The sequence below is a fragment of the Bubalus bubalis genome, chromosome 14 (assembly GCF_019923935.1).
Source record: "Bubalus bubalis isolate 160015118507 breed Murrah chromosome 14, NDDB_SH_1, whole genome shotgun sequence".
Lineage (NCBI taxonomy): Eukaryota > Metazoa > Chordata > Mammalia > Artiodactyla > Bovidae > Bubalus > Bubalus bubalis.
Genome location: NC_059170.1, coordinates 65833683 through 66073394, shown reverse-complemented (window position 1 = coordinate 66073394; position 239712 = coordinate 65833683). Strand labels below are relative to the sequence as shown.

At 41.2% G+C, this 239712-nt stretch overlaps 4 protein-coding genes across 25 annotated transcripts; 2 read left to right on the top strand and 2 right to left on the bottom strand.

Moving 5' to 3' along the window:
* Positions 1-2635: 2635 nt before the first annotated feature.
* ABI1 (abl interactor 1) lies at positions 2636-89699 on the top strand. Of its 13 annotated transcripts, XM_006063170.4 has the most exons (12): positions 2636-2941; positions 34734-34901; positions 63796-63972; positions 66023-66037; positions 66771-66871; positions 68061-68201; positions 71566-71666; positions 72567-72647; positions 76414-76590; positions 79595-79681; positions 83487-83672; positions 87862-89699. In XM_006063170.4, the coding sequence occupies exons 1-12, from the start codon at positions 2825-2827 to the stop codon at positions 88035-88037; spliced, it is 1527 nt and encodes a 508-aa protein (XP_006063232.2). In that variant the 5' UTR covers positions 2636-2824; the 3' UTR covers positions 88038-89699. The 13 variants fall into 13 exon arrangements, with proteins under 13 accessions (XP_006063232.2, XP_006063237.2, XP_006063234.1 ...); XM_006063175.4 differs by lacking the exon at positions 79595-79681 and having other exon boundaries at positions 2637-2941; XM_006063172.4 differs by lacking the exon at positions 72567-72647 and having other exon boundaries at positions 2638-2941; positions 76417-76590.
* An 89-nt stretch (positions 89700-89788) lies between these two features.
* Positions 89789-129707, bottom strand: PDSS1 (decaprenyl diphosphate synthase subunit 1). 5 transcript variants are annotated; one of them, XM_025264685.3, is made up of 12 exons: positions 129445-129707; positions 123096-123160; positions 121885-122005; positions 118858-118988; positions 117145-117192; positions 108537-108678; positions 106136-106247; positions 105903-106012; positions 99024-99104; positions 98816-98929; positions 93474-93554; positions 89789-90243 (listed from the first exon to the last, which is right to left on the bottom strand). In XM_025264685.3, the coding sequence occupies exons 1-12, from the start codon at positions 129601-129603 to the stop codon at positions 90103-90105; spliced, it is 1305 nt and encodes a 434-aa protein (XP_025120470.1). In that variant the 5' UTR covers positions 129604-129707; the 3' UTR covers positions 89789-90102. The 5 variants fall into 5 exon arrangements, 4 of the variants coding, with proteins under 4 accessions (XP_025120470.1, XP_045018652.1, XP_025120472.1 ...); XM_045162717.1 differs by lacking the exon at positions 129445-129707 and adding an exon at positions 123920-123941; XR_006544652.2 differs by lacking the exon at positions 89789-90243 and adding an exon at positions 99176-99266 and having other exon boundaries at positions 93527-93554; positions 105899-106012.
* A 191-nt stretch (positions 129708-129898) lies between these two features.
* On the top strand, positions 129899-162987 carry LOC102394580 (protein adenylyltransferase SelO). 3 transcript variants are annotated; one of them, XM_025264678.3, is made up of 19 exons: positions 129899-130249; positions 134011-134129; positions 134747-134875; positions 136465-136529; positions 136618-136674; positions 136786-136884; positions 137505-137572; positions 138487-138574; positions 141161-141230; positions 144375-144447; positions 146277-146360; positions 147128-147257; positions 148261-148305; positions 148411-148492; positions 148598-148690; positions 151578-151657; positions 152692-152735; positions 156779-156858; positions 162694-162987. In XM_025264678.3, exons 1-19 carry the CDS (start codon positions 129943-129945, stop codon positions 162814-162816), a joined length of 1836 nt encoding a protein of 611 aa, XP_025120463.3. In that variant the 5' UTR covers positions 129899-129942; the 3' UTR covers positions 162817-162987. The 3 variants fall into 3 exon arrangements, with proteins under 3 accessions (XP_025120463.3, XP_025120464.3, XP_025120465.3); XM_025264679.3 differs by lacking the exon at positions 162694-162987 and adding an exon at positions 156945-157111; XM_025264680.3 differs by lacking the exon at positions 156779-156858.
* A 1908-nt stretch (positions 162988-164895) lies between these two features.
* On the bottom strand, positions 164896-239378 carry LOC102394907 (amyloid beta precursor protein binding family B member 1 interacting protein). 4 transcript variants are annotated; one of them, XM_045162716.1, is made up of 16 exons: positions 239216-239378; positions 238782-238994; positions 228896-228979; positions 202147-202218; positions 199984-200071; positions 197572-197858; positions 195903-195980; positions 191261-191420; positions 188901-189022; positions 182804-182890; positions 181149-181292; positions 179033-179143; positions 174144-174242; positions 173269-173383; positions 167308-167411; positions 164896-165675 (listed from the first exon to the last, which is right to left on the bottom strand). In XM_045162716.1, the coding sequence occupies exons 4-16, from the start codon at positions 202216-202218 to the stop codon at positions 165202-165204; spliced, it is 1941 nt and encodes a 646-aa protein (XP_045018651.1). In that variant the 5' UTR covers positions 228896-228979; positions 238782-238994; positions 239216-239378; the 3' UTR covers positions 164896-165201. The 4 variants fall into 4 exon arrangements, with proteins under 4 accessions (XP_045018651.1, XP_025120459.3, XP_025120461.3 ...); XM_025264674.3 differs by lacking the exon at positions 228896-228979; XM_025264676.3 differs by lacking the exon at positions 228896-228979 and having other exon boundaries at positions 238782-238898.
* Between the last annotated feature and the right edge of the window lie 334 nt (positions 239379-239712).

Below are 239712 nucleotides of genomic sequence, written 5' to 3'. Positions count from 1 at the left end.
GAGGGTGTAGAGAAAAGGGAAAACTCTTGCACTGTTGGTGGGAATGTAAATTGATACAGCCACTATGGAAGATGGTATGGAGATTCCTTTAAAAACTAGGACTAAAACTATCATATGACCCAGCAATCCCACTCCTAGGCATATACCCTGAGGAAACCAAATTTGAAAGAGACACATGTGTCTCATTGTTCATTGCAGCACTATTTACAATAGCTAGAACATGGAAGCAACCTAGATGTCCATCTACATATGAATGGATAAAGAAGTTGTGGTATATATACGCACAATGGAATATTACTCGGCCATAAAAAGGAACACCTCTGAGTCAGTTGTAATCAGGTGGATGAACCTAGAACCTATTATACAGAGTGAAGTGAGTCAGAAGGAGAAAGATAAATACTGTATTCTAACACATATATACGGAATCTAGAAAAATGGTACTGAAGAATTTACTTATAGGGCAACAACAGAGAAACAGACATAGAAAATAGACTTATGGACATGGGGAGAGGGAAGAGAGGGTGAGATGTATGGAAAGAGTAACATGCTGCTGCTGCTGCTGCTAAGTCGCTTCAGTCGTGTCCCACTCTGTGCGACCCCATGAACCACACACAGCACACCAGGCCTCCCTGTCCATCACCAACTGCTGGAGTCCACCCAAACCCATGTCGATTGTGTCGGTGATGCCACCTAACCATCTCATCCTCTGTCGTCTCCTTCTCCTCCTTCCCTCAATCTTTTCCAGCATCAGGGTCTTTTCAAATGGGTCAGCTCTCCACATCAGGTGGCCAAAGTACTGGAGTTACATAGATAGCCAATGGGAATTTGCTATATGGCTCAGAAAACTCAAACAGGGGCTCTGTATCAACCTAGAGGTGTGGGATGGGGAGGGAGATGGGAGGGAGGTGCAAAAGGGACAGGAGACATGTATACCTATGGCTGATTCATGTTGAGGTTTGACAGAAAACAACAAAATTTTGTAAAGCACTTATCCTTCAATAAAAAATTAATTAAAAAAAGAATGTTATCGACAGCAGTAACTTTAGTTATCTGACGCTGGTTGATTAGTGTTGTTAGCACAGGATTGAAGTCAAAGGGGTGGAAGAAATGAATAAAGTTTTGGAGAGAGAAATTAATTATAAACTCAATAAGAGATCTTGGTTTTAAGGAGACTCCTTTTCAGTTTCACGTGTACAACATAGTGAATATTTTTAGATTATATGTATCTGTTTGCTTTTAAATTGTGTCTTTAAAGGTACAGAGTCGGAGAAGGCAATGGCAACCCACTCCAGTACTCTTGCCTGGAAAATCCCATAGACGGAGGGGCCTGGTGGGCTGCAGTCCATGGGGTCGCTAGGAGTCGGACATGACTGAGCGACTTCACTTTCACTTTTCACTTTCATGCATTGGAGAAGGAAATGGCAACCCACTCCAGTGTTCTTGCCTGGAGAATCCCAGGGAAGGGGGAGGCTGGTGGGCTGCCGTCTATGGGGTCGCACAGAGTCGGACACGACTGAAGCGACTTAGCAGCAGCAGCAGCAGCAGCAGCAAGGGTACAGAGTAGGCTTCCCAGGTGGCACTAGCGATTAAGAACCAGCCTGCCAATGCAGGAGCCGTAAGAGATGGAGGTTGGATTCGTGGATAGGGAAGATCCCTGGAAGAGGGCATGGCAATCCACTCAAGTATTCTTGTCTGGACAATCCCATGGACTGAGGAACCTGGGGAGCGACTAAGCACTCATGCAAAGGTACTGCTGCTGCTAAGTCACTTCAGTCGTGTCCGACTCTGTGCGACCCCATAGACGGCAGCCCACCAGGCTCCCCCGTCCCTGGGATTCTCCAGGCAAGAACACTGGAGTGGGTTGCCATTTCCTTCTCCACATGCAAAGGTACAGATTATCCTTACTCAAATTGTACCTGCAATGTTTACTTCATTGCTTGGTATAGAGCTGGCAATATCAAGCATTGACTAAATTTTAAGTGAATTGAGGGCAGCAGAAGTTTAGACAGTAAAGCCTGAGTCGCGTTATCTCTAAAAAGATAGAGGAAGTAAAGATTTGGAGTTTTCCATATTTAATCCCTTTTAATCCTTGACTCTGATGCTGACAGGGATTTGGGGGCAGGAGGAAAAGGGGACGACAGAGGATGAGATGGCTGGATGGCATTACTGACTCGATGGACGTGAGTCTCAGTGAACTCCGGGAGTTGGTGATGGACAGGGAGGCCTGGCGTGCTGCGATTCATGGGGTCGCAAAGAGTCGGACACGACTGAGCGACTGATCTGATCTGATCTGAATCCTTGTCAGAATATCTGATTCCTAGTGAATCAAATTCTGCCAAGCTTCACAGCCTTCTCTGGGAACCCGGTTCATTCTCTAGAATCACCCTGTGGCGCCATCTCCCGGAGCTGTCAAGAAACTTGGGATTTAAAACTCCACCCTCTTTCCAAATTCTTTTATTACTCTCCTTCCGAGTCTTTTTCGGAGCCTTTCTGGACGCATGCGCCTTTGATGGGCAGCAAGCCATGGAGAGACTACAATTCCCAGAAGGCCTTGCCAAAGTGGGGGGGAAATCCCATGGTCCGGGGAAGAGGGAGGGAAAGGCAGGAAAGCTCGCGAGAGAACGAGCTTGCCGCGCCTGCGCGAAGTGGGTGGAGGCGGGTGGAGAAAGTGAGGAGGAAGAGGAGGAGGTGCTGTCCCACAATACCAGGCGGGAGGGCGGGCAGGCGGTTTGTATCCGGGCTGTGAGGTGCTGGGAGCCTCCGCGGACCTTGCTGTTGCCTCTGTCTCTTTAACGCGAGAGGAAGCGATGCGGAGGGGTGGAAAATGGCAGAGCTGCAGATGTTACTAGAGGAGGAAATCCCGTCCGGCAAGAGGGCGCTGATTGAGAGTTACCAGAACCTGACCCGGGTAGCGGAGTACTGTGAAAACAACTACATACAGGTGAGCCGCGCGGGCGGGCGGGCGGGCGGGCGCTGCCGGCCGGGCCGAGGACCCGCACTGGCCGCCCGAGTGACCAGCCCACTGGGCGGGGTGGGGAACTGCCTAACCCCAGCGGCAACCCCAAAGCCCAGACACAACCCCAAGCTCAGCCGGGGTAGATAGCGAGCGGCCGGGCTCGGGGAAGTCGGGCTGTGATACAGGAAGTGGCTGCGGTGGTTGAAACCCCAAGAAGCCGAGAGAGAAAATGGGCGAGGGATCCCGTAGCCGCGGCCGCCGCAGCCCGGCGCCCCGCTGCCGTCCTCCTCCCGCGCCGGGCTCGGCCCCCAGGACCGCGCTGCTCTCCAGCCGCCTTCCACCCGCTGGGCTTCCGTCCCGGAGTCCCCCGCCGCCGGCCGAGGGTCTCGGAGCGGCCGACTGAGCGTAGAGCCGAGGGCCGGGACGAGGAGAGTCAGGAGCCGGAGGGGAAGCGGGGGTGCATCGGGGGAGGGTGGGGTGGGGGCGATTATGTCAGTTTCAGCCCAGAGGGTGTGTCTTTTATTTATTTATTTTTTAAAAAAATTGGTCATGAGTCACATCACATAGACCTCCCCGAGGAGAGGAGGAAGCGGGTGGGGAGCGAGGGAGGGCGTAGAGAAGTTAACCTCCGAATTCCCTTTAATTGAAGGTTTGTAAATCTGCCTGCCTGTCGGTTTTCAAGTTGGGTTTTTTCCCCTCTCATCAATTTCACTTCCGCCCCCACCACAATATATTCTAGAGACTGTTAGGGCGGTCGTTAGTGTAAAACGCAAATTATCCTTAACTACTTGGGAAAATGGCTTGAATATTCTCTCTTCCCTAAAAGTTCTTGAACTGGTGGCTTCTTAAGTAAAAATAGAACGGTATAATCGCCGGTTGCTTTTTTTCCCTGAGGTTTGTCTCTTTCCATCCTAAATACATGTACAGAATGAATCTCCGAACTACAAGTGTAACGTCAAATATGTTGCTGTAAATTTATTAGAAAATTCTTGTCACTTTTCTATGACAGGGGTTGGTTGTTTGCTTTTAATGTTTGAAAGTGAATTATGTTGTGTGATAGTTTAATTTGTAGATCTTTAACTGCGTAAACTTAACAGTTTGCGGTAGAAGCAAATAAAAGTAGCAGAGTCCTTTGCATCAATGTAATGGCACGAAAAACTTGCTTGTTAGTGGAAAGGCATGACCAAAACGTGCTTTGAAAGGTTGGGGTTATTGCAATTGAGAACTAAAGTATTTATAGAAATGCATCCCATGCGATTATCATTTTTAAGAACCAATCGTTTCTGTGTTGGCAAATACTTTTCCTCTTTATTTTTAGAAGGAGATACTGTTTTCAGAACATTTTGAATATTTCTCAATTCCCATATTAGTAACATTGTGTTTTCAGTAGCACTACTAGGAATTTATCTCATAAATTTTTTCAGGCTTTTAGTTTAGAAATTCCACTGATAAACTTGTTGAGTGCCTGCCACAACTACTGTATTACTTGTTTTTGCAAACTTTATATTTGGCTATTAAGAAAATACTCTTTTTTTTTTTTAAGAAAATACTCTTAAATCTAGTAGGAATGTGAATATAGTTTTCAAATAGAAACGCTGTCTTACAGTTTATCGATACTAAAAGTAAACGCGTTTTATTTAACTTCATATGAAGAACCTTAAAATTGAAGTGAATCTCAGTTTGCTGCAGATATTAAAGATTTTGAAAGCCAAAGGAAGAGCACAGAAAGTTAAATTACCACGTTCTAGAGAAGTCATTTCTTTGTAGAAGTCAGCGGACTTCTACAGGCGCTTCATAAAGGGCTGTTTTCTTTCTGTTTTGCATGTTGGGAAATCTGACAAATATATGGTGTGGTAACAGCTACGTGTTTTAACCTGTCTGTTGAGTGTTTCTTTTTCAGGTAGTTGTGTGCTGTTTTTTTGTTTTTTTTTTTTCCTTCCTTGACCCCTTTTCTTTTCCCTTCTTGCTACCATCATGTAATTTTGAAGCACTGTAAAATTTCATTATATCTGTAAATAAATAAATCATTCTGTTTCTCTTGTGGTCTTTTAAGCATGTTAATACCATGGTGCTAAGATGCACTGTTGCTGGCCCCTAGTTGGTTTTTGTTTCTGGTGATCCTCAACACCAATGAGATACTCAGAAGTACTGGGGGGGAGAGGGAAAGGATGAAATTCACACACAGCAGTGTTTATCTTTGTACCTTTGGGCTCATGAAGCTGGTCACTAGGTGCTTTCCCAGGAGGCTCAGACAGGCTCCACAGATGACATGCACTTTGTGGAAGTTGATGTGGTGGTAGCTGATTTTGTGATCTGCAGTGGTGCTGTGGGGAGGGGACAAATAGTACTGGAAATATCCATTTGGAAGTCTTTTGAGATCTCTCTGTATCCCTTCTATGACTGACTGGGTAATGGCCAACACCCTGTGTAAACATAGCTTCACTTGGAGAAAGTATATGGTCACTTGTGTTTTGAGAATTTTTTTATACCCAAGGTGAGTTAAATTATTGCCTGAGTGATTTTCATCCTGAGAATTTAGTTTTGTGATTTTGTTTCTTTCCTGCACTTTGGAAGTACAGTTCTGGTAAGGTGTTTAGCTGGCAAGTTCTTTTGGCTGTAGTGCATTTGAGTCCTTGAGCACTTTGTTAACTCTTCTGATTCTGTTGACTTTATTAAATTTTATTATTAATAGCAAAACTCCTCAGAAGAGTCTGCTATCTTTTAAAAAGGAATTTCTTAGGGGAAAATGGTATTCAAAATAGTGTATTTTATTTAGACATAAAGAAAAATCTTTGCCTTTTTCTACCTTAGTTAGAATTTTCTGGTGGTTATGTCAAGGACAGTCACTGTTCCAACTCGAATTCATTTGTTCTGGCCAGTTCTCTGCACTCCACTTCAGGGTCCATACTGTCTTTATCATAGGGACTCTGGGGGAGTAGGAAGGAGACACAAGTGAAAAGGAGCAGAAACTGTTTATGAAAGATTTCTCAGCCTAGGTTGAGTAAGGACAGAAAAGTCTTACTTACCTCTCAACTTTTTAATTTTTTCCTCTGGAATCCCCCCCATAGGGGCTTCTTTTGGGTCAACAGGTATATCCTGAAGTCTGGGAGGATGAGGGGATACCATCAGTGAGCTGCTTAGTTTAGCTTGGTTTCCTGTACCTGGGACGTTATTTGTATTCATTTGCTCATTAGACTGATAATCTTGGAAGGCAGGTAATTTTTTGAGTGGGAGCACTTTGGAGTAGGTAGAAACTGACTCTCTTGGTACTCTATAGTTTATTCCAGTTTATAAAGTGATGTCACTTAGGTATTACAGTAATTCTATGATCTTTTTCTTTCTCCTTTCCTTTTCTTTTTTAAACAAATGAGCAATCTGAGATACTGAGACATTGAATACCTAGCCTAAAGTTCCATATCATGTATGAGATAGCGCCTGGAATCAAACCCAGATTTTCTGATTCTGCATCCTAAGTGGATAAAAAGAATGTATGAAGAGGGTAATAGAAAAGGGAAGAGTAAGACACCTGCTTCTGCTTATTGAGTACCTACTCTGTCACAGTCTTTGCTGGTTGATTTGTATTATCTTTAATCCTTGCAAAAACTCTGTGAGAGACAGTATTCTCTTACAGATGAAGAAATTAGGACTCGGAAAACATAAAACAGTTTTTATTTTATCATACAGTTAGGGATTGGCAGTCAGGATTTCTCTGTAACTCTCACAGGCTCTAAAAGCCATACTCTTTCCATATCACACTGTCTATAGATGCGAATGAGTCCAGAAATGTCATGAAATAAACAGACTCTTGTGGGTTGTGTCTGGGATCCTCACAACTATTTAACTATTGTTTCCTCTGAGTTCCAAGCTGTACTATAAGAACAGATATGTTTGTAATTTGGGAACTTGCCCGAATCACAAAATACAGTAGCTTTGGCACTTGAAGTATTGAATTACAGGAGTTGTAGGCTAGTTTTTCACTGAGCTCACTGGTCCCTTTTCCTTTCTTGTGTGTTTTTGCCTTTTTCCTCTTCTGAATCAGCTTTGCAATTGTGATAAGGAAATTTTTAGAAAAATTAGTAGACGTTAACAAAACAAAAAACTTCTTGAAATATTTGGAGTAGTTCTGATTTCCACACAAATTGTGTTCAGGTAAAGACAGTCAGAATGATTGCAGAGATGAGGACAGGTTAGAAATGGTAGAAATCTTAATTGCACTTGAAAGTTTGAGTAAAACAGTAGTTTGAGAAATTAGAGATGTAGTTTGGAAATTTATAATACATGAATTAGGGTTTAGTAATGCTCAACATGGTGATTCTAGTTAATAATATTGTGTAATTGCTAGGAGTGTAAATCTTAAAAGTTCTCAGTATAAGAAAGAAAACTTGTAAATTTGTGTGGTGATGGTTAACTGGACTTACTGTGGTGATCATTTTGCAGTATATACAAATAATAATGAATTATTACATTGCACACCTGAAACTAGTATTGTTATATCTCAATAAACAGAATGGAATTTTAGATAATTTTATGGAAGTTCCTCAGTTAATTGTTAGATTGACCTATATCGTGTCATAACATTAATTGAACATTAACGGCAACCCATTCTTGCTTTGAGAATCCCATGGACGGAGGAGTCCATGAGGTCTCAAAGAGTTGGACATGAACGAGCAACTAACACAGTGCTGCCATTAAACAGGCAGAATCTGACCTTGCATGTTAGGTCTTAATGAAAGTCCATTCATAAGAGTGGAGTTTTATACCAGTTCTTACTGATGCTCTCAAGAGTACTGAATATTCTTTAGGGCTGCATATCATTTGAATGTTTGTATTAAAACAAACATCTTTTTTTCATTTTGTGACTACAGTACCACTAAGAACTTGACATGTGATACTGTGATCTAGTTCTGGTCTGTGATTCTATTCTCAGTTTTAGCTTGTTTTTGTCCTTTGGAGAGAAGTGTTTTTTTTGTTTTTGTTTTTGTTTTAGAAAATTGTTGAAATAATCCCTTCAAATAAGAACACTTTTCTAATTCCTCTTCTGCGTGTGTGCTTTCTCCAGTTGGTTCTGATAGGTGGTGAATGCTAATACTCCTTAAAGTAGAAAGATATTTGGGCCATTTGAGTTCTGATCAGTGTTATTTATTTATTTATTGACATATAGGATCTTAGTTCCCTGAAGAGGGATCAGCAGTGGAAGCATAGTCTTAAGCACTGGATGGCTGGGGAAGTCCCTCTAGGGCTATTCAGGATAACTCTGTTTATCTCAGGTTAAATTATATTCTAGGAATTAGACATTTGTGAGTTAGCAGACAAGAATGTATTAGCCAGAGAGGAAGATGCTAATATTGGGACAAGAGGTTGAGTCAAATATTAGAAGAGATATAGACTGTAATTTCCATGAAAATAGTGGTAGTACAAAAAGTAAGGTAAAAGTCATAGTTAAAAGCTAATTTTGGAGCATTTAAAAAGTTTGAATTTGAGGGGAGCTGTGTATTTTTTCTAATGCCTTTTAGTGTTGATTATAACTTTTACTGAAATTATGGCTTGGTTTTTGAATAATATTTTGAAGAATAAAGAAGTCAAGCCCTGGAACTAAAAACTTTTTAGACCTTAATATTTGTTTAATACGACATCATGTTAAAAATAAGGGATTTTTTTTTTTTTTTTAACTGCAAAATTAAGAAGATAAGGCATTTGGAAAATGGTGATTACTGGATTTTGTTTTTAAAGCAAATAGCTGACACATACCTTAATTCTATAGAAAGGAGACTTGAAGTTTTTTAAAGTACCCAAATAGGTACGCTTAACTAATTTACCAATTTTCTTCATTTACAAAATGAAATTTTCTGAGATATAGTTGGTAGAGAACTAGTATTTGTGAAAAAAACCTAAAAGCAAAACATCCTAAGGAATGTTATATGTGTTTGGCGCATGGGCTTAGTTGCTCCATGCATGACATGTGGGATCTTCCTGAATCGGGGTTCAAACTCACATTTCCTGCATTGGCAGGTGGAGCCACCAGGGAAGCCCCGAAGTCTTATTTTACTAATTTTTAGCATAGTAAATTTCAAATGTACTCAAAAATAAAGAGACTAGTATAATGATACCCCCAAATGTTCATCATCTGGCTTTAATGATTGCCAGCTCATGGCCATCTATCATCCTCTCCTGTCTCTTTACTGTTCTGGTAAAGTCCATCTTTGACGTATCATCTAATCCATAAATATTTTAGTATGTATCTCTACAAGATAAAAGTCTTATTAAATCCACTGCACAACTGCTATATGTGGGGGAAAAGATAATGAATGTTACTATAATTTATTTAGGACAGTAAGGAGTAGAGAGCTTCAAAATTGTTAATATATTTTAAATTTACAACCAGTTTTGTTAGTAACTCCTGCCATAGATTGATTAGAATATAGCTATATTATTTACTTCATAATGCAGTTTTAGAAATTGAGCTATAAGTCATATAATATAAAACCAGGAACTTTAAAGTATACAGTTCAGTGGTATTTAGTACATTCAATGTTATGCAACCACTGCCTTGATGTATTCTAAAACATTTTCATTGCTCCTCAGAAAAGCCTGAGACTGTTAAGCAGTTTTGTCCCCATCTCAACCACCCTGCCCCCAGCACTTGGGATCCACCAACTTGCCTTGTGTCTATCAATTTACTTATTCTATATATTTCATATGAATGGAATTATACAGTATGTGGCCTTTTGTGTCTCTTTGACTTGTATTAGGTGTAATATTTTCAAGCTTGGTTCATTCACTTGTTAGCATGTGTTAGTACTGTATTCCTTTTTATGGCTGAGTAATACTCTAGTGTATGTATATAATACCACATTTTGTTTATTCATCTCTTGGTTCCTCCATTATGCTTCCCTGGCACCTCCTTACCCAACTACCACCACTGATTGATCTGTACCACGTCCTGTTGATTCTTCCTCTTAAATATCTCTTTAAATTAGTCTTCTCTGTCTCCATTGTACTACCCTAGTGTAAAGCTTAGACAACTGCTCTAGCTTCTGTCTTTACATTACCACATATCCCCTCTGATCACATCCCCATTATCCACACTGTGGCTTAACTGGCACTTTCAAAATGGAAATCTGATCATGTCACTCCCCTGCTTAAAAGTTAGTCAGTGACTCTTCATAAATATGCAGCCTCGCAGTGAGGCCTGTCATATATGGTAGGTCATATATGGTATAGCTCCTGTCTTTCTAGTCGTGCTACGTTCATCCTGTTGCTCTAGTTTTACCAGTCATAACGCCCTTTCAGTTTTTTGAAATTTCATTCTTTACCTTTGCAAATGGTGTTCTCTAACTAGAAAACTTGTTCCTCTTGGTCTAAATATCACTTATGTGTCAGGTCTTGTAGTTCAGGTGAAAAATTACCACATTCATTCATCGTTCTTCATTTGATCAAAATCTTTTGAGTACCTTCCAGGTACTACAGATAAAATAGTAAGTGAGGCCAAGTTCCTACCCTTAGGAAGTTTTCATTATAGAGGGGAGGGGACAGAGGATCCCCAACCCCCTCTCCCCAAAAAACACAAAGACTTTCACATAGGGAGAAGTGCTGTTTGGAAAGTTAAATAGGGTGACAGGATGCAGAAACCTGGGATTGGGCAGGAGGAAGTGACACTCTGGAGGTGACCTTTGAAATGAGACCTGGAGGATAGGGCATCTTCCCTTTGAGGATCTAGGAAAAAGGCAAGTTCAGAGGCTCTGAGATGGGAAAAATCTTTCTAAGGGTTATGTCTACAGGGTAGTGAGAAGGAGACTGGTGGGAGAGAGGTCAGAGAGATTGTCAGGGGTCAGATCACATGTAGGCCTTGAAAAGTGGTTGGATTTTATTCCAGGTGTGATAGGATTATCATTGCAGTACTTAATTTACTTTTTGAAAGAATCATTCAGGCAACTGAGTGGAAAACATACTGAAGGGAAAGCAAGAGCAAAATTTCCAGGAGGGAAGGGTATTATTATAATAGTCCGGGCAGAGAATGAGAATTGCTTGTACTTTGTTATGGGGTGAGGAATTCAGGGGAGAGAGAGGTTGGCCGTTTTTAAGGCAGAGCTGAATAGGGCTTACTGATGGATTGACTATGCGGTATGAGGGAAAGAGGGATTGAAGGATGACTCCTGGTCAGAATTATTTTCCTAACTGTGTCAGTGGATGGCTGCACATGGGCAGGGGGCTATCAAGAGTGCTCTTGTGGATGTGTGTTCAGTCCGCATTAGATTTGACAGTGAAGTAGATAGGCTAGGTAGATAGTCCTTCTGAAGTTTAAGGAGGAGTCAGAGTTAGAGATCCACATTTAGGAGTCATCACAAAATAGATTACCACTGCCTCATAGATGTGAGCCCCATATCTAATTTAAAATTTTTATAATAGCCATATTAAAGTATAAAGAAATAGGTTGAAATTAATTTTAATAACATTTTATTTACTCAGTGCATCCAAAATATAATTATTTCAATAAGTAATCAACAGAGTTTGTTAATGAGATATTTGCATTCTTTTTAAAGTACCAAGTCTTTGGAATTTGATGTGTATTTTATACTTGGAGCACATCTTAGTTGCGAAGTAGATAGTGAAAAACTGGGACAATTAGTGAATGGGAAGTCCTGTGAAATCTAAGGATTGTTTAAATTGAGGTGATAGAGCAGGTGAACTGCAGAGATAGAAGAAGAAATTGGATGTTCAGAATACAGGATTTTTAAAAATCTAGATTTTTGAAAATGGTGTAAATACTAGTGATGACCATGGGGGGTTTTGACAGTGATGAAGAAAAAAATGTTTTAGTTCAGGAAGTCTGGAGACTGAGAGGCCAGGGTTTGGGGTGGATTATCTGAGTGAATGTTGACATCACTAAGAATAATGACAGGAATGATGATGCATTAGTGAGTCCTTAGCAAAAGAGGGAGTGATGAGGATGTTGGTAGATGACAGTAACGAGGTTACTTTCTTAGAGATCTCTTCCCTCCGAGCTCAGTTTATACTCCGTTCATTGCTCCCCTAGAATCCAGTGTGTTTCCTCTGTACACGCATTACATCTGTTTGACACGATGCTGATCTCCAAGAAAGCAGGTGTACCAGGTTTGTCGTGTTCATGCCCATGTCTCCAGTGACTGCCCGTTGCCTGGTATGTAAGCTCTGAAAAGTTTACATGGACTATGCAGGGAGTCTGGAAGGTTAGTTCTCATCCTCATTCTGTCACGAATTAGTTGTATTTTAACCAACCTTTAACTCTTTTGTTGTTGATATTTAGTTACTAAGTTGTGTCTGACTCTGCAGTCCCATGGACTGTAGCCCACTAGGCTCCTCTGTCCATGGGATTTCCCAGGCAAGAATACTGGAGTGGATTGCCATTTCCTTCTCCTGCTAACTCTTATCTTCTGTAAAAGGACAAGTTTAAACTAGATTATGTCCAATTGCAGTTCTGATGGTTTTTATTAGTTTGCTTCTGACTTTTTAGTCTTGTAACTCTGGTGCTTTTCATTTGTTTGTTTCTGAGTTATTTCTTCAGTTTCCTCTTAAAAACCCTCTGATTTACTTCCACTTATTCCTTCTGTATGTACTGTGTCAAAAATTAAAATGGAGAAATTTAAAACATTTATTAATTCGTTTAAAATAACGTGATGGGTTTTAACATAAATAATATAAATAGTAATTTTTTGAAAAATATCCATAGGTTTCTAAAACAAAAAAAAGTTTGAAAAGAGTGGCATAGTTTTATGACTCCAAATCTCTTTAGTGTGTGGCTGCTGCTGCTGCTAAGTCACTTCAGTCGTGTCCGACTCTGTGCGACCCCACAGACAGCAGCCCACCAGGCTCCCCCATCAAGACTCCCCAGGCAAGAACACTGGAGTGGGTTGCCATTTTCTTCTCCAGTGCATGAAAGTGAAAAGTGAAAGTGAAGTCGCTCAGTTGCGTCCGACCCTCAGCGACCCCATGGACACAGCCTTCCAGTCTCCTCCGTCCATGGGATTCTCCAGGCAAGAGCACTGGAGTGGGGTGCCTCTGCCTTCTCTAGTGTGTGGCTGGAAGACAACTAAATTCTCGTATCTACTTCTGCATTCAACCTATTGTGATACTTTATTTTGGTTGAAGTATATGGGAAAAATTTGGCTTCATACACTTATGTAGTTTGAAAGAGAAAAGTATTTTAATAGTCCATGTATAAAACTATGGATAATTTTGTTTGATATTGTATCGAAACTTAGATAGTAGTTCTTAATGGTTTGTTGCAGTGTGGATTCTGAAACAATGTCAACATTTTATACTCCAGTACATTAAAAATTATTGCATGGGTCATTTGAATGGAAAATATTTGTTCATTTAGTTATGTGGATCCTTCTGAATGTTGACCCATTCCATTACAGGATATTAAAGAAAAATCACATTCATTAATATCACTGCAGATCTACATGAGTCTTAAGTATTGAAAAGCTTCCAAGCTCACATTGGTGGATTAAAGGTTTCCAAAATTCTAATGTTTACTTGAAAGCTCGAATTTTACTGTTGGCAACAAACATTGCCAAACAAAACAAACAAGAATTTTCCTTGAAATGATGATAGGCTTACTTCATTCACTTTAAGGAAGATGTCTGCCCAATGTCCAGTCTGATTAACCATAGTTTGTCAGTTGTCTTTTGAGGTAACACGTAGTTTTTAAAGTTGTTTTTTGAAGTTCCATGGAAAAATGACTTACTTAGCTTGCACAAGTGTTTTTTCCTATTATACTTAGAATGCAGCAGAATTGTCACACAGAATATTAAAAGACATCTTGTCAGAAAAAAAGGCAAATAGCGTTAGTATTACTATGAAAACAATAGTTTTGACCTTGTGAATCTCCTGAAAGGGTGTGAGGGATCCTCAGTAGCCTGCAAACCACACTTGGAGAAACTTTGATATGAATAGTTGGTTTAGAAGGCTTAACATCTTCCATTTAAGGTAATGCTGGGAGTCTGAATTTTAAATATCACTGTATACCACTGTCTGTAGTGAGCATCTCTGACTTAAAGCTTGTGCAATACTTCATAAAAACTTTAAAGTTCCTTCTGCAGGAATTCTGTTAATACAGCATATTCTATGTTAATCATTTTTGATGGTTTCTTATATTCTGGGTGTTAGTTTTTCTCTGTATATTTTACTTTTCAGCACTAATTTCCAAATAGTTTTAGTTTCATATATCTGTTTTCTCCAAATCTTACCCAAGTCAAAAGTTTGGTAATTTGTTTGAATAAATTTATTTGATTAATAGGAAGTTGTTTACATTATATGATTTTTATAAAGTAATATGAAACACTGATCTTAAATTGTTTATAGTAATCATTTAATTTTTTTCTAATTTGAGTATGTTCCAAATTAGATTTGAAGAAATCTGTTGTTGATATTACCTATGGTATATATATATCCCTTTTCTGTACTGATTTATGTCTTAAAAAAAAAAACCCAACTAAAGTGGGAGAAAAAGTAAAAAAAAAAAAAAACAACAACAACAAAAACTGGCTTTTTGTTTTGTTTCAGCTCTTTCTCTGGCATTTTTCCTCTTAGGCTTTTTTTATACTTTTAATAAAAAAAACTTTGGATTAATCCATCTCTCTTTCATAAAGGTAGAGAAGTCTTTTGGTTTTCAGCTCCATGTTTCATTACAATTAATAATTAATCATATTCAGAGCTTGCTTAGGGAGACAGACTGGTGATACTTCCATTCTTTCAGAATAATCAGAGAATGCCATAAAAATCCTAAAGAAAACAGGCAGATTTTTACAAGTTTCTAAGTTTGGAACCATGGGAATGCCCAGTAAAATGAAACATGCATAATTATATGTAATGTACTTCATTGTATTACAGAATATATTAGTTTGTCCCCTATTCACTTATTCAGCAATTTTTGACTGCCTATTATGCCCTGAGTGTATTTTGCGAATCAGATATGATTTCTGCCTCCCTCACTAATCAAATCACATGCTGTAATAAATTTTATCTGGGGAAACACATGTTGACATGAGAGTGTCCTGTCAGGTGGTTCCACCTAGCCTGGCAAACCAAGGAACGAACGCTGGGATTGAGATCTGAAGGGTGGCTATATTGATAGTTAACCAAGATATTGTGAGGGAAGGAACGACGCTGTCCCTACCAGAGGGAACCAGGAGCATTATATATGCAGGCCCAAAGGTGAGGGAAGGCAGAATGATTTTGAATGAGTTATTAATATAAGCCCTTGTGCTCTAGAGTATAGTGAGCAAAGAGAGGATAGTGATCTGAGAGGAGTTAGGTCAGGACCAGATCATTACGGTTTTATAGGCTGTGTTAAGGGTGTTGGTCTTTTTTTCTGAAGCTGATAAGAAGACATTGAGAATTTTAAGCAATGGGATGGCATTATCATTTTTACTCTTTAAAGATGACTCATGTTTAGAGTGGAGAACAGATTGGAAGGAGGCTGGAGTACGTATGGATTGGAAAGAGCTCAAGAGGAGATGGGGGGAGGCTGGTCTTGCATGATGATAGTGAGTGGTGGTGAATTATCTGAATTTTCTTGTGCCTGGAATTGTTGTGATAGGCTGTGACTACTTATTTTTCTTTGCTAGAAGGAAGAGTGTTTGAGGCTGTAGAACTGTATTAAAAGTAACTCAACAAATAGTTATTAATTGCATTCTCTGTAAAAGACTCTTTGCTAGGTGTTGTGATGTCAATATTATATGTAGTATAGTTATGTGAAAAATCATTGAACCATAGCTTATAAAGCCTTAAATTTAGGGAAGAGGAAACATTCTGTATGGAAGAAAATTGTTGCTTTTGAAAGGTTTTTGGTTTTAGTTTTGGCAGTCAGTAGAATTTTGCTTATGCAAAGAACAAATGTCAAGCAGCATTTTTTTTTTTTTTTAAGGAGCACATAGGTAATGAAAAGATTGCTGTAAAAGATTCTGATAATTCAGTTGCAGTCAAAGCAGAACCGAAAGTCCCCCTTCCTCCTCCTTCCCATTTGCCTGCCCACCCCTCCTCCCAACCACTGTCAGTCTGTTTAGTATCCTTGCACTTTTTGCTCGGAGGATGAGGATGCAGAGTGACCAGGTAGAGGACGGTTGCATCTGTCCACACATAAAGGGTATTTCTTGAATTGAGATAGCTGTAGTTAAGAGAGAAAAGGACGGAATAGGTGCCAGAAGAATCAGGAAGCTTGGTAAAGGGGATACGGTTGATAGGAAAGGGAGAACTCAGAGATGACTTATTTTACCTGGAACCGTTCTCCAGCATAAAGCTAGTACGCCCACAGAAAGTAATTTGCAGTCACAGAAGTGAATCTATAGACCTTCTCTTTTTCAGCTGTTAGTACACAGTTGGTTCCACCACACTCCAGCTTTTACTCCTCCACAGTTGAATTGATTGGCAGAGCAGTGGGCTGAAGAATAGGAATACGGCTTGATGTTAGCTGGCAGCGTGGGCAGCAGGGGAGCAGGAGAGAGGAAAGGGAGGGACCATAAGTTCTCCTTGGCTGTGTACTGTTGGGTCAGGAGGCGAGGGGCAAGTTTCTCCTTCTGATGTTAACTGATGTTCTGTCATAATCTCCTGTGTTTCAGATCGCTGCATTTTTAGACACGTGGATTGAGAACTCCCCCTTTCAGAAAGGATCTTGTAGAGAGAATTTTAAGGAACAGAGCAGTGTTTGGGGGTTTCAGGGAAGTTTGAATGCTTCATAGCGTGAGTTTGTCTGAGTCATGAGTAACATGGAAGGGGAGGTTGACAAGTGAGGGATCTAGGTAGTAAATACAAAATGCGCACCAGGGCACGTTTGAAAGAGCTGAAAGTTGTTTGATTTTGATAGTGTCAGTTGCCAGGGAGGGTAGTGGGGGAGATGAAGGCTTGGTCAAAAATATCCCTCAACTACTGTCCTTCAACGGTAGAAAACCAGTGTAGTGTTTCCCAGCTTGGAAAACAGAGAAACCACATTTTAAATGTAAGGTAACATTGTTAAGGTGAAATTGTGCTTTTGCCATGTCCTGATATATACTCTGTTCTTTTGTGTGGACACATTTGGTATAATCAACAGATGTCATTCAAAAGTGGGTAAATGCAGCAGAAATGAATTACAGGTCTGAATAAATCACTTTTGTATCAACCATGTGTCATAACTTGGGGACTCCTTGCATTAGTGGGCTTATTATTTGTATTTAATAATGCGGAATATAGAGCCACCTTATCTCCAGTTTAGTGGTGCATTTCTTTCACACTCATCCTTATTCTCCCTACTCCTCCTGCCTCACTCTCCACCCCACCCCAATCCCCTGCCAAAAAGAGAAGAAAGGCAGGCAGGGAGCATGGTACTGTCTGTATGAAATCCTGCCACTCTGAGGATTTTTGTTTGTTTTTTGGGCTAAGAGGTAAGGTGTGTAAGGTGAGAAGAATAAATATGTTTACAATCCAGAGAAAAATTATAAAGCTTTCCTTTTACAGTCAGGCTGAAGTCTTAGAAAAAAATTGAGTTTCACCAAAATGTTTTGACCTCACGGATACTGTAAATCATGTAGTGGTCTTGTTTCTTTGCAGACTCATGGAGATCAGAGCCAGACTTATGGCTCCAGTTTATCATGTAATTCTCTGTGGTCTCTGTGGTCTGTGTATTAGGGTCCTGCCTTTATCTTCTGTATTATTGGGTATCCTGATTTTTATCTTGTATATTTTCCTGTTTTATTGTATAGATTTTTCTGTTGGTATATTAATAGCTAATGGTCCTACCCCTAGGCCAATTAAATTGTAATCTTTTTAGATGGGAGGTAAGGGTTAGGTTGGGTCTAGGGCTCTGGAATTTTTTAAAAAGCTCACTGGGGATGTCATTATCCACTTCGGGTTGGAAATCTCTGTTCCAGAGCAAGAGTGGTCAGTGTTTTCCCAAAGGGCCAGGTAATACCAGTATTTCAGGCATTGCAGGCCAAGGGGTCTGTCACAACTACTAACCTGTGTCACTGTAGTAAGAAAGCCATAGATGCATGTGAATTAATAGCTGTGAAGGTGTTCTCATAGAACTTTGTTTGCCGAAGGTAAGTATTTGGCCTGAGGGTCATAGTTTGTTGAGCTCTGTTCCACAGCCCGAACTAGTTAAACTGCTGATGCATCAGAACTGTGCTTGAGCCAACATACTGAGGTGAACGGATTTATTTTTTTCTCTTTAATTTTTTTCCCCCAATAGACTTTTTAGAGCAAGTTTAGCTTCACAGCCAACTTGAATGGAGGGCACAGATTTCCATGTGCTGTCTGCCGCACATATGCACAGCCACCCCATTATCAACACCAAGATCGAATTGTCAGGATGGCATATTCATTACAGTTGAGGAACCTACATGGACACATCATTAGCACCCAGAGTCTAGAGTTTGTTTACATAGCTTAGGGTTCACTCTTGGTGCTGTACATTCTTTGTTTTTGGTTTTCTTTTTCATTCTTTGGGTTTTGACAAATGTAGAATGACATGTGTCCACCATTATACTATAGTACGGGGTAGTTTCACTGCCTTGAAAATCCTTTGTTCTTCACTTACTCATCTCTCCCTCTTTCCTGACTCTTGGCAATAAATGATCTTTTTACTGTCTCTACATGCAAAGAGTTGACTCATTGGAAAAGACTCTACTGCTGGGAGGGATTGGGGGCAGGAGGAGAAGAGGACGACAGAGGATGAGATGGCTGGATGGCATCACTGACTCGATGGACGTGAGTCTGAGTGGACTCCGGGAGTTGGTGATGGACAGGGAGGCCTGGCGTGCTGCGATACATGGGGTCACAAAGAGTCGGACACGACTGAGCGACTGAACTGAATTGAACTGAAGGTTTGCTTTTTAAAGACTGTTATATAGGTGGACTCATACAATTTGTAGCCTTTCGGGTTGGCTTCTTTCACTTAGTAATACTCATCTAAGGTTTCTCTGTGTCCTTTCATGGTTTGATAGCTCATTTATTTTTGGCTTTGAATAGTATTCCATTGTGTGGATATACCACAGTTTATCTGTTCACCCAATGAAGCACACCTTGGTTGCTTCTAGGCTTTGGTAATTATAAATAAAAGCTGCTATACACATTCGTGTACGGGTTTTTGTACGTACCTATGTTTTCACCTCTAAAGTGACTGTACAGTTTTGCATGCACATCATCAGTGAATGAAAGTTTAGTTGCTCTGTATCCTCACCAGCATTTGGTGCTGTTAATATTCTGGATTTTGGCCATTCTGATAGATGTGTAGTGATAACTCATTTTGATTTCGATTCCCCTAAAGATGTGGAGCATCTTTCCCTATGTGTATTTGCTATCTGTGTCTCTTCTTTGATAACGTGTTTGTAAGGTCTTTGGTCCATTAACTCGGGTGTCCAAATCTCTCTCCAGATTTGGGAAGTCCTATGCTATTATTTCTTTAAAAAGACTTTATGCTCTCTTCTCCATCTCTTCTTCCTGTGGGACTCCAATAATTCAGATTGTTTCTTTTCATCATATCCGCCAAATCATGTTGCCATTTTTCACTCTTTTTCATTCTTTTTTTTTCTCCAGTGTTTGAAGTTTCTGTCTCCTGTTTCACAGATTCTTTCTCCTATTTGATCCATGCCGCTGTTGATGGTCTCTTGGATTTTTTATTTCATTTATTGCATCTTTTAGCTCCAGAACTCGTTTATTAGGATTTTTATCTCTTTGTTAAACACGTTTTGTTCATGTGTTTACTGATTTCATTAAATGATCTTTCTGATTTCTTGTAGCTCATTGCGTTTCCTTGAAACACTGTTTTGAATTCTTTATTGGGTAAATCACAGAACTCTTTGTCTTTGGGATTGATTACTGGAATATTGTGAGCCTTTGATGGTGTCCTTTTTTCTTGAATTTTCATATTCTTTGAATTCTTGTGTTGCTGTCTTCACACTTGAAGTAGAGCTGTCAGCTCTCAGTCTTTACTAATTGACTGCAGGAGAGGAATACCTTGTCACATCTGCTAGGAATTCCAAGGCTTTGATAGATCTTCTAAGGATATGCCTGCTCTAAATATCTTGCTCCTCCTTGTGACAGAATTTTTAAGCTTGCTTGCATTCTTTTGATCCTGCAAAGTAACAGGCATTGTTTTTTGCTTTTCTGAGGGTGGTGCTTATGGCTCAAGTTTATGGTCTTTCCCAGGCCACAGGTTCAGTCTGCCTCTCTGCGTGCTCACTGATCTTTTGCAAAAGCTCACTCTGCCACTATCAGGAGCACTCTCTTGAGCCAGTTATGAGGTGGGGATATGGAAGGCTGGGCACGCGGAGCACTGTGGGCAAAGCATTCTCAGAAGCTTGTGGTCAGGTTTCCTAGTGGAGTCTTTGACGTGCTCAGTAGGATCCACATCCGTTTTGTTGTGTACCAGCCACTCACCACCTCCTAGAGGAGCTGCTCCCACTTGAGAATTGTGGATGGGGCGACAAAGGGCGGGCTCTGGCAGTGCGTCCCAAGGCTGGGAAGCCAGGGGCTCCCTCACCTGCCCTCACTTGACCCAGCAGAGAAGTCGTTGGTTGAGAAGGGCTCTCTTGGCACCGAGCTGTGCTGCCTTGGAGGGATGTGTGAAGTGGGTGAAATCAGACTGTTCTTACCCTTTCCAGTGCATCTTATCTCACATTTCTTTTGCTCCAGTGGTGGGCTGGAACTTCTCCATGGTACTCCTGGACTTTCACAGAGGTTCTCTCATCTCTGGGTGATTGTCTAAATTAGTGTTCTCTAGGGGCTCCTGAACTGCAGCTGCAAGGAACTGGAGCTGGTTCACAGGTCAGTGTATGGTTGACCCCTGAGACTGATGTCTGTATATGTATTACCTGATTACAAATGGGTAAGAGTCCTCCTATGCCCCTGGCATCTGGTGCTGGTGTCAGAACCAAAGCTAACTGGGGCTGTAGCTGTGGCCTCTGGTATAGAGCCAGTTTTCAATCCAGCTGAGACCATGGGTACAAGTCTGTTTTAAAACAGCTTTCCTTGATCTTGTACTACACCTGGGTTAATTTACAGTTTGTTCCCTGGATCCCACAGCTCCCTTTTGCCCAAGGATCGATGCAAAATTGTTGAAGGTAGATGTGACGAAGGACATCATATTCAGCTGTCTGACATCATCTTTCCATATATACTTCATAATCACTTTGTCGATATTCACAAAGTAACTTCCTCGGATTTTGATTGGAGTTTGTTGAATCTGTAGATCATGGTGGGGAGATGTGATGTCTTGATAGTATCAGGTCTTCTTAGGCATGACAATGGATTCTCTCTGTTTAGTTTTTTTTATTTCTTTCATCAGAGTTTTGTCATTTTCCTCATATAGATCTTGTACATATCTTGTTAGATGGCTTTCTTTTTAATATTATTGTATATCCTTAATTGGTATTTAGATTTCTAAATGGTTAACTTATTTGGTTTGTATTCAGTATGTGGTATTTTGTTAATAAAGTGTCTTTTATCTCTTTCTGTTTTATAACTGATGGATGGGAACAGAATATCCCTCTGTCCATGTCTCAGGCTTTTTTTTGAAATACTTGTAAAAATGATTCTATGTCTCACATATTTTGGGAATAGCTATAATTTAGAAAATTTAGCTGCTTTCAATAATACTTGTTAACTGAGTCTTAATATCACTGTAATTCTTACACTTTTATATAATAGATGAAGAAATTAGGGGAAAATATAGTTTGTCAGATTGTGTCATGCTCGTGATTTTTTGGTTTGGAAAATGTGGTCAGTGAGTGAATCAGTCTAGGATGGAGACCGCCAGTACTGATTCTGTGAGGCTGCTTTGTGAGCTGGTGTGAGGAAATAGGCAGTCAGTGGTAGCACAAGTTACTGTTGTCGGTATTTATAGAACCTTGATTTTTGTTTGTTTGTTTTAAAGCAGGAGTGCTTTGTTTTCCCCACTCAGTTAATTAAGGGTGGTGCTGATTGTGATGGTATTAACTGCCACTTTACCTTGTAGTTTGTGAAACGATGCTTTGTATTCCTTAAGTAATTACCTTGCAAACTCACATTTATTTGAGTATAAATTAAAGATATGAATGTGTTCCTGTATGAAGAATAACTTGGAAAAGTGTTAAATGTTTGTTTTTTTCTCCATTTATAGATCTCTTATGTAGAGCTTTAATTGTTTCATTGGCCAAAAAGGAACTACCTGGAGGAACTATTTCTCCTCAACTATCTGGAGAAAACTTTCTCGCTCTATTCCTTTTTCCCTTCCGGTTAATTAAAATTCATGTGGTGTTCAAATCTTGGAGGAAACACTTCAGTGGATTCACTGACGTTTTAAAGCTGTACTTTGTTCACTCCTAGAATCATAGGCTGGGAGGCAGCGGTCTTCCCCTATGCCATTTCTTTTTTTTTTTATATTTATTTATTTATTTTTTGAAGGATAATTGCTTTACATATGCCATTTCTTTTTTAAAAAGCGGGTACATAGTCATTTTATAACTTGCTTTTATTGCTGTTTTATATACCTTTTCTTGTGATGTATACTCCACAAGGTGTATACTTAAGCTCTTGTTTCTTTGCTTCTTCACTCTCAGTCCACACTTACGGCCTCATGAGGAGTCCCAGTTAACTGAGGAAAAAACAACTTAGGTTTAGTTTACAAATGCTTCTACATGATATGCTGGTGCCAGCATGGACATCTGTAGCCCTATAGCCACAGTCAGCCGTGGCCTGGAGCTCAGTGGTGAAGGGAAATTCCCTCTGTGGGCAGATTTTTTTGTTTTAATTGATGTATAGTTGATTCACAATATTGTGTTAGTTTCAGATACACAGCAAAATGATTATATATATATATGTATATTTTTTCTTTCAGATTAGTTTCCATTATAGGTTATTAATTATTACAAGATACTGAATATAGTTCCCTGTGCTATATGGTAAATCCTTGTTGCAGCTCACTGGTACATCTTTGAGCAGCACACCTAGTTGTTTTGTCTGGAAAGAGAGATGGTTAGAGATGTGGACCCCCTCAGTTCATGGCAGTAGCTAATCGTTTGGCTAATTGATCATGGGCTTGGAAGGAACATAATTGGAAGTATGGGAAATAGATATACAGACATACTTCCAAATGGACACTGATATTTGGGTTCATTGTGAATGCCCATCAAAGAGCAGCCTCGGCAGAGAAGGATCTTAATGATCAGGTGGACAGGATATCACGTCTGGATTTCAGCCTTTCCCCGTCTACCTCAGTCCTTGCCCAAAGGGCTGATGAAAAAGATATCACAGTGGCGGGCATGGAGATGGTGTGTATGCTCAGACACATCACGACTGGCCTGGAGCCCACTACCGCTGAATGAACACCTTGCTAATGGTAGAGTGCCCGCACTGTGACCCCCTAAGATGACACCATTCCTCTGGAGGGACCAGCCAGATACCTGGTGGCGGGTGGTTTGTGTTGGACTACTTCCATAACGAAGAGGACAACACTTTGTTCTCCTTGAAAAAGCTGCTTGCCCTGGGCATGTATTTGCTTCCCCTTCCTGCATTGTTTCTGCCAAAACTCCTTATTGACTTTCAGAATGCCTTAATTATGTCTAGGTATTTTGTATCACATTACTTCTGACCAGGCAATTGATTTTACAGCAAGTGAAATGTGGCATCGGGCTCATGTTCATGGAATCCCTGGTCTTAGCATATTCCCCATTACCTTGAAGAAGCTGAAAGGATAGAACAGTGGAATGTCCTTCTGAAGACTCCCTGTACCTGCTGGTGGCAGCGCTTTGCAGTGCTGATGTGATGTTCTCTGAGATGGGGTCTGGTCTCTGAATCAGTCACAGATGTGTGGTGGGGTGTCTCCTGTAGCCAGCATTCATGGGTCTGAGGCTCAAGAGGTGGAAATAAAGTGACCTTTTCTCACTTACCCCTAATGATCTGCTGGCAAAAATTTTTCTTCTTTATCTTCGACTCTGGGGTGTGCCAGTGTAGAGTTCTGAGTTCCAAAGAGGAATGCTTTTACTGGGAAATGCAGCATTGGTTCTGTTAAACTGGAAATTGAACACCTGGCCACTTTGCCTTCCTTGTGCCAGTAAACTAACAGGCAAAGCAGGAGATTGCTGTATTGGTTATGGTGATTGATCCTAACTGGTGATTGATCCCCACCGTCAGTGGAAACTGGGTTGCTACTACACAGTGGGGTGGAGAGGAGTATGTCTGGAATGCATGAGGTCCCTGGAGTGCCTCTTAACCACTCCCGAGTCCTATACTAGAAAAGTTAATGGAAAGCTAATGCAACACAATACAAGTAGGGCTGCTGATGGTAAAGAAGGTTTGAGTCACTGGGCTTCCTTCCCCAGTGGCTCAGCAGGTAAAGAATTTGCCTACAATGCAGGAGACACATGATGTCCCTGGGTCCTGAACATTCCCTGCAGAAGCGAATGGCAACCCACTCCAATATTCTTGACTGAAAAATTACATGAACAGAGGAGCCTGGCAGGCTGCAGTCCATGGGGTCGAAAAGACGCAGACACAACTGGGCAACTAAGCACAGACACATCAGGCAAGGAACAGTGACCGGATGAGATGATTGCAGAGGGCAAACAAAATTGTGATGGATGGTGGGAGAAGAAAATTATGATAAACACTAGCTGCTCTTGGTCACCTCATGACCAGTTATAGAATGAAAACTAGTAGTTATGAATATTTGTTCTATATCTTTCTTAATATTTATGTATATAGTAACCAATTCTTCCATCCTAGTCTTCTGTATTTAACTTAAGATATGTTATTACTGGTTAACCTTATATTTCAGTATTTAAGTCACAAGATATCAAAGGGGAAGTACAACTCAATTAGGAAAGGAAGGAACGTAACTCGAAGAGAAGATAGACTTTGTATTCTGTTTTAAGGAGATAGCATCTTTTCAGTTGTATAAGGGATGGTTGCATCATGTTACACTGGAGTGTGATTTTGCTGTTGCTTTAATTCCGGAGTTGAATATGATGACAGAGGTGTGTGTGTACCATATTGACTGGGGGTGCCATGGTAGTTAGTACTGTGTCAGTTTACTGAAGCTGAAGCTGGGTATGGCTAGAATTGGCCAAAAGAGAATTTGTGTAAGCAGCCCTCACTAAACCTCTGAAGGTTTTTGTGGTGATATGCAGTGAGAGACGTGGAGGTGTTGGTGAGGTCCAGCCAGACCTTGATCTCCTTTGCTCTGCATTCAGCTATTTTTTTCTGATTGCTGATAGTTTGGTTAACAGATGCATCAGGCCCACTCACTTGGTGGGAGACCTGAGCTTCTCAGATCTCTCCAGGAGTCTTTGCTTTGCAGCCATGTTTTTGTAGCTCAATGTGTCAGATGTCTCAAACAGACTCTCGTTGATGACTCTCTGATCTTCCTACTTCCCTTTGGGACCTTCACAGCTTTCCCAGCTAGTCCTATAATTGTGTAAGGTAAAACTCGATAATTATTCTGTAACTCACAGTGGTTCTATTTCCCAGTTTGAATTCTAACTTAATGCATTTTTCTTGTTGGTAAATATCTAGATTACTTTTATTGACTGCATGGTATTCTAATACATGAATATTTTAAACACTAATCATTGGCCACTTAGGTTGTTTCTGTTTTTTTTGTTTTTCCTTTTTTGCTGTTTTAAACAAGGTGTGGACATTCTTGAACATACAGTTTCTTTGCACTTTGCCTTTTATTTAAGTAAATTCCTAGAAGTGAAGAATATATACATTTTAAAGAACTGTGATACTTAATGTCTAATTGCACTCTCCAGCAGAATGTGAAAATGTGTGTCCAAGCTGCACTCTTCATCATGGCTCTTTCAGTTTAATTCCTTTTAAGAAGAAATAAGATTATATGAGAAGATAATTAGTTAACATGGAAGGAGTTGATGGAAGGAACCCAGTGTCTTGGACTCCTGTGGAATATATTCTGTCAATAATACATTTAACTAATTTTTTGTTTAAATGTAGTTGCTCTTTCTAAAATTAGGTTTTTGCAGGTTTTGCCTGTTTTTAATAAATATAATTCATTGACTGAGGCTATAATTAGGGTGAAACCTAAAATTTCAGAACCTAATTATCTAGTTATTGGAAGTGCCCTGGACGTATAAATTGACCTGTGAAGGTTTGGAAACATAATCTACGTTAGAGTTGAATTTGGAACGTTATTTAATGAGGATACTACCTGTTGATTGTTTTGTATTTGCTCTTCAGTTAAAGAGTATGCGCCACAACTCAGGTTCCTGTCCATCAGCGCTGTGTGACTCAGTAGGCAGCAGAGGTTTTCCCTGGATTCTGTTGGGAATGAAAGGATCATAGACCTGTGAGCAGTTGCTTAAGTGGGAGGTGGTGGGGAGGAGCTATGCTGGGGTTACAGTGACTAGGTTTCAACCTGAATTGTTCTGCAAAAAATTTATTCTTTTTGCTGGATAAATACCAGCTGTAACCTGGTAGGGTTTCTTTTTATTTCCTTTTTACTTTTATTGGAATGGAAATTGTGTTGGAGAAAATTAGATCCTTTCACTGTTAGCTGGGTATTGCGCGTGTGCATACCCTGAGCCTCATGGCTCCAGCCAGGATTTGGCCTGTGTGCTCCTCTCAGCCCTTGCCACAAAGGGATTCTGGATTCCCTCTGGAAATGTTCTCAAGCCAGACCTTTAAGTGGCCTTCAGCAAAATAGATGTTTTGTTTTGTGTATATATAACCCTTCCTTACAAGTATTGAAAGTTGACATTTTAAATCCTTAATTGACAGAAACCTTAACCTTATAGAGTATATTTTAGCAGTTCTAAGAAACTTTCTCCTTACCCCTACATTTTAAAATTTCTGTTCTTGGGATGCATTTTACAATTAATGTTGTCCTTAGAAAGCTATCAGCCAGGCAGCAGTTGTCATTGTTCCCACTTGTATGAATTTGGATGGTTTTACTGTTTGGATAACTGGATTATTGCAGCCTGTCATCAAACCATTTGAGGAAGGGCTAGAGTCAAAACATTTAAAAACCATTTGAGGAAAGAAAAGAGTCTTGGGTTTTGTCTTAAAAAAATTTTTTTTTTTTTTTTTGGTTACCCCCTTGTAAGATAGCACCAGCATCAAAGTTTGCAGAATTGGTGTCAGGAGTTTGGAAGAAAATCATGGAAATAAAGATGGAGCCTTATTTTAAAAGATGTATTGCTTATAGTGGGAAGTTTATAGCATCACCTGTTCTTCTAGCCACTCTGCTTAATCTGAATCTAATCATGAGGAAACAATCAGACAAATCCAGATTATAGGACTTCCTATAAGACAACTGACCTGGAATTCTAAAACAAAGTCTGTGTTTTGAAAGAAAAAAAAAAGGTCAGAGTTGAAGGGGATGTTCTAGATTTAGAAACTGAACAGACATGACTGTCAAGACTTGTGAGCTGTGTTTTGTTGGATCTTGAATCATACAAAATAAAATATACAAAGGGTTTCTTTTGGAAGTTGGATAAACCTGAAAATGAATCTATAGCTGGTATTACTGTATGATTAAGAGTGACCTTCCTTGGTGGCTCAGATGGTAAAGCATCTGTCTACAATGCGGGAGACCCGGGTTCGATCCCTGGGTTGGGAAGATCCCCTGGAGAAGGAAATGGCAATCCACTCCAGTACTATTGCCTGGAAAATCCCATGGACAGAGGAGCCTGGTAGGCTGCAGTCCATGGTGTCGCAGAGTCGGACACGACTAAGCGACTTCACTTCACTGAGAGTGACATATAAAGCTCACCATCTAAATAAATCCCAAAGAGCATTTTCTGTTAAGTATAAAATAAAATTTATTCATAAGAAAGCATTCTGACATAATGAAGTTGGCTGGTTTTTCCCTGAGTGATACATAAAAATGGTGCATGGTGCATCTGAATAGCTGTTTTGTTGGAGTCATTGAAATATGGTGTGTTTTGGTAGATGTGGGTAATTTTTTAATGAATTACCATGAAATAGCTTCCATTCTATTAATATAATCGGAAAAACCTTATTTAAATATTTGAGATATTCTGTGGGAAAAATAACTTACTTTGGAAAAGTTTCTGGCAAGTTGGGATTAGAGTTAAGTTAAAGTTGTTAAAAAGATATGATGTGGTGTCATTTCTACAAAGAGTGGGAGGAAAAGTAAAGACAGAAGCAAGATGGAGAAACTTTTTTTTAAAAAAATGCGTAAGACCCCTGTTTTGTTACCTAGTTCGGTTCAGTACAGTTGCTCAGTCGTGTCCGACTCTCTGCGACCCCGTGAATCGCAGCACGACAGGCCTCCCTGTCCATCACCATCTCCCAGAGTTCACTCAAACTCACGTTCATCGAGTCGGTGATGCCATCCAGCCATCTCATCCTCTGGCGTCCACTTCTCCTCCTGCCCCCAATCCCTCCCAGCATCAGAGTCTTTTCCAATGGGGCAACTCTTCACATGAGGTGGCCAAAGTACTGGAGTTTGAGCTTTAGCATCATTCCTTCCAAAGAACACCCAGGGCTGATCTCCTTTAGAATGGACTGGTTGGATCTCCTTGCAGTCCAAGGGACTCTCAGGAGTCTTCTCCAACACCACAGTTCAAAAGCATCAATTCTTCGGCGCTCAGCCTTCTTCACAGTCCAACTCTCACATCCATACATGACCACAGGAAAAACCACAGCCTTGACTAGATGGAGCTTTGTTGGCAAAGTAATGTCTCTGCTTTTGAATATGCTATCTAGGTTGGTCATAACTTTCCTTCCAAGGAGTAAGCGTCTTTTAATTTCATGGCTGCAGTCACCATCTGCAGTGATTTTGGAGCCCCCCAAAAATGAAGTCTGACACTGTTTCCACTGTTTCCCCATCTATTTCCCATGAAATGATGGCACCAGATGCCATCATCTTCATTTTCTGAATGTTGAGCTTTAAGCCAACTTTTTCACTCTCCTCTTTCACTTTCATCAAGAGGCTTTTTAGTTCCTCTTCACTTTCTGCCATAAGGTGTCATCTGCATATCTGAGGTTATTGATATTTCTCCCGGCAATCTTGATTCCATCTTGTGCTTCTTCCAGCCCAGCGTTTCTCATGATGTACTCTGCATAGACGTTAAATAAGCAGGGTGACAATATACAGCCTTGACGTACTCCTTTTCCTATTTGGAACCAGTCTGTTATTCCATGTCCAGTTCTAACTGTTGCTTCCTGACCTGCATATAGGTTTCTCAAGAGGCAGGTCAGGTGGTCTGGTATTCCCATCTCTTACAGAATTTTCCACAGTTTATTGTGATCCACACAGTTAAAGGCTTTGGCATAGTCAATAAAGCAGAAATAGATATTTTTCTGGAACTCTCTTGCTTTTTCCATGATGCAGTGGATGTTGGCAATTTGATTTCTGGTTCCTCTGCCTTTTCTAAAACCAGCTTGACCATCAGGAAGTTCACAGTTCACATATTGCTGAAGCCTGGCTTGGAGAATTTTGAGCATTACTTTACTAGCGTGTGAGAAGAGTGCAATTGTGGGGTAGTTTGAGCATTCTTTGGCATTGCCTTTCTTTGGGATTGGAATGAAAACTGACCTTTTCCAGTCCTGTGGCCACTGCGGCATTTTCCAGATTTGCTGGCATATTGAGTGCAGCACTTTCACAGCATCATCTTTCAGGATTTGAAATAGCTCGACTGGAATTCCATCACCTCCACTAGCTTTGTTCGTAGTGATGCTTTCTAAGGCCCACTTGACTTCACATTCCAGGATGTCTGGCTCTAGGTCAGTGACCACACCATCATGATTATCTGGGTCGTGAAGATCTTTTTTGTACAGTTCTTCTGTGTATTCTTGCCACCTCTTCTTAATATCTTCTGCTTCTGTTAGGTCCATACCATTTCTGTCCTTTATCGAGCCCATCTTTGCATGAAATGTTCCCTTGGTATCTCTAATTTTCTTGAAGAGATCTCTAGTCTTTCCCATTCTGTTGTTTTCCTCTATTTCTTTGCATTGATTGCTGAGGAAGGCTTTCTTATCTCTCCTTGCTATTCTTTGGAACTCTGCATTCAGATGCTTATATCTTTCCTTTTCTCCTTTGCTTTTCACTTCTCTTCTTTTCACAGCTATTTGTAAGCCCTCTCCAGACAGCCATTTTGCTTTTTTGCATTTATTTTCCATGGGGATGGTCTTGATCCCTGTCTCCTGTATAGTGTCACAAACCTCAGTCCATAGTTCATCAGGCATTCTATCTATCAGATCTGGTCCCTTAAATCTATTTCTCACTTCCACTGTATAATCATAAGGGATTTGATTTAGGTCGTACCTGAATGGTCTATTGGTTTTCCCTACTTTCTTCAATTTCAGTCTGAATTTGGCAATAAGGAGTTCATGATCTGAGCCCCAGTCAGCTCCTGGTCTTGTTTTTGCTGACTGTATAGCACTTCTCCATCTTTGGCTGCAAAGAATATAATCAGTCTGATTTCGGTGTTGACCATCTGGTGATGTCCATGTGTAGAGTCTTCTCTTGTGTTGTTGGAAGAGGGTGTTTGCTATCACCAGTGGGTTCTCTTGGCAAAACTCTATTAGCCTTTGCCCTGCTTCATTCCATATTCCAAGGCCAAATTTGCCTGTTACTCCAGGTGTTTCTTGACTTGCTACTTTGTTCCCTAAGCAGAATCATTAAACCAATTGCAGTTAAAAGTGCAAGTCACTCAGTCCTGTCGACTCTTTGCAACCCCACGGACTATACCCATACAGTCCATGGAATTCTCCAGACCAGGATACTGGAGTGGGTAGCCTTTCCCTTCTTCAGGGGATCTTCCCAACCTAGGGATCGAACCCAGGTCTCCCACATTGCAGGCGGATTCTTCAACTGAGCCACAAGGGAAGCCTTATGTCTTGCAGTTAAGACATGGAGAAAGATTGTTCCTCAGAGCAAACATAATTTTCCGAACTTCCTGTTAGAGTTTAGGGAAGCGTTCAGGTGAGTGAGAAAAAGAACACTGTAATTTAACTTAAACTGTTTTTCTGAAATGTTTTTAGACAGGCTAGTACTACAGGACATGTGCCAGGTCTCTCAGTAGTCGGGCCCTAACTTGGAAATGGTGTTCTTAACCTTAGCTTACAGGTTAATGTTTGGAAATAATGCCACCTCTTGTTTGGTTATTTAGAGGAAGTTGGATTTGAATCTGCATACGTTGATGTCCTGATTAAAATCGGGGTCTTAATATTAGAGGAATTAAAAGGAAAACAGTCAGCTAACAGTTACTGCCATTATTGTGTAGTTATTGAAAATTCTTTTTTGAAAAAGAATAGGAATAGAAGAATAGCACATGGGGAAATGCTCATCATACATTTTTAAATGAAAAAAGCAGGGTTAGTTTTACATTCTTGTAGGATAAACACATGTACTTGAGAGATTTGAAGAACTTATACTAAAATGTTAGTAAGGTCCATTTCCATGATGGTGCATTAATTTTGTAAATTTCTCTCTCTGTTTAAAAAAAGGCAAAAATTAAACCATGTAATTTGTTTTCACCCAGAATGTATTACTTTCTAAGCATACTTACTGCGAGGATGTTCTTAGTTGTAATAGAGGGAGAGAGGTTTTTCTTCTGGTCATAGGTGGAAGTTGAGAATGGGGACGAGGAGGTGGGGTTAGAGATAAATGTATGGGTATGAGAGAGATTGCTTATAGCATCATCATTTCCATTTTAAACAGTGAAAAACAAGAGATTACTTTGCCTGTTTAGTCACCTTGAGGGGCAAGAAAAGGATGTAATAGGAGTAGGTACTGCTTGAAAAGGTTCTTTCCTCCAGCAAGCAGATCTTAATTCAGTAAAACTTGGTTTCCACAGGTGGATACGGGAGGAAGAAGACAGTTTTATATATGGGCTGTTGAGAAAATTCAGTTATCTAAGGAATTTCCTGTTAAGTTCTTGGCCTACATTATTTATTTTGAGTTTAGCTCTTTTAAATAATTAACTTTTCTTTTAAAGCCATATGTTTATTTCCATTTTAAGCAAACTTCCTCAGTGGCATAAGACAGGGATGGCAGATTGATTACAATCACATGTCAGGTCCTAGAGAGATTAGTTAAGAGTGTTTAGACTTTTGGAGGAAGGCTGTTGTAATTGATTAACGATGTCTGTTTTAGCTCTGTGGAGAAGTCTTCTGATTTATAATCCATTTTGTGTGATCCTTTGGACATATTAAGGCTGCTTGGTAGTTAATACAGCAAAAGTATCAAAGAATGAGGGAGACCAACTATTGGACACTAAACAAGTGAAATAAGTGAAAACAGTAAATCTTGTGCAGACTTAACTTTTAAATCCATGGTTTAAAGAGGAAATTTACTGTGACTAGAACTGCAGTCTCTCCAGTAAGGCCACAATCCATACATGACTATTGAGCTCTTTAAAATGTGGCTCGTTTGAGAATATGAATTTTAAATTTTTATTTAATTTTAATTATTTTAAATTTAAAAATGGAAGCAGTGTACAACGATTTCTGTTAAGTACAACTTAATTTTTTTGATTCAGTTCAGTTGCTCAGTCGTGTCCAACTCTTTTCGACCCCATGAACTGCAGCACGCCAGGCCTCCCTGTCCATCACCAACTCCCGGAGCTTGCTCAGACTCATGTCCTTCCAGTTGGTGATGCCATTATACCAATCATCATACCAATTTTTCTGGTAGGACTGCATTTTACTTTTAACCATTGCATCCAAACATGAGTGGGAGGCTTTTATGTCTAGGCCTGGAAGTGGCACCTGTATCTGCTATCGAAGGTACTTAGTTAGCACATGCATCACCTCATGTGTATCTCCGCTCCCCGCTTGCTGGGGACATCAGGTCTGTCCTTTTAGCAAAGTTCAATTTTACAGTACAGTGGTATCAACTACAGTCACCATTTAGGCTTTTTTTTGTTGGCTATTGATATATAAAATGTGATACCATAAAAATTAAGTTCAGATTAATGTTTTCAGCTTAAATGCAGAACTACAGGTTTTTTCTTCTTACATCAGAATGTCTTTTGAATTATGCCCCAAATCTCAGCTCTCAGTGACCTAAACATATTTAATGACTTGCTTTATTCCACACCACGCAAACAGCAGTCTCTGGGTAATAATTCCAAAACTACCATCAGCAATAAAGTGACTGAAAACAGATTCAGTATTTTTCTTCCCTCTTTTAATTGTTTTTGTCCTAAGGATAAACCCCATTAGAAATGTACAATCAAATTACTGTGCTTTGAAGCCACTTGTAGGCTGTTTCCTCTCTGGTTAAGCCACTAATTGGATGCACGGTTAGGCTCATTTGATTAATTTGACATTTAATTTTGGGGAATTCCTTTTTAAAATTTAATTTTGTTTTATAATTGTGTAAATTGTATGCATAGTTGCAAAAAGCAAATCTAAAAACCAAGGTATGTTTAAAGAATCTTATCCATATTCTTGCCAACCTGTTGACCCTTGGCCCCATATGTAATTATTTTTTAAAGATGTTATGTTTTATCCTTTTTTCTTAAAAAGTAAAGGAATATGTTTTTGTATCTTTTCCATTTCATAAGTGGTAACATTCTATAAACATTTTTTTTTTTCTTTTTCACCTTAGCAATATTCTGGAGATTGGGTGTGGTGGTAATAACAGTATCTCTCTACATTACTTCTTACTGCAGTGTAGTACCCTAATGTTTGGAGATCCCATAATTTATTTGACCAGTCCCCCATCAGTGGTTGTATTGGTTGTTTCTAGTCTTTTCCTATTGCAAATAGTGCTGTAGTGAATAATTACATATATATTTTTACCAGTGATTCTTTGAGATTCCTAAAAGTGAGATTGCTGGGACAAAAAATAAGCCCGTGTGTAATTTTGCTGGATATCACCAGCAGAGAGTGTATCAGAGTCTTTCCCTGCAACTTTGCAGAGTACTTTGTCCTGCTTTTAGATTTTTGCTGGGTGGATAGATGAGAAATATTATCTCATATTAGTTTGCATCTGCATTTCTTTTCTATGGTGAGCAAGGTTGAATGTTATTAAACATGGTTAAGAGTGGTTGCATTGCTTTTTTTTTTTGAACTCTTAGATCTGTTTCATTTTTTTCTATCCTTGGCCTTTTTGTTTTTAGATTCTATATTAATTGTAATGTAAGTTGCTGGCTACCTTGCTTGCTCCCCACTAATCCCCTCCCTCACTCTCTCAGAGTTTATCACTTGCCTTTGAATTTTTCTCCGAACTTAGCTTTGAACTTGGTCTCTGAACATTTCTTACTTTCTGACTGTGCTCTGGAGTTTGGGGAAAACAGATGGGTAAAGTATGGGGTCATAAGAGTACAGTAGTTTTTGTGGAGATGAGAAGCTTGGTTGTAATGGTTAACAGGTGGTTTGGTTTCTGATGTTCACTGATGTAAACAGGATTGTAAGGTAGAATGGATTTAGTCCATATCATTATACTAGTGGATGTTGTGATTTTTGTTGTTGTTGTTAAGTTACTGTTTGTTAAGTAGAGCCCTGGGGTGTCATGGATGGTGAGCTCAAAGTTCAACAAAAGACTGTAAGGGAAAGTGAAATGGAGAAATTTATTACTCACAGTCCTGGAGGAGGTTCATAGCTTGCCTTGAGGGGACACATGGGGAGGTCGGGGCAGGCAGAGAGTAAGCCAGCAGGACTTGAGGCACCTGCCTTTATTAGGGTCAGAGGATGGAGTGCTTTGTGGTTCCTCAAACTGGTCTGCTAAGTTCTTTGATTCAGTTGGGCTTTTCTATTAAAAAAATATAATTCTAATGCTGCCTTTCTATAGAACAGATGTTTAATGAATGTTAACCAAAATAAATATTGGGCTTTTTTGTTCTTATTCCAGGCTACAGACAAGAGAAAAGCTTTAGAAGAGACCAAAGCCTATACAACCCAATCCCTAGCTAGTGTCGCTTATCAAATAAATGCATTGGCTAACAATGTGCTCCAACTGCTGGACATCCAAGCCTCTCAGCTCCGGAGAATGGAGTCTTCCATCAATCATATCTCACAGGTAACAGCTTGTAAAAACTTTAAATTCGCATTTAATTAACTAGCAGCATGGTAGGTAGCCTGGAAATATGGATTCCTTACTCATCTTCTTACTGACTAGTCATTATCACTTTCAACTTTAGCTTTGAGTTCAGTAAGACTATTCTGTGTGTGTGTGTGTGTGTGTGTGTGTGTGTGTGTGGTAAAATACACACCCAATGGTTACTGGTCTGTGGCTTTGTGTTAGTATAATGCCGACCTTACCAAATAACATTGGACAGTGTTCCCTTCTCTTCAGTTTTAAGCTAAGTGGGTGTTGAATTGATTTTCGTCTATTAAATTGATTTTCATTCTGGTCTTAATTATTTCTTTCTTTGTCCTTACCCATTTACCCTAAATGCTACATTTACTATGTATGTTTTTTTTACTGTAGTAAGGGAGTTTTTGAAAGGCAGTAGACTAGACTGTATTGTTATTTATTAAAAAAATTCTAGAACTTAGCACTAAACCTGTCATATTCTAAGCATTCAGTAAGTGTTTATTAAAATTTCTCTTTAGGAAGGATTGGTCTGTATACTATACAGTACAATACCTGGAAATAGTTAATAAACATTTGAATAGAGAAATAAGTCCCGTGGGCATGTCTTTTGGGTGGCATTGAAGGAGTGATGTTTAAGTTGGGGTTTGATGGGAGTCTGTGTATTTAATCATACGGACATGGAGTACAAATGCATTCCAGTCTGAGATAATGGTCTTAGACAAAGTCATGATGACTTGTTCAGGGTGACTAGAATATCTGTTTTTTAGAATGAGGAATGTACCTGGAGCTTAGTTTTGAAAGATAAACCTGAAATTCTAAGTTAAAATTCATTTCTCTCTGATTTGTTTTCATCGATGAAGCTGAATAATGGCTTGCATTTGTTAGCGGAGTGGGTGTATCCTTTTGCTGCTTCTCTTATCTGCTTGCTGGGAAATATAAAACTCCTGAATCAGAGCAGCATGCTGAGCAGAAAAAGAGAGTATCCATCTTCCCTCACCATTGTCAGATGGCAGACTGATGTGATTCAGCCCTGAAGCGAGGATGGGAGTATCCTTCGAAAACTGAAGACTCTGTTCTTTACTTTCAAGGCAGACAGCAGGCTATCCTGCCTCTGTTCAATATGCTTTTTGGAGAAATGAATCACCCAAACCCACATTCTGCCTCAGATAATCTATTTGGGGTGTTGTGGAAGCAAACCTTCAAACCCCTCCCTACTAATCACAAAGTTTGGGCTAAACCATATTTTTGTTGTTGTTTAGTCACTGAGTTGTATTCAACTCTTTTTGATCCCATGGACTTTTAGCCCACCAGGCTCCTCTGTCCCTGGAATTCTCCAGACAAGAATATGGAGTGGGTTACCATTTCCTTCTTCAGGGAATCTTTCCAAACCGGGGATTGAACCTGAGTCTCCTGTATTGGCAGGCGGATTCTTTCCCAGCCATTGGGAAGCCCAAGCCATATTTTAGTTCTGTCCTGATTAATAGTAATAACTGAAGACTGTTCTCATCTCACTTAGAATAAAGGCTACGTTTTTCTAAAAAGAGGCTGGAGCCTTCCTTTTTCTGGTCTGATAATAAGAGATTAGTTTGGGAGTCTCTTTGCAGATCTTCTGACCTTTTGGTTGTCTCTAAGTCGTGCCTCAGGCTACAGCTTGAACATCCTAGTCAATTGCTGAGTCTTTACAGTTGCCAGTCTTGTTTCAAAGCCTGGAAATGGTTTTTTGCTTCCTATGGTTTTAAACCTCAGATGTCTTAGTGTGGTATAAAAGGCCCTTTGGTCTGGTCTCTTCCAACTCGCATCACATTCCTGCCATGCTCAACTTGTTGAAGTCTTCTAAACATAGCATGCAATTTTGTGCCTCTTTTCTGTAATCTGTTTGTCTTACTTGGCATTAACTTTGTTCTAACTCTGTTCTGCTTAACATAAGCACCATCTGAAGTCTTCACTGATTAGCTCAGGGTAGATACTGCTGCTCTCTTTGTGCTATGCCATCTTACTCGTTCCCCCTGGTATCAGTGACTTGAGGTCCATGTCTGTCTCCCTCTCCTCTCTTTAAAGGTGATGAGCATCCTGTGTAAGTACTATGTGCTGATTGTGCCCCAGGAGTTGTTCATCTTTTTATCCTCAGTACACAGTTAACTGGCACGTAAGAGATGATTTAAAAAGTATTTTTTGGATGAGACAGTGTGGTATAGTCTGCTTTGAACTCATAAAGATCTCAGTTTGAATCCTAGTTCTGCCTGCATGTAATCTGTTCAAATTACCTAACTTTTTTGTGTTTAGTTTTGTCATATGCAGAGTTGGCCCATTAGTGCTGATCTTAAAGGATGAAATAAGCAATTGCATGTAAAGAATTTAGCCTAATACCTGGATATAGAATGTTGGCATTATTAGTCATCATAGCCAATCATCTGTTCTCTCCCTTTAACGTTTGGCCTCTCTTGCATTAGCCCTCTAATTAACATTCAGCATTTTCCCTCCATCTTATAAAAAAGCTTTCCTTACCATACCTTTTGAGAGACTGCCTTTTCTCTCTTGACAATTCACAGACTTAAGTGCTTGAATCTGTCATCTTGTGGCAGTTTTCTTCCTGGAAACATATATGTGTGTCAGTCCATTGTGGTTTGATTTTGTCTCCTATCCTTGGATGTTGCTTTTGCAAACAGGAACAATGATATTTTTGTTCTAAATCTAGCAATACTTTTCCCCACCTCTTCCCTGTTGCTCTTATTTGTGGCATGTGACAAATTTCTGATTGTGTTTGTGTGTTTACCTATTTAATGCGTGTTTCTTCTCTTAGAGGTAAATTTAATGATGAAGAAACCTCATTTGTTGGATTCATCACTGTGTCTTGTCCCCAGTGTCTCCCTTAGAATCTGACAAGGAGTAGATCCTTGAAACTTCAAGTTACCCCGAGGCAGTTTTAAAAATCTAGTCTTCTGTGAATGAGGACTAATCATTTGTGAAATAGAGGAGAACAATAGAATGGAAAGACTAGAGATCTCTTCAAGAAAATTAGACATTCCAAGGGGACATTTCATGCAAAGATGGGCACAGTAAAGGACAGAAATGGTATAGACCTAACAGAAGCAGAAGATATTAAGAAGAGGTGGCAAGAATACACAGAAAAACTATACAAAAAAGATCTTCACAATCCAGATAACCACGATGGTGTGATCACTCACCTAGAGCCAGACATCCTGGAATGTGAAGTCAAGTGGGCCTTAGAAAGCATCACTACGAACAAAGCTAGTGGAGGTGATGGAATTCCAGTTGAGCTATTCCAAATCCTGAAAGATGATGCTGTGAAAGTGCTGCACTCAATTATGTCAGCAAATTTGGAAAATGCAGCAGTGGCCACAGGACTGGAAAATGTTAGTTTTCATTCCAATCCCAAAGAGAGGCAATGCCAAACAATGCTCAAACTACCACACAATTGCATTCATTTCACACTCTAGTAAAGTAATACTCAAAATTCTCCAAGCCAGGCTTCAACAGTACGTAAACCATGAACTTCCAGATGTTCAAGCCGGTTTTCAAATTGCCAACATCCATTGGATCATCGAAAAAGCAAGCGAGTTCCAGAAAAACATCTACTTCTGCTTTATTGACTACGCTAAAGCATTTGACTGTGTGAATCACAACAAACTGTGGAAAATTCTGAAAGAGATGGGAATACCAGACCACCTGATCTGCCTCTTGAGAAATCTGTATGCAGGTCAAGAAGCAGCAGTGGAATAACAGACTGGTTCCAAATAGGAAAAGGAGTACGTCAGGGCTGTATATTGTCACCATGCTTATTTAACTTATATGCAGAGTATATCATAAGAAATGCTGGGCTGGATGAAACACAAGCTGGGATCAGGATTGCCAGGAGGAATATCATTAACCTCAGATATACAGATGATACCACCCATATGGCAGAAAGAGAAGAACTAAAGAGCCTCTTGATGAAAGTGAAAGAGGAGAGTGAAAAAGTTGGCTTAAAGCTGAAAGAGGAGAGTGAAAAAGTTGGCTTAAAGCTCAACATTGAGAAAACGAAGATCATGGCATCTGGTCCCATCACTTCATGGCAAATAGATGGGGAAACAGTGGAAATAGTGACAGACTTTATTTTTTGGGCTCCAAAATCACTGCAGATGGTGACTGCAGCCATGAAATTAAAAGATGCTTACTCCTTGGAAGAAAAGTTATGACCATCCTAGACAGCATATTCAAAAGCAGAGACATTACTTTGCCAACAAAAGACCATCTAGTCAAAGCTATGGTTTTTCCAGTGATCATGTATGGATGTGAGATTTGGACTATAAAGAAAGCTGAGCACCGAAGAATTGATGCTTTTGAACTGTGGTGTTGGAGAAGACTCTTGAGAGTCCCTTGGACTGCAAGGAGATCCAACCAGTCCATCCTAAAGGAAATTAGTCTGAATATTCATTGGAAGGACTGATACTGAGACTGAAACTCCAATACTTTGGCCACGTGACGCGAAGAACTGACTCACTGAAAAAGACCCTGATGCTGGGAAAGATTGAACGTGGGAGGAGAAGGGGATGACAGAGGATGAGATGGTTGGATGGCACCACCAACGTGATGATCATGAGTTTGAGTAAACTCCAGGAGTTGGTGATGGACAAGGAGGCCTGGTGTGCTGCAGTCCATGGGGTCGCAGAGTCAGACACGACTGAGTGACTGAACTGAACTAACCACTGTTGTGTTTAGAAAGTTCTCCATTTTAAAGGAAAATGAACATACCTTAGTGTAAATTTTGAATTATCATTTATTTGATGCAGAATCTTAAATATAGTACTCAGTGTGGTCACTGAATATATTTTTGCCCACTTGTTCCCTGAGAAAGTCCCAAGTATGAAGAATTAAGAGGCTGAAATGGATTAGGTCCTTTAATTAGATATTATCAGTGTCTGCATTCATCTCCACACTTGGACTCTGCCTTGCAGTTCTTATGAAACAGCCAGGCATGAGCTGGTCAATAAGTAAGAGCGAGAATTGACTTTTACCATTAAGAGGAAAATCTCTTTGCCTATTACTTTCATTAAAAACCCACCCATACCTTTGTCAAGTGATATCATGTCAGTGCTTACACTTTGCCTGCAGGACAAAGGCTGGATGGTTGATGGTTATCAACATAAGCTCCGTCTTGTCTCCCCTTGCCTCTCTAGCTTCATTCTGTCTCTCCCTCCCTCCCCACTTTTGGCTTCACACCTCCTGATTCACATAGTGCTTTAGCAGTGTGCCTTTGTTGTGGCCAGTCCCTTTGCTTGGAATGGGTACCTACTCGATTTCCTCTGCCTAACTCCTGGTCACTCTTCAGCTTCAGTTTAATTGTCTTGGCCTCATGGAAAGCATTTCATTGGTTCCAGAAGAGTAGATTTGATCTTTCCTAGTACTTCTTTTGGAGAAGGCAATGGCACCCAACTCTAGTACTCTTGCCTGGAGAATCCCATGGACGGAGGAGCTTGGTAGGCTGCAGTCCATGGGATCACTAAGAGTTGGACACGACTGAGCGACTTCACTTTCACTTTTCACTTTGATGCGTTGGAGAAGGAAATGGCAACCCACTCCAGTGTTCTTGCCTGGAGAATCCCAGGGACGGGGGAGCCTGGTGGGCTGCCGACTATGGGGTCGCACAGAGTCAGACACGACTGAAGCGACTTAGCAGCAGCAGTACTTCTGTGCCTGCTATATGACAGATAAGTTCTGTTTGATCTTCCTTGATTTTTCTCTCCCCTTTGGTCTTTGTCCTGGGAGGCTTACCGTATGGATTATGTCCATGGGCATCTGTGACTTCTGGCTTCAGAGTGAGTGCAGCCAGTGTGGACATGGGCAGGTCAGCAGCAGTGAGGAAGGAAAGCTCAGAACATTTATTACCCTGGTTTCTTCCCAGTGGACTGGCTGTGTCCAGGACAAGTCCCTGTTCCTCTCAAGGTGGCCTTGTCTGGGTGACTTCGTCCTCCTCATTCTGGTGATCCTCCCGCCCTTGTCCTTTTGGATTTAGGATTTTAGCTCTTCCTGCTGAGAACATTGGCTCCTGTACCTACTTCTGTTCCCCTGTCCCTTCCCATTCCTTTGTGTTTAGTCCCTTTGTTAAGTTGAATTTTTCTAATTGGAATATTTCATCAGTTTCTGATTGGAAGTCTGGCTAATGCAGCCCAGCTTGTTATTTCTCATACTGGGCCCATCTCTTTTCTCCTGTTTTTGCCTTTGCTCCCACTTAGGGAAGCAGGAGGCTCAGCTGATGAAGTTCTAGAGCACTCTGTTTACACTTTAGCCAGGTTAGTGCTGCTTTTGTTTATATTACACATTGAGATTCTGTGTAAGCGTTGACTTGAAATTAGGATGAACAATAAAAACGGTTTGGAAGTTAGTGACTGGACTGCAAGAATAAAAATCCTAAAATATTTTTAGCAGCATTTAAGGTTCTTTAAGAGGCCTGGCACCTGCCTTTATTTTTGGCTTTATTTCTTATTACTAACGCATCTAGGATTTTTAAGTTGTAGGAATAAAAGTCTCTCTACATACATGACTCATATTGTTACAGGCATGTTTCATCTGGTCAAGTCCCTCCCACTCATCATTGAGGTCTTACCCTGAATTTTATTAAAGGATGGTTTTCCTGAATGCCCCTTTCTGCCCTGTCTCCGACCTGTGCACATATTATTAGAATTCTCTGCTGATTGGTTTTAAAGCATCCTATAGTTCCCTTTCAAATCATTTATTATTAGAATTACCTAGTTAATTTGTCCTGTTCCTTTGCCTTCCGTGGGGTTCTGCTGTGATCATCCCAGTGCCTAGCATGCATGCATCCATTAATTTCAACAAATAAAAGGAAAGGAAATTAAAGTGGAAGGTCACAGACTCTCTTTAGAGAAGCTCAGTGCAAGAGACTTTAGAGCCATTGGAATTTGTTACAGTTTTGAATGGGGCCTGTCCCCTTTTAATTTCAGTTGATGGGGAAAAAAATCATTGTATCCTTATCTTAGAGAAATTTTTCTTGGTTGTGTTCCTTCATAGGTTAATGGAACATTGATTGCTAAATACCTCTGAATCAGGAAACTTAAAAAAATATATATTGCTCTCATTTTTGTGAGTAAGTAGTAAAGATGACTTCAAATTTTTTTTTTGGAGGGGAAGGAACGACAATTTTAAACTCACAGAAAATGGCAAGTATAGGACAAAGAACTTTCTGTTTTGGACCGTTTGAGAATAACCTGCTGCTGTGGTGCCCCATCAGTCCTGAAGTCTTGGGTGTATTTTCTAGACACACATACACGCTACTGCATAGCTGTTATACAAGCATCAAGATCAGGTGGTTAACATGGATATATTACTACTCTCTACTCAGATTTCTACCTCAGTCTGCCAGTTTGTTCGGTAACTTTATGGGAAATTGAGCCAGTTCAGAAGCATTTAGTTATCCTGTCTCCTCAGCCTTCTTCAGTCTGCCACTGTTCCTCAGTCTGCATTCGACTTTACCTGACCTTGATACTTTTGAAAACTATAGACCAGTTAATTTGTAGAATGTCGGTATGAATATGTTTAATCTTTCTTCATGAGTAAATTCATGTGATAAAGAGACTTTGGAGGCAGTAGCTTCCTATTTGAAAACCAGTTTCATTGTCTTAATTTTTTTAAGAAAACTTTTTTGCTTACTTTTAAGTCTTTTTCTAAGTGTTTCTAGCATTAGGGTTTGTAAATTCGTAATAATATCTAAAGACAGAGGAATTCTATTAAAGAATCTGGCATGACACACATCAAGGCATAACACCCCTAAGAATGTTTTGTTAGAGATCCAGCAAAATTTATTGTCATAGGAATTTTTATTTCAACTTGTCAAAAATAATTAATTGTGCTGTATTTTGCCATTAAGATCATTGCACATTTAAAAATCCTTTGGTCTCTGAGTTGCAAGTGGTACTTGAGAACTTCTAAGACATAAATAAATGTATTTAATTATGGCAGAAATTATTTCTAAAATAACCCTCTTGGTTAAAAACAAATTGTGTGCATTTTAGCTCTGAAATAATTTGAAAATCCAAATGAAGGCATTAGACCGCTGTTCTAAGCCTATTTTTAGTTATATTTCCTTTGAGCTGATTTCCTTTTGAGCCACCTGCAGTTTTATGTGCAGTCACACGTGTTCATTTTTTCTAAAATTGTCCCCTCCCTTTTCCAAGCTTGGCATGAAAGTAGCTTCTCTAATGTTTTTAGTTTGTTCTTTTCGAAGAGCAAAGTATAAATTATAAAACCTCCATTAAGTAAATTCATGTAAAACTATTTTTGATGAAAGACAGCATTAGTATGGAATAAAATATTCTCTGGCCCTAGAGTTTTTAAAAATTATAGCCTATTTTGTCTTGATGTCATTAATATACTACATGTTAACATATAGAATATATCCTTCCCTTTCTTTTACTTTCCACTTTTTCCTGTTAAGATTTGCCTCTTCTAAGAATAACTGGATTTTATAAAAAAATACAGTGTGGGAGTTCACTTGTAGACTAGTGGTTAGCATTCCTCCCAGCTTTCACTGCCATGGCCCAGGTTCAGTCCCTCAATGGGGAGCTGACATCCCACAAGCCAACAATAAAAAATTAAAAACAAAAATAGTGTAACATTTCTTTTAACTGGGGCATCTATTGCATATACACTTAATGTAGTTATTGAACTATTTGGATTCAGATGAACCACCATTATTTTGTGCCTTTTATTCATGTCATCTATTCTCTTAGTTTCCTTTCTTCTGGATTAACATTCTCTTTCGGATTAACATTCTCTGGAGGCCTTACTGTGTAAGTGTGCACGTGTATATATGTGCATATATGTGTGTATGCTGCTTCCTGCTTATGGTGAATTATTTCCTTACGTGTTCTATAAATTTTGGTTGTGAGCCCGTCTTAAGATATCATCTTTGAGATCTCTCTGCATGCTGAGGGTGATACATTGGTAAGATAAATTGAAGACGTATTCCTAGACAGTTTTATTCTGTTATTCTGCCAAGTGTTCTTGGGGTACGATCAATCAAGGACTATTAAGAGTTTTGTAGCTGAAAACATGGGAACTTTTTATACTTTCTTGGATAGCTGCTCTCCCTCTCCCCCTCAGGGGGGTGTGTGTGTATTAGTTTCCTAAACACTCTTGTGATGACATGAGCTCATATCGGTAATCCTGGATAATCTTTCTGTCTCAAGATTCTTAATCACATCTGCAGAGATCCTTTTGCTATGTCACTTCTACCTTCCCACATTCAGCAAACCAAGACCTTCTGTTTTGTTCCCATTTGGAAATGAAAGTGTTAGTCACAAAGTCATGTCTGACTCTTTGTAACCCCATAGATTGTAGCCTGCCAGGCTCCTCTGTCCATGGAATTCTCCAGGCAAGAATATTGGAGTGGGTAGCCATTTCCTTCTCCAGGGGATCTTCCTGACCCAGGAATCGAACTGGAGTCTCCTGTATTGCAGGCAGATTCTTTACCAGCTGAGCTACCAGGGAAGCCCTTGTTCCCTTTTGGTATAAGTCTTAAGTCTGTTAGTGGCCAGCAAACCCCTATGGAGTAATTTCTTTGATGTTTTCTGCTCTGATCTTTAGTCCCCCCTTCTCCCTCCTCCCTGGATATTGTTTGCTGTATTTAATATTGGACTCTGAATTTTTAAAGAGTCTATCAAGTATGTTTAGGCAGTTCATAACTGGGAGAGTTTGCAGGTGTCTAATCTGCCATATTGCCTCAGTTGGTATTCCTTTTTGTTTTCCCGTTATCTTTTAATTTTAAATGCTTTTAATTTAGCCTTAAAAAAAACCCTCAACCCCCAAAACCTCAGTGAATCTCATCTTTGAACAAGCTTGTCATTTAACTGTGGTTAAAGTCAGTTTCTTGATGAAAGTGAAAGTGGAGAGTGAAAAAGTTGGCTTAAAGCTCAACATTCAGAAAACTAAGAACATGACATCTGGTCCCATCACTTCATGGGAAATAGATGAGGAAACAGTGGAAACAGTGTCAGACTTCATTTTTTGGGGCTCCAAAATCACTGTAGATAGTGACTGCAGCCATGAAATTAAAAGACGCTTACTCCTTGGAAGGAAAGTTATGACCAACCTAGGTAGTATATTCAAAAGCAGAGACATTACTTTGCCAACAAAGGTCCGTCTAGTCAAGGCTATGGTTTTTCCTGTGGTCATGTATGGATGTGAGAGTTGGACTGTGAAGAAAGCTGAGCACCGAAGAAGTGATGCTTTTGAACTGTGGTGTTGGAGAAGACTCTTGAGAGTCCCTTGGACTGCAAGAAGATCCAACCAGTCCATTCTGAAGGAGGTTAGCCCTGGGATTTCTTTGGAGGGAATGATGCTGAAGCTGAAACTCCAGTACTTTGGCCAGCTCACGTGAAGAGCTGACTCATTGGAAAAGATGCTGATGCTGGGAGGGATTGAGGGCAGGAGGAGAAGGGGACGCCAGAGAATGAGATGGCTGGATGGCATCACTGACTCGATGGACTTGAGTCTGAATGAACTCCAGGAGTTTGTGATGGACAGGGAGGCCTGGCGTGCTGCGATTCATGGGGTTGCAAAGAGTCGGACACGACTGAGCTACTGAACTGAACTGAAAGTCAGTTTCTCTTCTTTGAGTCCTCTGTTTTGCTTTTATTGACAAACTGCCTTTTTTCTTTTAACTGACCCCACCTGTCCTGGGTTATTCTGATTCTGATGCTCAACCAGACCAAGACTCTCTCTTATTACTTCCTGTTTCTATTCTTGACTGGTCAGGTGGTTCTCTTTCAATACAAATTTGTGTTTCCTATTTTTCTGTCTCGTTTGAGCTAAAGGCATATAGATATTATTCTCTACTAAGCAGTTATCATTGGACTTTGTTTCACAATTCCCTCCTCCTGTCTGATACTATGTGAGTGTGCCCAGGCCAGTCATATACTACCAAAGGGATTATAGTTAAAAGCTGAGATCTGTTTTGCCCCTTTCTGTACTCAGTCTTGTTCTCTAGAGCACTTTGATAGTAACTACTGGGTATCAGGCCTGCAATGCAGTAGACCCTGGGTTCAATCCCTGGGTTGGGAAGATCCCCTGGAGAAGGGAATGGCACCCCACTCCACTGTTCTTGCCTGGAGAATCCCATGGACAGAGGAGCCTGGTGAGCCACAGTCCATGGGGTTGCAAAGAGTTGGACACGACTGAGCGACTAAGACACTACTGTGTATCAGATGTTTTACACATGTGAACACCTGTGAGTTAATTCACCCTCACAACAACCCCACTTCCCAGATGAAGAAACTGATACTCAAAGAGGTTATTTGACTTGTTCAGAATCATACATTTATTAAATGGCATTATTTGAACCAGGAAGTCTGGCTTTAGAATGTGCTTTATTATCACTATGCTGGACTGCTTTGGTTTTAGAATGAAAACTATTTTCCCTCCATACTTTGAAAGGCAGTCTAGTCCGTTTCTTCTAGCTTCCAGTATTGTCACTGAGATGTCTGATGTGTCTGATTCTTTGTATGTAACTTGCCTTTTTCTCTCTGAAAACTTTGGAATATTTATTCTTGTTAGCTGTGATATTTTGAAATTTCACAGGGATATAACTTGGTCTTTTGAAAGTACATTATGCTGGCATTTGGGGGATATGCTCCTGTATTTTGGGGTGCTGTGTGTTATTTCTTTGTTTTCCTGTTATTCTGGGAATATTCATAGATTCATATATTCCCATTTTTTCTAGATTCAGATATTAGACTTTTTAAATTAATGTTTTGGTGCTGTTTTCCTTTCTTGTTTCTTTACCTTTGGAAGACATCTCAAAAATAAATTTCAGTGTATTAGTTACTGTTCTTTTTAATTTTTCAGAATGTTTGTTTCTTTTTCACAAGTTGGGTTTTTGTCAATGAATTACCTTCTACGCTTCATATAATACGTACATATATATTTCATGTAATGTAAATCCTTTTCAGAAAAGGATTCCTCTCTGTGCAGAATTCGGGGGGGAGGTTCTTTTTTTTTAGTTTTAGTTTTGTTTTAGGTCTCACCTCATGCTGCCATGCTGTGTTGTCTCAGATGATCTGGTGGTTCTAGCCTGCTTCTGTTTAAGAATGAGGAACTAAAATGCATAAGTAGAAACTATAAATATGTGATGGAGACTGTCACTTGGTGGTGTGAGCAGGCCTTACCCAAATCTAATAGACAATCAATTCTCCAGCTTTTAGCTCTGTTCCTCACTTTTTAAAAATTTTTTAATTGAAGCATAATTGTTTTACAGAATTTTGTTTTCTGTCCAACCCCAACATGAATCAACCATAGGTATACATATATCCCCTCCCTTTTGAAGCTCCCTCCCATCTCCCGCCCCATCCCACCCCTCTCGGTTGATACAGAGCCCCTGTTAGAGTTTCCTGAGCCATACAGCAAATTCCCGTTAGCTATCTATTTTACATATGGTAATATAAGTTTCCATGTTACTCTTTCCATACATCTCACCCTCTCTTCCCCTCGCCCCAAGTCCATAAGTCTGTTCTCTATGTCTGTTTCTCCACTGCTGCCCTGTAAGTGAATTCTTCAGTACCATTTTTCTAGATTCCATGTATATGCGTTAGAATATGATATTTATCTTTCTTTCTGACTTACTTCACTCTGTATGATAGGCTCTAGGTTCATCCACCTCATTAGAACTGACTCAAAGGCGTTCCTTTTTATGGCTGAGTAATATTCCATTGTGTATATGTCCACAACTTCTTTATCCATTCATCTGTTGATGGACATCTAGGTTGCTTCCATGTTCTAGCTATTATTGTAAATAGTGCTGCAATGAACAGTGAGATACATGTGTCTCTTTCAATTTTGTTTTCCTTAGGGTATATGCCTAGGAGTGGGATTGCTGGGTCATATGGTAGTTTTATTCCTAGTTTTTAAAGGAATCTCCATACCGTCTTCCATAGTGATTGTATCAATTTACATTCCCACCAACAGTGCAAGAGCATTCCCTTTTCTCCACACCTTCTCCAGCATTTATTGTTTGTAGACTTTTTGATGATGGCCATTCTGACCAGTGTGAGGTGATATCTCATTGTAGTTTTGATTTGCATTTCTCTAATAATGAGCGATAAAGGACTTCCCTGGTGGCTCAGATGGTAAAGCGTCTGCCTACAATGGGGGAGATCTGGGTTCGATCCCTGGGTCGGGAAGATCCCCTGGAGAAGGAAATGGCAACCCATTCCAGTATTCTTGCCTGGAAAATCCCATGGACGGAGGAGCCTGGTAGACTACAGTCCATGGGGTCATAAAGAATCGGACACTACTGAGTGACTTCACTTCACTTAATAATGAGCGATGATGAGCATCTCTTCATGTGTTTGTTAGTCATCTGTATGTCTTCTTTGGAGAAATGTCTGTTGAGGTCTTTTTCCTACTTTTTAATAGGGTTCTTTGTTTTTCTGGTATTGAGTTGTATGAGCTGCTTGTATATTTTGGAAATTAAACCTTTGTCAGTTGTTTCATTTGCTATTATTTTCTCCCATTCTGTGGGTTGTCTTTTCACCTTGCTTATAGTTTCCTTTGCTGTGCCTTAAGTTTAATCAGGTTCCACTTGTTTACTTTTGTTTTTATTTCCGTTACTCTAGGAGATGGGTCATAGAGGATCTTGCTTTGATTTATGTCATTGAGTGTTCTGTTTTCCTCTAAGAGTTTTATAGTTTCTGGTCTTACATTTATGTCTTTAATCCATTTTGAGTTTATCTTTGTGTATGGTATTTGGAAGTGTTCTATTTTCATTCTTTTACATGTAGCTGTCCAGTTTTCCCAGCACCATTTATTGAAGAGGCTGTGGTTGCTCCATTTATACTCTTGCCTCCTTTGTCAAAAACAAGGTACCATTGGGTGCATGAGTTTATTTCTGGGCTTTCTGTCTTGTTCCATTGGTGTATATTTCTGTTTTTGTGCCAGTACTGTATTGTCTTGATGACTGTAGCTTTGTAGTATAATCCGAAGTCAAGAAGGTTGATTCCTCCAGCTCCATTCTTCTTTCTCAGGACTGCTTTGGCTATTCGGGGTCTTTTGTGTTTCCATATGAATTGTGAAATCTTTTGTTCTAGTTCTGTGAAAAATGCCATTGGTAATTTGATAGGGACCACAATGAATCTGTAGATTGCATTTGGTAGTATAGTCATTTTCGCTATACTGATTCTTCCTTCCCAGGAACTTGGAATATCTCTCCATCTGCTTATGTCATCTTTGATTTTTTTCATTAATGTCTTATAATTTTCTGTGTACAGTTCTTTTGTCTCCTTAGGTGAGTTTATTCCTCAATATTTAATTCTTTTTGTTGCAGTAGTGAATGGGATTGATTCCTTAATTTCTCTTTCTGATTTTTCATTGTTAGTATATAGAAATGCAAGTGATTTCTGTGTATTGATTTTGTATTCTGCAACTTTGCTAAGTTAACTGATTGCTGCTACTGCTGCTAAGTCGCTTCAGTCGTGTCCGACTCTGTGCAACCCCATAGGCAGCAGCCCACTGGGCTCCCCCGTCCCTGGGATTCTCCAGGCAAGAACACTGGAGTGGGTTGCCATTTCCTTCTCTAATGCATGAAAGTGAAAAGTTAAAGTGAAATCGCTCAGTCGTGTCCGACTCTTAGTGACCCCATGGACTGCAGCCTATCAGGGTCCTCCATCAATGGGATTTTCTAGGCAAGAGTACTGGAGTGGGGTGCCATTGCCTTCTCCAAGTTAACTGATTAGCTCTAGTAATTTTCTCATACTATCTTTAGGGTTTTCTATGTCCAGTATCATGTCATCTGTAAACAGTGAGAGCTTTACTTTTCCGATCTGGATTCCTTGTATATCTTTTTCTTCTCTGATTGGTGTAGCTAGGACTTCCAGAACTATGTTGAATAATAGTGGTAAAAGTGGACACCCTTGTCTTGTTCCTGATCTTAGAGGGAATGCTTTCAGGTTTTCACTGTTGAGACTAATGTTTGCTGTAGGCTTATCATATACGGGCTTCCCTTGTAGCTCAGTCGGTAAAGAATCTGCCTGTAGTGCAGGAGACCAGGGTTCAATCCCTGGGTTGGGAAGATCCCCTGGAGAAGGAAATGGAAACCCACTCCAGTATCGTTGCCTGGAAAATCTCATGGACAGAGGAGCCTGGTGGGCTGCAGTCCATGGGGTCGCAAAGAGTTGGGCACAACTGAGCAACTAACACTTACTTACCATATGTGGTGTTTACTGTATTGAGGTAGGTTCCTTCTATGCCCATTTTTTGAAGAGTTTTAATCATAAATGGGTGCTGAATTTTGTCAGATTTTTTTTCTGCATCTATTGAGATGATCATATGGTTTTTATCTTTCAATTTGTTAATATGGTGTATCACATTGATTGATTTGTATATATTGAAGAATCCTTGCATTCCTGGAATAAACCCAACTTGATCATGATATATGAGCTTTTTGATGTGTTGTTGGATTCTGTTTGCTAAAATATTGTTGAGGATTTTTGCATCTATGTTTTTGCATTTATGTTGCAATACACTGATATTGACCTGTAGTTTTCTTTTTTGTGTGTGTTGTCTTTGATGGGACTTCCTGGTGGCTCAGACGGTAAAGCGTCTGTCTACAGTGCGGGAGACCTGGGTTCCATCACTGGGTCGGGAAGATCCGCTGGAGAAGGAAATGGCAATCCACTCCAGTACTATTGCCTGGAAAATCCCAGAGGATTTTCCTGGTAGGAGGACAGAGGAGCCTGGTAGGCTATACAGTCCATGGGGTCGCAAAGAGTTGGACACAGCTGAGCGACTTCACTTTTACTTCATAGAATTGAGTTTGGAAATGTTCCTTCCTCTGCAATTTTTTGAAAGAGTTTTAGAAGGGTAGGCATTAGCTCTTCTCTAAATGTTTGGTAGAATTCTCCTGTGAAGCCATCTGGTCCTGGGCTTTTGGTTTTTGGGAGATTTTTGATCACAGCTTCAATTTCAGTGCTTGTAATTGGGTTTTTCATAATTTCTATTTCTTCCTGGTTCAGTCTTGGAAGAATGAACTTTTCTAAGAATCTGTCCATTTCTTCCAGGTTATCCATTTTATTGCCATATAGTTGTTCATAATAGTCTCTTATAATCCTTTGTATTTCTGCATTGTCTGTTGTAACCTCTTCGTTGTTACTCACTTTTAAAAGAAAAACAGTTCTATTGAGATAGAATTCACATACCATACAGTTTTGTTATATTCATGGAGTTGCACTGCATCACCACAGAAATTTTAGAATATTGTCATTACATCAAAAGAAACTTCCTTCTTCCTTAGCTCTCACTCCTCAGTCCCTGCCTTCTCTCTCCACCTAGCCCTCAGCAACTGGTCGTTTACTTTTTTCCCTATAGATTTGCCTGTTCTGGGTATTTCATATAAATGGTATTATGTAGTAAGTGGTCGTTTGTGATGTCTTCTTTTCACTTAGCATGATGTTTTCAAAGCTCATCCATATTGGAGCATGTGCCAGTGCTTATTCCTTTTTACTTCCAAATAGTATTCTATTTTGTGGAAATAGCAAACGTATCCATTTATTGGTTAATGAATATTTGTATTTTTTCCAGTTGGGGGTATTAATGGATAACACTGCTATGAACATCTGTGTACTAGTTTCTGTGTGGACATATGTTTTCAGGTACATTGGTTATATACCTATGAGAGGAATTGCTGGATCCTGTGGTAACTCTGTGTTTAACCCTTCAAGGGACTGCCGGCTGTTACCCTAAGTGGATGCACCATTTTACATTCCCACTGGCAGTGTGGCCCGGGTTCAGTTTCTCCACATGCTCGGAAGCTCTGTTCTGTTTTTTTTAAACAGCCATCCTAGTGGATATCAAGTAGTATCTCATTGTGATTTTGATTTTTTTTCCTCACTTTTGTATTCTAAAGAACCTGTTGCTTCTGAATTCTCAGCCTCTCAGGGGTCATTTTTTTTCTTTTAGAATAAATTGCCTTGCCATCTGAGAGTGGGGTTTTAGCTTTTCCTGTTGTTCTGTTCAGTTAGTTAACGTTGCCTCCATTTGCTTTCTGGTATTTAACGATTCGTTGGACATTCTTGTCCACTCATTTTTCTCCTCTTATATCCCTTTATCATTCTGGAGAAGAAAAAAAAATGTGTATATGTGTGGCAGGTGGTACATACCTGCCGGGTGCAGAGTAGTAAAGAATACACCTGCCAGCGCAGGAGACGTAGGTTCAGTCTCTGGGTCAGGAAGATCCCCTAGAGAAGGACATGGCAACCCATTCTAATATTCTTGCCTGGGAAATCCCATGACAATCCATGGACAGAGGAGCCTGGTGGCTGTAGGCCATGGAATCGCAAAGAGTTGGACACAACTGAGCACCTAAACAGCACAGTAGCATGATGTGTGTGTGTGTGTATAAATATATAAAACCAGTGTAATCAATTCTCTTAATCTACCAACTTGTACCTTTAAATATTCTTTCTTTATGAATATCCCCAAATGATGTCCTTTCTTGTAAGAATTACAAGACCAAAAATATTCCTGTGATGAATATGAAAGAAATGAGGCTTGGAAGGGGTTATTATTAAGTACACTCCAAATCCCTTTGAAGTGTTGGGTTTAACTCTTCTGTTTATACTGATTCGATTTGTACTCCTTATTATACGTTTAATATAGCTGGAATAACATAAATGAACTAAGTAACAATTTTAATCTCTAAGATTGCTTGTAAGAGTTGTATTTGGTATAGGCTATAAGCTTTAACTGGTTTAACACCATCTGGTAAACTCAGTTAAACACTTGAGTATGGATTGGGGAACAAAGAATAACAATAAGAAAAGGTAACATTAGTTTTTTCCAGATGATAGACACTGTTGAAAATCCTTTATCCATATTAAAACCTTCATATTAACTGTGAAGTTGATAAAATTATTTGTTTTTAAACCTCATCTGTTTGATAAGAAAACTGTGAGGGCATGGAATAGTTAAGTAATTGCTCCAGGCTACACAACTAGTAAATGGTAGAGTTTACTTTTAAATCTATGCAGTTTGGTTCTTGAGTCTGTGCACTTGAAGTCATTATATTACAACGCCTGAAATTTCTACAGAATTTTTAATGTATTATCTTTTTGAGAGGATAGGGACACTCGTGAAATATTAAAACATTTTTCGGGGCTCCAAAATCACTACAGTTAGTGATTGCAGCCTTGAAATTAAAAGACGCTTACTCCCTGGAAGGAAAGTTATGACCAACCTAGATAGCATATTGAAAAGCAGAGACATTACTTTGTCAACAAAGGTCCGTCTAGTCAAGGCTATGGTTTTTCCAGTAGTCATGTATGGATGTGAGAGTTGGACTGTAAAGAAAGCTGAGTGCTGAAGAATTGATGCTTTTGAACTGTGGTATGGAGAAGACTCTTGAGAGTCCCTTGGACTGCAGGGAGATCAACCAGTCCATCCTAAAGGAGATCAGTCCTGGATGTTCATTGGAAGGACTGATTTTGAAGCTGCAACTCCAGTACTTTGGCCACCTGATGTGAAGAGCTGACTCATTTGAAAAGACCCTGATGCTGGGAAAGATTGAGGGCAGGAGAAGGGGACGACAGAGGATGAGATGGTTGGATGGCATCACCGACTCAGTGGACATGGGTTTGGGTGGACTCTGGGAGTTGGTGATGGACAGGGAGGCCTGGCGTGCTGCGATTCACAGGGTCGCAAAGAGTCGGACACGACTGAGCGACTGAACTCAACTGAACAACAAAAAGGAGTAGTAGTTGGGAATAAGTACAAGTTCATGACCTGACATGTAAAAGATGAACTGTGACCTAATGTTCTTTTTTTAAAAAAATTTTTTGGGAGGGAGAAAATTTCTTTACAGTGTTGTGTCAGTTTCTGCCATACAACACAAATCAACCATAGTTATATGTATATCTCCCTCTTGAGACTCCCCCCTTCCTCCCTAATGTCTTCTTGAAAGTTCATATTTATTTTAAATCCTGGTTTGGATAAAATGATTAAATCAACCACATAACAAAAAATACATATTTTTGAGGTGGACACATAATTGCCATGTAGAGTGTTGTAAAGTGTGCATTATATTCTTAAGCAGGAGGTTAGCGGACAGAAAAATGTCCTTGGGTTGTACTAAAAAATTGGATGTAGGCCAGAGTATTAGTGACAGATTCAGTCTTTCTCAGGATAAAATATTTTGGAATAATTCTGAGTGTTTTATTATATTATGTTTTTCCACCAGAGTCTTATTTTGCAGCTCATCTTTTCTAAATAGATCTTTTTTTATAGTGTGTGTATATATAGGTCATTCTGAATCAAGTTAACTTCACAGTTGATTGGGACCTTGTTTCAGGCTTATTGAACAAAGGCTTGTAACACAGAATTTTGGGCAGTGGGCCATTTCCAAAGTCTGCTCCAAAAGAAGCCGTAACAGACAAAGATTGTCTCTTTCTCGGCTGAAGGCTTTCTGTGTGTGGCTTGTCTCAGGCCTCTTTTACACTTTTTCTACCCCTTTCATACTCCTCCTTTTTCTATTCAGGGCAAAAGTGTTTTGGTTTTCATTCTGTAGTTACTCTTTCAGTGAGCATTTATTGTGATTTTACTTACATACAAGTTTCTTTGCTTGAAACCTATAATGCCTCCCTGTATGGGCGCGGGCATTTATGGGGACCGTAGCCCTCCCAATATGATAGTGTAGAAAATATGTGAAATATTAAGTAGTTTTGCTGTGTCATATTCTTTCCAGTCTGTCTTTCGATAATTAAAAAGGATTTTTTTTCTGGAGAATATATTTAAAAGGAGCATATGCTTTCTTTCCTTCCTTCCCAACTTTACCCCCTACCCCCTTTACCACCCTGGAACTTCCTAAAGTGCTAAGGGGGAGTATAGTTAAAACAATGTATTTCTGTACAATAACTTTATAAATAATCATGTCTTAAAAGGGAACAAGACAAAATGTTAATCTGTATTTAATCCGAGTGGTGTGTATATGGATGTTTGTTTTATCATCATATGTTTGAAGCATTTCCTAATTTAAAATAGTTAAACCTGAAAAAAGGGCAATTTTAAAATCTTGTATACTTGTGTAATTTTTCTTTTTTATTTCAACATTCATTTTAGAAAACTTTTTCTTTCTAGATAGAATCACTCCTGGAATACTGTGCATGTTCTTTTCTTTGAACCTTTGCCTTCTATACAAGTTATTTTACCTATTCCTATTTACTTCCCCTTCCCGTTTTATTAAGGGCTCACTCGACCCTTTAAAAAGAAACCATTAAATTTGGTTTTCCAGTTTTTTAGCCTTTCTTTAGTACCTCCTTAATATGAGTACTGTTCAACCTATTTTTATTCATGCTCTTTTAAATTGTCTCTTATCTCTAGGCAGATGTTGTGTTTTCATGCCTTTTGGCCTTTTTTTTGTTCTGTTCCTTTTGCTTGTTATCCCTCTCACCTCCACCTCCACTCCCCGCGCGCGCCCCGCCCCAGTCTGCTTTCTTCTGTTTGGCCTGCCAAATACAGCTGGCTAAAGTGAGGTTTCTTTTATGGAGTCTTATGATGGTGCTCCAGGAATATTAGTCATTTTTTTTCTCCCTGCTCTGTTTGTGCTTTTTGTGCAATTAAATACTTGAAAAAGTTATACTTAATAACATTCAAAAGAATAATGTGATGTAACATAAAATTTATAACAAAATAAACATGTGATTCTACCACCAAAGTTTACTAGAAAATGGTCAGTTCTACCTGTGTGCTTCAGTCTACTCCCAAGGAGTGTTGTTATTTTCTTGCCCTTTTAAAGTTTATCATATATATGTGTATCCTTAAATAGTTATTGTTTAGTTTTGTTTGGGTTTGAGTTTTATAAAAATAGATTAGGGCTATATGTAGTCAAAACCAAAACCCTGTATATAACTTGGTTTTTAAAATTCAGCATTATGTTTCTACTATTTATCTGTAATTCGTATATTTTATTCATAGTAGTTCATTCTCATTAATGTAATAGTTCAAGTGTAAATTTGCCACTTATTTGCATTTATATTTAATTAATCTGGAATTGGTTTTTCCTTCTAGTGAGTGTGAGGTAGGGGTCCATTTTCTGTGTTTCTTTCTATCTGGCAAGCGAGTTGCCCTATTTAAGTAATGCATTCTTTGGCCCTGTGCAGTCACTGTAAGGTAACAGGGCTCCTTATGATCATGAGTTTGTTTCTGAGCTCTGTCTTCTGTTGAATTGGTCCATTTATTTAACTCTGTTTAAGAACCCTGCTGTCTTACTTACTTTGGCTTTATAGTAGATCTGGTTTATTGTAGTGGTTTCACCTGAGCTTCATGGGACCAGAGATTGCTGTAAGGGTGCTGCAACCTGCTAGTCCCTCTCAACTTGGGAGACTCTTGAATTTTATGTTTATTAGAATTGAAAATTAATCTTCTTTATATCAGACTGATTCTTTTGACAGCTAAAGTGTGAAAGTAAGGAAATTCAAGTGTGAGAAGGAACCAGTCTCCCTGGAAAAGCTGACTTTGGCTTGGTGAACATAATCATGCTGTCATACAGACGTTTCAGGCTTGTTCCCCTCCTGCTGCTGCTGCATTCACTCACCCTGCCATTTGGAGGGCTATATGCCACTGATGGGGTAATGATGTGGAGTTTCCTTATTCCCAGTTAGGAGACTGGTAAGGGAGTAAAGTCAGAAAAATTTTTTCAGGTAATTGGAAATAATGTTCTGAATAGTTCTACAGTGATTGAGGGAAATAAGGATTAAAAAAAAAAGATGATTTTAAAGGGAGTTGTGGACACTGTGATATTTGAGCCATTTTGAATTTTTTTTTCCCCATGAAGACTGGAAACTAAAATGGGATGTTCTTTAAGAAGGATTAAGCAGATAGCTTCAGATTTTTTCATTTTGTCTTCGCAAGTTTAGTCTTTTTGGTGAAGATCACAGTGGTTATACTATGGAGAACAGTTGGAAAGAGGCTAGATTGGCTGCAAATGGACCTGTTAGAAGACAGATGCAGTAGCCAGGGTGAGAGATGATAGTAGATTGACTAAATTGAAGTGTTGGAAACAAGGAAGCACATTTCTGTTACTTAAAGGAAAATGTGACAAGATTTAATGATACTGATATGAAGTGAGTTGTAGATGTCTGAACTGTTTAACTTGATAGAGAACTGAAGGAGGAAGGGGGGTTAAGGCAACTCTGTATATTTTTGTATATTTTGGGCACATTCATTTTGAGGTACCATTGAAATATCCAAGAGGAACATCACAGGTGTTTGTATGATTCTGTAGTGTAGAAGAGAGGTCTAGAATGGAGAAGAGCTTATGGAAGTGTAGTAGTAATTTAGACCTGAATGTGGATGAATTTGTCAGGGGTAGGTTGTAAAGGGGAAGAACCTATGACTAAACCTGGAGGCACCTTATCTGTCAGGTGACCTTGTAAAGGAGACAGAGAATGAGCGTTGATGGGATTAGGAGCAAACCAAGGTGATCTATCTTTTTTAATATTCTGATGAAATCTCAATATTTTCCCTTCTGTGGAGTAATAAGTAGCAAAACTTTAATTCCGTATCAAGCAAAATTTGTACTGGTTAATCTTGTGCTGGACCTGCTAGAAAAGAAAAGTGTGTAAGACATATGTAGGGATACATGCTTACATGTGCACACACACATGAACATACACACACACAAATTTAGCTAACTCCAGTTTAACAAGTTAGCTCCCTCCATAGTTTCATGGATGTTGGTAGAAGACACAGGATTTCTCAGTCAGAGACATAAGACTTGGTGACTCATGACAGGGGCAGGAGCCACAGTTGCCATCCGTGCTGCTTTTCCCAGCCCGGAGCTCCACAGCCTGTGAGGAGGGTGGGTGATGCTTCCGGATGTGTAGTATAGTCTCTTACAGGAGAGGAGCCCCCCAGGCTTCCATAATGGGCAGAAAGCCTGCCTGACCTTAACCCTGGAGGGAGATGACATCTTTTTGTGTGAGACAGTGAGCAAACCTGCCTGTTGTTCCTGAGGGTGACATCTCTGTCCTTCCTGGCTGTTTACTACGTAGACGTACTTAAAACAGTCTGGGACAAAGAGAGTGCCTCTACCTACAAGACGTACAGAAATGCGATGGGTCCAAGGGTAATTGCCTTCCAACAATATTCATTCCTCATTTCTCTACCTTCTTGGCTTCTGGCAAAATTTCCTGTGATTGACCACCCTGAGTAACCTGTCTGACAGAACCTGGGACCAGAGCCATTGAATTTGTCTCATAAAACATGTAATTCAGTTTACGTACTATCAACATGGTACCAGAATGAGGCTAAACTGCAATATTGACCTCAGTTTGGCTCCCCAGGGTCCTCGACCAGCCAGCTGAACAAATACTATAACCCTTCAGGGTCTACTCTAGAGAGCCAAGTGGCTTTCTCTTCCAAGTTTCTGCACTGACTTGCTACCTGATGCAAGTACTGCAGGAGGACGCTGTAGTGCACAGCCTTGGCCTGGTCTGCAGGAAGGAAGTCTGGGGCGGTTCTGTCTCATCCATAACAAGACTGGCCTGACCTGAATAGTTGACCCTGACCCAAATGGCTCCAGGGCTGATATGATGTCATTGTTCACCTCAGCTTAAGTCAGGGACAGTTCAAACCACCCTTTCTAATTAGATAACTCCCATTTTAGGGTTAAATAGTTTGGAGCAGACTACACATAATTAAAAAATCAGTTATGCCTCTGGAGAGGTCCTCCTACTTAGTCAAGAATAGCTATACTTTGGAGAGGTCATAGCTGTCTGCGGGTACAGGATCTATTGGTGGTGCTTGCTTAAATGCTTGAGGATCTCTTAGAATCACCCCTAAAGTACAAGTCACCACATTTCTGATCTCTTAGAATCACCCCTAAAGGACAAGTCACCACATTTCTGATCTCTTAGAATCACCCCTAAAGGACAAGTCACCACATTTCTGGAGGGAGGTAAGTTAATGCCTGACTTCCGCTTAAGTACTTCTGTAAAGAGTGTCCTCCCCGCCCCCGCCCAGCACAGGTGTTAGGGAGCACAGGCCAGCTGTTTCTCCAGTGTCCTCTCCTGCACAGATGGTAGGCATCAGGGATCCCAGTTCAGTACAGATATCTGAATCTAGTACTTGTTTTATTTTGGGAGGATTACCTGAAGGTAGTCAGTCAAATCTGTCTTACTTACTTGTCTATGCCACCAGTGAGGTGGCATTCATCTGCCCCTTGGGGTGACTGAATGAAAAGCTACAGGAATTGGGGGTGGTGGTTGGAAAGACACCTGGAGGAATTGGCAGGTGGTTTGGCTGGAGTCAGCAGATTGGATCGGGATTGTAATACCATAACATGAAAGAGTGTCTTTGATGTGAGGCACCACTGATGGTCTGAAGATGGGCTTAAAGGTCAGATGTAGCTAGTCTGCCAATAGTGGGAGATGTGGCATCTCTCTCCAGGAGACAGATGGGTCTTTCTCCTGGACTCACAGTGTGGGATGCAGTGGTTACCTCTGCATGAGGAACAGAGTCCTTTACTCTGCGTTTGTTCATGATGGTCCACGTGTTGACGCATCTGGAATGGTGATGGATCTGCCGGCAGTGATGGCGGCCTGGGCAGTGCAGGCTTCATCAGCAGCTGGACTGCAGCTGGCCTCGTCAAACCATGGGCCCTTACGTGGCCATGTGTTAATGACCCACATGGTCTCATCAGCAGCTATGAGTTGTCTCCACAATTTATATGGCCCATGTTTAAGATGTCAGTCTGTCATTTTCCAAGTAGCAGACCCAAACAGCTATTCCCAATGGGTACCAGCCTCTGATCAGTAAAAATCTCACAGGGTTTTTCACAGGGAATATTGGCCAAATCTGTGAGAACATCCTTGAGCTCCACCCACGGAGCAATTCTGTGTAGCTGTCTCTGAGGTCAAACAGCACAACGGCCCATAGAACACCACAGGGTGTCAGCTTAGTTGAATTATTAATGCACCAGGCCCAGGCATTTAGAGGATCCTCTGTGAATCAATGGGCTTCCCTGGTGACTCAGAAGTTAAAGCATCTGCCTCCAATGCGGGAGACCCGGGTTCGATCCCTGGGTCGGGAAGATCCCCTGGAGAAGGAAATGGTAATCCACTCCATTATTCTTGCCTGGAGAATCTCATGGACGGAGAAGCCTGGTAGGCTACAGTCCATGGGGTCGCAAAGAGTCGGACACTACTGAGCGACTTCACTTTCACTTTCTGTGAATCAACAGTGTTGGTTTAGGTAGCAGTATGGAAGAGACATTTTCCCTAAAGATGTAGCTGCCACTCTTTCATGTAAAGCTGGAATGTCATAGGAGCTGGACTGGCTGCATTCTTGAATGTACCAAACCCAAGGGGCACCTCCAGTGGAGGCTCTTCCTCTTGCCAGAGGCTCCAGTCAGTAAAATCATCCATGCACAGAAACTTTTACTCAGAAGGGTCCTAAGGATGGTGGGCACTGGGACCACTAGTGCTTTTCTACATGCCACTCTTTCCCAGTTGGCATAATCTCCTCTGGCTCTTCAGAGCATTCACTGTGCAAGCATGAAGAATATCAATACCAATTATACATGCATTGGTGGAAGCATCACAGTAATCCATTGAGTTGGTCCCAAGAACCCCACCCAGAAGGGTGCATTAGCTTCTGTTCCCCACTGTGAACCACGCCCAAAGCTATAGCTGAAAGCAGATACCCTCTCCTTCCACAGGATGGGGACGTGGGCTCCAATATGTTTATATCAGCCAGCTATAAAATGTCCTGCCTTCCCCAGAGTGCTCTCACACACGCAGGTATGCTTGGTCTTCAGTTTCTCTTGGGAACCTGGAGAACTTGGCTCCACCCTTAATCATCTTTCTCTTAAGGGTGTATGGGGAGGTTGGGAGAGAGCGGCTCTCAGTAAACAAGGTCAGTTTATTTGTTTTGAGCAGTGCTGTGGCTGCGAGCATTTCTGGCCCACCTAAAGGCCTGCATTCTGTTTTCTGTAGCAAGGTCATCATTGCTGATGGACATCATCCATTCTGTTGGGAACACCTTTATTCAGCAGCTATAGCCTTATTACTTTTTGGCAGGGGCCCTGAATTTGTACTCTGGTTGACTTGGGCTTGATCTGCACGGTGGCATCATTGTTTTTAGGAGTTCACCTTATGTGGGCTCTTGGCTGCTCCATTGTCAAAAGACCAGCTCTATAATTCTTGTTAGATTTCAACGTAGGACTGGGAGTTTTCTGAAGCTTGCAGGGCTGACAGAATTTAATCTTTGGGTGAGTTTCTCCTCTGGTGAATTACCTTCATCATCATTTAAAACCCAGTTTAGGATGGAAGAGCCTGCAGGACGAATCAGTGCCCTTGGGAGATTGTTTCGGGGAAAGTTTCCCCAAAGGGCCAAAGCTATCTCAGCAGACAGGGCCCACTGTCAAAAATGCTGAGGTCTTTGCCTCATCTCGAATGAATAGAAGGTTGAGAAGACAAACTGCAGGAGGGACTGAGCAGGAAGATAGCCAGCTGTTGCCTTTCTGCTTTAACAAGCTAACGTTATGTGTCCCCTCCGATCCCTCAGTCTCCCAGGCAAACTAGCCAGAGTTCTAGGTTCTCCTGGTTCTGCTTAGAGTGGTTACAGTTTTCCTTCTTTCATGCTCAGTATGGATACACTGAAAGAACCTAATATGCCCTCGCCTCCCTCTGCAGATAAATATTACTAGTTGTTTTCAGGGTCCACCAGGTGAGCTTAGTGAGTAGCTGACAGTAGCCAGGGCATCATTCAGGCTGCTGTTTTTGAAACTACTTCCTGGTACTCGTCCTGAAGCTGCCGCCCCAGTTCAGCCTCATTACTAAGCCATGAAGTAGAGGACCAGAGAGACTGCCTGGAGGACCACACGAGTTGATCATGTTCACTCACGATTCCCAGGGACTTCTCTCAGTTTTCATTAGCTATCCTTTCATTCCAACTCTAAAAAACTTTGTCTTTGTTAGCACTCCATCTTCATTACCAAAGCTTCAAACATTGCAAGGGGTTTGAGATTTTACCCTTAGCGGATGCTCACAAGTTAAGCCAGCCACAATTCCATAGATGTGAGGAGAAGATGTGAGACTCCAGGTTAGAGACAAAGGTCATTATTGTGGTCATAGTCAACACTGTGTCAGACACCAGCCCCACTTTCTATAGGATATGTCCGAGACAGCCAGGTGGTGCCTGGCTGTACACAGTCAGGTGTGTTCCAGGAAAGGAGTGCCCAGCTTAGGGGACCAGCTCTTTTATAATGGGCAGTAAGCCTTCTGCGGAGAAGGCAATGGCACCCCACTCCAGTACTCTTGCCTGGAGAATCCCATGGATGGAGGAGCCTGGTAGGCTATAGTCCATGGGGTCGCTAAGAGTCGGACACGACTGAGCGTCTTCACTTTCACTCTTCACTTTGTTGCATTGGAGAAGGAAATGGCAACCCACTCCAGTGTTCTTGCCTGGAGAATCCCAGGGACGGGGAAGCCTGGTTGGGCTGCTGTCTGTGGGGTCTCACAGAGTTGGACATGACTGAAGCGACTTACCAGCAGCAGCAGCAGCAGCAGTAAGCCTTCTGACGTTATCTTTGTTATACTGGACAGTAAGCCTGCCTTTTGTGCTTTGAGGAGACACTGTATCTTCTAAGGCTAGGGAATCAGCATCTCTTCTCACAAGGTGTGCAGAAATACACATAACATTAACCTTTATTTCCTGACAATCCCCCCACCTCCACCCCCTTTCAGTTCATTTCACATGCTTCTGTTTTCTCACTGCTTTCTAACTGGTCTCATCCCAGTAGTCTTCTCTCTGTCCTCCTGTGCAAGAGGGATCTTTTAGAATATAGACCTGATGATATTGCTCAGTTTGAATTTTTTATTGGTTTTTCATTACTATTGGGACTTCACTGGTGGCTCAGATGGTAAAGAATCTGCCTGCAATGCAGGAGACCTGAGTTCGATCCCTGGGTCAGGAAGGTCCCTTAGAGAAGGGAATGGCTACTCACTCATTACTATTAGGCCAAGGCTTAAACTGTTGAGTGGTCGTGTAACTATTTTTCATGTGCTAACTACTATCCAGTTTTTTTTTTAAATACTGACAGTTAAATAAGAAAAACAAAAACCTACCTTCTTTAAAGCTATAAAGGCCAGTACTAAGTAGGCTGCAGATGTGTGGGCTCCTTGCTGCCAAATTGTAACCCCTGGTTTTCTCTGGTCTTCTTTTTTTCCTTCTTAAACCTTTGTCTGTAATATGCTGTTCTTCTTGCCTTAAATAATTTCCATAATTTGCCTCTAATATTTCTGTGTATTTTTTAAAATGTACTTACTCTGTTAAAGCCTTCTCAACCTAGTTGGATATCTTGCCTTAAATAATTTCCATAATTTGCCTCTAATATTTCTGTTTATTTTTTAAAATGTACTTACTCTGTTAAAGCCTTCTCAACCTAGTTGGATATCTTGCTCTGAACACCTTTAGAGTAATTGCAAATAAAGTGTGCGTGTGTCACTATAGTAGTTACTTCATCTAGTTGTAATTTCTGATTTCTTTATCTGGTCTGTATCTACACAAAATAAAGTGTAAGTGACACAGAGTAGGAGCCCTCCCTTTCCACACACACCAGGTCTTTGGGAGAGAAAATCGCTTCCCTCAGAATCACTTTGGAATCAAAACCAATAGTTTAGTTGGTGCTTTTAATCAGCTTTAGAGATTCCATGTTTCAGTGTCCAAGATATTAATTTGCTTAATTTTGAAGGGGAGCATGTAGTAGTATTCACTGGAAAATAGACATGTGATACATTCTTAATATGTGGACATTATATATAGTATTTACTCTGCCAAACAGTATTTTCTTGCTTTGTTCAAATTTAAAATATAGACTGTGGACATTCATAAAGAGAAAGTGGCTCGAAGAGAGATTGGTATTTTGACAACAAATAAGAATACATCAAGAACTCACAAAATAATAGCACCTGCGAACATGGAGCGACCTGTAAGGTATATTCGGAAACCTATTGACTATACAGTTCTGGATGATGTGGGCCACGGTGTTAAGGTAAGTGTCTTCATATCGTATTCTCTTAAAAATTTGCAGGCTATACAGTTTCAGAGTAAACTTGAATACATAGTAGAAACATTTAAAATTATTTGTTAATAATAATAGCTATAGAGCCTCATTCATAACTTGTGAAGGATTTTCCACATATGTCGTTGTTTTCAAGCTTTGAAAAGATCATGTGATCTAAGGGTTGTTCCGTTTTATTAATGGAAACACTGAAGTTTTATAATACATAGGAATGGTGTTTTTAAAGGTTTCAGTTTTATTAGAGGAATGAACTGTGGAATCATTTCAAAGAGGAACTGGCATCTTACAGACTTTCATTCCTGTGGTGTGCGAAGCTTATGATCTACTTAGGGCCTGGAGAAAGGGTGGAATGAGAGAGTTCTATTGTTTTCAACCTTAGAGGCCAGGGAGCTGGTAAACTGACTCATCCATAAATGTGAATGTTAAGGAAATGAAGTGAGATCTTAAGGAAATAAAAAGCCTAGTTTTATTTCCTTAAGATGTTTTATTTCTAAAACGTGCTTGGGAGACACTGAAGTGGAAGTTTTTAAGTTGCTAACCAATTACATTTTGAGTTGTAAGGTATAGAGATCATTTCCTTCCAACACTCCCAACATCTTTGTGTAAATTTACACACACTTAACAGAGGAGGCTGTGCTCCATAACAGGTAAAGGTTACACCATTACACAGTAGCAGAATTCAAGTAGAATTTTTATTCCCAAATAAATTATCCTTTCACCCTTTCATTTGGGACTAGTTTATACTTGAGTGCTATTTTTTTGTTTTCTCTTTCACTTGAAACAGCATATGAGGGAAGATGTATGGTTATATTTAGAATATTTCTAAGTTACTTTAGAATAGTATTTAGTGTATTTTAATGCTATCACATTAATATGTCTTTTCTTCAAAGATAATGAGGTTATTCAAATTTAATTTCTAAATCCAGGTGTGAAATGTAGTGGCAAGGTAGGATTCCAGACATTGTTTAATCTAGATAATAATGAGCCGTGTTATTCTAAACAAATGTTAAAGAATACCAAAGTTCTGGCACAGTTTCTAGCAATTAGAATATGGGTCAAGGTATATTCCGTTTTTGGATGCTTTGCTTAATGTTGCTTTATGGTCACTTGAAAAATGATAAGATACAAATTTAGAATGGCAAATGAGATGGAAAGAACTTGAGGGAACCCCTTTTTCCCCAGTGTAGAAAAAGTCTAAAATCTGAAGATAATTTTCCTTAAGTGGCATGTTGCAAGTAGGCTGCTTTGGACACATTAGTTCGTATATATAAGCTGGCCAGGTTTTAAAGATGTAGCCTTTAGGATCAAAGCAGCTTTTTTTCAGTTCTGAATTTTGATCAGACTTGTTCAGCAGGAAATTTAGAACTAAAACAAACTATCTACTAGTGCTGGCCTCTTAGGATTTGGATTCTTACGCTACACATGAGAGGGTTTCCAGACCCTATTTGTTTGTTTGTTCCTTAATTAGAATTTGGCTAAGATGTTATGGTGCATTGTAATTTTGTTTTAAACCCTGAGCTGCTAGGTCCTTTTCTGAATTTGGAAGCAACCTGTAATTTTGGATTTTAACATTTACAGTTGATCACTCTTTAAAATTCTGTACCATTCCAATAATGAAGCATGAGCATCCATTGTCCAGTAGGCCTAAGGTCTGTGCACTGAGGCATTAAAATAGCCATACGTTTAATGAGCTATGTGTTTGTATTTAAATCAGAGTTTGTTTTTTATCATCCATGATTCAGTTGAATTAGTTTGATAGGATAAAATACTGACCTAAGAAATTACATAATTTGCATGAGATTGGCATAATTAAGTGGTAATTTTCTTATGAATATAGTACTTTGAATAAATATATGATACCTATGAATATTTCCCTACTGCTTGTGGATGTCTTTTCCTTATAAACTACTTAAAATATATCTGGGTAAAAGCTTATTAACATGAATCAAGTAACTGTCCTATCGGATAAGATATCTAGAATTAATTTCTACTTTTTCCCCCCTTTTTTGCCAACGTAAAGTGGCTAAAAGCCAAGGTAAGAGATACTACTTATCACTTGATCCACAGTATTCCTTCTGTATTGATAGAGGCTGCAGAGCCACTAAAACTTGAAAACTTCTCCTATGTCTGTCTGCTTTTTTCCCCATAGGATTTATATGGGTTAAATATACTCAAACCCAGTTCAAATCAGCAACGTTTAGCTTGGATGTGTTAATATATCAAAGATATATTGACATCTGCATTTATATAGGAACATTAATTTTGCTAACATTTATTGCTTTGCTCATTTTTTGATAGTTGCCTTGCTTTTATTGACTTACAATTAGGAGGTTTCCCAGACATTACATGTGACTTTGTTACTGAGTTGTTGGGATAGAGATGATTTTTCAGATGAATATTTTAGCAAGTTGACACTGAGATCTGTAGTTTGTATTCATGCACACGTTTCGAAAATTTCAGGAAACCGAATATTTGAATTGCAGAAAAGTTAGATCTCAGTGAGCATGTATAACAATAAAATAATATATAAAATTGAGTAATCTCACCTGTATTTTGCAATTAATTGGCATGAAGGGCGCAAAATAATATGAAAAGCCAAGTGCAAGTGGTATCTTGACTTTTTAAAATATAGTACCAAAGTCTGTTATTAAAGCTGTCTGGGAATCCTTATTTCACATTCTGATATTTAAAAAATAATAATACATGGTGTCAAAACACCAAGAGAACAATTTGATATAAAAATAAAAGCGTTTCTTTCCACATTTTAGCATGGAAATAACCAGCCTGCAAGAACTGGCACGCTGTCGAGAACAAACCCTCCTACTCAGAAACCACCGAGTCCTCCCATGTCAGGCCGGGGGACGCTGGGGTAAGCACTCAGTTACATCTGTGTTCTTTAGATCCAGTGAAGGAAATCAAAGTGAATCCAAAATGAATCTGCCTGTTCTGTAATTTCTCTGAGGAACTCTGTACCAGAAAAGTTTTTTTTATGTGTATAAATGAGCATTGTCTATTATTTTCCAATTCATTATAAAAATTTTATATACATATATATAAATCTGACCTTAAAATGAAATATTTATTAAAATGAAATAACCGGAGGTTTCCGTATATATTGTCTTTACATGTATTTGCAATATTTATATTACAGAACTTTGAATTAAGTGGCCTGTTTTGCATACTTTTGTTTGGTAGCTTGCAGTTCTTCCATTTCCCCCATTTCTGCTTCCCCTGACACTTGGGAATCTTTACTGGGAATCCTTCTAACTGTGCTTCTGCTGGTCATTTTGGGGCCCTTCATTCTGTAGTAGCTTTATGAGAAGGCCAGTGCAGAAGGAGAAAAGATAAGTTTGTGCCTTCTTCCTTCCCAATTTTCAATGCAATGCAAATACTGAATACTTGGTAAGACAGTCCTGAAAGATTATTCACGTTATTGTAGACTATAGACTCCTTGTTTTGGGGGGAGGGGTGGTAGAATCGTTACTTTATAGTAACAGGAATCAGTAAGCAACTTTTTTTGTAGGCTCTTAGTTTCTATTTTCATTTTGTGAACCCCTTGCCCCTGAAAAAAACCATGAAGTTGTTAAATAGAAAAGTTAAAATCATTTATTGAGAAATTAATGGCATCACTACTGGGGCCAGAATGTACTTGCCCATATATTAATATTTCCATATTGAGGTAGGAATAAACTACAGAGGAGATATTTAGCTTCCACAATATATAAGGACAGTGCCTTGTGGGTTACTGAGTTGGGAATCATATGTATTTCAAAGTTTCATATTACTGAGCATTTAAAAAATTATAACTATTATTTTTAGATATAAGATTAGTTAGAACTTTTACCTTAGTGGTTTTCCTAAGAAAAGGTAACAGATTTTAGCTTTTGTTAAAGTAACAAAATTCATATGTTCCTATTAAAGCATTTTTTAAAAACAAACTTTAGTATTTTAAAAAAATTGTGTTATACTTGGTAATAAAGGGATAGTCACAAATTTGGGGGGGGAATACCATTTTATCTTTCTTATCCATTACTCCTTTCTCTATTATGCTTCTTTAGACGAAATACTCCTTACAAAACCCTTGAGCCTGTTAAACCTCCAACAGTTCCTAATGACTACATGACAAGTCCTGCGAGGCTGGGAAGTCAGCATAGTCCAGGCAGGACGGCTTCTTTAAATCAGAGACCGAGGACACACAGGTAAATTTTTAGATTGAGCCTTTGAACAGCTGAGAATGTATGTTATTGATTGGTGACAGACTCCTGTAGAATTATAGGTAAAGGGCTTCTCTGATGCTAACATAGATGGTAAGGTTGAGGATGATAATACTGTATACATTTCTGTAAAGGTACATCATGACTTCTATTTTTTTAGATTTTTTAGTATCTATACTGCTAGCAGATTGCTAGTATTTCTTTTTGACAAAGGTACATATGTACATTTGGATGAAGACTAAAGAATTTTTTTTTTTTTATGGTCATTTAGGAAAAAAAGATCAAGATAACCACTGTGAAATTTTTTGGGTAAATGGTTAAATATCAGAAACTATCCAGTGAGATTTAAACTTGAAGCTCTGAGGAAGAATTTCTTAGGAGAATTGACAGACTGCAGAATATATTATTATATAAATTGTTTTTTTAAAAAGTTCTAGAAATCAACTACCCAGTGGATTTTTTCCCCCTTTGTTTTAAAAATTTTTATTTTATTAATTTTTGGCTGTGCTGGTTCTTCATTGCTATGCGGGCTTTTCTCTAGTAGAGGTGAGCAGGGGCCACTCTCTAGTTGCCGTGCACAAGCTTTTCATTGTGGTGGCTTCTCTTGTTGTGGAGCGTGGGCTTCAGTAGTGGCGGCATGTGGGCTTAGCAGTTGTGGTTCTCAGACTCTCGAGCACAGGCTCAGTAGCTGTGGCGCCCTGGGCTTTTAGTTGCCCTGCCGCGTGTGGGATCTTCCCAGATCAGGGATTGAACCTTTGTCTCCTGCATTGGCAGGTGGATTATTTACCACTGAGCCACCTGGGAATCTACCCAGTGGATTTTTAAAAACTTGATATGGAACATAACGTGCATTTCAGAAAAGGAGATAATTTATTAATATAAAACTTGATGTATTAATAGAAACTGAATATAGTCAAGTAACATCACGCAGATGAAAAAATGGAATAGTAGCAGCAACCCAGAAGTCCGCTTCAGGCCTTTCCCAATGATTGCTTCTACTTCCCTCCCCCTAAAGTAACTACTTTATTTGGGGAGTACTTTATTGTATAGTTTAATTTTTTCATTTAATTTTTACCTCTCTTTTAATAACTTGGGCAGGGAACTGCTCTTTACCTTGATTTTTGGTTGGTTTTATTAGAGCTATAACTTGGTAAAATTATTTTGAAGGATTCAGTTCCATAGGGTATACCAAGCTCTTAAATGCTATGTAATTGTTACTTCTTGTTATTATTCCTGTTAGTAAATAAATTGTCATATTGATGTCTGCAGTTATAGTATCAGTTACAGTATGAATTCATTGAGGACCAAAATTGTTTTTTAAATTGTTTCTTTATATGTTTATTATTGAATTATTACATCAAAGTATGATTTTTCTCTGTAGTGATGTAGTAATAGTTTAATCATATTCAACAACTAAGTTACTTCATTATGCTAGGGATATATACCAGTGAGATAACGGTTCTTTTTTTCAGGAACTTGTTCTATTAGAATAGGGATCAACAAACTATTTTATCAAGGGCCAGGTTGTCATTACTTTAGGATTTGTGGTCCATATGGTCTCTGCTGCAGTTACTCAGCTCTGTCATGAGAGCAGCCACCAGCAGCATGTAAATGAATGAGCATGGCTGTATTCCAACAAAACTTAATATATGGCACTGAAATTTGAATTTCACATAATTTTAATGTGTCATAAAATATTATTATTTTGATTTTTTCCAACTAATTAAAATATTAAAAAGTGTTCTTAGCTCATGGGTTATAAAAATCAGACTGTGGGCCAAATTTGGCTTGTAGGCTGTAACTTGCAAACGTCCATGTTAGAAAAAGGCATACAGATTAGTTAATCATACAAGCTCATAAGTGCATCTGTCTGTTATATGGTGGTGGCACAAAGCAGAGTATTGACTAGCTTGGGAGGAGGGAGGCCTTCACATCAGAGCTTTTTTTGTTATATAAATATTTTTTCCCCTTCTGTTAGTATGTGACAGTGTAATTATAGATGGATCATATTGAAGAAAATAAATTAGACTGTAGATTATTACTCTGCTGGGTTTCTGGGCCTATTGAACCAATGATGTTGAGTTCTAAAAATATAATATGGAGCTTCAGGCTACATGGGTACATATGTATATTTGCATATGTGTACATGTGTACTCCTAAAAGGAATCAACCCTGAATACTCATTGGAAAGACTGAAGCTGAAGCTCTAATACTTTGGCCAACTGATGCAAAGAACTGACTCATTGGAAAAGACTCTGTTGGGAAAGATTGAGGACAAAAGAAGAAGGTGGTAGCAGAGGATGAGATAGCTAGATAGCATCACCGACTCAATGGACATGCTTTTGAGCAAATTCAGGGAGATAGTGAAGGACAGGGAAGCCTGGCATGCTTCAGTCCATGGGGTCACAAAGAGTCAGACATGGTTTAGCGACTGAACAACAACATGTCCACTCCACATTACTGAAACTGGTCAGTGTGAGGTTGTATACCTAAAGGGACAGTAAGTCCATAGAAGTTAAAATTTAATAGTATCCACTATTCTACAATGTTCCTTGGTGAAATTTCATTATTTTCTTTCTCATTTGCTTATTTTTCCAAAAGTTTCCCTGTCTTATTACTGTTCTTTGAGATTAATTAGAGGTTTGCATACTAATTTCAGACTAAGGTTGGTTACCATTTTTATTCACTTCCATAGCATCTTTTGTGGCTTCCATCCCACTATTTTTTAACATCTGTTTTTCCATTCTCATCCAAGAGTTCCGTGACAGTGTAGTTCATGTCTGCTTTGTTTACTGCTGTTTATACTAGGTTTTAAATAAATCCTTGCTGATTCATTGTATATGAGATTGTATTGGTCATTCGTTTCTCAGTGATCTCTTACAGTTCTGAGTACTGTATGATTATATTGGTTTTTCAGTAGATGGAGAAACATAGTGAAACACATGGACTTCCCTGTAACTCAAACAGTAAAGAACCTGCCTGCAATGCAGGAGACCAGGGTTCAATCCCTGGGTTGGGAAGTTCCTCTGGAGAAGGAAATGGCAATCCACTCCAGTATTCTTGCCTGGAGAATTCCTTGGAGAGAGAAGCCTGGCGGGCTACAGTCCATGGGGGCACAAAGAGTCGGACACAACTGAGCAACTAACACAAAGTCAAACACAAAAACCACTTCAGGTATTAGAGTTAAAATTTGTATCGGACAGTTAAAATGTTTCTTTCTATGTAAGCATGTGTATATATATCCACACACACATCCATCATAATAGTATCTGGTGGCTTTGAATTGATAATATTTTTTGAAGGAATCCCTAGAATTGCTGTTTTCATGGTTTTTCTCTCCCTTTTGCAGTGGAAGCAGCGGAGGAAGCGGCAGCCGAGAGAACAGTGGCAGCAGCAGTATTGGCATTCCCATCGCCGTGCCTACACCCTCACCACCCACCATTGGACCAGGTATGTCATCCACTAATCCATTGTCATATGTGGTAGTATTTATGAGCTTTATTATGGAAGTCTGAAGCAATTTAGTTACATTAGATAAAACTATTTATTAAATTTATGTGATTGTTGCCAGAATGAAAGCTAACACTTAAAAACAATTTTTGATTGGTTTTCAGAGTTTTTAGAGTTTTGCAGCTGTTTCTCCTTACTTATAAAAAAAGCATATTAAATAACTTTTGGGCCATTTTGCTTTAGAAATACTTGGTTACTAGTCAAGAATGATAATTATTATTTCAAGAGCAAACCAATAATTGTTGATAATTCAACTGAAAGATCAGTGTCTTTAATGTGAATTATGCATCACTGAACTTTGATGTTGCCTTGTAGGCTGCTAGGTGTATCAACTCTGGTGATAGCTGGTTGTGACTTTCCTGCTTTTATGTATGATATTCGATACATATGTCAGTAAAATGCTCTGAATGTAACGTGGGATTAAACTAAGAAAAGCTCTTTTACTTTTTAGATTATATAAAAATTTAAGAAATCATAGTAGAGCTATGATTAGTCCCTTGATTGTTTAGTAAATGAAAGGAAGACTTTTTGTTGTTAAAATATACATTTGAAAAATGAGTTTGATAATCAAAACTGGGAAAAATTCTTAGTTTCTCAAGGATGTTGTTGAAAAAGGAGAAAAAGCTACTTATAAAAACAGGTGTATTTTATAGTTAATGAAAGTGTGAACTCAGTGACCTTTTTACCTTGTAAAATTCTTATTCTTTGGAACATATGCTTTGCATATGGGTGTCTTTCTCTCTTTTTTTCTTCTTTCCAAAGCATTGTACTTTCTTACTGTTTCAGAATGATTAGTTCTCTTTCTTGCACTCTGACCTGAATTATAAACTATTTTATTAGAAAACATTTCTGTCTTTCCTCCTTCTGGAGCTCCACCAGCACCATCTCTTCCACCTCCCCTCCCTGCGAACACTGTGATAGGTGAGACTGCATAACCACTGGGGCGATTTAACTTACTGTGCCTAGTTCATAGTCAGCTCTTGTCAGACGGTTAGCTTGTGTAGTTACTAGGTGGTAGGTGGTAGTACAAAGTTTTAAGTATTAAATCTAATTTACACTAATTTCTCCTTGTGAAAGGCCTCTGAAGTTACACAGAAACTTCTCTGTGATGTCAAATGTGTCTCTGCCTTGTTTATAACCAATTTAATGTGGTTAAGCTTTTGTTTTGTTTAGATCTTTCTAAGAATATTATAGCAGTGATTGTTCAAAAAAAATTTTTTTATTAGTGATGCAGTATTTTTTAAAGTGAGACTTGATTTGGAACTCCCTGGTGTATACAACAGTCAAAGGAGTGGGGTGAAGGAATAAAAATGGAAAAGAGAATGATGTGTGGGGTGCTCTGAGGTTTTCCTGTGGCTCACAGTTGAAAGACTCTGATATAGTAGAGGATTTATGGCATCTGAGGGTGCCGTGAAAACAGTTTTTTTTATCAATAAAATACATTTAAATTGTTCCCAGGTTGAGGGAGACTGGATTGAGCATACAAGAATTCTAAATATAGACTATATAAAACCATTCAGCCTAGAAATGCACAGTAGCATTTGGGTGGAAATGGATAAAGAACTGTCTCAAATAATGGAGCTTAGGTGAAATAAAACCATCTAGCATCTTCTTTTAAAAACATTGGCATTTGTACTCAAAAGAAAAGGAAGTAATAAAAAAAGGCCCTAGTAATAGAAGTTGTTGGCAGAAAGTTCATCTGGAAAAAATAAATGCCCTCAACCTAATTAATAATCAGGAAGACAGAAAATAAAAACCAGTGGATACTGTTTTATAGCTACTAGACAGGTAAACATGTCAAAGTCCCCTAGTACCAAATGTCAGTGAGGCTGTGCCGTAACAGAAAAAGGTACATTGCTGTTGGGAGTTGATTAGTTAATATGCTCCCTTTAGAAAGTAATTTGTTGTTACTCAGTCAAGTTGAACCAGGTTTCTCACCTTAGATTTATCAATTTAATTTCTAGATATTTCCCCTAGAGTACTGGTTCTCAAAATATAGGTATGTGACTCCTGGGTGTTGCCAAAATCCTTTCTTGGCGTTTTTGAGGTTAGAATTATCTCCATAATAATACTAAGACTTGTTTGCCATTTTCATTCTCATCCTGGTACAAGGACACAGTGGAATTTTCCAGAGGCTACGTAACATTTGATAACATCATTTTTGACAGCTAAAGGAATGTGTATTTGTGTATTTATGTGTTTTAAAGATAAATAAGTTTTAATTTCTAATATGGTAATTACCTATTCCTGTAACTCACTTCAATAAAAATTTTTTGAGGTTCTCTAACTTTAGAGTGGACCCTAAAGACCAAAAAGTTTAACCACCACTGTATTAGAGCAGTGGCTTTTGAAATATGATTTCCAGATCAACAGCATCATTGTTGTGGGAGCTAGTTAGGAATGTAAATTCTCAGGTCCCATTCCAGACCTCCTCATTCAGAAACTGAGACTGGAGCCAAGCAGCTTGTATCACAATAGGCCCTTAAGATAAAATTCTGATCAGTGTTTGAGAACCACTGTTTTCAGAGAAATTGAGGAACCATAATTAGGAATGTTCATAATGGTGGTATAATAATAGCAACAGTCTAGATGCAATTCAAATGTCTAACAGTGGAATGGATAAGTAATTGTAATTGTGGCATGTTTGTATGTAAATAAAGCAAAAAAATGAATGATATATTGATATACTTATCAACGTGAATGAATCTTAATATAAAAGGAAAACAGCAAACCAACAGAATATATAATCCTATATAATCAAATATACAAATAATATTTATATATAAACAGATTATAACCATTGTAAATAGTTATATATATACATTAGTATATATTATTTATATGTACATAGCATATATAATTATATATACATCAGTCACATACGCTTTTTATGACTTATTTCATAATAAAATACTAAATTAGATTCTAAAATTGGCCTGGTTTGGAACTATATAAATAGGTCTATTTGGTTTTCAATCACCAAAAAAAATAACCTGGATTTTATATAGTTTTTATATAAGTCAAAGAAATATAAAAAATCATTTTAAGATTTCTATTAAAAATGGTTAAAGGATTACCTCTTAGCTCCTTGGAAAACTTAGCTGTCCAGAATTACTCATTCTCAAAGGCATTTGAATAGACTGTTATTTTAAAAGTGTGTCTCTGTTTAGAAAATGAGTGTGTGGATGATTTAATTAGTGACTGCCTATGGCGGAGAAGGCAGTGGCACCCCACTCCAGTACTCTTGCTTGGAAAATCCCATGGACGGAGGAGCCTGTTAGGCTGCAATCCATGGGGTCGCTAAGAGTTGGACACGACTGAGCGACTTCACTTTCACTTTTCACTTTCATGCATTGGAGAAGGAAATGGCAGCCCACTCCAGTGTTCTTGCCTGGAGAATCCCAGGGACGGGGGAGCCTGGTGGGCTGCCATCTATGGGGTTGCACAGAGTCGGACACGACTCAAGTGACTTAGCATAGCATAGCATGGCTTGGGAGCTCCAGAATGTTAAATATTAGCACTTCTTTTAATGAACAGCCTCTGCTGTATGATTTTTCTAATAATTTGTATGGCCTCTAGGAGAGGTTAAATGAAATGACTGAATGAAAGGAAACCAGGATTCTGCCTTTTTATTTCTTCAGTCGTGATTAGATGTTTGGGAGAATGATATAAATCCTGAAGTTGCCTGGAAGATATAGTTAACTTTAGAGGCTTTGAACTTTATATTAACCTTTAAAATTTTAAACTTTGAAGATGTTGGTAAAGATGACATTGAATAAAATTTTAAGTATTGTTAATACTTTAGTTAGTTTAAGTATGCTTGAAATTAAAAAGAAAAGATTGCTTTGGATGTACTATGGGGGAAAAAAGCCCTCCAAATATGTGGGAAAAAATAGTGGATTTTCTACCCAAAGCTGCCTTAAAATGTCCATATTTTACAGTCTTAAAGTTTTTTTCAGTTTTATCAGTCACAGAAATTTAAGTGATAGGGTAAAGTGTGGAATTCTTAAAAGTTTGGCGATAGACAACAAATCTGACACAGGTGCTTTGAAGCTAGAAATTGTGCTTCTCTAAAAAAATGATTCCACTATAATTTGCATTGATAATAACTGCTAATAACAGTAAACAGTCAAATATACTAGTAAATGTGGAAAATAAGCTTACCTGTTTAGACTTTATAATTTAAGCAGGTTTGGCTGGCTAGATTCTTAGACTGTTTCTGTAGACTTGCCAATGAAAAAGAAGTGTACAATCCAGATACTAAGGTATTCACATCTAAAAACAATGCTTTTCACCTCAGACTGTCATTGGTACTTATCTTGTTGGAGAGACACAGTTGACATATAAAAACTATACATTCTGAAATAACAAAGAAAAAGATTATACATTTTATTAGCAAAATACCACTTGGGATTATGCTGAATTAAAAGGCTGAAGAATGTTTCATACTTAACTTCTGCACTTTCCACACAGTATCTGTTTTTTCTGCTTTTTTGTAAGTTTTTTTAAGTTCAGAGATAGAGCTATTTGTGTTGTATCTTTACTTTTCTCTTTATTTTGTGCTGTGGACTTTAAAAAGTGATAAAAAATGTTTCTTGCTGAGAGTCTGCTTCTCTTTGTTCTGCCATCGGAGGTTACCTGCGATGCTCAAGTTCTTTGTTGGTTGCCTTTGACTAATGCTTTCCAGCAGCCCCGGGCTCAGCTCCTGGTTCCCAGTATGGCACAATGACCAGGCAGATTTCTCGGCACAACTCTACCACTTCCTCGACATCTTCTGGTGGATACAGACGGACTCCCTCTGTGACGGCTCAGTTTTCTGCTCAGCCTCATGTTAATGGAGGTCCACTTTATTCTCAGAATTCAAGTAAGCTTGTGCTTAGCAGGCGCACGCAGCAGTGGAGCTCCTTTTGAAGGAAATTATTTTAAATTGTTCTTGCCAGTGATAGACAACAATTGAAACCATGTTATTTCATGTTTGTTTTAAGAAGTTAGACCTTGAATCATATAATTTTAAAAATAATTGCTTATCACTTTCAAAAACTTCCGATTCACTGAGTATACTGTAAATAGAACTAAAGAGGAAAAACTCTGAAATGAATTAAGCTGAATTTAAAAATAATGGCATGTTTGATACAGTTTGATAACAGTAAAATTAAAAATATTGTGACAATTTTTCTTTTCAATAATATAACAAAATTGCTGGCTATCACTTTTAAGCTTGTTAACCTATACTGAAATAAGTTCCAGACCATTAAAAACCATTCTTGATGCCTGCTTATTCTGTCTCTAATAATTATAACAGTGGGGAGGACTTTCTTTTGATAAATCCTTTCTGTTCACCTCAGATTGCACATCTCAACACTAACTGCAATCAGTGTTTAAAGGCTGATAAGATTAGAAAATAACTTTGGCATAAAATGTGAAAAAGTTCCAGTTGCTTAGAGTGAGTAGTCATTAATTTCACTTTCCATATCAGGATGCTCAGTCCAACCAGGAGAAATCTGAAATGAGCCAGTTGTTCAGTATTTGTTATTGGCTTGAAACAGTGATCACCAGACATAGACTGAGACATGCTTTCTCATGTGGTTTTTCCTGGCTACTTTCTGGAGCTGCATGTTATTTTATGTTACCTAAAAAATACTGAACACTCCATATTTACACAGGAAGTTGGGTTTTAAATTCTTTTTATTTATGATGCATGTTTTCAACAAGTGTTTTAAAGTAGAACTAAATTCTCTCTCTCTCTTTTTTTTTTTTTTTGTTAAATTTTAAAGACTTAATTGTGGTTATAAGCAAAAAGCCTTCTAAGAATTGAAAATCACTTTAGCAGAAATATCATAATTCACAAGTAATCCCAAAATTTATATTATAGAACCCTTTTCCAGACTGAAATTCTCATCCAAGCTCCTGAGAAATGTTCCGTTAGAATTTTACCTCACATTTCCCCTATTCTCCTCTTGGTAAAGAAAAGTAGCTGGTGGCTGAGAATCCCGCAGTTAATCTGATCATTAGTCTCACTACTTTCATGAACCTTTTTTTTTTTTCATATTACGCTGCATTTTTAGATCTCATCTTTGTGTTTTTTTTCTTTTCCACACTTAGACATTTACTGTTTACTCTGCAAATAGGGCTTCTGGTGACTCTTCACCTGATGCATGTTTGTGTAGTTCTGTTTTAACACCGCTTGGGTTGGTTGCTTATCCTCAGAGAAGACACTGTCATTACTGATTGTCCATATTTTTGGATATTGTAAAGCAAATTTGCTTCACATTTTAAACATATTATTATGTATTGTCAAATCAATTATCCTTCAACCCGAGTTACTGTTGGTGTTGTAGTGGTAGCATGTGAGTGTTTTTAGTGTTTTGATGTGCATATTCTGTGCATATGATTAGTATTATTGCAGCATAACCTTTCTTTTCTTTATGTACTAACCAGCATGGCTAGTTACTAAGGGTTGTTTTTTTAAATTTTTAGGTTGGTGGAAGTTTAAAAAAAATTTTTTTTACATTGAAAAGGTATATAATCTTTTATTTATTAAAACTATCATATATAAATGTGTATATACTGGAACATTATATACACACATGTATATACAAGTATATACACAGTATCAGAACGAACCAGGACTAATTTCATAGTGAATTCAATGTTGTTTTTAGCCATACAATGGACATAAATACACATACATTGCTTTGTTGTTTATTTGTACACTGAACCTCTTTCAGATTTTTATGCTTACCAAACAATTTTTAGATTGAATTAATGGAAACAATCTTTCAATTAAATGATCTTTGGGAGCCAGTAAATTTTCCCTGTCAATTTAGTGTCATTTCTTGGTGACTGCCAGTAAATAGAATTTTGTGATACAAAAGGAAGAAGGTCCCTTGAAATATCCCTTGAAATTCAGTAAACAATTAACATGGTATGTGGAGCATTCTTATTCCCTAGTAAATTTAAGAGTGATGTATTTAAAATTGTCAACTTAAAAAATAATAGCAAACTTTTTTTTTTTTACAAACAAGGATTTTTTCCTAGAGAGCTGATATAGATATATAGAATATATTTAGCTACATAATGAGATTATATTACTGTATATAATAAGATTATATTATATAATCATACAAATTGTTATATAATTATATAATCATTATAATTTGTGTTATTAAATCATATGCAGTTTACATGATAAATCATGATTTTATACTATCATGTAATTATATAATATACATTATATAGTTAATCTTATTATAACATACATGCATGTTATATATAATAAGATTATATTATATATAATTTAGATGTATGCTCTAGATACATAAGAACTGTTTTTAAAGGAAACCTATAACTAATGCATTTATTTATACATGGAATAAACAGCTATTCCATAACATTTTTGTTTTGTTTATGTGAATTCTGATTTACAGCATTACCCTTAAGCTAGACATACCTGTTAGGATTAGAGAGGTAAGGTAAACTAACAGTATCCTAGAAACCTTTATTGGTATTTTATTCTTACCTGTTTTGTTAAAGTCTTTTCTTAGAATTCAAAATTTTCATTGCATAGAAGTGAAGGTGATGGTAAATCTAAATCTTCCCCAAACACTGTAACAGTAGGATTAAAATAAATGTATTTGTTTTTTAATAAAACTACCAGTTGGCTAAGCACAACTCAGCTTTAGGTTTGTTTGTGGGAAATGAAGGTTCTGCAGGTTTTTGTTTTGTTTCTTGTTTTGTTTTGTTTCATTTACAAACTGTTCTTTGCATACTTATGTTTGTGGTCCTTGTAACTGACTTCTGCTTTTTGTTTGTTTCCTTTTCTTTCCTTTATCTGTTTTACTTCCCCCATTCTGTGTTGTCATCGCCAGTTTCTATTGCTCCACCCCCTCCCCCTATGCCTCAGTTGACTCCACAGATACCTCTCACAGGCTTCGTGGCCAGGGTGCAGGAAAACAGTAAGTTTGGAAAACCTGAGCTGTCCAAGAGTAGAGGCTGTCTCCTTATAGCATGCATGGCTGATGAGTCATCATTTTCCTTACTTTTGTTGAGAAGCTAATCTTACCTTGAAAATAGGTGCAGATCCGTAATTGAAACTGAAGAGCACGATCTTCAGCTTTCCTCTGTGTGCATGGTCACTGACTCGGATGAATGTCACAACTGCAGTTTCCTCTGTATCACACGCTCTAAAACGTGAAATCAGGTCTTTGCAGATTCTTAAGGAAAGCATAATCAAAGCCTCAAATTAAAATTGTGTTGAAACTACTAGCTTTCAGTAGTTTTTAGGGGAATTAGTTTTCTGTTGCCAGCTAACTCATCAAGATGCATCGTTACACTGTGAGATTAAATTTATTAGGACAGGTGGTTTGTTTTATTTTCTTTGTTTTGGTTTTTGGGGTTTTTTTTGGCATTTTCTCCTTTAGTTACAAAACATTTTTGAAGAAAACTTTGTAGCCTTTGATTTTTATACATAAACAATTTTGAACTTATATAAAGATTTGTTCAAATTTTTATGCATAAACAGTTTTGAACCTATATAAAGATTTGTTATTAGGATAAACAAGGATCTGCAAGAATAAGTAAATTACATCCATGCACTCCATTTAAGTGATGATCCGTGTAGAGCCCTCTTTATGTTTTGGCCCATGAGGAGGATTTCTGAACAGGCAGACTTGTTGCATTTTTTAGATCTTTTTGAAGGAAGGTCAGATTGACTAGGAAATTCTTTTGAATGTATGAATTAGGATAGAAGTTTTTATTTTTTAATTACCACCTGATTACTTTGACGTTCTGGAATATACATAATCCTAACTACATGATCATAGTGAATGTTATTTGGCAAAATGGAAAATACTGCTATTATTGAATTCTATTACGCCAAAAATGTTGAAGATGGTAAGGTGGTCTAGTACTAATTCACTTCATTTGGCTTCATCACCATGCACATAAATCTCAGAAAGCTTTGAACAAGATGTGTAACTCAAATGACCAGCCCATCTTCCAGGAGAAAACATTGTGGCAAATTCCATCCTGCAGCTTCTCCTGACCTTGTTGTGTTATTCTCCACGTTTCCTCCCTTCGTCCAGTCAAGTATTTGTTTACTCAGTGTTATGTCCTAGGCTCTGGGAGGAATATACATAGTCTAAGACAAAGTCCCCATCTTTAAGAAATGTGTGATTTAATAGACTTTCTATAAAAGTTTCACGATGCTGAAATTTCTGAGCCTAAACCAACCTTATCGTTTACATTTGGTTGGAAACTCTTACGTGTTTAAACATGTAAAAATAAGCGAATCTTCTTTTTAAAAAATTAGTGGATAAAGGTAAATTGCTGATTCTTGGTGCTCTAAGAGTTTAAAAATTGTTTGCAGGAGTTTAAAAACAAAGCCAGTTCAACCTTTGAACTGCCTAATAGCCGAGAATTTTTAGGAAATGTTTTAAAATAGCCATAATAAACATCCATTTAGTGAGTCCAAAGCTCATTGATTAGATATTTGGTAATCCTTTTTTAAACAGACATTCAGTGTAAGGTACATGTATGGTCTTTGCTCTAGAAGCCATGGTACTATTTCAGTTCTTCTCCCAAACTTGTGATCTTGAGTCAGTAATTCTCTCGGTGCCACAGAATGCCTCGTTTCGTTTTATTTGGCATCTGTTTTCTTTGAAAGCATGTTAGGAAGATTGTTGTTAAATTGGTATCAGTATATTAAATGTTTTATGAATTACAAATTTTCTATGTTCTTTAATATTCACTTTCTTTGACAGAGTGGTAATAATGAATGCACATAGCAGTTAACCTATTAATAAATGTGTTTCAGTTTAAGACATGAGCATCTAAAAAAGCAGTGTGTTTACATCTGTTTATGATTAACATCAGAAAGCGTTTTTGAACTAATTATACATGGTGTTAGACAGAGTATTATGCACAGAGAATTAGATGACAAGACGCTTGCCCCAGTGTATGTAATTTGAAGATAAGCCAATGTAAATTAACAGCAGTTGGGTATAAAGACAGTTGAATGAAAAATAGACTAGTAAGTTGTATATAAATCAAGAGTAAATGCACTTTAAGAATTCAGGCAAACATACATAATTTATTCATTAAGCCATATTAAGGATATGAGCTATGACTCTTTACTGTCAGAATGGATTCATATGCATTTTCTTCTCATCTCAATAATATTAGCAAGCTTTATGGAGAAGGGATTGGTAGAAATAAAATGGATCCTAGCATTTGTAGGAAGAATAAACTGCACACCTGTGTGAGAGCTGTCCGAATGAGCATCAGCAGACAGGACTTATTTCCTAATAGTCTTCTTTCTCACCCCAAATAGGATAAAATAGAAATCACAGAATTAAAGTGGTTGTCAGTAGGGCTCTTATGTGCATATGTTTTGCATATGTTTTAAATCTGGGTTCTTTGGTTATATTCTCAGCTCATTACTGCAAATAGGGTGTTGGAAACTTTAACACTATCTTAGAATAGATGATGACCATTTTTTTTTGATCATATAAATAGTCCCAGAAATTGGCAGGTGAGGTAGTATGTTGGAATTACTAGTATGTTCGAATTCTGAATTCTCTCAGATACTGGAGACTATATAATTCTCTGTATCAAAATATTTTCTTTTTTTTTTTTTTTTTTTAAGAAATTTGTGGATCAGAAATTTAAGAATTAGTTGTGCTTCAGCTCTGAATTCGTTAATATTGGGAGCATTTGTTACCTGGTATCATAATAATTCATTGAAACAATTCTAGCATGACATTTTTTCTATTTCACTGTTTACACCTTTATTTAAATCACACATATACATTCCACAGCCATCTAGAACTTGAGGTATGAATCGTTTTTATTGTTTTGCATGATTTGAGTTCTTTTCTGTTTTTTTTAAAAAAACATCTTCCTGCAGTACTTTATTTTTAAAATCTTTTATTGAGGATGTATTCTTAGGAAATTGGATCTTCAGGATCTAGTCTTTCCCTCATTCCATTCTTAGTTTTACAAGCAATAATACAGAAGTCTTAGCTTGCTTTCTACATTGAAGAAGCTGATTATCTTTTTTTAAAGTTGATTATGAATACAAACATTAAAAAAATATTTAATGAGATTTTCTGCTAGCTTAGAATTATTTAACTTTAGATTTATTTTCTCTTGTTAAAATTTAAATAATAGAAAACCTGCACACATAGAATCATACCTAACACCACAGCTTTTTTTTCCCTTGCATAAAACAAATAAAAATCAGCACATATCCACCCACTAGAGATTTCTTTGAAACTAAAGGTAACTAAAAGCCAAAATCGGGGACATGAATGTGCACAATAAATGGTTATCAAACCATTAAACTGACATTCATAATGTTTACCATAGTCCAAATGACAGATGTGACATAAGGCTTATTTAAGGAGAGAGGCTAACTAAAGAGTGACATTTGTTGTGACCTGAACCTTGGAGTAAGGGAACTTCTTTCCTCCTGTAGTCTTATTTAAAAGAAAAAAGCAAAAAGAAAAGACATATTGTCTCCTAACCTCTGCATTCATTAATTTGTAGTACTTCCTAATACCTTTAATTTTAGCTCATTTTATTATTGCAAAATTATTCTTAAAAGTAGTAGAAGCTTTAACACACCAAGCTTTTATTTCTAATCTTGCATGTATTGTTATAGTGCATGCTGTATATGATAGAGCTTCCTTAAATTCTATTAACTTAGGAATTTCCATCTAATCTGATTTCTGATTTCAATTAATTATCTGAATTTTTTAGTTGCTGATAGTCCAACTCCACCACCACCACCTCCACCAGACGACATCCCCATGTTTGATGACTCGCCACCTCCGCCACCTCCGCCGCCAGTGGATTATGAAGATGAGGAGGCCGCAGTAGTTCAGTATAACGACCCATACGCAGATGGAGATCCTGCTTGGGCCCCCAAGAATTATATTGAGAAAGGTAAGGTACAGTCATCACTGAATTGCTGTAACAGGAAGGAACCAGCGATGATCGTATTTTAGAGCTGTAAAGAACACCTAGTCCAGTATGTTTCTACCTTTTGAACACCCTTACTCAGCCAAGATGATTTAGTTCCTAAACATTTCCCAATATAAAGCAAGGATTCTTTATTTTCTATTTATTTTTTAATTGGCGTATAGTTGATTTACAGTGTTGTGTTAGTTTCTGGTGTACAGCAAAGTGATTCAGTTATATGCTGATGTGTATGTGTGTATATATATATATCTGAATTCTTTTTCCGATTTCTTCCATTATAGTTTATTACAGGATATTGAATATAGCTTCCTGTGCTATACAGTAGGTCCTTGCTGTTTATATTATATATAGTCGTTTGTATCTGCTAATCCTAGACTCTGAGTTTATCCCTACCCTACCCCCTTCCCCTTTGGTAACTTAAGTTTTTCTATGTTTGTGTGTCTGTTTCTATTTTTCTTTAAAATTCATTTTGTATCATTTTTTTGATTTCACATTAAGTGATATCACAAAGTATTTGTCTTTTCTCTGACTGCTTCTCTTAGTAAGTAGTAAGTAAGTTAGATAATCTCTAGGTCCATCCATGTTGCTGTAAATGGCATCATTTTAGTCTTTACTATGGCTGAGTAATATTCCACTGTATATATTAAATACATATACCACATCTTTATCCTTTCATCTGGAGAGACATTTTTAATTTTTTAAATTGAAAATATAGTCTGTTAATTGTGATTTTTCAAATGACAAATTTCCAACTTGACTGCGATTTTTAAGATGATAAACAGATAAGGCACAGAGGAGTTAAATGATTTACTAGTAAGTTCATGTAGTTAAGATTTAAAACCAAGTTTCTAAGCTGTTACAATAAAAATAGAAAACTTTCATATCTAAATATTTAAAAATGTATTGGGAGATATATGAGAAAAAAACCTCAATTAAGGTTTTCAGCTAGTTGATCTTGTAAATGAGAAAATAATCACTAGAATGTTGAAATTCTGTATAATTCTGATGTCCAAATTCACCTGCATTATCTGACATTCACTGTAATTATTAAGTAGTAGTGGGTGGGAAGGAAACTGTTTTTTGTGAGTTTATTTGCTTTTTGTCATCTACTTCTATGCCAATAAAAATGTCTTTGTAGAGTTCTGAAAAATGCATGCTATGTAGTTGATCACATTTGATTGCCACCTTAAGCAAATACCTGTAGCATTCTTTCCTATCCAAGTTTTAAATACATGGTTGAAGTAAATAGGCTGTTTTCTTCTTATATTTTTAAACAGTAAATATTCTACATATTACTGAGGAAGTCTTGAATGTTCTACTTCATATTTAGATTCTCATGTACCTTCAAATAGATATGCTGTGGTTATTATGAGAGAGATAAATGTGAGCAGTCTTGAATTGTTTTTTGACCCATATTTTCTGGTATGGAAAAGCAAATTTAAGTAACTATGAAAATGGGACACGTTATATTTATGTAACACATTTGGAATGATATAATGGTTAATGTATTTGGTAATAGAGCAGGATTAAAGAAATCTCTTCACAAGTTGAATGAAATAATGAGTCTTAAACCAGGAATCACCAGATTTTTTGGAAAAGACCAAATAATAAACTTTTTAAGTAATCAAGGTATGTTGACATATTACTTTCAGGTGTACAACATAATTCTTTGATATTTGTATATATTGGCAAAATGAAATATCTTAAACTTTGCTGGTCATTCAGACTTGTCACAGCTCCTCAGCCCCACTGTTGTAGCACAGAAGCAGTCGTTGAGAATCCCCTGGCGGCCAGTGGTTAGGACTTCACGCTTCCGGGCTGAGGGCCCGGGTTCAATCCCTGGTTGGGGAGCTGAGATCCCACAAGCCATGCAGCGCAACCAAAGGGGGAAAAACAAAACAAGCAGTCGTAGACAGAACACAAGTGAGGATGTGGCTGTGCCCCAGTAAAATCTATTGACAGAAAGGCTTTGGTTTGAATTTGGTCGTGGGCCATTGTTTACGGACTCCTGGTCTTAATCAGAAAGTTGGTATTTAGTAGGGTTATATTTAAAGCCTTTAATAGTCACCTTTATAAGTCACAAGATGATTAAAACCAGGTTTAATAGGATTTCAATTGAATATGTTAATCCAACAGTATGACATGACTGTTGCAGAAGCCAGATTCAGTCATTTATATTAGACTAATAGTATGTTTAATTTTGAGGACGATATTCAGGAGGCTGAAATATTTTAATAAGATAGTGTATCTATAACGAGTTAAAAGCATTGTTTCTAAGTTGAGGAAAAAGAAGATTTCAGAGGGACTAGATAGCTGTCTTCAAATTTTTATCATGTAGACAGATGTAGGGGTTTCCCTGTTGGCTCACATCTGCCTGCAATGCAAGGGACACATGTTTGATCCCTGGGTCTGGAGGAGGCATGGCAACCCACTCCAGTATTCTTGCCTGGGAAATCCCATGGACAGAGGAGCCTGGCAGGCTGCAAAGCATCCATAGGGTCACACAGAGTTGGACATGACTGAAGTGACTTAGCACGCATGCATTCATGACAGATGTAGATAAGAATATTAGATGTCTAGGCCCACAGAACCCTACAGTGAGTATATAGAGAAGGGAGAGTTCAGACCTTTATGTGGACTAGGATCCTACATACTAGGATGGACACACATTGTTAATGGTTAAATACTCAGCAGTGAGAACTGTTATATGAGAATATATGCATTGGGGAAGGGGAGGGGCGACTAAGTTTCATTTACAGAGGGGATTTGGCAAATAGAAACAATGAGTTGGGTGTAGTGTTTTTATCAGCTCTTAGTATAAGTGGAACTAAGAAGATGAGGAAATACTATTTTAATTTTGCTGAATGACTTTGAGGATATCAGGCATTGTCATGATCAGTTTAAAACTCATCTATACCACTAAAAATGTGACAGAATACAAAAGAAAATGTTTCTTTCTAGCAGTCACTTGGTTTTCTTGGGTGGTTATTTAGCCAAAAATACCAGGATAATTAATGTTATTTATTCTGTATGTTTTGGTGTTTTGAAACTGGGCATGTTAATTGAGCCTCTGATTACACTGTGATTTCACTGCAGGATTATAATGGAGGAAAATGTTACTTGTTGAGTTTACTTCATATACTGTTTTGTAAAGGGGAAAAAAAAAGATTGCCTGTTTTACTTTATCAAATGATGCTGTGGATCAGTACTTCAGGTCTCTTCCTTATTGTAATTTATTGATTCAGAATAATTATGGAGCATAGCCACCTTTCTTAAGGAAAAAATGAATTCCAAAATATCTTAAATGTCTTAAAAATCCTCTTTTAAGAAAAAGATTACATGAGGTAATGAAAAAAATTATGTATGACATACTCTTTCACATATATTGGAAAATTGCATATTCCAGAATGATCACGTTATAAAGCCAGAAAGAAGGAATACTTAATAAACCAGTGGTTTGGAAAGCTAGTGATTTTTTGATGTCTGTCCTCTCCACAACACCGTTTGCAAGGAAATGGATATTTTGTACTCAGCATAATCACAGATAACACAGTAAATGGCAAAAATGTTCTCTTAAGTCTTATGTGAGTCTTTACTTACCTATTTCTCCTTTAAAAATAAAGAAAAATTCTTGCTGACCTCTAAGGTATATATATATTTAAATCTAGTTATAGCCCCATAAATTATATGAACATATGAGTATTTTTCTGAGATGAGCAGGATGAGATTTACTTCACAATATATGTATATTTTTAAATTAGATAGCTCAGGTTGTTACCTGGTTTACTGATTGGCTCTGCAGCTTCACTCAATAGTTACTTTGATAAATGGTGCTTTGCATATGGTTGCCACTTAGTAGATATTTGAACAAATGAATTGAAACATGTAATAAATCCTAAAATTCAGAGACCTTTCTGAAATAGGTTGGTAGAACTCTTGACTTCTCAAGTTATTTGTCAATTTGGCCTGAAGATCAAGTTAGTGATTTAGGCACACAGTTGGCTACTTGACTTACCTGGATATAGAGATTTAAGAATTAAGAGTATTCATAAAAAGGTTGGGTTTGCTATACTCTTTGTTGGCATTACATTTAAAAATTCAGTTAAACTTTGGTTATAATGCACTCACATGATCTTCCAATTCTTCTCCACAGTTGTGGCAATATACGATTATACAAAAGACAAGGATGATGAGCTGTCGTTTATGGAGGGTGCAATCATCTATGTAATAAAGAAAAACGACGATGGCTGGTATGAAGGAGTCTGCAATCGAGTGACTGGTCTGTTCCCAGGAAACTATGTGGAATCAATCATGCACTATACTGATTAAATTTTTGCTTTTAAAGTAGATTCGTATTATCACTCAGTCATACTGTGGGACTATTATGGTTAACAGAATTGTCTTAAAATGTTTTAAAATGTGCCCAAATTTTCAGAACATGCTGTTTTATTGGTATAATTGAATGTCTACTTACAAGCATAAATCTCTGAGGCAGTTTGTGGATTGCTGAGCAGCATTCTACACGAGGCTGCCTGTCACGGATTATGCTTACATACTTACTTACACATTGTTAACCTGATGACCAGCCTGAATATTCTGGGGGTGTGGGGTCTATTTAATAAATCGTGATTCAGATCGTGCCATCACATGTCTCAGTGCAGCATGGTTACTAACGCTCTGTCAAACTAATACTAAAAATCAGAAAACTTAAATGCTGGTGCTGGTCATACTTTTTGTTTAGACTCTCTCATTCTTGAAATATAGTTTGTTTAAAGCATGCATACAAATTTATGTATTGAAATATACTTAAAAAAAAATCCAAGATGCTTCCAATTTGTGTAATACTTGGAGTACACGTACTTAGGTCTCTTGAAATGAACTGAGTCTCTAAGTTCTCCACGTAAAACAAAAACAAAGGGTTACCTGTAATGTTGTAATTTGTACCTAAGTTTTTTTTAATCAGTGAATTTGCATTATAAATTTTTTCCATTCATAAATACGTAAGTGAACCAAAGGTTTTTTGTCCTTTCCTTCACTGGTTTGCTTTAAAAATAATGATAAATAAAAGATACCGATTTATTGCAGAATTATGGTTCTATTTTCTCAATATATGAACTTGGAAAAAAATTTAGCCTTATCTCAACCTATCCCAATAGCAGTGGCTGATTTTTGCAGAATTTAAAATCACAGATGGTTATTTACAAGTCAGTGTACTGAATCCCTTTTCTAAAGTAGCTTTTTCAAAGCTAAGATAATGTGTCAAAGTGCACATGCTGTAGGTGAGATTCTTATTAAGGACTGCTCCAAGTCCTCTGGTTTTCCAGGGGACTGTCATATACTGATTCAATGATAGGAAATGCTAATTATCTTTTACATATTTTTTTTTTTTTGGTAGAAGTGAATGCAATGGATTTTTGAATAGGCACTGTTTAACCCATTACCTGGCACTTGCAACATAAAAAGATTTTAAATATAAAGTAATTGGGGGGAAAAGGTGCGCCATGTATAATCATTGAACAGGGATGTACCCGACCAACAGATCCGTGCTGTCTTTTGACATGACTGAAATGCAACATGTGCACTTTGTGTGTCTCCCCGTAAGGGAGGGTTCGAGGGGTGTTTTCTCATCGTGTGTAATTCTCTGTTGCCTAGGACCCTGAAGTAGAGCACTCAATCGTGGGTTTCTGTGTTTCAATGATTTGTTTGGATTTCTAGTTATGTACTACTGGGCGTTTCAGACTTACAACAGTATAGTAAATGGTAAGACTAGTGCAAGATGTTTATTTCTGAAAATTAAAGGCCATTATTGCTACCAAATCAATGTGACTGTTGCATACGCATTTTGCCTTTGTTAAACATGATTTTAGTATCACTGGTGATCAGCTACCTTCTTCATTTTTTTCAAGTGGACTGTTCTCTTAATTTTGTATATAACCTGTTGTCTAAATTTTATGTACAGTCTTTTATAATAAACCATTCTCCTATATGAAATTTTGGATACTGTTAAAATATGATGTGGACTGAAATGTAGACTTCAGTTTTATGATCTTTACTCCTATGGTGAAACAAGATAAACCATATGAATTTTAACATTGATTATTTATTTGTGTAATGGCTTTACATGTGGCTACTATAACTGTGTAAACAATACCACATATAACCATCAAGATACCTCGATTAGAGTTTACAGGACTAGAATGACAGATTCAGATGGTTTAAATACATTTAGAAAGTTTTCTGAAAAACTTTGCCAATAAAAAAAAAGTCCCATTAATAAGGAAATGATCTTTTTAAATGATTTTTTTGGTTATCTGCACATGAAGCAAAGTGTATTCCACAGAATTTTTGAGGCACAATCTGGTAAAATAGCTGCCAGAAATACCAGAAAGAGGTGTCATTTGTCTCTTGTGAGCACCATCTCTGAAAGCTGTATGAGGGCGTCTCTTTCTGGGGATGGTCGAAGTTTACCGATCTCGCTCACCGCTCTGTGGCAGTACCGCTGGGCGAGGTAGGTTGTCTGCTGCACACCGTCACTCTACCGGCCGCGGGAGAAAATACAACAGAACAGATGCACGTCAGCCACTGGGGTCAGCTCTTTAAAGTCCTGCTACAGTGAGTTAAAACATTCTCTGGAGATCTGATTAAGAGCTGGACGTTGTTTCTAATGTTCTCTGTGTCTCGCCCACTTTCTCAGACTGAAGCACATTTTTATTCTATTACCATGCCAAGCAGTGAACTCATTAATACCAGGTAGCCATCTATTTTCCCCCTATTTTTCATTTAAATATTAGTTTTTAAGTTACACATACACTAAAATTTATACAGTAAAACTCTTAATTGCAACTTAACATAATACATTCATAATATAGAAGAGCTTACAATGAAAATCAACAGTTTCTTCTTCCAAAGGCACCAGTTTTGTCTTGGTTTTAATTATCTATTGCCTTTCTGTTAGGACAGGGGTTTAAGCCCGGCCGTACGGTCTCCCAGCTTGACCGACTGCTTGTCTTCAGTTCTTCTATTGCTCACTGTTGCCATCATGTAGCATCGGCTTCTGACCTCATCTCATCTGAGATGAGGAAACCACTGCTCCTTCTCTTTCCTCTATCTTTACACTATAGAGATTTGCATTCCATCTTGTAACCATGTTTTTATGTTGGTTCTTTCAAAAAGCTAAACACTAGTAAAATAATTATATTCTATTTCTATTATGTCAAAATGTTTATGGAAATATCAAGACATATAGTTGATTCTCTTTTCTTCTGCATGGTTCCCTGTCATTCAGAACAAGATATATGTAGCATCATGATTGAAAGGACTCAGATTTTACCAAGTGTTTCAACATATGACACATTTTAGACACAAAAATCCTCAAGGTACTACCAAACCGAATTTGACAACACATTAACAGGTTTATACATCATGACCAAGTGAGATTTATTCCAGGGATGCAAGGATTCTTCAGTATATGCAATTCAACCAGTGTCACACACCATATTAACAAACTGAAGAATGAAAACCATATGATCATTTCTAATAGATGCAGAAAAAGCTTTTGACAAAATTGATAGACAAAAACTGCAGAAAGTGGGCGTAGAGGGAACCTACCTCAACATAAAAGCCACCTAAGATAAACCACCAGCAAACAACATTCTCCTTGGCGAAAAACAAAGCATTTCTGCCAAGATCAGGAACAAGACAAGGATGTCACTCACTGCTATTACTCAACAGTGATTGCCTCGCATAGAAAAGTAAAGCCATCATGGTCTCTAGATGATATACTATACATCAGTCAGTTCAGTTCATTCAGTCAGTCTTGTCCAACTCTTTGTGGCCCCATGGACTGCAGCAGGCTTCCCCGTCCATCACCAACTTGTGGAGCTTACTCAGACTCGTGTCCATTGAGTTGGTGATCCCATCTAACCATCTCATCCTCTGTTGTCCCCTTCTCCTCTTGCCTTCAATCCTTCCCAGCATCAGGGTCTTTTCAAATGAGTCAGTTCTTCTCATGAGGTGGTCAAAGTATTGGAGTTTCAGCTTCAGCATCAGTCCTTCCAGTGAAGATTCAGGACTGATTTCTTTTAGGATGGACTGGTTGGATCTCCTTGTTGTCCAAGGCACTCTCAAGAAGCTTCTCCAACACCACAGTTCAAAAGTATCAATTCTTCAGCACTCAGCTTTCTTTACAGTCCAACTCTCATTCATACATGACTACTGGAAAAACCATAGCTTTGACTAGACAGACCTTTGTTGGTAAAGTAATGTCTCTGCTTTTGAATATGCTGTCTAGGTTGGTCATAACTTTTCTTTCAAGGGGCAAGCGTCTTTTAATTTCATGGCTGCAGTCTCCATCTGCAGTGATTTTGGAGCCCCCCAAAAATAGTCTGTCACTGTTTCCATTGTTTCCCTATTTATTTGCCATGAAGTGATGGGACCAGATGCCATGATCTTAATTTTCTGAATGTTGAGTTTTAAGCCAACTTTTTCACTCTCCTATTTCATCAAGAGGCTCTTTAGTTCTTCACTTTCTGCCATAAGGGTGGTGTCATCTGCATATCTGAGGTTATTGACATTTCTCCTGGCAGTCTCGACTCCAGCTTGTGCTTCATCCAGCCCAGTATTTCTCATGATGTACTCTGCATATAAGTTAAATAAGCAGGGTGACAATATACAGCCTTGACATACTCCTTCCCCTATTTGGAACCAGTCTTTTTCCATGTCCAGTTCTAACTGTTGCTTCTTGACCTGCGTACAGATTTCTCAGGAAATTTCACAGGTCAGGTGGTCTGGTATTCCCATCTCTAAGAATTTTCCACCGTTTGTTGTGATCCACACAGTCAAAGGCTTTGGCATAGTCAATAAAGCAGAAGTAGATGTTTTTCCGGACCTCTTCTTACTTTTTCGATGATACTATACATAGAATCCTCAATATGCCACCAGAAAATAGTAAAGTTGCATGATACAAAATACATATAAATCTCTTGCATTCCTATACACTAACAATGAAAGATCAGAAAGAGAAATTAAGGAAACAGTCCCATTTACCACTGGAACAAAAAGGATAAAATGCCTAGGAATAAACCTACATAAGAAGGCAAAAGAACTGTATGCAGGAAACGAAGATACTAATGAAAGACACCATGAACAGAGGGAGAGACATACCACGTCCTCGAAAGAATATTGTCAGAAGGACTTCTGTTACCTGAGGCAAGCTACAGATTCAGTGCAATCCCTATCAAATTACCAACAATGGTGTTTTTCATAAAATTGGAACAAAAAATTTTACAATTTGTATGGAAACACACAAGACCCTGAATAACCAAAACTATCTTAAGGAAAATGAAGCTGGAGGAATCGGGCTCCTGACTTCAAACTGTACCTACTCTACAGCTGTACGAAAGCAAATGCAGGTCAGTGGCAGAGGATGGAAAGCCCACGCACCTATGGTTGCCTCATCTCACAACAGAGACGAGACTATACAGTGATTTTCAGTCTCTTCAGTAAACAGTGCTGGGAAAACTGGACAGTCTCATGTAAAACTAAATTAGGAAGGACACTCCCTAACACCACACACAAAAATAAACTCAGAATGGATTAAAGACCTGAACATAGGCCAGACATAATAAAACTCTTGGAGGAAAACAGAACACTCCCTGACCAAACTTGGTCTTGCGTCTAAAACTCATTCCATTAATTTGGTTTCCAAAGGACTCGTCTACTGCACCATACCTACTGTTGCCACTCTTCCTTTTGAAATCGTCTCACCTGTAATACGTACTGTAGCGCTCTGTCAACGTCTCCTGGTGAACCGAACCGTCTCATTATCATAGCATTCATTTCTGGGAACTAACCAGAAAGAAAACCTATTTAGAGCTCTTGGGAGAAATCAAATGTTAAAGCTTCAGTTTGTAAGAACAGGTTAAAAAAAAGGTGATCAAAGGTTTAAACGATGGGGGTGGGGGAGCAGCAAGCTGTAGCAATTACAGCAGCAGAGTGAAGAGGATGCCTCCTTCCAGGCCCAGCGACGAGCCACGCCCTGAGAGGTGCCTCGACCGGTGCTCACTCTGCCGTGTGTTCTCTGCTGGGTCCAACGCTGAGTGAGGGGAGGAGCCAGCGTGCACCCCGACACCTACTGGCTTCCCTCAGGGTCTCAAGCTCTCGGCTGCCCAAGTCACTGGGGGCCCACTGGGCCTCTCCCCTGAAGTTTCTGACTCAGCAGCCATGGGGCCTGAGGGTGCCCTTCTAGTGCATTCCCAGGGGATGCCGGTCCTGCCTACAAACTACGAAAATCAAATCACCAGCCTAAGACGAGGGTGAGCCTTGTGCTTTTTAGTCCTAAACTGCGTCTCACTTGAGAGAGACACCAAGGTCTCTGAGCAGAGGGAATCCCAGGAAAAGCTCAGCTCATGGATGGACCAGGGCAGCACTGCTAGACGCCCACCGGCCCTGCAGTCAGCTGGGGAGGCTTCCGGTGCAGCTGCCTGGATCTGCTCCCTAAGGTTCTGACTCAGCTGGCTTGGGGTTTGGCCCCAGCGTCATATTTTAAAAACTCTTCAGGCATTTCTAATATGCAGCCAAGGTTGAGAACCATGGAGTTAGAGGAGACCGAGACAGAAGCGGCAGTCAGGTTACTGGAGTGAAATTTTTTTTTTTACTGGAGTGAATTCTAAACACCAGTTTAAGCCGATGGCAGTTAAGAGGAAAACAGAAAACAGGTCCAAGGTGCAATGAGGAGAAAATCTGTCCTGTAGTACTTAGCAACCAGGTACGGGTACTGTCACCATGAACAGAACCAGGAAGCCAGACACCAAATCACTTCCTCCTCTAGACTCAAGCTCAAGGCCTGCTGCTGCCGCAGCTGAGCTCCTCCGCCTCGTCTATGTTAGGAAGGAGCCAAGCTACACGATCAGAAACCTGGTCTAACAGCTTATAGTCCGTGAAATGAGGTTACAAGGTGTGTGGTTCCGGCCAGGCAGTGCTCAGGGCAGTGGCCAGTGCTCCCCTGGCAGGGCGCCTGGGGGATGAAGTCAGCTTTGTCCTGGAACCACCATGGTGTTAGCAATCCTGGAAGGGAAAATAGGTCACACAGAAAAATCTCAACTAGATGGCAGCAAATGACGAATGAAGAATGTTCCTTTCGGAACAAAGTACGTGTCCAGACAAAGGAGAGGCGGCTGATAACTTTATGAAATGTAAAGAGCGGCACCTGGTTAGTTCTTAAATGAAAACCAGTGATTAGTTTCAGGTACTGGTCTTTTAAGAACAAAAAATGTAAGTTTCATAGGAAAGCTCCCATCAGTCAATTTTAGTGCTAAGAGTCAAACCAAGTAGGGTCTCAGTTGCTTAACACCACATTTCACAACTGGATTTCTAGAAGGCTGTGTATCCTCAAAGCTAATGTGATACTGGTCCAACAACTGGTAAAACTGCCTTTTTTAGGGGAGATGAGCATCTTCCTGCAGTACCAACAACTGGAGTAAAATATGCTGATAGGGTGGTTTCCCTTGATTCCTTTTACTATGAAAAGCACTGAGAAAGCAAAATTTGGGGGAAAAAAAATTTTTTCCATTGAGTGTTGACTACATCTTTCCTTTGAAGCATGAAGTATATGCAGTTTTAATATGCAAATATCAAACTCTTCCCGTAGGCGTTCCTGTTCCAGAAACTTGAGAGAAGACATGAGAAATGCACCAGGCGGGAGGAGTGCTGGCCTGCCTGCAGACGTACTGAGGCAGGAAAGTTCTTGCTGCCTGGGCTCTGATTTTAAGAGGATGTCACCTGTGGCCGGAATCAGAGTCTGACTGTGAGGTCTGTCCATAAACTAATGACAAAAGGTGGTCGGTAAACTGTGGTGAGCTTGTTACTCAAGCAAAAGTTAGGGGTGACTCTAAGGCGGCAACACTCACAACAATAGCAGAAGCCCGTGCAGCTGGTGCGGGGCTGGTGGTGGTGTCGGCAGTTGGAAGCATGACTACAGGTTGACATTTAGGTCTGCTGACTGATCACAGAAGGAAGAGATGCAGAAGAAGGAAGGAGAGAGCTTTTCAAGGGTATTTGGGAACAAATATAATCTCACCAAAAAAGAACACAACTTCCATTTGGTTTCTGAAGATCTTGAAATCCAACCTCTGTTCTTTAAAGGTTTACTTTAACGTTAAGGTTTGTGTCTTTTATAGATAGTATAGTATGTGTACACACACACACGGGAGTGTGCTGTCATCTCCGGGACTGCCCCAGAAACGTGCACGATTTTCTTAAATTCCCAGTTGACCGAAAAACCCCTTCTGCGAGATTTTAAAAATAGTGAGTTCCAAACAGAAGGGGTTTCTATCAACAAACTCCCAATTGTAAGACAAGTCAGCATGCTAAATGAAAGGAAGAGTGGTCTCCCAAAGTTGCTTGTCTTGGTGCAATGAAACTCAATGTTCTTAAGTGGAAAAATTCAAAAATTAATCTGCAAACAAAACACACCTACCTATGGAAAAAGATGACAGGCATCTTGGAATTACTCCACTAAATGGGCAAACAGCAAAGGCTTGACATGGACTCTTGAGTGTCTTCAGAGCCTTTCCAGCATGGGAGAAGCCAGTTCCCTGCTCTGGGTGGCCTCTGGGGGCTCAGACGGGCCCTTTGGACACCAGCGCTGATCCCCACAGGCAGCAGCAGTAATACTGAGCGTGTGGGGACACGACACTGGTCTGAGAGGATGCAAAGCCTGCTGTACCATTTACCCGAGGCTTCATTCTGGCCAAGTCTGAGCATCACTTTCTTATTTGCAGAAGGGACATACGACCTACCCACAGAGGAGCTGTGAGATAGACGTTAAGAGCAATGCGTTTGCCTTCAGTGGAGATACTGCACAGTCTCATGTTATTTTATAGAAACTGTTTTATCCCAAGTCAATTTTAGGCCCACAAATCTTGACAAATTTCTGACCAAGAATCTTAATTTTTGACAGTGTGAACTAGTAGAGCCTAGACATGATGTTTTATTTGAAAAGAACTAAAACATTTGACTAACTGTAGGCCCGTGCGCCTCAAGACAGAAGAGTCAGTCTGCTTAGGAAACAAGTCCTGTCTGGAGCGTCATCCTGCTCGGCCTCACTCCAAAGGCTGTGCCTTAACCCCTTTTCTGGGCAGGTGGGAGAAGCCTGGCCAGTGAGGGTGAGTGTGTGCCTCGCGATGCTGGGGTGTCCCTGTGATACACAGCTGTGCTTTCGTACACTGCATGCTTTTGTTTGTCCCTTTTCCTTTTTTAAAAAAACCATCACTTCTTAATCTCTCGTAGACAACTGACAAGTCAATCTGTGGGAGTGGTCCACTGCCCTCCGATGTCACTCCCTCCATATCTGCAGGCAGAATTAGTGATACTCTTTTGAGTAGAGGAAAGTAAATGTGTTTCTTCTGAAATAGATTCGTGGTCAAACACAATCAGAAGAGGCAAACACTCTGCATCCTAAGGTTGAAGCGGGACCCCACTGTTAACTGAGTCCCAGGGGCTCAGGACAGTTAGGTAGGCTTGGGGAGACTTCTGACGGCACAGCCCCCTGAGACTTTCAGCAGACTGCAGGCTTCTTCAGGGAGAGGCGCGTTCCCCAGGCATCCTGATAGCCCAGGGACCAGGGGCAGCAGCTCAGAGCGCCGGGCCCAGCTTGTGGCTCCTCACCCTCGTTTTCCTCACTGGGGTCCAGGAAGGAGCCACGGGTCTGCAGCCAGTACGCCTCTTTCTAATCAGAGGCATGGATTACATGGACGTGGCTCGTGAATCCTCTGCTTTTTTGAGCTCATAGTTAAAAAAAGTCCCTCACTCACACTTTAATGCACACAAGTGATCTGGCAGATTTTTGTCAGAACATATCGCTCTGAGTTCTGGCTGGGCTAGTCAGAAGAAAGGAGCCACTCCTCGCAGCCCTCACACTTCTCACCTCTGCCTCAGCTTCCCGAGGGGCCGCCCAGAGCCTGTCCCCAGCACCTCTGTCCCCGGCCTCGCTCTTCCGTCCCCTGCTGCCCCCAGGCACCCGCCTTCTCTATCTCCCTGTGTACGGCTAAAAGATAAGACTGTTTTCTTACACCAGAAACTGAGCAAAAGCAAGGTCACTGGTTTTTAGAAGATCAAAATGGATCCAATTTTTAAAAATCTGACCATAAGAAAAAAAAAACAAATGGAATCACTGAGGTCTATGGAAAACATGATTTATCTTTGTAAATTCTGAGAGAAATGGAGGCAAAATATTCAGCAGACGACAAGTTACAACATTCTGGACCAAAGAGCTGATTCTAAATTTCACAGCCTGGTGATGAACATTTAGCTTTGCTAAATAATGAATTAAACATGAAGATGAAAATCTATTAGAAAGAAGTCCAAATACCAGCTAATGTCCTACTTCTTTCAAAGAGAGCATTTGGCAAGCCAGAAGCAGCATGGCCCGGGGCCAGAGCAGGAACTGGACGGGTCCGCCCTGCGAATCACTGAGGCTTCTCCGAGGCTTCCAGTTTTTCATGCATATTAAGGGGAAGATGATGGTAGCTTTACTTCCTTCCTTAATAGACAGCCCCTCAATCTGGACCAAGAAGAAACTGTGGTCCCAGTGCATCCCTCTGCTCTTGACATTTTTGAGGCAATGGCAGAGGCTCGCTGAGAGCAGCCAACAGTCCGGTTAAATTTCTAGAACTGGAGAATTACTCCTGCTGGGGGCCTTCCTGTGCCTGTTTAACGGGCTCTGATGCACAAAGTCCAGCCCTATAATGGAGATGTGGAAACTGCCCACCCTGTCAGTGCCCAAGACACACAGAAATGATCGCAGTGCTTCCTTAAATGCACATGGCACTTAATGCACACAGTATCTCCATGCATATCATCTCAGGTAATCCTTACAGTAGCCCTGGAAAGAAGCTTATAATCTTCTCCATGTTACAGACAAGGAACCAGAGTTCAGAGGCAGAAATAACTGGCTTGGATGCTTCAGTCCTGTACTTGGGATCACATCCAGAACTCTGGTCTATTAGAAACGCTCCCACCTCATCTAAGCTTCCCATCAGCTATGCCGGCAGGTACCGGTCCCACCGGGCCTCCCGGAAGTGTGTCCTAGGCAAGTGCATAAAACCTACCTGCTGACAAGCAAATAAGACGGGGCCAGTGGCTAACCCAAGCTTCAGGTCGGCTGAGGTCGGTTTGCCCATCTGCTCAGAACAGGAGGTGAAGTCCAGGACGTCGTCTATCAGCTGGAGAGGAAGAAAGGGCTGTCACAGCCCTGCCTCACCGGCATCCCCACCGCCCTGCCCGCTGGACCGCACCCCTCCAGAGCAGCAGACCAACCTGAAAAGCGATGCCCACGTTCTTCCCGTACTGATAGGCAATCTCATGCACCGCTGGGTCAGGGCATCCCAGGACAGAGACCTGAAACAGAGGATCCCGAGGTAAGCTGCTGGAGGGCAGACGCAGGGTGGCGGCCCCACGGGGATTCATACCTCCTCCTCAGAAAAGAGGCCATGAGGCTGGGTGTGCAGCCAGGAGAGACTGCTCTCAGGAGACCAATCACAGAGTGCCTGTGTGTCTGACCTGTGGAATAAAGGACTTCAGTCTCAGACTGTTTTCTTAAATTTCAAGAAAACTCACCTTTCCCACCTCCTTTCACTAGACAGGCCATCTTTCCCACCGCTTAGGGAACAATGAGATAGGACTAGACCACTTCTGCAATGAGGGAGACTTGGGTTGGGAAGATCCCCTGGAGAAGGGAAAGGCTACCCACTCCACTATTCTGGCCTGGAGAATTCCATGGACAGTCCATGGGGTTGCAAAGAGTTGGACACGACTGAGCGACTTTCAAAAGACCAGTTCTGCTAGTAGTCTTTCTGACGTGCAAACCAAACAGACTACAGTATCTGAAATGCTGTCTTCCAGTGCCTGGCAAACCTGGCCTAACTGTTAGCATGATTTTTATTTTTCTACTGACTTACCCTTATTTTAGGAGTAGAGATCTGATCTAATCGTACACAGGATGTGGCCATACTTCATTTCCCCATTTGTAGTCCTTATAATCATTTTTGTTGATTTCACTTGATTCTGAAAAGCTGTTTTTTCTTGGTGTCTGTACCAGCCTCAAGCCTCACGCTTCAGACACAGGTGTGGTTCTTCCGTTACCTAAGGACAGTCCCCGGTCCTACCGTTTCCATGCTTCTCTCACAAGAAGTCAGGTAACTGTATAAAAGCTTTTTTCCCTGTTCAGTGAGGGAACAGGACTTCTAAGTCTCCTGTAAAACTCAAAAAGCCCAGCTGGCACTGGTCACTCAGCACTTTTCCCACTGCTCTGCTAAGCATGCAAAGCAGGCCCAGCCACACTTCAGAGAACGGGGGTGGGGTGGGGGAGAACACTCCTCCAGGGGAGAGAGGGCCTGGACTGGCCCCGAGAGCCAGACAGAGCTCTTCTGGGCCTCCCGTCTGACCTCAGCCCTCACCTTCGTCGGCCTCTGGGGACACGGGGGACCCTGCTGGGCACAGGCAGGTGGGCGCCACAGTGACCTGGGCCTCCTGTCTGACCTCAGCCCTCTCCTTCGTCGGCCTCTGGGGACACGGGGGACCCTGCTGGGCACAGGCAGGTGGGCGCCACAGTGAGCCTGGGGGGCTGCGCTTCTGCCCCTCAGTTACCACCTGACCTTCGTGATCCTGTCTGTGCTTCAGTTTCCTCGTCTGTAAAGCCAAGGCTCACAAGCGCCCACAGCAGAGGCTGGAAGGAGGACACGTGACGCCACCCGTGCTCTCTGCACACCACGGGCGTCTAGCTGTAACCCCAAGTGTCTGCCGAGACTGTGACCAGCCCTCCTCCTCCGCTGCTGTGCCTACAGGAGCCGGGGAGTGTCCTGGTCTGCTGCCGCAGCCGGAACACATAACCTGAGCAGGTTTTCAGGACTGAGTGAAGCCCGTGCCTGTGTCATGTTTGATCACGTGTCCTCGATAAAAACGCACACGTGGTAAAAGGCCAGGTGGCTGCTTACTTGAGTGAATGATAAACTCAACTGCTCTCAACAGCAGAGACCTTACCACCGGCAGGCACTGACCCACGGTGGGCTGTAGGGAGGGATCCATGAGACCATCGGGGGAGACAGTGCAGAAATTGTGAAAGAAGTCAAGAAATGCATCAACCTGGCTGAGAGAATGAGTGCGTAGCCAGGCTCGGGCAGCCTGGGACATGCTGAGCCCAGAAAACAAAGACATCCCCTTTCTAGACAGAAATAACTCGTAAAGCAGTTCTGTAGAGGGTGATGCTATTTCCTATGCACAAAGCAGCACAGAAATACAAACTTCCTTCCTGAGAAGTCGATTTTTAAAAACGCCGTTCCATTTCTAAACTCAATGGATTAAAATGTCTGGAGTACATAGGATAAGTAAAACAGATAAACTGTGCCTCATCTTAGATCTCACAACAGCCTATTAATACCTCTTCTGGGGCTGATGAGGGTAAAAGTCAACAACCATTTAGCACTCTGCTGGGCACTATCCTGAGATTTCTCACGTTGCCACTCACTGAGGAGGCTGGCGCTGAGACACAGCGGGAACCAGGCGTCACAGGGTAAGGAGGTGGCGAAATCAGGACCGAACCCCAGGCGGTCTGCCTCAGAGACTGGTCCCAATCACATGGATCTGCTGCCTTTAATGGGCCTCAAAGTCAAGGCTCAGAGAGGCCGGTCATGGCGCTCAGGAAGCAGAGAGCCCTGAGTTCGCCTCACCACCCCCCCAAAGCCAGGCAGTAAAGGGACTGCTGCTCAGATTGCCCACGATGGCATGAAGAGCACCCTTCCCCTGCTGCCCCTGCCCCGTGAGGCCTGTCTGACCAGGAAAGTCAGAAGTGACACAACCCAAACCAGAAAGGGGGCAGGCTGACGCGCACGCGTCTCGTCTCAGCCTCAGAGTCGCCCCACATCTGAGTCCTGGGGAGGGTGGAGCGGAGCTCAGCTAACTGTTCTGTCTGAAGCAGGTCCACAGCCAGGCCACAGGGCGCACGAGTTGAGGGTGGGTGGTAAGGACCACACCTCTCAGGAGACTCCTCTGCACCTCTCCTCAAAACCATCAGAAAGATCACATCGACAAGGGCATAGCCCTTGACATCTATCGAGCATCTCTGTCGTTAAAGGGTGTGTTTACATCACTATGAGAGTTAATATACGTACTGTGGTCTTATTAAAAATAATGGAGATTATTGGAGCTACACCATTATATTAAAAAAATACCAAAACAGGTGGTTGTCAGAAATCAATGGAAAACACTGGGAGAAAACTTTTTCAACATAAAATCACAGATAAAGGGTTAATGTTCTTCATATATAAAGAACTCTTTAAAACTGAGGAGAAAAGACCAACCACCCATCAAGAAAATGGGCAAAAGACATGAATATACAATTCACAAAAATTAAAGAACTGAAAACAGCCCTTCAGCATCTTAAAAGGAGCTCTACTTCACCAGAAAAGAGAGGTGTAAATTAGAACTCCATTGTAACACCATTTCTCATCTATCAGACTGTCAAACACTCAAGTCTAAGGCTACATTTGGTTAGCGTGGCTGTGGGAAAACAGGCAACCATGTTAACCATGGGCCTTGGGCAGACAGCCCCTGGGAGGAGCACACAGCGGTTCCGTCCTCAGCCGACAGCTCTGGTTTGCCCGCCTCACACCCCCTCTTGGAGCTGGATCTGGGCCAACAGGTCCTGGGAGAGGCCGGCCACAGAGGCAGCCCAGGTCCCAGGCCACAGCCCAAGTTCCACAGCCACAGTGCCCAGGCCCCAGCCCAGCCCACTCCACACCACGGCCTAGCGCCACGTCTGCGACACACACACCCCCAGCGTGCATGGCAGCTGCCTTACGAAGCCAAGACACGGAAGCAACCCAAGCGCCCAGCAATAGAAAACTGGTTTAAGAAGATGTGTACACACACACACACACACACACACACTGGAATATCACTCAGTCACAAAAAGGAATAAAATACTGCTATTTGCAGCAATATGGATGGAACTTGAGAATACTATACTAAGTGAAGTAAGTCAGAGAAAAACAAATATTATATGATGTCCCTTATATGTGAAATCTAAAAAATAATAAGAATGAATCATTGAATACAAACCAGAAACAGAGGCACAGCAAACAAACTTATGTTTACCACTGGGTGCAGGGATAAATTAGGAATATGGGATTAAGAGACAGAAACTACTATAAGTAAAACAGATAAACAACAAGGATTTACTATACAGCCAGAGAATTATATTCAATACCTTATAATAACCTATAGTGGAAATAATCATATATATATATATAATATCACTGAATCACTTTCCTATATGCCTAAAACACAACTATATTTCAAATGGGAAAAAAAAAAAAAAAAAGATTCTCGACAACTAAATGCAACATGAGATCCTAGACTAGATCCTGGGCCAGAAAACAACGTTCCCATTTGTTCTAACAATATTATGAGAACTACTAACATTTGAATAAGGACCACGTGTAGACTAGATAAGAATATCATATAAAAATTAGGCGTTCTACAGCTCTGCCTCACAAACCACGGCTCTGGGGCGGCCCTCTGCAGCTTTGACAGTAAGGCACTAGGGAGACAGTCCACCGATTCCAGGCCACATGCAGCGCTCGAGAGAACAGAAATTCAGGGGAAAAAGAAACAAGGAGAAAATGAATGAATACATGAATCTGCAGGGTTATCGTACCCAGTTCTGGGTTCAAATCTCTGCTCAGCTACTGTCTGACTGGAAAACACTGGATGGGCCGCCAGACCCTCTGGCCTCATTCCCGTGAGGCTGTCTGGGGAACAAGGCACAGTGTTCACTGGTAAACTACACAATGTATTTTGTGTGACTATGTACAGAAACAAAGAGCCAATCACCTTTTAAGATTACTTCTATTTTAACATCAGTCAGTGTCCCAAAACAATCCTGAACAGCCCTCTCTTAGATTTAATACCATTTTTCATTAAACAGTCCTTAGGACAATGAACTGTAAGCTGTGAGGTTTCCTTCAAATTGCCATGACATCCTGAGTTTCATTAGTTCTTCTCTAATGCTTCTGATGTTTAAATTCTTACCCCTTCTTTTTGGTGTCTCTAATTTGCTTTGCGTGTGTTCTCTCAGAGCCCACGTGTCTGTGTTTAAATACCAAAATCACATAAAAATAGCAGTTTTGAATATATAACACCTCTGGAACATCTCTCCCCATAGGCACTTATATATAGAAACTTTTATTCAGGGAGCTCACACTAGCATTCTGCTTTATTAATTCTAACAGCTCTGGAGCTCAGGAATAAATCACAAGAAAAGTGGGCAGTTCAGGGCTGATGGCAGCCTGCCTCCTAGTGGACAGCCTGAGACGTCTCACTTTTAATGAGGTCCACCTGTGCCTGCCTACCTGTGAGGGACGAGGCCCTCTTTATGAACGAATACACGTGCGGCCCTGTCTCTGGCTTCCTAAGCGGAGGACAGCGAATGCAGTCTCTCCCCGATGGCTGGCTCACTGAGTGCGCGCTCCCGCTCTGGCTCCGGGGCAGCGAGCGCAGCTGCCCTGTGGAATGTCCACTCTGCGGACAATGACCCTCAGTGTTTCAGATCCAACTGCCCCGCTAACGGCTGTGCTTCTCTCTGCAGCCTCAGGCCCGTGACGATTTCACTGTCACCTAACACACTAGTGAGCCTGGGTCTCCAGCTTCATGGAGACGTTGGCCATCAAGGGTATGATGGACAATGAAACATCAATGTTCTTAAGATTAATTAAGATTGAAGGCCATCATTTAAAATTTTTCTTTTTTCTAATTTAGCATTCTTGGGCCTATCCTATTTTTGTCTCTTTTTAGAAAACCACACTCACAATTTCTGGGAAATTAAGAAAAAATGCTCTTTCAATAAAAAGACAAAAATGGCTGAGATTGTGGCCATCATGGTCTACATAATTCACATTCCTTTGGGTTTTAATTGGGTCTTTTTAGGAAGAAGTGTTGTTTGTCCTCATTCTTTTTTGGCTCAATTACAATTACACATTTCTTGACACTTTTCCAGACACATTACTGGCAAGGGGCTTTTTCACCTAAGAGGCCTGAGAAAAAGCTCTCTTCAACTGTAATTATGTTAAGAGTGTATCATGACAGCAACTGACACGTGCCCCTTAGCAGTTTCCCTTTCTTGCTTTAATCACAGGGACTCTTACTTGGCCCAGTTTTCATCCTGCGTCTCTGCTAGGCTGAAAGACGGTCAGATGAATAATTCTAGGCAGAGAACTGTCTCTCATTCATGGGCTAGCACTGAATGATTAAAGACAATATTGATTTTTAAAAAAGGAAATTATGTGAAGAGGGGAGGGAAGGCCATTGAGAAAGTAATGGGTACAGAAAAGTTATGGTTCAGGCTCAGCTTATACTCAGAAGCAGAAGGACTTTTTTATAGTCCATATAACTGGGAGGGACTTATTACTCATAGAAGAGGACACAGAACACTGGTACAATCTGTTAGTCGGATATTCTCACCCAGGTCAATATTTAAGAACACAGCAGAGCACTTTATAACTTTTTACATGTACAATGTACAAAACAGTGTGTGGTAACCATGAGGGAGACCATTTATGATTAGTTGTTCAAAATGTTGCACCCATTTGGAAATCAGATTGGGGAATATATTAGAAAGCTTGTCTTGATTCGACTCCTAGGAGGAAAGATAAAAAGTTGATGCCTAAACAGCAAAAATGAAAACCACAGCAGAAGTTCTCTTCTGTCTGGGGATTCTTTACTCAATTCTTTTCTCAATTACTCTTGGGATTTTGGTCACTATTTTAAGATTTTCTAGTGCAACTTTTTCTATGAGAATTAGCTCCCAAGAAAGAGCTGCTCCTGCTGCTAAGTCACTTTAGTCGTGTCCGACTCTGTGCGACCCCATAGACGGCAGCCCACCAGGCTTCCCCGTCCCTGGGATTCTCCAGGTAAGAACACTGGAGTGGGTTGCCATTTCCTTCTCCAATGCATCAAAGTGAAAGTGAAGTTGCTCAGTTGTGTCCGACCCTCAGCAACCCCATGGACTGCAGCCTTCCAGGCTCCTCCATCCATGGGATTTTCCTGGCAGGTGTATTGGAGTGGGGTGCCATTGCCTTCTCTGAAGAAAGAGCTAGGAAGCTTTTTTTTTTTTTAACTTGAAAAGAAACAGAACGTACATACTGCTTTACAACTGTTGGCGATCAGACTTGCAGTCTTCTTGAAAGTCTTCTCAAGGTAGTGTGCAAATCTTTCATTTTCATTTTCTTTTGACCCGAGCTGAAGAAATTCACCTACAAAGAAGGAAAGTGGTCAGGTGAGGGTTTTGTTTTGTTTTTTGTTTTTGGCAGGGGGCGGGGGGGAGAGCTGGTAAAATACTAAGAATGAATAAAGAAGAAAAGTCAGAATTAACCTACCACGCACCAAATCTTCAATCACTTGGGTTAAAATAGATATAACAGTTGTATTTCCAATTCGTGCCAGAGCTATTGATGCTGCAGAAAGAATTAAGTCGCCAGCAAGGACAGCCTAGAAAAGAAGAAAAACCTTCAGAGAAAAGTGTCCGAGCACTGGAGCCAACAATGAAGTTTCTCAGGAGAGAAGTCCAGAATGGGAGGGAGGGAGGGCTCATCCTGGGTCTCCGTTTTTCCTCTTCCTCAGTGGGATTATTTTACACATTTGGGACCCTGTTTGAAATCTCTGGGCTCTCAGAGATTACCCAGTCTGTCTCTCCAGTTGAGAGCTGAAGAAATGAACGCCTGGAGATGAGAAGTGCCTGACGCCCTGGCTTCATCCTTGGCCACCGCAAAATGCATCCCACTGCCTTCATTTAGTTCTGGACCATTCGTTCTCCCATCGCACCGTGTGGCTACACCTCTGCACTTACTGTTTCTTCTGCTCAAAAAGCCCCTCCCCTTCACCTGGCGCCTGGTGTGCAGGGTTAGCTCAGGCGGTACCTGCAGGAGGTCCACTGAGACCCCTCGGTCTGACCTGTGAGCACAGCGCCCCTCAGGTACTGCTCTCCCCAGTTTTTTCCTATTTGCCAAACCCCTAAGGGCCCAGATTGCGAATCACCCAGCTAGTACCTGGCACACACCATGGTCCCACGTGTGCTTTGCTCAATGAAACCTAAACCAAGGGCCCTTGGCTCCAAGTTCAAAGCTCTTAGTACACTATTACATGGCCTCTCATTCCAGAACAAGGCATTTTTTCACTGAACACGCATGGATATTTTTTCAATCTTCTTTACATGATGAGTTAAACGTTTGCACTGTTTGCAATTAATTATAAATCATACGATTGGATTATATGCAATAATCAAGTATACTAATTTGCATACTTAAAGATATGCATAAGTGTTAAAGAGTAGTTATAAATGATAGAGTTCATGGAAATTTTAATCCCTAGAATATGCAACATAACCACATTTTCAGTCTTTATTCCACACAGCACGTGGGACCTAAGTTCCTCAACTAGGGATTGAACCCATGCCCCCTGCAGTGGAAGCGTGGAGTCTTAACTGCTGGACCACCAGAGAAGTTCCAAGTTTTTATTGTCTATTAGTTCTCCGGCATTTAAAAATTAGTGATGTTCAGTTTGTTTACCAACTACACATCATTTTATACAACATACACTGTATGAGGTACCCTGACATAACTGTAAATACACATGATAAAGTCACTGTGCACATCGTGACTTACAGGCTCACAACATCCGCCTCCACCCCACAGCTCGAGCAGCCGAAGGCTCAGGATCTCCGAGCTCCTGCCTCTTTCCTCGCCCTGGGGATCCCCGGGGCCAAAAGGGAAGTGAAGCTGCCAGACTGGGGATGGCTGGGATGATGGGTGAAAGGAAAGCGGGGCTAGAGACACAGGCAGGGAATCCAGGGCTCACGGAGGCAGTACTGTGTGGATGGACCTTTACTGGTAACACGTGGTCTTGTCTGAGGGGCAGGGAAGGGGAGGTGGCCCCGGGCAGGGCGGACCAGCCACACAGCTGAGAGAGGCAGTGAGGGTCGAAACACGATCTCCCGTTTGCACCCAGGAGGCCCCCAACAGCAGAGGCACTCACGAGAGGCACCAGGCAGGAGAAAACGCCAACTTGTTCACTTAGCCTCCTCTGCCCAAGTGCTCAAGTGGCCCTGAAAATGGACACAGCAAACTGCAGGACACGTCACAGGACACAAAACCCTTTCATCTAAAATTGGCGATAAGAGGCTTACGATTGAAACTGCGGACTTGATTATACAACAGAATTGTGTATACTAAAGCAAAACTGGCATGCAAACATAGTAATTAAGGCATTATTTCTTCTTTGACTACGACTGGCAAACAGATGGGAACCAGGTACCACAGACATGTGAGGGACAGGAAGGAATCGAGAGGGAATACGTGTGTGTACGTGTGTGTGTGTGTGCGCGCTTGTGTATTTATACTTTTAGTTTTATTTACTTGTCCTGCACTCTCCCATGTGGTGGTTAAGGAATTCAGGTGAATCTGAGTAATCTGAGCCTGAGTAAAAGGTGTGATTCCTCATAAGAAACACTTTTTGGATAACTACAAATATGCTTTCCTTAACTGAATTCTATGTAAAACTGTGATTAAATAGAAATAGTAAGTTTATCTTTCTATGGTATTATCTACAATCAAACATCTGTATATAGATGAAAGCTATATACAAGAAACTCTTTTGAAAGCTAGAAGACCACATTTGATGAAACACATTTTCATCATTTGAGACAAATCTGAAAAATAAATGCAATCCAAGGAGTGTGGCATTTAATATGAAAGATGAAAAAACCCAAAAAGCTGTACGTACCTTCTTTTCACCCCAGATCTTATTAACGGTGTGTTTTCCTCTCCGAGAACTTGCATCATCAATGATGTCGTCATGGACCAGACTGGCAGTATGGATCATTTCTGCAATTAAGGCGATGGCACGCTGGCTTGCTTGCACGTTTCTAGTCAACAGAAAGCAATGCTTTTTAACAGAGACACCGCCTAACAACCTTCTCAGCGATCATCTTGTGAAAAGTGCACATTGGATCTAGGATAAAGAATTTTATTTCTCTAAAAGAAACTGTATAAAAACTTCGGCTTCCCTACACAGCCAATTCTATCATTTGGAGAACATTTAAAAACACAGGAGATACTGTGAATCAAGATTATGCTTTCGGGACACCACATTAAGAAGTACAATTTGTATAATGAACAACAAAAGGAGGATAAATAGCTTATAAGTCTGGGCACTGGACTGATAACAACTGTCTTTATGTCTTGTAACAGCGGTCTTGGTCAGTTGATCAAGTTTACAATTAGATTACAACTAAATTTCAGAAATTGATAGGGAAGATAGACGAAAAGCAACCTAGAGAATCGTGTGTTAAAGAACCACCAATCACTATTCAAACCTTTTAATACCATCTTACACATTTAGTATGGAGAAGGAAATGGCAACCCACTCCAGTATTCTTGCCTGGAGAATCCCATGGAGCCTGGCAGGCTACATTCCATGCAGCGGCAAGTCAGACACGACTTAGTGACTAAATCACCACCACCACATGTTTAGCACGAAGACTTCCATAACCAAGATAGCTGGAATTCATAATTCCACTTGGCTACTGACACTGCTTATCAATATGAATTGATAATTCATTCATACTGGAGTATGGGTTCCAATTCATGTTTAACCTGTGCATTTGAAATTTAAACTTTCATTTCCCATATTTAACACAAAATACAGGAAAAGCACTCCAAGAAGATACATGGATATGAGTTCTACAGCTAAAAGAGGACTTCAATTTCTTTTTAATCATGATTATTATCACCATAATCTTCTAGGGAAATTTAAAAAAACCGAATTTTGAGAAAATCAAACTGGGAAAATAACCAACTGAATTTTCTGAACCTAAAAACAGAAGCCTGGATCAAACACATGCTAACCAAATGTTTCACTTATTCCTCTAGCTTACTTTTCAAATATCATGTTCTCTCAGGAGAAAAGTGAAGGGGATCCTGAAATGTGATGTTTTCTTTAAAAATCTAACCTGAAAATCTGCAAAAGCCAGTGCTCCTTCTAATGCCTCAGTTCTAGCAGAAAGCCATGAAAAATGATGTACAGCTACAGTACAGATGCTAGAATTTAACTACTAAATCAGCCTGAAGCATCTTCCCGTTTTGCTTTAAATATAATTTTAAAATATAGTACTTTGCCAGGAACTCTTACCTAAGATTTTTAGAACTAAACCTCAGAACCTTCCAACTGCTTTTAGGTTGGAAATAAACTGTAAAGTGCTGCTTATTATTTATTAATGTCACACCTATAACTGTTCTAAATACTTCTGGATCACAGCCTCCTTCACAGTAGGGAGGGACAAATGATCTGGTAAGACCACTTTAGTGAGTGAGAAAATGGAGCTTCAAAGGGCTTCCAGGAGCTTGCTCCAAATTTCTCAGTGAGACACTCAGAGACCCTACAGGAAGAAGCTTGGACCTTAAATATTTTCCAGGTACATTTACTGGATCCTATCTTTTTTTGAGTTGAATGCACAAGAAAAGATGTAGACTTTTACGGTCATTTTTTAAATAGACTATTTTTTTTAGAATACTTTCTCAATGAATTTCAGTCTGATGAAATATGTACTTGCTATTGGTGAATAGCAGACTCACCTTCAAGCTACTGGGAGAGGTCATCTAGCCTCTCTCGGGCGCCCCGGCCGTTATCGCAGCAGCAGGCAGGGCCCTGCTGAGAAGCTGCAGCAAAGCGGCAGTGCTCACTGAGACACTGGGGTGGTTTTTGTTTTGTAATTTTAAAATATTTAAAAACAGATTTCTTGAAATATTTTGAAATTTCATAGACTCTTCATGTATGTAAAAATGCCATTTTGTATGCCTAAATTGACGAAACCAGGATTCTTGCTTAGAACATTCTGTGGCATCATGACACAGCCCCTACATAGGATAAGCATCACATTTTCCACGCTTCCTCATTTTATCTGATATACTATTTCCTGCACACGTAGGCTTTCACGTGTGTGAGATTCTATCTGGAAAATGCTGCCACTGCATACCCAAGCACAGCATAATAGTCTGGAAGCCAAATTTACAGATTCCGGAAACGACTCACACTGTGAAGATGAAATCTTACAAGTACTGAACCAAATCATACCTTCAAGAAAATGGGCACCATTTCTACTTCCCGCTGTGAAAGAGCGGCCACACTTTCCCAGCTCCTGAGAGAGGTGCTAGGAAAAACCTGCCAGGCGAGACAGCAGGAGAAAGGAGGCCCCGGACCTCAGAAAGCAGAGGTTCTTGTCCCCTGCACTCCACACCTGCAAGAGCGAGCGATGACTCAGCCAGCCCCTCACCACCATCAGGGGTTCCCCCTCATCAGATTCAAAATATTATTAGAATGAAGAATTAGAAGCACAGATGGAATAGATGGAATAATGACCTCTCCACATATGCTTCACCAAGCTGACATGTGACTGAAATAAAACACTTTTTCCTCCCAGTCATGCTGATATATAACGCCAAGTCTTTAAATGACAAGCAAACCCCGAGAGTGAGAAAGTTGTCTCCAAAAAGAAAATCAAACCTTGTCAATGGATTACCCTGACTTGCAACAAATGAGGAGGCAGATAAATTTAAATAGTAAATGCGGTTTTCACTTTAACAGGGATAGTGGCACACCTATTCCTAAAACTACAAGAACTGTATGAAGACCAGAGAGTTCTCAGGTGGGTTACAGGAGGCTCTACTTCTAAATAGTACACTATGTTCTGTTTATCTCTTCTGGCAATTCTAAAGAGAAGTGTTTCACTTTGCTTGTTAGCACTAGCTTACTATTCCTTAAATCTTATCTCTGGCCCACCTCGTCAAAAACCAATTGTCTTGAAAATGCAGCCTGAAAGTTCCTCAGGCACAGCAACTGGGATCTCTAATGATGGGGCTCAGGAACTGGGATTCTGAAGTGGCAGGCCCACTGAGTCTGACGCACAGAGTCAGGGAAATGCTGATCTGTGAGTGGGGGGCATTCACCTGCCTTACCGCAAGCCCCAAAACGAAGCGGCTCCTAAGGAGTTTGACAGAAGCGTGGTCTCTGCTGCCTCCCTGTGGCCAAGCCTCTAAACTGCAGGCATGAGAAGTTTCTCCAGCCTGAAAGGCGACCTGAACTTGGCAGCTCAGTTCAAGCAAGGTCTTGTGCCAACTTCTCTCCAAGTGTCTTCACAGCTTGCGGGCAGGCGGTGCCCTCTGCTCTGAAGGGCTCAGTCACAGGAGGGTGACCTCTCCTCTGACACTCCACGTCATCTCGAGTTTTAAAGGATAGGAATGGACACTATCAGTTTGGTACTGAAGAAATTCTCTATTTAAAAGGCAACGAAGTCTCTGTCTCTAAAGTTCTTCAGGACGTGAACTGTTATCTGATGAAAGTATATATAGCCACATTTTCAGTACACTGAACAATATATCTGCACAGACGCACTTTAGAGTCTCTTATCTGCCACTGAGCTGGGTGGGCCCGCAACGCGGGCCACCGTGGACAGCGTCCTGCTTTCCTGCTGGGCCTGCGCTGCCAGTCCTGGCGCATCCCAAAGAGGCACCTCCAGAGGGAGGGAGCAGCCCGCCAGGCACACTCCCCGCACGGACAGGACACGATGCGAACAACAGCGTTTGTGCTAGTTTCCTGCGGCTCTGAGACAGGTCACCACAAACGTGCTGGTTTAAATGGACAGAAATTCTCCCACCGTTCTGGAGACCACAAGTCCAGAAACAGTTCCCCTGAACTGGAACCAAGGTGTTGGCAAGGCCGGGCTCCCTGCAGGGCCTCAAAGGCAGGGTCCTCTCCTCACTCCTTCCAGTTCTGTGGGCTGCTGGTGACCTTTGCTTGTGGCCACAAGCTGGAAGGCACCCCCTCAAGCCCCTCCGTTTCATCTTCCATGCCCTTCTCCTGTGTGAGGCGATCTCCTCTGCCCCCCTCTTTAGGGCTACCAGTGACTGTTTAGGGCCCGTCAGAAAACCCGGGATGATGCCTCCATTCCACGATCCTAGCTGAAAGCACACCCGCAAAGACCGTTTTCCTGCCACAAAATGCGGCACTTTATAGGTCCCAAGGCTTAGGACACGGATGCCTTTTGTGGAGCCATTTTTCAGCTTAACACAGTGCCTTGCTTTCGCCAGCCTCTTCTGTTGATGCTCAAATGTTTCCTTTTCAGTGATCTCATTCCTAAAATTCCTTGATTTTGCTGCTTCTGTCTAAAAGCTTGTTTTTCCACATTATTGATACAACCTTGAAGTGTCTCCCCATCTGCAGCGGCATTCAGGGTGCAGGTTGAACTTGGGGTGAGGGGGCCATGGAAGGGGTTCCTCACCACCTCTCACTCGCCACATCTCCTCCTCTACCCCAGTTTCTTGGCCTTGGTCTCTGGCCCTGCAATCTGCTCTTTCGCTGTACTCCTCACTGGCACAATGGGGACACTACCGGCATGAATGTCAGAGGTGCCCTCCATCGCAGGGACAGCAGAGGTGCCTGCGAGCTCTGACTTGCTTTGCAGGTCACTGTCCTTGGTCACTGGCCACTCACCTCTGAAAACTCAAACAAGCGCACCAGACTAGTGTGAAGACTGTCTTTCTTTGAAGGGAATGGCGGTTTTAAACTTAACCCTACAGTCATGAATCCATTAACAGTTTTAATATCAGGAGAAAAGAACTAAAAAAAAAAAAAAAGGAGAAAAGAACTGACATCCAAGAGCAGCAGCTCTTGAATATTTCAGATCTATCTCCAGATAAAAATAGATGCCTGCAAAGCTGCCTTGTAAATGATGCAGGACTCACGCTATTGGCTGTTTTCTTGCCTCTGAAGCACTGCATTTAGAATCCTTAGACGTGTGGAGAGTGACCCCCATGGTGATATCTCAGACCTGCAGTTGTCCAGGATGGCTTTCTCCACAGGACCCACGGTGACATCGAATGATGCAGTGCTTGGGTTTTGCAGATGGACCCAGCTGATGAAGGTGCAGAAGGTGATTCCTTCCGTGATGGACTCAGCCTCCCCCGGGGGCCAGGAGCCTGAAGAGCGAGCCCTACAGTCGTCCTGATCTCAGTGATGTTCCTTTCGGTTGGAGCTTGCCCTCACCCATGAAGTGGACAAGCCTCTGGTTACTAAAGCCTTCTCTACCTCAGTAGGCATCCTCTGTTACAGACTTTACTTGTAGATCCATGTCAATAATGAGTATGGACACATGAAAAGTGCCATCTCCTGACTTAAAGACAAAAACATTTCCTGGGGCACTAAACTTCCTAACCCACAAACAGCCACAGCAGTACCTGGCTCAATGATTCACAACACACACATTCTAGACCAGGAATGGGTCTAGAATCTTTAGTGGCCTGACCCTAGAAATCATTCAAGTGAGCTGGTGCTCTTATGACTATTTTGTTACAGCTTTCCTACAGTAAGCTTTTGTAATTTCCTTTGCTGTCATGAGAATCACAAGTTACTTCCACTGAATTTAAGACTTTTTTCACATTTGGAAGCTTGACCTGTTAACTAATGTGAAGACTGCGTTATTTAAAAAACACACACACACACATCATACGATCTATTCTATCTAATCAAATGTCTGGCTTTGCAAAGTGCAGTAGGATTCGCCTGTACAGTCGTGATCAATAGATCCGTGCCCGGTGTAACTGCGGCAGGCCTGTTATCTCACTGGTACTGATATCCATTCTCCAGGGCTGGAAGATTTCCACGAGAAACAGGTGATGTCAACACCAATGGTAAGAACAGGTACCTTTAAGGAGGTCTCTAAACAGGACAGGTTTGGCTCATTGGAGAAAAGACACTAATCGTGCTATGGTCGGTAAGCAGAGCATTTCACAGAAATCTTCTTTCTTACAAAGCTCGTTTTTCAACTGGATTCTCTGATAAAGTGAGCTCTGACTTACAGGTAGCTAGCTGGGTTTTACTGAACCCTTCTGAGGGCTCGGTGCTCCAGGAAGCAGACTCTCAGGTTCGGAGCACAGGATGTCTGCTCAGGACCCCTGGGATGAACACGTGAGGTGGGGAGGGGTTTCTGCGAGGCAGGCCTGTCCGAAGCTGCTGCCATTTCACCGTGTGTCCCGGCGCTAGAATGGCCCTTCATCTACCAGTCCCTGCATGTGGACGGGCTCAGGTGAGAGGACTCTCGGCTGCCGGCACAGCCCTCGAGGAGCCCGAGAAGCAAAGGCTTTCCTCCAGCAACACGGGTTCAGCAGTGTGGCCAGAAGGTCCTTCATTTAAGGCGGGCTCTGGGCACATGGCTCGGAATCCACCACAACTCTGTGTTCTGGACTCTCAAGTCTTATTATCTGCTATGTGCATTCTACTTTACCTGGCCAGGTGCTGTGGTTACCAGGATACACAGAAGAAAACTGAAGATTAAGTCTTAAGCCTCTGGGGCCATATCACCCTTTGACAATATAAGCCATGTATGCCTTTCCCTTAGAAAAGGCAGAGGGACCAGAGATCAAATTGCCAACATCTGCTGGATCAGAAAAAGCAAAAGAGTTCCAGAAAAACATCTACTTCTGCTTTATTGACTACACCAAAGCCTTTGACCATGTGGATCACAACGGTGGAAAATTCTTCAAGAGATGGGAATACCAGACCACCTGACCTGCCTGAGAAATATGTATGCAGGTCAAGAAGCAACAGTTAGAACCGGACTTGGAACAGACTGGTTCCAAATCGGGAAAGGAGTACGTCAAGGAGAACGTCACCCTGTTTAACTTATATGCAGAGTACATCACGCAAAATGCTGGGTTGGTTGAAGCACAAGTTGGAATCAAGACCAGAGGCAGAAATATCAATAACCTCAGATATGAAGATGACACCACCCTGTAGCAGAAAGTGAAGAACTAAAGAGCCCCTTTATGAAAGTGAAAGAGGAGAGTGAAAAAGCTGGCTTGAAACTCAACATTCAAAAAATGGATATCATGGCATCCGATCCTATCACTTCATGGCAATAGACAGGGAAATGGTGGAAACAGTGACAGACTTTATTTTCTTGGGCTCCAAAATCACTGCAGATGGTGACTGCCGCTATGAAATGAAAAGACGCTTGCTCCTTGGAAGGAAAGCTATGGCCAACCTAGACAGCACATTAAAAAGTAAAGACATTACTTTGCTGACAAAGGTCTGTCTAGTCAAAGCTATGGTTTTTCCAGTAGTCATGTATAGATGTGAGAGTTGGACCATGAAGAAAGCTGAACACTGAAGAATTAATGCTTTTGAACTGTGGTGTTGGAGAAAACTCTTGAGAGTTCCTTGGAATGCAAGAAGATCAAAGCAGTCTATCCTAAAGGAAATCAGTTCTAAATATTCTTTGGAAGGACTGACGCTGAAGCTGAAGTTCCTTTTTTTTTTTGAAGCTGAAGTTCCAATACTTTGGCCACCTGACGTGAAGAAATGACTCCTTGGAAAAGACCACGATGCTGGGAAAGACTGAAGGCAGGAGGAGAAGGGGATGACAGAGGATGAGATGGTTGGATGGCATCACCAACTCGATGGACATGAGTTTGAGCAGGCTCCGGGAGTTGGTGATGGACACGGAGCCCTGGCGTGCTGCAGTCCATGGGGTCACAAAGAGTTGAACACAACTAAGCAACTGAGCTGAACTGATACCATTCCCTAGAAAAATGCAAAGGTACAAACAATTTTGCATACGATTCCAAGGGGCTCACAGACTCCCCCACAACTTCCATGGACCTCAGGTTAAGAATTCCCAATAATCTAGTAGGGAACATACAATGGACAAGTGAAAAAGCTTAATGAAGGAAAAAAATAAAGCAACAGAAGATAGTTTTCCCCCTGTTTCTTAAGGTTTCTGTTCTGTTTTCTAAAGTCCCCTCTAGGATTACCCTTATTTAATACACAGAAGCAGGAGGAAGATGTCTGACAAGCCTTAGAGAAGCCACTCAACTTCGACTATCAAATGATGAAGCAATCCTGACGACACTGACGAGGAGGAGTTGAAGAGGGGAACAGGTTCTGGGGCCTCCGCTGCAAACAGGCCCGTGGGGCCCTGCCTGGGATCCTCAGCCACCTTTGCCACACTGTTCTCATAAACCTCTTACAGCAAAACCACAGATGGCCCCTGCTCTCCAGAAGCTCTCTCCCTGCTCCCAACCCGCTCCTTTAAGTGGGAAGACACCCGGTCCATTAAGTGCCTGATCCACAAGGGTCCTTAGGCAGTGAGTATTCCCAAGAAGTTGGGGCTCAGAGAGTAATCGTGCTAGGCCACTGTGCCAAGAATGCACACCAGTCACGAGGCACCTCTCAATGCTGGACACAGCTCTGTGCTGAGTCTTCAGTCAGCCCTGCTCCCACCACGAGAAGAATGAAGCTGGATCCAGGACATCCCCAGGGAAGGCAGAATGGAACTTACTTTTTAAGCCAGCAATGCCTTTTCTGTATCGTAGTCTCCCATTTATTCCTGCAAACCAACAATTTCTACAGTTTCAATGACATCAACTGAAGGCTCTGACAATGGGGATAACAGCTGACAGGATTTAAAGCAAGCAACACAAAATATTTTCCTTCCCATGTCATCTCTGAGGGTGATGAGCTGTATCAGGTGTTAAATCTGAGGAATTAAAGATATAAACACTATCTCTACACCAGAGGTTCTCAACCAGGGATAATTCTGCTCCTCAGGGGACACCTGGAAATGTCTGGAGAGATTTTTTTGGTTGTCATCGACTGGGGAAGGGGTACTACTGGCATCTACTGGATGGAGGCCAGGTATAGCTGCCAAAAGCCCTACAAGACCCAGAACAGTCCCCATAGCAAGGGACTACCTGGCCCCAAAAGTCAGCAGAGGCAAGGCTGAGGAACCCAGTTCCAGACCTCATGAGAGGTATTTCAAGTTTGGTTCAGAGAGAGTATTTCTGCTGCTCTGCCTTCTAGGTGAAGTGGTCCTGATGATGGGCAAACAGCCACCCCCAGAGATCCCGCTGCTTGTCCAGACTCTCCTGTGAGCACTTAGAAAGTCTTAGGGCAAATGGGAGGCACCCCTGAGCACAGCGTCGTGCCCTGGAGCTGACACAGAGGGCACAAGCAGCTGAGCATGTGCTAAGAAGCGACACCTGATGCCCGCTCTTACAACATCCTTACATTTGCTGCTGGCAAAGCTTTGCTGCTGTTGTTCAGGTGCCAAGTCTTGCTCGACTCTTCGCGACACTATGGACTGCATCATGCCAGGCCTCCCTGTCCCTCACCATCTCCCCAAGTTTGCCCAAGTTCACGTCCATTGGACTTGGGCAAAGTCTGCGTGATAACATCCAACCACCCATGGTCAGTCACCCTCTTCTCCTGCCTTTGGTCTTTCCCAGTATGGCAAACCTGAGGCCCTCCCTAAGGGCTACATCTTTTCTTGAGCTATCTACAGATAAAAGGGAGGAGAATGCAAACATTCAACACCAAGAAGATGCCAGCACATTATGGTCCACTGCAGTGTCCGTCAGTAGACTGCCTGATGTAAAAATAAACACAGTGAAGAGACTCCAGTAACATGGCAGAGTTTTAAGAATAGTGGCAATGGATAAGTCCTCTGTCGTTTCAACGTTTCCTTTAAAGTTAAAACATGGCAGTTGTTTTAATAGTTGAAAATTTTACATATATTTGCAACACAGAAGTTGAAGACCAAAAGTCAAAATGCCTTCTTTTAAGAAAAATTTTCTTTGGCATGTTTCTGAAGGCCACAGGAAGTCAGGTCCTGCAGGGGGTGTGGTGGCCAGAATCTGGGCCTAACTCATGACTTCATAACCATCAACCTTCGGAATAATGGCCCCATGTGTACAACAGTTACAAGTAGGCATACATGCTGGCATTCTTTACTTCTGCATGAGAAAACTCAATGTAGCTTTGAAAATTCTTTCTAAAATGTTTATTTGCTGCTGAAGTTGCTCTCCCGTGGATATTAAAAAGCGTGGAAAAGGAAGATGCCCAGACTAGACTCCAGGGTGACCTTGGGAACACAAAGCTGGAAATTACTCACCACAAGTGGGTTCGCAGACACAAGTACCAAGAAAGTAAACGGCAACCTCGGGAAGGAAGGTTTGTCGAATAGAAAACACAGGAGAGAACGTAAGTCACTCACCGGGAGTTATTGTGATGAATGTTACAGGCTCGGGCCATTAGCACCACAATAATTGGTCGAAAGGCTTTTCCTTTTCCATCAAAGTGGTATTCAGACATTTCCCTGAGTTCTGCTGTAGATATGAAGAGCTCCTGAAACAAAGTTTCTCTGCATCAACAGGGTGGCATAACTACACAAAACGTCAGTGGAATTTCGTTCACACAGCTTTGATTTTAGCGCATTCATTTCAACGGGGAAATCCAACACTTGGTAGGAAGAGGTGCCAACACTGCGTGGCCACAAAGCTGGCTCCTGCGGCTGGGCCGCAGGCAGCGCCTGGCCGCCCCCCGCCAGGGGCCTAAGTGTTGGGTGGGCCTGCCGCTGGCAGAGACCCTGCGTGACTGCAGTGGAGGGGGATCGCCAGATGGCTGGTGACAGCTGGAGAGGGAGGGAAACAGGGCTGCTTGCAGCCTGGAGGGTGGAGGCGGGAGGACAAAGAGGCGGGGTGCGGGGGCCAGTGAAGCAGAAGGTCAGGGGGTGGCAGACGAGATGAGAAGAGAGAAGGGCAGCGTCAGCGTCTGGCTCAGGTGTTTCTCAGCCCCACAAGCCAAAGGTTCACAGGGAAAGTGTACCACACGCTATGCATGATTGCAAGGAGCTTAAGATGGCATTAGGGAAGCAAAATTTTTTAAATATGAAATATTCAGTGAGTGATACGGTGGCAACTTGAACAATGGCCATATGTTAAATGCATTAAGGGTCAAAGAATGGACAGATCAGTGGGATGAGAAAAACTGAGCACTTCACGGAGGAGACAAGCTATGCCTGGCGACCAGAAGCTCAGGAGGATTTTGCTTCCTAAAGAGGAGGGAGAGCTGTCCTGGGGATGGGCACTTGTGTGTCCTGTCTCTCTCAGGGACTTGCTGGGAAGAATCAGAGCCTGTGTCCCAGGAGCAACAGACGGGCCCAGCAGCCCTTCACAGGGCTCAAGCGCACACGATCCAGCAGGCCCGGCACTCCCTCCTCGGTGCCAAGGACGTAATAAACGCAGAGGTTTCAGAGATAAATGGGACAGCCTCTCGTCTACACGGAGCTCAGAGTCTAGGCAGGGGAAGGGAAACAGGACCGCAGTGTAGTGTGGCAGGGTGAGGACTCCTGTCCTGGAGCTGAGGGCTGCTGCCCGGGAGCACACAGGAGGCACCTCTGGCTCAGGCTGAGGCCGCGAGGGCAAGAGCCAGGGCAGTGGGGTGACAGAAACCCAGGGCTGGGGAATGAAGGCCAGATTCCAATGAGGGACTTCCCTGAGGGTCCAGTGGATAAGAACCTGCCTGCGAATGCAAGGAACACCAGTTCGATCCTTGGTCCGGGAAGATCCCAAATGCCTCGGAGCAACGAAGCCTGAAAACCACAGCTACTGGAGCCTGTGCACCTAGCGCCCGGGCTCTGCAAGAGAAATCACCACAAAGAGAAGCCTGGGCACTACAGCTAGAGAGGAGCCCCTCTGTTTGCCGCAACAAGAGAAAAACCCTCGTGCAGCAACAAAGATCCCGCACAACCAAAAATAAATAAAAACAACTTTCAGAAGCGAGAGTGAGATGAGATGAGGAGGGTATGGAGGAGAAGGAGAGTGCAAAGTCAAGGATCCTCCCCAAGGATCCTCCCCAAGGTCCTGGGTGATAACCTCGCATCAACAGGATAAACAAGAGAAAAAACAATTTGTAGGAAAAAGCGGAGCTTCAGATCTGCCAGTGTGAGACAGTGATGGACACTCCATAGAGCTGCCCAGGGAGCAGGCAGAGTTTAGGAGAGAACATTCAGTCTGGGCCAGAGCCATTACATGCGAGTCTTTAGCACGGAAACGGGTAAACTGAAGACAGATTGAGAAGAGGAGCAAACAACCCCAGGGAACAGCTGGAGGGGACGGAGAGTGGCCCAGGAAGCCGACTGAAGCATGGCCTGAGAAACACAAGGGCAGTGCAGAAGCCAAGGGCTGGGCTTTGCGGAAGGGCTGTGGGCAACAGGATCCAATGTTCAGAGGGTCTGGAAGATACAAGCCAGCAGTGCCTGTCGGATTTAGTAGAAGGGGGCAAAGGCAGTTTCAGGTGAGAGGCTGATAGGACGGCAAAGGGCGGTGGTGGAGCCGTGATGAAGGGGCAGCACAGGGAGAGAAAGGCTGGCAATACTGGAGCGGAACCGGGAGGACACAGCGTGAGGGGATGGTCCTTTAAATGATGAACAGGAAGAAGCTGGAGCATCTGAAATGGATCCAGAGGAGAATCAAGAGGGCAAGTCTGCAGACCAATACAGAGAACAGGGAACTGGGGAGAAGAACCTAGGGCCCCAGAGGGGAGGCAAAGGGCGTGGGACTTAACCAGACACAGGGCCGACGCTGGAGGAGGCAAGCTCCGGCAGGGGCGTGCACTGTAAGGGGCCGGGGCAGGCGCTCAGGGAGCTCCTCCTCCACAGCTTCTGCGTGGCTCCTCGGACAGGAAGTGCTGGTGCCGTGGGGACAGCAGAGTGGGGCGGGGGCTGGCGGGGGTAAATGCAGAACCTTGAAAGGGGAAGGAAGCTGACCAGGGGAACATGAGCATCTTGGGCAGCAGAGGAGAATCCACGTGAGGCTGGGGGCCACTGAAAATTTGGGCAACAGAATGCCTGATGAAGAAAGTCCTGTAGGGGGCATCCCAGCACTGATATTCAGAACCGGAGAGGAGGACAGTGGCAGGAGGCACTGGAGGCTTCAGAGCCGCACCAGGCCCGGTGCAGGGGGCCGATCTGGGGAGAAGAGTCAGAAGCCTCTGTGCACATGCACTTGTGGCCGGAACCTTCTCTTTTTTCAGTTTCCCATTCCTGCCATTGCCCGCCTCTGGGCGGTGACTTGTATCGCATCTTCCACACTGCCCCATACTCATGGCTCAAGAAACATTTAAAACCAGACGTCTGGGAATCAGGTCTGCAATGGCATGGCACACATGGGAAAACCTGCACTGTTTTTTCGTAATTCAAAGAAATCAACCTAACTTCACAGTATCGTCAAAAATCTCTTACCTTCCTGATGTCTTCATAGAGACCTTTCAAGTCTCTCCAGCCAATCTTAAAAGGGTCGGTGTACTTCTCACCGCTCAGTGTTTCACTGAAGCAGCAAGCTACTGGCGTCGTGTGATGGAACCTAAGCAGAAATGCACACAATGGAAGACTGGGCACTGTTTTACCGAGTTACTTCATTTTAAAGTAAGAATTACACAGACCTGGAGGATGGCAAATTGAAGCCTAGATACTTGCTGGGAATTAAGCATGAATGCAAAAAGGTCATTATAATTTCAAAGATCATATAAAATTCTGATCCTGCTCAACACTACACCAATTTTCATAACCAGGACCTAGGGAGCCACAAAATCAAAAGAAATATAAACCATGTTCACTGTGTTCTGAGTTTAAAATTTTTTTTAAAGGTCAGATTTCTTTTTTTTTTGGCTATGCTGGGTCTTCAGTTGCTGTGAGGGCTTTTCTCCAGGTGCAATGTATCAGGTTGGCAGTGCAGTGGCCTCTCTACCTGCAGAGCATGAGCTCTAGGGTGCACGGGCTCAGCAGCTGCAGCACAAAGGCTCACTGGTTTCAGCTTCTGGGCTCTAGAGCGCGGGCTCAGAACTTGTGGTGCATGGCTTAGTTGCTCTGAGGCATATGGGATCTTCCCCAATCAGGGATCGAATCAGGCGGATTCTTTACCCTGAGCTACCAGAGAAGTCCAAGTTTAAATTTTATTATACAGTTGGGCCTCTCTGTCTACGGGTTCTACATCTCTGGATTCAAACAACCTAATTTTGAAAATATATATGTGTGTGTGTATATTTAATTCCAGAAAGTTTCAAAAAGCAAAATTTGAATTTACCATGCTTAGGCAACTATTTGGCTAGCATTTATATTAGGTATTATAATCATCTAAAAATGACAAAGTATAAGGGATGATGTGTGTAGGTTATATGCAAATATTATGCCATTTTATATAAAGGCCTTGAGCATCTCTAATTTTGGTATGTGAGGTGAGAGTACCCTAGAACCAATGTCCCCTCCCCCGCCCCCACCAATGGACGACTGTTTTTTTTTTTTAAGAAGACCAAGATCACACAAAGCAGGTATTATGGCACTTAAATAGCATAGTCAATTTCCTGAATTGAATAGCCCACCGCAATTTAGAATAGACATTTACTGGCAATATATATAACTAATAATTTTAGCTGCAATACGGATAATAAACTTACCGTGATACACCATACATATTTCGAAAGGCAGATGTTAAACTCTTCATAAGATTACAATAGGACATCTATAAAATAAAATATTAAGAAACTTCTAAAAGAATATTCATGAAAAACTTTTATAACACTACGTAAGAATTCCCGTAATTTATAAAAAATAGTAATCTTTTATCTTTTACAGTCAGCAAAAACAAGACTGGGAGCTGACTGTGGCTCAGATCACGAACTCCTTATTGCCAAATTCAGACTTAAATTGAAGAAAGTAGAGAAAACCACTAGACCATTCAGGTATGACCTAAATCAAATCCCTTATGATTATACAGTGGAAGTGAGAAATAGATTTAAGGGCCTAGATCTGATAGAGTGCCTGATGAACTATGGAATGAGGTTCGTGACATTGTACAGGAGACAGGGATCAAGACCATCCCCATGGAAAAGAAATGCAAAAAAGCAAAATGACTGTCTGGGGAGGCCTTACAAATAGCTGTGAAAAGAAGAGGAGCGAAAAGGAAAGGAGAAAAGGAAAGATATAAACATCTGAATGCAGAGTTCCAAAGAATAGCAAGGAGAGATAAGAAAACCTTCCTCAGCGATCAGTGCAAAGAAATAGAGGAAAACAACAGAATGGGTTAAAGACTAGAGATCTCTTCAAGAAAATCAGAGATACCAAGGGAATATTTCATGCAAAGATGGGCTCGATAAAGGACAGAAATGGTATGGACCTAACAGAAGCAAAAGATATTAAGAAGAGGTGGCAAGAATACACAGAAGAACTATACAAAAAAGATCTTCACAACCAAGATAATCACGATGGTGTGATCACTCACCTAGAGCCAGACATCCTGGAATGTGAAGTCAAGTGGGCCTTAGGAAGCATCACTACGAACAAAGCTAGTGGAGGTGATGGCATTCCAGTTGAGCTATTCCAAATCCTGAAAGATGATGTTGTGAAAGTGCTGCACTCAATATGCCAACAAATTTGGAAAACTCAGCAGTGGCCACAGGACTGGAAAAGGTCAGTTTTCATTCCAATCCCAAAGAAAGACAATGACAAAGAATGCTCAAACTACCGCACAACTGCACTCATCACACACGCTAGTAAAGTAATGCTCAAAATTCTCCAAGCCAGGCTTTAGCAATACATGAACCGTGAACTTCCAGATGTTCAACTGGTTTTAGAAAAGGCAGAGGAACCAGAGATCAAATTGCCAACATCCGCTGGATCATCGAAAAAGTAAGACGGTTCCAGAAAAACATCTATTTCTGCTTTATTGACTATGCCAAAGCCTTTGACTGTGTGGATCACAATAAACTGTGGAAAATTCTGTAAGAGATGGGAATACCGGACCACCTGACCTGCCTCTTGAGAAACCTATACGCAGGTCAGGAAACAACAGTTAGAACTGGACATAGAACAACAGACTGGTTCCAAATAGTAAAAGGAGTACGTCAAGGCTGGATATTGTCACCCTGCTTATTTAACTTCTATGCAGAGTACATCATGAGAAACGCTGGGCTGGAAGAAGCACAAGCTGGAATCAAGATCGCTGGGAGAAATATCCATAACCTCATTTATGCAGATGACACCACCCTTATGGCAGAAAGTGAAGAGGAACTAAAAAGCCTCTTGATGAAACTGAAAGAAGAGAGTGAAAAAGTTAGCTTAAAGCTCAACATTCAGAAAACGAAGATCATGGCACCTGGTCCCATCACTTCATGGGATATAGATGGGGAAACAGTGGAAACAGTGTCAGACTTTATTTTTGGGGGCTCCAAAATCTCTGCAGATGGTGACTGCAGCCATGAAATTAAAAGACGCTTACTCCTTGGAAGGAAAGTTATGACCAACCTAGATAGCATATTCAAAAGCAGAGACATTACTTTGCCAACAAAGGTCCATCTAGTCAAGGCTATGGTTTTTCCAGTGGTCATGTATGGATGTGAGAGTTGGACTGTGAAGAAGGCTGAGCACCGAAGAATTGATGCTTTTGAACTGTGGTGTTGGAGAAGACTCTTAAGAGTCCCTTGGACTGCAAGGAGATCCAACCAGTCCATTCTAAAGGAGATCAGCCCTGGGATTTCTTTGGAAGGAATGATGCTAAAGCTGAAACTCCAGTACTTTGGCCACCTCATGCGAAGAGTTGACTCACTGGAAAAGACTCTGATGCTGGGAGGGTTTGGGGGCAGGAAGAGAAGGGTACAGAGGATGAGATGGCTGGATGGCATCACTGACTCGATGGATGTGAGTCTGAGTGAACTCTGGGAGTTGGTGATGGACAGGGAGGCTTGGCATGCTGCAATTCATGGGGTCGCAAAGAGTCAGACAGGACTGAGTGACTGAACTGAACTGACTGAACTAATCTTTTAGTTGTCCATTTAGAGACTGCAAACCAGAGAAAATGGTTAAGAAAGTTTCCCCTCCATATTACAAAAGCAGTATCTGTCATTACAGAAAATATAAATATGAAAAAAAAGCAGGAAATAGAAAACATCTATTATCTATGCCTTCCCCCAAAGACTGCTCCACATTTATACCTATCTTTCCAGATCTGAAATTCCCTTCCATTTAACTAACACTGGACAGAGAGTAGTAAGGATTAGTGTGGCTTACACTCTTAAAATCTTAAATTGGTTTAAGACAATAATCAAGATCCCCAAAGCACCTGCCCAGACAGTGCAAGAGGATGTCAGTGTTAAGAAATTTAGTTACACAAACACTGCCTGTGTCAAGCCACTGTTCCTGAATATACTTGGAAATGGTACTTCTTGAAAAGTAGTATTAACAAACGAGCTCAGCAGCACATTTTGATAATAGTAACTTAATCAGAGATCAAGAACAACAGAAGGTGGCCTCTAGAAGCCCCAGAGGTTGTGGTGAGAATTGCTGTGCACTGTTTGGGTCAGGAAATGGGCAGGCACTAGCGACCCAGAGATGCAGCAGGCAAACGCGAAGAATTCAGGGACACACGCATTTCAAAAACTACTAATCTGATGTAGGAAGGCCTCTTAGAGGATATTTAAAGAAAACATTTTGACCAAGGACAGATTTAGCACTAGCAAAAAGAAAACGAATCCACTGTATTGGTCTTACAACCAAGACTTTTAAAGTCCTACAATGTGGGCTTGACTCTGACAACTACGTGTGATACAGCCAGGGAACTTGAAATTCAGAAAAGTCTGAAAAACTGATAATACAGATATGTTTACAACACATCAATAGAGAAAAGCACCTACAGAACAGTGTGCACTATGTGATTCCACTAAAAATTTGTATAACTATACAAATAAAATCCTGGGTTCGGAATCCCATGGGGGGGGGTATTAAAAATGGTTGTTTTGAAATAAATCAGATCATGGGAGTTTTTCTGCGTTTTGTTTTTAAGTCATATTTTCTGAATTTTCTCTAGTGAACACATACTGCTTTAGATGTATTAAAATGACAATAGGGACTTCCTTGGTGGACAAGTAGGGGAGAATCCACCTTGCAATGCAGGGTACATGGGTTCAATCCCTCATCAGGGAACCAGGATCCAACATGCCTTGAAGCAAGGCATCCTTCCTATGCTGCAAGGAAGGATCCCATGTGTTGCAACTAAGACCCAACGCAGTCAAATAAATAATTTTTTAAATGGCCCAGTATTTTAAAAAATAAATAAAATAAAATGACAATAAATGCTGACTTTGCCTGGCAGGTAGTGGCCGAAGAAGGTGGCCCAGAGTTCTATCTTCTCCATGGCATTACATATCCATTAATGACATCCCAGGCATTACAATGTCCTAAAGAAAAAAACTGACAATCCTCCTTTGAATTCAACCTAACGTGACACTTAACCTACTTCTTCAGCCTTCACACGTAAATAATTCACATGAATTTAGTATTTATTATAATACTTATTCAATTTGAAACCTAAGCTCTAAGTGCAGTGAAGAGTTAAAATTACACAGCTAGCATAGCCTACTCTTAATTACTGGGCAACGTGTAGCTTGTTTAAAGGCTGGAGGGTGGGTCTTGGCTCAAATCCCAACATTTCCTAGTAGTTATCTTGAGACAGTGATTACAGGTAAAGCTCTTGGCTGTGAAGATTTATAGGAGGTATTCAGCCAAGCTATCTTCTGCTTTAAAAGTATCTTGGGGTGAGGTTTTTTGAAGTGAGGTTAGAGATACACAGAAGAGCTGTATTCAAAGGGTGTTGTGGAACCGGGGCCACCTAGGGGCCACGACTAGTGCGAACATCAACCATCTCCCAAATCTGATTTTCTATCTTTCCATCTCATACTCTCCCCTGAAATTCAACTTGCATCCCACGAAGTTACTTTAAAAAAAGAGAGAGAGAGAAAATGCTGAGTAAGAATCAAGACATACTGACTAGTGATTTGGCACAATCAGACATGGCCTGGTTTCTGTACTATCACAAGATATGTGAACACTCTCAGTCAAGAGGTCGAGAGAACGTACAAACATCAGTAAGAGTGGAGCTTTGCTGGGATAGCTGGGCGTGGCTTTACTGTTGCTCTTTGTCCCCAAGGACCATGAGGCCCTATGAGACTTGAACTAGCCAAAACACACCCTTTCCTAAGGCAGACATCAGAAGGCTCCTGTATTAATTTACAGCAAAAAATACCACTGACACAGAAATCAGAAATATACGGGATCGGGTTTTCCTGGTGGCTGAGAGTTAAAGAATTTGCCTGCCAATGCAGGAGACATGAGTTCGATACCTGGTCCCAGAAGATCCCACATGTTGGAGAGCAACGAAGCCCGTGTGCCACAATTATTGAGCCTGTGCTCTAGAGCCTGGGAGACCAACTACTGAGCCCACGTGGCACAACTACTGACACCTTCACGCCCTAGAGCCCGCGCTGCGCTAACTAGAGAAGCCAGTGCACTGCAACTGGAGAGTGGCCCCGCTCACTGCAATCAGAGAAAAGCCCACGCAGCAAAACCCAGCCAATAAATAAATAAAATTAATAAAAAAGAGATATACGGTACCGGGATTATCAGCAAAGCTCCTCCAACAATTCTCTCCAGGAAAGCACCCTTTATGTACCTAAGATAATTGCTTAATGGGCATGGATTTTTTAAAAAGCAGGAGCGTCAAAGAAGAATCAATGTCATCAGTGGTGGGTGCATCCCTCTCTGCAAATAACATCGTCATTTGCAGTACTAGGAATATCTGAAGCCTGGCTAGGACAGCACCTACACAGATCCCACAGTCTTTCTATTCCCCATATTCTCTCTTTACTGTCTCTTCTGTAGACCAGCCCAACTGCCATTCTCTCTTCAAGTGTCTGTTCTGAGTAAGTTGTGATTTATGTACCCATATGTATCCAAAAGCAGACACTTAGAAATGCTACATATTTCATATTGGGAAATGGTATTTGATGGGTACACGGAAGTGTACCAAATCTAAGAAAGCCCTAAATTCAAATAAACTTTTTTAAAAAAAATGAGTTTTGCAGATGAGAGGAAACACATAACAATAGCTATGTGACGGGAGAAGTCTCCAAAAGACAGTGAGCGCATCGATCTTGCGTGGTTATATATCCAATATGAGCTTAGCCTACAGCAAGTTAATCACTAGAGTGCAGAAAAGGATTCACAGAGCCACAGAAACTTGTCAATACACAGGAGCTAAACTGACCACAAAGGGAGAAAGAGATGGAGTCCAAAGGCAGCAGGAGAGAACACCAAAATTTAGTACTCAGATTCTGACTCTACTTCAAGAAGTCAGACTTAAACATCAAGGTTTCTCCACTTCTGCGGCATCCTTGGGCCTCTTCTTCCAGCCCGTCCAGTTAGTTGAGCCCTCCCTCCGAAGCAACTACCGCACAACCGATCTCCGGTTCACTCTGAGCATCATCCCTGCGTTCTCCACGAGACCTAATCCTAGGCTACCCCGGCCCTCCGCATGTCTGAGCGCTCAGAGCACCTTTTGCCCTGAAATCCCAATTAAGTTCGGTTGCCCCCGAAGCCTTGACTGTTAACTCGAAAGGAAACACCTGCAGACGCTCTCCACGCGTTACACAGATTCCAGGAGAAAACTGGGCTACACCTGCGCTGCCCAGGATCCGGCTCCTCGTCGCCCCTTCCTGACACCCAAGATGCTCCCCGGTCCCAGGACATCGCTCTACAGCCCAGCGTGGGGTGTCAGTAATTCAGGCGGCCGCCAGGCGCCCAACCCTCGGCTCAGTTCCATCCTCGGAGCCCGGCCAGCCCAGGGTCGCATCCCAGCGCGGCCCCACGGTCCCCGCCCGCCGCGCGTGCAGCTTGCGCCCCATTCATTCCGCGGCGCCGCTGTCATTGGCGCCGTGACCTCTGAGTCCGGCCGCGGCGTGCGCTCCCCAGCCTCACCTGCGCGCGGGCGACGGCGACAGTGGCAGCGGCGGCGACGGCGGCAGCCCGCGGCGCATAGAGTGCCGCGCGGCCGGCGGAGTTGGGCCCGGGGCTCCGCGCCGCCGGCCTCCAAGAGCAGCCGCGCCGCCACCGCCACGGCCACCAGCACGAGGCCATGGTCCGAGTCTGAAAGTCGCGGCAGGGGGGCGGCTCCGCCTCTGGCCCAGCGGCCCCGCCTCCCGGGACCCGGAGCCGGAAGTCCGGAACCGGAAGAGCTTGGAGTCGCACACCCCGCCCCTTCGCTCTCCTGATGGAGGACCCTCTAGCTGGAGAGCTGGAGGGGCGGCCACAAAGGTTACTCCGCGACGGCTGGACCCTTCGTACCTCCGCCGGCCGCAGGGCCGGGAGAAGCCAGCGGGATCTTCCTCCCGGGAAGCGGCCTCTGCCGATCCAGATCGTGCCTCCGGCAGTCACCGCCACAGTCTACCCCTGGCGGAAACCATCTGTCACCTGGAAATGCTACGGGGCGCCCGACGAACAGTCCTTAACTTTCCTTCTCCGTTTTTAGGCGAAAATTGGACGCAGAGGATCAAGTTCCCGTTTTGCTGCCTAATTTGGAGGCTCCAGTTTCCGCCGCTGCTTCTCTTGGGCGTCACCTGCCACGCCGTTGTCAGCTCCTTATGGCGACCTAGCCTTCAGGGAAATGCCAGCCTTTTGCACCTTTCCAGGAACAGGTCAAACCCCGAGCAGGGCTATTGTGAAAGAGGAGCTAGATTAGTCTCGTCTCTCGACTTCTGGACTCTCTCCTCTGAAAACCTCATAGGTATATCGTGGTCTAGTTTGGCGGTCTTGCTCACATCTGGATGTGTGAGCCCCGCGCGTGGGTGTATTGAGCTGTGTGGAGTTATTTCCTATTTGATAATGTTGAAGCTACTTGTAAACAGCCCAGGGGATACTGGAGAGTGGACAAGACTAATACCCGAGAAGGGTTAAAAAGTCCTTTGCTTAATCATATATCCACATCTATTCTTGTCATGGTACTAACAGGGCGTCTTTGGACTGTAGACCTCCAGGTTCTTCTGTCCATGGAATTCTCCAGGCAAGAATACTGGAGTGGGTAGCCATTCTCTTCTCCTGAGGATCTTCCCCACCCAGGGATCGAACCCAGGTCTCCCGCATAGGCAGATTCTTTACCGTCTGAGCCTTTATAACAGAAGTTGTGATACAATTAATCATTCAACACAAGCACATAAACGCACAAAGCTGATCAGACAGTGTAAGCATCAGTGATACAGAAATAGAAACTTGCTCTGTCCTCCTCAAAAAGAAACAAAAAATAACTCTCCTATGAGGAAGTAGACCAGCAAGCAGACAACTGTGATTCTCTGATATTTTTTTCTTATTCTTCTTACCCATGCATTTTGCGCTTAAAAAAAATAAGTACCGAAATAGCTGAGCACAGTGTTTTTAGATTTATCTTCAAAGTGTTTCTTCAACTGAATAAAAGAATAAAAAAAAATTTTTAATGTCCATTTAATCCAGGTGTTCCCCCACTCCAATCTTGAAAATTATGTAAAAGATGTGTCAGGTGCTTTAGATTAAGGTTGTTACTATGTACCTGGTGGCTTATCTTGACCTAGGTTTACATATTAAGAAATAACCAACAGGTAGAATTTGCCAAAATAGAGTTGCAGTAAACCCTTGAACTTGTAACAATCCTGTGAAATCAAATAGTATCGTTTGCCCTTTTTTTCTAGATAGGGATACAGATATAGATGAATTAAGTGTCTTGCCCAAGCTCAGATAGTTGGTAGAATAGGATTCTGCATGATTCTGTTAAGCCGTTTTCATTGAGACATTGTTTGCCAGATTAAAACAACAACCTGGCTGTTACAAAGATGTAGTAATGGCAAGGTTCAGTAGGGAAAGCAGCTGAAATTAGTCAAGGCCTCCAACATTATAACTAAACTTCTGATGAACAATAACCCACCAACTGGACACCCAGAGAATACAAAGTAGTTCTTTTGACCCAACTAAGTCAAGCAGAAAGAGATGGGAATACCACACCATCTGACCTGGCTCTTGAGAAACCTATATGCAGGTCAGGAAGCAACAGTTAGAACTGGACATGGAACAACAGACTGGTTCCAAAGAGGAAAAGGAGTATGTCAAGGCTGTATATTGTCACCCTGTTTATTTACCTTCTATGCAGAGTACATCATGAGAAATGCTGGGCTGGAAGAAGCACAAGCTGGAATCAAAATTGCTGGGAGAAATATCAATAACCTCAGATATACAGATGACACCACCCTTATGGCAGAAAGAGGAACTAAATAGTCTCTTGATGAAAGTGAAAGAGGAGAGTGAAAAAGTTGGCTTAAAGCTCAACATTCAGAAAACGAAGATCATGGCATTTGGTGATGGACAGGGAGGCCTGGCGTGCTGCGATTCATGGGGTCGCAGGGAGTCGGACACAACTGATCGACTGAATTGAACTGAACTAAAGTCAAGCATGAGTCTAGGAAGTTAACACACGGTCTATGCCAAGCAATTAACTGCCAAAGAACAGACTCCTTTTGTGCAGTGTTTTTCACTACCCTTAAAAGAAACAACTAGCAATACTGATAAAAATGGAATAAATGGATTGCTAAAAACATTTTCAAAGTTATCTTGATATTGCAGAATTGGCAACATTTCCATCATGAAGATACTGTTCTAACACTAGGTAGGACTAGGTTTTACAGCCAAGGAAGGATTATACATATACTATATATGTATTAACCATATATTGTTTCATAGTACTGCATAGAAGTACCTCATTTTGAGGTTATTCAATAACTGATAAAATTATCAATATAACTGTGATAACATTTACTGAGAGAAGCGGTTCAAATATGGTTGCACTGAAAGGTTAGCCATTTTTGTGCATTTCATATTCCGAGGCCCCACTGAATTCTGAAGAATTGAAACGATACCCTTACTTCTATTACCAATTTCTCCGAAACGTTAAGATAAAGCGTTAACATATAGTTGGAATTTTTGCTGGGGTCTTGGTCTCTGACTGATGAGTTGGCTGAATGTAATAAGGGTGAGGACTGACTGCCTGTGAAAGTCTTTTTTGTTCCATGGTCAGTGATCACAGGTATCAGCTGATGAACTACCTTGCCAAAGTATGAGTCCATCTACAAAATCATAACTATCAGTTAAACATCATATACTTGCCATGCTCTACTGAAATTGTATAGCACCGTAAAAGAAAATGCCTTTATTATATAATTTAGTCTGTTTCCACACAGTGGCTCTCCTAGAAGAAAACAAGCTATTGGATCATCTACTAATCAGAGGTTTTGTTGGTGGATAATTTCCCATGATGCTGCCTTATTTGCCATGTACTTAGGGAAAACTATGAAGACCTAAATCTGACCCACATTTGCCTGTTTTTTACTCCCATGGAGGAGATATAAGAATTCTCTTGTTTCTATTATAACTGATATTTAGTTCACCTAGGCTTGGGTGGAATAAATAGGAGTTATTCCAAACAGTTTAGCAAATCAACCTGATGCCACCTTTCTCCACAGATTCAAAATAATCATTTTCATTATACAGGGAACTCTTACATTACTTTTAATGTGCTTTTGGTGTCCCATTGATTTTTGCATCTATTTTGGGGATAGCAATATTTTTATAAGTTTTAAAATGATAAGGAAGCTCCTATCTTATTTAAAAAAAAAGTCTTTATTTTCCTATATTTACACTTTGTTTCTTCAAAAAAGAAATTCTACTAGGATTTTGATTGGATTTCCATTATGTTTGGTAAATAATTTGGTGACAGTGGTAACTTGATGATATCTTTATCCAGAAACATAGATTTTTGTGTTTCTTATATCTTAGTAATACACCTAATCTCTTTTATATTTTTGTTTTAATTGCTTTAGATTAGGAGAACATTAAGGTTTTAAGAATTATACTTAAAAGTAAGCATGTTCAAAGCTCTCCCTTTTCCTCTACAGCTTTTAAAATATGTAGTTTAGTGTATGCTGCTGCTAAGTCACTTCAGTCGTGTCCCACTCTGTGCGACCCCATAGACAGCAGCCCACCAGGCTCCCCCATCCCTGGGATTCTCCAGGCAAGAACACTGGAGTGGGTTGCCATTTCCTTCTCTGATGCAGGAAAGTGAAAAGTGAAAGTGAAGTTGCTCAGGCATGTCCGACTCTAGCGACCCCATGAACTGCAGCCCACCAGGCTCCTCCGTCCATGGGATTTTCCAGCCAAGAGTACTGGAGTGGGGTGCCATTGCCTTCTCCGAGTTTAGTGTATGGACCTTATGAAACACATCTCTTTAGAGGCAATTTTTAAATTTCTAGCATTGTGAACAGGCATGTATCAAATGTTTTGAAGTTTCTCACTGAGACTGGAATCAGAAAATGGTTGAAAATAATGGGATAGCTTTAAATAGCAAAGTGTGAACAAAATAGTAGGTCAAGTCGATTTTCTTGAAGAACTGTAGCCTTTCTGGGGATTATTAATGCTGTATATGCAACAAATGAGACCATTAAGAAGGTCTTTTTTTTTTTTTTTAATCAGCTGTGTTGCCAACTGATCCTGTTAAAGAAAATTATGTGCGTGAAGTGAAAAACTGTGTTTTTTCAATTGCCTTCCCCACTCCTTTCCAATCAAGAGTACGTCTTGTAGCAGTTTCAAAGGTTAGGCTTTACTTTTTCATAACACAAATACTTAACTCACTATAATTTTGTCTAAAAATTAGTAACATTTTTTGGAGTTAACTTGTTAGTCTATTTGTGTTTAAACTTTGTAACTTGGAGAATGTCATTCTTAGAAATCACTTTTGAATACTTACTCCTGGGACTGATACTTAGTTTCATTTTTTAGATTATCTTACAAGGAAAACACACTTTTGTGAAAAAAAAAAAAAAAAAGAGGTAAATGAATTAAATTCTTAGAAAGGGGCTCTAATAACAAATTCTAAAGTGTTCTCTCAAGATATAAATGAATTTGAGATTAAAAAAAAGGACATTTACTTTTTTCTACTTCCTTGAAAAAATATGTGCTAGGAAGAATATTATTTTACCATGCATAATAAGAAATCCACAAAAATTTTAGAACTATCTAATAGAACTAATTTTCCCAAGTAGCATAAATAATCCTAAAAAGTATGGTACATCTCTTCTGGGAAGATATTAGTCTAATTTTGTAAGAAGTTTATTCTTTTAATTTTCCTTCTTCCATAAAGTTTATTTTCTCAAAAACTATTAAAGGATTACTTAAGTTTGAAAGAAGTTTTTTTTTTTCCCTGCCTCAGGAAGTGCTAGAAGATATTTTGGACCTTGATTTATCTGTCTCAGAAACAGATGATTTTATCCAGCTTGTAAGTGGTGGAAAGATAGTATTTGGATCCATTCCATTGGCTCACAGATATGGCGGCCACCAGGTAAGAATAGTACCAGGACTCTCCTGGTGGTGCAGTGGCTAAGACTCAGCATTCCCAATGCAGGGGGCCTGGGATCGAAGCCTTCTCAGGGAACTAGATCCCACACACCACAACTAAAAGATTCCACATGCCACAACACATTGAATATCCCGAGTGCCTAAGACGTGGCACAGCCAAATTAATTAATTAATTAAAAAAAATAGCACCAGTATCACTTCCTTATGCAAATATAAGCAGCTGGTGGAAATGCTATCCCATTAGAGAACTGTGTGCATGCTAAGTCACTTCAGTCGTGTCCGACTCTCTGCAAGCCCATGAACTATAGCCCATCAGGCTTCTCCGTCCATGGGATTCTCCCAGCAAGAATATTGGACTGGGTTGCCATTTCCTTCTCCTTGCATTAATTTATCTAATATTAGTATATTGAAACTTCACCAAGATGTTTCTAGAGCAATGTGTCATGAAATGTTTAATCTATTAGCTGATGTGATTTCCTAAGTTTCCCTGATAAAACTGAGGAAACTGAGGCAGCACAATATAACAGCTGTGTGAATTACTGCAAAAAAACTCATTCTGTGGAGTTCTTGGCAAGAGATTTAAGTGAAGTCAGGTCGCATGATGCATCAGTATAAAAGCCTCAGAAAGACAAATAGAATACAATTTTGCCAGAATGGCTATAAAGCAAAGTTTTAGAACTGCTTTTAATAGAAACTGGTAGAAGTTAAATTGGGATTAATTGGGGATGTTGTACATGCAAAGGCAATTGGAAATAAAGCAAAGATGTTGCTTTATATCTAATGTTGTCTTCTAGAAGTAAAGCAAGATGTTGAAGCAAGTTCAAGGTGTGCAATCTGACTGATTAAAAAAAAAGGACACAGAACCAATTGTTGAAATTGCTGTGACTTTCTTGTGAGTTTGATTAATTTAAGAAAATAGAGTGATCTTTAACTTAGCAAGTAGCCATTAGCAATAATAATAATTACCATCTTTTGAGCACTTGGGTGCGTTGGACATAGTGCAAGACATTTTTCATATATTAACATTCATTCTTACAACAATCTGGCAAGGGTTTTCCCATTTTACATAAGTGAAAAGTCAGTCTCACCGAGATTAAGTAACCCAAACAAATTTCCGCAGCTAGTAAGTGGCATAGCTGGGAGCTGAACAACCACAAACAAATCTTAATGCAAAAGTCTGGAAACAGTTAATCATGTCCATTCAAAAGCAATTTTTTCCAGGTACAGTATGTTCCTGGTTTTATATTGTATATGTATAGTACAGGCAAATTTTCTACTGACAATTGTTCCTAGTTCATGTTCTGGAATTAAATAGGTCAGTTGTCAGTATTCTACCAAACAAGCTTGAGCTGAGCTATAAAATGATGAAGAAATTAATTATATGTCTTAAATTTATAATTTTAAAATGAATTTGACTTATGGATTGAATTTTATTTTCACCTTTATTCAGGTTGTTGATTATTATAATCTTAAAAATGCACTGTTCCAGTATCATTTGACAAAGTAACTTTGAATATAAGATTACAATAAACACTTTAATAAACATGAATAATTTTCTCTTTTCCCTTTTAGTTTGGGATATGGGCAGATCAGCTTGGGGATGGAAGAGCCCATCTTATTGGAATTTACATGAACAGGTACTACATGTTTTCTTGTAGAATAGCTTTTCTGCTAAATATTAACACAAATCTTCTAATATTTAGTTGTTTTTTTTTTCCCCCTAAGGCAAGGTGAAAAATGGGAGCTGCAATTAAAAGGTTCAGGAAAGACCCCATACTCCCGGTACATTTTGGTTTTGTTTTTTTTATTTCTTTTTTAAATTTTAGTCATCTAAGTAAAAATTAATGTTATCTGAATTATAACTGAAAATCTTTTTTATCGTTTTACCCATAGAAATGGCGATGGCAGAGCCATCCTTCGTTCCTCTCTGAGAGAATTTCTGTGTAGTGAAGCTCTGCATTATCTCGGAATTCCCACCAGCAGAGCTGCAAGGTAATTCCTTTCCTGTAAGCTAACTTTCAGCACTACGTCACATTACCTTCAGAAACACATCAGTGAAGTGAGCAGATAAACCCCCAAGAGCGTGACTTCTCATTATTTCTTACAGTTTTCAGTTCAGTTCAGACGCTCAGTCATGTCTGACTCTTTGCGACCCCATGGACTGCAGCACGCCAGGCTTCCCTGTCCATCACCAACTCCCAGAGCTTGCTCAAACTCATGTCCATTGAGTTGGTGATGCCATCCAACCATCTCATCCTCTGTCATCACCGTCTCCTCCTGCCTCCAACCTTTCCCAGCATCAGGGTCTTTTCCAATGAGTCAGCTCTTTGCTTCAGGTGGCCAGAGTATTGGAGCTTCAGCTTCAGCATCAGTCCTTCCCATGAATATTCAGGACTGATTTCCTTTAGGATGGACTGGCTGGATCTCCTTACAGTCCAAGGGACTCTCAAGAGTCTTCTCCAACATTACAGTTCAAAGGGATCAATTCTTCAGCACTCAGCTTTCTTTCTGGTCCAGCTCTCACATCCATACATAAATAGGTATAGCTTATAACTTCTTGATAGCTTGCTAGCAGTTCAAAGTATAACTTGGATGGTTCTCTTACCTTTCAGTCTGGTTGTGAGTGATGATGTGGTATGGAGAGATCAATTCTACAATGGAAACCTTGCAAAAGAACGAGGTAATGACAGTTCTTAGAATGCTTACATAAAATCACTAACTTCTTCGGGAATAGCAGATATTGGGCATCTCAGCAGTCTTCGTAAAACATGGCCTGTGGGGACTTCCCTGATGATTTAGTGGTTAAGACTTCGCTTTCCAGTGCAAGGGGTGCAGGTTCAATCCCTAGTCGGGGAGCTAGGATCCCACATGGCTTGCAGCCAAAAAGCCAAAATATAGAAAGCAATATTGTAACAAATTCAGTAAAGACTTTAAAATACTAAAAAACAAAAAATCAAAAACATGACCTGTGGATCGTCATGATGTAAGTTCAGCATTATGATATTATAATAGAATATCCTTTCTCATATGCTTATATCACTAAGCCATCCTTTTGAAATAGCAAAACATCTGGGAAGTGAACATGGGAAATTCATGGACAACCAATACAAAACATCCCAAAACGTCACAAAGCCAGTGCACCAACATTCATACACTTCCTTCCCAGAAGACGCCCCCAACCCCCAATTGCTCTTACTTCCTGTTTATTCCAGTAAGTTTGGTTACCTTTCCCCTCAGCTGTTAGTAGGTCAGAAGTAAAAAATCAGAAAGTGCCGTAGAGCAGTAAAAAGAGAAAGAGCCAGGGAAACCTGTCTCTAAATCTCTGGCGAGGGAGGAGACCTGAAAACCAATAATAAACATATTTAACTAGTTATAAAGCAGAGCTATTGAGAACGGCTGACAGCATTACATGCTTTATTAGGTAAAGAAAGAGATAAAAGCCTTGGCCCTTTGTAGGATGTAAATTAATTGTTTTTCTGATAAATTCAATCACTCTATTTTTTATTAAAATAATTTCACTTTTAAGAAGAGCATGTTATGCTGTATTTGCACAGTTTAAAATAGTTTATGCTAAAATAAATGTTTCTTTTCCAGGTGCAGTAGTGCTGCGTGTTGCAAAATCCTGGTTTAGAATTGGATCATTAGAAATTTTGACTCATTCTGGTGAACTGGATTTACTAAGGTTAGAAAACCAGTTTTGTTTTTTTTTTTAATGGTAGAAGACAGTGGAAAGAAATGCTTGTTTATGTGCTGTGAAGTTAAAATATTTTTGGTTTACTTGTAAGACTTCAAATTTCAATTAATAGATATTTTTAACATCTATTAGATATGTTGTGTGTTTACTATCGTGTGGGTTTCTAGGAGGCTGAAAAAGATGTGTTTAGACTCAGTAGACCCTCTTCTCAAGGAGTGTTTTTATCTAGTATGAAACCCAGTTGGAACTGAGGGCCTCTGTGCCACCCAGACACCAGGTGGAAGCAACTCGAACTCCTGAATTCTGCAGCCTCACGAGGTTCCAGAGCGCTCCTCCAACATCTGGGGTTCCCAGGATGAGTGCTCTGGCTCATGTGTCTTCTTTCCTGGGCTCCAGTTTTGACATGTGTGTGATGCCTGTTTCATACTGGGTTGACCCAGTCCCTTCAACAGGGCGAGAGCAAACAAACGGTAGACTGAAACTGCACACAGCATTTATGAACAAATCTTACTGAAGATTTCTTCAGGTAAGACAGAGGAACAATGCCCTCAAAAGATCAAAAGCTCTTCCGCTTGTGTCATGCAGCGTAGCTTCCACCAAACTCCAATGTCTTGGGGCCTACGGAATCAGCACTCACAAAATTCTGTCTTCCTCAAAGCTGACTTAGCAGGATGTTTCTTCAAACAAAAACATTTCCTCCTTTAAGAGGAATTCTGTTTCCATTTGTTAAGATCATACAGTTTTAAAAAGCCACTAGAAATAATACAAGAAAATTCTCTTGGACAAACTAGAATCATTTGGATCATGAATCCTCACTGTAGTTATCAGCTTGAAAGTGAAGTGAAAGTGAAAGTGAAAGTCGCTTAGTTGTGTCCAACTCTTTGCGACCCCATGGACTATAGAGTCCATGGAATTCTCCAGGCCAGAATACTGGAGTGGGTAGCCTTTCCCTTCTTCAGGGGATCTTCCCAATCCAAGTATTGAACCCAGGGCTCTTGCATTGCAGGCGGATTCTTTACCAGCTGATCCACAAGGGAAGCCCAAGAATACTGGAGTGGGTATCCTATCCCCGCTCCAGCGAATTTTTCCAACCCAGAAATCAAAAACCAGGGTCTCCTTCATTGCAGGCGGATTCTTTACCAACTGAGCTATCAGGGAAGTTATCAGCTTAGTAAGTCCAAATTCCTGGTCCACGAAGAGTATGGGGAGAGAGAAAAGCAGAGAAGTCATCACCATTGTCATGACTCTTCTCCCAAGTCTCTTTAGCAAGTGTTTACTGGACTCAGTGGTGCTGGAGAAGACTCTTGACAGCCATTTGGACTGCAAAGAGATCAAACCATGTCAATCCTAAAGGAAATCAGTCCTGAATATTCATTGGAAGGACTGATGCTGAAGCCGAAGCTCCAATACTCTGGCCACCTGATGCAAAGAACTGACTCATTGGAAAAGAACCTGATGCTGGGAAAGATTGAAGGCAAAAGAAGGGGACAGTAGAGGAGGAGATGGTTAGATAGCAGCACTGACTTGGTGGACATGAATTTGAGCAAACCCCAAGAGACAGTGAAGGACAGGGGAGCCAGGCAGGCCTCGGTCCATGGGATCTCAAGAGTCAGACTAGACTTAGTGACTGAACAACAACACTGAACTGAGGGTCATCCGAGCTTATTGAGAGAGGAGTCTCCTCTCAAAGGGCGCTGTTTCTAACTTTTCATTTTTCTGGGGGGTGGTCATTCCGCTCAGATTTACCAGATCACTGAAATTGTTCCATCTGGTGTTCATACGTCAATTATATCTCACTTCTCTCTCTGACATTTGATGTATATTGGTGACCAGTTCATCCTGAAAATGCCTGTTGGCTACCACAACCATGTATATATTCCGTTTTGTTTCCCAAATGCCTGAAACAGGTCTCTAATCCACTCTAAATAAACTCTAATCCACTCCTATTGTTTTGAATGGGTTTTAATAATTCCCAAATCATATCTGCAGTCCCCAGCTTTTTTTCAGGATTCTCTCTCATCCAGTGACTAAGCAGAGTAGTCAGTTAAAGTAGAGAATGGAACATGATACACAACTTTAATATTTTAACTTCAAACATTGACCAATTTCTTTGAAACCTTATTTGTGAAGCCTTACATGATGTTCTATACATAAATAATCATTCCTTGCTCTGTTATCTTTGTCCTTTTTATATATTTCTATGATTGCATGTATTAGACAGTGAGGTCATTATTTCTTTGGATGTTTTTCTCCCCAGTAGACTCTGCTCTTTAATGTCTGAGTTTGGCTTTTGTCATTTTTCCTAGCACTTGGAGGTTCTCCATAGATGTTTGCTGAACCGATCTGAGTTGCATCATAATAAGATGGCATCTAATATTATCTTAGAAATGTATTTCCAGTTGTGATTGGCATTGAGGAAATATTTCTCTGTGGCTGGGCATAAAATCTTATTTAATTTTTAAAATGATAAACATGCATTCTAATGAATTCATGAATGTTGGGAGTGGGCTGAGATGATTGATATTCGATACTGTATTCTGAGGAACACTGATGGCTATCTCCCCTTATCTCTAGGCTGTTATTAGACTTCATCATACAGGAGTACTTCCCCTTAGTAGATGTCAAGGAACCTAACAGATATGTGGTAAGTTTTTTTTTAAAACAAAGGGCAGTACTCTTTTTCTCTATTGGCTGGCCACCATCAATGGTTACAACATAGTGCTTAAAAAACTAAAGTTAAAAAGGGAAATGTAGAGCACTTTGAACATGTTGTGAAAGGAAAAGATGATGAACTACCCTGTAAACAAGACTTGGATAAGGAAGTTGTAAGACCATCCCCATGGAAAAGAAATGCAGAAAAGCAAAATGGCTGTCTGGGGAGGGCTTACAAGTAGCTGTGAAAAGAAGAGAAGCGAAAAGCAAAGGAGAAAAGGAAAGATATAAACATCTGAATGCAGAGTTCCAAAGAATAGCAAGAAGAGATAAGAAAGCCTTCCTCAGCAATCAATGCAAAGAAATAGAGGAAAACAACAGAATGGGAAAGACTAGAGATCTCTTCAAGAAAATCAGAGATAACAAAGGAATATTTCATGCAAAGATGGGCTCAATAAAGGACAGAAATGGTATGGACCTAACAGAAGCAGAAGATATTAAGAAGAGATGGCAAGAATACACAGAAGAACTGTACAAAAAAGATCTTCACGACCCAGATAATCACGATGGTGTGATCACTGACCTAGAGCCAGACATCCTAGAATGTGAAGTCAAGTGGGCCTTGGAAAGCATCACTACAAACAAAGCTAGTGGAGGTGATGGAATTCCAGTTGAGCTATTCTAAATCCTGAAAGATGATGCTGTGAAAGTGCTGCACTCAATATGCCAGCACATTTGGAAAACTCAGCAGTGGCCACAGGACTGGAAAAGGTCAGTTTTCATTCCAATCACAAGAAAGGCAATGCCAAAGAATGCTCAAACTACCGCACAATTGCACTCATCTCACACACTAGTAAAGTAATGCTCAAAATTCTCCAAGCCAGGCTTCAGCAATATGTGAACCGTGAACTTCCTGATGTTCAAGCTGGTTTTAGAAAAGGCAGAGGAACCAGAGATCAAATTGCCAACATCTGCTGGATCGTCGAAAAAGCAAGAGAGTTCCAGAAAAACATCTACTTCTGCTTTCTTGACTATGCCAAAGCCTTTGACTGTGTGGATCACAATAAACTGTGGGAAATTCTCAAAGAGATGGGAATACCAGACTACCTGACCTGCCTCTTGAGAAATTTGTATGCAGGTCAGGAAGCAACAGTTAGAACTGGACATGGAACAAAAGACTGGTTCCAAATAGGAAAAGGAGTACGTCAAGGCTGTATATTGTCACCCTGTTTATTTAACTTCTATGCAGAGTACATCATGAGAAACGCTGGGCTGGATGAAGCACAAGCTGGAATCAAGATTGCCGGGAGAAATATCAGTAACCTCAGATATGCAGATGACACCACCCTTATGGCAGAAAGTGAAGAGGAACTAAAAAGCCTCTTGATGAAGGTGAAAGTAGAGAGTGAAAAAGTTGGCTTAAAGCTCAACATTCAGAAAACGAAGATCATGGCATCCGGTCCCATCACTTCATGGGAAATAAATGGGGAAACAGTGGAAACAGTGTCAGACTTTATTTTTCTGGGCTCCAAAATCACTGCAGATGGTGACTGCAGCCATGAAATTAAAAGACGCTTACTTCTTGGAAGGAAAGTTATGACCAACCTAGATAGCATATTCAAAAGCAGAGACATTACTTTGCCTACAAAGGTCCGTCTAGTCAAGGCTATGGTTTTTCCTGTGGTCATGTATGGATATGAGAGTTGGACTGTGAAGAAGGCTGAGCGCTGAAGAATTGATGCTTTTGAACTGTGGTGTTGGAGAAGACTCTTTTTTTTTCGTTTCATACATGATATTTTACATGTTTCAATGCCATTCTCCCAAATCTTCCCACCCTCTCCCTCTCCCACAGAGTCCATAAGACTGTTCTCTACATCAGTGTCTCTTTTGCTGTCTCGTACACAGGGTTATTGTTACCATCTTTCTAAATTCCATATATATGCGTTAGTATACTGTATTGGTGTTTTTCTTTCTGGCTTACTTCACTCTGTATAATAGGCTCCAGTTTCATCCACCTCATTAGAACTGATTCAAATGTATTCTTTTTAATGGCTGAGTAATACTCCATTGTGTATATGTACCATAGCTTTCTTATCCATTCATCTGCTGATGGACATCTAGGTTGCTTCCATGTCCTGGCTATTATAAACAGTGCTGCGATGAACATTGGGGTACACGTGTGTCTTTCCCTTCTGGTTTCGTCAGTGTGTATGCCCAGGAGAAGACTCTTGAGAGTCCCTTGGACTGCAAGGAGATCCAACCAGTCCATTCTGAAGGAGATCAGCCCTGGGATTTCTTTGGAAGGAATGATGCTAAAGCTGAAACTCCAGTATTTTGGCCACCTCATGCAAAGAGTTGACTCATTGGAAAAGACTCTGATGCTGGGAGGGATTGGGGGCAAGAGGAGAAGGGGACAACAGAGGATGAGATGGCTGGATGGCATCACTGACTTGATGGACGTGAGTCTGAGTGAACTCAGGGAGTTGGTGATGGACATGGAGGCCTGGAGTGTTGCGATTCATGGGGTCGCAAAGAGTCGGACACGACTGAGCGATTGATCTGATCTCTGACTACATCCTGACTACATATGTTGTTTTTTGTAACTTGTCACATATATTCTTTTCTCACACATTTGATATATAGATATTTCTATAGTAGTGGCTGTAAAAAAAATACATACATCATATGCAAATGAGATTTTCTATTCATATGGAATTTTGATCTATTCATATGGAAATTTTTTGATCTGCATAATCTTTTTCTTTTAACAGCTACAAAGAAATTCCATTATTTTTCTTGGTGACTTATTTCAAAGTTTAATAACTCATTTTGTTTACATTTAACTCCATGTTTACATTTAACTCAGCATAAAACTTTATGCTGAATTCTAATGTTTTTCCTTTTCTTACTGTGCATGGAGAAAATCTGATCATAATACTGTGCCTGAGCCTTTTATATGTTATTTCTGGGTCAATAATTCTATGTTCTTCCGTTGTTTTCTTACACGTACTAATTTCCATCCCTTTAATCATCTTCTGGCCCACCTTTGAGGGGATCTTTCCATGTTGGAAACAGAAAGATCCTAAAAGCATAGACACTACTGAGAAATCTGAAAATCTTCTAAATTTTATTTTAGGATTTCTTTTCTATTGTGGTGTTTGAGACGGCACAGCTCATTGCCTTGTGGATGTCTGTTGGTTTTGCTCATGGTAAGTTATCTACTGATGTTTCAGTCTTCTGATAAGAAAGTAGAATCAATCTGTTGAAGCCAGAAGACTTCTTTTTTGTGTGTATTTTAAATATTCCCACCAGTGAGCAGGAATAACATTTATAATATATGAATTTGTTTTTAGCAAAAGAGAAACAATTCTCTCATGTTTAAAATGATTTTGAATGGAACAGATACACAAAATAGAATAAGCATCCTTGATTTGATGGGGGTATTGTTACCTGTAAAGCTTTTTATCCTTGTGAGTGAGTATATATTATATTAGGTCTTTTAAAAGCTTTTTTTTTTTTTTAAAAAAAAAACCCTTAATCATAAAAGCACTATCTGCTTATGGTAAAGAATTTAAAATATACAGAAGTGCCTATCAGTTCTGTCTTCCAGGATATTCTTGATCTTCCAGGATCATTAGTAATGATTTCATCTCAATTCTTCTAGACTTTTTTAGGATGGTATTCATACATCTATAAAAACAGGGCTGGCTTGTGTGTGTTGGCCATTCACTGTGTGGGGTTACACTGGAAGGAATATCTGCCTGAACTGAGAATGCTATGCTATGCTAAGTCGCTTCAGTTGTGTCCAACTCTGTGCGACCCCCTAGACAGCAGCCCACCAGGCTCCCCCATCCCTGGGATTCTCCAGGCAAGAACACTGGAGTGGATTGCCATTTACTTCTCCAATGCAGGAAAGTGAAAAGTGAAAGTGAAGTTGCTCAGTCGTGCCCGACTCTTAGCGACCCCAGGCTCCTCCATCCATGGGATTTTCCAGGCAAGAGTACTGGAGTGGGGTGCCAAAAGCAAATCATATATATACTACGATCTCTGGCTAAATACCAAAGAGGGTTCTCACGTTGCAAAACCTCTTGAATTCTGCCTTAATTACATACTCACTATGTCTCACTTGGGATGGGTTGGGGTGGTGAGCAGGGAGGTGTTTCAGAGTTTTTGCTTTTACGAACTATGCTGCAGTGACCACAGTGCAGCTGTATCTGAAGGTGAGTTTCTGAGGATAAACTCCTAAAAGTGGAATGGCTGGATTAGAGAGTATATTATACTGAACACTTTGACAAGCTGAGTCATCCTGCTCTGAAAAAGGGTGAAGCTGTCTACCCTGGACACTGCTGCCAGCACACCCAATTCTCCTACGTCAGGCTGGTGTATGCACGCCCAGTCTCCGTCCTCTCCACACTCTGCCATGACCCCTCCCCTAGGCTGGTGTATGCACGCCCAGCCTCCCTCCGTCCCCACACTCTGCCATGACCCCTCCCCTAGGCTGGTGTATGCACGCCCAGCCTCCCTCCTCCCCACACTCTGCCATGACCCCTCCCCAGGAGGTCACACTTCCTCCCCACTCTGCTGGTGGTCTGCAGCTAAGGACTGTTAGTTATGGGGTACATGGATATGTACCAATATGGATATTTTTACCTTTCCCCCACTCTTACAACCTTTGAAATTTAATGTTACTTTAGTAGTCTCAGTTGCATTCCAAACTACATATATTTTCAAATAAATGCTAGAAATTCAGGACAAATGAGAGGAACTTTTATTTCTTGGGGCTTTTATTCCTGTAGTATTTTAAATCTTTGGGGAGGGGAAGTATACAACAAAAGGCTAAATTTAATTTTAAAATACAGTTTTAATATATATTAAGCTACTTGACTTCACCAGTTAAACTTTCAATTGATAAACTAATTTTGTTTCATTTCTAAAACAGATGCATCTTCATGACCTTTCCTATTCTATATAGTTTTATACAGTTAAAAATGCTTTATTATTTTATTATCATGCTTTTGCATTTTGTTGTTGTTGTTAGGCGTTTGTAATACTGATAACTTCAGTTTGTTATCCATTACAATTGACTATGGTCCATTTGGTTTTATGGAGGCCTATAATCCAGGTATGTATGATTTATATGTATATTCTTTATTTCACTAAAAAAAAATTATCACTGGTTTATTTTAAATAAACCATTATGGCTAACACAAGGCTGAGGTAGTAGAAAGAATTGGGTTCATTGATTAAACAGTTGTGTTATGTGCTACTCAATCTTCCAGGTGCCACAGGGAGATAATATTGAGTCCTCAAAGATGGGAACTCCCATCCATGGGTGGTCCAGAGATTAGGACTCTGAGCTTTCACTGCCAAGGGCACAGGTTCAATCCCTGGTCTGGGAACTAAGATCCCGCAAGCCCCTAGGAGTGGCAGAAAAACCCAGAAAGCCAAAAAATTACTTATTAAGAGAAGATGCCATGAAGAGAGGAAGGGCCTTCATTGTCAGACAGACTTGAGTCTGAACTCTGGCATCTGATCGATCCTTAATCTGTGCCCTTGGTCAAGTAACTTAACCTCCCCCTTACTAATCTGTTATAGGATCAGGGTGGGGGAACATGCTGTTGAGTTGGAGTGTGAAGTACATGTGATAACCTGGAAATTCTTGTAGGTTAGAAATGTGTGCCTCTATTAGGCAAATATTCATATTTTAAAAGATTTTCATGAGCATGGGTATTAAGTATTTACATTACTCTTGAGTTAAATGTTTAAATGTCAGAAATGTTTTTACCTAATAAATATAAATTCATTAAGTTTAAATGTAAACTTAAAAATGAAGAAAGAACTATCATAATTGTCATCATTGTAAAACGGTTGTATTTTTGTTCTAAACAGATTTTGTACCAAACACATCTGATGATGAAAGAAGATATAAAATAGGAAATCAGGCCAATATTGGGATGTTTAATTTAAACAAGTTGTTACAAGCACTAAACCCATTATTGAATCCTAGGCAAAAGCAGCTGTGAGTAAACCTAAAATCTACTAATTAAATCAGTGTGAAAATATATCTGTATAGAGATCACTTTTTTAAAACCAAGAAACATTTTAAAAACAATCTTTAATATTTAATAATGAAGCCTTCCAAACTATATGTATGTTTATATATATATATTTTTTTTTTTGGGGGGGAGGGTACATTGTTGTCCTTTTTCCATAGTTATAAGGATAAAGTGTTCTCCTATTTATTGTTTTTTAGGTGTTGTGAAATCATAGTTTATTTCTTCTTTGATCCAAAGGTTACTTATTACTGTTTTTCTGAATTTCTAAGTAGTTGGGCTTCTTATTTAACAGACATATATAGGCTATTCACATTGACTATAATAATTGATATATTTTATTCCTTCTGTTTTATGTTGTGCATTATCTTTAACTTTCCCCCTACTTTCCTTACCTTTTAATGATTTGAGCAACTCACTCACTCCTCCACCACCCCACCCACTTGGATTTGGAAACTACTACATTCCCCAACCCCCACAGTTATCTTCCCTTCTCTGCCACTTTCTCTACTGTTAAAAGAGAACAAGTTTTTCAGATATTTTCCCTCAGTAAACGTCTATTTGCTCATTATTTTCCCCTCCATCCCATTCAGGCAAATAAAATGTCATTGTACTGGGTGAGGTATCTAATGCATTGTTTGGGGTCTAAGATAAGTTTTAAAATACACCAGATTCTTTTGGTATTATGGAGACATATTAGCATTTATCCTCTAAGCTAATTGTATATAGTGATATTTCAGGAGTGACATGATTTGACCTGTACTGTCTTCAAATCTTTGAGACAGTAAATTTATATGGACAATTTTCTCTAAGATAATGATATATAATTAAATCACTAAAATACAATCAGTAGACATAATCGAACATATTTAACATACGAGAAGGTTCACTTTGTTCACATAAAATGTAACTCAAGAATGTGAATATTAAATTAAGGTTTACCTATGCTCTCCTTTCTTCTCCCTACAGTGCCAATCAGATCCTTAAGGAGTATCCCGTTCTTTACTATACAAGGTTCGTTTGTTTGAACACATATTAAAGCATCCTGCTTGGTTTGAGGGCAATTCTTAAAATAGTGAGAATTTTAATAACAAATTGAATTGGTGTTTTTCCTCTTAGATTTAGAGAACTGTTCAAAGCCAAATTGGGATTACTTGGAAAAAGTGAGGGTGATGATGATTTAATTGCATTTCTCTTACATGTGAGTTTATTATCGTTTTATCCTTTTTTCCTGATTAACATTTGACTGAATACACTGTATATTCTTGGAATGACTGAGGTTACTAAATGTTATTATTTTCATTAGCTCATGGAAAAGACAGAAGCTGACTTTACAATGACATTTCGGCAGCTCAGTGAGATCACTCAAAGCCAATTACAGGAACTAGTCATTCCTCAGGTATTTATTCATGCCTTTTGGCTTTTTTCTTAACTCACTTTAACAGGTTTGATAAGGCATAATTTACATACCCTAAAATCCCATTCATTTTAAGTGTACAATTCAATGACTTAAATAATGTGCAGATTTTTGCAGCTATGCCACAGTTCAGTTTTAGAGCAATTCCCTCACTCTAAAAGATCCTTTGTGCCCATTTGCAGAATCCCTTTTTTCTGCTTCTGTTCTCAAGCAACTACTAATCTTCTTTCGGTCTCTTAAGATTTCCCTTTCTAGACATTCTCTGTAAATGGAATCATATGATATGTAGTCTTTAGTGTCTGGCTTATTTTTGAGGTTCACCCATGTCGTAACCTATATCAGTGGTTCTTTCCTCTTTATTACTTTTAAGATCTCTTAAGTAGATCTTAAAATATTATTTTCTTTTTATTACTTTATAACTCCCTTATAAGGATAGACCACGTTCTGTTTATCCAGTTACTAGTTGATGGACATTTGGATCATTTCCATTTTCTGGCTATTGTGGATATGGATATTAACCAGAAGTAATGCTCAAAATTCTCCAAGCAAGGCTTCAACAGTACGTGAACCAAGAACTTCCAGATATTCAAGCTAGATTTAGAAAAGGCAAAGGAACCAGAGATCGGATTGCCAACATCTGCTGGATCATCGAAAAAGCAAGAGAGTTCCAGAAAAACATCTACTTTTGCTTTATTGACTACGCCAAAGCCTTTGACTGGGTGGATCACAACAAACTGAAAAATTCTTCAAGAGACGGGAATACCAGACCACCTGACCTGCCTCCTGAGAAATCTGTATGCAGGTCAGGAAGCAACAGTTAGAACTGGACATGGAACAACAGACTGGTTCCAAATTGGGAAAGGAGTACAATATACAAGGCTGTATTTTGTCACCCTGCTTATTTAACTTAAATGCAAAGTACATCATGCAAAATGCCGGGCTGGATGAAGCACAAGCTGAAATCAAGATTGCCGGGAGAAATATCAGTAACCTCAGATATGCAGATGACACCACCCTTATGGCAGAAAGTGAAGAACTAAAGAACCTCTTGATGAAAAGTGAAAGAGGAGAGTGAAGAAGCTGGCTTAAAACTCAACATTCAGAAAACTAAGATCATGGCATCCGGTCCCATCACTTCATGGCAAATAGATGGGGAAACAATGGAAACAGCGACAGACTTTATTTTCTTGGCTCCAAAATCACTGTAGATGGCGACTGTAGCCATGAAATTAAACGACACTTGCCCCTTGGAAGAAAAGTTATGACCAACCTAGACAGCATATTAAAAAGCAGAGATATTACTTTGCTGACAAAGGTCTGTCTAGTCAAAGCTATGGTTTTTCCAGTAGTCATGTATGGATATGAGAGTTGGACTGTAAAGAAAGCTGAGCACCGAAGAATTGATGTGTTTGAACTGTGGTGTTGGAGAAGACTCTTGAGAGTCCTCTGGACTGCAAGGAGATCCAACCAGTCCATCGTAAAGGAAATCAGTCCTGAATATTCATTGGCAGGACTGATGCGGAAGCTGAAACTCCAATACTTGGATGCGAAGAACTGACTCATTGGAAAAGACCCTGATGCTGGGAAAGGTTGAAGGCAGGAGGAGAAGGGGACGGCAGAGGATGAGATGGTTGGATGGCATCACCGACATGATGGACATGAGTTTGAGTAAACTCCGGGAGTTGGTGATGGACAGGGAAGCCTGGCATCTTGCTGTCCACGGGGTCACAAAGAGTTGGACACAACTGAGCAACTGAACTGAACTGAACTAACCAGAAGACTCCTACTTATTATAGATTTTTATAAATTAGATCTACTTATAGGGTGTGAATCTTTTATATTGATCATTGTTTTTATTATTTTCAGATAAAAACATAGCCATATTTTTAAAAATTTGTTTCTTCATTATATTTTATGATCTTTTCTGTGTTAACCAAAGAAATATATACATATATATACACATAAAATTATGTGTATATATATATATATAGTACTCACAGGTGTGAAATAGCCATAAATTATGTTTTTAGAAGTGATTTGAATAAAAGAATGTCTACTTATACAGTAAAATATTAACTATTAAGCATCTTGGATATAATTTTAAAATTAGAAATGATTTGCCTATCAGAACTAATTATCATATAATGTGTAGAAAACTGAGACAAAGTAATGTTAACGTGATCTGAACAAGTTCTTGACAAGTGTTAATATTTAAATTACTGAATATTGGGAAAATCTAGGAGAGTAGATCGTAACGCCTTTATTTAATAGTTCATTTCTGTGTCTTCTGAATTTGAAATTTTTTCAACCCCGTAACACTTAGTTAGAGCTAATTGCTTATTTCTGTTCCCTTAACCATTATGTATATTTCTGTAACACTTCTAAAATGGCACTGAAGTATTTGTTTACACATTTTCCTTTTTAAAAGCAGAGGCTATGTCTTATTAATTTTTATATGCTTCCCAACTAACATAGTTCCTAACACATAGCTGACATAATGAATTGATAAATAAATAAAAGTTACAAATTAAATTTTGAAAGTAAATAATAAATTAAGCAAGTTAAGCATTAAGCAAGTTCCCTATTTAAAGGAAGGGTTTTGATAAGTATTCACATGTAATGTCTATTTATAAGAACTCTGTATATTTTTTTATTTCTCTTAAATCATTCCATGACATGGGTTTCCATGAATTAGAATTTGAGTTGAATGTTATATAAAGAAAAGGAAAACACTGTTCCTTTTTACTGCTTCTGCTTGAAATAGAGAACCTTAAAAGAAATCTGGATGTTATAAATTATTAATATTGGAACATACAATTTAAGGAACATACAGTTAAAATAAGCAGTCTATTACTGTATTTTCTTCTAGGAATTCTGGGCACTGAAAATGATCTCAGAGCACAAACTCTTTCCTGCCTGGGTGTCCCAGTACCTTTCAAGACTCAAGAGGTAAAGTAACCTAATCTTACTTCTTGAAAGAGCATGTAATGTGTTACTTTAGCATCATCAACCCATCAGATTCCTCACTTCCTTTCCATTTTCCAACACTTCCTTCTAACTCCCGGGAAGTCTGCTCTGGATGAGGCGTGTCTGCTAACATCTCATCCACACTGAGAGCACCCCTCTGTTCACCTCAACTCTGCTAACACCGCCCGAGGACCAACCCCCTCAAAGCCTTGAAGCTCTGGAGAGAAAGCGCACCAGGCTTTCATCCAGTGTCTTGTAACTGTCCTCACATCTTATACAATTTTCAGAAGTTGCTCTGCTTCATAACCGTCACAATGAATCGGAAGCAACAAACAGCAAAGAGTATGCAGTTGTAGGTGGGACACGAAAAAGTTGAAGAGGGAGACCACAGCATGCACAGGAGCAAATAGCCTTTCACAGTTTAATGACAGCTGAGGGTTTTCATAAAGCCGACCGTGAGTAACAAAGAACAAGTTATTTTCAGAAAACTGTGTTTAAGATAAAAATAGGTGCCAGGGAGTTTAAATTCTTTTTTGAAGACAAAATTATTTTTTTTAATTGGTAAAAATAAAACTTTTGGGCTTATCTCAAATAACTAAATGGGCTTCCCTGGTGGCTCATACAGCAAAAAATTTGTGGGCAATGTGGGAGGTCTGGGTTCATTCCCTGGGTTGGGAAGATCCCCTGGAGAAGGGAATGGCAACCCACTCCAGTGTTCTTGCCTGGAGAATCCCATAGACAGAGGAGCCTGGCAGGCTACAAGACCATGGGGTTGCAGAGTAGGATACAACTGAGTGACTAAGCACAGCACAGCACAAATAACTAAATAAGGCATTATTTTATGTATTGTTTAATCAAACAGTATTTTCTGTCTTCCTTTCAGGTACTGATTCAGTGTAATTTAAACTTTTTCTTTTCAATATTTGTCTTGTGAAATAATATTCACCCTTTTGGAAAAATGATATGATTTGGGGAGACAGTGATTAATTCCGTCCTTTGTTCTGTTCATTTTTTAGTAACATCAGTGACTCAGATTCTGAAAGAAGAAAAAGAATGACAGGTAAGTAATCCTTTTGATTTTTTTCATCTTTAAAGATTTTTATATAAAAGTGATAAGCTTTGGAACCTGGAAGTAATTACTTGAGGGAACTGAATTTGTTGTTTTGCTTTTAAGTACAGTAACTTTAGATGAGTGTATTTTCATGGAGCTGAAGTGTCAAATAGAAGCCTTTCTGGTTTGAGCAGGTGACTTAGTTTGAGTATGATACCCCTGCTTTCAATACATTTGCCGATTGATGTTTAAATAATATGGTCTTCAAAGATGGTGGAGAGACAAGGAAGATGATGTGGTTTATGGCAGAAAGAACATGAGTTTTAGAATCTGACAGATGAATCTCATCTTGCCACTTTTTTTGCTGTATAATATAAAGTTTCAAGGCTCTCAGCTATTTTTAAAGGGGGCATATTTTGTAGGAATGTTGTAATCGTGAGTAATAATATTTGTAAGTTATCTTGTTACAGTGCCTGGGCCTTAATACACATCCACTAAATGATGGAGCTAAAAAAAAAAATCACCTTTATATACTGCTTTCAGTTTACCATGCAACATCATGCTTGGTAAAAGAAATGGAAGAAAAAAATGGAAGTTAGTTCTTTCTGCACTGTGGGCTCTAACAGATCAAATAAGTTAAGACAGAAGGACTCCAGTCCTGGAGTTCTCCTGCCTTACTGAGGACTCTTGAGGAGAGCTAGTAAGTTGGTATCATCAGGGCGGCTGATCCACGTGGATGAAATAAGGGGATGCTAATATCCCACATTAAGTTAGTGGATGAGATTGCTTCTTGACTCAGGACATCATTGTAGAAATAAAAGCAAGCAGAGTTTTTACAAGGAAGTGAATAACGTATTTGGGGCTCAGCATGGGTTCAGTCGCCAGGCACTTATGTACATTGATGCAGTCATACAGAATTTATAGGGAAGCTCAGTAATGGATACTCTCAGCAATTAAGAGAAAAAAAGAAATTGAAAGAAGAAAATATGCCTGACAGGGAGGCCTGGCGTGCTGCGGTTCATGGGGTCACAAAGAGTCAAACACGACTGAGCAACTGAACTGACTGACTTTAGGATTTGGATTTGTTTGGTCATGACAGGATGGATGAGATTGTAAAGTGAAAGATATTTAAGTGAATTCAAGGCTGCAGCTTTGAGTAAAAGAAATAATAAGTGTTGAACAGTGTACTCTTAATTTCCACAATGAGAATGGTCAAGTTCCAGACCAGATTTTAAAAATGTATGGAATTAGGTAGCTCTTCAAAGAATTCTATAAGCAGATCTACAATTTTCTGATTTCAGATAGTTTATATGTATATAATTTGATCCAAGCTACTTCTGTTTGCAGCTGCAAGTCCTAGTATATTTTAACAGTATTCCATTGCCAGGTTTCTATAAAGTGTTAAGATTGTCGGACTTTAAATTGGGTGAGCTAATTTAAGATAACTACTTTTAAGATAACTACAAGATAACTACTCCCTCTGCCTAAGCTGACTGCTTCCACAATTTTCTTTGCATGCCAATTTCCTTTTCATCTAAGGACTGTATATATTTATTGTATGTATGTGTTCTTATTTTAAAAGGGTTCTCTATGAATTCTTTATTTTTTTATGTATTCTTTAAAATTTGGAAAATGCAAATGTGTAGAATGAATAAAAACACTCCCATCACTCAAGCACAACTGCTATTCACTCTTTGATGCATTTCCTTCTGGTCTCTCTTTTTCTGTGTATATTGATTATGAGAAAATATTGTAGTAATCATATTATGGTATAATTTTAGATCTTTTTTAACTAAAAGTAAACATTTTTCTTACTTCACCCTTTATAATGTAACATTTTTAGTGACTGCATAATATATCTTTGAAAGGGTGTGTATTGTTTCACTTCAGTTCAGTTCAGTTGCTCAGTCGTGTCCGACTCTTTGCGACCCCATGAACCACAGCACACCAGGCCTCCCTGTCCATCACCAACTCCCGGAGTCCACCCAAACCCATGTCCATTGAGTCAGTGATGCCATCCAACCATCTCATCCTCTGTTGTCCCCTTTTCCTCCTGCCCTCAATCTTTCCCAGCATCAGGGTCTTTTCAAATGAGTCAGCTCTTCACATCAGGTGGCCAAAGTAATAGAGTTTCAGTTTCAACATCAGTCCTACCAATGATCACCTTCAGGATGGACTGGTTGGATCTCCTTACAGTCCAAGGGACTCTCAAGAGTCTTCTCCAACACCACAGTTCAAAAGCATCAATTCTTTGGTGCTCAGCTTTCTTTATAGTCCAATTCTCACATCCATACATGACCACTGGAAAAACCATAGCCTGGACTAGACGGACCTTTGTTGACAAAGTAATGTCTCTGCTTTTGAATATGCTGTCTAGGTTGGTCATAACTTTCCTTCCAAGGAGTAAGTGTCTTTTAATTTCATGGCTGCAATCACCATCTGCAGTGATTTTGGAGCCCAGAAAAATAAAGTCAGCCACTGTTTCCCCATCTACTTGCCATGAAGTGATGGGACCGGATGCCATGGTCTTAGTTTTCTGAATGTTGAACTTTTTAAGCCAAATTTTTCATTCTCCTTTCATTTCTTCTTCACTTTCTGCCATAGGGGTGGTGTCATTTGCATATCTGAGGTTATTGATATTTCTCCTGGCAATCTTGAGTCCAGCTTGTGCTTCCTCCAGCCCGGAATTTCTCATGATGTACTTTGCATATAAGTTAAATAAGCAGGGTGACAATATATAGCCTTGATGAAGTCCTCTTCCTATTTGGAACCAGTCTGTTGTTCTATGTGCAGTTCTAACTGTTGCTTCCTGATCTGCATACAGGTTTCTCAAGAGGCAGGTCAGGTGGTCTGGTATTCCCATCTCTTTCAGAATTTTCCAGTTTGTTGTGATCCACACAGTCAAAGGCTTTGGCATAGTCAATAAAGCAGAAATAGGTGTTTTTCTGGAACTCTCTTGCTTTTTTGATGATCCAGGGATGTTGGCAGTTTGTTGTTTCACTTAGTTCCCTATTAGTAGGTATCTATGCTGCTTCTCGGAGAAGGCAATGGCACCCCACTCCAGTACTCTTGCCTGGAAAATCCCATGGATGGAGGATCCTGGAAGGCTGCAGTCCATGGGATGACTGAGGTTCGGACACGACTGAAGTGACTTAACAGCAGCAGCAGCATGTTGCTTCTAATTTTCCATAATATAAATAATGCTTTGAATGTTTAAATTTGTTTCCAAAGACTGTGTTCCTAGAGAAATAGGATTACTTGGGTCACAGGGAAGTTCTGTTTTAGAAGTTGTTTTCCAATTTAGATTATCTGTCATGTCTTGGCAGATCTTTAAAACCAAGTTGAAATGGAATTTGTATGTTCTGTCCATTCAAGTAACTCAGAAGAATGCTGTTGAGAATCACAAAATGGTGATATCGGGAGTCCTCTCTGAATTCCTATTATGCCACTGGGGAAAAACTTGCCTCCTCTCCACCCACTTGATAAATTATTTTGGAAAAGGTTCACCTCAAATAAAGACATAGTTTCTGCAATGTCCCAGTATTATAATACTTATTAGTATGAAAAATGCATGGTTACTGTAAAAAATATAAATTTACAGAGAGTTTTGCTTGCATGTAACCCATCCTGTTTGTCTTGGGCAACATCAGCATTAAACAGTCTTAGAGTCAGACCTTAATTCTGTTTGAAGATGTTAAAAGGAACAAATTTTTTCCTTTCTTCACGTGGGCTACAGGATGAATTTGCTACTTTCTCTGCACTGTATAAAATGCTTAGTGAACTGAACATGGTGAAGAACCAAATCGATGAAGCACTGAAAAGATAAACCATAATATTGTTCATAATGCTAAACAAAGTTTTTTCTGTGCCACAAGGTCAGACTACTCTACATTGTTTGTAAACAATCAGAATTGACTGACGCTGATCATTGTTCTCATTTGGGCCTTCCAGCAAAGTTCTTAAAGGTTATCTCATTTCAGTGGTAATTTCATATGGCCTGTGTGGATTTAGTAATCATTGTTCCACGATGCACCTCTCCCTCTTTGTTTAAGCTGTTAATCCTAGATATGTGCTGAAGAACTGGATGGCAGAATCCGCAGTGCAAAAAGCAGAAAGGAACGATTTTTCAGAGGTAAGGTCGTTGACTTTCCTGGACTTATTCTTATTCATTTTTAAATGTATCATCTTTTAAACACACTTATTTTTTTTTCTTTGCAGACTTACTAAACCACATCATTGCTAGCACTAGCTTCCCAAGATTCTCATTGCCTGGTCTCTCTGTTTTTTTAAATCTGTGGAGCATTTTCTTGTATTTCAAAATTTATTCTTTAATGTGTTTAAAAATTTTAATATTCATTTGATATCACATACCTACATTATTTGAACTGCTGAGGGTCTGGGTCTGTTATTCACTGTTCACGTTGGGGGTTTTGGATTTTAGTCTCAGAAATCTGGTGAAGCCTGATTTGAGCATCTCTCCAAAGGGAGTTAGGTTTTGTTTTCACCAGGCTTCCATGGCTCTAGTGACCTGGGTCCACTGAAATGAGTCTTGACATCCATGAAGATGAAGGTACCGTCTACACTCTTGAGCTTGGATGAATCTCACATATAATATTAGCAAAATAACCAAAGGAATACATACAATGTGTCACCACCCCAATTTCATGTGACACGTGTAAAATCATATGTTTTTAGTGATATATGCATATATAATAGAAGTAACAAAAATGAAGAGAGATGATAAAGTCACCTTTGGACGGTGGTTGCTTAGCAACAAGGAGGAAGTTTGGGTTAGGGAAGGATACTCAGGGCTTGAGCCATACGGGAAGCATTTTAGTTCTGAAGCTGAGTAGAGGGCACACAGGTGTTTATCATTCTGTATACCTTCTGTGTCTCGAATATTTCCTAATTGTTTAAAAATGCATCACACACAAGGTATTTTTTGGAAGAGGAATGGGCCTGGCGCCCGTTGTCGCTCTTTGGGCCTGTAGGCACTGTTGGTGACCCGGCCTCTCCTGCCCCGCGTGGCTCACAGCCCCAGGATCGTCCTCGTCACAGCGCGCTGCGTAGCCACCACAGCTCACCAGAGCGGCCGTGGCAGAGGCCTGTTCTTGCCATTTCTGATGTGGACCCTGCATTAACTTTTCATTTCAGTAGTTCAGTTAGCCTGACAAAATCCAGGTTTTCGTCTTAGAAAATAAGATATTTTAAAGTGTAATCTTCTTAGAGTATTAGGGAGAAACAAAGAGAAAGGAGTTGTTGGTATTATCTTTAGATAAATCAGTCTAAGCTGGGGAACTAAACAGTGTTTAATAAGGTGTTTTGTTGACTTGTTTTGCCTTCCTTCTCTCTCTTTTGTTCACTCCCTCTTTTCTCTCTCTCCTCAAAATTATATTTAAGTAAGGATGCAGTGTCCACCATGGGAGGGGAGGTGTCTTCCTAGGTTCAAGTAAACGTTCAGCTTCCTAAGATTATTACAGGCTGCTCTTGGCCCCACTTGGTTCAGAAAGACATAGGACAGAAACACAGCTTACCAGCAGGCACCATCAGGCTCCTCCTTTGCAGTTCTTGCAGTGTCCCCACAGGCAGGCAGGGCCAGTGGTAAAGCTCAGGTGCAGGAGGACACGATCCACGCTGGGAAGACGCAGGGGTGGCCCTGGCTGAAAAGCTGCATGTTCCACACAAACCAGTGGCTCCTATAACAACTCCATGGGCATAGTTTCCAATATCCCTGCAAGAGACCTGCCTTATCCCACGCGTCCTCACACTCAAGGAAGCCCGGCGTTCTCTCAGGTGTTTACAGTTCTCCCAGGCCAAGTGTTGTCCGTCATGAGCCATGTTGTAAGGTGATAGAGTGGACAAACCACTTAGCAGGTTATTAGGGAACAGACCCAGAAAGTTAACCAAGGGTTAAATTCTCATTGCAGGAAAAGAAAAAGATTCTGTCAAACCTTTAGACCTATAACCCTTGACACATACCTCTTGTGTTTACCTTTCTGCATCAAACATTTCTTGAGAATCCACTCTCTGCAAGGTGCTGTGGAAAAGTATAAACATATATTCAGTTCAGTTCAGTCGCTCAGTCGTGTCCGACTCTTTGCGACCCCATGAATCGCAGCACACCAGGCCTCCCTGTCCATCACCAACTCCTGGAGTTCACCCAGACTCACGACCATCGAGTCAGTGATGCCATCCAGCCATCTCATCCTCTGTCGTCCCTTTCTCCTCCTGCCCTCATCCCTCCCAGCATCAGAGTCTTTTCCAGTGAGTCAACTCTTCGCATGAGGTGGCCAAAGTACTGGAGTTTCAGCTTCAGGATCATTCCCTCCAAAGAAATCCCAGGGCTGATCTCCTTCAGAATGGACTGGTTGGATCTCCTTGCAGTCCAAGGGACTCTCAAGAGTCTTCTCCAACACCACAGTTCAAAAGCATCAGTTCTTTGGCGCTCAGCTTTCTTCACAGTCCAACTCTCACATCCATACATGACCACAGGAAAAACCATAGCCTTGACTAGACGAACCTTTGTTGGCTAAGTAATGTCTCTGCTTTTGAATATGCTATCTAGGTTGGTCATAACTTTCCTTCCAAGGAGTAAGCGTCTTTTAATTTCATGGCCGCAGTCACCATCTGCAGTGATTTTGGAGCCCAAAAAAATAAAGTCTGACACTGTTTCCACTGTTTCCCCATCTACTTGCCATGAAATGATGGGACCGGATGCCATGATCTTCATTTTCTGCATGTTGAGCTTTAAGCCAACTTTTTCACTCTCCACTTTCACTTTCATCAAGAGGCTTTTTAGTTCCTCTTCACTTTCTGCCATAAGGGTGGTGTCATCTGCATATCTGAGGTTACTGATACTTCTCCCGGCAATCTTGATTCCAGCTTGTGTTTCTTCCAGCCCAGAGTTTCTCATGATGTACTCTGCATAGAAGTTAAAGAAGCAGGGTGACAATATACAGCCTTGACGTACTCCTTTTCCTATTTGGAACCAGTCTGTTGTCCCATGTCCAGTTCTAACTGTTGCTTCCTGACCTGCATACAAATTGCTGAAGAGGCAGGTCAGGTGGTCTGGTATTCCCATCTCTCTCAGAATTTTCCACAGTTTATTGTGATCCACACAGTCAAAGGCTTTGGCATAGTCAATAAAGCAGAAATAGATGTTTTTCTGGAACTCTCTTGTTTTTTCGATGATCCAGCAGATGTTGGCAATTTGATCTCTGGTTCCTCTGCCTTTTCTAAAACCAGCTTGAACATCAGGAAGTTCACGGTTCATGTATTGCTGAAGCCTGGCTTGGAGAATTTTGAGCATTACTTTACTAGCATGTGAGATGAGTGCAACTGTGCGGTAGTTTGAGCATTCTTTGGCATTGCCTTTCTTTGGGATTGGAATGAAAACTGACCTTTTGCAGTCCTGTGGCCACTGCTGAGTTTTCCAGATTTGCTGGCATATTGAGTGCAGTACTTTCACAGCATCATCTTTCAGGATTTGAAATAGCTCGACTGGAATTCCATCACCTCCACTAGCTTTGTTCGTAGTGATGCTTTCTAAGGCCCACTTGACTTCACATTCCAGGATGTCTGGCTCTAGGTCAGTGATCACACCATCATGATTATCTGGGTCGTGAAGATCTTTTTTTGTACAGTTCTTCTGTGTATTCTTGCCACCTCTTCTTAATATCTTCTGCTTCTGTTAGGTCCATACCATTTCTGTCCTTTATTGAGCCCATCTTTGCATGAAATGTTTCTTTGGTATCTCTAATTTTCTTGAAGAGATCTCTAGTCTTTCCCATTCTGTTGTTTTCCTCTATTTCTTTGCATTGATCGCTGAGGAAGGCTTTCTTATCTCTTCTTGCTATTCTTTGGAACTCTGCATTCAGATGCTTATATCTTTCCTTTTCTCCTTTGCTTTTTGCTGCTCTTCTTTTCACAGCTATTTGTAAGGCCTCCCCAGACAGCCATTTTGCTTTTTTGCATTTCTTTTCCATGGGGATGGTCTTGATCCCTGTCTCCTGTACAATGTCACGAACCTCATTCCATAGTTCATCAGGCACTCTATCTATCAGATCTAGGCCCTTAAATCTATTTCTCACTTCCACTGTATAATCATAAGGGATTTGGTTTAGGTCGTACCTGAATAATCTAATGGTTTTCCCTACTTTCTTCAATTTAAGTCTGAATTTGGCAATAAGGGGTTCATGATCTGAGCCACAGTCAGCTCCTGGTCTTGTTTTTGTTGACTGTATAGAGCTTCTCCATCTTTGACTGCAAAGAATATAATCATTCTGATTTCGGTGTTGACCATCTGGTGATGTCCATGTGTAGAGTCTTCTCTTGTGTTGTTGGAAGAGGGTGTTTGTTATGACCAGTGCATTTTCTTGGCAAAACTCTATTAGCCTTTGCCCTGCTTCATTCCGTATTCCAAGGCCAAATTGGCCTGTTACTCCAGGTGTTTCTTGACTTCCTACTTTTGCATTCCAGTCCCCTATAATGAAAAGGACATCTTTTTGGGGTGTTAGTTCTAAAAGGTCTTGTAGATCTTCATAGAACAGTTCAACTTTAGCTTCTTCAGCATTACTGGTTGGGGCATAGACTTGGATTACTGTGATATTGAATGGTTTGCCTTGGAAACGAACAGAGATCATTCTGTCGTTTTTGAGATTGCATCCAAGTACTGCATTTTGGACTCTTTTGTTGACCATGATGGCTACTCCATTTCTTCTGAGGGATTCCTGGCCGCATTAGTAGATATAATGGTCATCTGAGTTAAATTCACCCATTCCAGTCCATTTTAGTTCACTGATTCCTAGAATGTCGACATTCACTCTTGCCATCTCTTGTTTGACCACTTCCAATTTGCCTTGATTCATGGACCTGACATTCCAGGTTCCTATGCAATATTGCTCTTTACAGCATCGGACCTTGCTTCTATCACCAATCACATCCACAGCTGGGTATTGTTTTTGCTTTGGCTCCATCCCTTCATTCTTTCTGGAGTTATTTCTCTACTGATCTCCAGTAGCATATTGGGCACCTACTGACCTGGGGAGTTCCTCTTTCAGTATCCTATCATTTTGCCTTTTCATACTCTTCATGGGGTTCTCAAGGCAAGAATACTGAAGTGGTTTGCCATTCCCTTCTCCAGGGGACCACATTCTGGGAGCTTTTAAACTAGCAGGTGAGATTAGATAGGTTTAATATATGTTGTCCATCTTTTTAAATTGAGGTATAGTTGGCATGTAACCTTTTGTTCATTTCAGGTGTACAGCATAATGATTTGATACTTGTGTATTTTGTGAAATGCTTACCACAGTAAGTCTAGTTGACATCCATCGCCATACATAGCTACATTCTTTTTTTCTTGTGATGAGGACTTTTGAGAGCTATTCTTTTTTTTTTTTTAAGATTCTCTTAGCAACTTTCAAATATACAGTACAGTATTATTAACTATAGTCACCATTCTGTATATCCCCATGACTTAATTATTTTATAACTAAATGAAAATACACATTTCAATCCCAGAATTTATTGTTGAAAGAGGTGAGTTCTTTGATGCCTCAGTTTACATCACAGGGCAAAATTGCAAATGAGGAAGCAGCGTCAGTTGGAATCCATATCCTTGATCTGGAAATAGTGTAAATCACTGACATCCTCTTATTTTTATAAATGTTTTAGAAAATTATAATTCTCTTAATGCTGTGAAGGAATTAAGAAATGATCAGGATATATATGTATTCTTTGTGACGCTGTACGTATTCACTCTCCTGTTTTAGCAAAAAAACTAGTACCTAAGGAACTTTCTGTGGAACAACAGAAATCTTAAGTAACAGCCATAGTTGTAATGAAACAGAAAATGTTTAAGCAGCTTCATATACATTTAAAATTTACCTAGTTGTTTTGAAAATTTAGAAAATTCATAAGGGTCCTAAGTAAGAGAATCCGTATTTATCTAGTTTAAATTGTTTCCCAGGTCCACCTCCTCCAGCAAGTTCTCCGCCATCCTTTCCAGAAACATTCTGCAGCTGAGAGAGCAGGCTATTCCTCCCCAACTCCTTCCTGGGCCAGAGATCTCAGGGTTAGCTGCTCATCTTAATTTGGGGCAAATCAATTAAGGAATACTTCTGTCATCAAACCCAGGATAGAACAATGTATTTGATAAATTCTTAATGACCACCTACATTTTCTTGACAATACTGCACTCTATAATAATGGTAATGTATACAAATATATTTTTAACCAAATAAACTTGGCCTATTCTCTGGAACATCTTTGTGATCATTTTTGTTTTAATTAATAAATTTAATAAATAATAAGCCACCTGAGTTATTCTCAATAACTAAAAAAAACCTTATGACAATCTTTTAATGAATTTATAAGTTTTTTTCTAAAACTAGCAACCTAACACTATGTACCTAGAAATTTGAGTTATATCAAATAATATAATTTACTCGTACTCCTCAAGCTTTTTTCATCTATTATGGTAATTTCAATCATTTACCAAAATAGAATAGTTTAATGAACCTGATTTACCATTCAACCAATTTATTATCAATGCATGATCAGTCTTGCTTCATTTATACCCTTACACACTTTCCATTTCTAGTTATTGTTTTCACTGAAGTAGAATTTACATATCCCCAAGTATTTTAAAGGAATTCTGACATAGTTTCACTTAATATATGAATATTTCTGTATCTCCAAACATTAATGACTTGACACATATGTATAATACCTTATCACCTTAAGACACTTTTCTGTCTGTACATAAACTGAATAACAAATATTCAGTGATCAATCCCTAACAGGCATTGAAAGAAGGGATTTAACTGGTCACTGATCATGATACGTATCTGTTACTTATATAGTGATTTGTGGGTTGAAAACCTATCAGCAAAGTTTGTACTCCATATAATTACTAGTTAAAACTAATTACTGGTTAAAATACTATGGCAGCATATACGAACCATGTTGGGGGTCTAGTGTTATTTAACTAAATTGTGCTAATTGCAACTTGTGCAGGCAGAACTATGCAAAGCAAGGGCTGTCTGGACCATCTACTTCCAGGTGTTTTCATGTGTATCCTGTAACAAAGGCAGGGATAGAGAGAAACAGTGCATTCAACCTTTTGGTCCACTAAAACTGCCTCAATATTTTGATCACAAAATCAGCTAATTCTCTTCTGTAGTTTTTAAAAAAAATATATCATCTAATACTAAAACTCAAGAACATTTTAAAGTTTGCATTTTTATATTTCTATATGTTTGAATTGATGGTTTGGGGGTCTCCACTGAAGCCCGTAATAAACACATCTCTCCCTCTCCCTTTCTCAGTCCCCTGGTCCTGCTCTCTGAGCCCTTCCTTTCCATGGCCATTGGTCCCAGTGTTTAGGAAAAACTGAGTGCACCTTACCAGGTTTAATAATTAAATATTTTGTTCTTAAAAGCTGAATTTGCTTTTTGTCTTAAATGTCAATTTAGAGCTTACTTTTATCCAAATATTAAAATATCAGGTTAATCATCTTCCTTAAGTAGAAAATAACACATTAATTATTATTTTCTACCCACTTTAAGAAGATTTTGAGGTGTTTTACATTTAAAAAGAAAATAAAACAGAACCATGGAAATAAAACTAAAAAAATCTCAAAGGATTCTCAGCCAATTAGAAAGAGGAGATAAGGGTAACAGGAACTTAGGATAAATTGGTTGTTAAAACAGCATTAAGTTTATCTGAGGGAAAACATTCCACATTGAAGAATATGATTGTCTATTCCTGTCTCTAAATTTTTATAGCAATTTATAGCATCATAACAACTTATAGCAAATAACAGTATAACAGAGAATCCAAAAACTATCTAAAAAGCTTCCCCTTCAACCAATTACTATGTTATTCAGCCACTAGAAGACCAAAACCAAGTTAAGGTATGTCCAGGACTTAGGGTATGTCCAACCAAACAGTGAAATCTGAAAGAAACTAAATTCACTCTACGTCTCCTGGTTTTTTCTTTCTCCTCTTGACTTTTCTGAAAATCCTGGCGGTTACTGAGACAGAAATGGAACATATTTCGAAGATCAACAAGACTTTAGAAGGCCTAGGATTTGTAAAAGGTCAAGTATATATTATAAAATAGGATTCATATTGCACTAGATTTATACTGATATTTCTAGAAATACAATTTTCAGATAAAACATTTTAAACTTTTATTAATTTGATGGTTCAGAACAAAAACGGAAGACAAAAATCTATCGAGATGTAAATACACAGAAAAGATAACGTACATTGACGTAGATAGTCTCAATTCTGTGCAGGTTAAGGATTACTAATGTACTTGAGCAACTGGGAGTTTACATTTGCATTTCCAGTCTGAATACGTCAATACTGTATCTAAAATGAACAAGATGTCATGGAAACAAACTAGCAAAAATGCACTTCAGGTTAACAATGTTACGCCCATCACCCAAAGGTATTTCTAAGCTTCCCTTTAGGACACGTTGCCTCTCTTTTTCTGCAAAGCTTTCATGAGATCCGACATGAAATCTTGCTCCCCGCCTCCCCCGCCCGGTGGTCCTGGGTTTTCCTGCCTCTTTGGCGGAGGCGGCGGCCTTTTGACGACAACCGGGGGCGTCCTCACGGATTCGGGGGCGAGGGCGGGTGGGGGTGGCGGCGGCGGCACGAAGTCCGGGGGCGCGTCGTTAAAATCGGGGGGTGGCGGGGGGAGTTCGTCGTCCTGCAGGGGCGGCGGCGGCGGCGGGGGCGGCGGCAGGAGGTCGTCGGGCGGGGCGGGGAAGCGAGCGGCCGCGCCCTTGGCCTTGGGGGGCGTCCCGGGGCTGCCACCGCCCACGTCCGAGGACCGGCGCACGGGAGGAGGGGGCGGAGGCAGGCTGGACTTGGGAAGGGGCTGGACCCTGGGCACTCCGGGGTCGTGGCTGCCGAGGCCGGGGCCGGGCTTCTTGTCCTTCAACAAAGCGACAACAGCGTTATGCTTGTGACCACAGGGCCGTGCGGATGTGACATTTACCTGGACAGCTGAGTCTGCGGATTTAGGAAGCATCTGTCCCGCCCCCCAACCCCCGCCAGGGGTGGCCCCCAGTCTCTCAGTCTTGAGACTCCAGGTCGTTCCTGAATTAGCCCCTCTGTGCTCTGGGCCACAGAACGACTCCAAATGCCCTTCAACAGGATCATCAATAATAAAACGTTATCACCTGGTGCTAATCTACCTTGTATTCCCTACATGGAAGACTTTGCCCTATTCCACAGGTATTTATTATAATACTAATAACGTATCTTCCAGGAACTGCTTGATACAAGGTGGCCAGTGTCTTAGAGCTCTAGTGGTACAGAGTTTAGTTTGGGGTTACCTTAGTCTTGTTTTTTCAGTTGCTAAGTCGTGTCCAGCTCTTTTGGGACCCCCTGGACTGTAGCCTTCCAGGCTCCTCTGTCATTGGAATTTCCCAGGCAAGAATACTGGAGTGGGTTGCCATGCCCTTCTCCAGGGGATCTTCCCCACCCAGGGATGGATCCAACTCAAGCCTCCTGCTTGGCAGTCGATTCTTTACTACTGTGCCTAGAGAAGCCCTGCTAGGGTTGTAGGCATACACAGATACATTTTTCTTGGTCTGAGTTGAGCTGGTTGTGAAATGCAGTCGTCAGGAGCGGGTGTCTGAAATTATTTTGCTCCTGTACCACACATACACAAGGGCTTCCCAGGTGGCCCTTTTAAAGACTTAATTTTTTTTTTCAAAAATTATAAGCAGCTCAATAACTATATGACTTGTTTCCACCACTGGCTGATGGGACAAAGTAAAAGGGGAGAGTGAGGTGGGAAACTTCTGAAGGTACATTTATAGTTGGTTTGAGTCACATATAAGAAATATTCAGTGGAACTTATATAGTCAATTGAGATGTTGGCAACTGGACTAGTAACTAAATTATAACTTGTAGCTAAAATTTTAGATTTAAATAACTCTTCATTATATCTCCTCTACTGGAAAAAAAAAACAGCTATGGAGAATGTTATACGAATTTGGCTATTATTTTCAAATGTGTTTTATTCTCCATTAGCCTGAGGATGTACGTAGAACATTAACAGAAAAATACAAAATGCATATTTTACAGTGGAGCCTTATCAGTATTCTTCTACTTTGGTTTGGGGCCCAGTTAGCATTTAATAAAGGGCTTCTGACTATCACACTGCTCTAAGTTATTCAGAAAAAATAATTTAAAATCCCAAGGGTTTAAAATGTAGGTGCCACTTTCAGAGAGGGCTAAAACCACTTGAATTAAACAAACAAAAATCACTTCAGTCAAAATAAGTGTAGCTAAACTAAAAATAGTTACCAATCCTCAGTATTAAAAAAGATTCTTACATTTTCCTGAAGCTGTGTTGGTTTTAATTTTCCTTTCTAGCCTATGTAATTTTAAGATAATATATATATATGGAGCAATTGTCTAAATGAAATTATAGTGACTTGAATTGTTGGAACTGTATTTTTTTCTTTTTTAAAGAAGCAGTTACTTGAACACAGTTTAGAATATGGGCCTACAAGAGACAGTCTGATAGAAGTGGGTCAGGTATCCCCAGTCTTACCTTGGTTGTTTCAAGCTGTCTCCAGTCTTCTCCGAGAGCAGTATTCATAGACTGTGTTGCCTGGGGGAGCTGACCATTGGCTTGGGTGGTGCCTGTTTTAACTCCTAAGAGGCAGAGAAGAGTAGATAATGGGGGAGGGAAAGTTAGGAGTATGGAATCAATAGATACAAACTATTGTACATAAAACAGGTGAGCAACAAGGAGTTACTGTATAATATAGGGAACTATATTCAGTGTCTCGCATTATAATAACCTATAATGGAAAATAATCTGAATAGAAAACTGAATCCTTTTGCTGTACACCTAAAACTAATACAATATTGTAAATCAACTATACTTCACTAAAAATAAGAATAGTCGGTGAGGTATTTTCAACATTCTTGAGAGTTAATCTGAAAAGATAAAGCCGTTTGTCTCCAAAGTGAAAGGATTCACAGGTACACAGGGTTTACAAAAAAATCTGAGCTTCTATCACAATACTTCATAAGGTTCAGCAAAACAGGCAGGGAAGTGAATGCTTTCTACAAGCCACAGGATCTGGATTAACTGGGGTCCCAACAAATAGTATGTTCTGCTTTTAAAATCCTTTTGGTAACTGAGGAATAAATTTCAAAAACCTCCCTTCTAAAAGAATTCTTCCTGTGGGTGATTTTTTCTGAAATGGATGTATCTTGGTTTGCACCATGCTATGTACAGAAACAACTTTTGAACGTTATCGTCAACAAAAAAATACTTTGGGCACAAAAACAGTAGACAGAGGGGACTGAGCAAAATGTACAAACCTTGAATATACCCTACCGTTAGGTTTATTTTCCCCAGAAAGTTCTGGTATGTGCTTCTTTTCCTGTCTTTTATTTGCACTTTCGCACAAGTGTGCCTAGCTCAGGTTTCACAGTTCTGAGAGAGTCAGTCAGAGAGAAGCAGCTGTGTGTTGATCTCCGGCTCCTAAGAGGCATCCTGGGGTGGGGTGGGGGGCAGGTGGGGTGGGGATGGGGGGGTTGCAGGTGGCTGCTCCTCCCACAGCTGAACTGCCTCCTAGCCCGGGACATGAGGTCTCCCATTTGAGCGCATCTGAGCTTGCCTTAGCTCTCTGCTCAGGACCAGCTCTTCTGTCAAACATTTATGAAATGACCGTGTGCTTGCTTCTTCAGATATTTTCCCAATATTTTGAAAAGCCCATAAATCTACAGAACAACTCAAAGAAGGTCATTAAGCACTCCAGGAAAAGGGGAAGAAGGGAAAGTTTGATACGGACTCGGACACTTCTGCTGTCTCCAAGTATCTGCACAAATTATTAAAGACAACACGAAAAAGCTGCACAGGAGAGAAGCTGGACAGCGCCTTAGCTAAGCGGCCAGAGTGAATGTTCCCGGGGGGCCACAGACACCACAGGCTTCCAAAGGCGGCACCCCAAAAAGGACCCAGCAACTCAGTCCTGCCCCAAACGCGTCACTTGAGATGAGTTATTAGGAAACATCAGACACATCCAAACTGAAGGACATTCTATAAAATAAATGGCCCTTATTCTTTAAGAAAAGTTAATGTCCTGACAGACAAAGAAAGGCTGAGGAAATGTGCCAAATGGAAGAGGAAGAAAGAAATATGATGCCGAAATGCAATTCTGGAGGGGACCCGTGCTAGCAAAGAGCACGGCTGTAGCGGCACCACTGGGACATCCGGCAAAACTGAAATACAGGCTGTGGTTTACCTAAAATACTCTCTATCAACGTGAAAAGTTAAATGTCCAAAATCGGATAACTGCACTGTTGTTAGTAAGAAAATGGCCTCATTTTACTTTTGATTTTTTAGGAAATACAAAGGGAAGATTTAATGGGCAAAGGGACACGATGGTCAATCTACTTACTCTCAAGAGGTTCCAAAAAAATAATAAGCAGGAACACTCCCAATATGGTTTAACATCTCAGCACATTTGTTCACTGTAGGGCTTATTTCTGATAAAACTCTACAGCAGAACCAACATGGGTTAATCTACTGTCTACTAACGGATTTTCCATTACAGGAAAGATCCTATTTTTTTGATCAATGGACATCTCATCTGAGTACTGTGATAGTGTTCTACAAAAATTGGATTTAAGCAATTCATTTGGGAAAATGGACTGAACATGTATCGAACATTTAGTATTGAGTGGTTATATTATTTCACTTTCAGAGAAACCCTACAAGGTATTAATTTATTGTCATCCCAACCATGTTCAAATTCTAGCCTATTGTCTGCCAAGCATTCTGCTTCCTTCTGGGAAAACTTACCAAGCTGGCTTTAAACTCAACATTCAAAAAGCTAAGATCATGGCACCGGGTCCTATCACTTCATGACAATGGAAACAGTGACAGACTTTATTTTGGGGGGGCTCCAAAATCACTGCAGATGGTGACTGCAGCCATGAAATTGAAAGACGCTTGCTCCTTGGAGGAAAAGCTATGACCAACCTGGACAGCAAATTAAAAAGCAGAGACATTACTTTGCAGACAAAGGTCCGTCTAGTCAAAGCTATGGTTTTTCCAGTGGTCATGTATGGATGTGAGAGTTGGACTATAAAGAAAGCTGAGTGTCTAAGAAGTGATGCTTTTGAACTGTGGTGTTGGAGAAGACTTGAGAGTCCCCTGGACTACAAGGAGATCAGTCCTGAATATTCACTGGAGGGACTGATGCTGATGGTGAAGCTCCAATACTTTGGCCACCTGATGCAAAGAACCCACTCACTGGAAAAGACCCTGATGCTGGGAAAGGTTGAAGGCAGGAGGAAAAGGGGACGACAGAGGATGAGATGGTTGTATGGCATCACCGACTCAACGGACATGAGTCTGAGCAAGCTCCGGGAGTTGGTGATGGACAGGAAGCCTGGCGTGCTGCAGTCCATGGGGTCACAAAGAGTCGGACACAACTGAGCGACTGAACTGAACTGACCATACAGAAATAGTCCCTGACAGCATGATTTCCTTCAGTTTCTAGAGGAGGTAACAGATAGGAAACTAACTGTTACACAGATTATTAATTATGGCTGGCCTACAAAGGACAATTTATTTGAGATCTGAAAATGGGCAGAAATTAGCTGCAGGAAAGAAAGAGCACCATAGGGACTTTCAGTGGCTAAGACTCTGTGCGCCCAATGCTGAGGACCCAGGTTCGATTCCTGGTCAGAGAACGAGATCCCACATGCTGAAGCTAAGAGTTCACCTGTGTGCTGGGTCACTTCAGTCCTGTCTGACTCTTGGCAACCCCATGGACTATAGCATGCCAGTCTCCTCTTTCCATGGGATTTTCCAGGCAAGAATACTGGAATAGATTGTGATACCCTCCCCCAGGGGATCTTCCCAACCCAGGAATCGAACCCACATCTCTTATGTCTCCTGCATCGGCAGGCGGGTTCTTTACTACTAGCGCCACCTGGGAAGAGTTCACATGTGGCCACTGAAAGATCCCACTTAGGAGACCCTGGTTTGATTCCTGGGTCCAGAAGATCTGCTGGAGAAGGGAAAGGCTACCCACTCTCATATTCTTGGGCTTCCCTGTGGCTCAGCTGGTAAAGAATCTGCCTGCAATGCAGAAGACCTGGGCTGGACCCTTGGGTTGGGAAGATCTCTCGGAGAAGGGAACAGCTACCCACTCCAGTATTCTGGCCTGCAGAGTACGTATGGGAAAAGATTCCACAGGATACAACTAAAGACCTGGTACAGCCAAATAAATAATAAATAATAAACATGAAAAAAAAAAAGAGATCTAGTTAAAGGAAGAAAGTGAAAATGAAGTTGCTCAGTCGCGTCCGACTCTTTGCGACCCCGTGGACTGTAGCCCACCAGGCTCCTCTGTCCATGGGATTCTCCAGGCAAGAATACTGGAGTGGGTTGCCATTTCCTTCTCCAGGGGAAGAAAAGAGCCTCATAAACAAGGAAGAGTATCTGTGAAGTCCCTAAGAAAGAAGGGTGCTTGGGGCTTTGAAAAATTGGGGAAAAAAACAACAGATGGGTTTTGTGACAGGAACAGGAAGACGGGTGGGGGAAGAGGTGAAATGTGCGAGGCTCATGTCATGCAGGTTCTGGTGGCCTTGCTGGGGACTGGGACTTATCTGAGAGCAGCAGAAAGCGTCGGGAGGACTGGAGCACCAGCCTGTGGGGCCACGTGAAGATGGTGGTGGTCTGGATTTGATGGCAGTAGGGACAGACAGGCACGGACAGATTTGACCAATACTCAGAAGGTGGAATCAATAAGATTGAGGAGTGATTGGATTTGAAGGTGAATGAGCTTTTCTTAGTCAAAAGCTATGGTTTTTCCAGTAGTCATGTACGGATGTGAGAGCTGGACTATAAAGAAAGCTGAATGCCGAAGAATTGATGCTTTCAAATTGTGGTGCTGGAAAAGACTCTTGAGTGTCCTCTGGACTGCAAGGAGATCAATCACTTCTTTAGGAAGTTAACCCTGAATATTCATTGGAAGGACTGATGCTGAAGCTGAAGCTCCAATACTTTGGCCACCTGATGTGAAGAGCAGACTTACTGGAAAAGACCCTGATGCTGGGAAAGATTGAAGGCAGGAGGAGAAGGGGAGGACAGAGGATGAGATGATTATATAGCATCACCGATTCAATGGACATAAATTTGAGCAAACTGCGGGAGACAGTGAAGGACAGGGAAGCGTGGCATGCTGTAGTCCATGGGGTTGCAAAGAGTCGGACACGACTTGACAACAATGAGCTTTTCTTGCATGTTTCCTGCAGAAGTAATTGGGCGGATGATGATGTCATTTGTGGAAACAGAACAATCATGGGGGAGAAAGTCGGGAGAGGGAGAGGATGGGCTCAGTTTTACAGATGTTGAGTTTGAGGTCTGGGGTGCATTCAGATGAAGCCACTGAGAAGACAGTTGGATACATGGGTTTGGAGGTCAACAGAGAAGCCTGGATTGGATTTATGCAGTTACAGGTGGTCAGCGTGTAGACAGTGCTGGGGGTGGATCAGATCACTTAGGGAGATAGTATGAGAGTAGGGTTAGGATTGACTCGGCCTTGGGTAATTTAAGTTGGGGTAGAAGAAGAATAAACCTGCTCTAATAAAGAGCGGGTTGAAAAAGGGTGGCTAGAGAAGTTAAGGTTGGGTGTGGGACTTGGAGTAATACCCCAGAAAAGGGGTTGGCTCCAGGAGGAGTGGTCAGTTGTGTTGGGGTTGCTGAAAGGTCAGCTAGAAAGAAGGGTTTATGGGACTTCCTTGGTGGTCCAGTAGTTAAGAGTCTACACTGCCAATGCAGGGGACTGGGGATTGATCCCTGGTGGGGGAACTGAGATCCCCATGCTGTGGGGGTATAGCTGGAAAGTTTAAATTAAAAAAAAAAAAGAGGAGTCTATAGAAGTTTGATTTAGCAAGAGCATTTTCCATGACGTACTAGAGGCAGGAGCCTGACTGAAATGGTTATGAAGAGTGAACAGTTATTACTGTTTCCACACTAAGTCGTGTCTGACTCTTTTGCGACCCCATGGACTGTAGCCTGCCAGCCTCCTCTATCCAGAGGATTTCTCTGGCAAGAATACTGGAGTGGGCTGCCATTTTCTTCTCCACAGGATCTTCCCAGACCAGTGACTGAACCCAGGTCTCCTGCATTGGCAGGCAGATTCTTTACCACTGAGCCACCTGGGAAGCCCTGGGGAGTGAACAGGAAGTAGAATAACAGAGACAGCAAATACAGTCCACTCTTTAGAATAGTCTACTTGTCCGATGGAGCAGGAGGGGGATTTGGAGTCATAGGAGGGTTTTAAATCTGTTTCTTTGAAGAAGGGATCAGTGTTGATGAGAAGGACACAGTAGAGCAGGAGAGAAAGTGGAAGAGAATGGCATAATAATGCATCCAGGTCTGGTGTTTGTCCTGGGATTCTGGCATACAACTGCGTATCTTCCAGTTGAGCACAAGCTCTGAGCTTGGAACAGGTGTCAGAATCTCCCCCCCGCGTGGTACCTGTGGAAGGCGGGGCTGGTGGCCCTGCGTTGACTGTGCCCAGGTTGGTCCACCGAGAGGCAAGCCCTGCCCTGGCCATGGCCCGCTGATAGTTATCATAGAGCGTCTTCCCATACTAGAGAGAGAACACAAAAGAAGCAACAGAGCAATCCATTTATCCCAAACTCTGCACTCCACTGCAATCTACAAATTCAGGGAAAAGAGGACCTCGTGACTCTTCCTTTTACCCCTTTCCTGAGATACTTGTAGTAGAAGTATTTCCATTAAAAAGAAAAATCCACAAACCATGTTTTCATATGTGAAATAATATTCCAGATTAGCAAAATCAGGTAATATTTGTACCTCCCCACGCAAAGGGAGCTTTAGCTATGCAGTGCGATGATACATGTCTCTATGTAATTTTGCCATAGCTTGTATCTCATGTTTCTGTATTACGCGTAACACTTGCAAAGCTCTCCAGAAATCAATATCTGCAATGGCTCATGTGAAAATAAATCCCTGCTTCTCAGGTCATGGGAAAGGTCCATGTGTGAACCACTCCCACTTAACTCAATAAAAAACCAATGGGCCAACAAACGAGGTGAAAGTGCTGGCATTGATCCATTAATGACATTGACTGAGTGAGAATGGATCAGGTGTTGGGACTTTCCTCGTGGTCCAGCAGTTAAGACTCTGAGCTCCCAGTTCAGGGGGCCTGGGTTTGATCCCCGGTCAGGGAATTAGATCCCACAGGCCACAACTAAGATCTTGTGCAGCCAAAAAAAAAAAAAAAAGAATGAATCAGCTGTTTCCGAGTAACACAAAGATTGGACCCACGTCAATTTGCCAGGCTAGCTGGCAAATTCAAGGTCGGGTGAGCCCACCCATTCTCTCACCTTGGCGATCCTGATTCCCGTGACCCACTGGCTTAGCGCTCTGGCATCATCACAGCACAGATACTTGATATACTGGGACTCCTTCTGAATCTGGGGATGCTGGAAAAGAGTCATTCCAAAGACCATTTGTAAACTCTTCACAAATTAGCACCTTTCAAAAAATGTTTAGAAAATTCTCACAGCGTCTGAAATTTCCTGAGATGGTGGCCAAAATCACTGGTAGCAATTTTAGAATTAGGAACGGGGGTACTTTTTATAGAGGCTAAATTTGGAAAGAATTGACATGATTTATCACAAGCACTTTTTACTATATTGTCAACAGTCATGTCCATTCCTGCTTTTTGAACATCTGGAAACCTTCACATCTTTCATGCTTCTAGCCCTACAAGAAATCCAAATCACTTCTCCATTTATCAGATAAGGGAACTTACGTGCTCTAATTCTCATGTCAAGGAATCAGTGCTTTTGTGACTCTCATGCAGGCCTAGGGTTATTTCTGTTACGAGGAATTCAGGGTTTTGCCCTGTCTTCTGTCATCTCTTCCCCACATGGATGGCCCAGAGAAGGAGTATTTCTGTCTAATTTTAAGTGGCAGTGAGCTGGGTGCTGCACTAGGGGGTCACCCAGGCCTTCCAGGAGCTCCCGGTCAAAGAGAGCAGTGATGAGCTGGTGCAAAGGGGATGGAGTGTTCAAGGTCCAAGGTCATACAGAACATTCTTGTCTTTCAGCACCAGCAACATGGCTCCCTAACTTCCAACCAAACTTTCCAACTGAACCAGAACAGAACTTTCTGGTCTGGACCTTGTGTAAGAGGGGCAAAACATGGGTGTATCCAGCAATCTGGTGTTTATAATTGTTCTTAGAAAACAACTATTTTTTTTTTCCCCTGGAGGAATTAAAAAAGTTGATTTTTGTTACCTTGGGCTTGGCATATTAAAATTTGTTTGTGTGTGTGTGTGTGTGTGTGTGTGTGTGTGTGTGTGTGCATGTCATGTGACGGGAAAGCTGGGTTCCCAGGAGCAGACTGTAAATCATTTGTGCTTGGAGTGAAAGGCAGGAAGCAATTGTCTGGGTAGACGGATCCACTTAAACAGCACAATCAACAATTTCTTAAGTGTGTTCATCCAGAGTAAAATGTGGTTCTTCCTTTAAACACAGAGGCTACTGAGCACAAAACACTTGACCTTGAGTTCTAACCACAGCTCCTCCTGTGATGAAGAGATTGATGTACAGACTTTGGTTCATTCTCCCCAACATGAGTGGGGTGCATCTCACCAACTTCCTCATATCACAAGCGTACCAGGATTGGACACAGGAGAATTAAACATCAGGTGATCTTGAAGATGACCTCAAAGATCACTTGTGAGCCTCAGATTTTATGATTCTAAGACGAGCTGCCCGGTGGGCTCAAGGCTCCCTTCTGGCTCCCCCATCAAGGCAGGAACCCCACAGGCTCCTGGGACGTCACTCAGCAAGTCCCTGGGCTTAGTCCTCTGTCATGTCTTGGGACCTTGCCAAGGCGTTTACTACCTTGAGTTTTTAGCCCGAAAATATTTGCAAAGAAGTTTAAGGAAAAATGCCAGCTCCATGCCACTGGCCAGCCTCTTCTGCCATTGGTTTGGTTGCTCCTGACCACAGAAAGGGAGAAGCTCCCGCAGACATGCCATGCAGCACAGAAAGGTCAGGGCAGCTGCAGACCCTTGTCCAAAGGGATCTTACGGATCCTTGAAACAGTGGGAGACCAGAGACATTAAGCCATGTGTTCAAAGTCACACTGAGAGGCAGAACCCTAATGAGAACCAAGGGCTCGTGTGTCCAGTAGATACCTCTGGGTGGTTAGGCAGAGAGGAGGAAGAGTGGCTCACATCGTACTTAGGAAGTGGTGGCTGGGGTGTTGCTGAGCGAGATGTATGTAAACAAATGCATGATCACTCAATGACATGGTAAAGTCTGCAGCAAAAGTTGGAAAACAGAGAAAGGTTCTTTGGAAAAGGTGACAGATGTGGAAGGAAGAGGCAGATAAGAACCTGGAAGCTTGGTGGATGTGCAAACTCCTGGGCCAGATCCTAGATGCACAGAATCAGAAGCTCTGGGGGCCCAACCACCTGTCTTTAACAGCTCTCCTGTTAAAGAGAGTAAGTTAAAGAGAGTAAGTTAAAGAGAGTGCGTGGTGAGTCCCATGCACTCTCAAGTTTGAGAAATGCTGGTCAACAGACATGTTTAACTGGTACTAGAGTGCAGTAAGAATGACTCCAATTCTTGCTCACTGGTTATGTCTGTCAACATTGCACTAATAGTCTTACAGGCAGAGATGGTTTAATCTGCACGGGAAGTGTTATTTCCACTTCTTAGCAGAGGGCAGTGAAGCTTAGAGAGTCTTGACACTGTGCCAGGAGACAGAGCCAGGACTCAAACTCCCATGTTCCTGGCAGCACCCTCCATGGATGGTCATAATCCACAGGTTCATCCTGAGTAAGAAGCTCCCGGGTTGAACTTCTCAGCCCGTGCACATCTATGGACTCACACGATCTCTTAACATGGTACTCTAATCCTGAGCCCTTTCTGCAATGTATGTGCATACTCTTTGAATTCTGTCAATCTGCTCACCTCATGAAATATGTGCATATCAAGAGTTTCTTCCGCCCTCTAGAGTGGACAGAAAGGGAAATAAATGACCAAAATGTTTGTAAAACAAGTAAGTTCTCCAAAGGATGACTGACCCTTTTACTCAGCAAATGCATAAAAATTCCCAGCATTATGGGAAGGAAGTGAGAAGTGTGCCTAAGTGCCAACGAGCAGGGCGACTGCCCATAAGGAACCTGGCTTTAGAACAGAATCCATCATCATCATTTGAGAAAAGGGAAATGCATGTTCCTGGTGGGTTGTTTGTTTATTCTGATTCTTGTTTGTTCTCGAATCGTCAAACCTGCATTTTTCTCCACCTCAGAGCCCTCGGCCCCGTCCGTGGGAGGCCCTCCGCTGGGTCTCAGCATCACCATTCTCAGTGCAGCCCAGGGTGACCTGCGTCCCAGGCCAGATAGTTCAACACATGATCCTGGGACCTAGTCCCAAGTTTGTGAGTCAGCACTAGAAACCACATTCCCACCCTGCTCACTGGGTCTAAATCCTCAGCCTGGAGCCCTCTAGGTCCAAGATCTCTGCTTTCTCTTGCTGAAAATCTCTGTTCCAGCCTCTGGCCATGGGTTTATGGGCCCTTCTGACAACTTTCATTATATTGTCTGCTCTGAAGCATATTTCATCACCAGCAGAGAAGCCCTGACTGTTGATGCTTAGAGCCAGAAGACATTCTTATGCCGTGTAGGCATCGGGATGTCCATGTGCAAAGGAGGGCCTCTGTGTTCCTAAGTTCTGAGTCTCAGGATTGCAAACGAGGGCCCCAAGGGCTGACAGCAACACAGTGAAAACACAGTTCAAGAGCAGCTGGGGCTGGGGTTAGGGGAGGCTGAGAAGAGATTTTGTGTGCCAGCAAACAGTGTCTGAGAGAATAGCCTCCCCACACCGCCCTCTCCACCTTGGCTTCTCATCCTGGTTCAGCTAGTTCCTGGCTGAGAGTCTCTGTGCCCAGATTCCACATCTATAAACTAGAGAGAGAGGCTTGCCTGGTGGCTCAGTGGTAAAGAATCCACCTGCCATTGCAGGAGACACAGGTTCGATCCCTGGTCCAGAAAGATCCCACATGCCATGGAGCAGCTAAGCCTGTACACCAGAGCTACTGAGCCTGTGCTCTAGAACCTGGGAGCCGCAACAAGAGAAGTCCGCACACGAGAAGCCCGTGCGCCATAACTAGAGAGTAGCCTTCGTTCTCTGCAACTAGAGAAAGCCTGTGCGCAGCAACGAGGACCCAGCACAGCCAAAAATAAATACAGAAATCAAACTAGGGAGAACTGGGCTCTTACCACAGAAAGCTGATAAAGGATTAAATGAATTCATCTATTAATTAACATATGAAAAGTGCTTAAATCACTGCATTGCAGATGCGATGTATAATGTGTTTGCCGCTGTTCTCATGGCCCTTTCTATGCCAGGATTTTATTACTGTAAGTGGAGTATAACCTTTAAAAATGGTCAATCACTCTACTGTATGCCTGTAATTTATATAACATTGCACAGCAATGTTTATAATTTAATAAAAAATAATAAAGTATATTTGCAGGAAAAAAAGAAATTCTGCACACAGCCTTGCACCCGAGCCGAATGGAATGAGATAAACTGGGTTTTTCTGGTGTGAACTTGTGAAGGGGAATTTGTGGTGTTGGAGGCAATGACATGGCCAGAAGAGCTCCATAAATTCCTTGAGTCCATTTCTAGGAGTCAGTTGTTAACATTTAGCAGAGAAAAGTTACTTCTGCCCAACCTTCCAAAATATGGTGCTAATGTCAACCTTACCAGACATCTGATAATACATACTGTCTTTTGATAATGTGCGCTTTAAAAAGTTTCAAGACCCACTAATACTATTTTTAGAAAAAGATTTTTTTTTCTATTTTCTATATTTTTCTAGGAAGTCTTGTCAACTTTCTAATTTCTCAAAATATCTTACAATGGAATAAGGACCTGATAAAGAACTGAACAATCAATCATTTTGTCAATAAAATTATAAATAAAATCTGTCCAAAATGCAGAGCTTTTATTCTCATAAAATGATGAAGAAATCCAGACAGGCTAACTTGAAAGTTTTAGACTCAATAACAGACTTTGGGGAAAATGATCTGAATTGGGTAGAAATGCTTTCTCCTCTCCTACTTTGGTTTACAATAAAAAGCTTCTTATGTTATACTTGTAGTTAACTATATAACACTGAACATTTCTAAAAAGGAAATAACTGATTCAAACTGCTTACAGATCTAAGGTAAGGACTTAAAACCTACCTTTAGAACAAAGCAGTAGTCAGTGGGTGCTTTGTATTTCATTTTACACTGAATCCCATAGTAAATGTTGACATTTTCAAACTGTATAAAACAGGCCAGATCTCGAGATGTCTGAAAGAGAAGGAAAAAATAACCTCAACCTAGCTGACAGGTAATATCTTCCCAAGGTTGTTCACGGCACAATGAAGGGTGACATTTTAGTAGGAAAATGCAGAATTTCAGGTGTTCCTTAAGCATTTACCATGTAGTCTTCTACAAGCCAGGCCTGCATTTTAAGAAGAGGAAGAGCACATCTAAGGCAGAACAGCGTGCCACGGGTGCAGCAAAGATCACACTGGTGTCCTGGCTCCTGCACACGGACCCCTAGAGGCGACCGGCAGACCTGGAGACACCATTACTGTATCAATGTGGTCCAGACACAGTGACTGAGCACCTTGTCAGACGTTTTATTTTGGCTTTTGCCATTCTAAGTCACTGATGGATTTCATGACTGAGCATTTAGGACAAAAGTCCCTCGTGGATGAACAATGAGTGGTATTTGATGCTCAGAAAATCAGCACACACTTCATGCATCTCTTCTTGAGGAGAAAAGATTCCTTTCATGCCATCTCTTTAGGGCTGGCAGTGTTGCTATGGAAACAGAATCCTCTCCTTATGTATAACACACATTGTGAAGACCTCTAATCTACGTATTTCGTGACACATCAACTACAAATTTGTTCTATTACTCCCCCCCCATCACATTCTGTTTTTTAATCAATAAAAAATAAAGGGCAGAATTACTACATCTCAATGCACAATTATTCTTTTATATATGGCAGTACATTTTTTTCTTGTGAGAGCCTTTCTTCTGGATTTTCAAAGTTTTCGTATTTTTAATTAGAAAAATATAGCATTCATAATTTAAAAATAAATATATATTTATATTTAAAGATAAATATAAATATATATTTAAAAGAAAAATGAAAATCTTCCTTCACTCTTCTCTTCTCATTTCATTTCTCTTCTCCAGAGAAGAGATTCTTCCAAATGTTTTTGGGAATATATTTATATGCCTATGTATGTGTAGACATATTCACATATAAAATTTTAAAAATATATATGAGATCTTACTCTTAATATTTTTTCATGAATTTATTCTTTTTCTTAACATTATATCTTGGGGTCTATGTCAGGATGTATGAAAGGCAATATTGCACTGTATAGCTGCATAACATTACACTGTAGAGATGTAATTATTTATTTAACCATCCTACTATACAGGACCAGAGGTTATTTTAATATCTTGCTATTACAAAAAATACTTAAAAATACTGTGTGGGATAGACTGCTAAACATGGAGCCGGCCTTTGAAGGGGTATTCCCTTTTACAATTGCCTAGATCTTGCTAAACTGTCCCCCAGTTTGGCTATACCCAGATGTCTGATTCCAGGTAAAAGAAGTCTTACTCTTATGCCTACAGAACAACAGAGTAAAAAGGGAGGGGAAAAAGTCCTCTGAAATCAATATGTTAAAAAATGAATTAATCTTTAGAGAAATGCTTTGGTCATAATTTCTGAGACCTGATTTTTAAAGTAGGTAGATTTCTTTACCTTTAAAAGAAAGCAACTGAAAGATTCAGAAGGATTTCTGAAGCTCTATCCTAAAAGTATATTTATTTGAATAAACACTGTCATCATATGAATCTCACAGCAAAAGGCAGAGTACTGAAATTTCCACCTGAGGATTTCTTTAGTTTTTCCCTGGTAGCTCAGCTGGTAAAGAATCCACCTTCAATGCAGGAGACCCCAGTTCAATTCCTGCATTGAGAAGATCCACTGGAGATGGGATAGGCTACCCACTCCAGTATTCTTGGGCTTCCCTTGTGGCTCAGCTGGAAAAGAATCCACCTGCAATGCAGGAGACCTGGGTTTGATCCCTGGGTTGGGAAGATCCCCTGGAGAAGGGAAAGGCTACCCACTCCAGTATTGGGAAAGGGTACCCACTCCAGTATTCTGGCCTGGAGAATTCCATGGATTGTATAGTCCATGGGGTTGCAAAGAGTTGGACACGACTGAGTGACTTTCACTTTCATGAAATGTCTTTTTTATAAGCATATTTTTTTTTTCTTTCTGACCTTAGTCTTTCCTTTGGGGACATAATAAATTCCAGAAGCTCGTAAAAGAAAATAGCGCCTTTTCCAGGATTTCTTCCCATCTTCTTTCAAATACAGAGCTCCCTCGAGTTCTGGCACAATGACGGATGTTCCACAGAAACTCTCCTGAAATTGAGATTCCAATGATACAAAACCCATCAGAGATAAACATATATTTTGTTCACATTGAAATAAACTGTGGCAAGCTAGCCTGCAAGCTAAAAATCATTTTGTCTACAGCTCTAATTGAATGCATATACTGACATTGCATACTATTTGCCAAAAGACAGGAAGAACATGGTGATTGAATTTCAGCTCCAGAGTTCGACTTCTAGGCTCCTTGACCACTTAGCTCTGTGATTCCCAGCAAGTGACTCAACCTCAGTGCCTTTACTTGCAAAATAAGAGTGCTGACAGCCCCAACTTCATAAGGAAGGTAGTGAGTACAATCTTGGTACATATTGTGGAAGTATTACATAAAATCTATTTCTGTTACTGTAGGTGGATAAATATATAACTTATTCCTTTACCTGTAAGTGGAAAAGTTATGATTTCACTGCTAGTAAATAGAAAAATTTTTATCATTAATTCTGTACATAAAATATGTATAAATTAGTATTTTACTTTTGGCATACTTTTAAATTGAGATACAGCTGACATAGAAAATTGCATTAGATTTAGGTAGATGACGTAATGATTTGATGTATGTATATACTGCAAAGCGATCACCATCATAAGTGCAGTTAACATCTATCACCCCACATAGTTATACATTTTTTTCCTCATGATGAGCATCAGTGAACTGGCTCCGGGTGGGAATGTGGGCCCAGGTGTCACCAGGTCTTCTGACTTTTCAAGAGAAGCCACAAATCTCCTAATTCAAAAGGTCATCATGTTGTTGGGGCAACAAAAATCTGGGGCTCCCATGCCCGTTTGTGACCTGTGGCCTGGCAGGCATCTGCATTATAGGCGGGGACCAGGGCCTCAATTTTTAGCAAAGTTGCAATGTGAAAAGTCATTCTGAAGTTTCAAAAGAATCAAATGAACTTCAAATGAACTTCAGCAATACAGCCTTGAGTGATACTCAGACACGTGCACCATACTTTACACATGGTGCTTTCACTCTCTTGCTAAATCTTTGTAATAATGCAATACGATACAGGAAACCAACCTTCTTGAACTTGCCCAATAACACATGAACCTCAACAGGCAGAACCAAACTGGGGTCAGATCTCCAACTGCCATCTCAACTTTCCACCACACCTGCCTGCTGGAGGGGCACCGGAGAATTCACTGCAAAGAAGCCACGCCTGACTTCTGTTAAGAGCATGTAAGCAATGACATCTATGGAATGTTAGAGATGAGTTTCATGTGGATTATTGTCTTTTAGTAAAGACTTGCCAATCCAACTTCATGAAGAATAAACTATATTGTCTAGAACAATACTTTTGAACAACCAACTCCAAGAACCAGTTTAATGATCTAAATAGCTATAATTTAGTAATAATTTGATCTTAAAACCCCAAGTTAAAATTTCAGTGTGTCTCTCAATCATCCATTATTCTAAAAAGCAAATAGTTTAAAAAGATACAGCTAATATTCCTCTCTTTTATACTGCTCTGCAAAATTAATCTTACCTCAAGCAAGGATTCCTTGTTCTTCGCATTCATTTTCTCATTTGTTTCCTTGTTTTCTTTTTTTCCTTTGTTATCCAGGTAAAAATTCTAAATAAAATAGTAAAAGATAGGATCAGTAAGGGTTCATCACCATGGTAGCCACTGCACAGAACCCACGGTCTTGCTGGAGAGGGACACATACGTGGAGGAGGTAAACTGAGGACCAAGTGTATGGTCTCTGTTAACCAAGTGCTTACTGAGGGGCTTACCAAGTGCTGAGCACTGCCCCACCGGCCAGAAGTAACGCCTACCCGTCTCTGCACGGTGTATCATCAATGAGGAAACAAGCACAAGAGAGAAAACACTAGCAAAGGATACAACTGTCATTTAATTTAACCATGGTCTAGAATTCCATGTCAAATGCTGGAAGCCTGGAGACCCCAGGGCCCTTGGAAAAGCCCAGAACTGGAGGATAACGGAGCATCCCAGATCCCAGGCCTTTGGTCACCATGTAGGGTCCCTGAGGACTAGAGACTCTGGCTTCTCCAGAGAAGGGTGAAATCTGGACTTTTATCAGTGTGGGCAACCAATTTTAATTTTTAAAAACTGCATGAGTCAGTCAAAACACACAGTTTGCTACTTGGCAACTTGCAGGGACAGAGAGAAGCAGAAAGGACATCTCTGGAAAGAGAACCAGCTTAGCAAAGGCAAGGAAGACCACCATTTAGAAGCACTCACGATCTGGGGGGAGCACCTACTATATGGCAGATCCTCAGTGAGGCGCTTCACAAACACCACCTCTAATCCTAATGACAAAGCTGTGAGGTAAGTGACAGTCCTCTCCACTTTACAGGTTAGGACACTGAAGTTCAGCCAGGTTAAACAGCTAGGGCACTGCAGTGCGAATGAACACCAGAGCTAAGTCTGTCTTATGTGTGGGCTCTTACCACCACAGTTACCCCTGAAACTGAAGGTCAGTGCAGTTCAAGGGCAGAGAGACCAAACCTACTCTAATTCCAGCAGCTCCTGACTCAGGGAGGAGGCAGGGTCCTCACCTTTCCCATGATTATCCCTTTGGAACATCTGCTTGTGGACTATGTCAGGCGGAACCATTACCATAGTTAAAGCATTTAAGGACTTCTAGGTGGAAACAACGGAGAAGGCAATGGCACCCCACTCCAGTACTCTTGTCTGGAAAAGCCCATGGACGGGGGAGCCTGGTGGGCTGCAGTCCACAGGGTCTCGAAGAGTTGGATACCACTGAGCGACTTCACTTTCACTTTTCACTTTCATGCATTGGAGAAAAAAATGGCAACCCACTCCAGTGTTCTTGCCTGGAGAATCCCAGGGATGGGGAGCCTGGTGGGCTGCAGTCCATGGGGTCGAACAGAGTTGGACACGACTGAAGCGACTTAGCAGCAGCAGCCGCAGCAGCAGCAGCAACAGGTGGAAACAGTTTATAAAATAATGCCTGAAAAAAATGTATTAAAACTACAACATATAACCCTGGAGGGTAGTGACTAAGTTAAGGAGCCTCCTGAGTCTAGACACAAATGTTTATTTACATGATGAGAGTGCTTCCCCAAGTGTGACCCCCAGACCACCCCAATGCTCTGTTAAATTCATGTTCCCAGGGCCCCCAACCTACTGAAGTGGACTCTCAGGAGACCTGAGAATCTGCATTCCAGCACACTTCCTGGATGATTTCTACTTACATTGAAGCTTGAAAATAAAGAGGAAGCAAACTGCAAAGCAAACTTTGCAGAATTAGGAGATCTCCTAGAAATAGAATGTACCACGATGACAAATTGTTACATAGAGGAAATAAGCCAGGTACAACTCCTTCCATAAATCTTACTGAATTATCTTTCTGTTGTTGTTCAGTCACTCAGTCATTTTCGACTGTTTGTGACCCCATGAATTGCAGCATACCAGGCTTCCCTGTCCTTCACTATCTCCCCAAGTTTGCTCAAACTCATGTCCGACTCTTTGAGACCCCATGAATCGCAGCACACCAGGCCTCCCTGTACATCACCAACTCCCAGAGTTCACTGAGACTCACATCCATCGAGTCAGTGATGCCATCCAGCCATCTCATCCTCTGTCGTCCCCTTCTCCTCCTGCCCCCAATCCCTTCCAGCATCAGAGTCTTTTCCAATGAGTGAACTCTTCGCATGAGGTGGCCAAAGTACTGGTTATTCTATAGGGTTTGGAAATTATTCTAATTTTACGTGTTTGGCTTGCAGACTGTGATTAATGTAATATGGAACATATACCACCTGCCCGAAGTCTATACTAAGACCTTACCGGTACACTTTTCATTTCATCCTTACAGCAACCCCACAATGTAGGTGTGATTGCTATTTCACAGATAAGGAAACAGGTAAGTGACTGCCCAAGGACAATTAGTGCCAGAGCTTTGAATTTTTCATAATCTTTCTCAGTATTAAACTGCTCTAAACACCACAGGAAAGAACCCAGTATGGCAGTGTGGATGGACTTAATACCACTGAACTGCACACTAAAAAGTGACTAAAATGGTAAATTCCATGTTATGTGTATTTTACCAAAATTAAAAAAAAAAACGTGATAACTTAGCCCTGACAATGAATACAGAGTGCGGTGCTAGCAAGGACACTTTGCTTTAGGGCCCTGGAAAAATGTGATCACGTATGCATTGAAAGAAGGGACAGGAACACGAGGAAGACTGCAGGGCGAATGTGGGTCGTCACCATTTGAGAAAAGGAGAGCATGTTTCGCCCTCTGCAGGACAGACAGGGAAAGAGCCTTTCTAAACTATAATAAGTGTTAGTAGCTCAGTCGTGCCTGACTCTTTGCGACCCCATGGGCTGCAGCCCACCAGGCTCCTCTGTCCATGAGATTTTCCAGGCAAGGATACTGGAGTGGATTGCCATTTCCTTCTCCATTATGAACTACGAAGGGTCTCATTTTATGAGGGTATTGTGAAGCCATTATCTTTTCTGAGACCCCTCTCACTTTTTCAGCTTCTGAATACCTTTTCCCCTTCCAGGTGGTAGTACTATACTGTGCTTTTGCTTTAATGAAATTCCAAGCTGGAGATCATGCAGGGCAATCCTTATAAGGACTGACTGCTCTTGGGTGAGAATTTGGAGGGCTCTGTAGCAAGTGGCAGAATTTAATAGTTAATCCATTGTCTGTTAGGGACAATCTGAGCTGAAAAATAAAGGAACTTTAAAATGGGAAATGAGACTTTCAGCTGCAGTCCACCCCTCTTTCTCGCAGCTTCTGAAAATGCCAGCTTTGAGAGCAGCAGGATAGGAAAGAAACAGCAAATCCATTGTTTAAAATCACCTTGTTGGGATAATGAATAAATCAAGCAAACACTTATCAATCCATCAGTAAATATTTGTACTTTTCACATGTAAAATATTACTGTTTTAAGAATCATTTTATCACACTGAGAAAATAAATGTAAGTAGATGGTATATATCTATAGATGGGGGAGTTGTATAAGACTGCACAAATTAAAAATGAGCCAAGTTCTGTAGGTTTGCAGAGAGGAGGAAATTACTGTGGGCTGAGATGATCAGGAAAGACTTCACAGAGGAGGTCAAAATTGTAACTGTGCCTTGAAAGATGTTTATATTCAGATAGAGGAAAAGAAATAAAGAGAGCATTCAGGGCAGGAGGAACAGCATGGACAAAAGCCCAGAGGTGGTTAAACACTGGGGCTCTTTGAAGCAAACTAAATGTCCATGGACAGATGAACAGATAAAGAAGATGTGGTATATAAATACAATGGAATACCACTAAGCCATAAAAAGAATGAAATAATGCCATTTGCAGCAACATGGATGGACCCAGAGATTATCATATTAAGTAAATCAGACGAGAAAGAAATATCATATGATATCATTTATATGTGGAATCTAAAATAATGATACAAATGAACTTATCTACAAAACAGAAATATTAACCGATTCACGGACACAGAAAACCAGTTTATGGTTACCAAGGGGAGAGTGGGGGCAAGGGGAGAGAGAAAGTAGTAGCCTGGGATTAACATACACACACTGCTATATATAAAAGAGGTGAACAACAAGGACCTACTGTATAGCTCAGGGAATGCTACACAGTATCTTGTATTAACCTGTAATGGAAAATTATCTGAAAAAGAATGTGTGTGTGTGTGTGTGTATGACCAAATCACTTTCCTGTACACTTGAATCTAACACAACATTATAAATTAACAAAATTTAAAAAAATTTAACAAAATTAAAAAAATTACTGGGTTATCTTTGGGGCACTGGTGAACAACCAGCCTGGCTAGAACTGGGGCACAGCTGATGCAGCCCAGCCCATCACCCCAAGCTCTCTTCCATCCTGTGTCAGAATTCACTGATGCCTGTCACCTGGCGACTGCGCAGTGCCCGCCCCCCTGGGATGGCTGGAGCGCACGTCCTGGCCACCTTATCCTCGCTTTGGCCACGTGACTTGCATGGGCCAGCAGAATGTGGGTGGGAGAACAGGATGTGGGTCCATGGGAGCAGAGGGCCTGAGAGGTGGCAGGGTGTTTTTCCACGGTTTCTCCAGCACGCTTGCCCTTCACCAGGAGGAGAGTGTTTCACAGGTGGCTGCTGGTCTAAGGACAGTAAGAGGCATGTGGAACTCTCTTGATCTGACTCACATTGTGGAGCCAGGGACAGAGGACCTGCTGACCCGCAGGCCCTGGAGAGAGGAGATACCTGCTGCTAGAAGCCACTGGGACCCTCAGGTTGTGTTCACAACCCTGACTGATACACACGCCCATGCTGGCTGGGCAGGGGCTCTGGGCACTGAAGTCGAGAGAAGACTTTGTTTTAAAGGAGAAGCCCCTCCCAGGGACTTCCCTGGTGCTCGAGAAGTTAAGATTCCACCCTTCCAAAGCAGGAGGCCCGCGTTTGATCCCTGGTCAGGGATAGTGCATATGCTGCAACTGAAAGCCTGCATGCCACAACTAAAGATCTTGCTGCAACTAAGATCCTTAGTGCTGCAACTAAGGCCCAGCGTAGCCAAATAAGTAAAATCAATCAATAAAAAAATCAAATAAAAGCCCCTTCTGGAAGTTGTAAATGTGATGCCTGTATGACTTTCCTTCTAGCTGGGCCTGGTCCCAGATGGTCAGGGATGAACCTTGGCAGGAGAGGAAGGCTGGAAAGGAGGGGAGAGACCATGAGGTCATTTTCCCCCATGGCGGTTGGTGCCCTTCTGCACCCAAGGGGAAGCATGCCATTGTGGTTCCGTCTCTGCTTCTTACTCATGCAACTAAGTAAACCACCACCACTACCAAATTTCAGTTAAGAAACAGAACAATGGAACAAAAATTGCCTGAAGTATCAATAGTGATGATCGCTGAACTGTGGGAATACTTAAATTTCTTTTCTTCTACTTTTCAGTTTTTTTCCAATAAGTTGATATTAATTTTGAAGTCAGAAACATAAAAGATGTTTATAAAAAGAAATGAACAGCAATACAGCAAGCAGGTGGCCTTAATTTGTTTTCACAACACGTTCTCTGAAAAACACATTCTTCGGGGCTCCTGGCAAGAAGGTCGGCTAATGTTAATACCAAGGTGGGTCACCCTCTCCAGACACAGACCCCAGGCCTCACACTTCTTATTTTGGTTTTGGGCCCCACTGGTCTTCGCACAGTGGGGGCTACATGCAGGCACAGCTGGGAAAAGAAAACTCTTTGGGTTACAGCTGAGGTTCACGTGTTCATTTGAACACCTGGCACTTTTTTAGGAGGAGCAGACCACCCTGTGACCACAGTTAACCGGGAAGAGGCACTTTCCCAACGCCAACTGGCCTGAGAAACTGAGAGAGACTCAGCTGCTTCATCAACAAAGTTGCTCTAATTAGGACAGTAAGGTTGTACTGCCCCAACCTACTTCACCCCAGAGAGGCAGGCCCACATGAGACAAGGGGCCCCTGTCCTGACCCCTAAGCGTTGAGTTTGTATTTCTTTGAAAGGAATACATTTGTGAATTTTGTGAGATAATGAATAATGTGAAATTTTCTGAGGTATCTTGTGAGGACACAGCTGACATTACAGAATGGATATTTTATATGGTTTAACAATATACAAATTATCTTACCTGGGGGTTTTTAAATACAGCATACTTTTCCTCTTTCTCCAAAAATAACAGTTTATTTTCTGTGTCTCTTGTCCAGTCTGATAAGATTTCAACAACATTTTCATGGTCTTCAAAAAACCTTTCTGATGTAACAAGAGAAAGCATTTTTTCAGACCCAAGACAGCAGGGTTTCCAACAAAGAAATAAGTTGGTACTAAGCTAACACAATACTTCATATTTCTCATTGGTTTTAGAAATTCCTAATTCTTACATTGGAGAAGGCAATGGCACCCCACTCCAGTACTCTTGCCTGGAAAATCCCATGGATGGAGGAGCCTGGTAGGCTGCAGTCCATGGGGTTGCACAGAGTCGGACACAACTGAGCGACTTCACTTTCACTTTTCACTTTCATGCATTGGAGAAGGAAATGGCAACCCACTCCAGTGTTCTTGCCTGGAGAATCCCAGGAACGGGGGAGCCTGGTGGGCTGCCGTCTATGGGGTCGCACAGAGTCGGACACGACTGAAGTGACTTAGCAGCAGCAGCAATTCTTACATGATGTCATACTGTAACATCTCTGTTATGTCTATTCTTCAGTCTCAGGTCTTCAACTTATTTCCCGTAAAAAAAACATGGCAGATAAGCCTATAATATAGTGGTAGTGGTCAGCCATTGCTCCTTTTTTGTATTTGGGTTTTTTACTATTTTAAATAGCCCTCCACCCTGTCTGGAAGGAGGACAATTAGGCAGTAATTGGGTAAATAACTTTGAATGAAATTGTGAGATTGCTGCTGCTGCTGCTAAGTCGCTTCAGTCGTGTCCGACTCTGTGCGACCCCATAGACGGCAGCCTATCAGGCTCCCCCGTCCCTGGGATTCTCCAGGCAAGAACACTGGAGTGGGTTGCCATTTCCTTCTCCAATGCATGAAAGTGAAAAGTGAAAGTGAAGTCATGTCCAACTCTTCACAACCCCATGGACTGCAGTCTACCAGGCTCCTCCGCCCATGGGCTTTTCCAGGCAAGAGTACTGGAGTGGGGTGCCACTGCCTTCTCTGGTGAGATAACTAATAAGCACTTATACAAAGGTCCTCAACCTTTCTGGCATCAGGGACCAGTTTCATGGAAGACAATTTCTCCACCCACCGGGGATGGAGGATGGTTTCAGGATGATTCAAGGGCATTACATTTATTGTGCACTTTATTTCTATTATTATTACTACATTAGCTCCACCTCAGATCATCAGGAATTAGATCCTAGAGGTTGGGGGCCCCACAAAACATTGCTCCCTAAACACATATAAAATACATATAAAACACAATGTATTATACGAATATCGAAACCAACCCTAAACCTTCCTTCCCCTCTTTTCTCTATCTGACTCTGAGAACTGAAGAAAACTTGGAGGATTATTTCCTTGTAGATCATTTCCTCCAGTAAGACATATCCCCAAAGCTTCTAAAACAGGCAACCCTGTATCCCAACAATTCTGTATCCCAGCTCTTCCATATCCCAGCTCTCCCGGGAGACAACTGTTCTGTGAGTGGATTAAGAATGAGAAGTAACAGAATCTTTCTTTAACTGCTTTTTTAGTTCATCAACTTCTATCAACTGTCCTTTGCTCTTTGGGGCTGAGCCTCTTCCACTAGACAAAGTATCAGATACTACGTGAGTGAGCCGTGGAGGAAGAAAAGTGGACAGGGACATGAGGCCCGGGGCAGAGTTACCCAAGAGCAGGGGTCACCAGCTCCTGGGCCACAGGCCGGTACTGGTCCATGGCCTATTAGGAACCCACCTGAGCAGCAGGTGAGCAGTGGGCGAGTGCATGAAGTGGCTTCATCTGCATTTACAGCTGCTCCCCATTGCTCGTACTGCTGCCAGAGACCTAATTGCTCCTGTTCAGTGAACTCAGTAAATGTAACATGCTTGAAATATCCCAATACTACCCCTGACCAGGTCTATGGGAAAAATGACTTGCGTGAAACTGGCCCCTGGCATCAAAAAGGTGGGGGATGACTGCCTTAGAGTTTAAAGAAGCAAACTTTAAAGAGACATTGGCTGATCAGTACCCAGGCCCATCGGCTCAGCTGGCTAAACAGTAAGAAGCATCATCTTGTCACTCACTCTCCTTTTGGATCTGCTAGAGAAGTAGCTGCAATAATGCACACCCTCCCCCGGGTCTGGCCACCTGCTTCCATCTGAGTCTCTTCACCACACATCAAGCAAGAGAGGAGCACTGAATCTGAAATAAGGAAAGTGATGGGTGGGGTGGTCTTCACAGCCTTGAACAAAACTCTTCTTCATAATTAGATCAAAACCCATAATATAATAAAGCAAACCACAGGTTTCTGGAATACAGCCTGCCGTTAGGACTGGGACTTACCGATTTGCAGCTCTGGATATATTTCATAAAGACACCAATCCACGTTACAGTCACAGTGGGTTTTCTCAAAAAGGTTGTCGAGAACATCTCGGGCTAACTGCCGCTCATCCACCATCAGTGACTTCGAGCTGTTATCATTCATAAGTATCTTGACAACAAGCTGAGGATAAAGCCACAGGACAGCCAGTAAATTCCAGCAACTGGAGAAGGCCACTGAGAAAGGTTCAGGTTTCCACTTCTATTGCTTCTGCATATTTAGGTAAGAAGGTATCCCACAGACTCATTCATGTGCCAAGCATTTGTTTAAGGTGCAGGAATACAGACAGGTGCTGGAGAAAGCAATTCACAGAAACAGAAATAATACACAATAAGCAAAGTCCTTGCCCAGTCTTCAGAGACTCTGCATTCTGATAAGGGAGATCTTGACTCTGTGACCCCATGGACTGTAGCCCACCAGGCTCCTCTGTCCACGGAATTCTCCAGGCAAGAATACTAGGGTGGGTTGCCATGCCCTTCTCCAGGGAAGCTTCCTGACCCAAGGACTGAACCTGGGTCTCCTGCATTGCAGGCAGATTCTTTACTGTCTGAGCCACCAGGGAAGCCCACCAAAATCACTGGCCCTCTCTGATTCAGAGTCTATCTGTGCCACATGGGATTGTCTTTCCCTTTCCAGACCATCCCCATTCAACCTCCAGCCTGCAGTGCTTGAAGCTACTCCACACACCGCCAGCAGAGCATTCCTGAAGCAACATCGTCACCCAGAACCCCCAGACACTCTTGCTTAAATTTCTATTCTAGCTTGAAAAGAGAAGTGTGGGATAGAGACAAGTTCTGCTTATTGTTTGTCTAAGGTTGGTCCTGGTTACTCACATAGGAAGCATATCATTATTTAAAAAGTATTGGGACTTTGCTGCTGGGCCAGTGGCTGGGACTCCACGCTCCCAATGCAGGGGGCACAGGTTTGATCCCTGGTTGGGGAAGCAGATCCCATGTGCCGCAACAGGAGTTCTCATGCCACAGCTAAAGATGCCCGCATGCCTCAGCAAAGACTGAAGATCCTGTGTGCGGCAACCAACATCCGGTACAGCCAAATAAATAAAATACATTTTTAAAATAAATACATAAAAAGTACTTCGACGGAATGGAAAGAGAAGTCATACAACTGGCAACATTTCTTCCTCCCCTAAAGTTTGGGCCATATTCTGAGCAGCAGGTAAACTGCCTCGCTGGACCCTCTCCCACGCAGTCGGATCCTGAAGACACTGTGCAGTGAATGGTGACGGGGCACGGTGCCTGCGACTGCTGTGCAGAGTTACTGGGAGCAACCAAGGGTGTGGGTGGTGATAAGAATCTGGGTGACGAGCAGCAAAGACCACATGAAGAAGCGCACCTAGTATCTCCCCTTCCCCCACTTGCACTCGGGAGACTCAAATGCAAACACTGGGGCAGTAAAGTGCGTTTCCTCCTCCCGAGGCCATTTGAATCAGGCTTTTATTCCAGGCTTGGCCAAAGAATACTTTTTTCCCTTTGAAACCTGTAGCCCAGGAACTTCTAGTTGGACACTGTTTCTGTTGTCTGTTCATCTTTTGATGTATTTAACACAACAGGCTCAAATAAATACCACAGTGTCAAAGACATTCATCTGGGGATTTTCCTGGCAGTTCAATGCTTAAGATTCCACCCTTCCACTGCAGGACACAGAGTTCAATCCCTGGTCGGGGAAGTAAGATCCCATATGCCATACCACATGGCCAAAAAAACCCACACAAAACATTCATCTGACCTGAGAAATCACGCTTGGAGGGGTGCCTGGAAAAACAGAAATTCCTCAAATATCGGAATGACCGTGGCTTATTTTCCATAGAAGACATACCCATTGCTCTCTGCTGAGGATTATTGCTATAAAGTAGCTATGGGTCCTAAGAAACCCTATCAATGTTAGGATTTAGAAGACAATGTTCCTGATGGGAAAATCAATGACTTTTGACCACATTTTTTCTTGCTTAGGAATTCTTGAAAAAACAAAACATAGCTTGGTGTTATCTTTTGTTTTTAAAGAGAGAAAAAAACCAAACTGCATACATAGTTTGACAATGATGCAATGATGGAAAGGGCTTGGTTTTGGTTTTTCTTTTGGCAGAAACTGCAAACTAAATTTAACCCACATGTAGTTACAAATGTCCACAATCATGAAACTTAGGGAAAAAACCAAGAGAAGGCAGGTGACGTTTAGCGAAAAGAAACCATGTTGACTCTTCTTCACAGCTTTCTTCCCATTTCCAAGCTGAAAGGTAGTTCTGTATCAGCACATGACACCCTAAAGCACGGTCACATGATGTAGCAAGCTGACTACTTCTCACATCCATCAGTTTAGTTCAGTTGCTCAGTCATGTCCGACTCCTTGCGACCCCATTTCACATCAATACCATATCATATAGGGCAAAATGATTCCAGAATGAAAAGACTTCCCCTTTCTGACCCATTGTAGTAAAGACCATGGGATTTTCCAGGCAAGAATACTGGAGTGGGCTGCCATTCTCTCCTCCAGGGGATCTTTCCCACCCAGGGATCAAACCGACACCTCTTGCTTCTCCTGCATTGGTAGGCAGACTCTTTACCACAAAGAAACAAATACAGTCAATGAGTGAGCCTGATACTCTTTCCAGTTCTAAAAACTTTGCACCACAAACTACGTACATCATTCCTGATCCAAAAAGATGACAACACCCAGCAGAATATTTGAGGACAGAGTACTTCAGGTCAACTTGATTTCCAGCCTTTATGAAACATGCTGTAGATTATGTTAGTATACCTCATTTAGTCTCTTCCTTGGTGGCTCAGAGGTGAAAGCGTCTACCTGCAACACAGGAGACCTGGGTTCGATCCCTGGGTCGGGAAGATCCCCTGGAGAAGGAAATGACACCCCACTCCAGTATTCTTGCCTGGAGAATCCCATGGATGGAGGAGCCTGGTAGGCTACAGTCCACAGGGTCGCAAAGAGTCGGACACGACTGAGCGACTTCACTATACCTCATTTACTTTATTAATGGATGAGTATGACTCAGTTATTTTTTTAAAATTATCTGTGCCACACAGCCTTTTATTTTTAGAAATAAGTCTCGAGTATCTCAAGTGAGAAAAAAATAAACACCTTGGCTTCTTAATTTTCTTTTCTCTCCCCCCGATCAGAGCGTCTTCTGTTTCACATACACTTTGTTGACTAGAGGCAGGTGCTGCTTTTCGCTGCCGCTACAATTCACCTCAACTGAATTATGGCAACTTTCTCTAGCTTCTGGTCTCCAGCAGGAAATACTGCTCGCTCGTCCCTGTCGTCTTCATCTCCAGTTAAGCACACAAAGGAGACTGGTTTTAGAAACACGACAGGCCATCCACAGGGACAAGACTATGGACCAGCGGCCGGAGGTGCAGGCGGGCAGGAGGCCAATGTGTTAGGAGCTGGTAGAACCTTTCTTTGGATCACTTCTACTTCTCCGCAATGGGTGGCAACATCACGAGGAAGAGGAGGGAGGTATTGGAGGTTTTCAGGGACAGGACAAGGTGGAAGCAGTTCTCTAGGTTCGTGAGACAGAGACTGGAGTGGCAAGCTCTGGCAGCACTGAGAGCCCGGGCTGAGCAGAAGGAGAGCTGGATTTAACCAGGGATTCACAGAGGCATCAGCTCAGTAACCGACCACAGAATGTAATTACACATAGAGAACAGGAAGGGAAATAGTAAGAAGGTGCATGCATGCTTGAAATGAAAGGAACCAGGCTGATCTGGAAACATTCTCACAGATGAACCTTGACTGTCTGGATCCCGGGGTAATGAAGGAATATTTATTAAATGTCAATCAGCATGTGTTGAACTCCTTCATTCAAAGAACCATGAGAGAGGCTGCAGGAACATAAAATCGAACACCCTCTATGAAAAGAATAATTCACCCAACTGTAATTAAAAAGCTCTTAATGAGTCTCAGTCATAGCATATGCCTCAGGGGTCAAGGTGAGACTTAATCTTTCTCTTAATTTACCAAATTAACTATTATTAACACTTTATTATTAGGCAGATGCTTTTACTGAGGTTAAATATGTGTGTTTCTGATACAATACAATAAATGCGTCTCTGGAAAAACCTACAGAAAATGCACAATAAATTACACGCTTATTGGGACCACAGGGTTGGGGCAGGTCACTCAAAACCAACGCAACTTTGAACACACAGCACCAACCAGAAGCACATTTGGAACTTCAGGGGAGAACTCAGACACCCAGGGCAGTCTAGGAGCTGCCCCAGGGGGTATATGACATGCACAAAAGCAACTGTGGGAATGAGGTGATGCCAGTGGAAGCTGAACTCTAACCAAATTGAGATGGGCCCAGAAGAGGATGCCACCTGCTATTACCCAAGAGTGAGCAGAACCCAGAGGGCATCCTCAGGGGAGGGAGCCCTGGGGGTCGAAACCCTATTTATCAATCACAAATGAGCAATTGATGTCATGGAAAGAATAATTTATCTTTGTCTTTAAGTTAAAAAAAATACAACTCATTGGAAAGTACCACTTGAATGTAAAACTTTTTTACCCTTAAGCGTACGAAGAAGTTGTTAATATGACTGCCCCATGCAAAAGTGATTCGTAGTTTACCTTCTTGACCTTGGCCTCCTTCAGTTTTTCCAATGCCAGTTTTATTTTATCAGCCTTGGCTTGAGCTTCTTCTTCTTCCTGTAAAACGTTAAGACGTCAACACAGTCCATTAATCATACAAGCGAGTAAGTATTCCCAACACTGCCAGTGTCTTAGTCTCTTTCTGTTGATAAAAGGCTGTATTGGTACTTGCCTGGCTGTCCAGTGGTTAAGACTCATCATGTTGTGTAACTTAAACTTGTATAGATGTGCTTGTGCTCAGCTGCTAAGTCGTGTCTGACTCTTTGTGATCCCAAGGACTGTAGCCCCCCAGGCTCCTCTGTTTGTGGGATTTCCCAGGCAAGAATACTGGAGTGGGTTGCCATGTCCTTCAGGGAGTATTCCCAGCTCAGGGATCGAATCTGCATCTCCTGCATTGGCAGCTGGATTCTTTACCACTGAACCACCAGGGAAGTCTTATGTTACTGCATATGTGCATGCTAAGTCTCTTCAGTCATGTCCAACTCTTTGTGACGCTATGGACGTAGCCCACCAGGCTCCATTGTCCATGGGATTCTCCAGGCAAGAATAATGGAGTGGGTTGCCATGCTGTCCTCCAGGGGATCTTCCTAACCCAGGGATGGAACCCATGTCTCCTGTGGCTCCTGACTTGCAGGCAGACTCTTTACTGCCGAGCCACTGGGGAAGCCCTATGTTACTGCATCTTGCTGTAAATAATATAAATGTACAAAATTCTCTCTGAAAAGTTTTTTGGACTCAACCAGGCCCTTTGAAACTTTTCTAATATTATACATCAATTATATCTCAATAAACTGGAGGGGAAAAAAGCCTCTGATCTAAATGGATCACCAATTTTCAAATAATTTTTATACAAGAATCACACAATACAACAATGAGTAGTATTTGATATTTGTTTATATTTCATATTTATTCTTCCAAAAGATATTGTAGGGATTTTCAGGGTTACTAATGTTGTATGTATAAGTACTGATCAGCATACAGTACAATAAATGTGAGAGCCACAGGAAATAGGGCTAGGTTATTTCTCTGAAATATTTTAAAAGTGGCTTACCCTAAGCAAAATCCTTAAAGCACCCTTTTTGCATTGATGAGGGACATAAACTGACATCCCAAATAATGACAATATGAACTTCCCAGAAATCTATTAATATCAAACACTTACCAGCTGCTTGCCCATAACACCCCTTCCAACTTTGACCTTACAAGTGATATCTTTGCCAATGAACAAGGCTGTCAAATTCAGCAAAATTCCATTTAGTTCAATTTAGAAATATGTAAGGAATGCCTTCTATTCTTTATGTACTGGGCAAGGACCAGGGACACAGCAATGTGTAAATCATTTCCACAGCTCATACCAAGTTAATCATATATGACCCCCAAAGGTTGAGTATTATCAAGAAAGGCCACATACAAATGTAGACTTTAGCCAAACTGTAATAATTCCTGAATATAGTCGTAATAAGTTCCTTATACTCACCAACATGTCCCTTCATGGCCATTTTATGTCTGACTTTGCAGTGAACAAATCTGGGATCCTTGGTTTTTGAATCTTAGAGCTCTGGGCATACACATTTATGAATGGAACCGTCACTTTGAAGAAAGAGATCATGGGTGGCAGAGGTCAAGAGTCCTGACCCCATGGACTTACCTGAGAGATGGGTCCTGGAGGGGGTGGTGGCAGCGGAAGGTCTAACACTGGATCAGCTGGTGGAGGTGGTAAGTCATCATCATACTGACTCGGTGCAGCAACATTTGCTCCATAACCAAGAGAGGCTGTATCACTGAAACTTGGCACACACAGGGATGCTAAAGGAGGCTGCTTCTGAGGGGACTCTTTCTGGGCCTGGATTGTCCTCTGCTCAGCTTCACTTATGTCTGCTACCAGATCTGCCATGAGAGCATCTAAATCTTGGTCTTCCAGTGCATTTAAGGACTCTGATAGGGAAAATCACATTCATGAGCAAGATAATGATGTTACCTGGAAAAACTAAATGAAAGTCATTTTAAGGAGTCACTTTTTCTGTAAAGCAATTACCCTTCAATTAAAAAATAAATTAATTTTTAAAAAAAGAGTAAGTTTGAGTACAGGTTGCCAGGGACTGGGGTTGGGGAAATAGGAGGAGGTTGGTGAAAGAATATGAACTTTTATAAGGCAAATAAGGTCTGAGGATCTAAGTATACCACAATGACTCTAGTTGCTAACACTGTGTGGTATAACTGAAATCTGCTGAAAGAGTAGAACTTAAACATTCTCACTAAAATAAGAAGTAAATATGTGAGGAGATGGATAGGTTAACTATCTTGATGGGGCAAATCTTTCCACAACGTATATGCACACCAAATCTGCACGTTGTACACTTTAGGTATCATACAGTTTTATTCATCAATTAAACCTCAGTAAAGCTAAAAATATCCTTTCCTTCCAAAAAAAAAGAAAGGGAGGCAAATGCCTTCCCTACATTGAGCATCCTCACAGGCCACCTATAAAGTCAAATCTAAGTGCTGACTGGATGCCTATGGAGGAAATTCTTGTGCATTCTGGTGCAAGATCTTAAGAGTTTTACAAAATAGGGGATGGGGGAGGCTGGAAACGGATGGAAAGTTCTCCCAGGTCTTTGGACAGCAGCAAACAGAGCAACACTAATGAATATACTTGGAAGAGAGTCGGTCTCCACCAACTGGGATTTATTTAATATGCTTTGAGATTTGGGGTGAGGATAGAGTTTCTGTGGGCACACCATCCAATTATGGAATCCATCCAATAGGAACTCTCACATCTCAAAAGAGCAACTAATGATAAACAGCAGGAAACAAAGCACAAAGGGCATTAAGGAGTGAAAAAAATGTTTTTGAAAAATTGGGATTAATTGGTAAAGACTTCATAAGACCGTGAGTTGGAAGTTAACTCTTTTTTTTAAGAATTTTCTCTTGTTGTTTTCAAGACCTTCTATACATTAATACTAGTAGTTAAGTACTGTTTTGTTTTTTTGACTGCACCACAAGGTTTGTGGGATCTTAGTTCCCTGACCAGGGATCAAACCTGGGTCTACTGCCTTGGGAACATGGAGCAGTCTCAACCACTCCACCACAGGGAAGTCCTGGGAGTTAATTCTGAAAGGAAACGGCAGACCTGGATTTTCAGAGTGAGGGGGAGGGAGGATGGTTTCGCTGGACTTTCTTCCACGTGTGAGATTACTGTGGTGATCAGACATGGGATACTGAAAACTAATGAGACCACGTGCACCCAGGGAGCCATGGCCGTGAATCGAGCTGGGCCGCACTTGGCTGATCAGGCAGTCACCGGATGGGGAGTGTGATGAACACAGGGTGAGCAGAGTGGGAGTGACGATGAGGAAGAGAAATGTAGCTGCTGAGTGCAACATGAACGAGATTGAGGAACTGGGAATGGGGGAAATACAGCCTTCTCAGGAACAAAGGATCAGAAAGCATGGGGAAATGATTTATTGCCCAACATCATCAGCATGAACACCATGCAGCATATTATTACATTAATGCTAATGGTTCAACCCTGAATATTCACTGGAAGGGCTTGCTGAAGCTCTGATACCTTGGCCACCTGATGCAAAGAGCTGACTCACTGGAAAAGACTCTAATGCTGGAAAAGACTGAAGGCAAAGGGAAAGGGGGGCGGCAGAGGATGAGATGGTTAGATCTCATGGACACCACCCCGATGGACATGAATTTGAGCCAACTCCAGGTGACAGTGGAAACTGAGGAGCCTGGCATGCTGCAGCCCATGGGGTCGCTGAGTTGGACATGACCTAGTCACTGAACAACAATGGCTCCATGTACAGCACCTGGACTGAAGGCTGGATCTCCCAACTATGTAACAAGGGCTTATTTCCTCCTAAGCCAGTGTTCCTTTGCACACAACTTCTTCATAAAATTAAGTGAAATCAATTTTTAAAATCTCAGAAAGAATATATGTAGAACTAAGGAGGTGTATTCCTAGTTTTCTAGTGCTGCGAATTACACTCTGACAGATTTTAGTCATTGCTATGATTTCAAATTACTCAAGAAAAGAAATGATGATGCTTACCATTTAAATCCTTAAACCCCACACTGTAGTTAAATTCAGCTCTGGGCGGTTTAGGATCTGGAGGAGGGAGAATGTCGACTCCTAAACTCTGTGAAAACAGAGCCCCAGCCCCAAAGTTATTCAGGATACTCATATTTTTGCAGGGCAAATTGTGCATTAAGTGAAGAATCGTCTACTGTTTACCCATGTTCTCTCTAAACATGTTCTCTGAAAACTGTATTATTTGCACATTTTAGGTGGTTTTTTTCCCTACAGAAAATGATAAGTTAAAAATTATTCTAGAAAGTACACTTTGAAACAAAACAGATCAACTGAGACTGATGAGAATGAAGTTGTTTGCTTTTATAAACAACAGAAAAAACTTCTGGTAATGGTGCACTTGTGGGACATACACTGTACACAATTCATTAAGGCTGAAGTTACATCAAAGAAAGGGATATTTAGTCACTAGAAGAAAAGAACTGTTCAGGATGCAATCTTTTATTATACAGTAAAATGTTAATGCTGTTGCTCTTATTTAACAAAACTTGTTAAAAAGAAACGAAGACACAGTAAGTTACTAATTTTGTAAGTAACATTATTTTTTAAGTGAAAAAGTGACTTCTTGTATGATTTAAAAGCTAATATTTAAAAATATTTTTACATCCGTAGTTTGAGAAGTGATTTCACCTGTTCCTCCTCATGAATGTTTTCATGACAGTAAGTGTATTTTTTATGTTAATTTGGTGTAGTAAATCCTTGTTCATGTTTTAAATTTCTGAAAGAAGCAATCATTATACTTTTGAGAATAAATTAATGAGATACTATCAGTTATAAGTAGAAAAAAACAGACCGTTAATCAAGAAGCTTAAAAAAACTGAACCAAAGAAAGTTAGAATCAAGGATAAAATGTAGGGAAGAGTGACTGCAACCCCAGAATTCATTCTAAAAACCAGAATAAGCTTGCAAAAATTGCCAAGAAAAGGGAAGGTTGATAGAGAAACTATGGGGCAGATACCGGAGCACAAAAAATAGAGAAAGGAAGTGCACACACACACACAAATACTCATTAACTAGTTGCTTTTTAAACACTATAATTAGGAAGTGTAACATTGCAATTAGAGGAGCCAACTCATTTTTTCTCAGGAATATAACAGGCTACTTAAAGAAATTAGAAATAGTTCTCTATCAAAATGTGTATCTATGAATGTATGATGTAACAGGCTTTGAGTAAAATAGAGAGGGAAAGAAGAGCAAGGAATAGTTTTAGGAAGAAACTCCTTTAGTCAGTTTTAGCCAAGCAAACCCTATGTCTGGGCTCACTTGAGCACAGCAAAGATCAAAACTCAGAAAGCTCAGTAAAGGCAGATCCAAGACACTCTGAGGGGTCCCCATCTTACTCTGGAGGTTATACCAACAATACTCAACTATGAAAATCCCAAACTGACCAAACAGGATAGTCATTCCTCTATGGAGCAGAAGTGAGTGGACAGAGACAAGCAGACATTCATCAAACCCTCCCCCTTCACAGGTGGAAAACAGTCCTCATACCTACAGAAATGTGGCTACCATCCCTCTGGATTTTAGTCAGCACCCCTTTTCTCTAAGCCTGTTGTCTCATCTTTTGTCTCTTCCTTCATAGAGTCTGAACTTCCTTGAATTTCATATAGAATATAAAGTAGATGCTAACTAGTATTGATTTATTTTTCTAAAATAAACATAAAAAATAGATTAGTCTTCATTTATTTTGTAGAAAACTTCGGGATTCCCTGTCTTTCTTATTTAGGAATATTGGATGATTCTTATTTTAGTGCTTTATGCAGAAAGTCATGAGCTGATTAGCCTTCAGGGAAATTGTTCAGTGAGGGTGGTGGTTGCAGAGGGTTTGCTTGGGGAAAATTCCTCCCCTGGCATTCCTAAGTATTGGGACACCATGAGCATGAGAACTGCCATAACAGAATGTGTGTGTGATCCATGTGTTCAGTTAACTGAACTCAGAAGGGTATAATCAGGAAAAAAGCTTTATTTTTTTCCCCAACTTCAGTTAGAGCAGGACTATATAACATTGTCAATTTCCAGTAGTTAGAAAGATAGCTCTCTTGTCATATTAGAATCAAATTCAGTAACACTGTTTTTTTTTTGTTTTTTTTTTTTCTAATTTGAAAGTTAAGAAGGAGAATTTACCTGAGTCAGGAGATCCATCTCTCCCAGCAAATTGCTGAACATTTGGTCTATATCTTCGTTTGACTCACCCATCTGAAAAAGGAAGAAATCCAGATATAAATGGTCTAATAAAAGCCTGGTCCTTGGGGATAATTGTCCCATCTCTTTTTTTGCTCCAAAAGGCCCATCAATGGGCAAGTAAGTCAAGAAGAAAAGCTTGTGGAGAGGAAGGTTCACTCCAGCCTGGACATCCATGCCTGACCTCTCTGCAATTTGCTTGGTCCAAGATTGAGCTGAACTCTAGGGACTGTCTCAGAGTATCAATGGCACTGTTTTCCCAGACAGAACTAGTCTCCTTGGGGCCAACTGGACAAGTGGGTGACATTCAGGAATTCACAACCATGTAGGACACCCTGATTGGAAAAAGAGAATGCCTCAGGTCATGGGCGACAGCACCAGAGCCACAAAGAACTTCATTTCCACTTGAAAACGAACACAAAAATGATGTCAGGTGTGAGTAAGCAAATTTACCAAAAAATTCCTTGCTTTACAAGTTTTTATCTGAAACAGCAGTTTTCAGCACATTTATTTGGAAATATTAGGGTGGCACACAGTTAGAACTAAAACGGCCACATGATCAAGTGATAAGAGATGGAAATAAAACGTATTTTACATTATAACCTTTCTCTACCTAAACCAAGCGAAGGAAGTGGCCACGGGAGAAAAAGTGCTTCCGTAAAGTGTGAGGAGGGACGCCCTGGAAGGTATAACTAATTGCTCTGGTCCTGACATTGTTGGTGAGGCTGGATTAGGACATTAGGAGACACGGTCACAAGGCTTAATTAGTAATGTGTTGTTTGGCAATAAAGACTCAACTGCTTCGTCTGTAAGATGAGGACTTTGTTGCAGATAATTTCTAAGGGTCGCAAATGCTCTAAAACACTAGAAAATTAGTGCTCATTACAGTTCAAGCTAAGAAGTCTGGTGAATGGATGAGATCAGCATGGATTACTTAAACCAAACAATATGTACGTGTGTGTATGCCTGTGTTTGTTTCCATCATTTTATATGAAACTTAAATACATACAAAAGTTGAAAAAATAATGTAATTATCTTCATGTACCCATTGTCCAGCTTTAACAATGACCAACTCATGACTGGTCTTTTTTATGTAAATATCATATATGTAACATTAAAGGTTTTTTTCCTCACATAACCATAATAATATTATCTCTGCACACACACTTGTGTGTATTTGTATTTAAAATAAATTATTCGAATTGCCAAGATACAGAAGCAACCTAAGTGTCTATCAATAGATGAATGGATAAAGAAGATGTGGTAAACATACACAGTGGAATATTACTCAGCCATAACAAGGAGTGAAATCTTGCCATTTGCAGCAACACAGATGGACTTGGTGGGCATTATGCTAAGTGAAATAAGTCAGGCAGAGAACGACAAATACTGTATGATATCACTTATATGTAGAATCTTAAAAAAGACAATAAATTAGTGGATAAAACAAAAAAAGAAGCAGATTCACAGGTGTTGAGAACAAATTAGTGGTTACCAGTGGGGAGAGAGAGGAGGTGAGGGGCAACATAGGGGTGCAGGGTAAGAGGTGCAAACAATCTGGTATGAAGTAAACTGCAAGGATGTATTGCACGACACGAGAATATAGCCACTGTTTTATAATAGCTATAGATGAGGTATAACCTTTAAAAATTGTGAATCACTATACTATATACCTGTAACTTACATAATACCAACAGCAACTATACGTCAATAAAAAAATATTTGGCTAAAATAGGCAAAGTCAAGGTGGATTTATCTTTCCTTGACTAAATTATCATGAAAACTTATAGTCCTCCCTTTACTATAACCTTAAACTAATACTTAAGGAATAATACCTTTTCATATTTAATAGCTTTAGTTAATCAGGATTTAACTAAACCCTCTGTCTCTTTATATGTAGCTAAAAGACCTCTGTCATACTGACTCTACTTATTTAAAACTGACCTAAATGATTAAAAAAATCAGTTCTTGAAAGTACAGAGATGTAATGATGACAATGATGAAGACATTATCTAGCACTTAACCTTGTTCTAGGAACTGAGCTGTAAGCCGGGTTGACATTAACAGTAAACAGCTAGAACGGCACTTACACTGAGAAATCAGGACGAATGAGTGCTGTAAAAACCATATGGAGCCCATCAGTGCATATCTTCCAGACATCCACCCTGTGGACTTCCCTGGTGGCCCAGTGGCTACGACGTGGCATCGATGGGTCAGAATATCCATTGAGCCCAAACACGTTAGATTCTCAGACTGTATACACTACTGATACAGAATGGGTTGAGGCATACACACACCACTATCTATAAAATAGATAACCAACAAGAACCTACTGTAGAGCACAGAAACTCTACTCAATATTCTGTAATAGCCTATGTGGGAAAAGAATCTGAAAAAGAATGAATATATGTATAACTGAATCACTTTGTTGTACACCTGAAACTAACACAACATTGTAAATCAACTATACTCCAATACACAATAAAAATTAAATTAAAAATTTAAAAAGCCAAAACAGGTTGAGGACATGCCAGAGTGAATCATACACCTAATGTGGAAATAACTCGAAACAGCAGCACATTCTTGTGACCTCTGCTGACTCCCCCGATGTTCATCAAAGTAGAAAAATCCTCCCCCTGCCCTCTCATTCCTTTTCCCTAGAGTCTGTTGATACTGAATTATTTAAAGGAGTTAACATCAAAATTATTCTGTAAATCTTGTTTTAAGCAAAGTAGGTTGCTGAAATTGACTAATGTCCCTACTTGGAGAAGGAAATGGCAACCCACTCCAGTACTCTTGCCTGGAGAATCCCAGGGACGGTGGAGCCCGGTGGGCTGCCATCTATGGGGTCGCACAGAGTCAGACATGACTGAAGCGACTTAGCAGCAGCAGCAGCGTTGTTATCCTTGATGAAAATCCTGAAACATTTAGTTAAGAGCTATTAATAACATAAATGTGTATTAATGTGTAAATTCAAACCAGATTACATATTTATCTTCCCTACAAGAAAACCTTGCTTTTGGAATGAACAGAATCAGAGTTCCATGGATATATACAGTGTCCATACACACACACACACACACACACACGGACAAGAAAATAGGGCTGTGTCTATTTATATGTGCATTATTTCCTGAAGGTCAAAATCAAGAGTAAACATACAGAAAGAGAGAAAGGAAACACCCAGCCCTGAGAACTCAAAGTGTTGTATGGGTTAACAGCCAAAAGAGAAGGGGTGGAGGAGCCTCAGTGAAGCAATGGATTGTGAAACAAGCAACGTGCACATAGCGACTGGGTGGAACTAACATCTTTTTGTGAGTATGTCATCTCTGAACTCCTTTTGTGTGAGTATGTCATCTCTGAACTCCTTTTGTGTCTTGGGAGGAACAACACATTGTTGATTAAAAACATTTGGAATCATTCTTTATCAGATAGATTTTGCTGGGGTTTTTTTTTTTTTTTTTTTTGGAGGGCGCAGAGAGTTGGATAGGAGTGGGATGGGGTGGTTGAGGCTGTACATTCAGGCTGAAATTCTGCCTTAGAGTCCCTGAATGACAGTGGGATTTTCCCTAATGCTCTTTCCCTAAGGCTCAAACTTCTGAGCCTGTTTTTATCTACAGATAGTTTTTCTTCTCCACATATATATATTTCCAATAAAAGCTTTAAATATGCATATTTTAAAAAATCTGCCTGTAAGAGAAAACATGGTGACTCTAGGAGGTGTTAATGCAACTTGTGATGACTGTTTCACAATGTATACATATACCATATCATTATGGTGGATGCCTTAGTGTTAGATGTCAGTCAGATCCCCAGAGTGCAGGAAAAAGTGTATCCCGACAGTATTCTAATATATACTTTTGTTGTATATGTTATAAATATACTTATATACAACTTATATAACGTATGTTATGTAAATATATATCTATATATTGCTTAATAGGACATCTATTTATATTTATGGCAAAGTTAACCTTGTCTAACTCAATTTGGACACGGGTTTCATTGCCACTTGGATGAACAATTCCAGCCATGATTTTGGACCCGAGTGACTCACCTAAAGCAGCACATTCAATATTCCACAAGCTTTTCCATCATTCTTCCCCATCTGGTGCATTCTCCTCCTATATGCCCTAGCTTGACTATTGGTCATTATCCATCTATTAGTCTAATTTAGAAACCCTGGCACAGTCCCCAGACTCTTCCCATTTTTCCACCCCCATCAGTCAAAAAAAAAAAAAATCCCGTCGGTGGTTCCTACAGAGAGCTTTCCTTTCCTTCATCCTCACTGTTGAGACTCTCATCAGCTCATCAAGCCTCCAGAATTCCTCATCAAGTCCCATCACTATCATTTCGAATTTGAAATGGGAATCTGAATGTTTCAATCTCCTGTTCTGTGGCTGATCACGATGAAGCAGGGAGAGTTCAAGTCTTGCCACATCTTTAAGTCCTTTGTAATTTGCCCCAACCTACTCTTCAGGGTTCAACTCTTGACACTGTCTGAACAGGATTTTAAACATTCTCTCTGTTTTGGTACACACTATTCCCTTCAAGTAGCATCCTCCTCTGTCCACTCATCCTTCATATAACCCTACTGATCATTTGGAATCCAACTTTCATGGATGTCAGCATACCTCGTGGAGAGACTTGCTGTCCATTGCACTTGGCAACCCTATCAGTAAATCCAGATGCCAACAACAACAACCTGGATAAGGTTTTTAAACCTCCCTGGGTTAGTTTCCTCATCTGTAAAATAAAGAGATTAACATGTAATTCGTAGGATTTCTGTGACATTCATATTGGTGTGCAACCATGACCACCATTCATTTCCAGAACCTTTTCATCTTCCTCAACTGAAATTTCATACCCATTAAATAGTAACTCCCCATCCCTCCCACCCCCAGCCCCGAATCCTAGGATCCATCACCCTACTTTCTCTGTTTATGCATCTGGCTACTCTAGACATCTCATGTAAGTGGACAGAAATATTTGTCCTCAAGATTCACCCTGGTTGTAGCACTATCATGTACCGTGTACTATCGTGTATCATGCACTATTGTGCAAGCGAAGTGGTGTCTGAGTCTATAGCTAGATTGCCAGAATTAAACTATAATTATTAACAGAATTCATGACAAAGAAAGTTGGAAAATCTGAGGTTCTTTCAGTATCAATTTGCTTTGATATTTTTATTATTTTTAAATTAAAAAAAACCCCCACTGGCTGTGTTTATTTTTTCCAGGGAAAAAAAGTCAGCCCACACATTGTTGCTGTTTAGCCATTCAGTCTGTCTGACTCTTTTGTGACTCCATGGACTGTAGCCTGCCTGGCTCCTCTGTCCATGGGATTTCCCAGGCAAGAATACCGGAGCAGGTTGCCATTTCTTCTCCAGGGGATCTTCCTAACCCAGGGATCGAACCATTTGGTCCATGGATTATTTATCACTGAGCCACCAGGGAAGCCCCAGCCCACATATGACAACTACAGATACAAAAGAGGAGATAATTTTTAAAAAATCTGTTGGTGATAGGAATCACACTTGGTATGGAATATGTAGTGCAGAATCCGGGTCTTCAAATGCTGGTGGAGATCATGAAGTAGCCAGTGTATGGTACAACTGGAAAATAACAGACAATATTGCATTTTACCCAATTCCTGCTGTGTAGTTTTTTTTCAAAATGCAATGAAAGCCCTCCTCAAGAGGAAGTGGTTCATGGAACAACACAGCCCGTGGTTAAAGGTTCTTGCAATGTGTGGGGGAGGAGGGAGGTAAAACTTCTGTGTGGCATAAAACAGGAAGCAGAAACATCTCTAAAATTACACACAGGATCAAATAATACTCAACAAAGAACTATAAGAAATGTCTTGGGTCAATTTAACTGGCTTTGCACAGTATACTTGAGATCAGTGAAAAAAATGTTTTTATTGGAGTATAATTGCTTTAAAATGTTGTGTTTCTGCTGTACAACATCATGAATCAGCTATATGTGTACATATACCCCTTCCTCTGGAGTCTCCCTGCCAACCCCCACTTCCCACCCCTCTAGGTCATCACAGAGCACCGAACTGAGCTCTCTGTGGTATACAGCGGCATACCACTGGCTAGCTATTTCACACACCGCTGTGTGTGTGTGTGTGTGTGTGTATCAATGCAACTCTCACAGTTCGTCCCACTTTTCCCTTCCCCTTCCCTGTGTCCACATTTCAGTTCTCTATATCTGCATTTCCATTCTTGCCCTGCAAAGAGGTTCACCTGTACCATTTTTCTAGATTCCGTATCTGCCTTAACATTCAATATTTGTTGTTCTTTCTGACTTACTTTACTCTCTATGACAGACTCTAGGTTCATCCACATCACTACAAATGATCCAATCCCATGCCTTTTTATGTCTGAGTAATATTCCATTGTATATATGTACCACATCTTCTTTATCCATTTGTGGGTTGGAAGTCAGTGAAAATTTTGAGAACTAGGCTAACAAATAGTTATGAAGTTAACAGGATAATCACTACAGTCATATGAACAATACAGACCGATACAACAATCAATCACAAAGGAAATTCATGGGGGTGTCGTTAAGTGTGTGTATGTATGACCATGCAAAAGGAACAGCCAAGACAACAGGAGTCTTTGGTAGGCAGTATTGTGATGGCAGAAGTTTGATGGAAAAAACATTTGTAAATGGAAGAGTGATCATGAAATGACATATTTTATTTAATAATTAAAAATACACCAAAGGGGTATTTGAAAAAGTCTTAGAATTTGTTGACAGTGTAGACACACACATGTACATAACATGAAATGGATTACTGTATTTTTTAAAAGATATATTTTTTAAAATATTTGTATGTATTTATTTGGCTGCACTGGGTCTCATTGGTGGCATGCAAACTCTTAGTTATGGCACGTGGGATCCAGCTCCTGACCAGGCATTGAACGCAGGCCCCCTGCGTTGGAAGTGTGGTGTCTTAGTCACTGGACCACCAGGGAAGGACCAAAAGTATGATTTTTTAACGGACTTCTTTCCAAATTGTTTTAGTTTTGAGTGAATGCAGGGTGGAGTGGGCAGAGTAATAATGTACTGTGCTAAGTCAAGCTCCAGGGAGGTGAAAAGTGAGACGGCAGAAAGAGACCCAAAAATATTCAACAGCATCAAAAGTTAACCACGTGACATGGGGGAAGGGCAGCTTATATGAATGCAAATTCTCACTTGCATCTGTCCTATTGACTTTTCTATATCTTTAAAAGACAAGAAGTAGATTAGTGTCACTTGTATATACTTGGGCTGAAAAGAGATCTTTAGATTTTCTTAAGTTCCCTTTTTATTCTATTTTGAGCATTTACATAAAGTATGGGGAACTGCTTTCGTATTTAGAATCTACTGTGGCATCAAACAAAAGTGACAACATAATTTAGGGCTTCTTGAAGAGATAAAAATAGAAAAATGTATTATTCACTCATTTGTAAATAAGAATAATGGGAACTAATTTTCATACACACAACGCCTACAGATAGTCATATGTATTCACTGTTTCCTACTTGTCCCTGTTTTCTCTTGAATTTACCCCGCTATGGCTGAATGTTTGTGTCCCACCTACCCCCTGTCCCTGCCCCCAAATTCATTTGTTGCAACCCTAATATCCAATGTGACAGTATCTGAAGATGGAGCCTCTGGGAGGAAATTAGGTCATGAGAATGGAGCCTTCGTGTTGAGATTACTGCTTGTATAAGAAGAGATTTGAGAGACTTCCCCGGTAGTCCAGTGGCTAAGACACTTTGCTCCCAATGCAGGGGGCCTGGGTTCAATCCCTGGTCAGGGAACTAGATCTTACACGCCACAGCTAAGACCTGGTGCAGCCAGATAAATAAAGAGACACAAGAGAGCTTGCTTCTCTCTCTCTCTCTCTCTCTGCCATGTGAAGACGCAGCAAGAAGACGGCCATTGCAAACCAGGAAGAAGACCTTCACCAAACACCAGATCTGCTCACGCCTTGGTCTCTGACTTTTCAGCTTCCAGAACTGATGAGACATAAATGTCTGTTGCTTAAGCTGCCCAGTCTACGGTACTTTTGTTCTAGCATGTCAAATTGACGAAATGAAGTGTGTTAGTTGCTCAGTCGTGTCCGACTCTTTGCAACACCATGGACTGGGGCCTGTCAGGCTTCTCTGTCCATGGACTTCTCCAGGCAAGAATACAGGAGTGGGTAGCCACTCCCTTCTGCAGGGGATCTTCCCAGGGATCAAACCCCGGTCTCCTGCATTGCAGGCATCTTCTTTACCATGAACTTTTGTTCCTACCATGTCATCAAACTGTGTCAAGATCACCAACAACCATCATATTTCTAAGTCCAATAGTTAATTCTCAGGCTCTTAAGCAGCATTTAACACCATTCACCGATCACCTTGTTTTGGAAATACTTTTTTCACTTGGCTTCCATGAAAGCTTTCCTTCCTGCTTTTCCTCCTTACAGAGACCAGTTGAACTTGAAGTTAGTAAAAGTTAAGTTTCAGGGATTCCAGGGACTTCCCTGGTGGTCCAGTGGTTTAGAATCCACCTTGCAATACAGGCGACTCGGATTCAATCCCTGGTCTGGCAACTAGGATCCCACATGCTGCAGAGCAACCAAGCCCATGAGCCACAGCCAGGTCTATATACCACAGCGAAGATCCCACGTGCCACAACTGAGACCTGATGCAGCCAAATAAATAAACTTTTTTTTTAAGTTTCAGGGATCCTCACTTACAGGCTCTTTCTAAGACTGTACTTCTCTTCTGGCCCCCAAGCCACAGCATGGAACACTGCTTTCTTGCTGAGAGATCACCCTGGTAGTGGTCTCAGGGCTTGGAGTGGGGCTAGTGGGCTGCCAGCATCACTTCCGCTTCACCTGGACTCCAGCAAGAGCTGGGCCTAAGGTAAATCTCACAAACTGTGGATGCCATCCTCTATTCCAAGGAGAATCTCTGAAGGAAACACTGTTCTGCTCTGTTACTTGCCTGGAGTCACCTTGACCCAGGCTCCATGGCCACCTGACCTCACCAGCAGGGCCAGCTTAGCAGTTGGGAGGGGGCAGGAGCTGTGTGGTCCCAGCTAAACTGGACCAGCTGCTTCTTGAAGCCACTGGGAGCCATGGGTACCATGTTATATCTAGCAAAAGCAAGTGACTCAGTTCTCTGAGATCTTGCTCCTGGGCAAGAAGCACCTCCAGTGGAAGAAACCACAGAGGAAGTTACAGATGAGGCCTGACAATGGAGAGTTATGTGACTGAAGCAAAACTTTTTCTAAATTACCAGTAACACAATTAATGTTGAGTAACCAAGCTGGAGGAAAGACTAAATTAGCTATTTCCACTACAGAAGATTGTATTTCAAATCCATCCTCATATGGAGAGCTGATCAGAGAATATGCAGTCTAAAATGCAGGAAGACATACATCAGGCAGTTAGTAATAATAAAAATAAAAATGTGCTTTGGGGATATTATGATATTTGTGGCATGTATGTTCTTTTAATGGAGAAGGAAATGGCAACCCACTCCAGTATTCTTGCCTGGAGAATCCCATGAACAAAGGAGCCTGGTGGGCTAAAGTCCACAGGGTCGCAAAGAGTCGGACACAACTGAGCAACTTAACACACACACATATGTTATTTTAAAATTGAAATACAGTTTATTTACTGTAATATTTCAGGTGTACAGCACAGTGATTCGGCTTATACATATATATGTACAGTATATATACATCATATTACATATAATGCACATATATATGTATTATTTTTCAGGTTATTTTCCATTATAGGTTAAGGTATTTAATATTGTTCCCTGTGCTATATGGTAGGTTCTTGCTGTTTGTCTATTTTATATATAGTAGTGTGTATCTGTTAATCCCAAATTTCTGATTCATCCTCCCCTTCCCTTTCCCCTTTGGTAACCATGGTTTCTTTATTTTTTTTAATTTTGATATATTTAATTAAAATTTTTTAAAGTTGGAGTATAAGTGCTTTAAAATGAAATGAATCAGCCATATGTATACATATATATATATATATATATATATATATATATACAGCCCCTCCTACTCTGCCCCAGCCCCATCCCACCCATCTAGGTCACTACAGGGCACAGAGCTGAGCTTCCTGTGCTTTATAGCAGGCTCCCACTAGCTATCTATTTTACCCATCATGATCAGTCACTCAGTCGTGTCTGACTCTGCAACCCCATGAACTCTAACCCGCCAGGCTTCACTGTCCATGGAATTCTCCAGGCAAGAATACTGAAGTGGGTTCCCATTTCCTCCTTCAGATGATCTTCCCGACCCAAGGATCGAACCTGAGTCTCCTGCATCTCCTGCTTGGCAGGATTCTTTACCGCCAAGCCACCTGGGAAGCCCCTGTTTTACACGTGGCAGCATATAAATGTCAACCCTAATCTCCCAATTCCTCCCACCCTCCCCTTTCTGCCCTGTGACCACATATCCGTTCCCTACATCTGTGTCTGTATTCCTGCCCTGCAAATAGGTTCATCTGTACCATTTTTCTCGGAGAAGGCAATGGCACCCCACTCCAGTACTCTTGCCTGGAAAATCCCATGGATGGAGGAGCCAGGTAGGCTGCAGTCCATGGGGTCGCGAAGAGTCGGACACGACTGAGCAGCTTCACTTTCACTTTTCACTTTCCTGCATTGGAGAAGGAAATGGCAACCCACTCCAGTGTTCTTGCCTGGAGAATCCCAGGAACGGGGGAGCCTGATGGGCTTGCCGTCTATGGGGTCGCACAGAGTGACTGAAGCGACTTAGCAGCAGCAGCAGCAGTACCATTTTTCTAGATTCCACCATAGGTTTGTTTCCTATGTCTCTGAGTCTATTTCTGTTTTGTAAGTAAGTTCATTTGTATCGTTTTTTTTTTTAGATTTGTGGTAAGTACTTTAAAAAATTAGCCATTTGTTGTGATTCCTTTCTCACTCTAAATATTTACTTTCTATTTTAAATTTTATTCATCATTTTGTACTTTTTTTTTTTTTTTTTTGAAGGGAATGTCCTCAAAATGTGTAAGATTCAGGAACCTCACTGGCTTCTCCTTTCAGCCTCTCCCATCAGCCCCTCATTTCCCAGATCTCCTGGTCTTCCCTCTGGCCTCTGTCTACACTCACTCCGGGCTGATCTCACACCGTCTTGTGGCTTTAAACTCTGCATACAAGCTGCGGAAAACCAGTGTGCACCTCCAGCCCAAACTTCTCTCTTATTTCACATATTCAACTACTACTTAGCCTGGCCCCATCCCTCGAGTCTCTGATTTTATCTTCTTTACTTCTTCTGCTCCTGGGAGCCCCCTAGCTGCTCTGAGGACCCTGCCTGCATCTGCACATGTTTTTCTCTTTATCTGAACACCTGTTTCCTGCTGACCTAAATGGCTTGCTCCCCACAGCCTTTTTAGGTGGTTGCTTAAATGTTCCCTCAGTGTTCCCCGACCTCTTTCAAAATCAACTCTTTACCACAAGGCCACTTCTCCCTGTTTACATTCTCTTTCCACTTATCGACTAGGATGTAAGCTCCATGAGGGCAGGGATTTGACTGTTTTTGTTTCTTGATGGGTTCCCAGGAAGCTGAGCAATGCAGAAACACGATAGACACTGAGTGAATACTTGTCACATGAATGAATGAAAAAAAAAATGTAAAATGCAATACATTCATTTAAGTTTCATGAGGGCAAGGATTACTTCTGCGTTCCTAACGCCAAACATAGTGCCTGTCTTGGTCACAGAAGACCTGCAAAAGTCTTCCCTGAATGGATGAATGGCTTCAAGGGGAAGCAGTGGAGGAGAAACGATGAGAGGGGGAGACAGATAAGAAAAGGGAAATGGGGACTTACCTGATGGTCCAGTTGTTAAGACTCTGTGCTTCCACTGCAGGGATCGAGGTTCAATCCCTGGTCAAGGAACTAACCTCCCAAATGCCACACAGTGTGGCCAAAAACACTTTTAAAAAAGAAAAGAGAAGGGAAATGTTTCTACAGCCACCATAGTGGGAGGTAAGAGTGAACAGGAGGGAATTCCCTGGGGGGTCCAGCAGTTAGGACTCTGAACTTTCAATGCCAATGGACCAGGTCTGGGGAACTAAGATCCCATAAGCCTTGAGGTACAGTCAAGAAAAGAGAGAAAAAAAGAGAAGGAAAGGAAAGAAAAAAGATGGTGCTCTGCTAAGTCAAGCTCCAGGTAGGTGAGAGGTGAGATGCATGAATAAGACCCCAAAACGTTCAACAGAACTTGGAAATAGTAAGTGACACAAGAGTATTCTTTAATGCTTTCAAAGGGGATACCTTTAAATGGAAAAATCTGGTGGACACACTTTCAACCAAATAACCAAAGACTTAGGATTACCACTGATGGGACAACTTGACATCACTGGCCCTGTGGTAATGCCCCCCAAACATGGCATCACCTCTACACTAACACACCAGAGTATTTCACTGGAGTCTAGTCTGGAGGGGTCAATCCAACAAATCTCCATTGAGGGACTTTCTGCAGAACAAACAAAATGACTTGTCTAGACTCTTCGGGGTGGAGGGGGGAAGATGTTATTGGGATAATTTGGAAAATGTGAATATGAACTGTATCAGAAAATTATTAAGTCAATGAAATTTCCTGGGTGTGATAACTGTGGTTTGTGTTTGAGAAGGTCTTTGCTCTTAAGAGACAAATGGTGAAAAACATAAAGCACACACCGTAAAATGTAAACAATGAGTGAATCTGGATGATGGGAATACGGCTGTCTGTTGCACTTATTCTTACTTTTTTGTTGTTGTTGAAGTACTGAAACTTTTCAAGAGAAAAAGTTGAGGAGGGAGGAAAGAACCAAAATCTTTTAAGTCCGGTGGATCTGAATTTAAAAAAGCAAAGCAGGGATTTCCCTGGTGGTACAGAGGAGAAGAATCCGCCTGGCAAGTCAGGGGATGCAGGTTTGATTCCTGGTCTGGGAAGGTTCGGAGCAACTAAAGCCCATGTGCTACAACTACCGAGCCCAAGTACTGCAGCTACTGAAGCCCGTGTGCCTAGAGCCCATGCTGCACAAGAGAAACCACTGCAATGAGAAGCCATGCACTGCAATGACGAGTAGCCCCAGCTCACTGCAGCTAGAGAAGGCCTGTGCGCAGCAACAAGGACCCAGAGCAATAAAAAACAAACAAAATAAATAAATAAAATGGTACTCCTTAAAAAAAAAAAAAAGCCAAGCAAAAAAAGAAAAGAAAGAAAGAGGAACAGGGAGAGAATGAAATGTGAGATGCTGGCAAAGACAATACAAAAGAAAAAAATATCTATCCTGAGCAGAGCTGATTTGTTATCTCATTTAATTATCATAAAACCCTGCGGGGGTGGGATAACCCTACTTACTCCCATCTTCATAGATGAAGAGCTGTTTGAGTGACAGGCCCAAGACCACACAGGACAGGACTCAAACTCAAGTCCTGTCTCTTCCATCGTGCTGCTTGCTCCTGCCTTATGCAGAAAACAAGCCACATAGTCAAAAAGTCACAGCATGGGAGTCGTAGTGAAAGAAAAACGTAGGTGCAAAGTACACTTGGACACTCGCAGCACGTCTGCCTAGAGATGACACATGGTCACAGGCACCAGGAAAATGTAAGAGGAGAAAAAGGCACACGCAGTATAGGAAGCCAAACTGAAACAGGATTTCACGCAGTAACATCTCAGCTCAAAGGGAGGCTCTTTTACATCAGAGCTTCTGAAGACTCCAGAATGGGGTTTTGTCTTCATAGACATGACTGTGGGTGCTACCATAGCATCTCCCTGCTCAGCTATGCTAAGCTAGGGTCCCTGTCTGGCCATGGTCCTGACATCCACCCCTTAGGATAGATAGAAAGGGAGGGGCCGCCTGGGTCTTAACGCTGTGCGCAACAAACAGGTGGAAACAGAAATTATCTGGCAATCACAAGATTTTGATGCATGATTTTAAAACAGTAATATTCCCTTCTTCCAACTCCTAGTTGAAAGCGGAAAAGGATGAAGGAAAAGAGGTCAAAACACTTTGGCTTCAATTTCTCATTTTTGCTGTGGCAGTGAAGACCAATGTGTTCTAGTGCAAGGAGGATTTCCCTGAGCGATTGCTGAAATTCTTAAATATCCAAGCATGAGAATATTAGTGTCAGATGGCTTTTTAATTTGCAGGAGGGGAGCGGGGATATTTCCTAAAGATTCCTAAGAATGAAGAGTCATGATCTAGGCCATAACTGGAGTAAAAAGGTCCAGACAATGTCCCCTGAGATGCATGGAATAGTGCCCAGCAGAGCACATGTTCCAGGCTTTGCTCAGAAAGCAGGAAACAGTTCCTCAGGGCTGAATCTGCCACATCAACACTCTAAGACTGTTGGCCAGCTTTGTGAGTCATTTCTTATAGCAAAATAGACCCACAGGTTACTGTACACCATAAAAAAAAATCACTGAAACCAAAAGAAAAACTAAAGGCAACTTATTTCCTCAACTCAACATATTTTGACATTCAAATACTTCTGAAGCCATGATTCATATTCTCGAATATGAAATCTGGCTACCACCAGTAGGAATCAGCTATGACATAGTATTCCTTAACCACACATGTGTCAACTGAGTGGAACAGAAAAGGTGTCTTTTTATCTTACCGTCATTTTATTTGTTATCTGCATTGGTAGTAGAAGACACATTTCATTTAAAAAGTTATCAGGGATTCCCCTGGTGGTCCAGTGCTTAAGAATCTACACTTCCATTTTGAGTTTATTTTTGTGTATGGTGTTAGGAAGTGTTCTAGTTTCATTCTTTTACATGTAGCTGTCCAGTTTTCCCAGCACGACTTCTTGAAGAGGCTGTTTTTTCTCCACTGTATATTCTTGTCTCCTTTGTCAAAGATAAGGTGCCCAAATGTGTGTGGGTTTATGTCTGGGCTATCTTGTTCCACTGGTCTTTATTTCTGTTTTTGTGTCAGTATCATTCTGTCTTGATGACTGTAGCAATTTGAGTCTGTCCTAGTGAGGTGGATGAAGCTAGAACCTGTTATACAGAGTCATACAGATGGCTAACAAACACATGAAAAGATGCTCAACATCACTCCTTATCAGAGAAATGCAAATCAAAACCACTATGAGGTACCATTTCACACCAGTCAGAATGGCTGAGATCCAAAAGTCTACAAGTAATAAATGCTGGAGAGGGTGTGGAGAAAAGGGAACCCTCTTACACTGTTGGTGGGAATGCAAACTAGTACAGCCACTATGGAGAACAGTGTGGAGATTCCTTAAAAAACTGGAAATAAAACTGCCTTACGATCCAGCAATCCCACTGCTGAGCATACACACTGAAGAAACCAGAAGGGAAAGAGACACGTGTACCCCAATGTTCATCGCAGCACTGTTTATAATAGCCAGGACATGGAAGCAACCTAGATGTCCATCAGCAGATGAATGGATAAGAAAGCTATGGTACATATACACAATGGAGTATTACTCAGCCATTAAAAAGAATACATTTGAATCAGTTCTAATGAGGTGGATGAAACTGGAGCCTATTATGCAGAGTGAAGTAAGCCAGAAAGAAAAACACCGATACAGTATACTAACACATATATATGGAATTTAGAAAGATGGTAACAATAACCCTGTGTACGAGACAGCAAAAGAGACACTGATGTATAGAACAGTCTTATGGACTCTGTTGGAGTGGGAGAGGGTGGGAAGATTTGGGAGAATGGAATTGAAACATGTATAATATCATGTATGAAACGAGTTGCCAGTCCAGGTTCGATGCATGATACTGGATGCTTGGGGCTAGTGCACTGGGAAGACCCAGAGGGATGGAATGGGGAGGGAGGAGGGAGGAGGGTTCAGGATGGGGAACACATGTATACCTGTGGTGGATTCATTCTGATATTTGGCAAAACTAATACAATTTTGTAAAGTTTAAAAATAAAATAAAAATTAAAATAAAAAATAAAAATAAATTAAAAAAAAGAGGAAAACAAACATCGTATATTAATGCATATATATGGAATCTAGAAAAATAGTATTAATGAACCTATTTGTAGGGAAGGAATGCAGATGCAGATACAGAGAACAGACTTGTGGACACAGTGGGGGAAGGAAAAAAGGCAACAGAGAAAGCAGCATCGACATATGTACCCCACCACGTGTGAAATCGACAGCTGATGAGAAGCTGCTATACAACATAGGGAGCTCAGCTTAGCGTGCTGTGATGGCCTAGAAGGGTGGGATGCGGGAGGGAAGGAAGGCTGATCTGCACTGTCATAGGGCAGAAACCAACACAACATTGTAAAGCAATTTTCCTCCAAATAAAAAATAAATTAAAAAAAAAAAAGAATCCATGTTTCCATTGCACTGGGTTCAATCTCTGGTTGGGAAACTAAGATCCGGCATGCTGCACAACCAAAAAATAAATAAATAAAATTAAAAATAAATAAAAAGCTTAAAAAAAATTCAGTGATGCAGCACTGAAATGTAAAGTTAAGGTCTGGCGAAGACTGACATTCATAGACCAGGACATGCAATTCATGGCAGCAGGAATTACTAGAGTGCTCAGACTGTAATTTTCAAACTCAAAAGAGATGGATTTCACAGATTTATGTATCAGGAAGAATTATCGTTTAGGTACCAAAGGCCTACCTACTAAACATTTGTAATTGGAATCCAAAAGTTGTTTCGTTTCCAAAAATATTTAAGACAATAAAGAAAAATAAATCTTTGTATTTAAGCAAATAAATATTTTTAAAATTCATGACTTTTTCCAGTTCAGTCGCTTGGTTGTGTCTGACTCTTTGCGACCCCATGGACTGCAGCATGCCAGGCCTCCCTGTCCATCACCAACTCCCGGAGTTCACTCAAACTCATGTCCGTTGAGTCGGTGATGCCATCCAACTATCTCATCCTCTGTCGTCCCCTTCTCCGCATGCCTTCAATCTTTCCCAGCATCAGGGTCTTTACACATGAGTCAGTTCTTCACATCAGATGGCCAAAGTATTGTCAGTCCATCCAATGAATATTCAGGACTGATTTCCTTTAGGATGGACTGACTTTTTTGGATGAGCCTAAAAACTGCACTGTGAACTCTAAAGGTTGAAAGGAACAGGCTTGGCTAAGTGTCTGGCATGCTCAGCCTGTCATAGAATCTTAAGATTCTCAATATGAAGAGGTAAAGGCTCACATTTTATTTGTAATACCAAGAAGAAACAATATGAAATTCTACAAGCAACTGTATGCTGTTATGTCCTAAAATGTCCCTGAACATTTGATGCAGTGTCTTCCACCTCCAAAAAGAAACTGTTAAGGAACTGATCAATGAAATAGGATAAGGATGCTGAATGTTCTCAAGATGAGAAGTGAACAATGACCTTTGGCTTTAACCACATAAAAGTCACTGGTTATCTCTGGAGAAGCGTTGAGGGTGGAAACCAAATGGAGCCCCTTCAGAAGGGAGTGGGGAAGAGAGATAAGACAAGACAACCTATCTGAGAAGGTGAGTCCATTCAGTCAGTAGCAATTATAACGTGCGTTCCTGTCACTCACAGTTCTTCCAATTTCACGGCTCCAAACATCTTTTAAACTGAAATTTTATTTTTATCTACTTATTTTTTTCTTTCGGCTGCACCACACAGCATGTGGGATCTTAGTTCCCCAACCAGGGTACAAACCCACGGCCCCTGCAATGGAAGTATGAAATCCTAACCAGCAGACCCCCAAGGAAGTCCCCCACAGATGTGCTGTGCCGTCATTTAACCACTTCGCTATTGCTGGAAATGGATTATTTGTCCTTCTTTTCAAGAAATAATGTTACGAGCCAGATGTTTTCCTTTGCTGAAAAATTGTATGCAGCAAGGCTTAAGGATAAAACTGGAAATATCAGTTAATTCTTGTTGCCTTTCTGTGGGGTAAGAAGATCTCTGGTTTTGGGTCCTGGTCAGTATTCTGCACCTGGCACCAAACCCCCCAAAGGACTGGGGCTGTCGGTAAAAATAACAGTCAAGGGTGGTAAACTCTGCATTAATGAGCTCAAGCAGCGTGTGTTCCCACCATGCATGCCCTGGCCTCCTCTCTGTTTTCAAGTACTTATGGCCATTTCTGTGAGCGCGTGTGTCCAAAACATGATATACCACGTGCCATGGAAAATATATCAGAAAAATCTGAGGTGCATTTAAGAGTTTTCAGCGGCAACCCAGTTCTAATTCTTTTTCTATAAATTTTACTAAAACCTTTTGGTAAATTCTAATGTATTTTACTAAAATTTTAGTAAATGAGTAAATTTTTAGTAAATTTTAAAATTAGTAAATTTTCTCTCTTTTTCCTCAAAGATGCACTGAAAATGTTTTTTACTCTATTTTGAAGTTAGAACTGAAGTTAGAACTATTTTCAAGATAGGAGCTGAATTTTTACTCCCACACATTCACGATGATTCATCCTTAAAAAAAAAAAAAAAGCAAAAAACATCTATTAACAATATTTTTCTCCCATATCATCTTCCATAAGTAGTTGGGGTGCGGTGTGTGTGTGTGGGGGGGCGCTCCTATTTTGCTCACATTTGCCTTGAGACACGTGGGCCCACCCACGGCTGAGGCTGGGGGACCACGAGCCAGCCGGGGCAGACAAGACCCTTCCCCAGGGACAGAGCAGAGTCTAGAACTCCGAGACAAAATCCAGCACTGTGACTTATTGGCTGGGTAACCTTGGGCAAGTTACTTAAACTTCTCGGCACTTTAGTTTTCTCATCTTCGAAAGGTGTGATAACTAGCTGCCTCGTGGGGTCCAGGTGGGAGTCTATAAATGAATGCATGTACAGTCTGTACAACAGGCCTGGCTGAGCTCTACGCACTCAGTAACTGTAGCCCCAGTACCATAAGCTACTGGAACTGAAGCCTTCTTTAGCCTCTGAAAGGCCTGGAAGGCTGAAGACATGCCGATAATAATCCTTTAGAAGCTGGCATTATTTTTCCTATTTTACAAAGTTTAAGCAACTTATCCTAGATCAGAAAATTAGCTGCAATAGTATGGAATCACTAATTACTTAAAGTAAGTGCCACTTTGAATCACTGCCTTAGATCCATTATTTAGAGTCTTATTAGCAGCTTAGGGCTTGAGGAGAGAGATTTTAGGTGAATGCAGTAGCTTTGGTGCTTGAGACTCAGCTTAAATGTCACCCCTCAAAGAAAAGTAGGCCCCCTCAAGATTGCCACCAAATCATATTGGATGCTCCAATGCTCAAGGATACGGGCTGATGGGATATTCTGATCATGGTTGTGGAGAGAAGGGTGATGGTGAGCAGTGCATGTCACGCTGTTCCAGCCAACAGTCTCCTGACCAGGTGCCTAATGCTCAGCCCATCCTTTCCCCACCAGGAAAACCAACTGGCTCCATAGGCATTCTTGGTTGTAACTGGCAGGGGTGGGAAAGTCATGAATGGAAAGAAAAGGAAGAGTGTTTTAAAATATATACATATCTTTTTTTTTTTTTACAATAGCCTCTTCAAAGATTTTTTTTTTTAGTTGGAGTATTGTTCATTTACAATGTTGTGTGAGTCTTAAGTGTACAGCAAACTGGTTCAGTTATACATATACAAATTATTTTTCAGATTCTTTCCCATATAGGTTATTACAGAGTATTGAATATAGTTCCCTGTGCTATACAGTAGGACCTAAATAGACGTTTCTCCAAAGAAGACACAAAGATGGCCAACAGGCTTGTGAAAAGATGCTCAATATCACCAACTATTAGACAAAAAGTGAAAGAGAGACCGTTAGTCGCTCAGTCGTGTCCAATGCTTTGCAGTCCCATAGACTGTAGCCTGCCAAGTTCCTCTGTCCATGGAATTCTCCAGGCAAGAATACTGAAGTGGGTAGCCATTCCTTTCTCCAGGAGATCTTCCCAACCCAGGGATCGAGCCCAGGTCTCCTGCATTGCAAGCAGATTCTTTACCATCTGAGTCACCAGGGAAATGAAAATCAAAACTACAAATCCAAACAGTCAGGATGGCCATCATTAAAAAGTCCACAAATAATAAATACTATAGAGGGTATGGAGAAAAAGGAACCCTCCTTCACTGTTGGTGGGAATATAAATTGGTGCAGCGTCTATGGTTATCAGTATGTACACGCATGCTAAGTCGCTTCAGTAGTGTCTGCCTCTTTGCAATCCTATGGACTGTGGCCCACCAGGCTTTGGGGATTCTCCAGGCAAGAATACTGGAGAGGGTTGCCATGCCCCCTCCAGGGGACCTTCCCAACCCAGGGATTGAACACACATCCTTTGCGTGTCCTGCATTAGCAGCTGGGTTCTTTACCACTAGCACCACCTGGGAAGCCCTCAGATATCAGTATGGAGGCTCCTTAAAAAAATAAACCTAGAGTTACTGTATGATCCTGCAATCCCACTCCTGGGCATATACCCACAGAGAATTCTAATTTAAAAATATACGTGCACACCCCAACGTTAATAGCTGCACTATTTACAACAGCCAAGATACAGAAGCAACCTAAATGTCTATTGACAGATGAATGGATAAAAAAGATGTGGTATGTATGTATGTATTTGTGTAGGTATCTATATACACACATACGCATGATGGAGTATTACTCAGCCAAAAGAGAATGAAATAATGCCATTTGCAGCAATATGGATGGACCTAGGGATGATCCTATTAAGTGAATTAAGTCAGACAAAAACAAATATCATATAACAGCACTTACTTGTAGAATCGGAAAAAATGACACAAATGGACTTACTTATAAAACAGAAACAGACTTACAGACATAGAAAATAAACTTTTGGTTTCCAAAGCGGATAGCAGGGCAGGGACTAGGAGAGATATAAATTGGAAGTTTGGGATTAACACATACACACCACGATATACAAAACAGGTAAAAAACGAAAGGTAAGCAGGCTATCTTTTGTTTCCCTACAGGAAACCAAGAACACAGGTCTGCTTTATGGGGCCATTAAGTAAGGTGCTGTTATAATAACCATATTTCTTACTCATTCTCTTAGGTTGGGATGACCTAGAGAAATGGGTGATACAAAGACAAATATACCTAGAGACCACTTGTTTATTTTCACATGAACTCATTAATTACACAGCGATAGGTCATAGTTTTAGACCATGATTCTTTACTTCTTCATTCATTATCTCAAGAAGCAATAATGGGATGCAAGCTCTCTGCCAGACCTTATGGTAATGTTAGAATCCATACCTCGAATATTTGGTGAATGGATGAATAAAGTTCAAAGTCTAGACAGGATGGCAGACGTGAAAATAATTTAACACCATGTAACAATAATTTAAGGGCTCCCCTCAGGAATAAAGAATTCACCTGCAATGGAAGAATCACAGGAGACACAGGTTCAATCCCTGGGTAGGGAAGATCCCCTGAGGTAAGAGATGGCAACCCGCTCCAGTCTCTTGCCTAGAGAATCCCGTGGACAGAGGAGCCTGGTGGGCTATAGTCCACAGAGCCACAAACAGTCAAACACAACTGAGCGACTGAGCACACACAAACAATAATATGAAAGATATAAAATAATAAGGGATCAGAGACGGGAGATCACTCACTCTGTAGGGGTGAGAAGTTGTTCTCTGCAGCCTGAGATGATGGTGGGATGCACAGCAGCTAAGAGCATGGGCCAGCACTTTGGATTCTGGAAGACCTGGGGTTCAGCCCCGCCTTCATTGTGGTAAGACCTGGGGTTCAGCCCTGCCCTCATTGTGGTAAAATGTTGAGAAACTTGGCCTTAACAGTGTTGGTTTGTCAATCTATTAAACGAGGATATTTCACTGAATTTTTGTAAAGATTAAATAACATAACACCGGATGCCTCATACATGTGAGATGCTCAGAAAGTGCTCAGAGTGATTGCATCACCATTGCCCTTGTTGAGTCAGTACGTATATCCTATGAGAAGAATGCCAGACTCTGGAAGCACATGGTGGGTTCACAGAGTTGGGAAATCTAGTGAGGTCCAAGCTAATCTTTTTGGATTTGGATCTGCACTTTCTTTGCAGCCTGACTGCTGCCCTCTTAGTCTCTTAGTTGTGTCTGACTCCTTGTGACCCTGCAGACTGTAGCCCTCCAAGCTCCTCTGTCCATGGGATTTTTCAGGCAAGAATACTGGAGTCCATTGCCATTTCCTCCTCCAGGGGATCTTCCTGAATCAGGGATCGAACCCAAGTCTCCTTCACTGCAGGTGGATTCTTTACGGCTGAGCCATCAGGGAAGCCCCTTTTTTTGCAACAGTGGTTCTCAAAGTGTGAGTCTCAGACCAGTAGCCACAGCATCACCCAGATACTTGGAAATGCAAATTCTTCAGCCCCACTCCAAAAATTACTGAATCAGAAACTCTGGGGGTGAGGACTGCTGCTGCTAAGTCGCTTCAGTCGTGTCCGACTCTGTGTGACCCCATAGATGGCAGCCCACCAGGCTCCCCCGTCCCTGGAATTCTCCAGGCAAGAATACTGGAGTGGGTTGCCATTTCCTTCTCCAATGCATGAAAGTGAAAAGTCAAAGCGAAGTTGCTCAGTCGTGTCTGACTCTTAGCGACCTCATGGACTGCAGCCTTCCAGGGTCCTCCGTCCATGGGATTTTCCAGGCAAGAGTACTGGAGTTGGGTGCCATTGCCTTCTCCAGGGGGTGAGGACTAACAATCTGTATTTTAAAAAGCCTCCCACGTGATTTGTTTGCATGCTAAAGTTTGAGAACCACTGGTTTACAAATAGATGGTAAAAAAAAGTATGGGAAGTGGGAGGGAGGTTCAAGAGGGAGGAGACATGTATATACCGATGGCTGATTCATGTTGATGTATGGCAGAAACCAACACAATATTATAATTATCTCCAATTAAAAACAAATAAAAAATGTTATAGGCAAGTACAGGGTGTATGAAGATTATGAGAATCAAAAGTTTTAGCCAAGACAAAAATGGCTTGTGCTTTACGTCAAATGCAAGGAAAGAAGGCACTTGTCATGTGCCATGCCCTGTATTATTTCTGTGTTGAAAACACATAAGAAACTGTCTATTTACTGTTTAAAGGTACGGAAAGAGGGAATTCCCTGGAGATCAAGTGGTTTAGACTGCGCTATCACTGCCCAAGGGCCCAGGGGCAATCCCTGGTTGGGGAACTAAGTTTTTACAGGCTTTGTGGCATGGATAAAAAAAAAAAGATTTAAAAAAAACAACAGTATGGAACGAAAAAGAACCTGGTTAGATACTGGAAAATCCAGCTTATTTTTATCAGTACCTAGATAGCATATTCAAAAGCAGAGACATTACTTTGCCAACAAAGGTCCATCTAGTCAAGGCTATGGTTTTTCCTGTGGTCATGTATGGATGTGAGAGTTGGACTGTGAAGAAGGCTGAGCACCGAAGAATTGATGCTTTTGAACTGTGGTGTTGGAGAAGACTCTTGAGAGTCCCTTGGACTACAAGGAGATCCAACCAGTCCATTCTGAAGGAGATCAGCCCTGGGATTTCTTTGGAAGGAATGATGCTAAAGCTGAAACTCCAGTACTTTGGCCACCTCATGTGAAGAGTTGACTCATTGGAAAAGATTCTGATGCTGGGAGGGATTGGGGGCAGGAGGAGAAGGGGACGACAGAGGATGAGATGGCTGGATGGCATCACTGACTTGATGGATGTGAGTCTGAGTGAACTCCGGGAGTTGGTGATGGACAGGGAGGCCTGGCGTGCTGCGATTCATGGGGTCGCGAAGAGTCGGACACAACTGAGCGACTGAACTGAACTGAATGTTCCTTTCCTGGGCAACATGTAATCTCTTGAGGAAAATGTTCTCTCAATTGCTATGGGACTTGGAAGCACTTCCTTTCCTTATTCATAAGGAAGAAGCAGATTCACAGTGTAAAGATGGTGATGACGATGATGGTTTTAAACAAGGCATCCCGTTCTTTGATGTGGGGTCTCTGTCCCCTCCCCTTGACTCTGAGCAGTCTCTGACTGCTATAACGGATGCAGTATCAAGGAAGTGACGCTCTGTGTGCAGGGCAGGCCAGGAGAGGCCATCCACAAGGTCGCTTAGAACTCCCTCCATACGCTCCCTGTGCAAGCCCAGCTGTCACCCTGTGAGAAGCCAAAGCCACCTGGAGGGGCCACAGGAGACACTCTGGTTACCAGTCCTGGTCCAGCTCAGGGGCCAGGCTGGTGAGTGAAAAACCCTCCAGGTAAGCCCAGTCTCCAGCAGTTTGCACCACCTCCAGCTGTTCAAATATTGCCAGCTGAGGTCACAGACATCACGCGGAGCTGAGGCCAGCTAGCCCTGTGGTGGCGAGTCCTGACCCACACAATCTGTGATCACAATAAAACTGTCTGTTGCGCAGCACCGAGTTTGGGGTGGTCTGTTATGCAGCTGTTGATAGTGGAGCAAATGATCAGTGCAGCTACCACTCCAGGGTACCTTCTACAACTCCAGCATGGTACTATGCTCTTATGCTAGATTCTGGCTTGTTGCACCTGCTCTGCAAAATATGTTAGTCCCGTCTGCAAGTGAAGAAATGGAGGCTGTGAGCAGAAAAGTGTCATGCAAAGGAATACGCGGTAAACGACTATTTGTGTCAATATTCAGTGCGTTAAAAAAAAGCCAAAATGTCAGTATTTATCCAAAAATAATAATGAGAAAACGGCAAAAATTGTGGTGGTCACTTTGTAATGAGTAGAAAGATCAAATCACTATGTTGTGCACCAGGAACTAACACAGTGGTTGTAGGTCAACTACACTTCAAAAACAAATTCATAGAAAAAGATATTAGATTTGTGGTTACTGGGGGGTGGCGTGGGGATTGGAAGAAGATGATCAAAAGGTATGAACTTCTGCTTATAGGATAAATGAGCATTAGGGATGTAGTGTACATCATGATCAGAGAAGGCAATGGCACCCCACTCCAGTACTCTTGCCTGGAAAATCCAACGGATGGAGGAGCCTGGAAGGCTGCAGTCCATGGGGTCGCTGAGGGTCAGACACGACTGAGCAACTTCACTTTCACTTTTCACTTTCCTGCTTTGGAGAAGGAAATGGCAACCCACTCCAGTGTTCTTGCCTGGAGAATCCCAGGGACGGGGGAGCCTGGTGGGCTGCCATCTGTAGGGTCACACAGAGTCGGACACGACTGAAGTGACTTAACAGCAGCAGCAGCAGCAGTACATCATGATGCATATAGTTAACTCTGCTGTATGTTATATATGAAGGATGTTAAGAGAGTAAATCCTAAGAGTTCTCATCACAAGGAAAAAAAATTATTACTTAGATTTTATATCTATATGAGATGATGGATATTCATCAAACTTACTGTGGTAACTGTTTCATGATCTACATAATTCAAATTACTTAAATACACTGATAGGGGCGTCCCTGGTGGCTCAGTAGCGAAGAATCCGCCTGCCAATGCAAGAGACACAGTTTCTACCCCTGATCCGAGAAGATCCCACAACTAAGTCCATGCGCTACAACTACTGAGGCTGTGCTCTAGAGCCCAGTAGCTCTAGAACTACTGAAGCCGGTGTGCCCTAGAGCCCATGCTCCACAAGAGAAGCCACTGCAGTGAGAAACCCGCCCCTGCCGCCCTGCAACTAGAGAGTAGCCCCTGCTCTCTGCAGCTAGAGAAAAAGCCCACATAGCAACGAAGACCCAGCACAGCCAAAAATAAATAAAATCATTCTTAAAAAAATAAATGCACTGACAACTTCTGGTTAGTGGGCAGGGAATACACATCCTTTCCTACGATTCAAGTGAAATGACTCCAGAGCAGTCTGGAAAGCAAGGAAGGATGCTGCTGCTAGATGAAAAACCTTGAGGAATTTCTGGAAGATGTTAAGGAGAAGGGACTGTATAAAGAACCACTAGAGCAAGGGAAGCAGTGGTCCAATGTGGGTCTGGAGGAGGGCTGTCAAACACAGAGCCAAGGAAAACGCCCAAACTTGGGGTCAGCAAAGATGCAAGTCCATGGACAAACTGGAGTAATTAAGGACTGATGCTATGGGCCATTCGACTCCTCTGTCACAAGGAACAAAGAGAAACTCCAACTGCCCTGGGTCTAAAATCAGCAAGAACCCTTGCCCTATACACTATGGGAGAACTGGCTCACAGCTTCTTAAGGTAGGACTTGAGCCAAGAAAACAAAAACAAATAAAGCAGTTTGGGACTCAGAAAGTTTGGGGCTCTGTAACACACATGAGATTCCAGTCCAATCAGCCAACTATTCGTCCATCCTTCCCTCCATTAGAAGGGGTTGAGAAAAGAAATGCCCACATTCAGTGAAATGCACTACGAATTCTTAGGAGCTCCACTTTCAGCATAAGTGGAGGCCAGCATATTGCTGGCCTCAGCAAATAGCCCCCAAGGAGGGCTGAAACTTACACACATGATCTTTATCCAAACCAAACAGGAAAGCTGCCTTCTGTCAATCACCACATCCATCTATAGAACCTGTCAGCCCCACAGTCAAGAAAGAGGCTGTTCAGCTGCCAAGTAAGTCATACCACCTTCTTATGTTATTCTAGCCTTTCAATAAAAGTATAAATCGACAACCAAGATTTCAAAAAATCTTTTCAGCTATGCTGAGAGGGGCAGCATTTTATTTGTATTATATTTGTATTGGACAGGGCTCCAGAGAACCACAGTCTTCTGTTTTTACAAGTGCCTAAGCATTTTGACTCACCTCTCCCAGTAGCTGGCACAGTGCTACGGTTGGATAACAGTTCAACTATTGGAACTCAATGGATAACAGTTCATGTATTAGCACCTTTAAAAAAGAATAGTAGGAGTTATAAATACGGGACAATTACTATAGATCAGACGCATATAGGATCTCATTTAATTCTCAAAGCAATCTTAGGATGTAGTGACATTATTCTAATTTTATAGGTTATAAAACTTAGGGCTGGAGAAACAGTAATTTGCACAAGCTCACGTGAGTGGAGGACTGGACTGTGCCCAGGTCTCAGTCAAAAGCTCATGTTCACAATCATGCTTTCTGAAGACACAGACTGACGGTGATCATTAACAGGTAGAATTTGGCAGCTATTTTGCTAATGCTGCTGTTACAGTATCTATTTGTCCAGTTTGAATGCAACTGAGTTTGTGACTGTCTTTCACACCACACTGAGGTTAGGCAGAAAATCTTGTATTTTCATCCAAGCCTGTGACACACATCACGTACTCAGTAAATGTATTCAGCTGTTGGGTGATCCCGGCTAAGTGATTTAACCTGAGTCCTTGGTATAGTGTCTGATATACTATACTAAGCCATTATTATTATCCCCACCATCATCATTTTTGTTACTGTATCTCCCTCTAAAACCACCATGTGCTAAAAACTACTGTGTACTGTTGAGTCCGACTCTTTGCGACCCTATGGACCGTAGCCCGCCAGGCTCCTCTGTCCATGGGGTTTCCCTAGGCAAGAATACTGGAGTGGGGTGCCATTTCCTTCTCCAGGGGATCTAAAACCACAGGTGGAAACAAGTGTCCATCACTTACTCACACACCACGTACCAGTTCCCAAGTCCCAAGCAGGACTTGCTTACTTCTACCTGTTGCATTTTTGTGTACCCGAACTGCCATTTTCCCATAGACTAGGCACAGTTTTAAAATACCAAGCTACTGGAAAGGACATCTGTAAGTTGTGTTTCTAGGACAGAGATTGTTATGTTTTTTTTTTTTTTTGGCCACGCCACACAGCATGTGAGTTCTTAATTCCTCACTAGACCACGAGGGAAATCCCTAGGACAGAGATTCTTAACCATTCTGAACTATAGAGGAACTGCATCTGGAATCTCCCTAAAGCTTTTTCAAACTGTACCCATGGCACTTGTACAACTCCACAATCCAGATCTTATCACTACCTTCCACCCTGAAAGTGAAGTGAAGTCGCTCAGTCGTGTCTGACTCTTTGCGACCCCATGGACGGTAGCCCACCAGGCTCCTCCGTCCATGGGATTTTCCAGGCAAGGGTACTGGAGTGGGGTTGCCATTGCCTTCTCCACCCTGGAAGGGAGGTGTATTTTTGGAGTTGAAGACCATCACAAAGAGAGCTGCTGTTGTGAGGGTGTGTTATGCTTGTGAGCTAGCAGATGAAAGCTAAAGAGAAAAAAAAGGAGTTGACAACCACCGTTGCCTAGGGCAACCGATCTTATTTGCCGGATGTGGGTTTACGGTATCCTGCTCTACGTTTTACTTCCACTCTTTTTTCAGTCCCTGTTGCTTTTAAGAAGAATCCAAAAAAATAAGGGTGAGGATGGGAGGGTGGGCAGAGGGGACGATAAAGAATAAAAAGTAAGCCATGGCATTTGTTGTTGTTTTTGTTGCTTAGAGGGCTAATGAAGCATTTTGGGTGTAGGCTGAGCTATGCATTAAAATCTGGTTCCAAGGACACACCCCACAGTAACAGAAAATGCTTTTTGTTTCTTTTTGCCCTTAGTTTTCTTCCTAAGGCATCTAGTATCCTCCAAACAGCCGAACTGTCAACACTTAGTTAGGATACAGTATTCGTGCAATTACCTAGAGCTGCTCTGTCCAGTTCAGTAGCCACTAGCCACAGGTGGCCACTGAGCACTTGAATTGTGGCTCGTCCAAACTGAAATGTGCTCTCAGCGTAAGACACGCTGGATTTGGAAGATTTCGTATGAAGAAAGAAAAAGAATTGATCCACAATTTCAATATGACTTACATTTACTGTAATTTAGTATAATTAATATTAATTCATTAAATGGTCATTTTGGATACATACATACTAAATAAAATAGATTACTAAATTAACACCCTGTGTTTCTCTTTGACTGTTTCTAGTGTGGCTTCTTGAAAATGTAAAGTTATTTATGTGGGGACTTTCCTGGCAGTCCAACGGTTAGGATGCCGCACTTTCACTGCAGGGGGCATGGGTTCGATCCCTGGTCAGGGAACTAAGATCCTTCATGCCACATGGCGTGGCAAAATAAATAAAAATAATCTATGTCGCTTGCATTATACTTGTGTTGGATACGGCTCCAGAGAACCAGAGTTTTCTGTTTTTACAAGTGCTAAGCATTTTGACTCAAAGGTGGTAGACTGTGGGGATTGTACCACATAAATGTGATCTGAGTACTACGTGCTAAGAGTTAAACCCAAATCTCCCCGTTTCCTTTCCCCCTGCCCTGTATGCTCCAGCTCTGCCGAACAATTTCATGCATGTAGTGCCTGAGGTAGCTTTCTTCCACTGGGCCTCCTGGAAATATCTTTATCCTTCAAAATGCCTTTGGTTCCCCCCATACTATGTCTTCCCTATAATCACTCCCATCACTGTCTTATGCTCATCACAAACTGGAATGTGTTTATTTGCAGGCCTGGGTCTCCCACTAGACCAGAAGCTTCTGGAGCTTTGGTGCCATATCTTATTTTGTTTTACACCTTCTACTCTGTCTGGCACATGATCAGCCCTCGACAGATAGAAGACTGGAGAAAAAGTTCCAGTGTCAGCGTGTTCAGCAGAGTGTCATTCAACTTGAGTGTCCATGTAAGCACAGAGGTCCCTTCTGTGAATCTCGAATGAGGGGCGCTTTTCTGCTCTGATGGTCAGGGCAGTGAGCTCCCTGGACGTTTCAGCCTTTCTCTTCTATGGCAATCTTGGGAGCCGCTTGCTCACAGCATCGCACTGCACTTACCCACGTCCCGGGCCCAAGCCACTTCATTTCTGTTTGCCACATACAATGGCAGAAATTTAAGTACCATGTCAGTCAACAAATAGTCTTGATTTGCTAAGAAACAGTCTTGACTTGCTAAGTCATATCATTTAGGGATTTAACTAGAAGGGAGTCATTCCCCTTAAAAAATAATAAAATAAATGATTTTTTTAATGCTACATCCCAAACTTCATCAGTTCATTGACCCATCAACTTGGAATTTTATGTTATCAGCAGAGATGAAAGAGTTCGTTAATACCATAAATACAGTAGCCTTAGACAAATTCATTTAGTCAGCTCACTGAATTGAGATCATTCTGTAAACTGCCTGAAAAAGATTTTGTGGTATTTTTTTCTGTCACATAACTGATTTGTTCATTCTTTTCTTTTTGAGATGAAATTCTAATAATGCACTTAACTGAAAAATAGACTTTCACTTGTGGGGGAAAAAAATAGTCTACGACATGAACTATGATGCAGACAATGAAGTAAGCAGAATTCCACTAAGTGTACTATGTCATAATTATACTGCCCTGACACCTACTGTAGCCAAAACAAATGAAATGTCAGCTATCTTGATCTCAGTAATTACTTCCTAGAAGCCACTTCCAATGTCACGGCAATGTTACCTACCACTCTTCAACAGCTGCTAGTGAACTCTTGGTCCTGCTCTAACTCGTGCATCCATTTAAAATCCATCTGGTTTTAGATTTTGAAAATATAAGTATCTTAACCTCGGGGCACAAAAACCTCCTTTGTGCAAAGGGCCGTTATCTTCCCTTCCTCAGAATCCTGATGTTAAACTCATAATCTTAGAGGTGACTTCCCTAATGGTCCAGTGGTTAAAAATCCACCTTTCAGAGCAGGAGACGTGGGTTCAATCCCTGGTCTGAAAATTAAGATCCCACATGGCACAGGGCAACTAAGCCCATGAGCCACAATTAGAGAGACGTCTCTGTGCCCCAGTGAAGATCCAATGTGCCGCAACTAAGACCCAACACAGCCAAATAAATAAATAAGTTCCAAAAACCCTCAGAATCACGGAAACCTTTTACAAGGCCCATGTCACTGGTTGTGAATTCATGTATAAATATGGGGCTTTTCAATATTCATTTCCAGCTCTCTCATTTATTAAAAAGGACTCTCACTGTCTTGAGTTTCAAGGGCATGAAATATTACTGATTGGCTGACTACAATTCTTTCAGCAAGTTTCAAAAGAAGAGTTTAAAGCATTAGGATCCTAAAGAGCTAGTTTTACATCCCAGTTCTTAAAATGTAATCTTGGGTAAAATTCTTAAAACTCTCTAAACTGTCATTTCTAATCTGTACAATGAGAATTAATGATAGTACCTTCCCCAAAAGTTACTTAGGCTGAATGACTGTATCCTTTTATGTAATAAGCATGTAGTGATTACCAGTTGACATTTCATATCCATGTCCAAAACTTTTTTTTTCCAGATTTTTCAATTTATTTTTAATTGGAGTATAATTCCTTTACAATGTTGTAGTTTCTGCTGTACCACAACATGAATCAACTATATGTATACATATGTCCCCTCCCTCTGAAGCCTCCCTCCCCAAAACTCAACTTGTCACAGCTTCCCCTCTAAACTGCCCACGTGGTTGATGCCAGTTCCATCCTTCCCATTGTTTGGGTCAAGAACTTTCAAGACATCTTTGGTTCCTCTTTCTCTGAAATCCCACATCCACTTTGCCAGGAAATCCTGTTGGCTCTACCATTAAAATATATGCCGATTCCCAAAGCTTCTTAATAGATTTCTGACTTTATCCAGCTTTTTGTCAAGCAATCACAGTGGCTAAGATTCTGCGTTCACAATGCAGGGAGCCCAAGTTACATCCCTAGTCAGGGAAGTAGATCCAGGATGCTGCAAGTGAGACCCCGTGCAGCCAAATAAATAAACTAATAACAAATAAATATTAAAAAATAATTTCAGTTTCCCAAGTGCGAATATACTCTAATTCCCAGTTTGAGATCTTTGTAAATGCATTTACCTGCTTTCTAAATCCTTTTCAAATAATCAGCACAGTCAGAATAATGATGACCTCTATCAAGAAAAAGTGAAGTGAAGTCGCTCAGTCGTATCCGACTCTGCGACCCCATGGACTGTAGCCTAACAGGCTCCTCTGTCCATGGGCTTTTCCAGGCAAGAGTACTGGAGTGGGTTGCCATTTCCTTCTCAAGGAGATCTTCCCAACCCAGGGATTGAACCCAGGTCTCCCGCATTGTAGGCAGACGCTTTACCATCTGAGCCACCAGGGAAGTCCATCAAGAAAAAAGGGTAATGCTATTGAGAGGAAGTCAGAGGTACTAATATTATTTTACTTCTTAAGCTAGATGATATGTATCCTGATGTCAGTTTTATTATTATTTGCTGTAATAATATGTATGGGCTTGCCTTGTGGCTCAGCTGGTGAAGAATCCATCTGCTATGCAGGAGACCTGGGTTCGATCCCTGGGTTGGGAAGATCCCCTGGAGAAAGGAAAGGCTACCCACTCCAGTATTCTGGCCTGCGGAATTCCACAGACTGTATAGTGCATGGGGTCGCAAAGAGTCAGACACAACTAAGGGACTTTCACACACTCACGTATTATCTTACATCATCTACTGTATTTATGGAATATTTCATAGTGAAAAAGGGAAAATAAATCTAGTGTTTGCTTGTTCTATCACTCTGTATTTTCCCTCCAGTTTGACATGATCTATGGACATAAATCTTCTGGCCAGTTTGTGTAAACATAACTATTGTGTGATTTATCCCCGATTTATAGCATTTATCCCCGCTCCCAGCCTGCAGCCATTTCACTGATGAGTCTGTGATATGAGATCAAATCAGAAGGATCCCCAGCAGAAGTAGGAAAAAAAAAAAAGCTACTCACTATTCATTGATTTAACACAGCCCATTATCAAGAGGATTGGAAATATAATAAAGCTAAAAAGGAAACCACACGGGGACTTCCCTGGTGGTCTAGTGGTTAAGACTCCATGGTTCCAATGCAAAGGGTGTGGATTCAATCCCTGGTGAGGGAACTAAGACCCCACATACTATGCAACACAGCCAAAAATTAAATCAAATGGTTGCTGCTAAAGAAGATTATTTTTTCGCAAGACATGTTTTCCCACTCTAAACAGGCATGTTCTTTGCTGGGCCTACCTTCACTTCATCCTCCCTGAGCCCCGTGCGGTGTAGGAATCTGATGGGTGCTCCCACAGCACAGGGCCTTGGTCGTGTGTGGGGCTGTAATTGCCCATTTATGTCTCCCCTATTAAACTTGAACTTCACTGAGGAAAGGCCTCCTGTTCTTCACCACTTAAGCCCTTGCCCTTGCCCTTGGTATAGCACCTCGAGTGCTGGTGTCATACTGACTCAGTTCAAAGGTCAGCTCTGCTTCTCACTCCCTGGGTAAGCTTCTTAACCTCTCTGCACTTTCATTTCCTCAATGATAAAGGGTTAATAGTGGTATAAGCCCACGTGCGTGCATGCAGGTACGCTAAGTTGCTTCAGTCGTGTCCAACTCTTTGTGACCCTATGGACCGTAGCCCACCAGGCTCCTCTGTCCATGCGATTCTCCAGGCAAGAATACTGGAGTGGGTTGCCATGCCCTCCTCCAGAGATCTTCCTGACCCAGAGATAGAACCCAAGCCTCATTATGCTTCCTTCACTGGCAGGCGGGAAACAGCGCCACCGGGGAAGCCCCATAAACCCAGCATGTGAAGCTTACTGAAATAACACATCCACGTTAGTTAACACAGGGTCTGGTACAAAATATAAGCTAAATAAATATAATAACTGTTTATGATGACCAGTTGGTGATAAAGAGGAAACTGAGTTGACAGAGAAGAAAGACTAGCTCTTATAATATGATTCTTGGTGATTCAAGTGCATAGATGATGTTTAGAAAATGTTTGGAAATGGTGTCGGGAATTCAAGCTTTAGAACAGGAGCTGAGAAGGTGTGGTGCCTTGGGGCGATGCTACAGCTCTGCCTGCTCAAGCGTCAGGGTTGGTGGGGGGCCAGCTGGGTCTCAGGGCTTAGACGGATTGATGGTACCACCCAGAAGTGGAACTAATATCGCTGGACATTTAGTAAATATTATTTGAGTCCCAACTATGGTGCAAGGAATTTGGCTAGGTGATGGGGATGCAGTGCAACTGTAAATGTTTTGGTGTGACAGACTATGGCACACAATTTACTACAAGCTTCTGCACTACTAAAAGGTATTGAGTATAAAAATAATTAACACTGAAGAGGATTAGAAGTAAATTAAAATCATGTTTGTGAAAGTGGGATGGTTTAAAGAAATTGGAAGTGGTATATTAAATATAGGCATTTTCGGCGATGCATTTTTAAAAGGCTTTTTATGTGAGCCATTTTTAAAGTACTGAATTTGTTACAATACTGCTTCTGTTTTATGTTTTGGTTTTTTGGCTGCAAGGCATGTGGGATCTTAGCTACCTGACCAGGAATGGAACTGGTATGCCCTGCATTGGAAAGCAAAGTCTTAATTATTGGACCACTTAATCAAGTCCCGGCAATGCATTTTATGATCAGTTCATTCTAATAGTAATATGAAGATATCTAGAACTTTTAATTTGTAATTGAAAAAAGTCAAAAAATAGTAGGTGATTGGTATACATTCTCAGGATATAAAAAATACAAAAGATTTAATAGACACTACAAAATTTAGTGTTAAGTGTTAGTTGCTTGATCATGTCCAATTCTTTGCAACTCCATGGACTGTAGCCTGCCAGGCTCCTCTGTCCATGAAATTTTCCAGGCAAGAATACTGGGGTGGGTTGCCATTCCCTTCGCCAGAGGATCTTCCCATCACAGGGATCGAACGTGGGTCTCCTGCATTGCAGGCAGATTTTTTTACCATCTGAGCCACCAAGAAACAAAACCTAGTAAGCAGTGCTTAAGATTTAAAGAAACTGAGTCATAAGTAATCCATATTACAAAGTTATATTTCCTGAGAATTAACACTTGAAAAAATTTGAAATCGATTATATAGACCTACCCAACCTTGGGCTCATCAATTTCCTATTGAAGTTTTTCAATAGAATGGAAATGAGCCTTCTTACATGTAGGCCAGGAATCCACTGTTTCTTGAGGAACTTCTCAGAAACAAAAGACCTCAAAAGATTTGACAACATCTGTTATCATCATTTTCTCCATTCTTTTTTGTTAGTGATCAGCCATTCTTTGTCAGCATTCAAGACAGGACAGATTCAAAGAATTCTGGAAATTCCTCAACTGCTATTTTGATGGTAGATATCAGGTAGGCCAATAATCATTACTGATAAGGTTAGAGAGATCAAAGCAACTTAATTAACATCATTTTTTCTCTAGCTAAAGGCAGGTCCGGAAAAGAACCCAAGTCTCCCAAATATCCGGGAAAGATATAAATATCAGTAATAATGTGAAAATGACTAAGAATCGGAAAGAAAGTGAAGTTGCTCAGTCGTGTCCTACTCTTTGCGACCCCGTGGACTGTAGCCTGCCAGGCTCCTCTGTCCATGGGATTCTCCAGGCAAGGATACTGGAGTGGGTTGCCATTTTCTTCTCCAGGGGATCTTCCCAACCCAGGGAACAAACCCAGGTCTCCCACCTTGCATGCAGACTCTTTACCATCTGATTCCCTGGTGGCTCAGAATCTGAAGATGACATTAAATTTCTTAGACCTTTCACAATACGTTGAGCAGACAGGAAACACCATGAAGACATTACAGAAATTTCCTAGTAGATTCTCTGTTAATTTTGCTAGCCAGCATTACTGTAAGGCTGCCCATGGGCTGTCCCAGTATTTCAGTATTCGGGCCAGAGAGAAAATTGACCCTGAGGTTTACTCAAAGAGACAAAGGCCTGGAAACCTCCATTCGGAGGCCTAGACTTTAAAATCAGTAGTAGTTAGTACTCTCACCTTTGTTTAAACCACAGTATACCTGAGCAGTAATAAACCCCTGAGCCTTTTCTGTATGTTACTTCTGCTGATACCCCATTTCTTTCTATAACAATTGCATTTAAAGTTATTTTTGAACCGCTTTGCAGTGAGTAGCACCAGGAACAAACACATTTAGCGTTCCACAACGGTCTGAATGATGAAAAACACCTTCCCTGAAGGAAGATAAGGGGTGCGCTTGGATGAGGTATTCTGGGGGACCCCTGCCCCGAGATCCTCCTGTATATAACGACATCCTGGTTAATTTGCTTCGTGCTTCTAAAAGGGCGCTCTGGATATTCATTCCAAACGAAATTACAACACCTGTGCCTGGTGTCCAGCTCGTTCTTCTCTGCTATTTTAAAGCGAAAAGGGCAATAATTCGGAGGCAAAGTTATTTTTAAAAAGAAGAAACAGCCGTCTGAAAGTTTTCAAGGAAAGAAACACTAAGACGCGACAGACTTGTGACCGTCACTCTCAAATTCTCACATGACCTGCACTCAATGCACGGCGCCCGGAAATGCCCCCGGAAATGCCCTTGGAAATGCCCCCTGCAATGCCGCCTGAAATGCCCCTGGAAGCCCTTCAGCTCCGGTCAGGCTGGGGCTCCCGGACCTGCTGGACAGGAGAGGGTGCACCGGTTCCCCGTCTGACTTTGGAGCAATTTTCTGGGCAGGAAATCAGTCAAATCTGACGAAACCCAACTCGGGGAAGGCGAACCCCAGCCTCAAACCCCGCGGAGCTGGGTCAAGGGCAGGGGTCGGCGGAGGGGATCGCCCTCCAGGGCTCAGCGGAGCCGCGCGTTCACCGGGCCCGGCCTCGGGCACGACCCTGGTCGGGAGACATCCCGGGGCGGGGAGTCGGGGGGCCGGGGGCGGCCTGGGTGCGGCTCCCAGGGCCCCCGGGGCAGGAGGGCCGGCGCCACTTACCTCGACGGCTGCTCGGGGCGCGCGGGCACTTGGCGGAGACTCGTGCGCGGGGCAGCTTCGGGGCGGCGGCCGGGAGGCTTCGCGAAGCGCGGGCTGCGCCCCGGCTCGGGTCGGCGGCTGGGGAGGAAGTGGTGTCAGCCCGGCCCGGCCCTCGCGGCGCGCAGACGTGGGGCGCTCGGCGCGCGGCTCCGCATGGAGGTGCGAGGAGGGCGCCTGGTGGGAAACACCCACGGACGCGGATACAGACGCCTGAAGCCCCGGGGCTGCTTTTTCCGACTCGAAGGCTCTGTGCCTCCGCGCATCTTACCCCTCCCCCTCCCCACCTCCCACGGCCCAGCTCCCCCTTCCTCCTCCTCTCGCCCCCTCCCCAAAGAAGACCACAACTTGGGTTGAAAGCGGGGGGAAAGGTGCGCCTTCCTCTCACCCTCCCCTACCTGCGTCGCGGGCCCTCCCCTCTCGGAGGCGTTCTCTGGATTGTCGCCTCGGTGTTTCTATTACCGGCCAAGGGATTGGGGCCCAAACGGCGGTTCCACCAAAGCCCCAGAAGCCGGTTTCTTTTGCAGCGGTGTTCGTAAGTGTCGACTTCAGCCCTTTTGGGGCTTCCTCTTTTCGGGCCAGTTGTGCAAGGCCCTGCTTGCAGGCCGCGCGCCGCCCGCGGTTGGGCGGTCTCCGTGGTAGAGCTGGGGCGGGGAAGGGTGCGCTCCGCAGGGTCAGTGTCTTGATTATCGGGTTGGCAACCCCCTAAAGACTAATAATGACACTCAGTTGGCGGGCGAGACTGTGGCCTCTCCCATATAGCTTTGGAAATCCAAAATAGCGAAAACCTTGTGCACGGGGATTCGGCCACAGAGATTTAACTTACATCTGCAGTGACCCTTTGACCCAGCGATCTAAGATCTAATTTAACACATACTAAGAATGGGCTACAGAT

What these genes read in the sequence shown, in the direction of transcription:
- ABI1 (XM_006063170.4), top strand. Translation starts at nt 2,825, where the DNA reads ATGGCAGAGCTGCAGATGTTACTAGAGGAGGAAATCCCGTCCGGCAAG. An exon ending in ACCACCCACCATTGGACCAG is followed by an intron (nt 71,667 to 72,566) that starts GTATGTCATCCA and finishes CTATTTTATTAG; the next exon opens with AAAACATTTCTGTCTTTCCT. An exon ending in GGCCAGGGTGCAGGAAAACA is followed by an intron (nt 79,682 to 83,486) that starts GTAAGTTTGGAA and finishes TGAATTTTTTAG; the next exon opens with TTGCTGATAGTCCAACTCCA.
- LOC102394907 (XM_045162716.1), bottom strand. Translation starts at nt 202,218, where the DNA reads ATGGGTGAGTCAAACGAAGATATAGACCAAATGTTCAGCAATTTGCTG. An exon ending in AGGAGGCCAAGGTCAAGAAG is followed by an intron (nt 191,421 to 195,902) that starts GTAAACTACGAA and finishes CTTTATCCTCAG; the next exon opens with CTTGTTGTCAAGATACTTAT. An exon ending in TCCCCAAAGGAAAGACTAAG is followed by an intron (nt 179,144 to 181,148) that starts GTCAGAAAGAAA and finishes CTTCTCTTTCAG; the next exon opens with ACATCTCGAGATCTGGCCTG.
- LOC102394580 (XM_025264678.3), top strand. Translation starts at nt 129,943, where the DNA reads ATGCTACGGGGCGCCCGACGAACAGTCCTTAACTTTCCTTCTCCGTTT. An exon ending in ACAGATATGGCGGCCACCAG is followed by an intron (nt 134,876 to 136,464) that starts GTAAGAATAGTA and finishes TTTCCCTTTTAG; the next exon opens with TTTGGGATATGGGCAGATCA. An exon ending in TAATTGCATTTCTCTTACAT is followed by an intron (nt 148,493 to 148,597) that starts GTGAGTTTATTA and finishes TATTTTCATTAG; the next exon opens with CTCATGGAAAAGACAGAAGC.
- PDSS1 (XM_025264685.3), bottom strand. Translation starts at nt 129,603, where the DNA reads ATGGCCTCGTGCTGGTGGCCGTGGCGGTGGCGGCGCGGCTGCTCTTGG. An exon ending in TCTATGAAGACATCAGGAAG is followed by an intron (nt 118,989 to 121,884) that starts GTAAGAGATTTT and finishes ACTTTGTTTCAG; the next exon opens with GAGCTCTTCATATCTACAGC. An exon ending in AGGCATTGCTGGCTTAAAAA is followed by an intron (nt 108,679 to 117,144) that starts GTAAGTTCCATT and finishes TCTGTTGACTAG; the next exon opens with AAACGTGCAAGCAAGCCAGC.